The following is a 287,297-nucleotide window of genomic DNA, read 5'->3' on the forward strand; positions in this document are numbered from 1 at the left end:
CGATCTCGCGGTCCGTGAGTTCGAGCCCCGCATCAGGCTCTGGGCTGATGGCCCGGAGCCTGGAGCCTGTTTCCGATTCTGTGTCTCCGTCTCTCTCTGCCCCTCCCCCGTTCATGCTCTGTCTCTCTCTGTCCCAAAAATAAATAAAAAACGTTGAAAAAAAAAAAATTAAAAAAAAAAAAAAAAAAGAATGTTGTATTTTGTCAAATGATTCTTCTGTGTCTGTTGAGATGATGATGTGGGTTTTATCTTTCACTGCATTCGTATGGTATAGTACATTGATGTTCATGAGCTCTTGGTGTATGGGTTTGAGAGAAAAGTAGAACTGTATTTAAATAGTAGGCCTCTAATCCCTGACAGGAAGAGACTGTACACAATGGAATCAGTGACTATTCCTGAAAATATTTGATGTCACACAGTTAACTGCCCTGAGTGCCAAAGCAACAGTTCTCTGATTCATCCCAGACAAAGGACAACCCCCCTCTCTGTCTGAAAACCTCTAGTGATAGGAAACTCACCTTCTAGGACAGACAGAAGTGGCAGGCCTGGGAGCAAACTCGAAGTGTGCCAAACAATGTTTTGACAAGAGTCAGAGCATTCTTCATTGTATAAGACAGAAACCCCAACTCAAACCAACTTAAGTGAAAGGAGATTTGTTAGAAAGCTATTGGGGTTGTCAAAGAATTGAAGGAAGATCTTCGGGGATCGGGACAGCTCAGGGCTCCCAAGGACTGGAAACGGACAACAGGTCCTGTCATGACTTCCCCTCACCTCCCTGCTTCTCCGTAACTTCCCTGCCAGCTCTAGTCAGAAAAATGCCAGGGAAGGACTCTGATTGGCCTGTCCTGGGTCACATGCCCTCTCTGGACCGATCACTGTGGTCAGGGGAATGAGTTTTTCTCAATGGCCCCGCTTGGGTTGCGAAGGCTTTTCCCAATGCCAGGGGCAGGAGGCTGTGATGGAGTAGGAGAGAAGCTGCTCCCAGAGGCAAAATCAGTTGCAGGAGGATGGCAAGAAGGGTACTGGGCTGACGCCCGCATCATCCTCTTGCCAATCCCTTTTGGGCATCACCCTATGAAGATTCATTCTTCAAGTAGAGATGCGATATGAAAGGAAATTCGAGGAACTCCCTTACCTCCACTGAAACGTCATCAGGTGACTTTAGCAAAGAACTGAGCCATAACACAGAAAAGCTTACAGGGTAGGACCCAAGGCGGCACACGTGTTAGTTTTCTAGGGCTGCCATAACCAAGTTCCACCGACTGGGAGGCTTAAGCAACACAGATTTACTTTCTTATGGTTCTGGAGGCCAGAAGTCCAAGGTTAAGCTGCCGGCAGGGCTTGGTTTCTTCTGAGGCATCTCTCCTTGGCTTACAGACGGCTGCCTACACATGCCTGGTGTCTCTCTGTGTGTCCTAATCTCCTCTTCTTGTAAAGACACCAGTCGGATTGGATGAGGGTCCACCTTAATGGCCTCATTTTACTTTAGTTACCTCTTTAAAGGCCCTATTTCCAAATATAGTCACATCCTAAGGTATTGGGATTTAGGGCTTCGAGAGGTGAATTTGGTGGGGTGTGGGGAGAGGCGCAATGCTATCCACAGAAGGAAGTTAGAAGATATGTAGCAAGGGGTACTTCATGAGATTACTTTTATTTTGGAGCCAGAAAGAGAAACCTGCACTTGAGTTCATGGGTAAGGAGCCAGGTAGCTCAGGACAACCAAGATACCATTTGCAGTTAGAGAGGCTACCAAACGTCAGTTGAATAGATTTTCTGCCAGCCCACTCATTTTACAGATGAGGGGCCTAACCCAAGGTCACACACACTAATAGCCCAGGCAGAAAAGCCAAAAAGCACGGGGGTCAGAGTAGATGGGGCAGAGACGGGTATCCAGCAGAGTCCCTTCCATACTGTGAAGAGAGGCACCCAGGCTGGGACTCCATTCCCTAGCCCCTCTGCATCTCTGTGTGCCCACCTGCAGCGGTCAGGATCACGGCAGGAAACGGAAGGCACACTCATACCGGACAAGTATGAAAAATGTAATAATGAGACCATTTACAAGGATGCATGCAGGGTGTAGGGAAAGCAGCAAATGATGGTGCAGTTTCCTGGGGCTGCCAACAGTGGGCAGTGGTTACCACCCTTCAGTCTAAAAGGGCAAGCGGAGGGAATGGGAACACAACTTGGAGGGAGTGACCATATGGAAAGGGCAGTGACAGAAAAGTGGCCTTTAGTAGAAGAACATGGCCAACCTATAGACCTGGTTGGGACTGGGGGAAAGTCCCCAGTCAAAGAGAGACTGCAGGAAATACATACCTTGGCCACACTCTCCAGTTTTTCTGCCAGTGACTTCCTTGACCAAACCCAACTCAAGCACAAGACAAAAGAGCCCATTGGTGCAATCCGTACAGGTCCGTCTCCTGGCCACGGAGCAGGATAAAGAAGGCTGGAGGTGGAATGAATAAAGGTGGAAAGTCATTCAGTAAGAGCAGGAAACATATCTGTAAGCTACTTGCCTGAGTTCTGACAATGGAATGTGGGCAGAAATGATGGATGCCCCCCCCCCTTGCTCTAGCCCATGAAAACACCCTCCCAATCTTCTATGTCCCCCCTCACCTGCTGGCTGGAGGTCAAGCCCCCATGGAAAGCACGTGAAGAAGATAATAGTGGTGCCTCCATCAGCCTGAGTCCCCAGATGACTTCGTGGAGAGAGGATCCCCTCCCCACCCTACCAACCAAACTTTGCATGACTCAGAAACACACGTCTACCATGTTAAACCACTGAGATTCCAGTTTATGTGCCACAGCTAGTGTTACCTTAACTAATACAGTAGAAGCAGATTAATCAGGACTGACTTCCTTAGAAGAGGAGCCGGATTTTGATCTGGGCATGTCCAATTTACTATAAAGTCAATTGAATGAATTTACATGATCAGAAAGGCACTTCAGCAGGCTGAAAATAATGATGTGGTTGAGCCACAAAGCCTTTGTTTCTGCTCTTTCTTTGGGAACCTGCCGTTGGCTCTAGATCAGATCTTCCGCTTTGTCAAAGGTCCTTTTCTCTTTTTGTGGCTGATCGAGATCCAAGCTGGTGAATCATTCACTCACTCTTCAGCCAGGAAAACATAACATTCTTTATTGCACATCACTTTAGAGTTTGTGCAAGGCTGGAGTTGGGATGAGCTGCTCCAAGGGTTGGAAAGGGCCCTGGATGAAAGCCAGGACCCAGACCCCTCAGGCTCCCTTGACACTTCTGATCTTCAGTGGTCCCATCCCTCAAACAGGATCAGATCATAATCCTCATAAGGGATGGTAGGGAGAAAAGTGCTTTGTCAGATGCTTCAGAATCTGTCTGGAGACTTACACACCATGTCCAGCCACCTCCAGCCATCTGCTCCCTGATAACCTATCTACCCTCCATCCCAGGCCACAGGTAGAGGACCTGAGCATGTCGCTAGCCAGAGTGTGTGACTAAAGGGAAATCCCTTCCTGATAAGCACTGCTGGGATTTCAAGAGCCATACTTAGAACTCTGGGGCTTTCCAGCCAGAGTGCTTTCAGTAAGACACAGTACTTTCTTGAGTTGAGATGTTTAGATGGGCCTGACCTGGAGGGTTGAGGCCTGTTCTGGAGAATGTATGACCTCATTGGCCTTAGCTTGTGGTTCTCCCACAGGCAAAAGAGGGAAACAGAGCTCTGGGTCAATCTGATCATGTCCTCCCAGCCAGCCCACGTTATTCATATCCATTAAGATTGCATCTGATTGCACATAACAGAAACTAATAGAACAGTGTCTATCTGAAAAAACACTCAGAAAGTCTATCCCACTTTCACGATGGGAACTGCTGGCCAAGGAAAAGGGCTCGGAAAGACAGACCACAGGGGGAAATTGCAGTAAGTGAAAAAGATTTGCTCAGACTTCCACATTTGTCACATCTCTGACCGCTCAATTTAAAATTGCCCCCCCACTTGACTCTATTGTATTAAAATTGCCCCCCCTCCTCCCCACACTTGACTCTATTGTATCTTCCTTCCTGGCACTTACCACACCACCTGACATCAGATGCAGTATTTGTTGCTTACTTATCTGTCTTCCCTAGTTTCTAGAACAGTGCCTACCTTACAGTAGGTACTCAGTAAATATTCGTTACATAAATGAATACATCATTTCATTTACAGTTTCTCAACAACTGAATGTGGCAAGCAGGATAAAAGATGCTGTTAGCCACTTTACAGATAGGGAAACCGAGGCCCAGAAGGTTGACTTCACAAAAGCCACCAGAGAACTCAGGTAGCCCCAGTCCTTTTGATTCCTAATCAACCCTCCCCCCCCCCCACCGCCTCCCCACAAGCAGGGGAGGGGGGAGGTAGAGAGGCTTTTGACATGCCCCAGACTTACGAAAGATCTCATCTGGGCTCTGCTCAAAAATTTGATAAATTACTCAGGGATAAAGTGATAAGAGAAGGAGACCCAACAAAGAGCCTGGGACTAGGGATTTTAGAAGCCAGTGGCCTGAGGGCTGGGAAAGGAAAGGGGACATTATCCCTGAACAGGTAGCTTTTTGGTGCCCTCGATTCCACCCCCACGCCCCCAACCCCCACTATTTACTCTGCTCCCAGAGGTGCTGAGCTCCCCATCTGCGGACGTGTTTAAGCAAGGGCTGGAGGTCCACTTACGGAGTAGACCCGCGCTGGAGATGTGTATTCACACCCGCAGAGAAGGCGGGCTCACGGCAACACAGGATACTGTCAACAGGCAGTGGGCTCCGACACCCGCCCCAAAAAGAGGCCTTGCGCCACCTGGTGGACGGGACTTTAAACTGCAGGCCTTTCCAGGGAGAAAAGCCCACCGCCTGAGTGTCCCCAGAATCCTGGGCCATGAAGACAGAGGCTCTACCAGTTTCAAAAGGACCTGCATTCATTTGTGAAAGCTCAACACGGACTCTGCGCTGGATCAGGCACCAGTAGGCTTCAGAGAGGCCACTCTTACGGGGAGGATTTATTCCCGGGACTCAGGGCTTGCTAAGGCGTGTCCCTGGGATTGGAGGGAACACATCCCCCCTAAACTTTATTCCAGATTCCTGGGAAGACAAACTGACAAGCACTTGGCAGGAGGAGGCTCATTTCTTTGTTCTGTTTGTCTTTGGATTTGGGAGTGACCTTGAATTGTCTTTGCCAGGAAGTAAGATTTCCCAGTTCTCTTCTGTATGAGAAACCACCCACCACAAAAAAAAAAAAAAAAAAAAAAAAAAAAAAAGTAACGATTTAAAAAAAAATGCCAGGCATCTGGGTGGCTCAGTTGGTTAAGGGTTAAGCACCCGACTTCAGCTCGGGTCATGATCTCTCGGTCCGTGAGTTCGAGCCCCACGTCAGGCTCCGTACAGACAGCTTAGAGCCTGGAGCCTGTTTCAGATTCTGTGTTTCCCTCTCTCTCTGACTCTCCCCCGTTCATGCTCTGTCTCTCTCTGTCTCAAAAATAAATAAACGTTTAAAAAAAAATTTTTTTTTAAAAAACAAAATTTTAGGGGCACTTGGGTGGCTCAGTCAGTTAAGCATCTGACTTCAGCTCAGGTCATGATCTCACGGTTCATGAGTTCAAGCCCTGCATCAGGCTCTGTGCAGACAGCTCGGAGCCTGGAGCCTGCTTCCAATTCTGTGTCTCGCTCTCCCTGGGCCCCTCCCCCACTCACCTTCTGTCTCTGTCTCTCTCTCTCTCTCCCAAAAATAAACATTAAAAAATTTTTTTAAAAACTCTTTTAAAAGCTTTTGCCCCATGGACACCATATCCTGAAAGATTCTGTGTACCACAGTGCATATTTTCATTATGTTTATTATCCTCTTGTATCATTATTATCATCATCAAAGGCCTTTACAGCCACCAGTGGGAGCCACCGAGGGCCTCAGCTATCAGCATTACTACAGGAAGTTCATTTAATTGAGCAAAAGCGTAGACATTTGAAAGCTCAGTGGGCCAGGGCCGTCCCATCTGAGGGGAGTGCTGGATTCCATTCAGCCCCCCTAAAACACTGAGGCGGGCTCCGGCTCTGGGCCAGGCTTCCTTCTGCTCTGGGTGGTGACGCCGGGAGGGGGGTGGGGGGCCCGAGGGCAGTGGGCGCCCTGCCCCAGGCCAGCGGCTCCTCTCACCACTTCTCCTTTTGGTTTCACTTCAGTTCTGGGGAAAAGGGCATGGTTTTAATTAACCATTCATCCCAAGCCTGGTCCTGGGCGTTAGAGGCCAGCCTGGTTCCCTTGAAGCGGGACAGGCTGCTAAGTCATCCGGTGGGTGAACACTCGAAGGCTCCCTGCGGACTCTAAATAATGATGTTTCCTCACAGCATCCGTTGCCCCGTGATGTGGGGTATGTGCAGTTGGTGCTGTTGGGACCCAGAGGTCCTCATGGGTCAACCACGGGATGGCCCCTCCCTGTCCCCAAAGGCTGTCCCTTCACCCTCATGAGGGTGTCAGCCCCAACCCTGGTCTGCTTTCCTGCCTTAGCAAGCAAGGTTGAACCAAGCACATGACTTGGGGACCCTTTTGCACCCCCCCCCCCAAGGGATGGGCTTCTGCAGTCAGCCCTGCCACTGATTCCCCTGGCCCACCCTCAGCTTATCGTGATCAGAAAGCCCACAGCCCCACCACACATCCAGGCCCCCCAGAAATGGGGCAAACAGAGACAGAAGCCCATAGGATCCTTTTTTTTTAAAGTTTATTTATTTATTTATTTTTTTTTTTTTTAATTTTTTTTCAACGTTTTTTATTTATTTTTGGGACAGAGAGAGACAGAGCATGAACGGGGGAGGGGCAGAGAGAGAGGGAGACACAGAATCGGAAACAGGCTCCAGGCTCCGAGCCATCAGCCCAGAGCCTGACGCAGGGCTCGAACTCACGGACCGCGAGATCGTGACCTGGCTGAAGTCGGACGCTTAACCGACTGCGCCACCCAGGCGCCCCTAAAGTTTATTTATTTAGATGGGGTGCCTGGGTGACTCAGTCAGTTAAGCATCGGACTTCGGCTCAGGTCACGATCTCAGGGTTCGTGGGTTCGAGCCCCTCATACAGGGCTCTGCGCTGACAGCTCAGAGCCTGGAGCCTGTTTGGATTCTGTGCGTTCTCTCTCTCTCTCTCTCTCTCAAAAATAAACAAACATTAAAAATTTTTTTTTAATTTTTTTTTAACGTTTTTATTTATTTTTGACACAGAGAGAGACAGAGCATGAAGGGGGGAGGGGCAGAGAGAGAAGGAGACACAGAATCGGAAGCAGGCTCCAGGCTCTGAGCCATCAGCCCAGAGCCCGACGCAGGGCTCGAACTCACAGAACGCAAGATCATGACCTGAGCTGAAGTCGGACGCTTAACCGACTGCGCCACCCAGGCGCCCCTAAAAAAAATTTTTTTAAGTTTATTTTTGAGAGAGAGAACGCACCTGATCAGGGGAGGGGCAGAGAGAGAATCCCAAGCAGGCTCCATGCTGTCAACACAGAACCCAACTCAGGTCTCAATCCTGAACCATGAGATCAGACCTGAGCCAAGATCAAGAGTGGGACACTCAACTGACTGAGCCACCTGGGTGCCCCTGAACCTTCTTAGACAACCCCTGTCTGGCACCTCCCGAGCAGAATTCACCCATGCCACTTTGTCCACCACTGTCTCCAGTGGGCATGCCTCTCACTGAACCTCTCCCTGGGGACTGCGACAATGTCTGTGTGAACTTCCCAAGAGGCAGGGCTGCACTCTCTTCGTATGCCACCAGCATCCCTCCCCCTATCAGCAATTAACTCACAGTGGTTTTGGAATTTTAAAAAATTTGGTTCATCATTAAAATATTTTTAAAATACGCACATTCTGATTTCAGAACAACATACTTTCTATATATATATATAATTTTGTTAATGTTTATTTTTGAAAGAGAGAGACAGACAGACAGAGTGCGAGCCAAGGAGGGGCAGAGAAAGAGGGAGACACAGAATGTGAAGCAGGCTCCAGGCTCCGAGCTGTCAGCACAGCACCTGACGCGGGGCTCGAACCTACGGACCGCGAGATCATGATCTGAGCCGAGGTCGGACGTTTAACCCACCGAGGCACCCAGGCGCCCCAGAACAACATACTTTTTTTTTTAATGTTTATTTATTTGGGGGGAGGGTGCAAACAGGGGAGGAGTGGAGAGAGGAGGACAGAGGATCTGAAGCAGGCTCTGCACTGACAGGCTGACAGCCGAGAGCCCCATGTGGGGCTGAACTGCGAGATCACGACCTGGGCAGAAGTCACATGCTCAACTGATGGGCCACCCACGTGACCCCAGAACAACATACTTTTTAAACTCTTCCCCCAAATCGTGGAGCTATCCCTGTGGCAGCTGAGTCCAGAAGTCCCAATGAGGGGACAAGCCAGCACAGAGAAAGGGACCGGACTCCTTCTGAGCCAGGAGCACCTTCACATTTACCGCCAGATGCTGGAGAGTTGGGGGTATGAAGACCTTACTCTGGAAACGTATGTGTTTTCTGTTCATGTCTACAAAACTTCAGAGAGAACACTTGGGTAAAAAATGTGGATTAACCTCACGGGGAGGGACCAGAGGAAGAAGCCAAGAAAGGTCGTTGCCACTAGGCTCCTCCGCGAGAGATGATGGGTCACCGGCATCGAGGAGCCCGAAGTGCGGCAGAGTCACCAGGATTGAAGGAAGCGCTAGATGTCGTCACAAATGTACACCGTGTTATATGTCAATCATACCTCAGTAAAGCCGGGGGGGGGGGGGTGTGTGGAATTTCCTTGCGAGGGAAAAAGACTGTTGGCAAGAATCCACATAGCAGAGAAGATGGAGAACAATGGAGCCTGTGCTCCTGGGTTAGTGCGGTAAGTGGTTTGACCGGACGGAGACAGTGACTGGTGTCATTTATTTCATTAATGAACCTCTTAACACACTCACTTTTGAAATAAATTGTTTATCGACTGTTGACTTTAATAGTATCTGGCAAAAAAAGAAAAAGAAAAAGACAGACATGGCTGGCTACTTTTTCAAATCATGAGAATATATTTCCTGCTCTGTAAAATCATTTGTGAGGAAGTCCATTCTGACATGTTTCCAGTGACCCATCACTTTTCAAGAATCTGACTATGTAAAAACTGGATGTAAACCCAGAGCCTCCCCTGACGCCAGGTACACAGCAAGTGCTCTATTAATGCTGGTGGAGGGAAGGGCTGAATGAATCCTTTCATTCCTGTCACCGAGGTGGATGTTCCAGACTAGCGCCTGGGGAGATGGGGAAAGGGTGGAGATCCCCCTCCCCGGGGATGAGTGGAGAGGCCAGGGCTCCGAGTTCCTCCAGGGTGGTAGACTTCTGCCCAACCCAGGCCCCGGTGGTCCCAACACTGGGTGAGATTCATCACCCCCTGGGTGAAGAAGACACAATCACTGGGATAAGCAGCTGTTAACAACCATTAACAAACACATCAGCAGGCAATTGCCAACGGCTCCCTGGAAGAAGTAACCTATGAGACCCCATTAGGAGTCACCAGGCTGAGCTGGGCTGTGTGTCCTTGAGCAGGTCAGTCCCCCTCTCTGGCCTCAGTTGCCTTATCAATAAAAGGAGTCTGGACATGCTGACTGTGACAGTCTTTCCCAGCCCAGTTGTGTAGTTCTGGGTTAAAGAGGATGAGAAAAGCTATGGGGCATGGGTTCATCCTGGAACAAAGTCAAGGAAATAGAACAGTCTGAAGGAAGATGACAGCGGCCAAGGATTTTCCTACTGAACCTTTTGGACAAGGCCACTTGCCCGGCCTCCTCTGGTGTGGAACTGTCGAGGACCCTGGCGGGGGGGGGGGGTGGGGGGGGGGGGTGCGGGGAACTAAGCCAGGACATAAGCCCCGCTCAAGAGTGGTCACAGTTCTGAGGGCCAAAGTCTGAGAATCCTTATCAGCTTCTGCACAGTGATTCAAAGCCAGTTCAGGCTCAGCCAGAAGGGGGATTTCCTGGCCTGCTGGGGGCGAGAGGCAGGAGTCGTTTCCTCCTTCCAAGAAAGAAGATGTGACTATAAGAAGTTCTGTTTTCAGCGAAGTGAAAACACTCCCTTCCCTTTCTCCCCTAAACCTTACTGGAGGGGTCGCAGGGCAGAGGTTCTGACCCCCTCGGGAGGCCCCAGCCAGTCTCGAGGCAGGGGGAAGGGGGAGGGGTATGGAGCAGAGAGAAGCTGAACCCATAGCACAGAGGCATTTCCCTGCTTTAGAGCAGCTTTGGGTTTGCAGAGTCCTCTTGGCTAACGCGGACTCCGTACTCCTTACAGAGCAGGTGCCCACTAAGCATGTCACAGACGCTGTCTTAGGAAGATTTCCTGCAATGCTGAGAGGTCAGGGCAGGACTAGCCTCTGCATTTTGTGGCTGAGAAGCCTGAGGCTCCAGAGAAATGAAACAACTTGCCCAAGGTCACACGGCAGGTCCAGGAACGGGAGATAGGAAACCACAGGTGGAGAGGGAGTGGAGATCTTCCCTCGGTCACTGTCACAGAGGCACCAAAGTTCCGAAAACTCGGGAAATGGAGGTTGGGCCAAGTGAAATGAACTGTTCAGCAGAGATGCTGAGGGCAGAGAGGTAGGGCCACGGCCTCTGCTTGAGAAGTGCCCAATACATTCAGAGTCACTAAAACCAACCAACCAACCAAGTAATAGCACTGGGTTTTGGAGACACATCCCAGCTCTGCAAACCTCTGCCTCCATTTCCCCATCTTTAAACTTCAGGGGTTTGGAGTGTGAATTGAATGACATAAATTATAGGCAGGACCCTTAGCACAAGGCCTGGCACATAGTAAACACTTAAATGTCAGTTACCATTATTATTATTAAGACTGATGAAACAGTACTCTTTTTTCCCCATGCAGCTTATTATTATTATTGTTATTGTCATTATTACTAAGACTGACGAAACAATACTCCCAGGCAGGATCAGCCCCCCCGAGGGCAGGTTGTCATGAGCTCATCCCTTTCACAGATGAGGAAACTGAGGTCCAGTAAGGGATCTCCGCTTCCTTCTTCTGTAAGTTGAAGGAATTGGGCTGGATGCTCTCACTCCCAAGCTGGGCAGGCAGCAAGGAGTAGGGCAGAGAGAGGGATCACTCCCTGCACTCCGCTGAGCCCCAGGGCTGCCCTACCGAAGAATGATGCCCCCCCACCATGTCCTGAATGTGAGGCTTCCCAGTTCCCAGCCTCCCAGGTGCCCAGGCAGCTTTGAGGTCAGAGACAACAGCTGTGATCCCTTGAGTGCAAAACCTGCTGGGGATCCCTGCTGCCCTGGGAGGGAGGAGGAGGCCGCCGTGCGGCCAGGTGCCTTCCCGGGAGACTCGGTTGGTACCCAGAATCCACCTGCCCCTCAGGGAGAGACTTGCAGCATCTCCTCGTTGAAATCCAACCTGCCCCACTCCGGGCTCTCTGGTTGCTCCCTGTCCTGGACGACCTTCCTGGGCGTCTTCAGAAATCTGGAATTTGGGCCCCAGGAGCAAATCAGCCCTTGTCCTAGCCGCAGAGAGTTTCCAGCCCACCCAAGCCCGGCCCTGCTTCCCCTTTTCACCTCGGCCCCTAGGCTATTCACCTGAACAGGAGCTTCTGCCCAGGTTCTTTCTTGATGATGTTCAGCTTATAGTAGTGTCGCAGGGCACGTGACATCTTCTCGTAGGTCATGTTCACCCGGTTCTAGAAGGCAAAGCAGTCCCACGTCACCCTCCGCTCCCTACCTTGCTCCTTCCCGGCCTTGGTTTCCACACCTGGAAAGGAGCAGGTCGAACTGGATGGTTTCTTAAGCCCCTCAGCCCAGGGTTCTGTGAGGGGTTACAAGAGTTCCCTTGAGTTTGGGAGGACAAATACGGGGCTGGGAACCATGGGGCAGGAGTAACTCACACATTGCTTTTGAATAGCCAATGTCACAAGTAGTAACAAATAAGTATATATCTAGTTGGAAATGACGACAGCTAGCTCAGTAAGGGGCATATGGTAGGAGTAGCCCCCCGCCAAGCTGCGTGACTTTAGCCAAGGTATTTCCTTCTTCTCTCTCTGAGGGGTGGGCAGTGCAGAGGAAGGGCAAAGAGGCTGGGTTTTGGGGTCAACATAAAGCAGCTGCGTGACCTCGGGTAAGTTTCTTTACCTCTCTGCATCTGTTTCCCCGGGTATAAAATGAGGATAAGAACATCCATCCCACAGGTTTGCTTGAGGATTAAATTAGCTAATGCAGAGAGCACTTAGCACAATGCTTGGCAGGGGGTACACGCTCGTGAAATGGAATTGCTGCTCTCTGGGCCTCGGTTTCCCTCCCTGTACTATTTGGGGATTGGGCCAGGTAAGCACGCCCAAACTTTAGTCCACTGCATCCTTCCAGCCCCCAGACCACTGAGAGGCAACAAGAGGGGAGCACTGAGCCACACTCTCCGTGTTCAGCCCCTGCTCTGCCGTCCACTGCCTGCAAACTCTTGGAAAAACTGCTCTGTGCCTCCATTTCCCCTCTGACGCCTACCTCATGATGTCTCCTGGGAATTAAATGAGTTACTATGGGGAAAGCTCTCAGGGCAGCGCCTAGCAATGAAATGCTATGCCACTTTAAGAAATGCTGTCTCCTGTAGACCACCATTATTGCTAATAGTTTTTTTTTTTAAGGCTCCTTTTTTAGTTAAATGCCTTTATCTATAGACAAGGACACTTGCTTTATATCACCAGTGTCAATCAAGAAACTGACATCGCAGTTAAAACTGTTCATCTTCTTACTAAAATAAATACTTAATTATTAGAATTTGGAGTCAACCACCTAAAGTCCTCCGGCAGGTGCCCTTTTTAGGTATAGGCGTCCCTCACACTGGGAATGCTGGCCCCAGGGGTTCCCAGGCCTTTCCAGCCCTGACGCCTGATGCTCCCGCACGGCCTGAGACCTGGATTTCTACCCCAGCTGCCCCCCAGAAACCAGTCTCCTCATCTGGCCCAGCCGCCCCGCAGCAGATGTGGCACCACTCATGGAAACATGCTTTGAAAGTCTCATGGGGCGCCTGGGTGGTTCAGTCGGTTAAGCGTCTGACTTCAGCTCAGGTCACGATCTAGTGGCCTGTGGGTTCAAGCCCCGCATCGGGCTCTGTGCTGACAGCTCAGAGCCGGGAGCCTGCTTCGGATTCTGTGTCTCCCTCTCTCTCTGCCCCTCCCCAGCTCACACTCTGTCTCTGTCTCTCTGTCAAAAGTAAATAAACATTAAACAAAATTAAAAAGGTCTCAAGTGCTAAGCAAGTAGAAGGCAAGATCCCTGAACTTCCCCATCCTCAAGAAGTAACTTCCTGTCCCTCAGTCGCTCCTAAAATAAAAAACATCTGGAGCTGCTGGTGAAGCCCCCGTCCATTGAGGACCATCCCTTAGTGCTGATGGGTCCACTCTGACCCCCTACCCTGTCCTCTTCTGGATGTGTGGAGGTCATCCCACCTGGTGGCTGAGGTTTACCTTGTGGTTTCCCCAGAGTCTGGCAAGCCCGTTTGGATCCACAACTCTGAAGATCTTGGCGTTCTTGTCTTCCCACCTGATGTAGGGCTCGTACCTGGTGTCAGAGAGCAGCTGGTACACATAATCCCACAGCAGCCGGCAATCTGCAATAGAGCACAGAGGGTAGGGACAGGGCACTCTCCTAGAGCTGTGAGGACAGGCGTTCGTAAGGTGCTTTGGGGCTCATAAGGCCATGCGGCAGGATGGTCAAGACGACAATACTACCAGAAACGGCCACTTGTGGGAGCTTATTGCCTCTTTGATTCGCCTTAACTCTAGGAAGTGGCTACCTTTAACCCCAGGAAGACATAAAGAATTGGGCTCAGAGAGGGGTTGGACACGTCCCGGGCACGGAGCTCCTCAGCGGCAGGCAGACCAAGGAGTCTACCTGTTAAACCCATCCTGTCAAGCACCCTGGTGAGAGGCCTGGGAAAATCAAACATGCCATCATGGAGAGCAAGCGGCAGAGGGAGCCTGGGAACAAAAGCTTAAGTCCCCCTACCTGGACCACCTGGCTGGGTCATTTCAGGCAGGTTACCTAACCTCTTCCGAGCCACAGTTTCCTTGTAAGGGATGATATGACAATTAAGTAACATAATATATCCAAAACTCCTTGGCACGGTACCTGGTACAGAGTAAGTGCTCAAAGAATGTTAAGCACTATTCTGTAAGAGATCAAATACTTGTGTTTCAGTGATCCCCAGTTGTTTCTGATCCAGAAGCCAGGCTCCTGCCCCCTCTGTGGTGTCTTAGAATAAATGTAGTTACTCTGCCATGGCTAACCAACACACCTTTGGAAAGGCAGCCAGTTTCTCTGTCAGTCTGTCTGGCAGCCTGTTAGTCAACCCTTTGACAATGAATGTAGAACGGAAGTGTGGCTCTGGAGCCAGACCGCCTGGGTTCACGTCCCAGCTCTGCCACTTATTGCTGTGTGATCGATCGTGGGGGAGTCCCTTAACCTCTCTGTGCCTCATTTTCCTTACCTGTAAAATGGGGCTAATAATACCAGCCTCAAAAAGCCAATGTGGGATTAAACACAAGTCTCAGAATCACACGTGGCACATAGTAAGCACCCAACCATTTATAGATAGATAGATAGATAAATAAATAAATAAATAAATAGCCAGGGTGGCTTAGTCAGTTGAATGTTCGACTTTGGCCCGGGTCATGATCTCGAGGTTTGTGAGTTTGAGCCCCACGTCATTTAAAGGAGAGGAATACTCCCCCCCCCTTTTGCACTGCTGGTGGGAGTGCAAATTGGTGCAGTCACTCTGGAAAACAGTTATGGAGGCTCCTCAAAAAATTAAAAATAGAACTAACCTATGACCCAGCAATAGCACCACCAGGAATTTGTCCAAAGGCTACAGGAGTGCTGATGCATAGGGGCACTTGTACCCCAATGTTTATAGCAGCACTTTTGACAATAACCAAATTATGGAAGGAGCCCAAATGTCCATCAAGCGATGAATGGATAAAGAAGATGTGGTGTAGGGGCGCCTGGGTGGCTCGGTCGGTTGGGCTTCCGACTTCGGCTCAGGTCATGATCTTACGGTCCGTGAGTTCGAGCCCCGCATCAGGCTCTGTGCTGACAGCTCGGAGCCTGGAGCCTGTTTCAGATTCTGTGTCTCCCTCTCTCTCTCTCTGCCCCTCCCCTGCTCATGCTCTGTCTCTCTCTGGCTCAAAAATAAAACAAAAACATTAAAAAAAAAAAAAAGAAGAAGAAGAAGATGTGGTGTATATATACAATGGAGTATTACTCGGCAATCAAAAAGAATGAAATCTTGCCATCTGTAGCAATGTGCGTGGCACTAGACTGTATTATGCTAAGCGAAATAAGTCAGAGAAACATAAATATTATATGAGTTCACTCATATATGGAATTTAAGAAACTCAACGGATGAGCATAGGGGAAGGGAAGCAAAAATAAGATAAAAACAGAGAGGGAGGCAAACCGTAAGAGACTCTCAAATTTCGGAGAACAAACTGAGGGTAGCTCGAGGGGTGTTGGGTGGGGGATGGGCTAAATGGGTGATGAGCATTAGGGAGGGCATTTGGGAGGGGCACTGGGTGTTCTCTGTAAGTGATGAATCGCTAAATTCTACTCCTGAAATCATCATGACACTATATGTTAACTAACTTGGATTTAAATTAAGAAGAAAAAAGAAATTTCACTGAATATCTAACCAAAAACTAAAACAAAATATATAGAAAATAAAAAAACAGATTTTTAAAAACAAAAACAAAAAATAAAGGAGCAGAATACTCACCCATGCCAAGCTCACTGTCTGACTAGGACTGGCTGAACTGGAGACAGGGTGGGCTTGGCAATCCTGGGCAGCACTGACTGCTGTGGCTGGATTGTGGCCAGTACACAGGACAGTCACCCCACACTCCAATAGCCCAGCACAGACCCTCTCATCACCCAGCTCAAAACAACCCTCCTCCCTGTCACTCATAACCCTCTGGGACTTGGCCTCAGCACACCTCCCTCCTGGCCAGGGGCACACAAGCCTCCTACTCACCAGCGATCCTGCCATCAATGGGAGCCTCCGGCATCATGGGGGAGGAGCAGGCTCCCTCAGCCCTGCAGCTGAGCTCTGAACAGTGAGATACGTTGATGGAGTCCTCCCTGCCAAGGGGCCACCTGGCCAGGTGGCTCAAGGAGCTGGCAAACCCCAGGTGTGGTGGCTGCTGCAGGAGACCCGTTCGGGGGGCCAATTGAGGTCGCCCAGTCCCCTCTGCAAGCAGATGAGCACCGTTGATTCTGTGGGCCCAGGGCCTCCCCCAACCCCTCCATGCATGCCTGGGATCCCCGTGGGACAGCACTCCTAATGCTTTTCGTCCGTCCAGTTCCCAGCTGGAAGGTCAGGGAGGCAATGGAGGGCCAGACAGCCCAGTGCTAACCCCAGCTCCCAGTAGGCAAGTGACATAATCTCTCAAACCTGTTCCCTCATCTGTAAAGTTGTTTGCAAAGCCAAGGGGTGACAGAGCCACATCCAGAATCCAGGTGCCTTGTATCTCAGTCCTATGTCCTCTCCATCCACCCAACAAATATTTACTGAGAACCTTCTGTGAGCCAGGCATTGTTCTAAAATTCTTGGGGACATATCACTGAACTCAAAACAAGCCCCTGCCCTCATGGAGCTTATATTCTAGCAGTGGGGGAGTGGGAGATTGGAAAGGGAGGGAGATGGTTGAAATAAAATAGAAAGAGTATACAATGGGGCAGGGGGCAGGGGGCAGGAATAAAGCACTCTAAGGCAGATAGGAAATCCCAGGAAAGATAGAGAGCTATGTGATGGTAAGGGAAGGCCTCACTGACGTGTGAACATCTAACAGACATCTGAAGAAAGTAGAGGAGTGAGCTGTGTGGGTATCAAGAGGAGAGAATGCCAGGCAGAGAGAGCAGCGAATGCAAAGGCCCTGAGGCAGGAGTCTCTGGTTTGTTCAATGAACATGGAGGCCAGAGTGGCTGAAGCAGCAAGAGCAAAAGGGAGAGGGGCGGGAGAGGACAGCAGAGGGCAGGAGGTCATTGTAAAGACTGTGGCTTTGACTCTGAGTGTGATGGGAGCCATTGGAAGATTTGGAGCAGAGAAGCGACACGATCTGCTTTATGAATCTCTCTGGCTGCTCTATTGCAGATAGATCATAGGAGGTCAAGAGCAGAGCAAGGAGACCAGTGAGGAGGTTCTCCAGAGGTGATAGAGGCTGGGCCACGGACAGCAGTGGAGGTGTGTGAAATGGTTTGATTCTGGATAGATTTTTTTTTTTTTTAACGTTTATTTATTTTTGAGACAGAGAGAGACAGAGCATGAACAGGGGAGGGGCAGAGAGAGAGGGAGACACAGAATCTGAAATGGGCTCCAGGCTCTGAGCTGTCAGCACAGAGCCTGACGCGGGGCTCGAACTCACGGACCGTGAGATCATGACCTGAGCCGAAGTCAGACGCTTAACCGACCAAGCCACCCAGGCGCCCCTGGATGGATTTTTTTAAGTTTATTTATTTTTGAGAGAGAGAGAGCAGGGGAGGGGCGGGGGGGGGGGGCGGGTAGTGGGCACAAAGGATCTGAGGAGGGCTCTGCACTGACAGCAGACGGCCCGATGCGGGGCTCAAGCTCACGAACCACGAGACCATGCTCTAAGCCAAAGTTGGACACTCAACCAACTGAGCCACCCAGGCAACCCTGGATAGATTTTGAAGGTCGAGTCAACAGGACTTGTTGACGGTTGGGATTCTGTGATTTGGGCAGGAAAGAGAGAAGACAATCAAAAGTGACATCCAACGTTTTGGCCAGAGCAATTGGGAGCATGAAGCTGCGGTTTGCTGAGACAAGGAAGCCCAGGAGAGGAGCAGGGTTGGGGGGAGGGAGGTGGGACAAGAATCAGGTGTTTGCTTTAGGAGCTTTTAGGGTTGAGATGTCCATTAGGCATTCCAGGGGAAGTGTGGGGTGCAAACGTCTGGAATTCACAGAGGTCCGGGTATCTGTAGGAATCATCAGTACCAGATGGTATTAAACGCCCAATACTACATGAAATTACCTAAGTCTGAGTGCAGATAGAGGAGAGACCCCCTGAGTCTGGGGCTACCCCAACATTTAGAAGTAGGGGAGAAAATGAGAAGCCAAGAGGCTGAGAAGGAGTAACCGTGGGGTGTTCTGGAAGCCAAGGGAAGAGTCTGAGGGGCGGTCATGAAAGGTGACAGTGAATAAGGACCAACATTGGACGCGAACATCCCCACGTTCAGGTCTCTAGAGTCCCTGACAAGAGCAATTTCCACAGGGAGATCAGGAAGAGAGGAAATGGGGACACGAGAAAACAACACTTTGCTAGAGAGGAGAGCAGAGAACTGAGGAGATGGGAGGGGCCAGAGGTGAGGGTTGAGGAGGCAGGGCAGAGGGAAGGTGGGGGGGGGGGGGGGGCTCGGCTCACACAGCTGCCTCTTCCATTCCTTTGCCTGGAGGAAGCCCTGCCCTCCCAAAGAGGCCGACTGAGGGGAGGTCCCAGAGCTCTGAGAAGAGCCTCCCTCACCTTCCAGGAGGCAGGGGCAGCGCTGAGGGGGCATCTTCTGCCTGAAGGCCCCTCCGAAAAAGGGCCCACACACCAGGGCTTGCCGCTGGGTCTTGATGTACTGAAGCAGCTCATACAGGACGTCACCTGGGGGTGGGGGCAGGGGGCAGGTCAGTCACCTGCCTCTCAGGGGAGGGCCAGCGTCAGTCACAGCTTCATGCAGACGAGATGAGAGGTGGCAGGATGGAAACGGGTAGGGGAGATGAGAGCCACGGGGAAGGGGAGGGGAAGCGACAGCAGGACAGGACACTGGGGACTCTGCAAACAACAGCCAAACAGCTTCCTGCAGGCCCGCTCTAGCGAGGGGCCCCCCGGGAAACATTTACGGAAAAGGGGACATCTGCCATGCTGGGAGGTGAGCAAGCTCCTCCAACCAGTGCGTCCATCACCCCCCCCCCCCCCGGGCCTACCTGGGTCTCTGTCAGCACGTTTTAGAGGGAAGCCAGCGAGTTTCCCTGACCTGAACCAGGTGCACGAAGCCGGAAGTCATCCTTGGTGAGGATGCAGAGGGCTCGGCCATTCATCTCGAAGCCGTGCTCCCCCGTGCGCTGCAGAGAGTACTCCTGCTCGGCCCAACGCAGCCAGTGCAGCACGTCCTCCCTGCTCCAGAGTGCCGGCTGGATGCCTGCAACCACCGTGAGGACAGGGACTGGGAAAGGGCACAGGGTGGGGGCAAGGGCTCTCCCCTCAATAATCGCTCATGCTTGCACTTCAGGAGTGTCACCTCCTCCGAGAAGCCCACCCTGAACGCTACACCTGAGCAGATGCTCTTCTGTCCTGCCCCCCACTTTGTCACCACGTCCTGTTCTTTTCCTTCCTGGCACCTTACTTTCCTTGTCATTACATTTGACGTATGTGTTTAGCTTTGTCATTATCTATGCCTTATGTTTGTGTTCAGTTATTTATTTATTTTTTTTTTAGTTTCTTTATTTTTGAGAGCGTGCACGAGAGAGCACGAGCAGGGGGAGGGGCAGAGAGAGAGGAGACAGAGAATCCCAAGCAGGCCCCGTGCTGTCAGCACAGAGCCCTATATGGGTCTCGAACTTACAAACGGTGAGATCGTGACCTGAGCTGGAGTCAGGAGTCAGACGCTTAACCGACTGAGCTACCCAGGTGCCCTGTGTTTGCCTATTTTGTTTTTGGTGGCTCCTCCTACCAGCCCAGCCTGCTTTCCAACTATTAACTCAGCAAATGTTTACTAAGGAACTATTATGTGCCAGGCACTGGGCGGGATGTGCTGGGGCACGTTGTTGTATGTATTCAGCACCCAGGACGGTGCCTGAACCATAGGAAGTGCTCCCTAAACAGGTGTTGACCGATTGCATGTACGATTAAACGGTCCTACAAAGAACGTGTGTTGCCGTTACCGTTTTCCCAATGAGGAAGCTGAGACTCCCAGAGGTTAAGTGACTAGCCTCGGGTGACACTGGTAGCACAAGGTACGGCCGGGCCCAGAATCCAGGTCTGTCTGGCTGCCACTCTTCAGCTCTAATGTGCCAGCTCAGGTCTGGGCTTGCTCAGGGAACCGCCCAGCGGACAAGGAAGTCTCCTGCACCCATTTCAGCCTGTGTGTTCTTATCTCTGGAAATAGCCAGACAAGCAGTTACTTTATTTTATTCCTTCCTATGCTTCTACTCTGCCTGGGTCTATTAGGCAACCAATGACAAATATTTACCCCACTAATCTGGGTTGTGTTTAACAAGGCCACATCATGGCTTTCTGGACCCTTGGGACTCTTGCCTTCCTAGGCCCCTTCCTCCACTAAAAAGTATTTAAAATTATATTTTATGACTGCATTGCATACAGACGAGTGTATGGTGATATAGTAAAACGTTTTCTTCTGCCTAAAAGCTCATATTTTTTCTCTTGATTTCATTTTATTTTTTAAATTTTTTTAATGTTTATTTATTTTTGACAGAGAGAGAGACAAAGTACGAGCAGGAGAGGGGTGGCAGAGAGAGAGGGAGACATAGAAACCAAAGTGGGCTCCAGGCTCTGAGCTGTCAGCACACAGCGTGATGTGGGGCTTGAACTCATGAACCATGAGATCATGACCTGATCCAAAGTTGGAAGCTTAACCGACTAAGCCACCGAGGTGCCCCTCTCTTGATTTTAAAAGAAGTCAGAACATTTTTGTGGGCCCCTAAACGTATTGGAGCCCCCCAGCCTTGTGCCCACTGTGATGGTAGCCTGGTGCTGCACTTTGTGTGGTTCGTGTCCTCCTGAGAGCTTTTCAGCCCTGTCAGGACCCTGGCCACATGACAGTGGAAGGCGCCCAGCTCATCAGGGCTGGTGTGACAGGTAGGAAAACTGAGACGGAGGAGGTAACTGTCCAAAGACTAAACCAACCTGTGACTGCCTTGGTCCCAAATTAGCGCAAGAGAGAAAACCAGTTTTCCCGTTTACCAAAAAAGAAAACGTGCATCTGCTTGATCATCGATTCAGCCAATATCTAATGAGCACTGGCCATGTGCCAGGCACTGTGCCACAGCTGGGGACATGGCCCAGGGGGAGGCTGGCAGGAGCGAGGCAACCAACGACTAAGGACAATTCCTGCTCAGCTGCACAGAGGGACGGGGCTCCAGCCTGGAGCCTGCTTCCGATTCTGTGTCTTCCTCTAGCTGCCCCTCCCCTGCTCACACTCTGTCTCTCTGTGTCTCTCTCTCAAAAATGGAAAAACATTAAAAATTGTTTCAAGGGGTGCCTGGGTGGCTCAGTCGGTTGAGCATCCGACTTCGGCTCAGGTCATGATCTCGCGGTCCGTGAGTTCGAGCCCCGCGTCGGGCTCTGTGCCGACAGCTCAGAGCCTGGAGCCTGTTTCAGATTCTGTGTCTCCCTTTCTCTCTGACCCTCCCCCGTTCATGCTCTGTCTCCCTCTGTCTCAAAAATAAATAAACGTTAAAAAAATTTTTTAAAAATTTGTTTCAAATAAAATCTTTTACTTTTTTTAAAAAAGTTTATCTTGGGAGAGAGAATGGGAGCAGGGGAGGGGCAGAGAGAGAGGGAGAGAGAAAATTCCAAGCAGGCTCCGCACTGGCAGTTCAGAGCCCAATGCGGGGCTCAAACTCACGAACCCTGAGATCATGACCTGAGCCAAAACCAAGAGTTAAACATTCAACTGAATGAGCCACCCAGGCACCCCTTAAAAATAAAGTCCTTTTGTTTTTATTTAGAAAAAATTTCTTAATGTTTTATTTATTTTCAAAAGAGAGAAAGAGAGAGAGTGAGCAGGGGAGGGGCAGAGAGAGAGAGAGAGAGACAGATCTAAAGCAGGCTCCAGGCTCCAAGCTGTCGGTACAGAGCCCAACGTGGGGCTCGAACCCACAAACCCACAAACCATGAGATCATGACCTGAGCCGAAGTCGGACACTTTACCAACTGAGCCACCCGGGTACCCCTAAAGTCTTTTTTTTAAGTGGAAATAGGAAACCCATATGCATTAAACATGGGTAGGTGAGCTCTCAACCATGACGGGAAATTCAGAGGCTATAACAAGTGAAAGATACATTTGATTACGTAAGTTGTGTGTGTGGTAAAAGATACCATAAACGAAATTAAAAGAGGACAGAATAAAGGGAAATATTTACAATGCAGATAACAGATAAAGGGCTAATGTCAGGGCGCCTGGGTGGCTCAGTTGGTTAAGCATCTGACTTCAGCTCAGGTCATGATCTCAAGGTTCACGAGTTTGAGCCCCTCATCAGGCTCTGTGCTGACAGCTCAGCGCCTGAAGCCTGCCTCAGATTCTGTCTCCCTCTCTCTCTGCCGTTCCCCTGCTCTCACTCTCTCACTCTCCCTCTCTCTCTCTCTCAAAAATAAATAAACATTAAAAAAAAAAAAAAAAAAAGGCTGGGACGCCTGGGTGACTCAGTCGGTTAAGCGTCCAACTCCCACCCAGGTCATGATCTCACAGTTCGTGGGTTCAAGCCCGCTTCGGCCTCGGCCTCTGTGCTGTGTGCTGACGGCTCAGAGCCTGGAGCCTGCTTCGGATTCTGTGTGTGTGTGTGTGTGTGTGTGTGTGTGTGTGTGTGTCTCTGCCCCTCCCCCGCTCATGCTCTGTCTCTCCCCCCCTCTCAAAAATAAACAAACATTTAAATAAATAAATAATTTTTTAAAAGGGCTAATGTCTATCACAGAGGAAGAGCATCTCTACACTGATTTTTTTTTAAGACAAAAAAATCTTACCAGCAATTCATGGTGGAGCAGGATTTCTCAGCCTCAGCACTACTGACACTTTGTACCTGATAATTCCTCCCTGTGGAGGCTGTGCTGAGCTTTGTGGAATGCTTCCCAGCATCCCTGGCCCTCTGCCCACTAGATGTCAGCAGCAAACACACACACACACACACACACACACACACACACACTGCCCAACAAGAGTGACAATCAAAAATGTCTGCAGACATTGCCACATGTCCCCAAGGGAGAGGGACAAAACCACTGCCAGTTGAGAACTTCTGCAGTAGAACAAATCCACTAATACTCATGTGGCAGGACATGACACCTCACTGGTCCCCGACAGGCACAGAGAAGAGTGAGATATCATTTGAACGAGAGCGCCCACAGCTGGCAGGAATGCAGGGAACAGAATGCCTGGCTGATGGAAATAGAAATGAGGAGCCTCCGCAGGAGGTCCGTCCAGTGGCTACAGAAGTGACTGAGACACAAAAGCTGTGTGGTGTGAAAGCTGGAGGCCACCCGACAGTGAGATTCAGGAGTGCCAGGGGCAGGCCTATGAGCCAGCCAGGGCTTCTGGGGCTCTGGGGGCCAACTGGCCATTGCATTTTTTTTGTGGGATTGCCTATTCCATGATCTTGGAGGCTGTCGACCTGAAAATTCAAAACTATGATCCTGAGTCAGAAGGGTGCATTGTCCCGTGTGTGGCCAGAGGGTTGGGATGGATCCCACACCCCTCTAGCTGTCCTGCCTCCATGGAAACACTAAAACTGCACGAAGGCGGGGACATCATGAACTTGGCAGACAGTATCAACCACAGTTGTGGTCCTACTACCAGGTCCAGAGACATGGGCAGGGGACTTCCCATGCTGTCCCCGAGGGACTCTGAGGTCCCACAGTAGCACTTGAAAATGAAGCCTGTCATCACCCTGCAGTGGGATTGGGTTTTTCTTTCACTACCTCTTGCTTACTCCTACCCTCACCTTTCATCTGTTTACTGCCAGCTTCTCAGGTCCAATAAATACAGAAAAGGGACCTTCCTGTTCTTTATGTCTTCAAAGAATCCCCAGGTCAAAAGGCTTTCCAATAGGACTCGAGACCCCAGGGAAGGACCAAGTTCCAAGCTCGGATGAGCCACCCAGCTCTGGGCTAAATCTCCAACCCCAGGATCTGGGTCCCAGCTCGGCCCCTTGCTAGCCAAGTCACCTACAAGCTGCTCAGACTCTCTTAGCCTCAATTTCCCCCTCCGTGAAATGAGATAAAACACTGCCTCACTGGGCTACTGTGCTGTTTGAGGGGCAGGGTGGCGTAGGGATTAGGAGCCCAGGCTGCATCTGTACAATCCAGCAACTCACCCCTGAGTGAAGACCTAAGAGCCGTGGTGGGAACACACCCTCCGGAAGACATGTATGTGAATGTCCAGTGGCTCTATTCATAGTAGAAAAGAACTGGAAACATCAGGCAGAGAACGGACAATCAAATTGTGATGTTTGCGGACAATGGAGTGCTGCTCGACCATAAAACTGAGTACGAGGGGCTGCTTCATGTGACACGTGGACTAAAGCTCACAGATACTACGGTGAAGGAAAGAAGCCAGATGTAAAAACACAATCAAGAATAGACGCTAGTCTAGGGAGAGAAGACAGAATAGTGGTCGCCCTTTGGAGGGGAGCGGCCTGGGGAGAGGTGCAAGGCACCTTCCTGGGGCGCTGGAAATGCTCTAGGTCCTGATCTCAGTGGTGGCTGCTCAAGTGTATACATGAATAACCATTTGTACACTCGAGATTTGTACACATGACTGTATGTAAAGTATGCCTAAAAAAAAAAAAAAAAAAAGGAAAAGGAAAAATACGCAACGATAAGTATCGAAGCTGGCTAAATGACCGTGTTTCCATTTCTTCACCTGCAAATCAAGGGTGACAAATACAGTACTAGCGACGTGGGGCTGTCACAGGATTCTATGAGATAATCAATTTGAAGACCAGGGCCTGGCAGGTCGTATGCACTTTCCAAGATGAGCGGAGCTCTTGCTGTTAGCTGGGGTGACACGGGTAAAGTGCTTGGCACAGGGCCCAGCACACCTCAGAGCTCAGCAATTGCTGGCGAGTGTGATCTAAGGTGTCCACCGCCCCCCCCTCCAAGATGTCTTCCTGACCTGGTTACTGGGATGAGCCCAACTGAGTCTCCCCTTACTGGTACAACCACACCCAGGGGCTTCACCCCAGAGCAGCCCATGCTTCTCCCTCTCTTGGCTGTGACCCACCGTATTTTCGGTTCCTCACACCAACCATCTTTGCCTCTCAAGACTCCAGCCTGATTATCACTTTCCTCTCCCGGCCCCAGCCACTTGCTCCCTGGGGATTTCCAGCTTGGCTAGTTCTAAGCTTCTGGGACAGATCTGGACAGAGACCCTAGAAGGGGAAGCCGGAGGGGCTGTGTATCCAAGACACCACTGGGGGGTTTGAGTATCTCCCTAAAGAGTTAGCACTGTCTCCCACGCACACCCAGAACAGGGTAGGACTTGAAGGCCCCCCTCCCCATCCTGGGCTGCATCTCCCTCCACTGCCCTTATCACTGAGCTTCCAGCTTCCTTATGTAGTCACTGCAGCCCCCACTAGGATGTCAGCTCCTTGACCACAGACTTTGCCAGTCTCAGTCACTGCTCTCTCCAGCACCTACAGCAATGCCCAGGACATAGTAGATGCTCAATAAATATAAATGGCCTACATGAGTGTGCTGAAAGACTTCCAGGCATCCTGATCTACCCCTCTCTGGCCCCCCAGTCCCACCCCAACCAGGTCTCTCTTCCCACAACACCCCTTTCTCTCTTTTGCTCAAGAAACTGACATGGCGGAGCGGCTGGGTGACTCAGTCAGTTAAGCGTCTGACTCTTGATTTTGGCTCAGGTCATGATCTCACAGTTTGTGAGTTTGAGCCCCGCATTTGGTTCTGCACTAACAGTGTGGAGCCTGCTTGGGATTCTCTCTCTCTCCCTCTCTCTCTGTTCCTCCCCCACTTGTGCTTTCTCTCTCTTTTTTAAATTAACTTAAAAAAAGGAAGGAAGGAAGGAAGGAAGGAAGGAAGGAAGGAAGGAAGGAAGGAAGGAAGGAGGGAGGGAGGGAGGGAGGGAAGGAAGGAAGGAAGGAAGGAAGGAAGGAAGGAAGGAAAGAAGGAAGGAAGGAAAAGAAAGAAAGAAAGAAAGAAAGAAAGAAAGAAAGAAAGAAAGAAAGAGAAAGAAAAAAGAAAAGAAAAGAAGAGGAAAGGAAAGAAAAGAAAACAAAACAAAACAAAACAAAAGAGAAGAAAAGAAAAGAAAAAAAAAGAAACTGACATGGCTCTCAACTCTCCACCCCAGCAAGTCAACACTCCTCTGTCCTTGTTTCAAGAGCCGCCTCAAGCTGCCCCTCCCCCCCTGATCAAAGCTATTTCCCAGGTACTCTCCTCACCACACCCCCACAGTCTGCTAGACAGAGTGACTTCCAGAACAACAGAGCTGGGCCTACCTTTAACAATCAAATCAGAACTAACAGTTGGCTTCTACCTCCCTGGCAGGGTTCCAGGAGGAACGTGGGAGACGGTAAAGTGCTTGGCCAGTCCTCTAAACATGGGAGCTGTCATCATCCCACATTGGAGGCTTTTGCTCAGCGTAAGTGACAGCCGCAGGTTTGGAGGTACCTGGGTTTGAATCCCAGCCCCACCAGTTTCCTGGGGGGTGACTATGGAGAGGGTAATTCTCCCGATTCCAAGCCCAGTGTTCACATCTGTAAGGTAGGAATAATAAAAGAAGCCACTCTCCAGTCCTATTTAAGTGTATTCAATCAGTGCGTATGATATGCCCGCCACAATGCCTGGTCCAGAGTAAATACTCAGCAAATAGTATTCATCATGATTATCAGCATCCTCATTGGTGGAGCCCGCCTGGAAATAGAGGGACTAGCTGGTTTCTCTGCCACAATGACTGCAGTTTAGCAATCGCCATTTTCCGTGGTTTACTGAGTGTCACTGTCTGTCCAGAGTCCCCTCAAATCCATCACCCTATTATCTATCCTGGTCGTCCTGGCTGATATTGCTTTTCTTGGTAACCACATTCAGTTTTATGGTCACCAGGCCGTGGGGCAGGGCCCGCGCATACGGTTGTGTGGTGTCCTACACAAAGGCACCGCTAGAGAGAAGGAATGGGAGGGTATGGGAGAAGCCAACCCACGCCCTGGCTGGGTTTGGCTTGGCTTCTTCCCAGAGGAGGGGTCTTTTCAGTCTGCACAGAGATGCACGTGGTCTAGCCCAGGCCCTGACTTTAGGGAGCAGGAGGCTCTTTGTCCCGAAACTGCTGGCTTTGGGAATCTCCCATCTGTTTGTTGTTTGCCATATTCCCTTTCACTGGCAGGTGACAACATCACTGTCAATACTCAAAGCTTCCCAAACACCCACTTCTAGTCTCCAGCCTCCCCACTCAACCCCACCCACCTCTCCCTTGGCTCCTGCTTCCACCTAACTGCTTCTCTTGCCTTGATCTAGGGCAGTTCCTCAGACCATTCTAATTGCAACCCGCAGTAAAAAAAAAAAAAAAAAAAAAAATGCATTTTACATCATGACCCACACAAGCATGTTCTTATAACGAGTCAAAACAAAGTATTCACGAGATCACAGCTACCTTTACTATTTATGATGTACTGTGAAATGTTCTATTTAATTAAAAAAATTTTTTTTTAATTCTTGAGAGAGAGAGCATGAGTAGGGGAGGGGCAGAGAGATAGGGGGACAAAGGATCTGAAGCAGGCTCTTCGCTGACAGGGCAAACCCGATACGGGGCTCGAACCCACGAACTGTGAGATCATGACCTGAGCCGAAGTCAGACACGCAACCGACTGAGCCACCCAGGCGCCCTGTTCTATTTCATTTTTTAAAAAATACTTGTTTTGACCCACTAAACTGATTTCACTCCTTAGTCCTGGCCAAATGCTTTGTTTTTTGTTTTAAGAAGATAGAAGTTTATTGAATACACCGCAACGAAGGGGCAGGCAGGACAGCAGAGGAGGGGCTGTCTGCCCTGACCAAACACTTGGGAAAGGACTGTTAGGACACAGCTGTATAAAATGCGGCCCTTGAATGTATTTCCGGGAGCAGTGGTGTCACCCAAGAGTTTACTAGAGGTATAGCTTACTAGAGGCTCACCCCAAACCTACCGAATCAGAATCTGCATTTCTATAACGCTCCCAGGAGACTCGCGTGCACACGAAAATTCGAGATGCCCTGGTCTAGGATGGCTGGAAGCCACTCTGTAAGGCTTGACTGTTGGAGCACCTGGGTGGCTCTGCAAGTTGAGCATCCCACTCTTGATCTCGACCCAGGTCATGACCCCATGGCCATGGGTTGGAGCCCTGCGTCAGGCTCCATGCTGACAGTGCGGAGCCTGCTTGGGATTCTCTCCCCCTCTCTCTGCCCCTCCCCCACTGGCACTCTCTGTCTCTCTCAAAATAAGTTAATTAATTAAAAAAAAAAAAGAATTGTACACATTAACATAAGTGCCTGGGGACTCTCTATAAGTGAAGGATATGAACTTGAGCAGCAGCATGAACACCTGTTGGAATACCCCAAGGGAACTTCTCCCGTGTTGTATGCTGCGAGGGCATTGCAGAAACGTGTCCTCCCTCTGCCCACATCTGAAAATCAGACGTGGCGCTCTATGGTCTCTGCCCGTGGCTTGTTCACAACTAGGAGCTTTGAAAGTCAATTTCTAAACGCAGAGATCTCAATTCTTCTGCAGCCAACCGTGGGAAGTTCACAGAGCTTCTTCTTTTTTTTTTTTTTTTCCCAGAGAATCAGCTCCAGGAAAATGTGGCAGCTCACGACCAGGAACTAAGAGTCTGAGGCATGAGGCCCCAACTGGCTGCTAGCTGCACAGAGTCTCAGTTTCTCTGTCCTCAAACGCGGCTGTGCTGGTGACCATCTCTAAACTGCCTCCTCAAAATCCCCTGAGCTGTCCCTAGAGGCTGCATCACCGCCCCCAAGACCCACTCCCCGGGACCTCAGCCCGGCTCCCGCAAGTGGTCCCAGGGCATGTACTGCGTTCACGGCTCCCGACTCACCCCTGACCTTGGGGAGACCCTCATGGATGCAGCCTGGGGGAGGGAAGGTATGAATCCCCTTTCACTCTCCACTTCCGCAGAGGGAAGCCTCATTGTGAGTCTCCTTTTGTGCGTGCAGAGCCTGGGGGATCCAGCCCCTCCGTCTCAGCCCCCTTCCTGTCACTAGACAGGACAGTCACCCCCAGAGTGGACTCTGCCCTGCTCTACCGCACATCTTTGTCTGGCAAATAAACATGGAAACGTAAGCTCTGCAGGGAACTTGTGTGTGCCACTTGGCACCCACTCACAAAGCTAAGCAAGATTTGTTTTGTTCGTTCACCTTCCTGCTGAGGCAAATCACCCTGCTGATGAGAAGAGGAGCTGGAGGTGGAGGAGGGAAGGGGGGTGGGTGACGGGGGATAAATACTCAGAGAGACGCCCAGCGAGGGAAACTCAATTTCCAGAAACGTAAGAAAGGGGCATGACATCACCACAGTCGTCTGAAAGGTCAACCCCTCACTGGGGGTCAGCAGTTCGCTCATGTGGGACGCTGTTGACAGGAAAATGAGTCATTTAGCGCTCCCAGTCTTGGAAGACTGCTAGATATTTACCAAAGGCCAGGACTTGTTGCCTGAATACTTTCAGAAGTAAATATGAGTCATGAAATCTAAGAAGTACAGAGGACGCTGCTGGTGCCCTGCCCATGGCCCTTGGCTCTCACCTCTGCTCTCTGATGGCCGCCAGATGTCGAATGTGAGCACCTGACTCTGCGCCTGACTTTGCCAGCGCAAAGGGCAACTTGGAAAGGGAAGGTGGGGATGAAGCCGAGCCAAGCCAGCTGGGTTTGCTAGCTCCTTCCCAAAAGGGGGTCTTTTCAGTTTGCAGTGGAGTCAGTGGAAGCAGCCTCACCCCATCACGGATAGGAGGCAGGTGAATGAAAACCCAGCTTCCTTACCCCCGGGCTGGGATAGCTCAGGGTGTGCTCTCACTGTCCCCCACAGGTCCCCACTGGTAGTGAGCCCCAGTTGCCCACCGTGCTACAATTTACATTTAAATTGGATTTCAGGAGCACCTGGATGGCTCAGCCGGTTAAGCGTCCGACTTCGGCTCGGGTCATGATCTCACAGTTCACGAGTTCGAGGCCCTCATCAGGCTCTGTGCTGACAGCTCAGAGCCTCCTTCAGATCCTCTGTCCCCCTCTCTCTGCCCTCCCCAACTCACACGCACACACACTCTTATTCTCGCTCAAAAATAAATAAACATCAAATAAAAAATAAATTGGATTTCCTTTGCTCCTCTGTGGGGGAGTACTTCAGGGCCTGTTTCTGGAGAAATGTAGCCAAAGGCAGTAGGACTAGTACCCCAGGAGTTCTAAATCGGCACCCTGAGTTGAGTAACCAGGGAACAGGCTGGCTGAAGAGAAGAGGAAATTCTTGTCACTAGAAACGTGCAGGAACACCTGGTGACCGTCTCAGAGCGGCCCCACCGAAAGGGGCTTCAAAAAATTTAAAAGTCTGGTGTAGTCGTATTTGCCAAGGTGATGACTACATTTTCTAAAGCCCCACTCCTCTTATATCCTCTTACCCAGTAACTCTGAGCTAGGCACCCAAAAGAGGGAGGTAACTGAAGGTTACTTGACTTTGGGCAGAACACAACTTTCTGGCCCCCAATTTCCTTATTTGGAATGCAAGTGAATTACCTGAGGGACACCTCAGGTCTCTACAGTGTTGATCTTCTAGGACTTGGTGTGCCAGTTAGGAGAGTGGACTTTGAATATGGGGAGGTAACAGGGGATAATAGAGGGCCTCGTGGGACCTGCAAATAAGCCCCCCCCCCCCCCCAACCACCACTGAGGCTTGGTGTCCTCAGCTGCCATGAGATGTCATCAAAGGTCCTTCTTCACAGCAACACTCAGGGTCTTCAGCTCTGTCCCCAAAGTCCCATTTTTCCTCATCACCACGGTTTGGGTTGTGAACAGAACCCAAATCCTACCCTCTATGTAACTGTTGCCAAACATCTCCTTGGAACAGCCCTGAGCTCCAAGCTACCTACCGGTCAGGGCTTGCACTCAGACAAGACGGAAACAAGAGAGGTTCCTCACAGAGCCCCTTGCCCCTGTCCCCACATCACACTCCCGCTTCCCTCCACTGCTGCTCTGAGGCGTGAGGGCACCCATGTTCTGTGGTTCTCTCGTATCCATGAGTCCCCGTCTTCCCACAGGCTGCATTCCTCGCTAAGAGAATGCCACACTGTTTCCAGCAAAGGCAGCCAGGTCCCCCCAAGGCCTGTGAAGTCATGCCCGCTGCTCAGTCCTGTCAGCGGCTCAAAAAGTAGGTCGTGGCCAGGAAATCAGAAGGGTATGAAATCAGTTAAGCAGTGTTCCAGCCCCTGGATGAGCCGAGCAAGAAGTGGCCTGGATGCTTCACAATCCCAGTCAGATGTACCCGCCCACAGCCACCCCAAGAACCGCCTCCCCCCACCCCAGATTAAGACCTCCCACTGGCAGTCAGCTTGCTGCCTATCTTATGATTCCCTTGGCTTAGGAAGTACATTTAAAAATCTCTTAGAGGATTATCAGCAGGACCAAGGGTTGGCCTTAGCATGGAGAGCCCATGTGCTCTGGAGCATGTCACTTAGCTTTTCCACCCCTCAGCTCTGGCAACTGAAACAATCTACAGCCTGTTCTATGGCTAGGAGTTTCCTCGGGAAAATGAAATAAAAGGATATGGCCAATATGTCTCCCATGGCTCTCCTTGGGTGGGTTTGATTGTTTTACATATTCTTCTGCTTCCCTGTCATTTCCCAATTTTTGACAATAAGCATATGCTACTTTAGGAATAATAAAAATGAAGCATAATTATTTAAAAGAGAGTTCTACATACATACAACTATGGTTCACTGTTTCACCTCATCTGGCTTCCTCATTGGCAACATCCCCAATCCTTTGTCTATAGGCTGGAAGAGATCCCATAGCTCATTTGATCCCAACCCTCATCTTACTAATGAGGAGACTTCTCGTCTTCACCCTTGACCATGGCAGCTGCCTCCCCGCAGTGAAAATTCACATTGACCTCCTCTGACTTCCTCACCAAGGAAAAGTTACAGAAAACCCAGCAGAGAAATAGCAAATGGAGGGAAGGTAGCCTCTTGGGTAAGAATTCCATGTGTCACATTTATGTCCTTTAAAAACATCAGCCTCTGGGGCTCCTGGGTGGCTCAACTGGTTAAGCATCTGACTTTGGCTCAGCTCAGGATCTCACGCTTATGGGTTCAAGCCCCACATCAGGCTCTGTGCCGAAAGCTCAGAGCCTGGAGCCTGCTTTAGATTCTCTCTCCCTCTCTCTCTCTCTCTCTCTCTGCCCCTCCCTGGCTTGCATCCTGTCTCTCTGTCTCTCAAAAATGAATAAACATTTAAAATTTTTTTTCAATAAAAAACATCAGCCTTTCTCCTCCCCTCTACTCACGGAGTCTTCCTGGCAGCTTGCAGATTCCCCCTTCACCCAGCAAGTCCATTCCAGCTTCACATTTGGCCTGGGTGCCTGGGGGTGGTGTGGCTGCCTCGGGGCTCACAGAAAAACTGGCCAATTCTCCCTCCTAGAAAGTAGAAAAGCCGGGGCAGTCAAAGAAGAGCCTTCTTGGTGAAGGCTCAGCCATCCTTACATGTATTAAGATTTTTTTTTTCCAGTGGAAAGAGCAACCATCTCTGCATCTGCCTTAAAGGTAGGAACCATGTATGTCTTCAGCTTGGTACCTTCGACATCTTGTACGCAGTGGACGCTTGATCAATTTCACCTTTCTGATTCAAGTTTTTCACGAATGTGCCTAACCCCACCAGAAGCCTCCCCCGCCAAGATCTGATAGTACGCTGAAAATCTAAGAGCCTAGGGATGCTCTCTGGGACCTTGGTGAGAGGACACAGGGGACCTGAGGGGCCAGGATAAAAAGATCTGAAGTCAGAAATAAACAAGCAACCAAGTAAATGCTGTTTTCAAGAGAAAAAAGGAAGGATAAATTTCTAAATCCCAAGGTCCCACCAAGGGAAGCCTATATCTTTACAATTTTACAACCAGCTTCGCCCCAGAGGTATTCGGTTCATCCATTAGGATGAGGGCATGACAAAAGTGACAGGATTTTGTAGAAACAGGAGGATCCTTGGGACTTATGCCCAGTCACAGGTGCCACCCTGTGAAAAGCAAAAGTGAAACCAGTCCCAGCAAGTCATTTTCCCGATCTAGGATCTTCAAGAGCATTACCTTCATCTCTTGGTGTCTGAGGAGGGCAACCTGCAGTGAAAGACTGGGTATTTGGAGCCACACAGCAAACTCCAGAAGCCTGCAGAGGAGGATTTGGCAACTTTTGGGGTAGCTCTCAGGGCATTTCTGGCTGGGACCCAGCCCCCCTGCTCCCATGGGTGCTGTTTCCCAGGTAATCCAGCCTCCAAGGTTGCCACTGGGAAGGAGGGCTTGCCAGGCTGGAGAAGGGTCTAGGGTCGAGGGCCTGATACTCACAGGAAGCCCCTCGTGGACTCTTCAACCCTCTTCCAAGCATTCTAATACCAGCCAATTCCGGGGTTTTAACTGCCTGGGAAATGCCAGCCAGGGAGCTGCTGAGAGGGGTCTGGGCCTCAGCAGGAAGGCCAGGGGAAAGGTCTGATAAAACATGGATATGTATCTGAAACTTGATCATGGAGAGAGGAGGTGGAGAAAGGCCTTGGAGGTGGGAAGAGAGAGTCCAGCTCTGGGGCGGTTCTGAGGCTGCTGGGGAAATACGGCAAAGGCAGAGGGACTGCTAAGGAGTGAGGGGGGTGGGGGGAGGCCTCCGCGGTCGCGTTTGCCAGCTGTGAGGGTCTGGTTTGTGCAGGAACCTCCTGGGACATCACAAATGGTTGATGGAGGGGTGAGGAGGAGGTGTGGAGGAGCAGTATATAACACAGAAGGGCTGGAGGTGAGTTAGGAGGAGAGAGGGCCGGCGAGAGAGGGATGGAGGGTGAAGTTTGGTTATGTGTTGGAAAGCGAGATTCCAGCCAGGGAAAAGTTCTGATAAAATGAGTATGGAACTTGATTGAGGTAATGGAGAAGGGATGGGGGGCAGGAGGCTCAGTTCGCGCACTGCGCACTGCGGACTTCAGCCCAGCGGCTGGGCTCTTACCTGCATCACAGGTGGAGAGGTGAGGGAGCCACCGGCTGTCCGTCGTGAGCGCTCCGCCGGCTGCGGCTGCTGGGCCTCCTTCCCCCAACCCCTAACTCGGCTCCCAAAACTGGAAGGTGGCCTAGGAGGAAATCTCTTTCGAGAAGAGAAGCGCCGGGTGGCCTCGGGTTCCCGGGGCGAGCAGGCTCACAAGGGCGCTCCGGTAATCTCTATCCTTCCGGGAAACGAAAACGAAAGAGCGGGATCCGGCTTCCACTCCCGCCCCGGCGGGCTCCGGGGAGGCAGGGGCCGGCCCTTGCGGGAGCAGAGCCGCGGGCGCTGTCTGCTCGCCAGCCCGGAGGCGTCGGTCCTGCCGGCGTGCCCCCGCCAGTGGACGGACCCTCCTCCGGCCAGCCTGGCCCTGGTTCCCAGGGGCATGGAGGTGAGATGCTGCGGGATCTGGGGAGCCGAAGGAACCCCTGGTCTTGGGCTCAGGACAGCAACAGACCACCTTCATGTCACCCCTGTGTGTCTCCGCATTTGGATGGGGACGGGTCCTCAGATGCTGTCCGCCTGGACCAGGTGCCTCGCCCCTTAGGGATGGGTGACTTTCTTGGCCCTGACCCCGCCTCTGCCTGCCGTTTGGCCCGCCCAAGCCCCACCATCAGAGGGGCTGTGGTACCCCCTGCTGCCTTAGACCCCAGTACTCAGTGGAATCCCCCTACACCTTTTCCCAGGCCGCTGGCTTCTCCAGGCAAACCAACACACTCACCGGAGGAAAAGGAGAAAGCCTGACCTTGTGCAGAAATTCCCAAGGGGGTAGATGCTGTTGCAAATGCTTACTTAGCACTGATACGCCATGAGCTCCTAGAAACTAGTAAGAACAAGGCCAGAAACCCAACAGAAAAAGGAGCAAAGGATATGAATAGAAAGTCCTCCTAAAACAAAATGCTGAATGGCCCCGGATATAGAAGGTGCTCAGACTCACTCATTATTAAGGTGTGCAAAATAAAGTTTTCTGAGATATCATTTTTTTACCTGTTAATCTGGCAAAAATTCAAAAGTCTAATGACATAATCCACTGGAGAGGCCGAGGGGAACAGAGCACATTGGGCAAGCCCACGGAAGGTAGTAGGACAGGATCTGGCAAAGTTACAAATGCACATACCCTTCAGCCAGCAGTCCCACTGCCGGCAATGTATTCAATGAATCCAACGCACCTATCCAAAATGTACATGTTGTCTATTTCAGCATGGCTTATGATAAGGAACAATTAGAAACGATCCAGGCATCCATTAAAAGGGGGCTGATGAAATAAATTATGGTAGATCCATTTAACAGAACACTGTCTCATCTCTCTGTGAGGGATGGCAAGTTCTCCAAGAGGCAGTACAGCATAGTCTTTAGGAACCTAGACTCAGGACAGTCCACCCGGCTTAGAATTCCAGCTGTCATGGGGTGCCTGGGTGGCTCAGTCGGTTAAACGTCTGACTTTGGCTCGGGTCGTGATCTCGTGGTTCGTGGGTTTGAGCCCCGCATCTGGCTCTGTGCTCACAGCTCAGAGCCTGGAGCCTGCTTCGGATCCTGTGTCTCCCTCTCTCTCTGTCTCTCCCCCACTCGCACTCTGTCTCTCTCTCTCTCTCTCTCTCAAAAATAAACATTAAAAATTTTTTTAAAAAAGAAAAGAAGAGCAAGAGTTTTCATTGAAGCCTTTTTATATGTTTTGATTTTTAACCATGGGAATAAATACCTATCAAAAGAGTAAAAATAAATAAGAAAGATGTTTAAAATTTTTTTTAATGTTTATCTATTTTGGAACTGTATAGGCATGGCCTGAGACAAACTGAAAAAATGAGGACGTTTCCCTTTGGAAGGAATGCTACATATGATCAAAATCTACAAAATTTTGAACCCATATGACAGAAACGAGTGGAACCCCTCCTTCACAAAAGGAACATGCACAGGTGTTTCATGCTCAAAAATATAACAATATTTATTTCATTTCTTAAATTATTAATTTTTAAATAGCACTCTTCCTACAAAGAACTCAAAATGTATATATAGAACTTATAATTTATAACCAGAAACTTTCTTAATGCTTCCAAAAGGGGGAGAAGAGAAGGAAGGTGAGGTAGACGGAGAGGTCTAAGAACAGGGCACTGCAGGTCTGGACACAGGCAACAAGGGTGGGGTCAGCAGGTTGCTGGAGGGCCCAGTACCCAGGGAAGGGCCAGGAGAAAGCACCCATTTCTGTGACCTCTGCTTTGAGAACAAGGTTCAATTTCACTCATGAAAGAAGATGCTTCAGGTTGCTTTACAAAGAGCACCGGGGACCGTCCACAGCACTGGTGGCAGAATTCTAAGTGGCAAGGCCCCCTGGGGCTTTGCAGGGGAGGCAGTCACAGACGTCTCACGGCAGGTGGCTCTGAACAGACGAAGGGCCAGTGAGTCTGCAGTCCTCCAAGAAACCGGGCGTGAGCCAACAGTGATGAGTAAAAAGAGAGGGAGACAGAGAAGGGTCTGCTTCCATCTGCCCCAGTGGGATTCTTGTTTTCTCAGAGGTTAGAAGGTGGCATTTACATTTCTTTTACATCCAACGGATATTCCAGAGAAAGCGCTGCAGTGCGTGAACTCCTCCAAAGAAAACCAAGACACAATGAGCCAGTGCCTCCCTGACTTCCTGTTGGAGAAGATCCTGTTGAACAGAAGAGGGAGAGAGAAGCTTTTTTTTTTTTTTTAATTTTTTTTTTTTAATTTTTATTTATTTTTGAGACAAAGAGAGACAGAGCATGAACGGGGGAGGGGCAGAGAGAGAGGGAGACACAGAACCGGAAGCAGGCTCCAGGCTCTGAGCCATCAGCCCAGAGCCCGACGCGGGGCTCGAACTCACGGACCGCGAGATCGTGACCTGAGTTGACGTCGGACGCTTAACCGACTGAGCCACCCAGGCGCCCCGAGAGAGAAGCTTTTTTAAAAAATCGATAGAATAGGGGCGCCTGGGTGGCTCAATGGGTTAAGCGTAAGTCTGACTTTGGCCCAGGTCATGATCTCACAGTTCGTGGGTTCGGTCGGGCTCTGTGCTAACAGCTTGGAGCCTGGAGCCTGCCTCGGATTCTTTGTCTCCCCCTCTCTCTCTCTCCGCCCCTCCCCAGCTCATGCTCGTACTGTCTCTGTCAAAAATAAATAAACTTAAAAAAAATTTTTTTTAAATCGATAAAATAATCCAAAGGTAGAAACTCAATATTAATTCAACGAATGCCACAAACAAGCTTCCTGGGCTGCTTTATGAATTGTATGAGCAGGAGGATATCTGGGTCTGTTCCTCCACCCGCCTTGGGAAGCTTCGTCTGGATTTATCTTTTCCATCCGAATCATCCGCACATGGGGGCACTCTTTCCGGGGCTGGTAACCTCTGCCTCTGGCTTTGCAGGGCACTTTCTTAGTCCTTTCAAAGAAGCCAAGTGTTTGTTTTGGGGTTGGAAGAACTGATAGGACTTAGATGAGCGTAGGGGGGAGTGAGTATGAGCGAAGTGGGAGGTGACAGCACAGCAGGTTTGTGGAGGAGTAAGTAAAGGCCGCTGTTTATTCCGGAACATCAAAGAAGAACAAATGGCTCTCCCTGGCCCTGCCCCTCCTCCTGCAGTCTATTCACCACACAGCAGCAGCCTTGGTGAACGGTGAACAGTGAAATGTGCCTCCTGTGCTCGGTGCTCTCCCATGGCTCTGCTTCAGTCCTCAGGGGGACCTGGGATCCTGCCCACTCTGCCCCAACCAGCCGCTCTGACCATACTTTTTACTACTTTCTCCCTTACTCAGCTTCCTTCGCTGCCTCCTTGCTCTTCTTCAAACATGCCAGACATGCTCCTGCCTCCACGTCTCTGCTTCCCACCCCCCTTCCGCCTCCACTGCTCTCCCCCTCCAGAGATGCACGGCTCCCTCCTACACCTCTTTCAAGGTTTCACTCAGAAGTCATCCTCTCAGTAGTAAGGCCTTCCCCCTCTACTTAAAATTATAAACCCCCCAACACTCCTCCTTCCTTTCCTTGCTTTATTTTTCTGCACAATATTTGTCATTGACTGATAAACTGCATACTTTGTCTGCTTATAGTCTGTCTCCCGTTTTAGGATATAAACTCCAAGAGGGGCCCCTGGGTGGCTCAGTTGGTTAAGCGTCTGACTTCAGCTCAGATCATGACTTCACGGTTTGTTCAAGCCCCACATCGGGCTCTGTGCTGTCAGCACAGAACCTGCTTCAGATCCTCTGTCCCCCTCTCTCTCCACCCCTCCCCTGCTCTCTCTCTCTCTCTCTCAAAAATAAATAACATTAAAAAAATTTTTTTAATGTTTAAAAAAAACAAGCATATAAGCTCCATGAGATCAAGGAGTTTTCTCTCTTTTAATCACTGCTATATCTCCAGCACTTAAACGGATCCTGACACATAATAGACAGTATTCTATAAATATTAGTTATATAAATGAATGAATGAATGAATGAATGAATGATAAACCAACAGTGGCAAACTAAAGAATTTAGACTTTGTCCTGTCAGCAACTAGGAATCATTAAAGGGTTTTTTTTCTCTTTTATAGTTGGTATCAGTTGGGAAAATGGAATGGATTTCCTTCCAGCAAGGTAGATAAGAAAAGGTACAGAGCACCAAGTCAGAGGCTCATGTATTTAAATTCCAGCTTTGGCACTTAATTGCCAAATGACCTTAGGTTACCTAATCTCTCTGAACCTCATACTAATCCACTAATCCATAGAGTTATTGCGAGAATTGACTAAAACACATAGGAGTCTCTCAAAGAGTACCTGGAAGAAATTGTTTAATAATAAATGTTAGTTTCCCTTCCCTCTTTTAAACAAACTAAGAAATTCCGTATGCATTACTGTACCAGTCAGGGTCCCAGAGGAGACAGATGGCACACTCAAATTAGGATAACTCAGGGACAGTTAAATAAAGAGACAGTCTACAAAGGTGGGGAGCACACAGGTGGCACAATACCACGTGGGCTGGTAACGTCTGAGTTGTTGCCTATAGTGTTGGGGATATGGGGTGGCACAGTTACTAGAACCCAGAGGAGAGAGTCCTATGGAGATAAAATTCCAAAGACACATTTAAGATCCTAAAAGCAATGGGAAGACTATTTTATTTTTTTTTTTATTTTTTTTTTTTAATTTACTTTTGGGACAGAGAGAGACAGAGCATGAACGGGGGAGGGGCAGAGAGAGAGGGAGACACAGAATCGGAAACAGGCTCCAGGCTCCGAGCCATCAGCCCAGAGCCTGACGCGGGGCTCGAACTCACGGACCGCGAGATCGTGACCTGGCTGAAGTCGGACGCTTAACCGACTGCGCCACCCAGGCGCCCCGGGAAGACTATTTTAAAACATAGTTTATATCTAGGAAAAGTACATGCTCCAGATTTAAAAAAAAAAAAAAGAAAAAAAAAAAGACCAGGTCCTTGAACCAAAATCCCTCCAAAACCCTAAACAGCAAAATAGAAGACGTTATTTTGAGAATCAAGGCCCGCTTGAAAACAAAGAACACTTGCTTACGTGAAAAGAACAAGAGACCAAGCTTTGTAGCAGCTCAAGAGAGATCTACTCGCAGACCAAAGCAGAACTTGGTGAACTCCTTGCTAGGGAGCTCCAAGCGCAAGAATGAAAGTTTCCTTATGCCAAAAGCAGGAAGACATCTGGAGGATCAGTGTGACCGCTTGATTAAACAGAATACAAAAGGTGAATCCGCGATGACTATATACAAAAGAAATACATCATTCCAGATTTAAAATTCTGCTACAGTTGCTTGATTTAAGTCTTGAAGCAGCAGAGTAAAAAGCCTTGAGCATTTTAGAGCCATGCTTTGGAGGAATTTTTACTATTATTTTTTAGACGCACCGTGAGCTACTTAAAGGTGACCTAAAATGCAATTTTGTGGTCCAGGCCAAGGTACCTTTCAAAGCCTAGAGCAAAGCCGACTTTGTGAAATGCTGCAGGAAACACTAGGGCAGGCATAAGGAGAGACATATAGATCAATGGAATAGAATGGAGAGCCCAGAAATAAACGCTCATATTTACAGTCAATTAATTTTCAACAAGGATGCCAAGGCAATTTAATAGGGAAAGAATGGTCTTTTCAACAAAGGGTTCTGGGGCAACTGGATGGATACCCACATGCAAAAGAATGAAGGTAAACTTTTAACTCACAGCATACACAAAAATGGATCAAAGACCTAAATTTAACAGCTAAAACTATAAATCTCTTAGAAGAACACACAGGTGTAAATCCTCATGACTTTGGATTAGGCAATGATTTCTTAGCTATGACCCCTAAAGCAGTAGAAACAAAAGAAAAAATAGGTAAATCGAACCTCATCAAAATTTAAAAGTTCAGTGCTTCAAAGAACACCATCCAAAAAGTGAAAATGGGAGAAAATATTTGCAAATAATATATCCAATAAGGAACTTACATCTAGAATGTATAAAGAACTCAAATAGCTCAATCATAAAAAGACAAATAAGCCAATTTTAAAATGGGCAAAGGATCTGAACAGACATTTCTCCAAAGAGACATCCAAATGAGCAGTAAGCACATAACAAGATACACAACACTAGCCATCAGGAAAGTGCAGATCAAAACCACAATATGAGGGGCGTCTGGGTGGCTCCATCAGTTAGGTGTCCAACTTCGGCTCAGGTCCTGATCTCTCGGTTCCATGAGTTCCAACCCCACATCGGGCTCTATGCTGACAGCTCAGAGCCTGGAGTCTGCTTTGGATTCTGTGTCTCCCTCTCTCTCTGCCCCTCCCCTGCTCATGCTCTCTCTCTCTCTCTCTCTCTCTCTCTCTCTCAAAAATAAATAAACATTAAAAAAAATTTTAATGATAACTTTATGGAAAAATAAAATTTATATACTGTATAATTTTCCTGTTGAGTAATGTACAGCTAATGGTTTTTAGAATATTCACAGAGCTGTACAACCATCATCAGAATCAACTTTAAGTTCAATTATTTATTTATTTTTAAAAAAAATTTTTTTTTAACGTTTATTTCTTTTTGGGACAGAGAGAGACAGAGCATGAACGGGGGAGGGGCAGAGAGAGAGGGAGACACAGGATCGGAAGCAGGCTCCAGGCTCCGAGCCATCAGCCCAGAGCCCGACGCGGGGCTCGAACTCATGGACTGCGAGATCGTGACCTGAGCTGAAGTCGGATGCTTAACCGACTGAGCCACCCAGGCGCCCCTAAATTATTTATTTTTAAGAGAGAGAGAGTATAAGTGGGGCAGGGGCAGAGAGAGAGGGGGACAGAGGATCTGAAGTGGGCTCTGCTCAGAGAGCCCGAGGAGGGGTTGAACTCACAAACTGTGAGGTGCCCCTCATTTTTTTTTTTTTAATTTTTTTTTCAATGTTTTCTATTTATTTTTGGGACAGAGAGAGACAGAGCATGAACGGGGGAGGGGCAGAGAGAGAGGGAGACACAGAATCCGAAACAGGCTCCAGGCTCCGAGCCATCAGCCCAGAGCCTGACGCGGGGCTCGAACTCACAGACCGCGAGATCGTGACCTGGCTGAAGTCGGACGCTTAACCGACTGCGCCACCCAGGGGCCCCAACCCCTCATTTTTTAAAAAAAAGCGAGGGAGTTCAGTGTCAACTTATTAAGCTGTAGGGGTCAATTTAAGACACAAGTAAATTATAACTTCAAAGGTAAGGGAAAGAAAGAAAGGGAGAAAAATGGAATAGGAGGCTATGGAGAGCAGTGACCTCTTGATTGGGTTGAGACAAATACAGAAAATAGTTGGTTGTGATATGTCCTCTGTCCTCTTCAGAGAAAAAATTAGAAGGAACCATGAGTATTCAGAATTAGCAGATAAAGAGGCAGGGAAGATACACTAAGGGCTTTCCTAGAATGCATAAAGTCCAGTCATCAGTGAAAACTTTCCTACAGAGGAAACTGTAGCATAGAAAGGAAATGGTAAATATCTCAAGCATGCTGGTAAATGATCCATAGCACAGAGGTGGTCAACTCCAACTGTTTTGTGGTCCAGGGCACAACTATTAAAAGGGCAAAGGCAGAAAACAATTTTTTTGTTCGAGTTAACATTTATTGATCATTTTCCGTGGGTCAGGTTCTGTTCTAAGTGATTTACAAAGATTATCTCATTTAATTTTCACAACAGCCTACTCTCTGCTCGGCAGCCAGTACCCATTCTAAATGTGAATCAGCTCACAAAGCTCTCCTGCTCTCCCTCTCCAGAAGCTTCCTTATGCGTGGGGTAAAACCCAAACACCTTATCATTGCCTCTATGACTGAAGCCAACTCCTGGACCTCAACTCACTCCATTCCAGCTACTCTGGCCCCCCTCGCTCTTCCTTAGGCCTGTTCCTGTCGCACGCGCTCCCTGTTCCCCTGCCTGGAACACTTGTCCCCCAGGTATTCCCATGGCTCACTCCCTCACTTCCAGTCTCAGCTCAAATCTTGCCTCCCCAGGGAGGCCTTCCCTGATCACCCATCCAAAGTCACTCTCCATCACTCGGTATCCCCAATCCTGCTTTGAGCCTACATCCCTGCCTGACTAGTTATCCGCTTTACTGTTCATCACGAGTTCAATGAGAGCAGGCTCCCCTTCTGTCCGGCTCTCTGCTCTAGCTACCAATACCTGGAACTGAGTCATGCATATAGTACGCACTAAATAAAATTTGCTTGAATGAAATCGGTCCGTCAGGTATTTTATTTGACTGTGTTTCTTTCCTCTTTGTTTCCTTCTTACTTTCAGTAGTGTTGTTGTTGGGACCGTTCATTCATGTTTTGTCTCAGGGAATGTTTTACCTGGGGGAAAGGCTGAGTATTAGCCGCGTTTGAACCAGAGCATAAAAGAGGACATGGCATCCCTGAAACCAGCATGATGGCAGCAGCAGTGATGAATCCTCACAGGACAGGTACTTTTGAGGGGAAGAAGTCAGGCTCTGAGGGGCGGCCCCCTCCCCCGTGGAGCCTCACATATCATTCTCTCTCCACTGCCAACTTTAGGTTATTCTAGTGGACTTGAGCTCCTCTAAGATCTCAAACAGTAACCATTATTCTTTCCCTTATTATCTCATATAATAATCAGGAGAAACAAAGAAATCAGCAGGAGTGGGGCTTAGATCATCACCTCTGGGTCGGTTCAAGGAGGAAAACCACAATTAAGGGTTTTCTCCTCCCTGAATGGGCATTAGATTCACCTGTGGAGCTTTTAAAGTACCTGATGCCCAGGCCACACCTCTTGACAATAAAATTAGAACCTCTCAAGGTGGGGCCCAGGCATATGTAGTTCTTAAAACTTCAACGGTGATTCTAATATGCACCCTGGTTGGAGGGTGTGGAGCAAAGTCTCTCACACTTTAATGTGCATGCAAACCTCCTGGGGTGTGTGTAAAAAAGTTGATCCTGACTCTGGCGTTGTGGCTGGAGCGTGAGCTTTTGCATATTTGACCAGATGCTACATGATGCTGATGTTGCCGTCCACGGACCACAGTTTGAGTAACAAGTGTGAGATCAAATATTGGCTTTGACTCAGGTTCACAATTTTCAGATCTAATGTTTCAGCATTTGGACATTATTAATCCTCATGTTCTGCTAATTCCTGGGCCTCCGAGCCACTTGGCAATCATTGTTCTGTTTGCTCTTCCTTCCTACCTGACTGGCTGTTTCTGGGGAAACTGAAGACTTACCTCTTGAACCATCCCACGATTGATGCTGTCCCCAATGTTTCTTAACTGCATGGCCAACTTGTGGATTATTTCCTCCTGGTGATGGTTCTGGCCAATGCTACTCTCTTTGGGCTGAGAAGGCAGATTGTGATCTACATTGAACAGAAAAGAGTTCAAAAGAGAGTATTAACTATAAATCACTTACCACTAGTCACTAAAAACTGTCTTAGACAATGAAAGGGATGAAATCTCATCATTGATGACTATAGAAAAGCAAAGCCTTGCATTGGGATAGATTAGTTCTGTTCAATAGGAACATAATTCAAACTACACATTAATTTTAAATTTTCTAGTAGTAACATCAGGCAAAAATATTTTAGTAATATATTTTACTTAAGACAATACATCCAAAATATTATCATGAAACATATAATCAATACAATTTTTTTTTTGAGAGAGAGAGAGAGGGAGAGGGAGAGCAGGGGAGGAGCAGAGGGAGAGGAAGAGAGAGAATCTTAAGCAGGCTCCATGCCCAGCATGGGCTTGATCTCACGACCCTGATATCATGACCTGAGCTGAAATCAAGAGTCAGACGCTTAACCAACTGAGTCATGCAGTCATCCCCAAATTACTAACAATATGTTTTGCATTTTTTATAGTTAAGTCTTTCAAATCCAGTGTTTATTTCATATTTACAGCACATCTCAATCCAGGTGCTATCTTTTCGTTGGAAAACCCTGATTTGTATTTGTATTTCATGAAACTTACAGTTTAAAAGGTAGAATCATATATCCAAGTTGTTAATATATATATATATATATATGTTGTTCCAAATGTACTTAATAGTTTTCCAACAATTAAATCAAGTATCAGTTTTTAAACTTTAATTGAAAATAAATAAAACTTAAAATTCAGTTCCTCAACTGGCCACATTTCAAGCACTCAAGAAACAAACACAGTTAGTAGCTATCATCCTGGACAGTACAGATCTGTATCTTTATAGTTTTGTAAGATAGAGCTTTCCATTTTAATGCTTATATCCATGATCCTTGAATGAGTTCCTCCAAACTTTATTTGCTTCCAACAACCAATAAGTGTGTTTTTTTAACACACACACACACACACAGAATGGGGGAGGGGCAGAGAAAGAAGGAGACACAGAATCTGAAGCAGGCTCCAGGCTCTGAGCTGTCAGCACAGAGCCCAGTGAGGGGCTTGAACTCACAGATCGCAAGATCATGACCTGAGCCAAAGTCTGATGCCTAACTGACTGAGCCACCCAGGCTCCCCTAACCAGTAAGTGTTTTTAAGCAACACTATAAGTAAACTACTGCGCTGAGTGCTTTGGGGAACTTATAAAGACAAGGTTTCTGTCCTTACGTTGCTGATAACCCACTGGTTAGGGATTAAACAATTAGCAAGTGCCTCAGGAATACAGAGGAGAGGAAGATAAATTTGGGCTAAAATAGATATAAGCTGTATCATAGATATAGCAAATTATGCATTGAACCTGTGTGGTTTCAGGACTTTGAAAATTTGAAGGACTTTGATTTTTCGGGCTTAGTACTGAGAGATTAAGTCCTGTCCTCAAAGAGTCCAGCAGGAGAGAGACACAAACCACAATTCAACATGTTATAGTAAGTAAAAGTAAGGTCTGCACAGAGGAGCCGGGGCAGATGTCCCAAAGAAAATGATAACTGAGTTCAGCATTGAAGAAGGAAGGATGAATAAGAATTAGCCAGGAGAAGAAGAGAGAGATGGGGAGATGGGGGCGGGGCCAGCTGGGAAGGAGTGGAAGGAGACCTTGCCAGCAGCAGCAAGTGTCACATGAGCAAAGGCATGGGGGTAACAGACAGTGAGGCTTTGTACATAACCTCTAAGTAGTGCTACTGTTAAAAGGCAGCGAACGTTGGGAGAAAAAGGTAGGTAACAGAGTAGGCAAGAACAAAATCATGAAGGCACAGTGAAAGGCTGGGACTTCATCCAGTAGGGCAGGGGACCCACTGAAAGGTTTCAAGCAGGAAATGACTTGATCAGATTCGCTCCTAGCTCTTACCCTCTGGGATCAGAGTGAAGATGGGCAAGACTTAAGGCAGGGAATGCATTAAAAGGCTACTGCAGGGGCGCCTGGCTGGCTCAGTCGGTTAAGTATCCGACTTCTGCTCAGGTTATGATCTCACGGTTCGTGGGTTCAAGCCCCGCATTGGGCTCTGGGCTGACAGCTTGGAGCCTGGAGCCTCCTTCAGATTCTGTGTCTCCCCCTCTCCCCCCCATCCCTCCCCCACCTCTCTAAAAAATAAACATTAAAAAAAATTTTTTTTAAGGATACGGCAAAGTGCTGCAGAGAGATGATAAGGAGTTGCCTAAAAATAACTAGCATACTTACCACATGCCAGGCCATATAGGCATTGTCTTACTGAGTACTCCCTCACAATGACCCCCATGAGGTCATTACCCCATGCTACAGATGAGAGAGTTGTGGTTTAGAGCAGTGCTTTTCAGACTTGGTTCCACCTTGGAATCCCTTGGGGAGGCTTTTATTTTATTTTATTTTTAAACGTTTATTTATTTTTGAGACAGAGAGAGACAGAGCATGAACAGGGGAGGGTCAGAGAGAGGGAGACACAGAATCTGAAACAGGCTCCAGGCTCTGAGCTGTCAGCACAGAGCCTGACGCAGGGCTCGAACTCACGGACCGCGAGATCATGACCTGAGCCGAAGTCAGCTCTTAACCTAGTCGACGCTTAACCAACTGAGTCGACGCTTAACCAACTGAGCCACCCAGGCACCCCTGGGGAGTTTTAAAACTCCCACTGTTCAGGCCTCGCTCCATTCCAGCGAAATCAGTTGAGCCAAGAATTGGTATTTTGTTTAAAGCTCCTCAAGTGGTTCCCATGTGCAACCAGGCTTGGGGATGGGGGGGGGCGGGGCGGAGGGGTGGGGTTAGAGGGAACGAGTAACTTGCCAGTGGCTGAAAGCGTGAGAGCCAGGATTTAAACCCAGGTCTTCCTGGCTCCAGAGCCCATGCTCTTAAACCTCAGCATACAGAGCCTGAACTAGTACTAACCTGAAATAGTATTAACAGAGGTGGAGTGGGGAGAACAGATTCTATAAATGTTTAGGAAGCAGAATAGGCTGGAATTTGGCAAAAGATTTGCTGAGAAAGGGGAGGGAAAGGGAAATTCTTACTTTGCCAGCTCAGGAGACTGGAAAGGTGATGGCAGTATCAGCCTGTACAGAGAATGAGGGTCGAGGGAGGACAGGTATAGAAGGCAGAGGAGGCAGGCAGAAAGAGGAAGAAGAAAATTCGAGTTCATTTATAAATTTAAGGTACCTGTAGGACATCTTAGCAGACATCTGGAATATATCTGAAGCAAATAATAATAATAATAATAATAATAATAATAATAATAAAAGGAATATACCTAAAGCTCAAGAGATGTCAGAACTTAAAGATTTAAGAGTTATCATTTATTTATTCAATAAAAATGCAGGCGTGGATAAGATCTTTCAGAGTTTATGTAGCTGATGGATAAGACTGATGGCTAACAAGATAGGCAAAGGAACAAAAGCCCACAAAAATGACTGAGAAGGAATAGTCAGAGAGGTACATGGGGAATCAGGAGAAACACTATAACAGTATTTTCTAACCATCTTTCAATGCTTGTTGAAAATTTCCTTCTAAAAAAAAAAAAAGAAAATTTCCTTCTAAACTGTACTAATGGGCATTGTTACTTGGTTAAGTATGGTATACAGAATATGACTGTGTATGTGTCAGTGTGTGTGTGTTGTTGTTGTTGCTGTTGTTAATGGTGATGATTCAGAATGATTCAGGTGATTCAGAATCCTGAAACACACCTCAAAGTCCTTTCATTAAAGATGCCAACCAATGTCAGACTTGCCCACACCCCCTTCCAAAAGAATGTGCCATATTGCCTAAGCAGTCTAGCTCCTTCTCCCACGTCCCCACCCCAACCCCAGACCACAGCTGTTTAGATCAGAGATGGACACCTGAGCCAAGAACATATCATCCACTGGCTGGCCAAAAGAGAGCAGGGTCCCTTCCTCTCTGTTCATTGTTTAGGAGACTAAGTTCAGGAGACTAAAGGAAAAGTTGGCAGCGGGACCAGGAATGCCACGGGATTATGTTGGGCCCAGGATAAGTCAAAGCCTTTGCAAGTGAAAATTATGAAGGGGAAGGAAACATTTGAAGGAGAGATGGAAGAAGCTGGCTGATAGAGAAGACCTAAGCAGAGCAAACACTTAGAAAGAAAGCAAGAAAAAGAAAAGACTGGCCCCAGAACTGCCTTAGAACTTGAACCCTCCAAGTTCAGTTCTCTTTCACAAGCATCCTCACCAGCAACCACAGCTTTCTGGAGGTGACCGGAGTAGGTTTCTCTTCCCTGTAACCAAACAAATAATCATAAATATCTATGTCAATTATCATTGTCCAGAGCTGTTGAATATAGATAAAACTGTGTAAGAAATAGCGTTGGCTATACATTGGTTTCAGGATAGACTCTGAAAGTAAAATTTAAAAACTAGGTTCCTGACGCTAGAGGCTTTTGTTTTTGCTTCTGGTCATTTACCCACTCCTCACAAAAGTCGAATGCAAAATGGATTCAGTACTCAACCTATTTAGTCAGAATTATTTGTTGACTAAAGAGAGTCAGTATACCTCTCCTACAGACATTTACACAGCAAAACAGTTATACCACCACAGTATAAGAAATATTATAAGATTACAGGAAAGAAATTACTAAATCAAAGCTCTACAATAGTCATATGTTCTCTTAGATACAGAGAACAAACTGAGGGTTGCTGGAGGGGGGGTGGGGGATGGGCTAAATGGGTAAAGGGCATTAAGGAAGACATTTGGGATGAGCACTGGGTGTTATATGTAGGGGATGAATCACTGGAATCTACTCCTGAAATCATTATTGCACTATATGCTAACTAACTTGGATGTAAATTAAAAAATAAATTGGGGCGCCTGGGTGGCTCAGTCAGTTAATCGTCCGACTTCAGTTCAGGTCATGATCTCACAGTTCATGGGTTTGAGCCCCACATACGCCTCTGTGCTGACAGCTCAGAGCCTGGAGCCTGCTTCTGATTCTGTGCCCCTCTCTCTGCCCCTCCCCTGCTCATGCTCTCTCTCTCAAATATAAGTAATAAACATTAAAAAAGAAGTTAAATAAATAATAAATAAATTAATAAATAGTTAATTTGAAAAATAAATAAATAAAAATAAAATAGTCGTATGTTGGAGAAGTGAGAAGTCTTGTGACAAGATAATCAAAATGAATTAAACAAAAAAGGTAAACCTTTATTATTTTCCAAGTATTGAATTTTTACTTTTCTCCTTTTTTAAAAAAAATGTTTATTTATTTTTAAGAGAGAGAGCGAGTGTGCATGAGCAGGGGAGGGGCAGAGAGAGGGGGACAGAGGATCCAAAGCAGGCTCTGTGCTGACAGCAGAGAACCCGATGCAGGGCTCAAACTCATAAACCATGAGATCAGGACCTGAGCCAAAGTCAGACACTTAACCAACTGAGCCCCCCAGGCACCCCCCAAGTATTGAATTTTTAATACAGAGGGAGATATATATCCCCACACAGAATTCTGAAAATAAAATCATAGTCTAAATGGCCTACTGGGAGATTTGGGACAATCATGTGGTTAATCCTTTTGCAAGAATAATTCCTTCATAAAGCAAATAATAAGCCTCAATGTAGTGGAATTTTAAAAAAAACATTGCTATGTGTTGTGAGTCCTACATAAGCAACTTTGACCAACTGTCCCTTCAGTTGCATTTTGGAAAACTTTTAAGCAAACATGCTTCTAAGATTTTATAAGTGTTTCTCTGCTGCTAACTATAATGTGAATACTTTATTTTCTCATATGGTGATCACTTTCAGAATCTTGATTTTGTTCACTAAAAATAGAGGCATAGGGACTTCTGGCTCAAGAGTGAGCACAAGCATTGGTCTCCCATTTCCCCTAATCCCTCCCAAGGCACAACCAAAATGAATGTATAAAAAAAGAATAAAACCACAACAGTGAAAAGAATGGGAGACTGGGTCAACAGCAGATGAGAGATGTGTACGTGTTTCTGGAAGGCAGAAAGCAAATGAGACAAGAGGACAAATGGGCCAGACAGAGAAAGCGCCAAGACCCCACCACACGAGCTCCTGAGGCTTGGAAGCCCATTTACTCACTAAAACCCCAAAGCTGGGAGAGGGAGATGAGGGATTGGAACTCTGATGAGGATCAGCTGTACCAGTTGGTCCCTCAACACCCCCAGGCCACTATACCCACCACAAACTTCAAGCAAAAAACACTCTTCTCTAACAGAAGAGAACGAATCTTGTGAAGGAAGCTAAAGCCTTTTTATGAATGTTGGTGCCTCAAATTAAAGGTCTCCTTGGCGGAAGGGGAAAAAAAGGTCTCCTTGTTCTAGCATTTAGGGGACCTGGGGCCAGAAAATGAGCTCCCTAATTCATGTCCCTAATGCCCACTGCCAAGTCAGAGCCCTCCTATGCCCCCATATGAGTCCCTACTCATTGGGGAGCCAGTTAAGCATAGTGGTAAAATCCTGAAGCCAGATCACTTGGGTTTGATTGTTAAATCCACTACAGATAACACTATGTAACCTGGGACAAGTTATTTAATCTCTCTATGCCTCAGTTTCTCCAACTGTAAGATAGGAATAGTAATGTATTATTTCATCAACCCTAAGCTTTTTACTGCCTCCAGAATCAGAATGCGTTTTACATCCTAGTCATGTCGTATTTCAACAACATTTACCTTCTTAGGAGTAAACAAAATGATGGTATATTTTACAGTTGATGGAATATCAAACTTAATGAAGTATCGTGGTAACTACCTCATAGAGAGGTTGTCGAAATGATAAAATGAGTTAATACATTTATCCCCCACAGGGCAGTGCCTAGAACTTGGATAAACACTACATAATTATTAGCTACTGCTGCTAAGAAAATAGTCCTACTCACACAACAGCAGAAAAAACCCACACCAGCTACACAGTCCATATTTCTTTAAAATAACAAAGGATCACCAGCAATTGATAAGGACCACAGGATGCAAGAGAAATACCAGAAAACAAATAAAATTAACCCCAAGAGAAACATAGAACTCAGGGAATAGAAAAGTAAGTTTGCAAATTATAGAGTATATATTTTGAGAGATTTAAGAAAGTATTACATTCGAGAAACAAAAGAGAATGCTATGGAAAAAAGAATAATCCCAAAACAAGATCTTACCAATTTTAAAAATATGATTTTCAAAATCAAAAATAAAATGGACGGTCTGAAAAAATAAAGTCAAGGAAATCACTCGGGAAAAAAAAAAAGAAGATTAAAAAACATGAGAGAAAAGATAGGTGATGTAGAGGGCCGATATGGAAAGACAAGCATTTGATTTATGGGAGTACCAGAAAGAGATCAATAGAGGGGGTAAATTTCAAACCAAACAGTGTAAGACAGCTTCCCAAAGCTGAAGGTCACCAAACTTCAGACTAGAAAGTCCCATGTGCATGGACGCAAGCACACACACACACACACAAGCCCCACCAAGTTCTCAGGACCACAAATGGGGAAGTAAAAACCTCACTTCTAGAACATAATAAAATTTCAAAACACCAAGCATAGGAGATGCTAAAAATCTCCAAAGAGAAACATGGATTAATTTGGCAACTGACTTCCCAACAACAACAAATACTAGAATATAAAGGCACAATTTTTGCCCCAGAATTTTATAAAAAATTATTTTCTTTTGGGGCACCTGGGTGGCTCAGTTGGTTAAGCATTCAACTTCGGCTCAGGTCATGATCTCATGGTTCGTGAGTTCGACCCCGTGTCAGGCTCTGTGCTGACAGCTCAGATTCCGCTTCAGATTCTGTGTCTCCCTCTATCTCTGCCCTTCCCCCACTCATAATCTGTCTCTCTCTCTCTCAAAAGTAAATAAACATTAAAAATTTTTAAAAATAAAATAAAATAAATATTTTCTTTCCTTAAATAGACTTCATGCCCAGCATGGAGACCAACATGGGGCTTGAGCTTACAACCCTGAGATCAAGACCTGAGCTGAGATCAAGAGTCAGACGCTTAACTGAATGAGCCACCCAGTACCCTTAAAAAATTATTCTCAACCTAGAATTCTATGTCTAGCTGAACTCTCACTTATATGTGAGAGGTGAATAAAGACATTTGCAGATACGCAAGGGCTCGGGAAGATTTTCCTCCCATACGGAATTTCTTAGGAAGTCTCCCAAGGGAGTATTCCAAAAACCCAGAGTATGACAAAACCAAGAAAGAGAAAGGAGATTTAGCAGAAGGTGAATTCAACCCGTGTGAAGGGAAGTCCCAGGATGACAGAGATACAATAGGCCTACAGAGCACCGAGATTGGAGCAAAAGAACAGCCCCAGGAGGGAAGTTCCGGGGGCAAGAGAGACTTGCTAAAAACTGGGGGAAACTCAAAGCAATCGTCACTACACATCATGTGGCGGAAGAGAAGGAAAGGCAATGAGCAAGTCCAGAAAACAATAAAAGATCATGCAGGAAGTTTATGGTCTGAATGTGAAGCAAATTAAAATGTGGCCTAAGTTGAAAATGAAGGAACCGCTTCATAGTTCCTTCCCAGCAGGATAGTCCTGTGTGTTAAACTTCACGGTACTCTACCTGTACGACTGGGCCAAATTTTAAGCAATCGCCGTTTCAGTTCCTTGTTTCATTACTGGGAAGTGACTATTCTCAGGAAAAAATCATTCCAGTACTTACAGATTTTATTCCTGGTAGCTACCATCCCTAACTCCCAGAGTCTTGCACAACATTTTACCTTTGGATGCTGACACAACAGGTGGACAAAAACGAGTACGAAGGTATTGAAGTCTTGGCCTCTCTGCTTCCAGATTGGAAAACACCTCCCCTTTGCAGAGACAGACCAGTTTACCAGAACACAAGGCCTCACCTCAAACTCGGTGTGACCTTTTCTCTTAATTGAGGAAAGCGGCTTCTTTTAGGAGAGCTTTAAGCCATTAGCTAGTGCTTTAGGTTCAGCCACTTTCGACATCTAAATCTGTCAAGTGCAAAATCAACAGCAACTGCCTCCTCTCAAAGGACAACCCTTTCATAACCAATTAAACACATTGTAGTTGAATGTTCTATTGGTAGCAATACCTAATAATTTCAAAGTTTGCAATTGAAGTTTGCTTCAATTTAGCGAGAATACTAATCAGCCTCAAGAAGGCTCAGAGTATCTTACCAAGGTCAAACTGCTCTTTTAAAAAAGGACCTGCTGGGGGCGCCTGGGTGGCTCCATGGGTCAAGCATCCAACTCTTGACTTCAGCGCAGGTCATGATCCCAGGGTTGTGGGATAGAGCCCATATATATATATATATATGATTGGAAACAACCCATATGTATATTAAGAATAAAATATTTAAATAAACTATATGTTATATTCACACAATGGAATATTATGCCATTGTAAATAAAAATGACATTCTGCAAGTATTAATGCACAAAGATCTCCAAATCATATTGTTAAGTGAGAAAGCAAGTAAATATAGTGTGCTTTGCATGCTACCTTGCCTCTAAAAAGAGAGAGGGTATAAAAACCTATATTCACAATTGTTCATATTTGCATAAAGAACCTCTAAAAGAATGCCCAAGAAACAAGAACAATGGTTGACTAGAATAAGGAGTGTTAAGAGTGGGATTTTGAACAGATGGGGAACAAGAATACAAAAAAGACTTTTCACCATATGCCTTTTCATATTCTTTAGTTTTCCAACCATGAAAATATTTTTTTAAGCACTTATACAGCACTTGGCGTGTCAGCCACTGTTGCAAGCCATTTAAAATTAGTAACTCATTTATTTTTAATGTATTAACACAAATACTCAAAAGTTAATTTAAAACGCATCTTAGAAGTGTCATAATTGTATTGTGGTTATGCAAAAAATAATCTTTGTTCTTAGGAGACAAATTATTTAGAGATGGAATTATTTAGAGATGAAATTAGTATCTCATAACTTTATCTCATAACTTTCTTCGTAGCAGAGAAAAACATGTGCACATGCATCCATATGTGTGTATATGAGTATGGAGAGAGATAAAAAGATAAAGCAAACGTGTCCCCTCAGAAAATGATAAATCCAGGGGCGCCTGGGTGGCTCCGTTGGTTAAGCGTCCAACTTTGGCTCAGGTCATGATCTCACTGTTTGTGGGTTTGAGCCCCACATTGGGCTCTGCGTTGACAGCTTTGAGCCTGGAGCCTGTGTCTCAGATTCTGTGTCTCCCTCTCTCTCTGTCCCTCCCCCCGCCCCATCTCTCTCTCAAAAATAAAGAAGCATTAAAAATTTTTTTCTAATGATAAGTTCATGCAAAGGGTGTATGAGTAACAATAGGCTTATTTGCGCAACTTTTTTTGTAGATTTTAAATTTTCCAAGGTAAACATTGGAAGGGAAAAAAATATCTCAGAAAAGTCCTTAAAAGTTAGATAGAACATTTCTATTTAGTTTCCATAAACTCTTTGGACTTGTTTTCAAGGCTCTTAGAATATATCTCAACTTATCTGTCCAGACTTCTTACACTGCTTGACCAAATCTTACCTTTGAATCACATCTCAAAATTTACTTTCTCAAGATGTCTTTTTTTGAATTTTCCAAAATAATATGATCTCTCACCACTTTGCATACCTACAGTTTTTTAAATTTTATTGTTATATGAAGCAAGAGATGATAATGCCTAATAGATGAGTACGTTAATATACTTAGCTAGTTTACACACATTGTCTATAACAATAATTATAGATTATGAGTTAATCCCCAAGAATTTAACAATTGAAAGAAAAAAGAAGTGTCTCTGATAACTAAGAGGCAAGATTAATTTATGTGTAGTGGAAATGAATGAGATGGGCAGTCATTGGAAGGGGAGAGGCTATCAGCTCTCCCTTGCCCAAGCTTCTCCCTCTGCCTGCAACTCCCACCGCCCTTAACTCTTTCAGGTCTCAGTCCAGGCGTACATCTTGAGGAAAGCCTTCTCTAATCTCCCTGCCGGGTTCAAGCCCCATTATAGCATCTGGACCTCTTCTCAGCCCTTAGCACATTGTATTTAACATTAGTATGGGGTTTTTTAAAAAAAATTTTTAATGTTTATTTATTTTTGAGAGAGAGGAGAGAACAGGGGAGGGGCAGAGAGAGAGGGAGACACAGAATCTGAAGCAGGCCCCAGGCTCCGGGCTGTCAGCACAGAGCCCGACGCGGGGCTCGAACTCACGGAGTGTGAGATCATGACCTGAGCTGAAATCGGACGCTCAACCCACTGAGCCACTCAAGTGCCCCCATTAGTATGTTTAATTGACTACTATCTGCCTCCATTACCAGACTGCATGTTCCAGGAAGGAAGGGGCTGTTAATGCTTTTGTTCACCAGTGTCACCCCAATATCTAGCACAGTGTCAAATATAATAGGCCCCAGTATTTTTTTTTAATGAATAAAAAACTAAAATGCATCCATCAGGAGGAAGAAGGGGAGAGTTGATGAGCCTTGGAAGAAAAAGAGAGGGGCAAAAATGAGCATCCAAGCACTCTCAAAGGGAAAAAAGAGGCTGAATATCTGGATTCTACTGACTTCTACAATCAGTATATCCCATTTATACTACTTACATACATACATACATACATACATGCACACATGTGAACATAATTCTGCCCTTTCCCACCAAAAATTATCACATTTTTAGAAGTGGGAAAGGCCTCTTTTTGCTTTTACTAACTTTTGTTCTCCCAAGAGTTTCTCATTTCCCTGAAATGACCCTATCAGGGTGGTTGTTCCGGACTTCCCAAGAGCCTACCCATCCCCTCAACTTTTCTAAGAAAAAACAGCTTTAAGTTTCCCCTACAAAAATTACGTTTTCTTTCTCCAAAAAGCTACGTGTTCATCCGTGTTTATTTCCCTAAAGTAACAGAGACAAATTTTGGCTTCAACGAGTCACTGAATAATGACTGGTGATTTCCATTTCCAGTCTGTGTCGCAGCCTGGCACAAAAGCCACTGAGGGGATAACGGGACTTTTCAATAATCAGCTTCCTCAGGAGTTTTACGCTGGGCAGTACTTAAGACTTTTTAAAAATTTTTTTAACGTTTTTATTTATTTTTGAGACAGAGAGAGACAGAGCATGAGCAGGAGAGGAGCAGAGAGAGACGGAGACACAGAATCTGAAGCAGCCTCCAGGCTCTGAGCTGTCAGCACAGAGCCCGACGCGGGGCTCGAACTCACGGAGTGTGAGATCATGACCTGAGCTGAAGTCGGACGCTTAACCGACTCAGCCACCCAGGCGCCCCCCACTTTTCTTTTTTTTTTTTTTTTTTTTTTTTAAGACAACTTCCCCAAACCCTCCGAGCGACCTTCCCTCCACCTCCTCCTCGGCGAGACCGACCACCCGCGGCGCTGCACCCGCCCCTTCTCTGGCGGGAAGGCGCGCGCCCGGCCGGCGGTTTTGGCGGCAGGGGTCACGTGGTCCCACTGTGGCCAATGAGGGACGCACATGGCGCGCGCGCGCGCGCGCGGCGGCCAGAAGCGGTCTCCCGTGCGGGCACCGGCGCGCCTTGTTCGCTCACGGCGACCGACCAGAGCGTGTGACCAAGAGAGTGGGCGCCCCGAACACCCTGCTGGGCACCTCCGATTACCCTGCGGCTTGGCGTTCTTGACGCCGTACTGACACCTCCGTGTCCCTCTTACACCGCCCCCTTCAGCCTGCACACCCCCCTTCTCTAAACGCTTCAGCGTTTGGGGGAGAAACGCGCTGCTGGCTCCTAGGCCAGGGAACGAGTGGAAAGGACCTGGGAGGCTTGGGCCTGCTGCCACCTCACACTGAGCGACCCCTTGTCTCCTATTGTTTGGCAGTCCTTGGACGCACACCGGTGGCCCACCAGGCTACAATACTTGTCACAAATAAGATTTCACAGTCATAATAAAATGAGAGTTCTAGGCACGGAAACAAACACGTAGATTAGGTTGTTGGCTGTTACTCTAGAAATCAAACTTAGTAGCTTTATTAATTCAGCCTCCTTATGCTTTTGAGGTGAAACTAATGAGGAAAACATCTTGGGTAAATGTGGCAACCGCCTACACGGCACCTCTGAAGGTGCTTGAGGAGGATCAATTGGCATAGCGAAGTGTGAGAACATACCGAGAAAAGTTTACAGTAAAACATACGTTCCAGAACAGTGATAACGCTTGCACAACTTTAGGAATATGCTAAAAACCACTGGATTGTGCCCTTTAAAAGGTTGAATTCTATGGTGTATGGATTGCATCTCAATTTAAAAAAAAAACAAAAGATACGTGCCAGAAGGTATTCCTAGGTGACAGAATCTCAGGCTCTGAAAAATTATTGTTGACATCTGCACAAATCAAAATTCAATATTTTAGTCAATTTAGTTCTTCCTGGAAAACAGATACCATGTCTGATATGGTGGCTGGACACTATCAGCCTGAAATTTCCACCTTCTCAGTGGCATATAATTCTTTTGAAACCGGATAATAGTTTGAGATTTGCTTTAATTCTTCCTTTCGGGTGTCTAGCATATTCTTTTTTTTTTTTTTTTTTTAATGTTTATTTATTTTTGAGAGAGAGAGACAGAGTGCAAGCGGGGGAGGGGCAGAGAGTGGGAGACACAGAATCCGAAGCAGGTTCCAGGCTCTGAGCTGTCAGCACAGAGCTGGACGCGGGGCTGGAACTCACAAACAATGAGATCATGAAGTAGCATGCTTAACCCACCGAGCCACCCAGGGGCCCATGGCTAGCATATTTTTAATCTAAAAGTCTAAAACCCCATAAACTTAACCCCAACACTCTCTAATGCTCCTCAAAATATAAAACTTTAATCTTCCAACATTCAAAGCCATCTAGGAATGATGCAAATTTTTGCAAAACAAAAATGCAAGTTTATCTTTCCTTCATGTTCTTTCCTATATAGGCAAAATCAAAGAGGAATCGAAACTGAATTTTCCCTGCTTAACATTGCCGGGTCAAGTTAAAGACGTGTTCTCGTTAAAAGACAAATTGGATCTGTTTTAGTTAATTTGCAATCATCTTCATGAGTTGTCACATCAACAATTCAGAACTAATAGAAACTAAGAGATTTAATACCATAAAACAAAGTCAGTTTTAGATTTTTACCACCTAAGAATATTGATGAATAGATTTACCACTATCTTCTCACAATTAATGTTTAAGTAATCTATTTAATGTCCAATTTTATGTCCTCAACACCAAGAAAAATATTTATCTTAGCTTAAGGCAAGTAGTATCTTACCTGGGCTTCTTGACATGGCTGAAACTGGCTGGGAGCTAACAAGTCAGGTCATGTACTCCTTCTGAAAACTGTATTTCACCACAGGGATTTGCAACAATTTGTTACTTTGGGAGAGGGATTCAGAAGTTCTTTAGGTTCACAAACAATGGCATCATGTTTTTCTCTGTTGAAAAATATATCTTCAGAGAATTTCCCCCATCGGTATATATTCAGTATGTTTGATGAATATTAATGTTCCAACATTACAAGCAGCCTTTATTCTATGCATAAAAGGGTTATGGTTTTGAGTGGAAAATGGAACAGGGTAATTAAGGTCTTTTTCAACTTAGATAAACATCTTTCTATGTTCGTCTTTAGATCTAACACCACCCCACATTCTCATCTCCAAACAGTTTTTCTTCATCTTTTCAACAGCCACATTCTACCAAGAGAGCAGTCTAAATTAGTATGCATAGATAAAGGGAGACAAATTAGTGTAGCCAAAAGAAAATAGATTAAAAACCTAGAGATGGGGAGGATTGGAGATGAAATACATTTTGTCCTACTACCTTGTATGTGTGTGATTTTGTATTATCTCTTTAATTCTCCATATACATGTAGCCCATCCCTACAGACACTAATGAAGACTATTCTCCACCCCCCACCCCCTTTTTCCCAGTATTGTAGCACCAATCCAATATATTGAAGAATTGAACTGAGATTTTCATTGTTTACCAGTACACTTAATTCTCTTGGCTTAAAGGTTGGCCACAGAGTTTCACTTTCTAGTTTTTTTATTTTACCTTCCAAATCTAAGCAGTTACGGGAAAGGGAAGGAATGGTTAAGAGAAGCTAGACAATAAAGAACAACCAAAGAAAGTAACAGGAGAGGCCTTCAAGAGCCTTAGATCAGTGCTATCCAGTAAAAGATGTGAACCACATATGTAATTTTAAGGTTTCTAGCAGCTACACTAAAGTAAAAAGAAACACGTAAAATTTATTTTAATGATATATTTTTTAATCAAATATATCCCCCAATAAATCCAAATGTTATCATTCCAACAGGTGATCAATACACAAAATTATTAAAGAAATATCTTACATTCTTGTTAATGTACGTCTTCAAAATCCAGTATATATTTGACACTTACAATACATCTCAACTCAGACTAGCCACATTTCCAGTGCTCAGGAGCTACATGTGACTAGTGGCTGCATTGCAGCTTGAGGCAAAAAATTAAGAACTAAAAAGAAATGAAAGTAAAGCAATAGGCAGCTTTCTGAGCTATGCAAACCAAGAGCGGGTGGGAATCATCAAGTAGAATTCTGACTCAGTTTTCAAATGTACTACATTTTCCAGTGCAGAATGCTGCTTGAATATTTCGATTTTTGTAATTTGGGACAGGTTACGGAAGAGGGAGCTATGGGTTGAAGGGTTGTAAGTGCCTGGGCATTTTTGGTATCTTGGGCAGTTGGACAGTATTTTTTAAATCTCTGTGACTTATTTATTTTATAACTGAAAGTTTGTACGTCTTCATCCCCTTCACCTATTTTAACAGCTTGACATTTTAACTATATTCATCAGGCAAACTTCTGATCCTAATTTGACTTCTCAAGTAAACTTTACATTGGAAAAAGGACATGCTCTCCAGCTAATGCATCACGGCCAAATCAGCCCTGAATAAAATTATTAAATTAGTAATTAGTCGAAGTTGACAGTCAAGATACAGAGTGAGGTTCTTATCTGAAAAGAGCCAGATAGCCTTATCCATCAGTCCACTGCGAGATTGTCATTTTGTACTATGTATTCGTATGACATTGCTAGAGAACTCAGAATAAAATATGTAATCGTGACCTTTTAAAATAAACGATCAAAATAAAATAAAGTAAACAATCAAGAATGTTGGAATTGAGGGGCGCCTGGGTGGCTCAGTCAGTTAAGCATCTGACTTCGGCTCAGGTCGTGATCTCACAATCCACAGTCTGTGGGTTTGAGCCCTGCATCAGGCTCTGTGCTGACAGCCTGGAGCCTACTTCAGATTCTGTGACCCCTACTTTCTGCCTCTCCCCTGCTTGCGCTCTGTCTCTCTCTCTCTCTCTCTCTCTCTCTCAAAAATAAATATTTAAACAAAAAAAGAATGTTGGAATTGATTTTCCCCAAATAGGTTTTCATTATCATTTTTCCCAAACAATTCTGCAGGATGTTGAGAGGTTATTTATTGAAAAATAATCCATAGTAATTATATTTTTCATCCAAAATATACTTTTAAATATATGTAAGAAAAGCACTATGCTCTTTTATAATTAGATAATTAGATAATTGCCTTTAGGAAATAGTGTGCCTACCTGAAAACACCAGCAAATCCCATGACTCATGAAAGCATGATAATGGATTTGCACATGGAGGAGAAGCAGCTACTGATCTGATGTATGTTGTCTATTTAATAATCATTGGTTTATGCTTGTCTTATTATTTCAATATGCATTTATGATATTTTTCACTCAATAAATTATTTTATCTACTTTGGAAGTTGTTCTGACTTAAAGTTTAAGGTACACATGAGACTAGAATTTAAATTAAAAAATGGGGGTTCCTGGGTGGCTCAGTCAGTTAAGTGTCTGACTTCAGCTCAGGTCATGATCTCATGGTTCATGAGTTTGAGCCCCACGCTCCATGCTGACAGCTCAGACCCTGGAGCCTGCCTTGGATTCTGTGTCTCCCTCTCTCTCTGCTTCTCCCCTGCTCACGCTGTCTCTCTCTCTCCTTCAAAAATAAATAAACTTTTAAAAAATTAAAAATAAATGGGGGCGCCTGGGTGGCTTAGTCGGTTGAGCATCTATCTGACTTGGGCTCAGGTCACAATCTCGCGGTTCGTGGGTTCGAGCCCCACATCGGACTCTGTGCTGACAGCTCAGAGCCTGGAGCCTGCTTCTGATTCTGTGTCTCCCTCTCTCTCTGCCCTTCCCTTGCTTGTGTTCTCTCTCTCTCTCTCTCTCTCTCTCTCTCTCTCTCTCTCTCTCTCTGAAAAATAAGTAAACATTTAAGAAAAATTAAAAATAAATACATAAACATTTTAAAATTTTAATAAAAAATGAAAATAAATAAAATCCTAAAAAATATGTATGAGTGAAGTTTTTATCATTTCTTACAGCAAGTATTTCATGTATGGATTTACTCGTTTTTATTTTATTTTAGAGAGAGAGAGAGAGAGCATGAGCAGGGGAGAGGGGCAGAGGGGGAGAGAGAGAATCTTAAGCCCAAAGTGGGACTCTATCCCACAAGATCATGGGATCATGACCAGCCTGAGATCTTGAACTGAGCTGAAATCAAGAGTCAGATGCTCCACCCAGCTGCCCCAGGATTTACATTTTGCTGCCTATATGGTAAGCTGAATAATGGTCTCCCAAAGATGTTCACATCATAATCCCCAGAACCTGTAGATATTTCACCTTATACAGCAAAATAGATTTTGCTGATGTGGTTAAATTAAAGCTGTTGAGAAATACCTAATTATCATGGATTATCTGGGTAAAACCTAATCCTGTGGGTCCTTATAAGAGGGAATCAGAAAGGTCAGAGTCAGAGAAGGAGGTATGACAATGGAAGCAGAGGGCAGAATGATATGAGAAAGATTCTATGAACCTAGGAATAGAGGAAGCCTCTGGAAACTAAAAAAGGCAAGAAAAATGATTCTCCCCTAGAGCCTCCAGAAGGAATGCAGCCTTGCCAACCCATTTTAGATTTCTGACCTCCAGCACTGTAAGATAATAATAAATTTGTGTTTTGGTCACTCAGTCTCTGGTCATTTATAACAGCAGAAACTCATACACTATGCTGATCTGAGTGCACATTACTATCAGTACATTTTAATTTTACTTTTTTTATTGTTTGTAATGTTTATTTATTTTTGAGAGAGAGGGGAATGGGCAGAGAGAGAGAGGGAGACAGAAGATTCTAAGCGGGCTGTTCGCTGACAACAGAGGGCCAAATGCGGGGCTCAAACTCACGAACCATGAGCTGAAGTCGGATGCTCAGCCAACTGAGCCACTCAGGCACCCCTAGTACATTATAATTTTAAAAGTGTTCATTGTAAAATAAGTTTGGAGATGGACAAGGGTCCATATTATAGTATTTCTGTAACAATAATTGAACAATCATAAAAACTAAGATCGTTAAACTCTAAATAACTACTTCTTGGTTGGTAGTAACTGTGAATCCAGCTACAAATCTTTTTTTTTTTTTTTTAAGTAATCTCTACACCCAACTTGGGGCTTGAACTCACAACCTCAAGATCAAGAGTCGCATGCTCTACTGACTGAGCCAGCCAGGTGCCCCTAGCCACAAATTTTTATAATGAGTAATGTATGTTGATTAACAATGAAAAAAATATATATTAATCCCCTACTAAATGCTAAGTATTGCACTAGACACAGGGGATATAGCAGTCAGCAAGACAGAAGTGGTCCCTTCCCTTGTGGAGGTAACAATCTAGCAGGAGAGGCAGACATATATACTTAATTAGAATCAAGGTAGGTATTGTGAGAATATACTATAGGGAGTGGACCTAACCTAGTCTGGGGGGGTCAGACAGGACTCATGTAGGAAGGATGTTTAAGCCGGGATCTAAAAGATGACATGGGGGGCGCCTGGGTGGCTCAGTCAGTTGGGTGTCCGACTTCAGCTCGGGTCATGACCTTCCAACTTGTGGATTGGAGCCCCGTGTTGGGCTCTGTGCTGACAGCTCAGAGCCTAGAGCCTGCTTTGGATTCTGTCTCCCTCTCTCTCTGCCCCTCCCCTGTTCACACTCTGTCTCTCTCTCTCTCTCTCCTCTCACAAATAAATACTAAAACATTAAAAATAAATAAATAAAAGATTACTTGGAATTGGCCAAGAGGGAAGAGGAGGGAGGGAAAAGGAATGTGTCAGAGAACCAGTACACCACATGCAAAAGCCCAAAGGCAGTCAAGAATTCAAGGCACTTGAAGAACTAAAAAACAGTGAAGGCTTTTCAATTCAAGATAGCAGAGATCTTCCCCTATCGCTTCTCTCAAAAATAACAAGGAAGCAAAGGAAAAGACAGATTTCATTTTGATTGAACTGGTAGTCACCCCAAACTGCAATGCGTGAAAATAGAAAATGGAGGATTTAGCAGACGCAAAGAAGGTCAAGCCAAAGTGGTTGGAGAAGGAGAAACCAAGGAGAAGCAAGGCAGGTCACCCTGAGAAACCCTGGAAAGACTCAAGAAGTTAGCGAAATGGAGATGGGAGGAATGTAGTGCTGAAAAGGGAGATTTGTTTGAAAATTTGTTTAATAAGTGGACAGATCCCCACATCCCCACTCCACCTGATATCATCAGGCTACTTTTACCTCCACAGGAAACAGGAAATGTCACCTCTGGAGAAAGGAAACCAAAGGAGTTCTAGATGTGGCAACACTAGACATAGATCGGAGTAAGAGGGAGATATCGAGAGGAATGAAGTCTGAAACTGAAAATGAGACACCCAGTCTGTTTCTTCTGCTCAGACACGGACGTTTGCAGCCAGGTTCTACTGTCTAGCAAAGAATAAAGGATACATCTCAGCAAAAAATGAACCATGCCAGAAAAAAAGAGCCACAGATACTGACATTTGGGGGTTCCTAAAGAAACAGCCTTTAACTGACAAGACTCAAACACACACTTGGGGCCTCCAATCAGCTTTTAGGACTTCACTCTTAATATATGAATGGACAAAAATCAACAGATTTTCTCAACAGAGAAAAACCTTCACCATGAGAAAGTAAAAAAACCTCCAATATGTAAGAATCAGGAAAAGGAATCACAAAAAACAGAGACAACAGGGAGCATAAAAATACTTCCAAGAAATTATAGTATCATCAGAAAAATATTGTATCCAGGAAACAAGACCAGGATACTAAAAGAGGAAATAGTCTAAGGGGAGGAAAATTACAAATATTAAAAACTGAAAATTACAAATATTAAAACAAATTAATATTCAGTAAAAATCATATATTGAAAGATAAAGACAAAGAAATCCTCTGAAATAGAATAACCTTGGAAATTGTTACAAGTCAGAAAAAGTCATGTGAACATTCTAAAAAATAACTGACTAATCTTTTTAAAAAAATTAGTATTATAGAGAGATAAAATGGTAGGCAGATGGGGAACATTGCTCTAGATTTAAAAAGGCTAGAGAAATAAAACAACCAAGCGCAATGTGTGAACTTTGGATTCTGGCTTTTTTTTTTTAAAAAAAAGAAAGACTGCTATAAAAAAAATGGTATTGAGGAACTAATGTTACTTTTCCTGGACACAATAAAGCTATTACAGGAATACAGAGATCGCCCTTATTTTTATTTATTTAATTTTTGCCCTTAATTTTATTTATTTATTTAATTTGTGCCCTTATTTTTAGGAGTTACATTTTCAAATATTTGGGGGGTAAAATGTCAGGTTGTCTGCCACTTACTTTCAAATGAGTCAGTAAAATAGTTAAATGAATAAAGCAAATATGAGGAAACATTGACAATTTTTAATGTAAATAGTAGTTATATGCGTGTGAAATATACTACACTCTCAATTTTTCTTTGTTTTAAATTTTTCAGAATAAAAACTTAGAGATAAAGTCATGAACAGATCTAAAATTTAGTAGACCTCTGTGTTAATTCATAAGAGTTGTGGCCTCTTTGGAAAAGAGTTCAAAATGGAATGAAACAGTAAATAAATTGGCTGAATCTAATCAAGTGAGGTAGCTATTATAAATTCTAATCAGATTAGAAAATTAGTTCATGATATAACTGAAATCCTCCTTAGTTTTGGTAGAACAGTTTGGGTGTATAAGGGCCAAGTGAAACCAAACCTATATTTGCGAGATCTAAGAGAAACTGGCATACGAGAGAACTAATAATCGCTCACATTTCTGAAGGAGTAGAACTGATTGATTAGAAAACAGGATCATAGGGAGATGCCCAGGTTTTTGTTGAAGCAGATAAGTCGATTATGGTGGCAGTTAGTAAACCAGAGAACTCCAGCACAGAATTAATAGTTGGCCTTGTTTAGTGGTAGATTTTATTTTGGGAGAGGGGTGTTGGTGACAGGAAATGGTAAATTGAGTATATTCAATGCTGTCCCTGAATGGAAGTCATTCAAGTGAAGATATTAAGTGAGCATTTGCCAAAACAAATTTGGAGCTCAGAAGAGAGATCAGGGCTGGAAATTTAAATTTGTGAGTCATTATCCTAGCGAAGATGAAAAATGCTACGTAAGTAAAAAGAACACCCTTGTGTTCAATCACTTAAGAGAATATTCCTTGAATTCCTACTATGTGCCAGGTTCTGTGCTAGATGCTAGGTTACAACAGTGACCAAAAACTTTATGGTACAGAATATATAAGTGGACTCCACTGTGGGCAGTACCAGTCCCCACGGGGTGTTGTTGAAAATGTTGTTGTGTATTTGTATAGTGATATTAGTAGAGGTTTATATTCAGATTTAACAGGGCCAATCAGGTACCCTAGACCTACTCCAATGCCTGTCAAGATTCTGCCCGCCCCCCCAAAATTGTACCGCAACCTGTATACTATATTTACACTGTTCCTCTGGCTATTCACAAAAAGTAGGCAAAAAGTCCATGTATCTGAGTTTAGAACTTAAATCCGTTTCACACATAAACCCCAAAATTATTTGTGTGGGTTTTACATACACCGGATTTTCTAAGAATTCATCTACAGCATAAATCCAGAGAAATCAAGAGAAACATACTTTCACTGTTATTGTTTTTCTGAACTTTACCAGAATGTGTTTGCTATATCCGAAAATCAGATCATAGACTACAGCGCCGCACATGGTAATTGAGCTCCTAGTTTAACATACCTTTCCAGACTGTATTTGTGGCTGTCACATTCCCAGTGATTCTATATATAAGTGCAACCAAATGACTACTTAATTGAGTCTTCTCTTGTATTAAGCCTGAGTATTAGCATACTGAAATATGTACCATTTTATGATAACTGCTATTGTAAATTACTTTCCTCTCATTCTCCTTATGAGAAGGGCGTTATATAGATTTTTTAAATTGGATTTGTACATAGTTCCTATGAACCATGCATGTCATTCCAGGAGAGAAGAGGAGGTGTGACAACATAGTTGTTTTAAAAAGTGACTTTCAAAGTGTTCTATGGTCCTTGCATTGTCCCAGAAGAGGTAAAAGTACAAACATAAATTCATGTTATATCTAGGAAGCTATACTTTTTATATGATATAAAGTTAGATAGACCCATACGATTATTGGCCCCATGTTGCTTCAATGGCTCCATGAGATGGGGCAGTAATGACAGTGTGCTAGTTCCAACCCGGGCCTGAAGGGGCCTAGAGTGTCTCTGCTTACACACTTGCCATCTTCAGGAGAAGAGTGTGCCCTGGGGAGCTGCTACCCTTCAAACCGAGCACCAGAAAGAACATAAAACAAAGACAGTAACATATCAATAGGCTAGAGTCAGGGGTTCTTTTTCCCTCTTTTTCCCAGAGGAAGAGAATTAGAGACTCTCTATTCCACTCTCTATTTTCCAAATTTTCTAAATGAGCATAGATTACTTTTCATTCTCAGAAAAAGAAAAGGTGCTTAAAGAAATGAACTCATTAGCTCTCTTCCAGTAGAGTGATACATAATTGGTTTCTCCCAGGACATGAATTTGTCAGAGGGCACACAGCAGGCAACAAACGTTTGTTGATGAAAAAAGGAACACTCCTAACTCTTCTCTCCTGGCCTCCACTGAGAATCTTCTTTGTTCTTAGTCTTTCTCTCCTTTCTAAGACCAGATTCCTCCTTTCCTCCACTTCCTGTTTCTCTCTCCCTCTCTGACTCCTCCTCCTTTGCTAACTCCTTGTCATTCTTCTTTCTTTTCCTTCTCTCCACCTCTAACTTTTTCTTCCCATGTTTCTCTCCCTTTTTTCTCTTCTTCCTTTTTTCTTTTAATGTAGTATTGCCTCCCCCCTTCTTTCTTCTCCTTCCATCAGAATTCTACCTCTCAGCCATAATAATAATTACTTATAATGTTTATTGCAAGTTTATTATTTACAGAAATGTATCCTGTTTTCAGTGTTTGGATAATTTTTTTACATGTTTATTTTTCACACACACACACACACACACACACACACACACACACACAGTGTGAGTGGGGGAGGGGCAGGGAGAGAGGCAGACACAGAATCCAAAGCAGGCTCCAGGCTCTGAGCTGTCAGCACAGAGTCCCAGTGAGATCATGACCTGAGCTGAAGTCGGAGGCCAAACCAACTGAGCCACCCAGGCGCCCCTAGTGTTTGGAAATTTTTAAAATGTAAAAATATCTCTATATTTGTGCTTACTTTTTAAGAATTATTTTAATGACACATTAAATTAAATTGCTTTTTAATTATGTGTGACTCTTTCTTGACTTTTCAGTGGTCGGTGATTCTAGGCAAAAGTTTCACTACATCAATTTATACCTCTCCAAAGAAAAGGACCATCCTCCAGTGACCTTCGAGTCTTGGAAATTCTGCTTATTTGGACAGACAATATTTACACACATACCAAGGTCATTTTTAAGAAGCTTTTGGAGCCCAGGCCAAATTCCACTTTCTGAGATGCCTGGATGGTTCAGTCAGTCGGGCATCTGACTCTTCATTTTGGCTCAGGTCATGCATGATCTCATGATTCATGAGACAGAGCCCCGTGTTGGGCTCTCCCCTGATAGCACAGAGCCTGCTTGGGATTCTCTTTTTCTCTCTCTGCTTCTCCCTTTCTCTCTCTCTTCCTCTCAAAATAAACATTTAAAAATCACTGAATTTCATATTAAAAAATAAAAACTCCATTTCCTGACACACCTTCCTATACATATTTCCACCCAGGTAGAATCAGGTTACAATGAGCATTACAGGTAAACTTGAAAGAGGAAATAAATCACAACCATAGGCTGGTCACTCATCCTCTTTGGACCTTAGATTCCTTCTTAACAATCGAAAACCCTGACATTAATGATTTCTAAGGCCCTTTCCTTAGAAAGAAAGGCATTTTGTGACTGAATCCCGAACAATGAAATTTCTAAAAGGGAAACATGAAACCAAAGGGATAGATTTTCTCAGTAAGCCTAGAATTTCTTTTCTTCCTTTCTTTTTTTTTTTTTTTTTTTTAAGTAGCTCCACGCCCAGTGTGGAGCTCAACAAGGGGCTTGAACTCATGATCTTGAGATTAAGACCAGAGCAGAAATCAAGAGCCGGACGCCCAACCAACTAAGCCACCCAAGTGCCCCAGTAATCCTAGAATTTCAAAGCTAAAATGGCTCCATGGAGTTCACCTAATGCAACCTGAAATAACTTCATCTCTTTGAGCCTTGATTTCTATATCTTTATTACGGGACTATGTCCTGCCAGGCTGCTAGGAGAATTAGAGTTAACATCTGCTTACTGTTAAAAAACAAGACAACAGACCCAAAATGGAATTGCTTATGCTATGCTCCACATCACCAAATGGAAACTTAATACAGGTTTGGCTCTCTCAGAAATGGAATCATAAACCAGTCAATCAGGAATCACTGATCAGCACCCATTAGGGAATTTGTCTAATAGACTCCTGTAATCCCCTAAAGGAAGGTAACTTTGCAATAACCAACCTGCTTTTTTGCCTAGCAATAACTTCTTTGTTCCCACTCACTTCTGCCTATAAGTCTTTCCTTTTTACAACTCCTCAGAGCTCCTCTCTATCTATTGGATTGGATGATGCCTGGTTCAAATCAGTTTTTGCTCAAATAAGCTCTTAATGTTTTTAGTTTTATTTATATTTATTGAAGAATAATTGACATACAATATTGCTTTTCCAGTGTACAACACAGTGATTCAATATTTATAGATTTATGAAATGGTTACCACAGTAACTCTAGTTACCATCTGTCACCATACAAAGTTGTTATAATATTATTGACTATATTCCCTACCTTGTACATTACATCCCGGTGTCTTCTTTCTTTTGTAACTGGAAGATTGTACCTCTTAATCCCTTTCACCTATTTCATGCATCCCCTCCTCCCCTGTGGCAAAAACCTTCAGTCTGTTCTCTGTATCTACGAGTATGTCTCTGTTTTGTTTTGTTTGTCTGTTTCTTAGTTTCCACATATGAGTGAAATCATACAGTATTTCTCTTTCTCTGTCTGACTTGCTTCACTTAGCATAATACTCTCCAGGTCCATCCACGTTGTTGCAAATGGCAAGATTTCACTCTTTTTTATGACTATAAACTCTTAAAATCTTTAATATCTTTTATCAATTTAATATCTTTTAATATCAGTTTATCTCTTAACACTACCATATGGAAGGTAGTGAATAAATGGCAGCTATCATTTGATCTAAAACTTCTAACTTTTGGATAAAAAGAAAAAAAAATCAGACATAGAGGTGATGATTGACCTACAAGAGACCAGGCTGATACCAGATGCCTGATCTCGTTAATCCCTGTTCAGCCTTTTCTCATTTTACTGCTCCTCAAAGTCAATTTCTTTATTTTTTTCTTATGTTTATTTATTATTGACAGAGAGTGAGAGACAGAGCATAAGCAGAGGAGGGGCAGACAGAGAGGGAGACACAGAATCCAAAGCAGGCCCCAGGCTCTGAGCTGTCAGTACAGAGCCCAAGGCGGGGCTCAAACTCACAAACTGTAAGATCATGACCTGAGCTGAAGTCTGACGCTTAACCAACTAAGCTACCCAGGCACCTCTCTCAAAGTCAATTTCTAAGCACAGGTATCCCCCACTACCCGAAAGTAGAGCGTTCTTATGAAATAAAGATAAGAAGAAGAAATCTCCAGTAACTATATGGAAAAAATGTTGAGCATTCCCAGGCCCAAGAAAATAACCTCTCTTAAGCCTCTCTGACACCTTAAGGATACATCTTGCTAATAAATACATGACATAAATGGAGATAAAGCCAGATGCTCTTAGACACAGTTCGAAGCTATGGCAGCTTGATGCTGAGACGCTGAGTGTGGTTCCGGGGGAAGAAACTTGTGCTGAGTGTACACACTGCCTCTATAACAGTTTGCTGCAAAACAAATGCTGAACGCGATTTCTGTTTTTTGCCTTTTTAAAAATAAAAACAAAATTCCTCTTCGGAGTTCTTTCGATTGGTGAAAACAGGTACTAATACAGGTTTTTTTGTAAAAGCAGAGTAGTATCACTCAGACTTTCAAAAACCAAGGGATACTTGTATCTGATCTCGACCCCCAAGCCTGAACATCTAATTTTCAGCATCTTAGGGCCTACCTGCATTTACAATAAAGAACAAGAGGGAATAACCCAAATTGATATTTAAAGTGCTTCAGAGACTCAGAGCAAGAAGAGAAACATTCTGAAATTGCTCTTTTCAACCTTGTTTTTATGTTGCTATCATGTTATTAAAATTCAGAGTGGTTGATGGGAATGCAAGCTGGTGCAGCCACTCTGGAAGTATGGAGGTTCCTCAAAAAACTATTTTAGTATATGTGCTGCCGAAACGATCACAATTCCTCAAAAAACTAAAAACAGAACTACCCTACAACCCAGCAATTGCACTACTAGGCATTTATCCAAGGGATACGGGTGTGCTGTTTCGAAGGGACACATGCACCCCAATGTTTATAGCAGCACTATCAACAATAGCCCAAGTATGGAAAGAGCCCAAATGTCCATCGATGGATGAATGGATAAAGAAGATGTGGTATATATATATATATACATACACACACACACACACACACACACACACACACACACACACACACACACACAATGGAGTATTACTCGGCAATCAAAAAGAATGAAATCTTGCCATTTGCAACTATGTGGATGGAACTGGAGGGTATTATGCTAAGTGAAATTAGTCAGTCAGAGAAAGACACAAATCATATGACTTCACTCATATGAAGCCTTCAAGAGAAAAACAGATGAACATAAGGGAAGGGAAACAAAAATAATATAAAAACAGGGAGGGGGACAAATAGAAGAGACTCATAAATATGGAGAACAAACTGAGGGTTGCTGGAGGGGTGGTGGGAGGGGGGATGGGCTAAATGGGTAAGGGGCATTAAGGAATCTACTCCTGAAATCATTGTTTCACTATATGCTAACTAATTTGGATGTAAATTTAAAAAAATTAAAAATTAAATTAAAAAAAATTCAGAGTGCTTGGGGCACCTGCCTGGCTCAGTCTGTACATACAGCAAGCAACCCTTGATCTCAGGGTTGTGAGTTCAAGCCCCACTTTGGACATAGAGCTAACATTAAAACAAAACAACACAACACAAAACAAAAGAACAAAGAGTGGCTAAGGAAGGACTGAGTTAGTAGTTTCCCATAATTTCTTCAGCCAGGTGTGTATGTGTATGTGTGTATTTGGCAACCCTTTAAAAATAAGAATTTATGGGGCGCCTGGGTGGCTCAGTCGGTTAAGTGTCCGACTTCAGCTCAGGTCACGATCTCGCGATCTTGCAGCCTGTGAGTTCGAGCCCCGCGTCAGGCTCTGGGCTGATGGCTCGGAGCCTGGAGCCTGCTTCCGATTCTGTGTCTCCCTCTCTCTCTGCTCCTCCCCCGTTCATGCTCTGTCTCTCTCTCTGTCTCAAAAATAAATAAACGTTAAAAAAAAAATAAAAAAAAAATAAGGATTTATGAGGACACTTACTTACTGTACCATTAAAAAACTGCACTAAGGACACATCAGGTAGAGAACCAAATGCCCTCTTAAGAAAAGAAGAAAAGAGGCACTTGGGTGGTTCAGTCAGTTAAGCAACCAACTCCTGATTTTGGCTCAGGTCATGATCTCACAGTTTATGGGATCGAACCTTGCATGGGGCTGCATGCTGGCCCCATTTCTTCCTCTCTCTCTGTCTCTCGTCCTCACGCATGCACACATGTGCATGCCCTCTCTCTCAAATTAAACTTTTTAAAAACTGCAAAAATAAAAGTAAAATAAAATAGCAACTCGATTGTTACCAATGATTATGGATAAAAGGAGAAAATACTGAAACTATTGTCACTATAACATGGTTTTATTTTATTTTTGTTATTTTTATTTTTAATTAAAAAATGTTTATTTATCGCTAGGTAACATATAGTGCAATATTGGTTTCAGGAGTAGGATTCAGTGATTCATCACTTACATACAACACCCAGTGCTCATCACAAACATGGCTTTATTTTCATTCAAACTGCACAACGTTGAGGAAAGCAGTATATTTTGATATATAAACAACTTATGGTTGACATTAAGGAGGACAACTTTATCTCACTGGGTGTTCCTTTTAAAGATAATATTTATTTGGGGTGCCTGGGTGGCTCAGCCAGTTAAGCGTCTGACTTCGGCTCAGGTCACGATCTCCCAGGTCTGTGAGCTTGAGCCCCACATCGGACTCTGTGCTGACAGCTCAGAGCCTGGAGCCTGCTGTGGATTCTGTGTCTCCCTCTCTCTCTGTCCCTCCCCTGTTCACACTCTGTCTGACTCTCTCTCTCTCTCTCTCTCTCTCTCTCTCTCTCTGTCTCTCTCTCTCAAAAATAAATAAACATTAAAAAAAAGTATTTTAAAAAAAGATAATATTAGTTTGGATGGAACATGTGCATATGACATTAATAGTCAACCATACTTCAATAAAAAATTGTTTTAAATAAAAAAATAACAAATACTAAGAGTACCTCAAATTTCTCTAGTGCTTTCGATTATATACTCTTGCATATATTTTGATTATGTTTTCTTCCTCATAACAACCTCAAGGAAAACATGTTACCATGTTACAAATTAGAAAACACAAGCTTGTGTGTGACTTCCTCAGCCAGTAAGTGTTGGAAGAGCCTTAACCTGAGGTCATCTGGCTCTTTTTCCAATGTCTTTTTCACCACATCACACTGCCTTAGGAATCGGATACCACTTCATGTGTTTGTACTTCCTTTTTCAGGGAGTTTGTACTGTCACAAGCACGGTGATGTACTTCCAAGTGGGCATTAATACTCCGAATAAACAAGAACACTCTGTTTGGGCTCCTGGTTAACAAGCAGAAGAAACCTTCCTGAATTGCCCTACTTCCCATCATTTATCTTACTGTTTATCTGTTTTTCATGATAACATTTCCTCAAGAGTGAAGGTAAGGGGCCAGGACACATACTTCAGTAAACAGACTCTGCCTTATCTCAGTTACTGAAATTTTGAGGGAAAGAGCAGGTATGGTTTGAGCAAGGTAAAAGACTCTCTTGGTTTTCTGTGGTGGGTCAGTGGGTAACTGGAGTCTATTTTGCAAGCCTAAAGTTTACTGGTTCAAACCCTAGTTTGAAGAATATATATTTAAGGGCCTATTTGTTTTCTTTTTCAGATGCAGTTCATTTAAAACTCTTACAAAGTTTGGGCGTCTGGGTGGCTCAGTCGGTTGAGCGTCTGACTTCAGCTCAGGTCACGATCTCGCGGTCCGTGAGTTCAAGCCCCGGTTCAGGCTCTGGGCTGATGGCTCGGAGCCTGGAGCCTGCTTCCGATTCTGTGTCTCCCTCTCTCTCTGTCCCTCCCCCATTCATGCTCTGTCTCTCTCTGTCTCAAAAATAAATAAATGTTTAAAAAAAAAATTAAAAAAAAAAAAACAAACTCTTACAAAGTTAAAAAAAAAAATTCCCAGCATTCTCAGTATTGGGTTCAAGTGAGACTTCTGTGTTCATAAACAGAGACAATGTGTGCTATCAGAGCTGGTGCATGGGATTTGGAAGGTCAGAGTCTATAAACTGTAACACAAGCAATGAGAGATAAACATATTATCAGTTTACACCCAGCGTCTGCTGTAGCCCCAGGCTAACGTATTTCTACATTTTCTGACTCTCCTATTCTGGCTCCCCATAGGACTTCTATTTACAGAGGTTTATTTGATTCTTGAGTCTCAAGCTAAGTATTCTATGCCCTTTTAAAAAGTTCGAGAATTCTGAGATGAATTGTCCTCACATGTGAGAGAGCGAGGGAGGGAGCTCTTGCCCCTATCAAAATCTCCATTGGAAATGTTATAGATTACTCTCCTGACCATTATAGGAATCTAACCATTAAGTTTCAGGAAACTGTTCCTTATCTTTCATCATTCCATTTACCTTTTCTCTAACACTCAAAATATACTCTACTACCTACTTATCCCTTACCTTCTAAAAAAAGACAATAACTCAAAACTGTATTACAATATAGACTGTCTTCCCAAGGATTTGGGGTGTTTTTTTTTTTTTACGCATTTTTCTTCTTTAAATAATTTAGCCTTAATAGTGTTCCAGGAAACCAAATGGATACATTGGAAAATAGCTAGGTATGGAGAAAATACATTTCAGCTCTTGGGTAGGACTGGCCTGTCTCTCCAACCTTTTTTTCCTTTTAATCTTTTTATCATAAAATAAAACACAGAGGGGCGCCTGGGTGGCTCAGTCCATTAAATGTCCAATTCTGGATCTCAGCTCAGGTCATGATCTCATGTTTCGTGAGATCAAGCCCCACACTGGGATTTTCTCACAATCTCTATGCCCCTCCCCCCTCAAAATAAATACATTAAAATAGAATAAAATAAAATAAGATAAAATAAAATAAAATAAAATAAAATAAAATAAAATAAAACAAAACAAAACACAGAATCAGAAGATACTATAAAGGAAATATTTACCTTAAGAAATTATTCTAAGGCAAACACCATCCCCAGGTGAAGAAACTTTGCTACCTACCCTTAGAAGCTCCTTCCAAGTGTCCCTTCTCAATCATTTGCTACCACCAGCACCTTTTAAGTAACCATTATCCTAACTTTTATAGCATCACTTTCATTTCCTTTTTTCTTTAATGATTTTTCCACCCAAATGTTCACTCCTAGACAGTATAGTCTCTCCCTTAACACACAAAACACAGTTAAAAATTTTTTTTGATATATCTTTTAAGTCATTTTTTTTTTTAATTTATAATCTTGAAGAACGGAGGCTCTTTGACTTGTAGTTTCCCATAGTGAGGACTTTGCAGATTGCATGATCATGATACAGTTCAACATATTCCTGAGTTTCCTACAAACTGGCAGCTGGATCTCAAGTCTATATCAGATTCAGGTTTGATCTCTTTAGCAGCATTTTAAGTGGTGGTGTGGTCTTTCCTCAGGAGGTACATAATGTCTAATTCTCTTTTTACGATCCTAGCTGTTAAGGCCTAATGCCTATATTAATTCACAGGGAGTTACGAAACTGGGATATTCTATCATTTCTCTTTTACTTAATAGTGGAATACTCTTACCTAGATTCACTTTCCCTTATCTCTAACTTGGTTACCCAAATAACCAAATTTAACTTTTTAAAGTTGAAAGCCTGCTATCATCGGCTACATAATTCTCCTGAGATCCTACCTTTGAGTTGTGGCTACATGTTTTGTTGAATTTGTAGATGAGACATTGTAAGTGAGACTAAAAGGCTTACCGAAGTTGTACGTAAAGCAGATATATACTAATAAAGATCCAGTAGCAAATTCCAGCCACTAAAAACTTAAAATTCACGATTCTTTGGTTGATTATGTTTTCAAGGTCCACTCTTCGTTTCCTTTGTGACTTTCATGAAGAGATTGTTAACAAAGGTGAACTGGTAGAAGTGAAGGAAAAAGGATTCTTGTGAATATATTTTGGGTTAACTGCAGGGTTCCGGCCCCTCTCCAGAAAGTCAGAAATTAAATAGCTATTTACATCTACATTTGAGTACAATTTTGGACTTACAAATGAAAGTGATTAGTCTTTTAAAAAGTCTCCTTTTTTTTGTACATTCGCAGTGATCTAAAAATCATACAACCTAAATCATTTAGTTTTTAAAAATGCAAATATAATTACTTTGAGAGTTCAAAAATCTTGGGATTTTTGCATTGTTTTTACATTTACTACATATGATGTACTATGTAAAAAGGATAATTAGTTTCTTATACAATAACTGATAATAGTTATTGCTTTGAAAATATTTTCATTCTGAGATACAATCAACCTTAAATGGTTCGGTGTTGACAGCTGAAGGCATTTAAGGTGCTTCCTAGAGGCACTGAGGAGTTCAACTGGAGGCAATTATCAGAACTGCCATATGCTCAGTGGATGCTGAGCAAGAATTTGGGGGGCAAATGATCTATATTCTCAGCCCACCAGCACCACTTCATAGTTTAATGACCTTAGATTCTTGTTTATGTCTTGTTTTCCTCATTTGTAATCTGAGTAGTAAAATCCATCTCCCAGAGTTGTTGAGAATTTTAAGCAATGTAAAATAGTGGAAAAGGTGCTTTGTAAAATTTGCTGGTAGTAGATATCACATTTAAGGAGACTCATCACAGTTGATCAGATAAACTGTATCGCCTTCTGAACTAGCCATTATGGAAATGGAAAATTCCAGGTCTGCCAATGTGACATTAGAAAGGGTTTTCAGCTTCAGATATGAATACTTCTGAGAGATTCATGTTTGGAGATACATTAACTTATAAATAAATGATAAAAATCAGCATGAACCTGTGCTTTCTGTGAATATACATTTCTCATTTTTCATCTCCTTGGTGTCTACCCCAAAAAAGTGCTAGATCTGATATTCTATTCATTATATGAAATTATAGGCAAAAAGAGAACAATTTAGTCTTAACTATTAATTAAAAGATACAGTCATTAGCCTGTAATGACTTGTCTGACTTTTGTGCCAGATTTTTGTATATTACAAGTCTGCAGAGAAAGTTTTCCAGAAAGGAGGCATAACATTGTACTTTATAGAAATGGAAATAAAGGCATTAGTTTGAACAATCCTCTATGTTACTTTGGTTGTAAAGTTTGGATCCTAAGATTGTCTAAGACCTCTAAGATCCAATTATAATGAAAAATGTATAGCTTCAGTTTTCAAAATTAAAGTTATTGACCCTGACAATGCAATTTTGCTATACAAGTATCCAGCAACCATTTGCAACCTATTGGAATGAGAATCAAAACAGTTTCCTCGTATTCCTTCCACTTCAATTCTAATCCTAATCTTTAGCCCCAAATTGGTTTCCAGAGACTTTTGTAACAAAAAAAGTTGACTCAGAATTTAAGAAATCATGCTATTAACGTATATGGTTTTCAACAATTTTAAAATAAAGCAGTTTGCATAATCAATATAACTTTATAACTTTTAAAAACACAAAAGCCACTAGAAATGAGGACAATAGGGGCACCTTGGTGACTCAGTTGGTTGAGCATCGGACTCTTGGTTTCTGGAGGGGTCGTGATCCCAAGGTGGTGGGGCTCTACACTGAACATGGAGCCTGCTTGGGATTCTCTCTCCTCCTCTGGCCCTCTCCCCTGCTCTCTCTCCCTCTCTCTCTAAAAAAAAAAAAAAAAATTAAAGTCAAGACAATAAGGATTGATGCTATTTCTTTCCTTTATGTTTTCAGCACTCGTTTTATAGGACACGGACCATACATTGTTTTTCGGGTGTTGAAATATTTTACTAGCACAACCAGTTTTCCAATAATCCGCTTCGGTTGATTTAATGTTTATTTATTTTTGAGAGAGACAGAGTGTATGCGGGGGAGGGCAGAGAGAGAGGGAGACACAGAATCTGAAGCAGGCTCCAGGCTTCCCCCACTCCCCCCCTTCCTTTGGCCAGAACGTATATCCAGGATAGTTTTTAAGCAAAACGTGTTTAAGGACCTCCGTTACTCTTGCTACGTACCCCCTTCCCCCAAACGCTTGGAGAGATCGGGGCTCCACAATTCTCTTTAAGTATTGCTGTCCTGGGGCTTTGCGAAGATTACTTAACAACCCAGGTAACTAGTAACTTTCCGTTGTATACCTTTAATAATTGAGAGGGGGCATCCGCAGCTCAGAAGTCGAATCCACCCCAGCTGCGCTGGAGTGAGAGCTTCCTCCCACGGACGGGGGTGGGGGGGCGTGTCGGGAAAGAAAGAGGACACCTCTCCGCGGCCGCCCCGGCGGCGGGCCGGGAGCCCGGCCTTCCCGGCGTGCCCCGCGCGCCGTGGGGACTTTTAATGTGAAGCGCCGGGTGACTCAGCCGCGTGGCCGCGCCGGCCAGGGTGGGGGGCGCGCGCCGCTGCGGCACGTCCGGTCCCCGCGGCGGCTCCTCGCGGCGCGGTGTGCGCGCGCCTCCCGGGCGGGTTCGGGCCCCGAGCGCGAGAGCGCGGCGGGAGCGTCAGGTAAGTGGCGGCGCGGGCACCCGGTAGGGCGAGTGTGGCGGCGGGCAGGGCCCGGACTCTGCCTCTGTGGCGGGGGGAGGGGGGCATCTCCTCGGGCCGCCGAGTCGGACCCCAGTTGAAAGGCCGCGGGGGACTGAAATCCCCGCGACGAAAAATGTCCGCAGGCGGGTTTCGGGCGCCGGTTTTCGTGCCGAGGATAAAGTCTTACAGTCCGGGGAAGGGGGTGGCACCTTCTCAGGAAATCGCGAGCGCAGCCGTGGGGACAGCTGAATTGTAACTTGACTGTTTTCTGCAGGCCTGTGGTGCTTTCGTCCCGCCGGCAGAGAAATGACGATGAAGCCCCGAGTGTTTCCTGATAACGCGTTTGCAGACGCGTTTTTGTTGGTTGGTGGGTTGGTTTCTGGCAGTGAGTCGAACTCTTTACAAATTAGGTAGTTGGTCGCACTTCTTATCAAACTCTGCCTGAAGCGGAGAGTGCGTTTTTGCTCGCACTCCACCCCTGCTTCCGAGTCTTCTCTGCCGCTGGCTTTTCGTTAGTAGCTCTGAGTGCAGAAGCGCCGGGCAGAGCATCTGGGTGATCTTTTCTTTCAAGTGAAACCATGCTCTTTATAGCAGTGACTTCAGGTTTACAAGCCTCGTTCTGCACTACCAACAAACCTCTTCGATTTTGGACTGTGTGATTCTTAATTGAAAAGTTCCTGCGTTGAACCGGTTTGTTTTTAAACACGAAGCCAGTGAACAAACACAATGGGATAAACAAGGCCGTGGAGGAACTGGTTAACCAGTTGGTGAAAATGCATTTTCCAGGTCCTTCCATTGTGCCCCCGTTAGCTGTTGAGCAACTAGCTGCAGCTGCGTTAGTTAACCTGCGAAACGGAGGGTTTTTTTTTTTAATGGTCCCCCAAAACAAAGTGGTGTAGTCGAACGTAAAGAATCCGGAGTCCAAAGAACCTCACCCCAATCCCTCCCACCCCCTCATCCCCCAATTCTGGGGCAGTAGTTCACTAGTGTAAGTTTGCTCATAAAAATGCCAGTACCACTCCCAGAATTTGGGTTCTAGAGATCTGTGATGGGTCCCTGAAACTGCACTTTAAGCAGGCACCCCCTTCCTTGGTCTGTTATACCACACTTTAAGAAACACCACCTTGGGGCTGCCCTGAGAATTTTTAGAACTGCCCAACTCCCTTACCCCTTTGTTGATTTACTCTCCCTTCCCCTCCCACCAGTCCTAAGCCAAGAAGCCGGCTTCTCCACAGGGAAACTTAAGAAAAGGTAGGGCTTTCTTGGACTCTGACACCAGGGTAGGAAATGACTTCCATACACGTCCTGATACTGCCTTGGTGAGTTAGAGATAGCCAGCGCCTATTAATCTGTGCTTTTTCCTTCTGGGGGCTGCTTCGAGTATCATCAGAATTTAAGCAACACCATTAGGCCACATCTTCTCATCCCAGTCTGACCATTAGAACCAGGGCAGCCAGTGCCGTGTAATTCCTGTGGCCTTGAGTCCTCAGAGTTCATGGTACCTAGCAGCACGGGTAGCATTTATGAGGGCTTTCAGGTCAGCTGACCTCTAATTCAGTCATCAGATACCCAGGTAATGCCTGTTTTGTGCAAAGCCCTGGAGGAGGCCACTTGAGCAACAACACTGCAAAGATGGCACACGGTTGCATTGCTTCCTTGAGACGAAAATGAGGACTGAGTAACCTGTGCTGCTGAAAGCTTCTTCTGTTTCTTAGATCCTCCTGAGACAGATACGAAGGGGTGAGGTTAGGTGATTTGGGTGAGTTAGGGGTGAGTTAGGTGGTTTGACATTTTTCTGGTTTTGGTGTCTCTTTTTTGGTCTCCTCTCATTAATCTCTTTCTGTTGGCTTACAGAATGTCAGTGTCTTTCCTTCTGTAGCCCTGGGCTTCCTGATTACTGTGCCTTCCCTCTGCCCCTGAATCTGACCATGCCTGTCCCTACTTGGCTAACTGGAGTAAAAAGTTTAGGGAAGTTGTTGGAATGCTGAATGACCTCTTGCGGGAAGACCCAGAATCATGGAAATCAGAGGCTTTGAGATCTAAGGAAACCTATTACAAACTTACATAGTGGAGTCCTCATCTTTCAGGTAAAGAATCTGAGCGATGAGGTGGCAGAGGAAAGGACTCCTGGCTCCTAGCTGAGTGTTCTTCCACTAAATCATCTCAAGACAAATGCTTCAAAAATGGAAAGGGTTGAGAGAAATTCAGTTATAAGTAGATGAAGAAAATGGAAAGACTTCCACATGACTACAAAAGTAGTGTTTTCTGGAAAAATGGAGATTGAACGAGAATGTGATCTAAACATACAAATCATGAAGAGTGGGAGTACTAAAATAAGGACTCTGAAGCTGGAAATAAGTAGTAAAAGTTCAAATAAAAGCAAAAAGTTACCTTGTACTCCCCAAAGACATTACAAACTTAGTATTTTTTTTAAAAATTCAGTTAAGGGGCGCCTGGGTGGCTCAGTCGGTTAAGCGGCCGACTTCGGCTCAGGTCATGATCTCGCGGTCCGTGAGTTCGAGCCCCACATCGGACTCTGTGCTGACAGCTCAGAGCCCTGAGCCTGTTTCGGATTCTGTGTCTCCCTCTCTCTGGCCCTCCCCCGTTCATGCTCTGTCTCTCTCTGTCTCAAAAATAAATAAACGTTAAAAAAAAAAAAATTAAAAAAAAAATTCAGTTACGCTTAAGATACTGGTGAATTTTTATTAAATAGTAGATGTTTGAGCAATGTCCAGAATGTTTTGAAGTTGTCACATAACTGTACTGTTGTCCTTATCGAAGTTACTAAGTATTCTGTGGGAGACAGAATATAAAACTGATATAATCTGGTTAAATATATTTTCATGAGGGAAATGAGGTTATTGGGGTAGTATATGCATTTCTGGAAGGTAGAAGGAAAGAGGTATGTATGCAAAAAGAGAACCTTTTGATATTTTTGCTTGCAGTCCCCAAGTTAAATATTATTGGATTGTCCTTGTATATTCATGAAAGAATTAGAAGAGTCAGTGCTTAATAATTAGACATTATTATGTGCCAGACACTGTACTAAATGCTTTACATCCGTTCTTGTATTATCTCCATTTTATAGTCAAGGAATCTAAGATACAAACAGCTTAAGTTTGCCCAGAGTCTGTTCAGACTTAAATCTGCCTGCCTCCAAAGGCATTAAGATTTATGCTCACTTCATTGGGTAGTAGTTAAGAATGTGGTAATTGAAGCCAGGCTTTCCTAAGTTCAAATCCTGGTGCCTTTATTTACTAACTTGTATAAAATACTCCTCAGTTTCTATGTCCCTGAAATAGAGATTGTCATAGGTACCTACCTCAGAGGGTTATTAGGGATGAATTAATTTATGTAAAGAGCTTAGAACTGTGCCTGACACATAGTAAATTCTCAGGAAATAAATGTTGGCTTTGGTTTTGTTTGTTTGTTTTTTAAATTTTATTTCAAGGTATTCTTTAGATTCAGATTGTGCTTTCTACTCAGGCTTTATAAGTATAGATGTAAACTTTATCTCTGTTCTTACTAAAACCGGGGGAACCTTGCTAAAATTTTGGAAAATACTGGGTACAAATAGTGCAAAGATCTGTGACTGGGACCAGAGGGTTTGGTTTCTATTTGTTTCATAGAGAAGGTTGTAAGGATCAGATGAAGTAACAAATACAAACAAAATTTAAATTGTATATGCTATGCAAATGACAAATACTGTTACTAAAACTAGAGAGCAAAGTTGCAGTATATTATTGAGATTATTTTTTTTTAATTTTTTTTTTTTCAACGTTTTTTATTTATTTTTGGGACAGAGAGAGACAGAGCATGAACGGGGGAGGGGCAGAGAGAGAGGGAGACGCAGAATCGGAAACAGGCTCCAGGCTCCGAGCCATCAGCCCAGAGCCTGACGCGGGGCTCGAACTCACGGACCGCGAGATCGTGACCTGGCTGAAGTCGGACGCTTAACCGACTGCGCCACCCAGGCGCCCCTTATTGAGATTATTAAAAGAACATTTAACTTCCTTAAAACAGGTAGTGATCTATAGCTCTATATGAAGATCACAGTCTGTACCATAAAATCATCTAAGATTCCTTCCGTGTGTTTGTTCTAAATCTCTTTTTTGGTGGTAGAGCATGAAATAGAATTTCTGCAGTTGTTTCTGTATATAAGTTTGCTAGGACTACCTAAAAAGTACCACAGACTAACTTAACCAACAGAAATTTTTTCCCTACAATTCTGGAGGCTGGAAGTCTGAGATCAAGATGTCTGCAGGATTGGTTTCTTCTGAGGCCTCCCTCCCTCCTTGGCTTATAAATGGTTGCTTCTTAGTGTGTCTCCTGTGGGCTTCCCTCTGTGTGTGTCTCTTCATGTCCTCTTCTTAAAAGTCATACTGAACTAATGACTTCACCCTAATGACTTCATTATGTCTTTAAAATCTTACTTTCCAAACACTCACATTCTGAGGATTTAGGAGTTGGGACTTCAACATCAGAATTTTGAGGGGAACACATTTTTTACTCATGACAGTCTGTTTAGAGAATTATATGCCAGGTAATCACAGTGCTCCATTGCCCTCATTGTTGAGCACCCAGTGCCCCGGGGCTGAAGCAACATCCTTTATCCTGTGCCTGCCTACCTATCCTACCTTCCACCCGTTACTTAGAACCATGCTTGCAGTTGAGTACCCTAAGAAACACATGCCTCTGCATGAAATCATTGCATTTGGATTTAAAGCAAATTATTGTCATCCTGTCAAATAATCTGCTTAAGAAACTATTCCACATATTTTAGCCTAATAAATTCCTTATTTGTTTCGTAAGCATATTTGTTCTTTCATCTAAATTGAAAAATTTCAAAATCTCTTATGTAGTAATATTTTCTTTCTCTTAAACTGTCTTAAGCTTTAAAAAAAAAAGTTCTGGGGCGCCTGGGTGGCTCCGTCGGTTAAGCGTCTGACTTCAACTCAGGTCACGATCTCGCGGTCCGTGAGTTCGAGCCTTGCGTTGGGCTCTGGGCTGATGGCTCAGAGCCTGGAGCCTGCTTCCGATTCTGTGTCTCCCTCTCTCTCTGCCCCTCCCCCGTTCATGCTCTGTCTCAAAAATAAATAAACGTTAAAAAAAACATTTTCTTGAAGAGTTCCCTGTTTTTACAGAGAATGTTTTCCTTTTTTCCCATTTTAAAAGTAATAACACTTAGAGACTCAGGAGTATTCAATAAAATACAATTTAAAAACACATATGATGAGCCTACAATTAAGGGAGAATAATTAATATGTTCAGTCTTTTTTCCATGAATATATTTATTCTAACCTGCCTTTTTTAAACCTAATAAATCATACTGTTTACTGCTGTTTTAGTTATTAATCTAAAACATTTCTTATTAGTCTTTAATGTGGTAAATTATATTTTTATATTAATTTTAGAATGTTAAGCCAACCTTATAATGTATTATCCCTTTTTATGTATCTGGATTTGATTTTTTTTAATAATGTTTAGGATTTTTGTGCTTATGTTTATAAGAGAAAATAACCTCAGAAAATGAATTGGAAAATATTCTTCCTTTTTCTATTCTCAGGAAGAGTTTGTAGAAGCTTAATGTAGTTTCTTCCTTAAAGATGTGGAAGAATTTGCTAGTCAGGCCATTTGGTCCTAGAGTTTTCTTTATGGAAAGGTTCTAGTTATGGATTATGGTTCTCTGTGTGTATATGTGACAATAATATATGTCATCTATATATAAATACATATATATGTTAAGATAGTTATCGTGGAGTTGGCCTATAGGATTGTGGCCGTCAGGAAGGGCAGGTTGGAATTCTGAACTGTTGAGGCTGCAATCCACAGTTGAATTTCTTCTTTCTCAGAGAACCTTAGTTCTGCTCTTACAGCCTTTCAATTGACTGGATCAGGCCCACTCAGATTATCTAGGATAATCTTCCTTAATTGAAGTGATTATAGACTTTAATCACATCTGCCACATACTTTCACAGTAATACCTAGATTAGTGTCTCATTGACCTAGGACTGTAGGCTAAGCAAGTTTACATATGAAACCGACCATCACAGCTTCTCTCCGGTCTAGTCTTGGCTCCCTTACTAGTTGTTTGATGCCTTCAAGCAGTTGTTTTTTCTGCTTTACCCATTTTTCTGAAGGGTGTATTATTCCAGGAGATAGGACTAAAACTAAGCATGGAAGACATGGTGTGTGTGGGGAGGAAAGCAGACTTTGGCTCAACCCAAGAAGAAGAAAAATGTTTCCCCAGGGATTGCTTTCCAGCTTTTGAGTGAGCAAACTAAGAGACTTTTTATTTTTGGATATTTTTAGTTAGGTTACACTGAACTGGTAGAAGTGTTTTTTAGTCCTAGGTGATTGGGATCCAGATTTTTTGAGATTCATGATTGGTAAAATTATGGGGGAAGAGCTTGGAAGCCCATTTGAAAAGAAATCTGGCCATCATTTTCTGTCACCATTCTTTCATAAAAGAAAAAGTAATATCAAAAAGAATTACAGGTGTAACTTAGGTACAAAGGATAGTCCTTCTCAAGAAAACATAACACTAACATATACTGTAATCCTTCACATTTCAATATTTTTGAAATCCTGATGTATATTAAAATCACATATGTATCTAATATGCTAGTGTTTCTTTTTCCTAAAAAGCTATTAGCAGATTGATGATGTCTCGGTCAGTGTCAAGTGTCTTTGAACTGGAGTAATTTGTGTGTGTGTGTGTGTGTGCTGCACTGTTATAATTTCTGCTAAGTATTCAGGAAAAACTTTGACACTAATTGGTACTGGGCCTTGAACTATCTTCTCACACAATGATTTTGGATTGTCTCCAGAGTTTTCAACATGATCTATAGCTACAGTACTGATCCATGGGTCTGTCCCCAAGACCTTCATATACACACTTTCTTGCCATACACACACTTAGCTTTTTCCTGTAAAATGGCCTACTCTGTTGACTAATACATCTTTAAATTTTTTAATTGCACTGGCTTGTACTGTTCTTTTCAAGACCTTATTGCTAATAGCATATTGCTTTGATATTTCCTGGAAGTTTGTATAAGTAATCTTTAACAGCTTGTGTATCTCTTCCTTTATAGGATTTTAGGTTTTTAGCAAGCAGAAGAGTGTCCTGGACATTAGGGAACTCACCCCAGAGATTCTATAATATGTTGACTGGCTTTTTCTTAGGAGTCATAGACTTTGCCTGATCTGTTATGTGCCATGGATTGTTCTTAGCATAAAGGTGTCACTAGCATGACCATAACTCGTTGAATCCAATCAAAAGATGGAAACACCGTGTGTAGAAATGACAGAATTTCATTTATCCAGTTTTTAGGTAATACAGAAGTCCTCTCCTAGCAACTGTTTAAACAGAAAAGGTGCTAGATATGCCCGTTATTGGCACAGAAAGGTTGTATGCCCAAGCCGTAGATCTTGGGCTTGGAATTATATTTCTAAACCTATACAGTTTACGTAGAAATCGTGAAGTAAATCAGCCCTATAAGGAGAGGTAACATAACATGATGGTAACAGTAGACTGTGAAGCCAGAAGCCTGGGTTTGAAGCCTGGCGCCACTATTTATTAGCTGTGTGACTGTGAGAACTTTCCTTAGCCTCTTTCTTCCTCAGTTTCCTCACCTATAAAATGAGGGTAATAATGGCACCTACTTCATAAAATTCTGTGACTATTAAATAACATTTATAAAGGACTTAGAACCATATGTGATACGAGATATGTGTGAATAAAGTTGATGGCCATCTGTACTTAAGATGTAGGGCTTGTAGTAATTTGACATATTGAACAGCCTCAGCTGATTAATTTGTGATCCTAATGTAAAATGTGTTCTTGGGTAATTAGGTTTTAGATTTAATTATTAATTTAAGGATGTAAGAAAACTTTGCTGTTTGAAAAGAGTGTTGAAATATTTAAGAACTTCTTGAGATACACTAGAATTCATCAGTTTCACTTTTTAGATTTACCAGTTTTTTCATTACTTGAAGATTTGCTTGGTAGGCAATCAAAGTGCTAGAACAAAAAAAGAAAATACGTTAAGATTGTAGATATAGTTTGAAATCTTTGATGGAAACACAAAACTTAGGATAGTGGTTATAGGGGATTCAACTGTATTGTCATATTTTGTATTTTAAACTGGGTGGTAAGTATAGATTTTTTTATTATATTGTTTAATTCTTTTTGTTTCCAGTATAGTAGTTTTTTTTAACTTGATAAATTTGTAACAGAAAGTAAGGGCAGTCTTAGTTACAAGTTGAACACAAGGTCTTAAGTCTTAATTTAAATCCAAGTAACTATAATATAGCCTCTTTGTGCATAAAACCTGTTCTTGGACGTAAGGTATATTGACAAAAAGGTACTGAGGGCAGTAAATTGGGGATGTCAAGTAGAAAAGACAGGAAAATCTGTCCGAGCAATTATGATCTTGTCACTCCTGTCGTTGTGCTTTTATCTGCCTGCCTGTTAGCCTGGCCTCAGCAGTTCATAGGGGAGAAGGAAAGAAAAGGGAAGGAATCAGCTCCAGCCTTTCCATGGAATTGGCATGTCCTCTTCTCTCCTGCATCTCTTCTCTCATTGTGGCTTTCTTCCAAGATAGAAGAAATGAGGAACAGAAATGGTTCTACTAATAGACGTCTTTGAATTTTATGTCTTCTCCAACTTGTGCAGTTTTTTGCCTTAAATTCTATTTTGTAGGCTATTAATACAGCTTCACCAGCTCTCTTTTGGGTATGTCTCTCTTTCCATCCTTTGCCCATTTTTCTGTTGGGTTAGTTTCATGCATTTTTATAACCCCTCATTGAATGTTGTGATAACTCTGTGTAGTATGTTGCAAATACAATTTTTCAAATCTATTTTTTATAGGATCTCTTGCCATACAAAAGTTTTTAGTTTCTTGCTTTTGGGAGGGGGTTTGTAATCACATGTGTCTTTCTCTTCTTTTTTAGCTTTTGGGTTTTTGGTCCTGATTATAAAGGCCTCTCTACCCCAAGATTGTAAGTCTCCTAGAATATTCTTCAGAAAGAATATTGTTGTGCTTCAGTCTCTCATCCATGAAATGAAAGATTATACTAAATCATTTGTTCCCAAACATAGCTAGTCTACAGGATCACCTGAGGAGCTTATTAAAAATTCATTCTCAGATCCTACCCTACACTTACTGAATCAGAATCTCTGGGGAATGGGGCCCAAGAATATGTTTTTAACAGGTTCTTCTATGTAACTCTGATTATCAGTTAGACCTGAGAACCACTGGACAATATAATCACTTAGGTCTCTTATTCCAAAAATGCCACTTTTCTGTTTTGTATAACTCTCGTGTTTTGATTTTTCTCAACTAGATTGTAAGCTCTTTGTATGAAGGGAGGACTGTGTCTTAAGTACTATCTTTCTTGACAATAACCTATTGAGATCCTGTTATTTCACACTTAGACTATTCCAATAGCCTCTTCTTTTAACTATTCCAGTCCATCTGTGGCTGTATTTATCTTGAAGCATTTATCTTCAAACATATTGAACATGAGCCTTCCATATGTAAAAACTTTGGCTACAAGACAAAATTCTATTTTACTTTATAATTCAAGGCCCCCATAAGTCGGCTCCATCTTGTTTTTCAACTTCCCCAGGGTCAGTATGTATAGTCGTCTAAGTTGTGCATTGTATAGCTTCTTAGATGATGGTATGCATGGGGTTCCCTGGAGTTGTATGATATGATGGTGAACCTGATTTCCCCACCCTTTCACATTAACCCTTCACTCTAGCCTGATTAGTCTCCCACCCACCCCATTTTATGTAGTAATAAAGCCTCGTTCGCTTTTACTTTCCTGCCTGTTCTATGCCATCTGCACTATCTGGCCTGCCCTTTCCTCTTTTCTCTACCAAAGTTCTACATATTAACATCTGCAGAGTGGAGTATTACATAGTAATAAAAAGAATGAGGATGGTTTCGCATCACTCCTTTGGAGTGAATTCCAGGATATATTGTTAAGTAAAAATAGCAAAGGACAGGATTGGATGTGGTGTTCCATCTTTTGTATAAGAAAAAGAGGACTTGAGAATTTATATGTATATGCACATTTTATCCTAATCTCTTCAAAGAGAAACATGAAGGATAAACAGAAATTAATAAAACTGGTTATCTGTAGGGAATAGATGGGGAAAGATTGGAGGGAAAAGGGAAGGGAAAAACACTTCTCTCAGCATTCCTTTCTGGTAACACTGTAACTTAAACCATGTAAATGTTTTACATAGTAAGTGTAGAGAGAAATAAACCTAACCTATAGGACATACAGAGAAAAAATAACTTGAACATATCATACTGATAATACATCAGGCAAGAATCATCAGATTGCCAAAAGGACAAAAACCTGCCCCCCCCCCCCCCCCCGTAGACTAAAACTTAGTATGTTTATTGTGAGTAATAATGTTGATATTATAATTTTGAAACTAGTTTATGAACCAAGATTTTCACTGTAAGGAAAAGATGCTAATATAAAGAAAAACTATAGTGTTGAATTTGAGTTGAAAGTATCAGTGTAAATTCTTGCTTGTTTAAAAAAAACAAAAAAATCCCCAGCTTCATCTACTGAAATGGCCTAGAAGCAGTGACAACCCAGTAGCTGTGAGGACAGTTAGTGCTCAGATCCTGATTTATAAATGCCATTGCCCACTGAAAGGAACAAAGGCTCCTGGCAAAGTGGCTGATTCCAGGTCTGGGGCAGAGATGGTAAAAGGTGTGCTTGGAGAAATCTTATGCCAGAAGTAGCCTCAAAAACAAATAGAATTGTGTTAAAATGACAGACAATGGCTTGAAGAGAACCCCACTAGCCATATCTGGGACAGTTTAAACCAAAAATTGGGGACAGTTTTAAAAAAAATCATGGTAATGGATTATTATAATACACTAGATTAAAACAAATCTTTGAGTTCATAATGATACTTAAAAGGGAGAAATAAAGGAAAAGTGTAGAAATAGTTGTACTTCATGGAAGGCTGCTATACAGTAGATGTGTAGGAGGAACAACACAGTTAGAGAGCCCTCATTTTGTAGTCCCAAATGTAATAACTGACTCAGGCAAGAATCATCAGTAGATTGCCAAAACCACTGGGTGAAAGGTTATTGGGAGATAGAGTATTACATCTCTCTTTACAGCGGGGAGAGATCTATAGTCACCATTTAACCAAGTGGCCAAGGTTTTCCCCTATAGTAGGGTATGGTGGCATTATGTCTCTAATGTGATGGCATTTGGAAGGATACAGCTGCCATCTATGTAGTATTCTTGTTGAGACACATAGGAGAAATTTTTTCCTTGTGTGGAAACAGATCCAGGATGTTGGAACTGACCTAGTCTCTTTTAAAATGTAAATTTCATTTTAAAAAAAAGATGGAGGGAGGGACTATACGAGATTAAAAAATTTGGGACAACTAGGGGCACATGGGTGGCTCAGTTGGTTAAGCTTCTGAGCGGCTTAGGTCATGATCTCACAGTCCATGGGTTTGAGCCCCGTGTTGGGCTCTGTGCTGACAGCTCAGAGCCTGGGGCCTGCTTAGGATTCTCCCTCCCTCTCTCTCTCTCTCCCCCTCCCTCCCTCCCTCTCTCTCTCCCCCCCTCCCTCCCTCCCTCTCTCCCTCTCCCCCCCCCACTCGTACTCTGTCTCTCTCTGTCTCTCTCAAAAATAAATAAAACATTTTAAAAAATGCAAGAAACAAGCCTTAATTATGGATCCCCAGAAAAGTCTATAAAAGAAAATATGAAACCAAATTAGTAAATTTGATTATGGAATTGTCCATTTTCTTAGATGTGAAAATGGTACTGTTGTGTTTTGTAGGGGAATGTTGTAATTCTTAGACTGTGCATACTGAAGTATTAGGGATGAAGTGTGATATCTGTAATTCTCAGGTGATTTGGAAAATCTGTGGAGGGGGAAGGCATGCAAAGTGCACCCAAATGAGGCAGGATGATCGTTGGTAAATCTGAGGGGTATACACCTGTGTACTGATTGTAATGATTTTTCTATTTTCCTGAAGATTTGAAGTGTCCAAAAACTGGGGAGAAAATCTCTTCAGAGCCCTGTGTAGATTTTGTCTGATAAAGACTTCCTTTTCCTAAGCACACAAGCCAGAGGTGATTTTCTCATATGAATTTTTATGACTTTTATGTTTCTTTTATGATCCCCAAACCTAAATGCATATGAGAGCTGCCTAAGTTGACTTTTTAGAAAAAATTACGAACTGCTGGACCCCACAATGAGCCTATGTTAATATACTCTTGGAAGATAGGCCTGACAATCAAACCAAGGGTTAGAACCGCTTATTCTGTATGTATTAGTTAAATTTATTTATCTTTTTCACATATTCCCACCTAACCAGCATGGGAGTTTAGGATCAGCCCTGAAGGTGTTCCACAGTCCTTTGCCCCTTTTTGCTGGCACGGTGTTATGTGTGTTCCACACAGTAGATGTTTGGTAAATACATGCTGACTATATATGTTCGCTAATTTGTTGACAGTCTGAAGAGGTTACCAGAAACTTCTCTAAATTCTGAGAGATTAAAATAACCTAGCTGATAAAAGTGCTTAGTCAATTCAAAAGATTCATTTGAAAGCTGTCTAGGTTTTAGTTATAAAATTAGAGGTTTGGGGGCGCCTGGGTGGCGCAGTCGGTTAAGCGTCCGACTTCAGCCAGGTCACGATCTCGCGGGCCGTGAGTTCGAGCCCCGCGTCAGGCTCTGGGCTGATGGCTCGGAGCCTGGAGCCTGTTTCCGATTCTGTGTCTCCCTCTCTCTCTGCCCCTCCCCCGTTCATGGTCTGTCTCTCTCTGTCCCAAAAATAAATAAAAAACGTTGAAAAAAAAATTTTTTTTAAATAAAATAAAAAAAATAAAATTAGAGGTTTGGTTTACAAAAATAACATGTCTGTTATCGGTAAATATTTGAAATTAAGAGTTACCAGTGGAATCATAAATGAATTTCATTACCTCTGCAAACAGACATATTCAGAATCCAGTACTTAACAAAAAAAAATACAGATACACAGATAAATAAAGGGGTTGTTAGTATTGGAATTGAAATGAGGGATAATGTGGTAGCTAGGTAATAATGCAAAAAAGGAGAAACAAGCAAAGATTAAAACTTTTATGAGTATGATTTTTATAAGCTTGAAGCTAGGTTTGAATATATGAATAATAGTAACAGCTGACAATTTTTCAGTGTTTACCATATGCCACAGATCGTACTTGATCTGAAGTATTTGTGATCCCTAAAATAGCTCTTCCAAATAGATGGTATTATTAATTTACAGATGAGAAAATGGAATCTCAGAGAAGTTAGTCATGTGCCCAGATTCACGTAGCTAATAAGTGGTGGAATCACAAACCAAACTATTTAGTCTAGCTTCAAAGCACTTGCTGGCAAATATGGGAGAGGCAAGATAGGGTATGGTTAAATATAGCTTCCCTTAATTTGAGACTTTGTGAAGAAATGGTATGGTAAATGGGAAAACATTTTATAGCATCAGTTCTTTGAAAAGAAATCTAAACAAGGGGCGCCTGGGTGGCTCAGTCAGTTGAGCGTCCGACTTCGGCTCAGGTCATGATCTCGCAATCTGTGAGTTCGAGCCCCATGTCAGGCTCTGTGCTGACAGCTCAGAGCCTGGAGCTTGCTTCAGATTCTGTGTCTCCCTCCCTCTTTGCCCCTCCCCTGCTCATGCTCTCTCTCTCTCTGTCAAAAATAAACAAACATTAAAAAAAAAATTTAAAAAATCTAAACAAGATAAAGCAGTTAGGGGAGAAGGGTTGATGTTTACTAGGGGTTAAACAGTTGCATAGGTTCATAGGGAGAGTATATAAGAAGGGCATGTACTGACCAGTATTCAAGAAGTACAGTATCATAAGTTCTTTTTCTGCACAGAAGCAGTCTTCTGGTGTAGCTGCAATATTAACCTAGACTGCATAATCTATCTTTAATCCATATAATGTATTTATTTGTATGTGTTAAAACAGCTGAAGTAAACTTACTTTTTACTTTTGAATTAAAAATTTGATTAAACATTGTCTCAACAATAAACAGCAAAATTAGTATTAGTAGTTACAGTTATCCATACATTTTTAATATTTCATTGGAATGAGTTATGGCAGTTATCTTTTTAGGTAAAGCAAATTTTTACTTCCTATAAAAAAAGAACAAACAGGGGCACCTGGCTGGCTCAGGAGCATGCAACTCTTGATCTCAGGGTTGTGGGTTCGAGTCCCACGTTGGGTGTAGAGATTGCTTAAAAAATGAAATCTTTAGGGGCACCTGGGTGGTTCAGTTGGCTAAGCATCTGACTCTTGATTTAGGCTCAGGTCATGATTTCATAGTTCGTGGGTTCGAGCCCCATTTCGGACTCTGCCCTGACAGTGCAGAACCTGCTTGGGATTCTCTCTCCCTCTCTTGTCTGCCCCTCCCCTGCTTGCTCTTTCTCTCTCAAAAATAAATAAATAAACGTTTAAAAAATACTAAAATAAAATCTTTTAAAAAAAGGAACAAAGCTACATTCTGGGTAACAAACTAGTACAGAGAATCTGTGTACAACCTCTATCCATTAAATGTAATGTTCTAGGACTCTTATCACAGTAATTCTAAATTAATAAAATATATTACTCATTGAAGAAAAAACATAAGTAGTTCAGACATAATTTTAAAAGTCAGAAGGAAACATTTCCCTGTTGACAACTTAGAAATATCATTTTAGAACTTCCAGATAAGTGACATAGAAAAATGATGGCAAGGTTGTTAAACTGAAATTATACATGACATTGGCACAGAAATAGATGAATCAGTGGAACAGAGTGTAAAAACCAGGTCAAGCATTTATCATATGTCAGTATTTGATGAAGGTGACACCTCAAATCAGTATGGAAAAAATGGACTCTTCAGAATACATTAACGCAGTTAATTGGTTAACCATTTGAATTTCGGTAGATCCCTATCTCATGCTGTATACAAAACATTCTATATGGGTTAAAGATTATAAAAAAAAAGAAACCATAAAACACAAAATCAGTTGAGTGAAATTTGGTATAACAGAATAGTATGTACCATTGAAAATGATGTAAGAGTGTGATTATTGACCTATAGCCAAAATCATATTATGTTGAGAAATGTGGCATAGTATTTACAGAATTTCAAATTGTGAAAAATAAAAAAAATATTTATGTGTTTATGCTTAGGAAATTCTGGAAGAAGAATTATGGGTGATTTTTGTCTTTTTGGTATTTCTGCCAGGAACAATAAACCTGTACTACCTGTGTGCAGGATTATTCTTTGTTTTTTAAAATTCTGCAGGACTAAAAAAGCTAAAGAAAAGACAGTTTGACGATAGAAGAGGAGGATGTGGTATCTTCCTGAGGAGAAAAATGGAAAGACACAGAAGGTCAAGTGCAAATGAAGTTAGGCAACTGAGGCAAAAAATAATTTGTAGAATTCCAGAAACAGTACACGGTGTGATTTCACTGAATCAAAATGACAAAGGTAACTGAAATCAGTAGAATCATACAGTAAAACATAGTAAGTATATCCAAAAGTGGAGGATGAGCATGATGAGCTTAGAGAGCTAAATAAATGCTAACTAAGCAGTTGTTCAAGGGAGATTTACATCAATCTCCGCGTTTATCACTTGTCTTTTGTATAGTGCTTCATGATTTTTGAGAGCTTTTCCGTGCATCCTATTTGAGAAAGGTTTGTCTAGCTTAGTAATGGCAGGTACCATCCTCTGTTTTTATGGATGAAAACAATGAAGCTTATAGAATGTTTTGGTGACATGGCTAGTTAATAATGAAGCCAAAGTCAGAACCTGCTTTGCTTATCTTGTGGGTGGTCTTGTACGATTATACCTTGTTCTCTCACAGACATCCAGGGAAATGAGAGCAAGTCATGGGAAATATCCAGTGATTCTAGTCAAGCCTGAAAAACTGGATGTGAATAGATCATGGCTATTACCTAATACCTACCCAGCAGGGTTATCTTTCCCCACCCACTCAAAACTTTTAAGGCTTTCAAAGGTGAAATTTTAGAAGTATCGATGAAAGTTTTAAGTGAACTATGATAGCTCATTTTAATGTAATTTTATCAGATTAGCAAAGATGAAGAAAACTGAAACGCTGTTAGCAAGGGTTCTAGAGAATGGATGCTCCATGCTGCTGGAAAGAGTTTAAACTGGTATATTTATAGAGGACAGTCTGGCAGTACCTATCAAAACTTAAAAATTATTTACTTTTTTCCATATCTGTTTTACTTCTAGGAGTTTATTCCAAGAATATAGTGGGGAGATGCCCAGAGTTAACATGTGCAAAGAGTTCACAGCTTTGTTGATTTTTAAAGTATTGCTGTCTTTGTATATTGACTGAAATTTTTTCAGTGAGTACTTAATGGCTTTTATAAGTAGTGAAGTACTAACAATGCTATTTCATGGAAAAATATAACCATTCTATTACAGGATTCTTACATTACTACCATAACTCCTACATGTTAAGAACAGCAGCTATGACCCTGGATATTACTGACTTTCTCTTTCATTTGTGACAAACAATAGTTCTATAATCAGTAATGGATGAAAGGCAAGATGGTTCGGGGGAAGCAGTGTGATTGGATGGAAAGAATATGGGAATCCAAGAACCTAAGTTTAGAATCTACCTTTGCCTCTTAGCTAGAGTTAGGATTTGGGGCAAATTGGCTAACCTCTCTAAAACTTGATTCCCATCCCCACCCCCAGTTTGAGTGAGGATAATTAAAGCATCTCTCCTGGGGTTGTTTCAGTACCAAATAGATTAGGTTTGTAAAATTTCTTTGTAGACTCCCTGATTTGGGAATAAAACAATAATCAACGTTTTATTGAATGTTACGTGCCAGGCATTGTACTAAGTGCTGATTTACTCCTTATATCAACCCGGTGTGGTTAACAGTTACTTCCTTTTTGTCAAGTGAGGAAATTGAGACTCAGATTTAGGAACCTGCACAGGGCCACAGTTATAAAAAGTAGAGCCATAATGGAAGATCACACTTGGAGAGAAATGTACCAAGAGATCTCTAAGAAGTTATTCATGCCTCACCAGTCTGCCAGAGTTCAAGGAGGTACATACATGTGAAGGGAGGACCCAGTGGAAATAATTTACTAACAGGGGTCTCTTTCTTTGCTCATGTAAACAGCTAAATTCTTATGGGTTGAGAAATGTAGGAAACTCTGATATTTAGAATGTTAAGAATAGAGTTTATATGGGCTTAAGACTGGAATGGTCTTATTCAGTATTCTTAGAAATTATCTGGAAAAAGGAAAACCAGAATTCCTTAAATAGAAGACTGAATTTCTTCTGAGATTGGAACATTAGGGTCATACTTGCAAAGGGGGTGAATAGAACATGACAGAAAAGCTTCAATAGAAGTTGTTTCAAAATATATATACCCAGAGGGGCATCTGGGTGGCTCAGTCGGTTAAGCGTCCGACTCTTGATTTCAGCTCAGGTCATGATCTCGCAGTTTATGAGTTCAAGCCCGCGTCCAGCTCTGCACGGACAGTGCAGAGCCTTCTTGGGATTCTCTCTCTCTTCCTCTCCTCTGTGCCCTTCTCCGTGCTCTCTCTCTCTCTCTCTCTCTCTCAAAATAAATACAAACTTTGGGGGAAAAAAAACATACACCCAGAGTACATTCCAAAAATGGTAACCTCTTTGCTACCAGTTAATGATATCTTAGAAGGTGATCATGTAGATATTTTAGATTATCTTCTACCTCTCTTGTCTCCCACTGCCCTCACTGTTACCCTTCTGGCTATCACCCGAGAATGTATGTGAAGCAAAATGGAAAATCTGTTCACCTTTAATAGAAAACATTAGCAGGTTTATTACTATGCATAAATAGAAAAACATAATGTAACTAGGCCAAAGTCAATGATAGGTGATTAAAATAGTTAAAGGAACATAGTGGTTTTTACATAAGAATGGACAGAGGGCCTCAGTCGGGTTAAGCCTCCGACTTCGACTTTGGCTCAGGTCATAATCACACGGTTTGTGAGTTTGAGCCCTGTGTCGGGCTCTGTGCTGACAGCTTGGAGCCTGGAGCGTGCTTCGGATTCTGTGTCTCCCCCTCTCTCTGCCCCTCCCATGCTCATGCTCTGTCTCTCAATGATAAATAAACATTAAAAAAAAATTTTTTTTTAAAGAACAGATGGAAAAGACTGGGATTTGTTTGAAATGAAGGTTTGGCACAGATGTGATTACTTTCTAAATCTGATTTCTAGAGTACAGGTGAAGGGTAGATTGGTTTATGTAGCAAATTCTGTGGCATCCTACCTTATCACCACCCAGATTACTCTGAAGTTATTAAAAAAAAAAAAAAAAGGATACTACCTTTTAAAAGATCATACCCTTGTGGGATGCCTGAGTGGCTCACTCAGTTAAGTGTCTCTTGATTTCAATTTTTTTTTTTTTCAACGTTTTTTATTTATTTTTGGGACAGAGAGAGACATAGCTTGAACGGGGGAGGGGCAGAGAGAGAGGGAGACACAGAATCGGAAACAGGCTCCAGGCTCTGAGCCATCAGCCCAGAGCCTGACGCGGGGCTCGAACTCATGGACCGCGAGATCGTGACCTGGCTGAAGTCGGACGCTTAACCGACTGCGCCACCCAGGCGCCCCAAGTGTCTCTTGATTTCAGCTCAGGTCATGATCTCCCGGTTTATGAGATTGAACCCCTGTGCAGAGCCTGCTTGGGATCTCTCTCTCTCTCCTTCTCTCTTTGCCCCTGTCCTGCTTTGCACATGCGTGCTTGGATGCTCTCAAATTTAAAAAAAAAAAAAAAAAATCATACGTTTGTACCATTAACAGTCTGAAAGCATTATGCTTTTGAGATAGATCCATATTAGGGTTGTTTGCCCCTGACCACTTTACAACTAGATTTTAAAATCTATTCAAAAAAATGTTGAATAGTTCAGTGGCAAGATATTGGACTTAATGGCACAGTGATCCATGTAATTATCTTACATTCTTCAGAAATAATTGGTTAGAGGAAATTGCAAGTAAGAAAAAAATACATAGACATTATCTAGAGGATATTTTGGATTAATACTCAAGATGATTATGTTCTAAGGAGAAACTGTGGTGTGTCCATTTTAAGGTGTAAGGAATATGTGGAGATACTTCCACCATCAAAGATTGTATGTAAATTTTCCAAGATGGGAGATTATGATGCTGTTCCAGGTCAGCAAAATGAAGACTTAACAAAGAATGGGCCTTCATGCGAGGTCTATGATATAAATAATAAATATATTTGCGTAGTTCTTTACAGTGTATAAAAATGCTCTCCCATACTGTGTGGAAGTGAAGCTTCAGCCAGCTTGTTGGATGTTAAGTTTTCTCTGCTTAATGGCTATATAGTCTGAATTGTTATTAATATATTTCTGACTCCTAGTTCTTTTCTGAAGCAGTCTCTTCATTTACTGTTAAGTGTGCCATGGGGTGTCATGATCCTTTAGTTTTCGTAATTGTATGTTGCTGTGACTTTTAGGACTGTGTTTTGACCAAAGATAGTTTTGTCGCAATAGAGACTATATTATTGAAGTGCTTTGCTTATTTATTTTTTCCTTTTTCCTAGATCTGTTCTAAGGACCAAGATTCATTTGGGGGATGGTTACAGAATTGAACCATGATAGGCATTGAAAATATAAATTCAAAGTTGAATGAAACACCAATCCTGGAAGGGGAGTAGTAGTATGTTTAAAGTGGTTGCTCTGGTGTATGTTGAAAACTTGGTGTTAGTTAACTTTTCAGGTTTCAAAGTTTTGTTCTGTCATTCTAGAATTACAGAGGAATTACTTCATAGGAGACTTTGGGTAAATGTTGCGTTAGGTAATTTCTTAGTGTGTGCCACTAAGCTTTAATCCTGAGATGATTTCTTGAAAAAAGGAGTTCTGATGCCAAATACATTTGGGAGAAGTCTGTAATCTGGGTCCTTTCTTGGAGTTTCATAGTATACTCTAATCTTGTTCGTTGAAGCATTGTTTGTAATAGTTAAGAAACAGCTTAAATATTCATGGATAGAAGAGTGGAATCAGACTATTCTACAACAGTTAAGAAGGAATTGGGGCACCTGGGTGGCTTAGTCTGCTGAGCATCTGACTCTTGATTTTGGCTCAGGTCATGACCCCAGGGTTGTGGGATCGAGCCCTACATCAGGCTCCATGGTCGATATTCTCTCTCTCTCTCTCTCTCTCTCTCTCTCTCTCTGCCCCTCCCCCTCTCTTTCCCCCTCCCCCTCTCCTTTCCCTCTTTCCCCTTCTCCATCTCCCCCTTTCTCCCCCCTCCCCCCCCTCCCCCTTCCTCCCTGCCTGTCCCTCTACCCCTCTCCCTCACTGGCTCTCTCCTTCTCTCTTTAAAAAAAAAAAGAAGAAGAAGAAGGAATGAACCAGATCTTGATCTTTCAACATGGATGCATCTCAAGAACAGTAATTTAGAAAAACATTACAGAATGAGAATGATGGATGTATAGTATATAGTTTGTGTGTTCTTTTGAAACCATATGCTTTTACCAGCATATCTGTAGAGTATAAATTCATTTTTGTAAAGTCAAAAGGATTCAAACCAGCAAGCTGTGATATGGAGAAGTGATTGGGATTGGGGATGATGATCAAAGCATCCTTTTTTTTTTTAATATTTTTTTTAACGTTTATTTATTTTTGAGACAGAGAGAGACAGAGCATGAATGGGGGAGGGGCAGAGAGAGAGACACACACAGAATCGGAAGCAGGCTCCAGGCCCTGAGCCGTCAGCCCAGAGCCCGACACGGGGCTCGAACTCACGGATGGCGAGATGGTGACCTGAGCTGAAGTCGGACGCTTAACTGACTGAGCCACCCAGGCGCCCCAAAGCATCCTTTTTAAGAAGGGAAATATTCATGTATTATTTGCAATAAAAATTAAATGCAAGTAAAATGCCTGTTAAGTGCTCAGAGGGCTACTTTCTTTTACCTCATTGGAGATGCCTAACTTGCTAAGTTTCAATTCCATCCTGCTGTGTATTAATTCAATTCATTATATACATGTTAAATTTCATTTTGAGCCCTGATTCCACTAGGAAGAAACTGTTTTCAAACTATTCCATTGTAATGTGACTGTTCTTCACACATTTTAAGGAATAAATGAAGTAATTTATACAGTGTAGTCTGTGCAGATTCTCAAGAGATGGATTTATTCAGGCTTACCATCTTTGGTCCAGGAGGTCTTTAGGAGAGCAACAAAGAGAAGTTTGAACTTGGCTCTTGAGCCGCTAGTGGAAGAGCTGAGAAGCAGTATCTGTACTGCTCAGTGGAAACATTGCCATTCAAAACCTGTTAAGCTTAAAGAAGCAACCCCCCTTTTGGTCTTTCCATTGTTGGCAGTAATGCTCTTCCCAGTTCCATATCCTTTTCTTATCCTGTTCAGTAGACCTGATTTTGACCTTTCTGAATCAAACTTGAGAGCAGTGGTGGTTTTGAGTTTACCAGTCCCTGGGGATCTTTTTTAACCTCTACATGTTACTGCCTTTAGTGACCTAACTTCTTCCTGAACTGGTGTTAGCATGCAGTCCATTTGCATAAAAATTGGTAGTGACGAAAGAGGATTCTTCTACCAGAACACCAAGTGGAAATCAGTACAGTATAAACTGAAAATGCTAATAAGTAGGGTGAACTTCAGAAATGTTTCGAGTAGCTGGGCATCCCCCAAGGATGGAAGGGCTGCAGGGCTTGATTGTCTGGAAGAAAGGTATGAAGCCTCCTGAACTGCCCTCCCCCGCCCCCCACATCTGCCTGATCAGCAAATGCCTTGCACGTGGCCGTAGCTCATTATGTGTTCTTGGTCACGACTGTGCACTGCTTGGGAGAGAGTTAGCCTTATCGCCAGTGACGTCTTCATGTAATTTTGAGGTGGGGGCTAGGGTTGAGGATAGGTGCAGAAAGAGAGAACTTATAAAGAAGAACTTGAGCACGATAAGTCAGATTTTGCTTGAGTACTCCCATAATACTCCCATGAGTATTATGGTTGTTTGTTTTTGTTTCCTAGTGCTTAATTGTTGCAGGAACATATGTGTCTCAATTGTTTTTGAATAGAGGCAAGTTTTCTTTAATTGACCAGTTGGATTCTTCCCCTCTTTTGTGTCTGTGATATAAACATCATCAAATTATTGCACTACCATTTACTTTGTAGTATTGATCAAGATTGCGGCCAAAACTGTGGATTTGATATCTGTTTTTGGATACAGCTTAAAATTACTCCCAAGTAACAAGTTTATCAACATGCTTATATTCTTAGTGATTTGGTAAAGACCATTTAAATAAGCTCAATTCCTGTAAGTATAAAGTTACAGAAATGTTTCAGATGTCATTTCTTCTCAGAACAAGACTGAGAGCTTTTGGTGAGTTCTCTAGTTTGGCTTTCTTTCCTTGGAAGTCCTTGGAAATCTGTTTTGAGAGCGCTCTAAATCCTGCATATTCCTGTCTTCTAGGATTTTTTTCTGGTCAAGCAGACAGTTCAGGATACAGAATCCAAGGATGAATGTTCACCGTGGCAGTGAGAGTGACAGGTTATTGCGGCAGGAGGCTGGCTGCCTGACGGATGAAAGCTCAGCTGCGGCACAAGAGAAAGAAACAAATAGCCCGGCTTCTTCTGGTCTTCAGAACCTTACTTATCCTCTAGGCCCCAGGAGCGATGGTATGACGCTTAGATCTTGACTTCATTTGGTGGGCTTTCCAACATCTGAGCATCCACTCTACCCAGAAGGCATGCATATTCTTTACCCAAATAAAATATCCAGCCAATTGGCTTAGCTTACATATCACAGCTCTATACAGCTGACCATCACAAAAAATCTCCACGTGATCAGTCCAGCATATCTAATGTGGCAATGATAGTATAAGAAAGATTGTCTTGGATTCCGAGTCAGAAGACACATTCAAATTCTAGCTCTGCTACTATCATCTGTAACCTTGGATGAGCTGCTTAATCTTTCTGAGCCCTGCTTTCTTAATCTGGAAGACAGGGATATTAATGATCTTCTTACTTCATGAGACCAAAAGACTTTTTAGTTATTGGACGTGCAGGCTCTTGATAAACTGTTAGGTTCTTCTTAATTTTTAATAAAGACAGTGGCAACACTAATAATATCAGTTACAGTTTATTGAGCATTCACTGTGCTAGGAACTTTACATACATTTTTTTTTTTTTCAATACAGGGTGGCAAATCTAGACCACTGCCTATTTTTGCAAATAAAAATTTTAAATAACAGCCATCATGTTTACATGATGCCTATTTGTTTACATATGGTCTTTGGCTCCTTTCCTGCTACAGTGACAGAGACCATGACCCACAAAACCCAAAATATTTACCTTCTGGCCTTTACAGAAAGTTTGCTGATCTCTGCTTAGATTAATCCTTGTACAGATGAGAAAAGTGAGGCTTCAGAAGCTTAGAAAACTTGTTCCGGTTCACAATGCTGGGAGTTAGGGGACTGGGATTTGAACTTGTGTCTTTCTGACCAGGGCTGTGCTCTTCTACATGTTTTAGCTGCCAGAGGAGCAGAGTGTGCCTGCCATCCTAGAGTGTACCGTCAGGGAGAATTTGTGCAGTGAGTTTCTTTTCCTACTCACCCATTTATGCTGGGTGCAACTTGAGGTGTCCTTCAGGAATCAGCCCGAGTTAAATTGCTTCATTGTTGGGAGGGGGTGCAGGGGAGAGGGCAGCGGGCGGGGAGGGAATCGAGCATTCTAAAATCTGAATTTGTGGTGTAGGTACCTACTTTCAGTTTTTAGAACAGCGCTTTGAATGTGAAAGCCTGTCTTGGTGATTAAAGTGTTCTCTTGTTGTAAGCTTGCCTATGGATTTTGTGGAAGCTTGGCTCTTGGTATGCAGACACAGGGCCACATTGAAAATTTGTCAAAAGCTGTAGGACGTGAATCCTCAATAGGTTTTTGGTCTAGATTTTGGTTTCCTTTTCTCTAGAAGCAAATGGAGTGGGGGTGGGGGGAGTGAGTGTTCTCTAAGTCACAATTTATTTGGTTATCTAAGTGCCCAAAGTCAGACTCATTTCCCAGAGTTCATGGGCAGTAATCATGTTCGTGAATTATTGTGTACAAACTTAAAGTACGTGAGGAATGGGAGATTTGGAGGGAAAAAAAAGATTTGAAGAAAATGTAGAAAAGTGTTAATTTGTCAAATCTAGGTGTCAGGATATGCATATTGTTAACTCTGTGCTTTGGTATGTTTGAATTTTTTCCTTAAAAAACTTTTTTTTAACTTAAAATATATTAGGAGAACTGCCAATTTAAAAGAATCCTATGGCAATCCTTTATAAATACTTTCCCCTGATTGTCTTCTATGTACATCCAGATTTCAGCTACAGCATTTAGTTTTAAGCCTTTTTTTGCATGATACAGTATTAACACACTTTGAAGTGCTCTCACATACTTTATTTCAGTTGATAAAATAATCCTGTGAGGGAGGTGGCGTGAACATTATTTTCATTTTACAGAAATGAACAAGGTTTGGAAAATTAAATTACTTAAAATGACTCTTTGGTGATATTAGGATAGAAAACTGAGGTTCTGGGAATGAATCCTAACCCAAGGCCACTTGCAGTGGAACCTTTCTGCTGAGGGCAAGGCTTGCCTTTACAAAAAATGGTGTTGGCAATGTTAGGATTCTTCTGTGCATAGTGAAAATGCATTTTTATGTGAATTTCTAGCAAAAGTAATGCATTAGACAATTAGAGACTATCATCCCTTCTGGGAAGTAAAATTTAGAAACATTTAGGAATTTTTGAATGTGGAAAATGAAATAGTTCCTGCACACAGAGGCAGCAGTTTCCTTAAAAAAAAAAAAAAAGAAAAAACAGGAAATATAAGAGTATTATTTAGAACTAGAAGTGGAAACGGAAGTAAAAAGTGATTGCCTCTGTGAAACAAGACAGGGGAGGGCACGGAGTGTGGTAGGGCCTTGCTGGTTGTCCACAGAAATTCTTGAGTGTTTAAATTTTTTTAAGCCATGCACATAGTTTACTTTAAAAAATTTTAACCATTTTATTATAAAATGGGCATTATTGCCTTCATTCTCTCCTCCCCAACATACAAACCTGGAGAAAAGCTCAGGGTGATCCAATATGAGTTTCTAGTTTATTTTTCTTTGATTTGTTCGAGGCAAGAATTTTTTGCTTGTGAACACCTAAAAATGGGGGGTGGGGGGTAAGTTGGTTTTTTAAAGAAGAGCAGTTTTATTTCCCCCCCAAGCCTTTTTGCTGTCATGTTATTTTGGTTTGTTTGTATGATCTTTTAGACCTTTCACTTGACTATGCCTCTCAGCCAGCAAATCTCCAGTTCCCTCACATAATGCCACTTCCCGAAGACATCAAAGGCTCCTGCTTCCAAAATGGGAATAAGCGGAACCATGAACCCTTTATGGCTCCAGAACGATTTGGAAACAGCACTGTGGGCTTTGGCAGTAACGTTCATTCCCAGGCGCCAGAGAAAGTGACACTTCTTGTAGATGGCACACGTTTTGTTGTGAATCCACAAATTTTCACTGCTCATCCGGATACCATGTTGGGAAGGTAATTGATGATAATTTCCTTCCAAATCCACTCTGTTCTCTATGAATAGAAATACCTGCTCTTTATCTTGCACTAGAATGAGGAAAAGAAGCACTGATTGCTTATTTTTCTACCTTCATACTTTTATGAGACAGGGAGGGCAAGCTTGTAAAACACCTTATATCTGTTGATGATTTGGGGGATGTACTTAATTTCTTTACAAAGCCAGTATAGTAAAATGAGCCCCCACAACTACCTGAGCAGTCAGAACTGTGGAAAATAATCTGCTGAGTAGCATTCCTTAGTCCTCGATAAACTCACTCTAAAGCAGAAGTCAGAGACCTGATTTCTATTACCCCATAGTTTGTATACCTCACATAAGTAATAATCTTCTGAGTTCCACGTCAAAGATCTAGAGTTAAGGTGAGATCTAAGTTGTTGTTTTTTTTCTTTTGCCTTTTAATAAAAGAATTAGACATGGGTTCCACATGACATAAGAACAAAGGCATTTTACTAAAGAGCATTTCACCTGCCATCCATTGCCCATTATGCTTGGCAGGAGGATTATGCTGTCGTTTTCTAATGTCTCCATCACTATTCAAGTTTTCCAAAGCCAAATCTTTATATCTGGCTCTTTCGTTGTTTCGTGATTGAGCTCTCTTTTCTTCATGTTCCATCCTCTGTGCTGCTTTTAGACTGTAGTCTTACCATCTACTGCCTCCAGCATTTTAGGGTTAGAGTTTAGGAAATGGAAAGAGCCTGCCAAGGAGGAGCACTGTCCAGAAAGTATTCTTGGAGCCTGGGCTGGGAGTGAGGAGATTCTCTTTCTGGCCAACCACAGACCTTAACATGAGGAAGAGCAGATTGGGATAGGAGTAAAAACAATAACTTGTATGTATACACACAAACACTTGGCTTTTGAGGGTTTTTATCTACTTCGAAGTAGATCTTATTTAAAGATCTAACCTCACTCAGGACTTTGATTTAGAAATCAAAATGGACCATACTCATTTGTTGAGTTTTAGGCTAAATGGAATCCAGCTATTCAAATATATTTATATTTGAACATATACATAGAGATTCATGATGAACCATTTTTAATCAGAATCAAACTTGTATATTTCTCAGACATCTGAATTAAGACTAAACTAGGACATTAAAACATTTTCCAAATTGGCCCTATAGTTTATCAGACTTGACTTCCTGTCCTCGGTCTTGGTATCACTACACTATTGCACCCCCCTCCCCCGCTTCAAAGTCAGCATTAGCCTCAACACAGGCTGCTCTTTGAGGTAGATTGGCTCTGAAAACAGTGACCAAGAGAAGCAAGCAAGCATTTTCTGGGTAATAGATTAATAGACTCTTGGGTGACGCCCTTTGAATCTAGGAATGAGTTGTCCCATGACAAGAGAGTCTGATTCTTTATCTGGGTGGTTCATCAGCTGAGTCAGCTGAAGTTATCTGTTCTGAGAGTTGCTTGGGTTTGCTCTGTCCTGAGGTTATATACCGTGTGCATAAGCCTAGGCAGTGAGCTTACAGGTGTGGGCCAGTAGTCACAAGGGGACAAGCTGAGAGATTGCGAATGGATTAACATTAATCCATGTCACTACCAGATAGAGAACTCTGAGCTTAGGTTCCGCTGATGATACTTGGGGGACGGGGAGGGGGGGTGGATTACATGGCATGTTGACTATTTTGATTCATAGCTGTCTTGGCTAAACTTCAGCCAGAATGTTCCAGAAAAATGTCAGCATTCTTTGAAGACACTTATCAAGATGGATTTCTTCTGTATGGTATAGTGGTTTGAAAAGCATGTTATTTGGAGTCTTTTTCAGACCTTTGAAAAGCAGCCAATTTAGGGTGGCGGATAACAGTTTTGAACGTTGAACATAGGGGTTCCCAGCAGATTCAGGAAGGAAGTGGCAGTGAGGCCCAATTGGAAACTTAAGTCGGGCTGGCTGAAGATCCCGACTGTCTGCCTTGTCCCTCACTCTGGTTTCCCATTCCATAACTCAGATGTACAGTGGGAGTGGTGGAAGTCGTGAGGCCAGTTTTACTGGAGGGAGGAAGGATGGGAAAAGAGTAAGAAAAAGGAAGATCTCGGGGCGCCTGGGTGGCGCAGTCGGTTGAGCGTCCGACTTCAGCCAGGTCACGATCTCAAGGTCCGTGAGTTCGAGCCCCGCGTCGGGCTCTGGGCTGATGGCTCGGAGCCTGGAGCCTGTTTCCGATTCTGTGTCTCCATCTCTCTCTGCCCCTCCCCCGTTCATGCTCTGTCTCTCTCTGTCCCAAAAATAAATAAAAAACGTTGAAAAAATAAATTTAAAAAAAAAAGAAAAAGGAAGATCTCCCTGTGCCCTCATGACTGCTGAGTTCATGCGCAGAGCAGACCCCTCTGAACTATGTCAAACCACTGATGAGCCTAGTATCTACCATCCCTGCCTAGTTGACCTGAAGTTCCCATCATTAGAGCTACTCCTCGGATGGAAGAGGGGCGTTTCCCCAGAACTCCAGCATTAAAAAAATGTATCAGGAAAGGGAGAACATTAACATCTACACCTAGCGCTCTGGATTCATCTGTCACATTAGATGTTTGAACAGCAAAACTCCGAAATACTGAGGACTGGCATACTAGATAATGCTAATTGAGGGAGGAAAAGAACAGGAAGGGTCAGGAGCGTGAGACCCCCTGTCTTCTTGAGCTGCCAGTTTATAGGTGGGTTCCTCGGTGGTGGGGAGGGCTTGAGAGGCAACCCTCACACACTCCAGAGATTTTCCAACTTGATTTGCTGTCCCAGAAGCACCACAGGTGAACCTGGAGGACTTGCTGCTTCATTTCTCCTTTGCTCAAATGCTGAAAGCAATTGCTGCCACCTTTTCTGTCTGGAGGGAGCTTCTTAATAGGGATTGGATCCCACCACTGTGTGTTTAATTTATGAGTTCTTAAACTATGGGAACATGGAATGGAGTCTTACTGAATGAGGTGTCAGGGGGTCAGCCTCCTCTGTGAAGAATCCAGCTGGACTGCAGAAGGTAACATTGTTGCCTGGTATCTTTCAGAATGTTTGGACCAGGAAGAGAGTACAACTTCACTCGGCCCAATGAGAAAGGAGAGTATGAGATTGCTGAAGGAATCAGTGCAACTGTATTTCGAACCGTGCTGGTGTGTAGGAGCCTTTTTGTTACCTCCTCTTCCCCAGGGGCAGGCACAGACTCAAGTCAGAAGACTTGAGGTCTCCATCAGATTGTTAACTGACTTTCGGTCTGTAGTTCCATTATTGCCCTTCCCTCTTTATTTTCTATTGTGGTAACTTTTAAGTACTTCTTGCCTGTCAGGTATCAAGTTGGGATTAAACATGCCAGGAGAGCCAGGAGCCACTTGGCCATCTGATAAGTCATCCAGCTTGGTGGTAGTTCTAGTATCCTATCAGTTTAACAGAACCAGGAATCAATAGGGGGTTGAGGAAGTAAGTTTTCGTCTTATTCTTCGCCTTCATTTCTTATTTTTAATCTGTTTACAGGATTATTACAAAACTGGTATCATTAATTGTCCAGATGGCATCTCTATTCCAGACCTTAGAGATACATGTGATTATCTCTGCATAAACTTTGACTTCAACACTATCCGATGTCAAGATCTGAGTGAGTACAGGAGCACTCCCAGCTCCATTTGAGCCGCTGAACTTTGAGTTTGCTTGAAATTGACTGGTAACTTTTTGTTAGTAGAGTTTCAAGCCTAAATTGAAAATCATCTGCCAGGCAGGTATTGTGATACTAACCCATTCCCTCTCTCATGCTTCAAAGCACTGTGAGGAAGTAAACAAAAGAGAACAATGTGTTGGGTTCTAAATCTAGCTTGTCAAGTGAGTCATCAAGCTAATTGCTTCCCCTCCTAGGACCTGGTGTCTCAGTTCTTTAATAAATAAGGATACTGATTCTTGGACATGAGTGAGCCTTTCCTCATAAAGTCAAACAGCATAAATTGGCTGGGTTCTTCTTAGAATTATTTTTATCATTATTTTTTTTTTAATTTTTAAAATTTCTTTTAATGTTTTTTACTTACTTTTGAGAGAGAGAACATAAGCAGGGGGAGGAAGAGAAAGAGGGGGGAGACACAGAATCCAAAGCGGGTTCCAGGCTCTGACCTGTCAGCGCAGAGCCCGATGAGGGGTTCAAACTCACAGACTGTGAGATCATGACCTGAGCCGAAGTCATATGCTTTAACCCGCTGAGCCATCCAGGTGCCCCTTAATGTTTGTTTATTTTGAGACAGAGAGCAAGTGAGGGAGCGGCAGAGAGAGGGGGAGAGAGAAAGAATCCCAAGCAGGGCTGGACTCAGGGCTTGATCTCATGGAGCATGAGATCATGACCTGAGCTGAAATCAAGAGTCAGATGCTTAACCAACTGAGCCACCCAGGTGCCCTATTTTTATTATTGTTATTGTTTACTAATAGCTTTATAGCTGTGAACTTGCTTAATTCTTACAACAGTTAGCCCTGAAAGCCAGGTGATAACCCCATGTAACAAATGAGAAGACTGAGAAATTAGCATGTTCAAAGCTCTAAGCATTAAAGCTGGGATTAGAACTGATTGACTGCAAATGCCATTTTCTTATCATCTCCTAGCCTTCCTGAAGTTATTTTAAAAACTATTCTTTGAGGTTCATGATACATTTCCCTGCATACTCCATGAAGTTCTCTAGACTTGTGGTTTCCCTACTGAGTTTAGCACACAGAGCAAGTCCCTTGGTGTCATTAAACTTAGATTATTCCTCTTCTGTGGTACTGTAACTCCATGAAATTGGGGTCCAGAGCATCTTGAGAAGAGGTACTACAGTCCTCCCCAGACAGCAGTTGTATCTCTTGTAGAATTAATGTTTATGGTTTGACTTGTACAGCTAATAAAACCGCACTTGTTCAGAATGCTCAGGGATTATTGAGCATGAGAAAGTTAAAGAGTAATGGAATGTGAAACATTTAACAAAATCAGTTTAATTAGCACTTCAGAGCAAGAAACAATTTCTGCCTTTAAAATGGGCCACCTCTCTGGAACTTATCAGTGACAACAGCCATTACCTCATAGTCTTTTTCACTCCGGTAATCTCTGCGCTTGGGCAGATAGGACGTTCACCTGCATTTTCTCTCCCCAGGCGCTTTACTGCATGAACTGTCTAATGATGGTGCTCACAAGCAGTTTGACCACTACCTCGAAGAGTTGATCTTGCCCATCATGGTGGGCTGTGCCAAGAAAGGGGAGCGAGAGTGCCACATCGTCGTGCTGACGGATGAGGATTCTGTGGACTGGGATGAAGACCACCCCCCTCCCATGGGGGAGGAATATTCCCAAAGTAGGAGCCCCCTGCACGGTGTAGATGTTTTCAGCGGGAAACATGCTGCCCAGAGTAACAGCTGCATCCTGTAACCAGCATGACTGTCACTGTTAAGCTGGCAGTGAGCACACTCACCTGGTGCAGTCTAGTGATGCACATCTAACTTTTATGTGGCTTGTATGACATTGTTATTCCTCCCACTCCTGCCCCCGATGTCTGATACTGTGGCAGTGTGGTGGCGATACCGAGGCCATTAATTGGTGGTGTCATTCTTCTCTCCATTTGTGTCATTTTTAAACCCTTTAAAAAACTTTTTTTAACGTTTGTTTTTGAGAGAGACAGAGCATGAGCAGGGGAGGGACAGAGAGAGATAAGGAGACACAGAATCTGAAGCGGGCTCCAGGCTCTGAGCTATCAGCACAGAGCCCGACACGGGGGCTGAAACTCACAAACCACGAGATCATGATTTAAGCCAAAGTCTGATGCTTAACTGACTGAGCCACCCAGGCGCTCCAAATCCTTTTGAATTGGTAATAGTTCAGAAAGTACAAAAGGTTATACATTGAAAAGTCTTGATCCCATCCCTGCCTCATCTACCCAGTTTTCCTTCTCAGTTTCTTTTATATCTTCCCAGGTGTATTCAGTGCACGACCAATTACATACATGATTTTTCCTTTTTTTTTTTTTTTTTTTTTTTTTCAAATAATACCCTATTCTACAGACTGTCCAGTACCATATCTTAACATAAAAACCTTCCGTGATCTTTTTTTATGGCTGTATGGTATTCTACTGCATGGCTGTGCCATAATTGATTTAACTAGCTGTGTTGTTGATTTAAGCTATAAATTATAAATGATGCTGCAATAAATATCCTTTTAAACATAGTCTTTTCACACACATGTATCTCTATGGAATGATAGTCCTAAAGGGGCACCCGGCTGGTTCAGTTAGTAGAGCCTGCAACCCCCTCATCTCAGAGTTAAGTTCAAGCCCCATGTTGGGGTATAGGGATTACTTAAAAAAATAAAATCTTTATTAAAAAAGTTTCCTAGGGCGCCTGGGTGGCGCAGTCGGTTAAGCGTCCGACTTCAGCCAGGTCACGATCTCGCGGTCCGTGAGTTCGAGCCCCGCGTCAGGCTCTGGGCTGATGGCTCAGAGCCTGGAGCCTGTTTCCGTTCTGTGTCTCCCTCTCTCTCTGTCCCTCCCCCGTTCATGCTCTGTCTCTCTCTGTCCCAAAAATAAATAAAAAAAAAAAAAAAAAAAAGTTTCCTAGAAATGGAATTTCTGTGCCAAAGCTTTGTTCCTTTATAATTTTGGTAGATGCTGCCAAAGTTTCCTCCACAAAGGTTAAACCATCTCAAAACAACATGTGACAGGTTTCCCACACCCTCAACAAAACAGCGTTTTATTAAACTTTCATCTTTGCCACTCTGATAGGTAAAAAATAGCCTCTCATTTGAATGTTTCAATCTGCATTTCTCATTTCATGATCAAGACTCACCATCTTTTCGTTTTAAAGAGCCATTTTAATTTCCTCTTCTGTAACTTTATTTGTGCCTTTTGCCCATTTCAGAATGGATTGTTAGTCTTTTACTTAGTGATTTGTGAAAGCTCTGTGACCACTCTTTATATATTAAGGAAATCAGCCCTTTGTAATAAGAGTTGCAGATAGTTTTCCCAGTTGGTTATCTTTTTAGTTGTGTTACTGGTGATTTGGCTACGCAGCAGTGTTTTGGGTTTTCTTATGTAGTTGAATATATCAGTTTTTATTTTGTGGCTTCTGGCTTTTATGCCGTACCCAGAAAGGTCTTCCACACCCTGAGACTATAAAAATTTCTCACGTGGTTTCTTTCTTAGGTTTGATCTATTAACATTTAATCTGTGATCCAACTGGATTTTTTTTCTTTTTTTCTTTTTTTTTTTTTTTTTTGGCGTTAGTGTCAGATATATCTTTCATTAGTCTGATTCTCTTAGCTCATCCCCCTCCTCTTTTGGAAGTCTTCACTCCGTGACTAACCCAGTTTTTCTTTTTTCCAGTTCTTTATAGCTCCAAGCTCTATAGATTCTTCAAATATATTGAGAATCGTGATGTCGCTAAAACAGTGTTAAAGGAGCGGGGCCTGAAAAACATTCGCATTGGAATTGAAGGTAATAAACATCCCAATTAGTATACAGCTTGCTTGGCTTATGGAGCAGGTTGTATCTATGGGCACAGCTTAGGTCCTTAAAACTCAGCTTCCAGAGGACCTAGAGAATAGGCACATATGAAAACCACATTCCTACCCCTTTGAAGGATTCCTGTTTTTTTGTTTGCCCTTATGTTTCCTTTTCATGTTGTATCTAGTTGTAAATGCTTTAAAACTGCTGCAGGAAGAAGTTCCACCTTAACTGTTTGGGACAAAGAGCAGTGAGGACTAAGGACACTGGTGGGCTCACCAAGTGCGAGGGCCATTCCTCCAGGTCTTGGTGAGGATCTTTTTGGGATCTGGAAGGGTCCTTCTGAAAACTATAGCTTGGAGACTCAAAATTTTAATTTTTTCCACCACATACCTTGGAGGAAGGTCTGTATGTGTTGATAGAACTGCTTTAAATGATCTTGAGCAATGACTCCCAACCGGTGGTCTCATGGAGGGGTCTTAGACACTGATTCTTAGAGAATGCTGAAGCTATTCTGGTCACACCTCCACGAGTGTTTTTTTAATCTCGCTGTCTCAGTCTTGCCCACAGAGCCCATCAGATCTTCACTGTGTCTGACTTAGGTTGGAATTTCAAGTTGGAAGAGATTTTTGAGATCTGTTAAATCTCTTTCCACTGTGTCATTCTTTGGTAACTGGAAACTCCCGGAACAAGGTGATAAGGATTACTCCATTTCCCAGAGAAGCCCATCCACTGTTCTACCATTAGAATATTTTTCTAGTAGATCTAGTAGATCACTTCCTCTGTCTTCTGTCTTCTTTCTAGTTCTAGCCTCTGAAGCTACCTTGAGTAAGATTTCTCCCGTTTCCATGTGATAGCCTTTCGGATTTTTTAGGCAACATTCCTGTTTTTTCCTTGAGGCTACACATTACACACCTTCTTAACTGCTTCTCTTACAGCGTGTTCTCTATCCAGTAGAATTAGAGGACTGGAGTTAGCCATGGCCTAGAAAGACTTCTCTGGTATTGCTGCCAGGAACTAACAGCTTCTGAAATTGTGCACCCTGCCATTAGAAGGGATAGAATTTTTACTTCCTTTCTAAGGGATAAGACCTATTCACCCGGATAGATGGGAAGTGCGCCTGTAGGTGACTGGGAGTGGCAGAGCATGGTCAGGGGTCATTTCCCCAGTAGTTTTCATGCACAGTCTTTGAATTTGGGAGACACTTGATGTGGTTAGGGAAGGGAAAGTATGGAAGCTGGAGTGAGCAATTTGCTGGAGTCATGGGAATGGCCTTTTGCTTTATTTCAGGTTATCCTACCTGTAAAGAAAAAATTAAGAGAAGACCTGGTGGCCGATCTGAAGTAATCTATAATTATGTGCAGCGCCCCTTTATCCAGATGTCATGGGAAAAGGAAGAAGGGAAGAGTCGCCACGTGGATTTCCAGTGTGTCCGAAGCAAATCCCTCACTAATCTGGTGGCTGCTGGAGAAGATGTCTTAGAGGACCAGGAGATATTAATGCACCACCCACCCCAAGTGGATGAACTTGACCGGCTGAATGCCCCACTTTCTCAGATGGCTTCTAATGACTTTCAAGATTAGGGCCAGCTGTGGACCTACCCCTCTTCGGAGCACTTCTCTGTCCAGAATGTCCACAGCCAGTCCTCCCATGGTTTGTCTCACCCTGAATAGGAGACATGCTTCTCCATCGTCTCCCTTTCTCCCACAAATAACCTGTGTCCTTTTCATTACTGAGAAATCTGTGCCTCCGGCAGGGGATGAAAAGCACTCACTGGTAAATAAGCTACCAGCTTGGCAGTGGCTCTGGTAACTTGAAAATTTGGGGTCTGGTGCTGTTTACTCAGTCTTTGCATAACTGCAAAAAGCAGGAAAGGAAGTCAAGACTCCTGTTGCCTCCTGTTCATCAAAGCAGTCCTCATCCTTTACACTTTGTTCTTGGCTTTTGTTTTGTTTGTTTTATACCAGGCGAAATGAATTACTGAGCAGCAAAGGGACCAGACTTTAAGAAGAGACAATCTCTGGCTTCCACAACCAGGTACTAATGGGATTCTTATTCAGGATTTAATGAAGATGCCATTCCTGGTGGCCTCTGTGCCCAGATTGCATCCGGAAGACCTAGGCTGTCATCAAAATGTCCAAAAGGAAATTTCTTAAAGAGTTTAAGTTCAGCTTTGTTTTTCATTAATGTGACGAATAATTCAAAACCATACAGATTCTTTGACAGGAACTCTAGTAATAGCGGAACAGTGTTTATGAAACCTTTTTAGGCTCAAGGTTTTTGAGCCAACACAAATCAATTATTTGGAATGAAATTCACAACTGAAGTACAAGAACCTCTCCAAATCAGGCCACTTTGATCATCCTGTCTCGGAATCTGGTGTGAAGCCTTTAGGTCTTCACCCTAGGGCAGCACATTGCTATGGGTGTGGCTGGGAAACCTCAGTCGATATGGTTTAAAGGTTTTCAAGAGATGAGCAGAAATTTCTCACAAGTGCTTAGTTTCTCAACAGAGACTTCTAAAAGCTCCAGGGAAGGGGACATTTGGGGTGAAGCTGAGTGCGGAAACATCACCTCACAGGCTTTGTCCCAACGCAGGATTTTTCTTTGTATGTTCTTTTCATACTGTGGAATTCTTTTGGATATCAGGATATTTGTTTTTGAAGTAGCCAGTTACACAGCTCACACTGCGTAAAGAAACCGTACTACTGTCATCCCCAAAGGAAGGATGAGTTGAAGGGATATTACACCTAGTAATTTTGTTTGATCTGTCGACTCTTGTGTTAATAATGCATTGGTGTAGGACAACCGAGATCACTCCCCCCAAGTACTAAACCATTTTCCCTTATGTCCCCATGGCTATTAGCAGAGCTAAATTTCAAGTCTAGAGCCAGATGTTAAGTGTCTGGGGATAATTTGTCATTTTGTGGTAAAGGTGGTCTTCTTATCACCTACCCAGAACCTTTACTCATCACAAATTTCAAAGAGGTACATAGTTTCCTTAACATCTTTAAGATAATGTGACTAGTTTTCTTAAATTCCATTCCCATAAGATACCATAGGACAAGTTAGTGGATTCCTTTTTTTTTTTTTTTTTTTTTTTTTTTTTTTTACTGTTTATTTTTTTGAGAGAGACAGAGACAATGCACGTCGTTGGGGCAGAGAGAGAGGGAGACACAGAATCTGAAGCAGGCTCCAGGCTCTGAGCTGTCAGCACAGAGCCTGACATGGGGCTCGAACTCACAAGCTGTGAGATCATGACCTGAGCCGAAGTCGGATGCTCAAACTACTGAGCCACCCAGGTGCCCCAGTGGATTCCATTTTATGACTGCCCTAGTCCTAGTCCTCCAAAAGTAAAGTCAGATGGATGTCAAAAGCTGCTCTTTCCAGGCTTGAAGAACAAGAATGTTCTTAAGAAGTGTGTTGTCTTGTGCATGTGACCGGCAACACAGTGGAAATCAATGCTCTGTTCATTACTCGTAAAGAAGTAGAAGTAAGGGGTTAAACTGAGCCATCTCCCACCTACAGAGTTCTTCTGACTACCACTGGCATCCAGTTTGTAAGGCTGATGGCAAGGGTTAAAGTTTAGGATTAGTGTTTTTTGTAGCCAGAGGTTACTTTTAGGTCTGTGAAACTCATGGACTCATTTGTCAGGTTTGGCTTTAACCTTACCAGCCCTACACTCATACCCACTAATTGACCAGCCCAGATAATTGTTTAATGGTGCTTTATGCTTATCAGTTGACTTCCGTGCCATCACAGAGGAAGTTAGAATTAACTGTGTGGTCTGGTAAGTATAACTTCTGTTGTACATCTTATGTATTAACATTTAAGTACAAACATGCCACAGCTAATACTCTAAAACTCATTAGTTCTTGCTTAGGTAAAAAGCCAGGTATGAAAGTATGGCATGTACTTAATAACACTTTGTTCTATGTAAATGATTAGTTTCCTCAGGCTTTCAAGAAGTAGTTCTTTTTTCCTCCCCAGACTGGGTTCATGTGCATTTGGCCCCAACCCATAGGGTGAGTGAGCTAGAAACCTGTATAGGCAAATCTGCCAGTGTCCCTAGATGATGGTGACAAAGGGAAAAGTGGGGCTCACAGGTCCCTTCTTGTGGAGAGGGAGGTTTCTTCTGCACCCCCACCCTCCCAGTCTGGAGCTCAGCATCACTATAGTTTGGTGGCTCCCCTTAGCCATAGCTGCTTGTTCCTGGGGCCAGGACATTCCATAATGGCAGGACCATGCAGTCCCCATGGGGACGGTGGCTGGGTTGCCGTCATTCCCTTCAGAGTTCGTTAATGGCCAGCTGGGTAAGAGGTATTTCTAATAAAGGTGGAACTCAGGTTTGGTGTTTTGTTTTGTTGTTTTTTTCTTTTTCTAAGTGCCTAAATAAGTAAGCCAGGCTGTTTATACAGAACCATCTTCAAAATAAGATGGTTTTGCTCAGACTGTCTTACTCAGAGGTATCTCAAGCCAAGATAAACCTGAATTTGAGGTTTAGAATCTGAGTTTGTTAATGCATCATTATCATGTATCGTTAACTAGGAAACATTTGGCATTGAGCTGGAGAGTGGGCAAAGAATGTTAACATGTGTCTGGTGAGATTACTTAACGGTTTCTCCAAAGTGGAGGGAAAGTATCAGAAAAAATGACAGCAAAAATGGTAAGGAAGCTAGAAAGTAGCTAGACTGACTGCACAATTTGTAACAGCCAGTATTATTTTAAGCTAAATTCCAAGAAACCAATGTGATATCTAATGTATACAAGTCTATGAAAATACTGTGGCATAAGCCCAGGAAGGATGGATGTATTTGCAGAAAACAATCAGAGCACAGGCTTTTTAACTCAAATTGTCAAAGTGTGATATGGAGTCTTTTTTTTTTTTTCTGTCAATAGAAAGTTAAGAATCAAGGGATTTTAGTAATTTATTCAATGCCACTTCTTGCCATTATTTTGAGATTGTTAAAATGGGCATACGAGTTCAGAAAGGGAACCTGATGCCTTCACTGGTAGAGACGGAGCCGCATTCGTGCTGTGGGTGGGATCACCTCTGCGGAAGAACAGTATGTTTTCTCTTAAAGGCAAGATGCTTATAGGTTTTACCTCTTTACTTTGTATTTACTTTGAAAGTTGCACTTGTTCACCTACCAGTGTTTACGAAATACTGTATTTGGGATGCTTTTTCTATAATAAAATATTATCATTTGTGTTCATGTTGTTTTTTAGCAGAAAATAAAGTTGGAAGTCAAGATATTAAAGGGACTGAAAGAAGTAGCACCTTGACTGCCCAGAACAGAGCCTCTTCCTTTCCTGTGGGGCTGTCTGTGTGTGCCTTTCCCACCCTATTTCTTTGTAACTCCGAGGTTTCCAGAACCCTAATAGTCTGCCTTCTTGAATCCCTGGTTAACTGGAATTCAAGACCTCCTGAATCCTCAAATCCAACCAAGTAGGACCCCCCACAAAGCCAAATGTAAGTTTGAAAGGCGAGAGAACTCCCAGACTTTTATGCTCTGGTTTTGGTTTAAAGCAAGTGAGGAACCATGGCGGGAATGAAAGGTCCCCTGGAAGCACTGCTGTAGAGCTGCTGGTTTCTCCTTTGGTCTCTGTGGTTTGGCCTGACTCTAGTCCGGTGTCTACTCAGAATTTCCTCAGCTCACTTAGCCTGGGAGCTTACTGGTGGTAAAACTAAAAGTGGGGCTAAAGCCAGCCCCTCCCTAGCAGGGCTGCCTTCATTGGCACAGAGGTTAAGAACATGCTCTGAAGACGTGGCCTGTTGGGTATATTCTGTGTCAAACACTGCAGGACAACAGGGACACGATGATCTGGAGACACTCTTCAAGGGGGTTTTGTAATTGTGTGGGGAAAACCTCTGTGAGCAGTCCAGGTGGCTCAGGAAACCCAGAAGGATGGAGTAGCCAGTATTTACCATGAGGAGACTTCACGAGAGGATTGTAGAAGTGACACGTGAACCAAAGCGTGAAGAATGAAAATCGTCGTTTTGGATCCATGAATGTGCAGAGGGGAGGCAGTCCAGGCCAACTCAACCATATGAGCAAAGGTGAATTGATAATAGGGAAGATGGGGTGATGCAGAGATGAAGCCAGAGTAAGGCAGGACTCTTTCTGCCTCAAAGATGTCTGGTCTCATTTATAAGAACTATTAGGAGCCCTAAAGGGTTTTATGTAGGAGAATGACATGATCAGACTTGAAATTTGAAAGAATTTCTTTGGCAGCAGAGAGGGCAGTGGGCTTGAAAGGGGAAGGACCAGGGACAAAGGTCAGCTAAGAGGCCACTGCAGCACATTCAGTAAGAAATCGTGAAGACACTGCTAGGATGGATGGCTGCATCCAGAGTTGTGCATGTTTACTGATGGGCGCGGTGTAAGACGTTTCCTGCGGAGGGGCGCCTGGGTGCCTCAGATGGATGGTTAAGGGTCTGGCTCCTGATTTTGGCCCAGATCCTGATTTCACAGTTTATGAGCTCAAAGCCTCCACATCAGGCTCTGAGCTGACAGTGCAGAGCCTGCTTGGGATCCCCTCTCCCTCCTCTGGGCGTGTGCGCACACTCACTCTCAAAAATAAACAACACAACGGAGGTAAGAGGAGCTCCTTTGGATGGCTTTCGTTTGAGCCTGCATGAGGCCTTCCAGACTGTGGTGTCTAGTGTCACCTGACTCCATGGTCTAGGGCTCCGGGGAGGAGTCCAGGAAGTCTTGCCCACTTTGAAGACATTCACCGCAGAAATGGCAGCCGAAGTCACAGGGTCGGGGAGATCACCGAGATCACACAAGTAAGAAGGCAAAGGCATTGCTCGGAGGAGCACCAGCATTTAAGTGGTAGCAGAAGAAATACCAAGAAGGAAGTCAGGTCGGAGCAGAGGTTGGTTTTTGTTTTAAGAGTATGTGTGCAGCAGGTTGGTCAAGACGAGGACTGAAGGGAAGTCAATGGATATGGCTGTCAGGACACCAGTAACAGGAGAAATGACTATAAAAATGAAGACTAGCAGGTTTCACGCACAGGATAATTAATACATGTTTCCCATGAGGGGCAGAAGTGAGGGGAGTGAGTTGAAGCAGGAGAGGGAAATGGGGAAGCGACAAAGGCCACTGCAGTGTTCGTGAAGGAACACCGGCTCCACACCTCTGCCACACTACAAGCCCACACCTGCCGGCCTCCAAAATCCCAGACCGCTCACTCGCATCCGCCAAGTCACTGCTGGCTAACCTCATCGGGGAGCTTCGCTCCGCTCCCCAGCACCGCCAGGTCGGCTTAACTGGACTGTTACACCACCACTAACGTAGCGGCTTCACAGCTGACGCCGCTTGCTCTCAAGCCACTTGGTGGGAATTCTCAAACCGCTCTGCGGTTCAGAACCATGGCAGGCTCCCTGGCGCATTCCCACAGGGCCCAGTACTGTGCTCTGTATATTATGGATGCCTCACTGTTACCTGGGCAAGATGTTTTTCTTTGCAAATATGCCCGAAAAAGCATCATGGAGGTGGTTAAGTCAGTGGTGGCTCTTACAGCTCATTCCAGGAAAATACCATTCACTGAATCCTTTCAGAGTTCCAGAAAAAACACCATTTGGGTTAGACACAGAGGGCCAGGAGTGACACAAACAGGAGAAAGTGAAACCTAAATAGGCTTTCCAAGCAAACAATTCAGAGAAGGGGCATTGGCAGTTGATGGCAGAGGATCCCTACTATGCCAGATAGGGGAGTCTTGAAACCGCAATCTGCTATTCGGAGCCTGAATGTTAACCCCAGAGGAACTCCTCCATAGTTAACTTTTCAAAGTAATTCTAAAAGAAACAGCTCCTGGCTGGTCAGTCGTTAAGAGCAGCCGACTCCCGATCTCAGGTTTGTGAGTCCAAGCCCCACACTGGGTGTGGAGCCTACTTTTAAAAAATGAAAAAAGAAAAACCGGTACTGAAGAGAATCCTGATGCACTCCTGAATCAAGAGGAGACTGAATGCTGACGGTATTCAGTTTCACTTCAGTATGCCATACAGTTCAAGTCCTGTCTTCTAACTCCCCCTACGGGAGCAGGAAACGGAACTATCTGTGAACAGGACCAACATTGAGCCAATGGTTCCCAACATGTCTCTTGAAACCCGTACGCTTTGCAAAGACAATACACATTGTGGCTGCAGTTCTGACGCCGGATGGCCTTTGCTTTCCCACCTCTTTCTGGGGCTCCTTTCCCTAAGCCAGAGGGGGACCCAACAGGACTCCTGCCCCGGTGGACCTGGAGGGCCGAGAAGCCCCATCCCAGGAGGCTGTGAGGTTCCGGTCGACCCCAGGCGGGGTAAACAGCTTGTACAAAGGACCCGCCAACTGACGGCACTTTTGTCAGCGGCTCTGCCCTCGGCCTAGCTGCAGGGGGAGAGCCCACCCTGCAGCCCTGCAGCCGGTGGGAAGAACAGACGCTCAGGGTCAACAGAGGAGCGGCTCTCACACAAACACCGATTCAGAAGACGTGTTCTCAGCGAACGCGAAAGCAGGTCCCAGCCTCCCCGAGACAGAAAACCACTCTGCCTGCATATGCAGTGGTCCGCAGACAAAGGGGCTGGAAGAAGCCACCAGCACTCTGCCCCTTAGAGTCACAAGCCTCACTTGCTTTAAAACACATCAGGTTCACGGTGTTTTCTCACACAGTTTTATTCAGAAGTTTAAAATGTGGGCATTTTCCCCTAAAACAAACCATCCCCTGCCACTCCCCACACACCATCACCACTCCTGTTAACTTCTCTTGAGCGTGCTTACCACACATACTTGCAAAACACCTGGGGATCAAAACGTCAACTATTGGGTAATACAAAGGAACTACCAAGTTACACAAAAGAATCTCATTTACTTCCTTGTCACTAACAGACCACGAATGAAAGATTAAGGGGCAAACATTACCTTCATCCAAAGTTAATACTTCCCTATATTCCTTTTTTTTCTTCCTCTAAGACATTAAAACCCAAAGCAGTTTCATTTACTACTGTAACTCTGATATTACCCCATTTTTCTTTGCTGAATGGCTGAGCTAGGACACACTGTCAAGTTGATCCTAACCTCAAGCCTAGCAGAAAGCAGACTCCCAGTTGTAGCTTGGCCATGATGCTTTGCAACAGGCAAAATTACCACACAGGTGCAAATGATGCTTGAAGAGTTATCAAAAATTTTAAAATAATGCATTAAAATGGAGCCTCCACATTTTTCTGACGCAGCAAAATTCCTCTAAAGGTGGTGGCAGCTGTGAAAGAAAAGGCACTTTGTGCTAAAATTCAGAGGGTCTCTCGTGAGAATGCCACAGCAGAGAGGCCTGGTCAGCCAGAGCTGCAGGCTACCCTTTGGGTGGAGAGGCGCATCCCCCAGGAAGGCATCTGCAAAGGAAAAATTCGTAATCATGATTCCAAGGCAAAATGGTTACTTAAATCGGAGAGGAGAAATACCGAGAGAGAAGACAAAACACGGCTGCATCAAGGACTGAGGAGTGAACTTTACACAGATTCGTAGGCTGGCTCTGCACTTTCTAGGGGGCGGGTTCCTTCACTTCCAAGGAGGTTCCAGAGACCAAGCAGGAGCAGCACCTTAGCCAAGAGAGGTTCCAGGCTTCCTGCCTCTGCCCGGACTCTCCCTGCTGTGTTCCCAGGAAGGAACCGAGTTCCTGCTGGCAGCGCCTGTGGCTATCGCTGGTCCACGACAACGTCCGTCTTAGGGATTTTCTGATACGGCCTTGAAGAGACACTGAAGGTTTTCCACGTGATCTGGGACTCCTTGGCAAGGCCCCGTGGCTTCTGGGCCTTCTGAAAGCAGTGAGAGATGGAGCTAGTATCCCCCATCAACACTCAGAAAAGCAGCTTGAGTATTTTAGATGGGCAGGAGGAGAGAAATCACTGGATTGCGGGTCTTTATGCTAGTACCATAAATAAAGTGCACCGTGAATGGTGGCTACCCAAGCCACTCGCCCGAGGCCGAGGTATGGGGAGAAGCCCCCCACCACCCCCTCAGAGGACGGTGGGGCGTCTCCTCAGCCAGAGTGCTGGCTGCTGAGGCTTTCGTTATTGCTTTATTTCCTTAGTACTATGGAGCTTTTAGCTGTAAAGGAAAAGAAATACTTGGTGGGCTTGGCAGAAAGCGTGTCTGTCACAAAAATCACAGAAATTGGCTGATATTCAGTAAGTACGTGTTACAATCTCAATAATGTTTGATGATGGCTGTTTTTTCTCCTTCATTCTGATGAACTTAGGAAAACGAGTTTTTTAAAACCTCTATCAAATTGGCTCACGATGCTTCTGAAGAAGCAGCACAGCTGTTTATGGCCGATGCAGTAGAAATGGTCGTCTTTGTTCTACAGGTTTTCGGATGCATTACGGAAGAGACTCCACTTACTATCGCATTTCAGGAGTTTACCATGACACACCGGTGGGTTCCGGAAACTTCTTGGAAACTCTTTCAAAAGAGCATGTGAGAGGAAAACCGCAATGTTGTACAAAGAACTCCGCTCCATTTAGGGTTCTAGTTCAAGGATACTATTTTGCTGCTTTCATGTAGGAAGGTATTGCCCCCCGAGCCGTCAGGCCCTCAAAGCGCTTGTATGTGTAATTGATGAAGACCCAGTCTTTGTTCTTGTAGTCAGTCTCAGGGTGATTACTTGTAGCCACTGGGAAAGAAATAGATGTGAGAATTGATTCACTGCCTCACCCGAATGGACTACTCAGTACTGAAGACATGACATTCTGAAGAAGATACCACAGTTTCTATTTGGGAAACATTGTTTTTCACTCTGCGAACTGCCTGCGTTTGCTTGCCTATGTTCTTTGAACCTCCTATTTTTCACGGATACTTTAAAAGTTGTATTTTCCCACTTCTGTCATTTCAGGTTATCTAACCTTTAATTTAACAAATAAAAACCAAAGAACAAACCTGTGTGATTTACCCATCCAGTTCAAACATGGGAGTTTGTATTCAGTCTCCATTCGACACGGTGTCACTGCTGCCCAGCATTAGCACTGGAAAACTACTCGCAAAGAACCGAAAGAACGGACGTTCCTCTACCTGACTTGTAAACACAACCCCAAAATGGGAGCGGAAATTATGTACCTATGAGGCAGCAGGAGGCAGTGTTGGTGATATTACCTGTTGGCTTAAGGATATCAGACTCCGGAAACTCATCGAAGTTTGAGGTATCATCGATGCTTTTGATTTCAATAGATATTGCAGCAGGTCTCTCTCTGCCAAGAACAGACATGTCAAAAATGACTGTGGTCAGTAATCACGCGCATCACTGCTGATTAAGTCTTTCTCCAAAAAAGCCCTCTGGTCGGGGCGCTGATAGCACAGAGCCTGCTTGGGATTCTCTCTCTTGCTCTCTGTCTGCCCCTCCCCGGCCTGTGCTCGCTCACTCGCTCGCTCTCAAAATAAATAAACTTAAAAAGCCCCTGGGTCTGACGTGGGAGGACTATCCGCTGGCAGGCAGCATTTACTTTCTCTGAAAAGCTCGCGACACCGAGCGACCACGCCACCTGACCGCATCCAAACCAAATGAAAAAATACAAATAACAATTTTTCACAGCTGGGAAGAAGGACAAAAATAGTGAGAAAAATGAAAATCTAAACTTAATGCACTCCCCTCAAGGCCTGCCCTGTCTGTAAAAAAGGCAAGTAAACCTCTGGGTGCTCCCTCACGAAAGGCTCTGCGCCTCCTTCTACCAGAGGTTGTCAACAAAGAGAGTGGCTGAGGCAGAGGTAAAACTTACAGGAATGTAAGTCAGAACACAATCACGAGAGATGACGTCTTCGCCTTCTGTCTGGCAACCAACCAACCTGAGTAAGAAGGTCGGACGGCAGCAGGCGGTGCAGGCTGTTGCTGCCACTGGCTGTGCTCCGCAACCGCCACCGTGGCCCCGTCCACCTCCCTCCCCACCCCCATCCTTCTTCCACTTTCTTCCCTACCTCCCTGTGCGTGGGGACAGCCCTGCTGGTGGCCCCCTGGTATAGAGAAGCTGGTGTGTTCTAGGTGAAAGCAAGGGCAACGTGCTTCTTAGGTGCTCCCTTCACCATGGAACCCGAAGTTCACTTCACTCTGGAAATAACTGCTGGCTTCCCCATACCCCACGCCACACGGCTGACAGGAAGCCCCAACTCCCAATCCTCACCGCGAACAAAGACAAGAAAAGACCCTGAATCTCTGAGCAGCTCTCTTCCCTTACGTGACTTACCAATAACAGTGTTTCTAAATTACCATTAAACAAATTACAGACTTTCTAAAATAATCCCAAAAACTTTTATATGGATATACCTGATATGTTCCCAGTCAACGCCTTCAAAAAAAGAGTTACTTTTGATTTCCTCAACTCCAGGGGCTCCAATTCTATGTTCCCACTCACAGCAGAATCTGGAAAACACAGAGGCCTTTCAGCATACCTCAAGTAATCTCTTTGGAAAAAGAAAAAGAACGCCCCCCTCCCCCCCATTTTAAACAGAGGGATGGGAGAGAGCAGGGGGCAGACCCAGGTAATAATTTAAGTTTAAAAATATGAATTCATTCATGTCAAAAAGCCTGGGTGGGAGGTGTTCTCTAATACCTCAAAATTAGATCCTTGGCTTTCTCAGAAATAGGAACTTCTGGAGGAAAAGTCAAAGTTTCTTTCCAGTTCATCACCTTCTTATATGTCTCTTGAGGGGTCTCAGAACAGAAAGGTGGGTAGCCTGTAATAAAAAAAGCACTTCAGAGCTTTTACATCCCAGAACTTTGAATCCACCTGACAGTATTCTCCTTAAGATGATTCTATATATCTTCAACCCTCCATGACACGCACAAGATTTCCACTCATTCCAGAAAACATCTGAACTAATTTTTCATTCTCCCCCAAACTCCTAAACTCAAAGTGAGTTTGTGCTTCTGGTACCACAAAAGGAGTCGGCTCAGAGCTGAAGTTGGGAAAAGAAGGGAGGACACACAGAGGCTGCACACATGGAAACCACTGCGCCCAAAGAAGAGAGGAAAGGGTGGAACATCATTAAGAAATGACTCCGTTCTAGGAATATCCTTACGCGGGTAAAGTGCCAAACAAGTTGGTAAGAAAAAAAACAGGGAGGCGCCTGGATGGCTCAATCCGTTAAGCGTCCGACTTCGGCTCAGGTCATGATCTCGCAGTTGGTGGGTTCGAGCCCCACGTCGGGCTCTGAGCTGACAGCTCAGAGCCTGGAGCCTGCTTTGGATTCTGTATTTCCCTCTCTCTCTCCCCTCCCCCGCTTGTGCTCTGTCTCTGTCTCAGAAATAAACAAACATAAAAAGAAAAAAAAAAACCACAGGCTTTAAAAGTGACCACCATGCCTCTTACTGAGAACTACAGGCAAGAGGATAAATACTCTCATACCATATTACTCCGCGTGCCCTCCACACAGATTACATCTGCCTCCACCGGCATCCATCCAGTGTCTCCAGAGACAACGCCGCCAGAGGCCACACTAGTCACCCACAGAATCACTCAGTGCAGCCACGATACACTTACTCTTCTAGTGCTCTCGGGCATATGACCACTCCACCCCCCGCCGACCAGAGTGTCCCCCAAATACCCAGACACACCATCCAAATAAGAGGGAGAGAGATCAGAGGATTCCATGCTTTGAAGGCTTAGAGAAAGGAAGGGGACAGCAAATAAGTAAAGAGTATGTGAGGCAATGCCCAGTTAAAGTTCCCTGCATACAACGAATGTTTAACAAATGTCAGTGACTGAAAGAGCTGCCAGATGGAGAGGATGAAAATGCAGAATGGATAAATGATCAGCAAAGCAACCGCAGGATGCCAGCAGGCCAGAGAATATACTTGGCGATTTGACGGCCAAGCTTTCTGCCTAGGAAACTTCACGTTGAAAGACAAGAGGGGAGAAGTGCTTAGACCACCCCTAATCGAAACAGTCTATTATCAGTATGCGACTCAACCCTGGCTGCACAGAGAAAGCCCCCTGAAAGCATGCAACTTACCGATAAGCATCTCGTACATGATCACGCCGAGCGACCACCAATCACAGAGTTTGTTGTACCCGGTCTGCATGAACACCTCAGGAGCAATGTAGTCAGGAGTGCCTACTGTGGAGAAAGCCTGAAACAGGTAGCACGCATCAGGGGGGCTCAGCAGGCAGGAGGGTGCCCAGAGTTCTGCTCCAGAGACCAAAGGTTTCAAGCACCATCTACGGCTACCCCCAAACTAACTGCACAGGATGGCCCAGGAGCTTCATGGCAAGTCTGATTTGCCAGAGCACTTCCAAAATGAACAGTGAGGCGAGAGACCATTCCCAAATACAGCCAAAGCCCACAGTCCACCAGGACACAGGATCCATGTTCACTAGTACCGTAAGTGACTGAGTACCCAGAGAATGCCAGGCTCTGTACTTAAATGCTTATGAGCCTATTTAGTCCTGACACAACTCGGTAAAGAGGACTTTAGTAGTCCAACTTTGCAGATACAAAAAATCTAACTCCCAAAGCAGCTTTGTTCACAGGCTCAGAACTAGTTAAGTGGCAGAGCTCAGTGTGCAAATTTAGTACCTTGTCTAAATCCTCCCTCTTTCTACCACCAACATTCCTCGATTTGACAAAATCATAAAGGGAAGCTTTATTATCTATCACAAGCTAGTCATATCCTATAGGTTAGAGATTTACATCAATTTACCAAACTTACTTATTTATGTAAATAGTTCTTAGGGGAAATTTTTCTAAATTCAAGTAATCTACTGTCATATACAAGGACTACAATACTAGGGGGAAGTTACACTCAGAGCCTTCCACTGTGCTCAGAATTTGAGAGTTTACAACACAGAAGACTCAGATTTATCTAAGTGCTTCTGATATTATAGTACTTTTTTTTTTTTTTTAACATTTATTTATTTTTGAGAGAGAGAGAGAGCACACGAGTGGAGGAGGAGCAGAGAGAGGAGGACACACAGAATCCGAAGAAGACTCCAGGCTCTGAGCTGTCAGCACAGGGCCCGATGCGGGGCCTGAACTCACAAACTGCGAGATCATGACCTGAGCTGAAGTCGGATGCCCGACCAACTGAGCCACCTAGGCGCCCTTGTAGAACTTCTAAAATAAAAAAAAGTATACCTGTGTTGTCTTTGGAAAATATTTACTAAGGAATACTGCAAACATACAGAAAAAAAAAACAGGACAATACAACACATGTGTACCAAGTGCCCATACTAACAAGATGAATAATCCGCCATATTTGTCTCAGATCAATTTTTTTAAACACAAAACTACACAATTAAAACCAGATCCTCCCTCCTCTCCTACTGAAGTCAAAACCACCCTAAAGTTGCAGTGCTATGCTTGTATGAATATTTGCATAACTGGCATATTACTTCCCGAACATTTCAACTTTTAATAAAAGGTTTCATCTGGTGCTTAATTATTCTACATAATGCTACAACTTGCTTATTTAACTTAACATTATGATTTTGAGATTTATTCACGGAGCTCTGGCTCACCCATTTCACTGCTGTACACCTGTCCATTATACAAATGTCATAATGTTTTTTTTTAATCCATTCTTCTGTTGCTTCTAATGTTTCACTATGACAACACCTGAGTAAACATTCCTGTGACACCTCCTGGGCACTACAGTGAGAATTTCTCTGGAGGATATACCAGAAACAGTATCACTGGGTCTTGCATTATGAACATCTCCAACTTAACCAGATGTCTTCCAACTAGCCTCCAAAGTGGTTATACCCATTTAAACACCCCCAGCGGGGATGAGCTCCTGGTATTCCATATCTCACCAACACTTGGTTTTGTCAGACTTTCTAATTTTTGCCAATCTGATGAACATGAAATGGGATCTTATGTTTTAATTTGCATTTCCTTTATTTCTAGTAAGCCTGAACATGTATTTATATATTAATTAGCCACTCAGGTCTTTTTTCTGTGAATTCCCATTCAGATCCTTTGCCCATTTGTTTTTTTAGTTGCATTATCTTTTTTTTTTTTTTTAATTGATTCATTGGAATTCTCTATGAATCACGACATTAATCCTGGGATTCAGGAAATTAATCCTTTTTAGTTTTAGAAATTGAAAATATCTTCTCCCAGTGTGAGGATTATCATTTTTATTATCATTTTTAAGTGATGTGATAATTTATTATATACCCAAAAATGTGTAATTATCAAATTATGAGGCATGATAATAAAAATGAATAACTATAAGTTCAACTAAAGAACTGAATTATTCCCAATGTCATTAGACCTAAATTTGCACTCCTCTCCCTTCTGTCAGCCCACCTCTCCTAACCTCCTAATCTGACCTTACAGGTCAATTTTGTTTATCATTCCTAAAGAAATTTAATTTTGCCCACATCTCTCTCTAAATGAGATCTTAGTTTTATTTTGGGGCTTTGTAAAAATGATGTCATTCTACATGCAGTCTTCTGCTATTTTTCTTCTCAATGTCTTATTCCTAAAATTGGTCCATGATGTCACATGCAGCTGTAGTTCAACTATTTTCATGGTTGCAAAATATTCTATCCCACAGTGTAACCATTTTCCTGTCTATGGACACTGGGTTAGTTCCAGTTTTTTGCTATTACAAAAATGCAGTGAACATTCTTATCCATGGCTCCTGGTTCCCAAGCACAAGATGCCCCAGACCATATGACTAGGGGCAGAAGTGCTGCTTGTAGGGCATGCACATGAATTATAAAATAATCCCAAAGCAGTGGGAGCATGTGGCTTATTTTTCATTTGTTTATGTCTTTCAATATACAGAAGGGTTTTTTTTTCCTTTAAAGTAGTAAAATCAAGTTTTATGACCTGTACTTCTTTTATCTTCATATTTAAAAAAAAAAAAAAATCCTTCCTTACTCCAAGATCATGAATACACTGCCCTGTTCTTTCTTCTAAAAATTTTCAAGTTTTATTTTCCATCTACAATTTATTTTTGTGTATACTGTAAGGCAGGAATCCATTTTTTCCATATAGAATTGTACATTGTTTTTTCTTTTTTACATGGTTTTCTCTTAAATACAAATATTAAATAACAGAAATGCCAGTTGTTTCAAAGTCTGAGACATGGGGGCACCTGGGTGACTCAGTTGTTTAGGCATCTGACTCTTGATTTCAGCTCAGGTCACGATCTCACAGTTCATGGGATAGAGCCCCAGTCAGGCTCTGCACTGACTGCGTGGAGCCCGCTTGGGATTCTCTCTCTCCTTCTCCCTTCTCTCTGCCCCACCCCCTGCTCCAATGTGCACGCATCCTTGCTCTCTCTCAAAAAAAATAAATAACTTTAAATAAAGAAGTAGGTAAAAATAAAGTCTGAGACACGGACTGGACCCTCCCCAAGAAGTATTTTCATTCTAATTATAAAGGTGAAGAAACTACAGCAACCCTTCAATTCAGAAAGTAGATTTATTACAGCAAAGCCAAGCGCTAAGTAAATCTTATTTGTTAAAAGATTTGTATTATAAAACCAGGGATTGGGGTGCCTGGTGGCTCAGTTGGTAGAGCATGTAACTTCACCTCAAGGTTGTAAATTTGAGTCCCACGTTGGGCAGAGATTACTTAAAAAAACAAATATAAATATTTTAGCCCAGTGGCCAAAAGTTAAACCCTGGCTTGCTTTAAAAAAAATAATAATAAATCACAGAAGAGCCTTATCTTACGTTAGCTTCCAAAACACAGGTAAATATCAGTTTCCCAATAATGCAGGAGCTACTATTTAAGAAACGGTCTCTTTAGTGGAGGCCCTCAACCTTCACTATACAGTAAAATCACCCAGAGTCCTTTCAAAAAATCAAATACACAGATTATATGCCCCAAACCAACCGAATCAATCTCTGGGAGTGGGACCCAGATATCAATAGGTTCTGAAGTCCACAGGTGATTCTGATGTGCAGCCAAGGTTAAGATCTACTACTCTATGGATAGACACAATAGAAGCATCTGATCAAATTTGTTCCTGGCATTTCCTAACCCTCAAAAAGCTATGTAAACAGTTTTTCAACCACATATAGAATTCAAACCCTTCAAGAGTATCAGAGTTCCTAAGGAAAGGAGACTATGATGTGACTGACTATACCAACCTTAAGTATCCCCAAGTTAACATTAGAAAAAAGATATCAAAGATGAATTTCAGTTACCACATCTCCAGAAGTGTTTGGTTTAAGACCATGCCTCCTCCACGGCCCAGGTTTAACAAAAATATTCATTATGCTCATAGCATGGTCTGAGGCCTACCAGCGGGCCTCAAATCAAAAAATGCAAGCCTTTCTTTTGATGCTTTCTTAACCTTACAGGCATCCTTTTTCACCATGACAGCCAGCTACTACCAGCGACCTACTAAATGAGTTACTAAAGATACTACAGAGAACTCTGATTCAGCGTTTCACTAAGAATAAGAAGTCTGACCGAACACACTATTTGACAAACCTGCCAAGTCACTACCGTATACACTGACTAGCAGAGGTGCCGCCATTTCTAGATACATGTGCATGGCCATCATTCCCAGTTAGTCATCATTTTCCCCAGCCGCTACTCTTGCTTCCTACGACCAGTTGTTAGTTTAACTTTACCATCATTTACTTCATTTGCTATGGGCTTCTAACGAAGCCTAAGAATGTGGTGATACACATTTCTATGATGTCCGGTCAATAATTTTCCAAGAACTAGACACTGGACTGCACTTCAAATATAAATGAATGATTCGGAATAAAAGTTTGCCTAGACTGCAATATTTCACTGGTTAATCTGTACTTATTTAAATAACTTCCAACATACTATCAATAGGTAAATGCAATGTTACTTATTTTTAAGCTTGTAGGACATAATTTTATATGTATATACTTAAATATTTATAAAGTAAATTATAAGCACTTCTCTTAAACTGCTCTCCAATTTTTATCACTAAGTCCTCTTTTCCACCACAAGGTAGGAAAGGGTGGGGCAGGTGAATTGAAGAGTCTTGACTTGCCTAAGTGAATCAAAATTGTAAAAGTTTGAGACCCACTGCCTTAAAGCTCTAGGTAGGTATTTGTAACTTAGTTTCATCTTGAGAGACCTCCAGCTTAAAGATAACCCCTTTACCACCATAAAAACAGGCAACAAGGGGAGTAGGAAGGAAAGGGCTTGTCACGAACGTAAGAACTCAAAATGAAGTCCTCCACTGAAAATGTCACAACCTGAACAATACTATCTTCCCTCCTTCAAAAGATTACCTTTCGCTCCACGGACACAATGACAGCGTTCTATTAAGATAATCTTAAAAGCAAGGAACAGATGTGCTGTAAACATTTACTGAATGCAAATTTATGTACCTATTTTTAAAATTTGTTCATACTTGGTTTGTAGCATTTAAGAAGCCACAGATATTACTTACTAGCTGACGTCTATTTCTTTTCCAGGTTTCTGCTTTCCTTTTGGAATTCATGTTCTGGAAAGCTAAAAGTAGAGACAACAAGTTCTAATCAAAGTTCAAACAGGTATGTTTACTACTTTTTTGGGCTGGTTCAAGCCACATGAAGCCTTAAAGTTTTGCTTTTCTGCCCATACATTAGTAACTCTGAATAACACTTCCCAGCAAGTCTGTAAATCCAAATCAAAGGCACTGAAGCATTAGCTCAAAGAATCATACAGTCACGTGGATCATGTGGCCAGGCCTTCATCAGAATTACGGGGAATACAGTTTCATCAGAAGCAAAGGTCCCAAAGTGGACCTAGACATTGATGATTTCTCAAAGCTACCATCAAGTTTCCAAGAATAGTACTTGGTACATAATCAGAGACTTCTGAATTTATAGTACATTTTTGGCTTAAGTTCTCCAGGATAAACTGTAACTGTACCACACAGTTTCAATGGTTTGACAGGACTGGAGTGAAAGTAACACTCATAAAGATCAATGTCTTTCTGCCACAACAGAAAGAAGCACCTGGGATAAGGCTAATCTGGAGCTGGTCCCAGGACATTTTCCTCTACTACTTTTGCTTGCCTGCCCCACATTCATCCCCAGTAACCTTCTCAGTAGAGCTCCAAAGAAGGCTCTTTGCAACATCAGCCTTAGTACATCTGGTAGCACTCATCTTGCCTCACATACAACAAAAACCACAGGCACACCTGAGAAGATAGTTTTATTCTCTAGATTCATGCCAGGAGAATCTCCTAATCTGTCCTGCATATTTTGGTTACCAGGGTAACAGCTCTTCTACACCCAAGTAAGGGATAAAAAGGCTAACATAATTGTTTACACTTACTGAAATCACTGGGGAGGCTGTGGTTCAGATTCCTATAAAATTCAGTCCTATGTGCTTTTTTCAGTCCTGTGCAAAGGCCAAAGTCAGAAAGCTTCACGTGGCCCTATGGGGAAGAAGAAACAAGGTAATGGATGAACATTCATGGATGTGGAACAGACATTCTGCTCTCTAGCTCCTTATAGTATCCAATACACCTCCACAAAGTATACTGTCTTTTTTTCTTTGATTATAGGGAAAAATTAATTAAAAATAAATTTTTAAAAGATCACCCCAAATCCTATTATTCGAATAAAAGTATTTCAATTCTTACATATTATCTTTTTGTCGAAACATAAACTTCCCAACATAGTTGAACTCTCCATGGCATCTAAAAATACTTTTACTACTTCTTGGGGCTCCTGGGTGGCTCAGTCGGTTAAGCGTCTGGCTCCTGGTTTCAGCTCAGGTTGTGATCTCGCAGTCTGTAAGTTTGAGCCCCAAGTCAGGCTCTGCGCTGATATGCAGAGCCTGCTTGGGATTCTCACTCTCTCCCTCTCTCTCCGCCCCTCGCTCTCTCAAAATAAACTTTAAAAAATAAAGATACTCTTACTACTTCTTAAACTAATGCACTCAAATATTCCTGTGTTTCTATATGGTCTTCAAAATCACCATTTTTAATGGTGATTAATATTCAAATATTTAGTGGTGATTTAATATTCAAATGACTTAGTACATCATTGTTTACCTAACCATCCTCCTCATACTGGGTGTTTATTCCATTTCTAATTCCTCACTCCATGTAATGTGGATTATAAGCACCCTGTGATAGAGAGGGTCTGTGCCCCCAAATCTAACCATGCACGGTACAGAGGATGGTCTTAATAAATGATTGTTAATGAGTAAATAAATCTTTGTTCATATAACTTCTTCTCTGCTTGAACTATTTCATTAGGATACATTCCAAGGAATAAATTATTCCAAAGACAGAGAATAAACTTTATTACATAGTTCTTGACAAATGTTGCTATACTGTATTTCAGTCGTAAGTGTCTGACTTTATCATACTCTTCAAGGAACACTCACACCTCCTCTGAGCCAAGCCCCACGCTTTAAATGTGTAATCTCATTTATAACTCTTAAGTCACATTTCACTGACTCAGACTCATTAAATGGCTTGCTGGTGAAATGGCAGAACCAAAGCCAAAAATCAATCCATGTTCCTTCGCCCAGACCAAGATTCCCTTACCCTCTCCAATCCCCTGATCCCACCTGGAAAATGGAGATAATGATATCTTCTTGGTAGGAATGATGACAATTAATGCATGTAAAGATCTTAACCTAGTGCCTGGCACATAACTAGCTCTAAGTAAGAGACAGGTGTTCTTGGGGTAGTGAAATTTCAAGTAGATAAGGAGGTAAAACCAAAAATAGGGGAGGGAATCCTGATGCTCAGGGATCTACATTGCTCAAGGTCACACACTTAGAAGTGGTGTGGCCAGGGGCACCATGGTGGTTCAGTCAGTTGAGTCCAGCTCCTGGCCTCAGCTCGGGTCATGATCTCACGGTCTGTGAGTTCAAGCCCCGCACCAGGCTCTGTGCTGATAGTGTGGAGCCTGCCTGGGATTCTCTCTCTCCCTCTCTGTTCCACACCCCCACCCCCTGCCGCTGCTTTCTCTCTCAAAATAAATAAATAAACTTAAAAAAAAAAAAAAAAAAAAGTGGTGTGGCCAAAGACTTCAACATCTGTGATCTATCCAAACCACCTTCCTCCAGGACATCCTTGGGCCTTAATATACAAACTTCTCAGGATACATGAGGCTACAGAAGCCCTGCTCAGATGGGTCAGTTTTATTTTGTTTTGTTTTGAAGAAATCCCATTAGGTTTGGCCGTGTGTGTGTGTGTGTGTGTGTGTGTACCCATGCATGTATGCATGCCCAACAAAGTAAACTGCCAAACAAAGACAGATTTGAACCTGCTAACCTGGTATCATTTTTTTCAGATCTTTAAACAACTTGTTGTATAAGTCAAGGAACAGAGTTTAATTTAGAGTTCTCAAAATTACATTTCACCTGGACACCTCTAAGAAAAGAGAGTGTCTTAAAAAGCAGTACCTGGAACAAATGCTATTCAAGCCTAAATTTTCAGGGAATTCTGTAGGTATCCTAAGTATGTGGCAGGAACTCAAAACATCTACACTTTCACTTCTAGAATCTGTATAGTTGAACACTGAAATGAGCTCGCTTGTGAAAACATCTTTCTACAAGTCTGGGCTAGCATCTTGTAGAGAGCAAACCTGCACCTAAAAGGGTTCCCCACTCCTCCTCATTATATTGAGGCCCCAAGTTCTTGGCTTTCCATGTCTGCTAGACCTGAACAGAGACTACAGGGTGCAACTAAACCTGTACTAAGGCACCTGGGGCACAGGATCAGGGCATCTGAACCCAACTACACAAAGTAGGGCCAGTGCTTTATTAAAATATATCTGAGGGGCGCCTGGGTGGCTCAGTCGGTTAAGGGTCCAACTTTTGGCTCAGGTCATAATCTTATGGTTCATGGGTTTGAGCCCCACGTCAGGCTCTGTGCTGGCAGCTCAGAGCCTGGAGCCTGCTTTGGATTCTGTGTCTCCCTCTCTCTCTGCCCCTCCCCTGCTTGCGCTCTGTCTCTGTCTCTCAAAAATAAACGTTAAAAAAATTTATATACATAGAATGACAGAAAAATACGTTTATATACATTAACATTTTTTTTTAGGTTCAGAGAACCTTCAGAGAAGATTCTAAATCTTTCTTTTTTTTTTTTTTTTAAGTTTATTTATTTACTTTTGAGGGAGAAAGCAAGCAAGGGAGAGGCAGAGAGAGGGACAGAATCCTAAGCAGGCTCCATGCCCATTGCAAAGCCTGATGCAGGGCTCCAACTCACAAACTGTGAGATCATGACCTGAGCCAAGATCAAGTTAGACACTTAATCGACTGAGCCACCCAGGTGCCCCAATATATACATTAACATTTTAAAAGCAGAATACCAAGCTGCAAGCTACTTTTAGGATGTTAACTGTATATAAATTATAGACACAAATAGAGAAGGTATTGAAGCTATTGTACCAAAATAGTGGTTATCTTTGAATGATGAGATTATAGGTATGTTTCTTCTTTATAACTCTTTGTACTGTTCAAATTTTCTACTGTGCATACACATTATTCTTATGATCAAGAAAAAGAAATTATTTGATAAATCTCCAGCCTTCTTGAAATAGAAAGATAGTTTTTTTAAAGAACGTACACCAAAAGTTCAGGTTTTTCAAAGACAGCAAGAAAACTATTAAAAGACAACAAGAGGGACGCCTGGCTGGCTCAGTCGGTGGAGCATGTGACTCTTGATGTTGGAGTCGTGAGTCTGAGCCACATGTTGGTGTAGATTACTTAAATACATAAAACTTAGAAAGAAAGAAAGAAAGAAAGAAAGAAAGAAAGAAAGAAAGAAAGAAAGAAAGAAAGAAAGGGAGGAAGGAAGGAAGGAAGGAAGGAAGGAAGGAAGGAAGGAAGGAAGGAAGAAAGAAAGAAAGAAAGAAAGAAAGAAAGAAAGAAAGAAAGAAAGAAAGAAAGAAAGAAAGAAAGATACTCAAAGAATTAAATTCACTTTTCTACTTAAAAGTCCAGACAACAATTCTGTGTAACAGAACAGAACATTCTAAAAATTTTTTTAATGTTTATTTTTATTTTTTCAGAGAGAGAGAGAGCACAAGCAGGGAAGGGTCAGAGAGAGAGGGAGACAGAGGATCCAAGGTAGGCTCCACACTGACAGCAGAGAGCCTGATGCGGGGCTCAAACCCAAGAACTACGAGACTGCAACCTGAGCCATAAGCCAGACGTTTGACCAACTGAGCCACCCAGCACCCCTAAAATGTTAAAGCTGGAAGGAACTGTGGAGCTTCTCTGGATCGATATCCTCACTTTATAGATAAATGAGGACTGGACAGTGGGGAGGCCTGCCAAGGAGCAGCCAGAAACCTAGCAACACAGGGGTTCTCTTCTGATCTGCTGTGAGTTTAAAAACCAAGCAACTGAACTCGTTTGCACGGCTAAAGAATACATAGGCCAGTCCAGAGGTTGAGCAGGACTCTTCTTTAAGCAAAGGACAAAGGATCTGGAACCTGAACTCTGGCACAGACTGCTGTTTTTGCCTTACTTCCCAGTTCTTGACTGGGTTCAAGAATAAGGTTGCCCAACAAAGGGATTCCCAATAGGTGATGCATCAGTAGAGTTAATTATATGCTAATTATAGTTAATTATGGGCTAGGAAAAGACAGTACCTTTGGCTTTATTATAAAATAAGCTTCTAAATCAGTTTTCAGGGCGTCCAACTCTTGATTTCAGCTCAGGTCATGATACTACAGTTCTTGAGATCGAGCCCCACATCAGGCTCTGCACTGACAGTGCAGTGTCTGCTTGGGATTCTCTCTCTCCCCCTCTCTCTGCCCCTCCCTCGCTCTGTCTCTCAAAATAAATAAACTTTAAATCAATTTTCCTCTTAATCATTTTCAAAGATGTCCTTTATTTTTAAGAAGAGTGTTCAAATTATAGAATCATACACCTTTCAGAGAGGGGAAGTAGCAGCAAACTTACCTATAAAAAAAGAGAAAACTATACAAAGACTATACAAAGCAATTCGTGGCTCCCTGTGATTACAAGCATTGCAGGTGTTAAAGCAGACACTGCTCAGATGAGGAAATACACACTGGCTATTCCCCCACCACAGTACCTTGCTGTCCAGGAGAAGGTTGTCTGGCTTGATGTCTCTGTGGATGAATCCAAGTTGGTGAATGGAGTCTATTGCTAATACTGTTTCTGCTATATAAAACTGAGTCTCCTCTTCTGTCAGGGTATCTTTTTTCATTAACAGGGTCATCATGTCCCCTGGAAACAAGATACAAAGCCAACACACACACATACACACACACACACACACACACACACACACACACACACACAAACACACACACAACAATGCATGAGTAAGTGCCAGTTTTCAAATAGGTCTTCCCTATCTGCCTACATAAGGCAGTGCTAAACAGGACTCTTTTGTGTTCCAGAAACTGACCCACACTGCCGACATGGGTGGAAACGGTAAGTAGTTTCTAATACTTAAAGGTAAAACATTCACAGCCACAGAGAACAAAATGCTTTTAACCTAACCTGATGCTGACCACTAAGCAGTGATTCCCATTTTATTCTGGAGAGAAAAAGGAAAATTCTCTCACAGTTTAAAAAAAAAAAAATTCCTTAGGGTAAGTTTTTGGACTGGGGGAAAATGTTACTTTACTTTTTAATCTGTCTGCAAACTACCATTTCCACATAGGTTATACCGCCATTGTTATAAATATAGGCTGAAATGCCAAACAAAAACTAAATATATGAGGAGACTGAAAACAAGTTCTCCAATGTGTTTACAAAACACCTGAACATAAATAAAAAGGTGAGATTTAGGTAGCACGTAAGTCAACAAAAGCTAAAAAGGAACTGAAAATGCTACATACTGGGGTATGCAATGGCTGCCTCTCAGAAGTGCAAGGTGAACACGCCCCAAGATCAGCAGAGTGTTTTCTCCACTGTTATTATAGGTAAATATACACAATATGCTTTATGCGACTTTTACAACACAGGATCAGTATTCTAGCAGTTAAAAGGTAAACTCCCTAGTTTTCTGCAAAGTCAAAATTTAATTATTTCTGCTTACTATCAGCAACATAAAATGGTGGGGAAAAAAAGATTCTGATCCTAACTCAATGGTTAGACAAAAGCAAAGCAAAGCAAATATTTAGAAGTAGTTTAAAGCTAAGAGAAACAGGAAATATTCAGTTTAGATTCCATATAAAGCCAGTTATGGTCGGAAAACAGGGAAAAGAGAAAGAAACCTCTGATTTTAATAGAGCATCATGCTGCTTTTTGAATTTCACTTATAACTTTGGGGGAATTTTTTGTATTCTTAGAGAAAACTGGATATTTTACACTCAGGCAAAAATTAAACCATTTATGCTCTCTTTTTTGACCCAAGACTTGAAAAACAGGATTCCCTAATCATTCCTGGCAGCTACATATTCCATCTAGAGGCACACCAGAGATGTGGGGGTGGGGCACTCAGGCCAGCTCTAAGGTAGCTGTGTGGCCTCAGTGCTGTGGCTCAGGAGAGCAGAGTTTGCCCAGATCAGAGAGCTCAACCCAGATGGTCTATGGCTCTGAGGCCAGCTCCACCGAGGGCAAAGGGCGGGGTCCAGGAGACATCAGAAGCTATGGAAGATGGCGCGTGTAAGGCTTGAGGAGACCCGTGTCAAGGGGCTGGTGACTGAGCTGCTTCTTATTCCTATTTAAGAACTAGCATCTAAATATTAAAAAGTTTCTCCTCATTCTATCAGACTCTTCCCTAACTTTCATCAATTGTTCATAAAAAACTGGTGACCCTAGATCTAAATAAAAGTTGTCACAAGATCAAAATATTATGCCACAGTTACATTTGCTTTGCTATAGAACCAAAAAGAGAAAAAGTTTTCTTTTTTTCCCCCACCAGAGTGTGCTCACAGCTCATCTGTTCACTGGCAAACAGACTGTTCCCCAGGACAGATGGTATATTCTGTTATGGGTTTACTTTGGAGCTGTCTTAGGAGACACACATGCTGAGTTATGTAAAACTTGAAATCTCAGAAATGAGACTGAGTCTGGCTACTAATATAGGTAATGAGAAATTCACTCCTTATTAATGTAAGTTATACCAAAAGATAAAAAGTTGAAGCAAATCACATAATAGCTTCAATCTGGTCATTTGAGTAACTGATTATACGTGACTCCCATTGACAGGAGAGCAGGCAGAGTCCCTAGTTTATTCCTATACATTTAAAAAGAAAAATAAAAGAAAGAAATGTCCATCTGAAATCATGAGAATGAGTGAGAAGGTTACTTTTATGGCACTAAGAATTGTAGAAAGGCACCCCAGCACAAGACAGGTTACTGACCTCCTTTACAGACCTAAAAAAGATTTAGAAAGCAACTTGGTGAACACGATTAAAAGCAGAAAGGAGGGTTAATTGATGTGAGAGAGAAACCACAGAACAAAAAGGAAAAATGACCTTTCATCGTCAAGTAATTACCTCCAGGCAGGAACTCCATGATTAGGTAGAGGTTTAGCTTATCCTGAAAACTATAGAACATTTTCACAACCCACAAACTGTCTGCCTCCACTAGAATGTCACGCTCCGCACGAATGTGGCCAACCTGGAGGTATACGCATTTGATTAATGACAAGCCTTGCTCTGCTTCATTAGACTGTATATTTGTTTAAACAAGTTAAGTACCGTTTGAGTATTCAATTGTGATGATGCAAAAGATCTAATTTATGCTTAGGCAAACCTATGAACTCAAAATTGACAACACTGGACTTGACGGTATTCAGTCATGAACACTTGAGTGATGAAAGGCTTACAAAAGGACAAAATGAATGGCTGTCATGCAAACGGCAACTTTAACAGTGCTGTCGATTGAACCTGTGATTAATTAAAAGTACCATTCTTTTGCACATCTTTTTGTTCTAATAACCTTTTATGACAAAAATTAGTCCCCAAGATGAAACTCTCTAAACAAGTCCTGCCTCAGGTCTGCAATGGTGTCTGCAATGACAGTGCCCTGGCTGACAATTCTAGAATACTATACCACAGTATTCAGTTCGCTGCTGTGCACAGAGTATGTGCTCAATTCTTACGGAATGGAAATACAAGAATACCTAAGAAGAGTTACTGATTCGAATTTATGGTATTTCCAGCTTTCTGCTCTTACTAAAATATCTAGCCAAGGGAGACCAAATTGCCAAAAGGTTTGGGAGAACTGGCAGAACTACTGACAGAACTACATTATTTCATAATAATGTTTTATTATCAAATTTACCTTATCTACTTGAAATATGTAAGAGTAATCAAACCACAACTGCGTATTATCAAATCCTGTCCCCTCTCCTCTTACGCTAAATGTCACAAGATGCAAAGGTGGGTTCAACCAGGTCTACATTTATTAAGACCCAGTGCGATCCTTGAATAGAAGTTTTGTTCTTAACATATGCAGCAGGGCTTCAGTGCTACCCTATGTTCACAGGTAAAGATGTACCAAAGTTCATAAACTAGCACTTCCGGTTGGCAAACTCAGCGCATGATTGTTGTTTTGTTCAATACGATGTTCGATACGATGCTTTGTTTTATTGCAATGTCTTTAGCAAAGGCAGGCACTCTCTCTTCCAATTGGACACAGGTCCCACCCTTCTCTCCTGTCTTACCCCTAACCTGCCTCATTCTTCCCTTCAGGCCCAAGGGAAGTATTGAGTTTACATATCTCAGTTTCCAGCCTCTACTAAAATTCTTTGGGAAATTTTTAAATAGCTTCAATGTTGCAGAAAACTTACATTTTTACATTTCTCTCCCCTTAGGGCATGGGGGTGGGAAAATGGTAGATAAGGGTGGTAAGGAACAGTGTTATGAAATCACAAAGAAGCTGAGTAAAGGCTAATGCTTTTACTCAGCTTTAATACAGAAGCAAAGCTTTTGGGAAACACTAATGCACTTGCTCAACCGCAGCTGTGGCTGTGCCCCAGTCATCACCGGACATAAAGACTGTGCAAGCCAGCCTCCAGCTGCCTCTGCTCTCCTGGCTCCCAACAAGGCCTCTACCTGCTGCAGGGAGCCAAAAAAAAAAAGGGGGGGAGGCAGAACTATTACCACTCGTCACTCACCTCGGAGGACAGAATGGTGATGGCAACACTCTCTGTTTGTTAAGGGGAAAGCTACAGGCCACCTATGCACACCTTGCCCTTCTCTCCTGGGGCTGAAACAGCAACTAGGAACCTCAAGATCTAAGAGTGGAGTGAGGTTAACATAGGGTAAGGGAAGGAAGAACCAAAGGTGCAACTCACATCAGAGGTTCCCTTTCTCTGTTCCATAAATATTTAATGGGGTGGAGTCACATGCTAGTTGCTATCCTGAGCACTAGGAAAGCAGAGATAAAAGTCCATCTTTTGTCCCCTCCTAATACTGTACTAGCATCACAATTGGAGGTTTTCCTTTAGCAATGTAAGAGAAACATGAAAAAGCTAGCTAAATGCTGGTCTCTTGTCCTTTAAAATTTATTTTCCAGACGGCAAAATTCCTACCCTATGGATCAGAATAACGACCTAAACTCTCAGTGGGTAGCTCTAACTCCTGTTCAGTTTAGTAAAAGCAAAGAAAAAACTTTTCCTAGGGGAAAGGAACCTGTACCTACAAAAAGTTAGGCTCTGAGTCTAAACTTGGTCAGCCCTACCCAAGTGATGGGTCTGCACTGGTCTACTTCCTCTCACGCCCTAGCACCAACCACGCTTCTTCAAGATGGCCGACTCAGGTAGAGTCTGTGACCAGAAACTTTAACTGGATCACACTGAGATCAAATCTAGGGAGCACAGTCCAACAGCAAGGTGAGCTAACAAGTAAGCTAATACATTGTTTAAAATCCTAATTCTCATGGAAAGCTCCTCTACTTTCATGTAGGAACACTTTAGAAAATGATTTTGAAGAAGGCACAGTATTTGAAAAAATGTTTTTACACTGTATATTTGAATTGTCCTCTGTTACCATGCTGGGCAACTGGCACATGTTATGAAGGATTAATAAGTGAAAATCATGATGCATACTTTTTACATTTTATTCTGAACACTAATTATTTGATAAAGAAAGGTTTTGAGACTTGGTGAAAACTATAGGAAGGGCACCTGGGTAGCTCAGTCGGTTAAGTGTCCAACTTCAGCTCAGGTCATGACCTCGGGGTTCACGAGTTCGAGCCCCACATTGGGCTCTGTGCTGACAGCTCAGAGTCTGGAGCCTGCTCTAGATTCTGTGTCTCTGTCTCTCTCTACCCCTCCCCCACTTGCACTCTGTCTCGCTCTCTTTCTCTCAAAAATAAACATTAAAAAAATTATTTTAAGTAATTTAAAAAAATAATAAATAAAGTTATATGAAATAGGTCTTATAAAAATAAAACTTACTTGTGAAATACAAAATATACTGACTCATCACTACAGTTTTCCATTTTCCTTTTCAAGACTAGCTAAAACTCTTTCAGGGTCTATACCCATACCACACACTAATTTTTAAACACATAAATAGGGCTGTTGAGCATTCTGAGTAAGGTTGGTATCAGCATAAACTATAGTGTCTGAATGTTTACTGCCAGGGTATTTGATACTGTCAACCGAAATTCCTGGGAGTCTAAGCTTATAGGTAACACATGAGAATTAAAGAGAAAATAAAAACTTCAAAATTTCACTGGCACTTAAAAGGACTGAGAAGCTTCAGTGATTATACCTCCCTTCTAGAGGCAAAAAAGACTGGGTGTGGGGCCAGTCTCCAACCCTGCTCTTTCACTCTGTGTCCAGGGCTCTCCTTGCCACAGGCTCTCTGTCTTCCTGGAGCACCTGATCCTTTACAGGACATATGCAGGCATCACCCACTAAAATCTGTTCTTAAGCAAACCGCTAAATTAAATTAGATTTACAGAAAAGTTGCATTCTTGTTTTTAATATATTATCCAAAATTTAAAATTTTATTTTGCATAAAGTTACTTTTGCATCTTATACATCTACTTGCAAAGTAGGTTTAGGTTTTAGAAAGTGTTCTCGCTCCTTAAAGGAGAAATTGTACTGCTCTACCGTTTGCATTAGATTTTTTCAAATTCATTCAGAAAGAAGACTGGTCTGTCTTGGGTAGCAATGAGCTACTGAGAAGACCCAACTTTGGTTTGGGTATACAGAATGAAGCATATTAAGACACATTTTAGACTGCAAATTCCAAATTCTAATTCCTAAGGCTCAGTCCCAAAGTGTGTGTGTGTGTGTCTGTGTGTGTGTGTGTATGTGTATGTATATATCAGCATTCAATAGGAACGTGTCATCACAGCAAGTGTGACCCCAAAAATAGGCTCCTCATGACAAGCACAGCATGTGATCAATTGGGAGACACAAACAGCAAATGCTTCTAATAGGTTTTCAACTTTTAAAAGACTGCACATAACATAAGGCATTATTTGTACTTTTAAAATACATGTAACTGCTTCTTTGTTGGGGAAAGAAAAGTAATACATGTATATTTGTACATGACAGTGCTAAAGAAAACTGTAATAAGAAAATACATTTCAAATAAACAAAAGGAACAGTTTTACGTAACAAAAAGCTGATAAGCAGCCTAAGATCACCGTTACAATTGTGGTTTACCTGCTCTTTTTCAAGCATATCTGCTTTACGGAGTATTTTCATCGCATACACATGCCCTGTATCTTTCTTCTGAACAAGCCGCACCTAAGAGTTATAAAAGAAATGCCGAGTCAAAAGTTCACAATGCCAAGGTAATTAATGCTTTCATGTGTTATAGGAAGTAATTTAAACTGGAAAAGTGTTACAATTTTAATATAAACAACCAGCAATAAAAAAAAAAAAAAAAAAAAAAACCAAACAGAAAAAAAGTGCTTTTTAACATTCCAAAATGAGTAGATTTATTATACACGAAGTCAGTTCTGAAAACTTTCTCAGGTATCTCTAGATCTGAACAGTTTGGCTCCCTCGTTGAACAAGTCAATCCTATTTGAAAACCCTCCCTTTTGAACTTAAGGACTCATTATAACCATGGCACCTGTCACCCACAAGCTCAGACAACCTAAGGAAGTGATTGCAACAGTGTTTAAAACAAAAGCAAAAGCTCATGTGCAAGAAAAATGTCTAGAAGGAAAAAACCTAAAATGTGTCATTAGGGAAACAGGGTTTTGTGCAGTTTTCCTCTTTCTTATCCTCCAATGTTTTTAGAGCACATAATTTTATGATGAAAAGAAAATCAATAGTCCACAAACCCAAAGAAAAACTTCTTGGCAAGTCCCTGCACATCCTCCCCTGCAACCCCCCACCCCCACCAAGATACTTAGGCTAACTCCTCCCTGCACCTTTCTTCATGTTTTTCCTGACTGAGTCCCACGTCCCTTCCTCACTAAACAGAAAGTTCTTTTAGAGGTAGTACCATACCCTTCCCGTCTCCAGGAGCCAACAGGGATTTTGAACACTGAGGGATCAATTTAATCTTTCACCTGTGCCTTTGAGTATGTACTCACATTTCCCCTAGGTACGGGTTTTTAATAATATGCTGCTCAATTTATACAAAGTTAATGAAACTATTGCATCATCCACTTTGGGTGAGTCGTCCACTTTGGGTGTTTTCCACTAATGAGGATGACCTTGCAGGGGCTCATTTAAACCCTCCCCATAGACTGCTCTTATGACCGAGCAAGATGCATCTACAAGACCTGGTGGGACAAATGCTTTCAACTCTCTACCACTACCTGTATAACCCATTTCTATAATCTCTGTCTCCTGGGGCCACCTTTTTAGAGCAATACAAATCTAGCGGGAAGAAATAAAGGGTGGATATATGCTGTTAGTTTGCTCCTGAAGAGGCAGTGTGAGGCTGGGAAAAGCAAGAGCTTTAAGATCAGGAACTCCTTTAAGAAACAAAACAAACAAGCAAAGGGAAAAAAAGAGAGACAGACAGAGAAACCAAGAAATAGACTCTTAACTATAGAGAACAAACTCATGGCTACCAGAGGGGACATGGGGGAATAGGGGAAATGGGGTGAGGAATGAGGAGTACACTTGTCATCATGAGCACTAGGTGATTAAAATGAAAACTTTAAAAAAAAAGATTAGGAACTTCTGGGCCCAACTTCTGGTACTGCTGCTCAATGGCTAAGTGACTATGGAGCATTACATATCCTCTCTCGGAGTCTTAATTTCATCATCTATAAAATGAGTCATTGTCATGATTATAGGAGAGAAACACTCAGTAAATAGTAAATATTGATTTCCTTCTACCTTTCAACTCTCCCTCTAAATCAATACTTAAAGCGTCAACATCATCTCTGGCAAAACAGAAGAACAATCAGAGATCTGGGTCAGTGGAGGGGGAGGAAAGGACAGACGGCAGTTACAATGTGGGCCTGGCACGTCTGACCCACCTACCCCATATTTCAGTTCTATCAACAATCATGAGCTTATGATACGTTGGCAGCTTCAAAGTTCTGTGGTATTTTTGTATCTTATCTGGTAAGTAGCTGTGGTTTTTACCTCACCGAATGCTCCTCTGCCTATTACTTTTAAGGATTCAAAATCTTCCAATCCAAGTCTTGTTCTCTTCAAACGAAGAAACTCTGTTTCCTTCCGAGCATGTGCTGATCTCCTCAGTCGTTTCTAACGTTTAAATAAAGGGGGAGAGAGGAGGGAAGGGGGGGGAGCTGAATTTCTGCAACTCCATAGCAGTCTTACTCGTGACTGGAAAGCAGGGCCATGCCGATTAATCATGACCTTCTCACAGGTGAGAGCCTCACAGAAGAACCCTGAAGAGGCCACTCCTCCCCTCCCCAGCTTCCGGATACAAAACCAAACCATACTGATCACCGGGGTGCCTCCGGTGGACTCTGACTAACCTACTTCACCAGTCAATTATTCGAACTTTTCTAATGAAGGCAGAATAAACAATCAATATTTCCCTTTAAACTTTTTTAAATAAAATCAAAGTGTGGGTTTTTTTTTTTTTAACACATTCGAGTTCATTTTATGCTCTATAATTCCAACAAGACTTTAGTATTTTTCACCATTTTCCTGGATTCTATGATTCATTCCCATTTTTGAAAGCATTTCCGCGGTCATTTCAGTTCCTTGCACAGTTTCTTAACTGTATTTTCTCCTACCAAGTCTGTAGACACTGGGGGAAGGGCTGATTTGAGAAATATTTTGCCTTGATAATGATTTCAGGCATTTGCACCACTTCTGTGAGATATTTCCATGATTTCTGTAAATATGCTATGGTTTCCTTTTAAAATTTTAATTTGATCTCATCTCTTTCTTTTCTTGGAATTCTAAATCTAATTAATTTATTACAACTGGGCCTAAATAAGACTTCCTCTCCTGGGTACTCAGTAATTAATTTCTCCATCTTCATGAATACCTAAATCCAGAAGTGCACCAGCCCTCCTAAGTCCCTCTGCTACTAAGCCAAAACCCTTTCTCTATGCACCAAGGCTAACAACTTGCTGCACAAGACTCCCCATGTTGGGTTTCAAGGAAAAACTTCCCAATATTAATTACCTCTTCATCCTTTAGGCCTTCCTCTTCCATCACTTTTTCTAACTTCTTTTGTCTAAAAATAAATAAAAATATTTGAAATAACATTTGAATAACTTTCTGAAAAAGCCTATACAAACACAGGGTTTTTTGTAATGATAAAAACAGGTAAATCTCAAAGTGCCTCATTAAAACAAATTACAGTTACTAAAGACAAGTGAAAAGATTCCCACCCTCTGTTAGTTCTACCTTTTGAAAAAGATTGTATAAGATGTTAATGCAACAAAGAATCTTATTTCAAAATGAAAAGTTCTCTTTCCTTTATTTTTAAGTTATTTCCTCCTTAACAAACCACAAAACAGCTGGTGTTTGATAACCTCTTCTATCAGGGTGTTTCTCTCTCTCTCCCAGACTGGTATCTACTTCCTTTATTTTTACATCTTCCTCCTCCTCCCTGCCACAAACAAAGAGCAATAAACACTGGTAAAGGCAGAATTTGGAGATTTGGGGTGGAGGGGAGAAAGGGGAATGGTCAAAATACGTGATTGGCACCACTATTAAAACTTAAGACTCTAAATCCTTGGAGTATTAAACTTTAAAAACTGCATCCAAGAGTATTTTTGAGCTACAATCTCACAGTGAAACAAGTAAAACTTCCTTATAACCAATTCCACACAACCTTTATTTATTCAGCATAATAAATGAAAGCACATGGGCTGGGATCTCTATCACTTATCAGCATTCCTGATAGCAGGCAATGTGAGCAGGACAGGGAAGAATGAAAGTACAGAGTACACGAGTACACGCAGCAACAGCATGTAGTCAATGCGGGGGAGGCACACAGCACTTCAAATGCCACACTTCAAATGTCAGTCTGTAGACGACTAAAAGCTACAGAGGCCTGTGTATAAAGGAGTGAGGTGATGAGGTTCTATTTTAAAATGACAGCCACAGTAATAAGCTGACGGGCTGGCAGGGAAAGCAACTGACAACGACTGAGGCAGACTGAAAGCTTTAGTAACGATTCAGATGAGCAGTAAAGATCTGGAACTAAGGCTAGAAACCTAGAATGAAGTGAACAGAGCTATTGCAAAGATGACCAACTGGCAGCAGGAGTCAAAGGAAAAATCTTACAATTTCTTGTGTGGGAGGATAATGACACCAGTAACCAAGAGAGGAAGCACAGAGAAAGGACCAAGGGAAAGATAATGGGTTTTATTTTGGTCAATAAATAATTATTGCAATAATAGTAATTAGTTTAAATCAGTATCATGTTAGAAATCATATTACACATCCACAGGATCAGATGACATCAAGAATTCATATCCAAGCTCTCAGGAAGTAAAAAGATCTACTCTGACCCTGATTGGGGGGGGGGGGGGGGGGCGCAGTCGGGGAAGCACGGGCATGGCTCCCAGTCTGCCCACTTCTCTTCTCTGAGTTCCCAGAATATTTTGGGGTATGTATCTATGTGTGCACATTACTGGAAGGAGAAGGCTGTATTATTGGTACTTTCAGGAGTGTAAATTAATTCCATTTCAGTGGTTAAATAGTTGAAGTAGAGAAGAATAAAAAGAATCAAAGATAACATCACAGCAAGAACTATAATATCTCAACCATGGTTAGCTCTTTTTGTGCCTTGAGTATCAAACACCATAATTTCCGACTATTTTTTTTGAATGACCACACCAGACTAGGCTAGAAGTCCAATGTGCTATCATATAATGTGTGTCCCAGAGATGGTTGCTTCTGACTGTGTATTTTTTTTTTTTTTTCCAAAAGAGAGAGAGGGGGAGAGAAAGGCAGAAGGAGAGAGAGAATCTTAAGCAGGCTCCATGCTGGGCATGAAATCATGACCCAAGCCAAAATCAAGAGTCAGACCGTAACAGTCTGAGCCACCCAGACACACCTGCTTCTGACTATATTTTAAATTTTTTTTTTCAACGTTTATTTATTTTTGGGACAGAGAGAGACAGAGCATGAACGGGGGAGGGACAGAGAGAGAGGGAGACACAGAATCGGAAACAGGCTCCAGGCTCTGAGCCATCAGCCCAGAGCCTGACGCGGGGCTCAAACTCACGGACCGTGAGATCATGACCTGGCTGAAGTCGGACGCTTAACCGACTGCGCCACCCAGGCGCCCCCTGACTATATTTTAAATCTCAGTTCCAACTAAGAAGCTTTCCATAGCTTGACTGCAAGCATAATTAAATTGGTTTCTGTAGAATATCTACCTGAGAGCAAAGTTATCAGAATCAACTCCTTGAACACAATCAGATTCGTTCATCAGAAAAGTATCCAGAAAAAAGCCTATCCGTGGTAATGATACTGGGGCCAAGCCAATGAAGATCTTAAAGACACCAAAAATGGCAAGCATAGCCTGAAATGAGGCTTACAAATGATATCTTCTGTGAGATGATCCCAAGAAATTACCATCAACTTTGTTAGATTCATGATGACATTGTAATTACACAAGTAAATGGCCATATTTTACAAGATGTACCCTACAGTACGTAGGAAATGACAGATGTTTAAATTTTGTTTTGAAACACAACTGCAAGAAAAAATAAAATGGAATAGATGAAATAAATTTAACAAAATCTTGATGATTACTGAATCTGAGGAATGAGTATATGGGGGTTCATTGTAAGATACATAGATACATACATAGAAAGACATATAGTCTTTCTATATGTATGTTTAAAAGTGTTCATAATGAAAAAGAAAAGCAGGCCCCTCCACTGTGTGTCCCTGGTGGAAGAGCCAGTTTAGCTAATACTCCAGCCATTGGTGAAGCTACTCTTGCACTCAACTCCAAAGGTCCAGAGCAGAACCCCAGGAGAAAGACTGCCCACTTACACTTGGAGGCCACCCCCAACCTCACCCCATCAAGGGCTTTCTGTGAGCTCTACTTATCTGCATGAGAGCCCACTTCTCATAGGAGATGGTAAGGGCAAGTAGCTGAATCCTCCTTCTCCACTAAGAATAGCGTCTTGTACACAGCCAACTTCATAAAATGTGTGTTGCCAAATGGGGAGGAAAAGATCCAAGTGTGTATCAATGTGCAAACATATTTATGACTGCATGTAATTAGCCCCTTTTGCCAACCTTAAGTTCACCTCCCAGTACAGCTTGATTCAGAGGTTGCAGAAATTGGAGAAAAGAGCTAATCCACTCTACAAGACAGCTGACTAGACAATATTTCTAATTTCTGTTGATGAGACATTTTAAAACCAGGAAAAATAGTAAAGAAATAAACACTACTTGTTATTTCCATGATCAAAATTGAGAAAACTCTCAAGAAATATCCTAGGGGCGCCTGGGTGTCTTGGTCGGTTAGGCGTCTGACTTCGGCTCAGGTCGTGATCTCACAGTCCGTGAGTTCGAGCCCCGCGTCAGGCTCTGTGCTGACAGCTCAGAGCCTGGAGCCTGTTTCAGATTCTGTGTCTCCTTCTCTCTCTGCCCCTCCCCCGTTCATGCTCTGTCTCTCTCTGTCTCAAAAATAAATAAACGTTAAAAAAAAATTTTTTTTTTAAAAAAAGAAATATCCTAAAAATGAATATTACAGATTTTTTAAAAATCTTGACAAATTACTTTGGTTTGACTGATATATCTAATCAGTGAATTAACAATCAAAGGTCAAGATTTACCCATTCCTGGGACTTAAATAAAACTGACACTTGCTGACTAATAGTAATCACAATATTACAACTCAGTATCAGATCAGACCAAATGCAGACAGGGGGAAATCTGGGTAAGACTATCTAACAGGAGTAGTAGAACTTGCTAATTCTCAAAGGGTAAAATGTAGGAAAATTCTTATTTGATTTGGGGTAAGAGGGGAGGAAACACACCATTACTTCCTATTAAATTAGGTTTTTGTGGCTTTAATTAATCCACCAAAATAGTATTTATGAAGAACAGAAACAACACAATATTTAATAAGAAAACAATGCTTGGTGCCTGGGTGACTCAATCAGTTGAGCATCCAACTTCAGCTCAGGTCATGATCTCATAGCTTGTGGGTTTGAGCCCTGCATCAGGCTCTGTACTGATGTACAGCTTAGAGCCTGCTTCAGATCCTCTGTCTCCCTCTCTCTCTGTCCCTCCCCCACTCACACTCTGTCTCTCTCTCTCTCTCAAAAATAAACAAACATTAAAAAAAATTTTCTTAAGAAAAAAATGCCAGTTTCCTTGGTTTTGGTTTCAGGCTGCTATGAATTATTTTGTATGACTATCTAGGCAATAATCAATACCTACCACATAATTAGGATCACATAAGAGAAAGAATAGAAGTGGTGTTCCTACAGAACCTTACCATCAGAGGCAAAACAAGGATTAAATAAAAAAGATGAGGGATGCTTGGGTGGCTCAGTCAGTTAAGCATCTGACTTCAGCCCAGGTCATGATCCTGTGCTTCATGGGTTCAAGCCCCACATTGGGCTCTGTGCTGACAGCTCAGAGCCTGGAGCCTGCTTCGGATTCTGTGTCTCTGTCTCTCTCTGCCCCTCCACTGCTCGCTCTCTCTCTCTCTCTCTCTCTCAAAAATAAGTTAACATTAAAAAAAAATCATTAAAAAATTTTACCAAAAACACACATCCTAATCCTCTTGTCTACCATTCCCTTTGCGCAATCTCTTTTGGTTAATTTGATCTTTAATAAAAGCAAAACCACCACCGCTTTTGGAAGGTATCTCCATCTTAAGAATCCAAAACAGGGGCGCCTGGGTGGCTCAGTCGGTTAAGCGTCTGACTTCGGCTCAGGTCATGATCTCACGGTTCGTGAGTTTGAGCCCCGCATCGGGCTCTGTGCCGACAGCTCAGAGCCTGGAGCCTGCTTCAGATTCTGTCTCTCCCTCTCTCTCTGCCCCTCCCCTGTTCATGCTCTGTCTCTCTCTGTCTCAAAAATAAATAAAACATTAAAAAAAAAAAAAAGAATCCAAAACAAAAAAAGCACTGATTTCAACCCATTTTGGGGTGTAATTTAGTGTAAATCACAACGTAACACTTATTAATAACATAACACCATTATCGTATAATTACTAGAGAACATGATACATATCAATAATGAACTTTAAGGCAGAGCCAGTAGGATTAAAAACCAAGTATTACAGGGTTGGCTGGGTGGCTTAGCTGCTGAATGTCAGACTCTCGATTTCAGCTCAGGTCATGGGATCGAGCCCAGTGTTGGGCTCTGCGCTAAGTGTAGAGTCCGCTTCAGATTCATTCTCTCTCTCTCTCTCTCTCTCTCTCTCTCTTGCTCTCCCTCCCTCCCTCTGACTCTCTCCCCCACTCTTCCACTCTCTCTCTGAAGTAAAAAAAAAAAACAAAAACAAAAAAAACCTATTATCAAATAAAACAAGTATCTTAATCAGAACTCGTATTTGTTTTCTTTCTATAATACCAGAAACTACAATTTCAAGAGAGTGGTTGTATTTGAAAATAACTATCTCCAACAGCATGCCTAGAGATATACTGTGCAAATTTATCCTTGAATTCCCCATGATCCCAACATAGGGCACTCTGCAGGCACTTCTCTGTTTCAGTGAACAGCAGCTAGCCACCACCAGCTATAAAATATTTTGCTATTTCACTTTCAGATCTGCATATTTAAAGTTCAATCATGATTTATACCTTCATGAAGAGTGTGGCTGCAAAAGCTCTTATGAAAATATTAGTATATCAAATCCAGCAACATACAAAAAGAATACATTATATTATAATCAAGAGGGCTTTACCCCAGGAAGGCAAGGTTAATTTAACCTGCAAAAAATCAGCCCATGTAATTCATCATATTCAAAGAATAAACAGCGATGCAAAGATGCAGAAAAAGGATTTGACAAAATTCAATACACACTCATGTTAAAAACTCAGCCAAACAGGAACATAAGAAAATTTCCCCAATCTACAAAGGACATCTCTGAAAAACCTACAGGTAACATCACAACTAATAGTGAAATAGTGAGTGCTTTTACCTTCAAATCAGGAACAAAAAAAAATGTCTACTCTCACCACATATAGTCAACGTTGTACCTGATATCCCAGCCAATCCAATAAGGCAAGAAAAAGAAGGTGATAGATTGGAAAAGAAGCAAAACTCTCTATTTGAATATGCATAATTGTTTACACAGAAAATCCTAAGGAATCTACCAAAAAAGCTACTAGAATAAGTAAATTAGCAAGTTGCAGGGTATAAGGTCAATATACAAAATTCAGGTATATTTCTATATGCCAGCAGCAACAACTGGAAAAAAAATTAAATATCCACTTACAACAACATCAAAACAACCTCAAAGTACTGGCAATAGATGAACAAAATAACATATAACAACCCCATATTAAACACTACAAAACACTTCTGAGAAAAATTAAAGACCTAAGAGAATGGGGGGCGCCTGGGTGGCTCAGTCGGTTAAGCAGCCGACTTCGGCTCAGGTCATGATCTCGCGGTCCGTGAGTTCGAGCCCTGCGTCAGGCTCTGTGCTGACAGCTCAGAGCCTGGAGCCTGTTTCAGATTCTGTATCTCCCTCTCCCTGACCCTCCCCCGTTCATGCTTTGTCTCTCTCTGTCTCAAAAATAAATAAACGTTAAAAAAAAAATTAAAAAAAAAAAAAGACCTAAGAGAATGGGAAGATATACCACGTTCATGTATCAGAAGATTCAATACTGTTAAGATGTCAATGCTCCCCCAAAGTGATCTTCAGATTCAGTACAATTACATTCATAATTCCATTAAGCTTTCCTCTAGAAATTGACAACCTGATTCTGAAATTTATATGAAAATAAAATTGCCACTTGCCATGCTGGCTGCATGCTTGCCTGCACCCTTCGTAGCCATGTCTTACAAAATTGAAGAAATCAAGGATTTTCTGCTCACAGCCAGGTGAAAGGATGCCAAGTCCATCAAGATCAAGAACAATAAGGATAATGTGAAGTTTAAAGTCTGATGCAGCAGATACCTTTACACTTTGGTCATCACAGACAGAGAGAAGGCAGGGAAACTGAAGCAGTCCCTGCCCTCAGATTTGGCAGTAAAGGAGCTGAAATGAACCCAGCAAACTAATTTGAACTGTATTAAAATTTTTAAAATTCTTGAAAGAAAGAAAGAAAGAAAGAAAAAATGCAAAGAAACTAGACTATCTAAAACAATCTTAGGGGAAAAAAAACCAACAACGAAGTTGAAGACTTAACCTACATCACTTCAAAACTTAGCACAAAGCTAACAGTAACCACGTCAGTGTGATACTGACATAGGGACAAACAGATCAATGAAAGAGAATAAAAAATCCACAAATGGGGGCACCTGGCTGGCTCAATCAGTAAAACATGCAACTCAATCTCAGGGTTGTAAGTGTGAACCCCATGTTGGGTGTGGAGATTACTTAAAAATAAAATCTTTAAAAAAATAAAATCTTGGGTGTCTGGGTAGCTCAGTTGGTTAGAGCACCCAACTTCAGCTCAGGTCATGATCTCACGGTTTGTGGGTTCAAGTGCCACATCGGACTCTCTGCTGTCAGTGTAGAGTGTACTTCAGATCCTCTGTCTCCCTCTCTTTCTGGCTCTCCCTCACTGATGAATGAATGAATGAATGAATGAATGAATGAAAGAAAGAAAGAATAAAAGACAGAAAAGAAAAAAACCTTCTAAAAAGAAAAAAAAAAAAAAAAACAGATACACACTACATGGTATTTGGTTTTTGATAAAAATGCCGAAGAATCTAATGGGGAAAAGGAAATCTTTGCAACAAATGGTGCTAAAACAACTGAATATCCATAACAAAAAAAATAAATCTCAATCCCCACCTCATACACTTATTAATTCAAGATGGATCATAGAACTAAATGTAAATACTAAATTATAAAACTTCCAGAAGAAAATGTAAAAGAATATCTTTATGCCTTGGGAGGAGTGAAGATTTCTTAGAGATCACAGAATGCAATAGCTATAAAAGAGAAAAATGCCAAATTAGATTTCATCAAAACTATTTTTTTTACTAGCATTACTTTTATTTTAGAAAGAGAGAGCATGAGCAGTAGAGAGGGGCAGAAGGAGAGGGAGGAAGGGAGAGAGGGGGAGAGAGAGAGAGAGAGAGAGAGAGACAGAGAGACAGAGAGAGACAGAGAATCCCAAACAGGCTCCACACTCAGCACAGAGCCCAATGTGGGGCTCGATCCCACAACCCTGGAATCATGACCTGAGCCAAAATCAAGAGTTGGATGCTCAACCGACTGAGCCACCCAGGCACTCCAGATTTCATCAAAATTTAAAACTTCTGGGGCACTTGGGTGGCTCAGTCGGTTGAGCATCCAACTTTAGCTCAGGTCATGATCTCATGGTTTGTGGCTTCAAGCCCAGTGTCGGGCTCTCTGCTGTCAGCACAGACCCTGCTTCAGATCTTCTGTATCCCTTTCTCTCTGCCCCTTTCCTACTCACGCTCTTTCTCAAAAATAAACATTAAAAAAAAATTTAGGGTGCCTAGGTGGCTCAGTCAGTTAAGCTTCCAACTCTTGGCTTCGGCTCAGGTCATGATCTCACGGTTCATGAGTTCAAGCCCTGCACCAGGCTCTGCGTTGACAGTGTGGAGCCTGCTTGGGATTCTCACTCTCTTTTTCTTTTTTTTTTTTTTTTTTCAATTTTTTTTTTTTCAACGTTTTTTATTTATTTTTGGGACAGAGAGAGACAGAGCATGAACGGGGGAGGTGCAGAGAGAGGGAGACACAGAATCGGAAACAGGCTCCAGGCTCCGAGCCATCAGCCCAGAGCCTGACGCGGGGCTCAAACTCACGGACCGCGAGATCGTGACCTGGCTGAAGTCGGACGCTTAACCGACTGCGCCACCCAGGCGCCCCTCACTCTCTTTTTCTGCCCCTCTGCCATTGGTGCTGACTCTGTCTCGCTCAAAAAAAAAAAAAAAGGTTAAAAATTTTTTTAACTTTTGCTTATCTAAAGACACTGTTAAGAAAATGAACAGGAAAGCCAGAGACTGAAAGAAACTATTTGCAGAACATTTATGTGACAAAAGACTGGTAACTAGGACTTATAAAGAACTCCTACAACTCAATGGTCAAAAAATTTGAAGAAACACTTCACACACACACACACAAAATATAAATGACCAAAAGGCACATAAAAAAATGTTCACCATCATTAATCATCATGGCAATGCAAATTAAACAGTAAGATACCACTAACCATCTATAAGAATAACTGAAGTTAAAAGACTAACAGACGTTTTGTTCGCAAAAATGTAAAGCAACTCGAACTCTCATACATTATTGATACTATTTTAGAAAAAGGTCTAGCAGTTTCTTATAAAATGAAACATACTTATGTGTATTTATGAACCAGCAATCCCACTCCTAAATATTTACCCAAGAATTGAAAGCAAATGTTCACAAAAAGATCTGTACACAAATGTTCATAGAAACATATCCAAAACAGTCAAAAAGTGGAAAAAAGCCCAGATGTTTATCAACAGAAGAATGTAAAAACAGAGGTATAGGTATAGTCAGAAAACAGAATGGTACTCAGCAATATAAAGGAACAAACTATTGACACAACAGCAACATGGATGAACCTTGAAACATTAGGCTAAGTGAAAAAAGCCTTACTGAAATGAGTGCTTACTATATATAAATCCATTTACAACCTCCATTTGTACAGAATAAGCAAGAGTAATCTAAAATTACAATAGTGGTTGCCTGGGGTTGAAGGAACATCTCCAAGAATCAAAGAACTTTCTAGGATGATGATAATGTTCTATGTCTTGGTAGGAGTTTCAATTCTACAGGTACATACACTTGTGGGGCGCCTGGGTAGCTCAGTCAGTTAGGCGTCCGACTCTTGATTTCAGCTCAGGTCATGATCTCACAGTTCGTGGGATCAAGCCCCACATCAGGCTCTGCTCTGACAGTAAGGCGCCTGCTTGGGATTCTCTCCCTCTCTCTCTCTGCCCCTCCCCTGTTCACACGTGCTCTCTCGCTCTCAAAATGAATATTTAAACTGTTTAAACTAAAATATTTAAAAATATATATATGTATATATATATATATATATATATATATACACACACATTGAACTCATTTGCTATACAAGAAGTAAAATATACTGACATCTGCAACATACTTTGAAGTACAGCAAAAAATTAAGATGGTTTAATGAATGGACAGAGATGGATAGATGGATATGTGATAAAACAATGAATGGTAATTGAAGAATCTAGATGTATATATGGGTATTCACTGTATAATTCCTTCAACTTTTCTGTACTTCTGAATATTTTCATAATAAAATGTTGAGAACAAAATTTTAATTACGAGTTACTATATAAATAATATATACCAGGTGCTAAGTGACTGAGTGATTGCTATGTGAGAAGCACTATGGTGGATACTCACATATGTTATATCTAATCCCCACAACAATCCTGCGAGGCAAGTATTATCCCCATTTTCCCGATTGGGAACTGATACACAAAAAGTCTAAGAAACTGGTCCTGGCCTCAGACAGCTACTAAATGGTAAAGGCAGGATTCTAAACCCAGGTCTGATTCCATAAGGGCTGCTCTTTCTACTACATCACACTACTTTAACAATAAATCTAAGAATTTGGCCAATGTTTTCATACTACTATGGAATTCTGTGTTATTTTTTTTCTAAGAATTTATTTTTAAGTAATCGCTATACCCAACATGGGGCCCAAACTCACAACCCTAAGGTCAAGAGTAGCATGTTCCACTGATTGAGCCAGCCAGGCACCCCTGTGTTATTGGCTAGTAGTAGAAATAAGTGGGTTAATAGCAAGGACTTTGGAAATCAATGGCACTGTCCTTCCATTCTAATGGGATAGGATATAATATGGATGCTGCTATTCTTATCTCCTTTCAACAGTATTATGAATGTGTTTTGTGACACTAGACAGGAATGCCAAAACCATGACACAATTTTCTCAAACAAAATTCTTTACCTCATTTCTCGTTCTTCATGTTGAGCGATAAGGTTGCTATAAAAATTCTCCAGTGTCACTTTGGTCATTGTCACCCTTTCCTTTGTGTGATTACTCATGGATGAGCAAGGTGTTGAGCCTGTCATTGCCATGGCTGCTAGAAACAAAAAAAGAAGAGGTATTAGTTTTGGAGTTAGAATCCATCAACTATCACTCTCCTACCTCCCTGGTAGGAAAGTAAACTGGTACAAGTTTTCTGGAAGACAAACATGTAAATATATAACAAAGGCCACATAAACAGAATACTTGGTGAAAATAAGTATGTATTAATGTCCTATGACCCAGAAATACCATCTCTAGGTATAAGGCCTAAAGAAACTGTCACACATGTTCTTAAGGAGATATGCACAATGATGTGCATTAGAGGGAATGTTTATTATGCCATCATTTGTGACATAGGAAGTTGAAGCCAATTCAGTAAGGAAATAAATAAAATGCTGTGGGTGCACATAAAGAAATAACATGCAGTAGTCAGAAGCAAATCTATCTGTACCTAAAAGTGACATGAATATCTTTAAAACATCTTGTTAATTTTAAAAAAAGGAGGAGAACAAGATCGTAACACCATAAGCATAAATTAAGAAGATATAATATAGACACAGTATAATTCTTTGCCATCCAAGAATCTACCTAAAAGAAATCAAAGACCCATAGGGATTCATACACAAGGAGACTCAATGTAGCAGTGTAATGGCAAAGGAAAACTTGAAATAACTTGAATATCCAACAACAGAACTGATTAAATTATCGATTTATGTGTTTACCAGATGTGCACAGAATTATTTGAAATACATATCAAAATGTTACCACCAGCTTAACTCTAGGCAGTAAGAACGCAATACATCATTTTATTCGTTTGTGCTTTTCCATAATTTCCATATTTTCTTCAATGAATATGTACTATTACTATTAAACTACAAATAACTTTTTTTTAATTTACATTTATTTATTTTTGACAGAGAGAGACAGAGCACAAGTGGAGGAGGGGCAGAGAGAGAAGGAGACACAGAATCCGAAGCAGGCTCCAGGCTCCAAGCAGTCAGCACAGAGCCTGACACGGGGCTGGAATTCACAAACTGCGAGATCATGACCTGAGCCAAAGTCGGACGCTCAACCAACTGAGCCACCCAGGCGCCCCTAACTACAAATAACTTTTAAATCTGCCATTCCTATAGTTAAAAAAAACCTATGACTAAAATGTCCATTTATAGGTATTCATGTACTGACATATCTTATGATATTCGATAAATGCTTGCTGTCTATTTGGATTTACAAATTAAAACAAATAACTGTGATAAAAAAAACATCGTTACAAAGAAATAACCTGAATCATAATTTTAGTGATGGAAGAGATCTGAAAAACAAGGGACCCTAACCTCCTAGTTTTACATATGAGAAAACTGATACCAACAAGGTTTAAATAGTTTATAGAACATTTTTCCTAAATTTAAATTTCATCCTCCACCCCCACCCCAGATATTTTTGCCAGCCCATATTGTCACACTTGGCCACACCATTCACCAATCTGGACCTGCTCCAGCACTGGCAATAATGTTCAGTATTTTATCCTTATCATGCCTTCCTCCAACATGACTGCCTGCCTTTAAGTCTGTCCTTTCATCCCAATATAAAGTGGAGTAAAAGTAGGAGGGGCCAAGGGCCATTTTCAAAGACAGTACATTCTATGAAAAGTTTCCTTCAGGTTCCCTTTAATACTTAGCAGCTTTTTATTTTTTATTTTATTCTTTTTTTAATGTTTATTTTATTTTTGAAGGAGAGACAGAGTGTGACTGGGGGAGGGGCAGAGAGAGAGAGAGAGAGAGAGAGAGGGAGAATCTGAAGCAGGCTCTAGGCTCTGAGCTGTCAGCACAGAGCCCGACGCGGGGCTGGAACTCACAAACCGCAAGATCATGACCTGAGCTAAGTCGGACACTCAATGGACTGAGCCACCCAGACGCCCCATACTTAGCAGCTTTTTAAACTGTCTCGTAGATTAAAGCTATTAAGGAATGTGCAAATACTTATTATTACTAAGACAAAAGGCTTAACATTAAGCAACTTTATTAAAAAAATATTCAGGGAAAATCATATAAAAGAATAATTCTTTCAGAGCAAAGAAATTCAAAATCAAGGCTCTACTTCAAATGTTTTTATTGATGATGTGCCAAAATGATCAGTGATCACAAATTCAAGTGAACTCAGCTCTACCTTATGTTATTTGTTATTATGTTATATTTTTTATGGGGAAGTTTCTGCTAATACCAAACAAAGAAAACACAAATGTTTTTAGGATATCAGTAGATTTTTCAAAAACCTCTGGTTTATGAAGCTTGGGTGTGGTTCCTTATTTGTCAGCCTATACCCCCTCCACCCACAATGAAAACCACATGCACTCTAAGTCTGGTGAAGAAATTTTGAAACCAGATTTAAAAACAAGTCTGAAGTAAGGGAGTGCTTTGTACTCCTCCCTGGTCTGAACATTTCTGGAGACATTTTTATAAATACACAGATGTGGTTACATTTTAACAACTGAAATTATTTTAACATAGAAATGCATTAGAAGAGTGTTTAAACCTAAGACAAACAGCACCTTCCATGTAATAAGTGGTTAATAAACATAAGTTGAGCAAGTTAATGATTTTTCAGTTGTCAACAAAATTAAAGAACAAAATTACATTTACATTGATAGGTATATAAATACTGGGGTGGAGAAAGTTTTGACTCATTTAAGTCACTGGCATGGCTTCCTAGGCTTTTAAAAAGATCAACAGGATATTAAGCGTACTCAAAGATGATCATATAATAGGCTAACAAATTTTCTAGCAGAATGATTTTCAACCTTCACATACAGTCTCTAATGTAATAGCAAAGATTGCACTATCCTTCCCTTTGACCTTTCTTCAAAACCTCCTCCTCCCCTTCCTTCACTCATAAAAGGATGAGCCTATTCTAATAACCTTTCATCAAAAGATACAATTACTATTGCCCTATAGCAATTTATAGGCTTACTGGGTCAACCAAGTACCTTTTATAAGACAGAGCTTTCCCTTATGCTTTTGACAATTCAAGCCTTCATGCCCTGACCTACAGACTACTGGAGGTCCCTTCCCTGTTTGTTTCATTCTTCAACTCTGCAGAATTAGGGAATAGGTAGGTGAGAAATTCTTAAAAGTTTTATTTATTTATTTATTTTTTTTCTTTCTTTCTTTCTTTCTTTCTTTCTTTCTTTCTTTCTTTCTTTCTTTATTTTTTTGAGAGACAGAGAGAAACAAAACGTGCTTGGGAAGGGGCAGAGAGAGAAGGAGACACAGAATCCAAAGCAGGCTCCAGGCTCTGAGCTGTCAGCACAGAGCCTGATGCAGGGCTTGAACCCACGAACCTTGAGATCAGGACCTGAGCCGAAGTCTGACGATTAACAAACTGAGCCACCCAGGAGCCCCTTAAAAGTTTTAAAAATTTAATAAGAGAACTGGATCTTTGTAAGGTAGGGGTAGGTACTGCAAACATAAAAGCAGATCACATGAAAACCAGTTTTATTCAACCTAGATGGCTATGCCTGGCTGACTGACTTTACAATGGTACTGTTACCTCTACGAACACCCCTTCTCTCACTAATTCTTTCTTTGTGACTGACAATCCAGAACCTTCCATCTGGGCAAATGAACACGGAGGCTAAGACTACTCCTTAACAGTCACCCATCTTTGGGGCATCTGGGTGGCTCAGTCAGTCAAGCCTCCGACTCTCCATCTCAGCTCCAGTCTTGATCTCACAGTTTGCAGGGGATCGAGCCCCGCGTCGGGCTCTGTGCTGACAAGCCTGCTTGGGATTCTCTCTCTCCCTCTCTCCCTCTCAAAAGTAAACAAAAAATAACTTGAAGAAGAAGAAGAAGAAGAAGAAGAAGAAGAAGAAGAAGAAGAAGAATCATCACGCATCCTAATTTCTCCTCCTGAACTGTAAGCCAATGGGAAGTACTTTTAATATCCTTCTCCAGTCTCATGCACAATGCTACGCACTTAGTAAGCACCTTATAAAGATTTACGAAGAAGACACTCATCTTTTATGACCATTACTAGGAGCTGGGGCTACGTATGTTTGGTAGGGATGGAGTTGGCATGTGAAGTGGTTTTCTCTACAAAGGTGGAGGATAGTGCTCTGGTCCCCTTGTGAGCAAGCCGCTTTCTAATGTCTGGGGTAGACAGTGGAGCCCATTACCGTGGTCATGTTTTACGTTTAGGGAAACCACATCTACTGCCTGGCTAATCCTAATTCAGAGCCAAGGTGAGCTGAAAGGGGGAGGAAGCACAAGGTCTACCTCGCGACAACCTTCCTCTGTACATTTCAAAAACAACAAGTGTCTCTTTGTGTCTTTCGGTCAATTCAAAGTGCAGCCGGGAGATCTGGTCTCTCTACGAGCTGTTCCATACACTTTCCGACACAGACTTTCCTCCCAGTCCTTATCGACTTTTCTTTTCTCCTCTTAAAAAAAAAAAAAAAAAAATCTCCGCTCAATTTTCCTGTGATTTTAAGATGATCTGAAGCCCAGTACCCTAAGACTAGCCACCGGGAAGGGAGCAGACTCAAAGGAACCACACCCCAAGGTGGGCTTTCCACACCCTGCCTCACACAACAGCTCTTAGGTTCTCAGACCCCAGAGAAAAAGCAAAAGAAGGGAAAACTGGCAATGACTGAGGTCCCAGAGGAGACTGAGCTGTTGCAACGAGTAGACAAAGCTGGCAACATGGAAAAGAGAGACAGACTGGCTCCCCGCCCCAGCTGCACAAAAAGAAAGAAAGAATGGGGTGGGGAGCCTGGGACTGGGAAAACGTGGAGAGGAGTGACAGGGGACCCTCGGGAAACCCAGAGGAGGGGGACTGTCAGGAGGCTGAGGAGGGCGGCCGAGGGGCCGACAGGACAGGGCTGGAAAGAGGGCGTCGGCGGGAAGGAAGAAGTCCAAAAAGAGTCGGGAGGAGACGAGGGGAAAAACCTGGGATGGCGTGAAGACAGTGGCACCGAGACACTCACCAGAGCCCCGGGGGAAGAAGGGCTGGGGGCGGCGACCAGCCGCGGACGCCGGCGCGGCCAGCGATGTCTCTCGACGGGCGGACAGGCGAAGCCCCAGCGGCAGCACCCGGCCGACCAGAAGAGACGAGGGGACGCCTGAGGGACTCTGGAGTCCGGGCCGAGGGGCGGTTGCGGGTGAGGACAACAGGAAGCGCTCCAACTGCCGGAAAAGACGGCAGCGCGAAGGGGCCAAGGCGGCCGAGTACCCCGCCGCGTAGTGGGGCAGGCGCGGCGGGCAAGGGCCAAGACTGCGCAAGCGTGACTTCCTAGAGACGCGGCGGGGGATTTCAGGACTGCGCGTGCGCGGCCCTGCAGCTCCCGCTCTCCCCGCCTTACCTGAGCAGGAGAGGGGGTACGGAGGGCGAAGTGTGAGGTGTGGGGCGCTGTCGGGGTGGGGGAGGCTGGGCTCGAGAGGGAGGCTCTATTTGTTTCTGGTTTCTTTGCTTTATTTTTAAATAATTTTAGACTTACAAAAAGCTGTAAAATTAATACAAGGAAGTCTCGATATACCCATCACCCACCCAGCTTCCCTCACCAGCTTACGTAACTATGCTACATTGTCAAAACCAGGAAATTGACATTGGCACAATACAACTGACCACGCCAATACAATTGACTAGATTGCAGACCTTACTCAGATTTAACCAGTTTCCCGTGCACTCATTTGTGCGTCTGTGTGTGCTTGCGTGTTCACACTCATCTGTAGTTCTATTAAATGTTAACACGTGTAGTCGTCATCCCCCCACCTTCCCTTGATTTTCAGTCATCGTAGCAATAAGACGGCTAGAGCCCTTGGCCCCATCTTACTCTTCCTTAAGAGTGCCGTCCTTACCTAGGATCTGGTGAGCTCTCTTAACACCAGGCTATCAGGAGAGCATCCCAGTGTGCACAGAAGAACCTGCTTTTCAAAGCTACCCAACCACTTAATCTGTACCACCCCTTGGGGTAGAGGTCCCAAGCCTTTGGACGGACACTCATTCATTCCTTGAGAACGGAGCACAGTGCACTTGGCCAGAAATTGTCAGGCTGCTGGAAACAAAGATAAGTAAGACATAGTGCCTGCCTGCCTTCAAAAAGACCATCTAGGAAGCAAAATGTGAGAGTAAGGTGTCTCACTCTTGAGTACTTGTGAGACCACAGAGCTTGGTTTTACCCTTCAAGCCTGGGGTCCTGGGCTTTGCTTCCTTAATGGTCTTTAAACACAGGCATCCCTTGACTGCTTTCATCTTCCTAGACTTCAAAGCCCAGTTTCCTTTTGTCTAGCCTCGTACAAAAACCACTTCACCTTTCATTCTCTCTGCCCAAAGGCCCTTCTCCCTCAATGCCTTTTGTCAAAATCCTGTCCCTCCTTATGGACTTAATAACAGTGCAAGATGTTTGCATAGTGCTTTTCAGTTTAGAAACCCCATTCACTCATTTAATCTCAGTTCATCCTCACAAATCTTTGGCACGTCACATAGGATGAGTTTTTACACATAAAGTGTAAACACATAAAGAGTTACAATCAGAGAAGCAAAGTGACTTGCCTGAATTGTCACAGCTAATAAAGCAAGCAGCAAAGAAAGGAACCCCATTTTCTGATTGCAAATCCAATATTCTTTCTGCTTTCCCTTTTCCCCAGTTCAAACCTTATCTTTTCCTTGGAGCCTCCCCAGTTTCACAAGAGGTATTTTGTCCTCTATTCTCTATAGTTCTATAGTGATTTATCTCTACCCTAACTCTAATAAATACTAAGGTTTTCCTCAGAATAGCTTAGCCAGAATATGCTGCTCTTCCAGACTCACTTGTGGCCAGGAAGTAGGCACAAAACCTAAGTGCCACCAGTCGCTTAATACCCACCCTAGACTGAGTGTGGTCTGACCCTACAACCCATAGAATTTGGCCTTACTTGCCTCGCTCTAATACTGGTGTTGTTGGATCCTGTCTTTATTTTAAAAGCTGATATTTTATTCATCATGCATTTTTTACATTAATTGTTATTTTTTAAATATTGCATTAAAGTATTATCTTGGGGCACTTGGGTGGCTTAGTCAAACGTCTGACTTCAGCTCAGGTCATGATCTCACAGTTTGTGGGTTCGAGCCCCACGTTGGGCTTCACGCTTGCAGCTCAGAGCCTGGAGCCTGCTTTAGAGTCTGTGTTTGTGTGTCTCTCTCTCTGCTCTCCCCAGCTTGTGTACTCTCTCTTTCCCTGCCTCTCCCAAAAATAATAAACATTAAAAAAAAAAAAGAAATGCAAAATCTCAGTTTTGCCCAGACTTTCTAAATCAGAATATGTATTTTAATTGAATCCTACAGGATTTGTATACATGTTAAATTTGGAGCAGCTCTGGGCTAGCAGGAGCTGAGGACGGTTCCTATCTTCTCATGGAAGGAATATTCAGAGGCAACTGATGTCATTGCTTCCAGTGGGTGAGACACACACTGCCAGGGGTAAGATGCCTGTTGAGAGGTAGAGAGAGACATAGTGTGAGCAGGAGAGGGGTAGAGAGAGGGAGACACAGAACTCGAAGCAGGTTCCAGGCTCTGAGCTGTCAGCACAGAGCCTGATGTGGGGCTCGAACCCACAAACAGTGAGATCATGACCTGAGCCGAAGTCAGACGCTTAACCAGCTGAGCCACCCAGGTGCCCCATGTGGTCTTTGACAAAAGGATGAGCTTCAGCCAGTGAAGCTATGGCAGGTCAGCCTGATGGATTAGAAACAGGTGATTTCCCTGGGACAAAGAACAATTTGGGGCAGTGTTTAGAGAAGGAAAAGGCTAGTGGGTCTGGAACTGGGGAAAAGAGTAAGACATAAAGTGTTAATATTTGAGGCATCTGGCTACCTCAGTTGGCAGAGTGTGCAACTCTTCATCTCAGGGTTGTAGTCTCCAGCCCCCGCTTTGGGCTTTGGCCATAGAGCTTACTTACAAAAAAGTGCTAATCATACCATGTAACTCAAGTCCCATGGGGTTGAAGAATAATTTAGTATACTAACAGGTTATTGGCTTTCCAAGAGTTTTTAAATAAACCTGTTATAAAACTGGGAATCTTGGGGCCTCTTGGCTGGCTCAGTTCATGGAGCATGCAACTCTTGACCTTGGGGTTGTAAGTTCAAACCTCCCCTTTGGGTGTAGGGATTTCTTAAAAATAAAATCTTAAAAAGAAAACTAAGGTGGTTTGCTTAGGCAGAAATCCTGAAAAATTCAAAGTAAAAAAGGAACTAAGTGCAAAAGTAGCTTTTCGTATTGTTTCTTGGTTTCAGACTTACAGGTACGCCAATGCATAGTACGTTTTTGCCTGCTTCGAGATTTGTATTTTCTTTAAACTGCTTAATGATGGGGCCAAAATAATTGAGAAGTCTTCAGAAATACAGGTTTTATGCTCAACATCACTCAGCATCAGGGAAATACAAATCAAAACCACAATAAGGTACCACCTCACACCTGTCAGAGTAGCTAGCATTAACAACTCAGGCAACAACAGATGTTGGTGAGGATGCGGAGAAAGAGGATCCCTTTTGCACTGTTGGTGGGAATGCAAATTCGTGCAGTCACTCTGGAAAACAGTATGGATGTTCCTCAAAAAATTAGAAATAGAACTATCCTACGACCCAGCAATTGCACTACTAGGTATTTATCCAAGGGATATAGGTGTGCTGTTTCGAAGGGACACATGTACCCCCATGTTTGTAGCAGCACTATCAACAATAGGCAAAGTATGGAGAGAGCCCAAATGTCCATCGATAGATGAATGGATAAAGAAGATGTAGTATATATATGTATGCATGTGTGTGTGTATGTGTGTGTGTATATATATATAATATATATTATATGTATGGTATGTATATGTGTGTATACATACACACACACACACACAATGGAGTATTACTCAGCCATCAAAAAGAACGAAATCTTACCATTTGCAACTACGTGGATGGAACTAGAAGGTATTATGCTAAGTGAAATTAGAGAAAGACAAATGTCATATGACTTCACTCATATGAGGACTTTAAGATACAAAACAGGGGGCGCCTGGGTGGCTCAGTCGGTTAAGTGTCCGACTTCGGCTCAGGTCATGATCTTGCGGTTCGTGAGTTCAAGGCCCACATCAGGCTCTGTGCTGACAGCTTGGAGCCTGGAGCCTGCTTCAGATTCTGTGTCTCCCTTTCTCTCTGCTCCTCCCCTGCTCACGCTCTGTCTCTCTCTCAAAAATAAATAATAAAAACATTAAAAAAAAAAAGACACAAAACAGATGAACATAAGGGAAGGGAAGCAAAAATAATATAAAAACAGGAAGGGGGACAAAAACATAAGAGACTCTTAAATATGGAGAACAAACAGAGGGTTACTGGAGGGGTTGTGGGAGGGGGGATGGGCTAAATGGGTAAGGGGCACTAAGGAATCTACTCCTGAAATCATTGTTGTACTATATGCTAACTAACTTGGATATAAATTAAAAAATAAATAAACTATTTTAAAAAAAGAAATACAGATTAAATTATTTTTTTCCAAATGTCTATGCACATGCATGTGTGTGTGTGTGTGTGTGTCCTGATGAGTCAGTGTTTCTTTGGGAATTGAGGCTGAAAACTCTCAAAAACAAATGAAGGATGTGAAGCACCGGCAGGTTCAGTACCCAAATGATGCATGAACCTTTCCCACCTACCCGTTTGGTAGTGAAAATATTAGGAGGGAGGAAATTATACAAACCTTATGGAGCTAGGAAAGAAAGAGAACAGTAATTGTTGAACAAAAAGAGTGATGAAAACAAGTTCCCCAAAGGAAAAATAAATCAAAATCAGCAGTGAAAGAGATGTCACCGACCTCCTTGCTTAGATGGGAACTTTCCTGCAAAACAAAGGAGGTCCTGAGGCTCCCACTGTTGAAAGATTTTCTTTTAACTGGTGGGGTGGAGAGCTGTGAGAATCACAAGACTCCCAAGCTCCCTGAGGAATGTACTAAATCTTCCCATATTTGCAGAGGTCCCAGAACTGTCCTAACTGCCAACTGATAGCTGATCTCATAAATTCCCTAAAAATGTAGGCGTGTGAATCCCATTTGTTCCAAACAGAGGATAGGATATGCCAAAGTGTTCTATTTCCGTATGTTTGAAACATGCTGGGTTAAGTAAAATTATGTGAATTTCCTTATGGCAGGCCTTCTCGGGACGTTTAATAGCATTGTGACTCTCCATCAGGAACGTTTATTATACAAGATGCCATAAATGTATTTGATGTCTCATAGAACATTAGTTAGCATTTCCCTAAACAGACGCTCTGAGGAACACAGATCTAGATACTTGCCATCAGGGTGTGGGTGTGTGGTTATAGGAGAGAGAGGCCAAGATCACTCACTAGTTCTTCTGTAGCTTCTGATCAAAGGAGCAAAAGAGCCAACAGACTGTTACTACTTCCTGGCTTTGAAATATGATCTCATAAATTCCCCTTTAGTTCTAAATTGTGAATAAAGCTTTCAAAACCCAATATCCAAGCTAAAAAGAAACCTAGAGATCACTTCAACTAATCCTTCCATTTTACAAATGTGATATAGGCCTCTGGATTGGAATTAAGTTGCCCATAGTCACAGGTACATTAAATTGCAAAGTTCCATTAGAAGCAGGTTTCTTGACTTGCTGTCCACTGATCTTTCTCCTCCCTTCTGGTGCCTTTCCATACGACTGAATCCACAAACTAGCAATGGGCTATTATTACATGATTTTGACAAATCTGCCTAATATCAAAAATGAGATCTAAGCCAGCTGATGGCCCATACTATCTCAAACAAATCTCAATGTGATAAAATAATTCAGACAGTCACAGTCATTGGCATTTGAAGCGGCAGGATTTGACCTGTGGTTTCAACATCACATTCTTTATCTCTGAGGCCATAGCTTCATGATATCTTCCTTGAAAACTGAAAACATTTTAACTTATTTATTTTTAATTTTTATTCATTTATTTATTTTTTTGAGAAAGAGAAATAGAGAAAGCATGCATGAGTGGAGGAAGAGCAGAGAGAGGGGGAGAGAGAGAATCCCAAGCAAGCTCTGCATTGCCAGCACAGAGCCCAACACGGGGCTCAAACCCACCAACAGTGAGATCACGACCCAAGCCGAAATCAACAGGCGCTTAATTGATGGTGCCCCTGAAAACTGAATTTTTAAGTCATGTAGATGTCATGGCCCATCTCTCCTTATAAAGTGTTTTTTTTTTTTAACATTTATTTATTTGAGAGAGAGAGAGGGGCAGAGAGGCAGAAAGAGAGGGAGAAAATCCCAAACAGATCATGCTGTCAGCAAAGGGCCTTACACAGTTCATCAAACTGATGAACCTGATCATGACCTGAGCCGAAATCAAGAGTCGGCCGCTTAACTGACTAAGCCACCCAGGTGCCTCTCTCCTTATAAAGTTTTAAAACAGAGTTCTATTCAAAAAATAGATCAAGGATTCTTTCAAGTTCAAAATGAAAATCTCATTCCTACCTCTGTCTCCCTCCCTCCCACTTCTCACCTTCCATTTCCACATAATTAGCCATTGATATTAGTGTTTTGTGTTTCCTTCCAGAGTTCTTTTTAAAAATTTTATTTATTTATTTATTTATTTATTTATTTATTTATTTATTTATTTTTGGTAATCTCTATACCCAACATGAGGCTCAAGCTCACCACCCTGAGATTAAGAGCAGATGCCCCTCCAGCTGAGCCAGCCAGGTGCCCCTCCTTCCAGAGTTCTTTACACACATATGCATATAGAGTCATTTTTCTCCCTTATTGACACAAATGGCATGACATCTTTATTAGGCACGTCTCTTCCCCTTCAGGCTTTAGTGTCCCCCATTTAAATGTTTATTTATTTATTTTTAAGAGAGAGAGAGAGAGAGTGCACAGGCAGAGGAAGGGCAGAGATGGGGGGGGGGGTGGAGACACAGAATCAGAAGCAGGCTCCAGGCTCTGAGCTGTCTGCACAGAGCCTGATGTGGGGCTCGAACTTTCAAACTGCAAGATCACGACCTGAGCCGAAGTCGGACGTTTAACCGACTGAGCCACCCAGGTGCCTCTAGGTTCCCCCATTTATAAAGAAAGGATATTGTCCTACTTCCACCCATTCCTCTGAACTTGTCAGATGCTGGGCATGCATTAAGCCCCCTGCTACTCACTCTGCTTCTCTTGACAATGTTTGGCCTTTTGGAAAGTCACACTTGCATGGCTGGTTTTGTCAGTGACCTCAAATTTAGAACGCTCAGGGTGTGGTTTGTAGACTCTTGTATTTCATGCTTTAAGAAAATCCAGGACAGAAATGTCAACATTTCCAAAGCAAATGAGGGAGTGGTTGTTTGCACTACAAATGAACCTTGCAAAATGATTCACCAAAGGCAACTTTCATGTATTTACATATATTTTGTTTATTAAATAAATAATACTTATACTTGGCACAAAATGCAAAAGAGTATACAATGCAAATGTCCCACTTTCATCCCTGGTGACCAAGCTCTCCTCCCTGTGGGCCGGTTTTCTCCTTAGTTTCTTGTTTCCATAGTTTTTGCATACGCAAACATATCCATATATATCCTTTTTTGAAAACAGCATTCTATTTTGTGTGTGTGTGTGTGTGTGTGTGTGAGCTCTACATTCAAAGTGGGGTTTGAACTCACGACCCTAAGATCAAGAGTCACATGCTCTACCGACTGAGGCAGCCAGGTGCCCTAAAAATAGCATTCTAAAGACAGTTTGGCACCTTGTACTTCTCACTAAAGAAAACCATCTTGGTGCGACATCTGGGTGGCCCAGTCAGTTAAGTGTCCGGCTTCAGCTCAGGTCATGATCTCACAGTGGGTGGGTTTGAGCCCCATGTCCAGCTCTGTGCTGACAGCTCAGAGTCTGGAGTTTCCTCCAGATTGTGTCTCGCTCCTTCTGCCCCTGCCCCCCCGCCCCCCACACGCTCTGTCTTTCTCTCAAAAATAAATAAACAGGGCACCTGGGTGGCTCAGTCGGTTAAGCATCTGACTTCGGCTCAGGTCATAATCTCACAGTTCATGGGTTTGAGCCCTGCATCAGGCTCTGTGCTGACAGCTCAGAGCCTGGAGACCGCTTTAGATTCTGTGTCTCCTTCTCTCTCAGCCCCTCCCCTGCTCACACTCTGTCTCTCTCTCAAAAATAAACATAAAAAATTCTAAAAAAATAAATAAACGTTAAAAATTAAATAAAAGAAAATCATCTCGAGAATCCTTTTTTTTCCTTTTTTAAAATGTTTTTCTTTCTTTCTTTTTTTTTTCTAAAGGCCTAGACCAGCTGTGCTAAGGAGTTTATTTTTAATTTTTTTTTAACGTTTATTTATTTTTGAGACAGAGAGAGACAGAGCATGAACGGGGGAGGGGCAGAGAGAGAGGGAGACACAGAATCCGAAGCAGGCTCCAGGCTCCGAGCCATCAGCACAGAGCCCGACGCGGGGCTCGAACTCACGGAGCGCAAGATCGTGACCTGAGCTGAAGTCGGACACTTAACCGACTAAGCCACCCAGGCGCCCCTAAAATGTTCTTTAAGAGATAGAGCACGCACACGTGCACATTAGCGGGGGGAGGGCAGAGGGAGAGGGAGAGAGAGAATCCCAAGCAAGTTCTGCACTGACAGTGCAGAGCCTGACACAGGGCTTGAACCCATGACCCTGGGATCACGAGCTGAGCTGAAATCAACAGTCGGATGCTTAACCTACTGGGCACCCAGGTGCCCCAGAAATCCTTTCATGTCAAGGCAAATAAAACTGCCTCATTTGTTTAGGGTTATATAATGGTTCAGTGACAGATATACCAAAACGAATTCATCTAAAAGGGGTTCTTTTCAATAGTGAACTCTATTATTCAACTGACAGTCTCATTTCATCCCTGAAGTCCTATTTTCAGCTGCACTCTATTGTAGGAGCAAGATTCTCTCTCAAGGTGCTTCTCATTGTGCACAACGCACAATCAGAGAAGGTATCAGCACCTACAGGCCACCTTGTGCCAGACAGAAACTCACAAGTATTTTCACCTCCTAACTCTTAAGGTTGAACCTCAGATTGCTTCAAGACCCTCAAAGTTTAGTCTTCCTAATTTTTATTTTTTATTTTTTTTAGAAGAGGGAGGAGGGAGGGACAGAGGAAGAGAGAGAGAGAGTCTTAAGCAGGAGCAACCCCAAGATGATCACCTGAACCAAATTCAAGAGTCGGACACTCAACCTACTGAGCCACTCAGGTGCCCTCTTCCGAATTTTTAGAATAAGTTTTTGCCTCTGTCTAATTTTTAGAATAAGTTTTTCTCCCTGTCTAACTTTTGAAACCTCCCTCATTCTCCGAAGCTCTGACTACCCCCCCAATGACCACGGGCAGCTCTTCCTCTGGGTGGTTCCCAGCTCTGCCCTCACGACAATAAAGCTCCTCTACCATCATACTTATTAAAAGAATAGGAAAAACCTTGACCAGAGGCAGGGGATACCTCATCTCCCAGCCCTCAGTGTAGCCAAAGGGGCCCAGGCAGCCTCGGGAGCCTCATCCACCATTCACCACAGGAGATGTAGAAATATTGTCGTGTTTTATTGTGTGATCATTGGAATGATTGAGGGGCCCTGATGAGCCCCTTGGGAGGAAACACTGTCCATAGCAGACTTTGGCACACGGTGCGTTCTCGTGAACGTGACTGATCGATTAGCTGGTTGAATAATATAATCAGGCACTGGGAACTTGATAAAAAGTAGTCATTATGATTACTATTATGTCTTCTCACTGTTTTGTTGTCGTTGTTCCCCCAACCCAAAGAAAAAAGATCTGACTCCCACAGATATTTTATAATCCTAATCTTAGTCGACCTCTTATTTCACTTGCTTAAAATATTCACTTGCCTTAGTTCTGTGATATGACATTCTCGGGCTTTTCTTCCTGTCTCTGCATCTCCTCGGCTGCTTCTTCCTCTTCTGGACCTTTAGATGTTGGAGCTTTTCCAAGCTTAGCTCTGTGTCCTCCTCTCTCCCCCTGAGCCACATCGGTGACTCCTGGGCAAACTGTGTTCTGATGCCCCCCAGATTGGTGTTTTCAGCCCACAGCCCTCCTCTGAGCCCCACACCCATGAATCAGACTGCCTCTCCATCGGCTCTTCTGGAACCGACCCAGATGAAGCGTCTGCCACCTAGAGGAGTGAGGACTCGAAATCGGAATAAAAGCACTGAAATAGAAGGGGGTTTTGTGTGCGTCTGGAATTTGTACCCGCGCTACTAGCTATTTCAAATCTTTTTCACCTTCTTCAATTCTTTGATTTTACCAACCTCCCCACCCACCAACACACCCCAGTTAGCAGATTCTATCACTTCCCGCTTCCCAGAGACCATCAGACAGTTCCCTCGCCTTCTGCCACCAAATCTACAGACATCTGCACTCTCAGGCTTTTCTCCTCCTGGTTAGGCCGAGTTCCTACATGGGCTTCGGTTTGTGTCACTTCTAGTCCCTCAGGGGTCCTTTGCAACTGGGTGTCCACCCTCCCTCTCCGCTCTCCTTTACCCACTCTTGCTGCTTCCTAGCAATGTTGATGCATGTTCAAAGAACCTCCGACTTAAAAGCCTCTTTGGGGCGCCTGGGTGACTCAGTCGGCTCAGTGAAGCCGCTGACTTGGTTTAGGCTCAAGTCATAGATAGGGTCGTGGTTCCGGAGTCCGAGCCGCACGTCAGGCTCTGCGCTGGTATTCTCTCTCCTTCTCTTTCTGCCCCTCCCCCTCTCGTGTTCGCTCTCAAAATAAACTAAAAAAATTTAAAAATTTAAAAAAAAAAAAAAAAAGCTTTAAAAGCCTCTTACTTTGACCCCATATCGGACTCCTACCTACTACGCTTTACCATTCCCTTCCCAGCCACGTTTCATGAGGTGTCTCTGTTTACCATCTTCGTTTCTATACCTCCCACGCGTCTCAGGCTCCTGCAATTTTGCTTCCATCCCGCAGTCTGCTGAGACCAGCCTTGCCAAAGGCAACACCAGTGTCTTCTGTATTCTTTAAATCCAATGGTCTTCACGTTGCTTGACCTCTCTGCAGCATTCACCAGTATTGGCCTGTCCCTTCTCCTTGTTCCATTGTCCTTTTCCTTATGACAACATTTCATAAATGGTTCGGGGTGGCTCACCTGGTAAATGCCAGCCCAGGGACCATGTTTGCTTTCTACCTTCACGAACACCTAGTTTTCTCTAACTCACCCTTCAGGTCTCCGCACAAGGCAACCTTCCCCGTTCCCCCAGACCTGTCGGTACAGTTCCCTGTTTTGCCTGAGTAGCAATTATCACAGATTGCAATTAGATGTCTTAGGCTCATTCTGCACCCCCCAGATGTTCCCTCTGAGTTGTATCTAATTTCCAGGGACTGCTGTGGTGGCAAGGCACAGGGGAGGGTGGCTCTTTGCTCCTGTATATACCTAATGTGCTGCCCGGGTGAAAAGTACCAACAGCTCACAGTCCTCATGAATGTTAGTTTGAAAGGATCTGAATACTTTCCTTCATTGTCCTCACACATTTAATTTTTTCCCTATGTTTTTCCAGACCTTGTCCAAAGCAACCATTGGAAATGATTGAACCATCAGTCCCCAAGTGGCCTGATGGTGGCCACACGACCTCCTTGTATGAAATTTCGCCTAACGACAACCACTGAAGCCACCAAAACAATTATAGAAGCTCCCTCCCCTCATCCTTGTTCCTAACCCCTACCCCAGAAGGCCTGGCCCAGTTGTAGGGAACACAAAACAGGGCCTGGAGTACACAAGCTTCTGAATTCTCCACTCACCATCTCCTCAGTCAGGGGATCCTGATCTCATGTAGAGGTCAAGTAGATTCTTCCAAACCTTGGGTGTCGTCTTTTCACCTGAGTCTTTTCTGTTTCCCGCAGGGTCCTGGCTGCAAAGTCACGAAAAGACTCCTCTTTTAGCTGGGCCCACCCTTGCCTGAATTGAGACCACAAAGATTTAGTTCACCCAATGGGGGAAAAGGTCATGCACGGGACAAAATCCTGGGGACAAAAGCCATCAATTGATATTCCAAAGTAGCCTCCTGACACAATAGTAGGGATATTGAGAATCTGGGGAAATATGGATTTGGAGATAATAGATGAATCCAGAACTTCCTGATGTCTTTAGTAGATAAACAGATATGGCAGAAGGGGAAAAAAATCATTTTTCCAGAGAGTCAGAAAAAGAAGGGTTTTTTTTTTTTTTTTTACTTTTTTAACGTTTATTTATTTTTGAGACAGAGAGAGACAGAGCATGAACAGGGGAGGGGCAGAGAGAGAGGGAGACACAGAATCTGAAACAGGCTCCAGGCTCTGAGCTGTCAGCACAGAGCCCGACGCGGGGCCCGAACCCACGGACCGTGAGATCATGACCTGAGCCGAAGTCAGACGCTTAACCTACCGAGCCACCCAGGCGCCCCAAAGGAGGGTTGTTTGATCTTCAGCTTTACACAGAGAAATTTCTGGAGCAAAATGTGAAGATTTTGTGGTTGTTGAATTGCAGAGGGTATGAGTCATTTATAAATATTAGGGAAAATGAAACATGTGCTTGTGCCCAAATGTAGCTAGCGAGAAAGTTAATGATCACCCACATATCTCCCCTTAATTACCTAATTAATCTAAATACCTCCTACCATCTTCTGACCTTGGTCTTCCCACATGTCCCCATTTATTGTGTATGACCGAAATGAAACAGCATGATCACCCCAAACAAAAAAACCCACAGATAACCCGGAGAAGCCACATGTTTGAGAAAGACTCCCATTATATTTTCAAGTAACTCTGTCTTAACACACAGACTTTTTTTTTTTTTTTTTTTTTTTTTAGAATCTCAAACCCTGGGAGGAGGATTTAAGATGCAAGTCAAAGGCAAAGTGACCTCATGCTTTTTCTTCAAATACTGCTGGTTCTCAAGAGGCAGGAAGCCAACTCCAGAGGCCTCTTGCTTTGTGATAATCCTTCAGGACACAACAGAACAACAAAGCACCAAATGTTTGCCTGTAGGTGGCTAAAACTTGACACAGACCAGGATGGGGTCTGTCCAGCTGCCTCTCTCTCAACACCAAAATGCACCTTGAGATCTGGCTCTTTTTGGCTGATTAATATCTTTTCTTCTTGTTGACATCCGCGCAATGGAAATCTGGCCTTTGGGGGCCCCTGCAGATGACTTTCTCCCATGATACTCTCTCTATCTGCCTTTGTTTTTGGAAGCTGTTTTTATGCTCACTTAGGCTTCTCTTTGGAGAGACAGCATTGGAGAAAACTGAAATAATTGGACTCTGGGGAGAGCTGAGTTGCAGAGCTGAGGCTTAAATGAACGGACAACATAATTTTCTCCATATCATGTTTTTAATTTCAAAAGCCTGCTCAAAAACTGGCTCCTAATTGAAGAATTCTGCTTTTTCATCATCATCATCATCATCATTATTATTGTATATTACTATTAGCAATCAGTTATTGCATACCTACTCAATAAACATCGTGCTGGGCCCTCGAGCTCATTTTCTGGCATCCGTAAGAAACAAGAATTGTGGGGTTTTTTTGTTTTTTGTTTACCGTTTATTTATTTATTTTGAGAGAGAGAGAGAGAGCATGAGTGGGGCAGGGGCAGAGAGAGAGGGAGAGAGAATCCTAAGCAGGCTCAGTATGGAGCCTGACTTGAGGCTCGATCCCACAAACTTTGAGATCATGACCTGAGCCAAAATCAAGAGTCAGACGCCCAACCAACTGAGCCACCCAGGTGCCCCAGAAACAAGTATTGTTAATCCTATCTCAGAGATTTGAAAACTGAGTGTCAGAAATAAAAGGCTAATAAAGGGCAGACAGAGGCAAATTAAATGGGAAGCTAATGAAACTAAGGAAATTCAAGGTACCCTGTCTTACATGGAACTCTTTCAAGGGCCTGCACCTAATATTGCATGCATAAGCTTTAGTCTTCTCCTTAAGAGGAGCTTTCAATATTGTATAGAATTCAGTCCTCACCAAATCTGGATCTGTTCCTGATGTGGAGCCCAGAATTATCTGACTTTGAAGCCTATGCTCTTCACACAGAACTATTGTTCATCATGAAATGCAAAAGTCAGAAATTATGCTCCCTAAATCTGCATAATATCAAATATGCCAATACCCTGTTCAAATACTATGTGAGTCACTTGTTTGTGGAATCAGAAACACATATCAGCCGAGACTCATCTGTCACCATGTGGCTGGTGGGATGAGAGGCATATGAGAGAGTGGTTCAAAGGACAGGCTTTGGTGCTGACTCCCTGAGTTAGAATTCTCGTTCTCCCACTTCATCTTTAGCTGTGTGTGTTTAGGGAAGTTACTTAACCTCTCTGTGCCAGAGTTTCCTCTTCTGAAAAATAGGTACAATAATGGTTCCTACTGCATAGGAATTTATGCATGTCTGTGTGTATTAAACGAGTTAAAACGGTTTTTCAAACTGTAGGTCAAGAACCATTAGTGAATCATGAAATCAATTTAATGAGTTAACCAGCATTTAAAAAAATTTTTTTGTTTGTTTATTTTTTTTTTAATTTTTTTTTTTAACGTTTATTTATTTTTGAGACAGAGAGAGACAGAGCATGAACGGGGAAGGGGCAGAGAGAGAGGGAGACACAGAATCGGAAGCAGGCTCCAGGCTCTGAGCCATCAGCCCAGAGCCCGACGCAGGCCTCGAACTCACGGAGTCACAGACCGTGAGATCTTGACCTGAGCTGAAGTCGGACGCTTAACTGACTGAGCCACCCAGGCGCCCCTTGTTTGTTTATTTTTGAGAGAGAGAGGCAAAGCTTGAGCAGGGGAGGGGCAGAGAGAAGGAGACACAGAATCGAAGCAGCCTCCAGGCTCTGAGCTGTCAGCACAGAGCCCGATGAGGGTCTTAAACTCACGGACAGTGAGATCATGACCTGAGTTGAGGTCGGACGCTCAACCGACTGAGTCACCCAGTAGCCCCCAGCATTTTTGTTTTTTTAAATAGAAGATATCAGATTGCATTGCACATAAGGTAATTGGTGTTTTTTTTTTCATGTTTATTTATTTTTGAAAGAGAGCGCAAGCACGAGCAGGGGAGGGGCAGAGAGAGAAAGGGAGGCGGAGGCTCTGAAGCGGGCTGCAGGCTATCAGTGCAAAGCCCAACGTGGGGTTTGAACCCATGAATCGGGAGATCATGACCTGAGCCAAAGTCGTATGCTCAATTGACTGAGCCACCCAGCACCACCCCCATAATTGTTTTCTGAAAGTTTCTTTTCTGTTGTATATAGTATGGAAGTATGTATATATGTATGAGTGTGCTGTATTACTCTGTAAAATGCTGTGAGTCACCATCCAAAAGTCTTGAAAACCTGTGAATGAATACAACCAAAGCCATTAGAAGCATACTGGGCACCTTGTGAGCACACGGTAAATGATAGTTATTACCATGGTGGTAGACCTACGAAAGTAATCATAGGTGTGCTTAATGTAGTCCAGATGTTTTGTTTGTATTATTTGTGTCCTTTAAAACAAGTTGCTCTGGAGACCACAAAATCAATTTTGTGGGTTGGGACAGAACCAATGTTTACTGTTAGGTAGACAAAACAGTATTAATGGAATGTTTTACACCTGCCCACTGGTTGTTTCGATATTGTTTGCTTCCAATGTATATTTCGGATGGAATCATTTAAAAAGCTCATCTTTCTAAGCTCCTGCTCCCTACAAAGGGAAATGGCACAAGAATGTATAAAAAATAAAAATCTGTGGGGCCCCTGGGTGGCTCAGTCGGTTAAGGGTCTGACTTCGGCTCAGGCCATGATCTCACAGTTCATGAGTTCGAGACCCACGTTTGGTTCTGTGCTGACAGCTCAGAGCCTGAAGCCTGCTTCAGATCCTGTGCCTCCTTCTCTCTCTATTCCTCTCTTACTCCCACTCTGTCTTTCTCTCTCAAAAACAAATAAATAAAGATTTTTTAAAAATTTAAATAAAAATCTAAGAAAAAAATTATATGTCTCATGTAATCCTAATGTTCCTTTAAAAATAATGTTTTATTATTATAAAATCATGCATGTCCAGGGTAAGGGTAGAAAGCTAGAAAATCCAACTAAGCAAAAACATAATAGCATCATCCCATTACCAGAGATTACCGCTGTTAAGATCTTAGTTAACATCAATTTGTATCTTTTTTTATATACATAGTTTTTAATTCAATAAAATTATATCCTACATATTATTTTGTGAACCTTTTTTTCAGTCAACAATCACTCTCTTCACTCCTGTAGACTTTCGTTTTATCTGATATCCAAACTATATTCAAATTTCCCCCCAAATATCCTTCTTAGCAAGTTTGCTGAAATCAGTATTGGTATATTCCTTGATCTGGTTATGACCCTTAGTGTCTTCTGATCCTTTTGTCATGACATTGACTTTCAGAGAGCCCAGGCCAAGTGTCCTGCAGAATGTTTCAGTTTCTGATTTCTGTTTACTTCTTTGCACCAGTGTTTATCTTGCACTTTGCATTTACTGTAAAATTAAAAGTTGTATCTAGGGGCGCCTGGGTGGCTCAGTCGGTTAAGCGGCCGACTTTGGCTCAGGTCATGATCTCGCAGGCTGTGAGTTCGAGCCCCGCGTCGGGCTCTGTGCTGACAGCTCAGAGCCTGGAGCCTGTTTCAGATTCTGTGTCTCCCTCTCTCTGCCCCTCCCCCGTTCATGCTCTGTCTCTCTCTGTCTCAAAAATAAACATTAAAATAAATAAATAAATAAATAAATAAATAAATAAATAAATAAAAAATAAAAGTTGTATCTAAAGGTGTGACATAAATAAATAAATAAATAAATGTGTGACAGACTTAATTTAGACATTTTGGCTAGACTATAGTTTTAGTAGTGTTATGTATTCATATTACATCATCAGAAGACACCTAATGTCTAGACCCATTACTGATGCTGAAATTCACCAGTCTTAAGGGGAATGATAGCCTGATTCTCCCACAATATAATTACATCTACTCCTCCAATTTGACACTAAAAATGAACCAATATGGTTATTAACTGAGACTATTTGTGCATCCAGTTCTCTGTCAACCATTCATTGAATTATTTAGGTATAGCAAGCAATAAATGGCACATTTTTAAAGAGTACTGTGTTGATTTTTTTTAATGTTTATTTATTTTTGACAGAGAGAGAGAGAGAGAGAGAGAGACAGAGCATGAGCGGGGGAGGGGCAGAGAGAGAGAGGGAGACACAGAATCCGAAGCAGGCTCCAGGCTCTGAGCTGTCAGCACAGAGCCCGACGCGGGGCTCAAACTCACAGACCATGAGATCATGACCCGAGCCAAAGTCGGACGCTCAACCGACTGAGCCACCCAGGTGCCCCCTGTGTTGATTTTCTATTGCTGCTGTGACAAATTAGCACGAAGTATGTTAAAACAACACAAAATTTATTATCTTACAGTTCTGTAGGTTAGAAGTTCAACATGGGTCTCACTGGGTTTAAGTCAAGATCTCAGCAGGACTACATTCTTTTGTACACGCTTGAGGGGAGAATCCATTTCCCTGCCTTTTCCAGCTCCTAAAAGTTGCCCACTGCTTTGGCAGGTGGTCCCCTTGGTCCACCTGAAAAGCCAGCAACATTTCATCTCTTTGACCATTGTTCATACTCCTCTCTTTCTCTCCACTTCTATTTTTTTGTAAAGATTTTATTTTTAAGTAATCTCTACACCCAACGCAGGGCTCAAACTCACACCCCTGAGATCAAGAGTTGTACACCCCACCAAATGAGCCAGCCAGGCACCCTCTCTTCCATTTTTTTTTAAGTTTTTATTTATTTTATTTTGATAGAGAGAGACAGAGAGAATGAGCGAGGGAGGGTCAGAGAGAGAGAGAAAGAGAGAGAATCCCAAGCAGGCTCCATGCTGTCATCACGGAGCCTGATGCAGGCTCAAACCCACGAGATCACAACCTGAGCCAAAACCAAGAGTCCGATGCTTAACCAACTGAGCCACTCACGTGTCCCCCCTTCTACTTTTAAGAACCTTCTTGATTACATAGGGCCTACCCAGATAATCCAGGATAATATATTTTAAGGTCATCTGATTAAATTTAATTCCATATCCTACCTGAACTCCATTTTGCCATATAACATACACATTCATAGGTTTTAGGGATTAGGATGCAGACATGTTTGGGGAACCATTATTCTGCCTACCACAATCTGCTCTGTGATCCCCAAAGATTTAAGTCCATCTCTTATGCTAAATATATTCACCCATTCCAAGATCCCCCAAATCTGAACACAATAGAGCATGAACTCAAAGCCTAAAATCTCATCATTGAAATCACCTAAATTAGATATGAGTGAGACTCTGGATATAGACCATCCTGGGGCAAAGTTCCTCTCCATCTGTGGACCTGTGAAACTAGAAAGTTTTCTGCTCCCAAAAGACAATGATGGGACTGGCATAGAATAACAGTTATAGACATTCCTATTCTAGAATGAAAAAAGGAAATCTCTGGTCCCAAGTATTCCAAAATTCAGTCAGGTAAACTCCATCAGGTTTCAAGGCTTGGGAATAATCCTTTCGCTCTCAGCTCTGTTCTCTGGGTTTGAGGCTTCATCCTGTCATCCTTCCTTTTTCAGGAAAGGTATATGTGTTCACAGCTGAGGAGTTTTATCAGCCTGCTTCCTGTCCGTAGACTTTGTGGGGTCTGACAGCCTTTTTTCATTTTATCTACTTGGCGCCCTTCAGTCCAAGCAGTTCTACTGAGTATAACCTTCTCAATAGCCTTGTGGGTCTCCTGTGCCTGTCATGGGGATTCATTGCGGTAGATAAGAGATTCTTCCACTTATCTTTCCTAGATAATCCCATCTCTAGCTTTTTCTTTTATTGAGATGGCTGAGGGGATCTATGAGTCATACCCTTAGTCTCTTCCAAGAGTTTTTTTGGTAGTTCCAAAGAAATCTGATGCAAACATCCATGTATAAGTCTTTGTGTGGACATATGCTTCCATTTCTCTTGGGTAAATACCTAGAAGTGGAATGGCTGAGTTGTATGATGCATATTTAACTTTTGAAAAAACTGCCAAACTGTTTTCCAAAGTGGTTGTACATTTTACATTCCCACCAGCACTGCATGAGAGCTCCAATTCCGCCATATCCTCGCCAACATTTAGTATGGTCAGGGTTCTTAATTTTAGCCACTGTAATGGGTAGAGTACCTAATGCTTTTAACACCAGTTGACAATCCTTGCTTGAATCAATTTTATTAGAGCTTGCAAGATGCTGATTTTTATGGGGCGCCTGGGTGGCTCAGTCGGTTAAGTGTCAGATTTCGGCTCTGGTCACGGTCTCACAATTCATGAGTTTGAGCCTGGTGCCGGGCTCTGTGCTGATGGCTCAGAGCCTAAAGCCTGCTTCGGATTCTGCGTCTCTCTCTCTGCCCCTCCCCTGCCCATGCTCTGTCTCTCACTCTCTCAAAAATAAGTAAACATTAAAAATATGTTTTTAAACAGGCTGATTTTACATTTATTTATGTTTAAATTTTTTAACGTTTATTTATTTTTGAGAGAAAGAGAGAGATGGAGTGTGAGCGGGAGAGGGGCAGAGAGAGGGTGACAGAATCTAAAGCGAGCTACAGGCTCAGAGATGTCAACACAGAGCCCAATGTGGGGTTCGAACCCACAAACCATGAGATCATGACCTGAGCCAAAGTCAGACACTCAACTGACTGAGCCACCCAGACGCCCCTTATATTTCTTTTATTTTAAATAATTTGTTAATGCTTGTTTATTTATTTTGAGAGACAGCGAGAGAGGGAGGGATATCTTGAGTGGGGGAGGGGCAGAGAGAGAGAGAATCCCAAGCAGGCTCCTCGCTGCCAGCACAAAGCCTGATGCGGGGCTTGAGCCCACGAACTGTTAGATCATGACCTGAGCCGAAATCAAGAGTCGGATGTTCAACCAACCGAGTCCCCCAGGCGTCCCTGATTTTATACTTCTAACATCACCTCTACATTGATTAGCTGGCGTTCTTAGTAAAATAGAGCTTTCGCTCATCAACTGAGGTTACGTAGTTACCCTAAATATAGTTCCCACTAGAACAGAACTTAAATGTTTAATTCTCTCCCTTCAGTTGCCCATTTTCAAAACAAAGAGTTGTTTTAATCCTTACACCCCATTTTGATTCAGGCAGGCCATTCTCCCTTTCCCATTTTGCAATATGAAACATGATAGTGAGACTCAAAAGAGCTTGATACTGAAAAGTTGCTCAAGGTCCCAGTCTCAGCCAACAGCCAAGAATCCTGATAGGAGTTTGCTTCTAGATTTAATTAAATGTCTCGGTTGCCAAGGAACTCTGAAGACTTGTCACAGTATGCCCGGGCTGGGCGCCTGCTTCCTAGCAACGTGGTCATACTCTGTGGAGAACCGTTTCACCTCCCAGCTGTTAGATCCCTCATTTGCAGCAGGACCATTACCAAGTGTCTCACAGTCTGTTGTGCTGCCCCTTCCAGCACCTGCGGTGTGGCACAGAAGCCAAACTCTGTGGCCCGACAGGCCTGGAATGCATTCTTTTGCCATTAAAGCCCCCTTCATTGACTTCTCTCTGAGCTGACTGTTTTCTTTCAGAAATTAGAATTAATTAGGGGTGACCTACTGGGCTAATTTCCAAGCCAGGATGGGGCAGAAAGTACCAAGAAGCAGAAAAGCCAGGAATCTGAAAGCAGGTTTAGATGGCAGAGTCAGTAAGGGACACGGAAGCTAAGGAGTAGGTACACAGGGCTGGTTTTTCAGCTGGAAGGCTCTGGAACAGAGGTAACAGCTGTTAAAATATTCAAAGACTTCTGTGTTTGTTGCTAAATAGCTGCTACTCTGAGAACGCCCATCCGTACCCCAGTGCCTGTCTCCTGCCCAGCTTGAACCCCAATCTCTTCTCTCACCACCCTCTCATGACTGTTTTCATTAGCTAGGGTCCAGGCTGAACCAGGGTTAAATATTTTGAATAACTCCCCTGGGTGTGGACACAGACTGGACTGGAATTCTAACTGGTATGACCTGGCACCTATATTCTAAGTTGAACATGAACACAGTGTTGTCAAACACTGTTGAGACACTGCCCACCCTTGGGTCATGTACTTGTGGGTAGTAGGTGGCTTGTGTGGTCACATGTACTTGTTACTGTTGGGATCAAAAGTTTGAAAAACCCAGGGATTCTTGGCAAAGGGGACCAAATACAGAGGTATGCAGCTTGTTTCTGGAAAGGAAAGACAACATGACTAGGAAGTAGGCAGGGCCAGGTATGAAGGCCATGAGGCTCATGGTCAGTCAAGAGTAGCCTGAAAGCAGTGAGACCCAAATGTGGGGCATAGGATAGAGTGAATTGGGGGTCTGAAGAACGTTGGGAACAGAAGGGCATGTGTCATATTTGGATGTTTGCGTTCTTTAAATTTTATTTTATTTTATCTTATTTTTATTAAAAAAAATTTTTTTAAACGTTTATTTATTTTTGAGACAGAGAGAGACAGAGCATGAACAGGGGAGGGGCAGAGACAGAGGGAGACACAGAATCCGAAACAGGCTCCAGGCTCTGAGCTGTCAGCACAGAGCCCGACGCGGGGCTCAAACTCACAGACCGTGAGATCATGACCTGAGCCGAAGTCGGACGCTTAACCGACCAAGCCACCCAGGCGCCCCTAAATTTTATTTTATTTTTAAATAAACTCTACACCCAACATGGGGCTCCAACCCAAGACCCCGAGATCAAGAGTCACGTGCTCCACCAACTAAGCTAGCCAGGTGCTCCTGGATATATGTTTTAAGCATGAAGGACTAAGCACCCCACCAAAGAGAAAGCAAAGAACTTAGGTCCTGAAAGTAGCCAAGCTCCTTATGGAGAGAGACATACAGGGAGCCAGGAGGAGACTGTAGAGGCCACTTTTAGTCAACAAATTTGCTCAATGGAAACCTGAGTAAGGTCAAAAGACCCACAGTGACCAGTGGGCTGAATGCACACAGGCTCTTTAGGTGACCCACCTTGAAACAGCCATAGGCCCTAACTGACCAATTACAACCAGGCGCAGTCCCTTAGATTACCAAAAAAGGGAAAATTCCATACATCCCCACACTCCCTCACTCTGTCCTAAAAGTGTAGCCCCTCACCACCACCTCATCAGAGTTTCTGTCCTGCCCATGGCTCCCTTGCAGTGCAGTCAATAAACTTCTATCTCTCTCGTTCTGCCTTGGGTGAATTCCTTCACTGCATATGCCGCCAGCCCATACCCAACTGGGACACTCCACGTTTGGTGGCCCCCCATTCAATCAGAATGCCCCACGGAGACCAAGAGGAAACCATGAAGCCTCCCTGCATTAGCAGGCAGTAAAGGAAGAAGCACCCTGAAGGGCACTGAGAATGAAGAGCCACAGAGTTGGGAACTTCCAAAATGGGGAGGGAGAGGGACACCTGGCTGGCTCAGTTGGTAGAGCATGCGGTTCTTGATCTTGGGGTTGTGACTTCAAGCCCCAAGCTGGGTGAAGAGATTACCTACATAAGTAAAAAAATAAATAAATAGGGGCGCCTGAGTGGCTCAGTCAGTTAAGCGTCCCACTTTGGCTCAGGTCATGATCTCACGGTTTGTGAGTTCGAGCCCCGCGTCAGGCTCTGTGCTGACAGCCCAGAGCCTGGAGTCTGCTTCGGATTCTGTGTCTCGCTCTCTCTCTGCCCCTCCCCTGCTCACGCTCTGTCTGTCTGTGTCTCAAAAATAAATAAAACATTAAAAAAAATTAAAAATAAATAAATGAAATGAAATAAAATAAAATGATATGAAGTGAAATGAAATGAAATGAAAAACTGGGAGGGAGAGGACAGAGATACAAGAGAAAAGGAACCAATATGTGAAGGGTTAAGTAGACTAGGATTCCAGATACTTGTGGTGTGGGGGGCAGCGCTCAGAAGAGTGTGGGCCTGTGGTTAGTACCCTGACTACAGGGATCAAACCTGGCTCTGGTAATTCTGAGCTCTGGGACGCTGGGTAAGTGACTTAACTTTTTGTGCCTCAGTTTTTTCATCCATAAAAGAGAGATAATGAGAACATCTACCTCAGAGAATTTCATGGAATAAATAAGAGCATTGGGAGGGAGAGGGGCACCTGGCCCCCCCATGGGGCTCTACACTGACAGTGTGGAACCTGCTTGGGATTCTCACTCTCCTCCCTCTCTGCCCTTCCCCCACTCATGCTTTCTCTCTCTCGCTCTCAAAATAAATAAATAAACTTAAAACAAAAAGCCATATTAATAAAAATAAATTTTATTTAAAAAAAAATTTTTTTTAATGTTTATTCGTTTTTGAGACAGAGAGAGACAGAGCATGCATGGGGGAGGGGCAGAGAGAGAGGGAGATACAGAATCTGAAACAGGCTCCAGGCTCTGATCTATCAGCCCAGAGCCCAACGAGGGGCTCAAACTCACGGACCGCGAGATCGTGACCTGAGCCGAAGTCGGACGCCCAACCGACTGAGCCACCCAGGCGCCCCAAAATAAATTTTATTTTATTTATTTTATTTTTTATTTTTTCAACGTTTTTTATTTATTTTTGGGACAGAGAGAGACAGAGCATGAACGGGGGAGGGGCAGAGAGAGAGAGGGAGACACAGAATCAGAAACAGGCTCCAGGCTCCGAGCCATCAGCCCAGAGCCTGACGCGGGGCTCGAACTCACGGACCGCGAGATCGTGACCTGGCTGAAGTCGGACGCTTAATCGACTGCGCCACCCAGGCGCCCCCCCAAAATAAATTTTAAAAAAGGCTGTTAAGTGCTACCTGTAAGCCATATGCCAACTTATGACAGCTATGGGACGCACTACCTAATTTTTTACGCTTTCTAGGACTGAGTTTCCCTGGCTATAAATTACAGATTGATGTGTAGACCCTAGAAATTCAGAAAAGAAGGGGAAAAAAGAAAGATAGCCATGGAGACACAAATCTCTTTCCAAACACAGGATTAAGCTCACACTAGAAATTGTGACATCTTGAGGCCTCTACCAGCCCCTCTTCAGCTGCTTGTATTTTCTTCTCAGCAAACTCATTTCCCTGTATGTATGATTTCCAGAGCACCAACCATGGTCAGGTCAGTGAAATAGAGATTTCTCATCCCCTAGTTGCACAAGCAATCCTTTTACTCAGGCCTGGATCCTTTTCCAGACCTCTTTGTGGGTGTGAGAACCAAATAAGGTAATACACTGAGCCAGGCGGTTGCCATTCAGGCCCCACCCTGGGGGAAAGAGGGTGGTGCTGAAATCAGAAAAAGGCTCAGGAACAGAGCTGCCAGAGGGGGCTGGCCCAGCAAGGAAGGACATGTGTTCTTGTAACATGTTGTTCCTTGGTGTTGAAAAAACAAACACACACACACCCAGAGATGTCAAAGGCAGCCTTTCCAAACGGCCACAATTTCTGAGCATGGCTACACTGCACTCTTCAAATAATCATCAGGCTCCAGAGTCACCTCCATCGAATCCCCACCTCCGTTCCTTACAAGTTGTGTGACCTTGGGCAAGTTACTTAACCTTTCCGTATCCCAGTTTCCACTTGTTTCAAGAGTAAAGTTACATTTTATAAGTCGGATAAATTCTAGAGAAAACCCCAGGGTGAAAGATTAGTGGGTGTGCTGGGTTGGGGGGAGGAGGGGCTACATGTGGAGAAAGGTATTTGGGGGGGAGGGTAGGCAGTGTCAGGAACAGGCAACTACTCAAATTAACCCTCAGCTCACTCCCAAACTTCAGTGGTCATGTGACATTCCAGTCCAGGGGAAATTGGATCACCAACTGAAAATGAAAGTTTGAGGGGCGCCTGGGTGGCTCAGGGGGTTGAAGATCTCTGACTCCTGATTTCGGCTCAGGTCATGATCCCAGGGTCGTGGGATGGAGACCTCGGACAGACTCCATGCTGGGTATGGAGCCTGCTTAAGATTCTCTCTCCCTCTGCCCCTCTCCCCACCATTAAAAAAAAAAAAAAGAAAAAAAAAAGTTTGAAAACCTGAAACTCCACGTTTCCCAAACTTTTTGATTCTGTGCCACACTTTGAGAGGACTTAACTTTCCCTAGATGCAACATGGTGATTGAGAGGGAGGAAGTGTAACTTGAACAAAACTATCAACTCTAACCTGGGATGACAAGCCCTCGTTTGCTGGCCCTGCCCCTTAAACTTTAAAACAAATATAGGGGCGCGCCTGGGTAGCTCAGTCGATTAAGCCTCCTACTCTTGGTTTCAGGTCGTAATCTCACAGTTCGTGGGTTCAAGCCCCGCATTGGGCTCTGTGCTGACAGTGTGGAACCTGCCTGGGATTTTTTTCTCTCCCCCTCTCTCTGCCCCTTCCATGCTCACTCTCTCCTCTCTCTCTCTCTCTCTCTCTCTCAAAAATAAGGAAAAAAAATACAAACAAAAACTCATGAAACAAGCTACAGGTTTTTATCTGGAGAATAAAGCTTTATTTAGGTATACTTGTAATTTAAATTCTAAAATATGTGGCAAGCAGTTGGAAGCAATCCAGGTCTGCTCGGGTAGGCTGGAAGACGCCAGAAGCAAGGGGTACTATTGCTAGGGGTCCCTACCTCACAGTTTGTTTTTGCTCTAAGGCCAAGCCTGAGAGAACTGACTGCTGCAGAGCCTGTAGGCAAGTGTGGACAGGGCTGGGAATGAGATCTTTCATAGTCATTTCTGATGAACATTTAGTGTTGTCTTTGTGTCAGGCTGGCCTTTAAATGAAGAAGCTGGGAGCTCACCTGTCCCTTCTAAGTAACTGCCTGAAAATGTGCCGTAATCTATAAAATGCTACATTTTTATGACATTAGCTACAGGATAACTCTTCCCTTTCTCCTTTTCTTCCTGCTCTCCTCTTATGGATTCTCTCCCTTTCCTTTTACTTTATTGTGGAAAATTTCAAACATATAACGAAAAGTGGACGGGAGTGGGGCGACTGGGTGTCTCAGTCAGTTGTGGCTCAGACTCTTGATTTCGGCTCAAATTCTGACAGCACAGAGCATACTTTGGATGCTCTCTCCCTCTCTCTTGCTCTCTGTCCCTCCCCCGCTGGTGCTCTCTTTCTCTCAAAACAAACATTTTTTAAAAGGAATTACAACAAAAGATAGGGACTTTAAAAATCATTAGCATAGTTCTTTAAAGATTAATCATAATTCCTTAATGTCATCAAATATTTAGTCAGTGTTCAGATCCCACATTTTCGTCGAGGGTCAAAACTCTGATGTATCATATCTATAGATTTGATAAATGTCTTAGCTTGGGTTGCTCTAACAAAGTACGGTAGACTGCGTGGCTTATAAGCAACATAAACTTGGCGTGCCTGGGTGGCTCAGTCAGTTATGCATCTGACTTTGGCTCAGTTCATGGTCTCGTGGTCAGCGAGTTCGAGCCCCACATCGGGCTCTGTGCTGACAGCTCAGAGCCTGGAGCCTGCTTTGGATTCTGTCTCCCTCTCTCTCTGCCCCTCCCCAGCTCACTCTGTCTCTCAAAAATGAATAAACATTAAAAAAAAATTAAAAGGAAAAACAAACAACATAAACTTATTTCTTACATTTCTGGAGGCTGGAAGTCTAAGATCAGGGTGCCAGCACGGTCAGGTTCTGGTGAGAGCCCTCTATTGGGTTGCAACCGGCCTGCTTCTCCAAGTGTCTTCACGTGGTTAAAAGAGGGCTAGATAGTCCTCTGGCCTCTTCTTACGAGGTCACTGATCCCATTCATGAGGACTCCACCCTCATGAGCTAATTACTTCTTGGAGGCCCACCTCTACATGTAACCACACTGGGACCACCTCTAAATGCAATCATGTTGGGATTAGAGTTTTAATATGTGAATTGTGGGGGGACACAAATATTTAGTCTGTTATATTGGATTTATAAGATTTGCTTAGAGGCTTAGGATACTTTTGCTTGTTACAATTTTCTTTCTTCTTTTCCCTTAAAAAAATGTTTTTAAAGATTTATTTATTTGAGAGAGGGAGAGTGAGTAGGGGAGGGGGGAGAGAGAGAGGGAGACAGAGGATCTGAAGCAGGCTCCATGCTGACAGTAGAGAGCCCGATGCAGGCTCCGAACTCATGAACCGCAAAATCATGAGGTGAAACTCACATAATGCAAAATTAACCATGTTAAGGTAAACAATTCAGTTGCACAATATAGTACCACCACCATCTCTACCTAGATCCAAAATATCTTTGTCATCCCAAAAGAAACCTCGGCATCCACTATGAATCTGCTCACCACTCATCCCTGACAACGCCAACCTGCATTCTATCTCTGTGAATTTACTCCTTCTGAATATTTCCTATCAATGGGATCATACAATACGTAACCTTTTGTGACGGCTTCTTTCACTCAGTGGCACGTCTTCAAAGTTTATCATTTTGTAGTATATATCAGTACTTTTTTTTTGTAGCTGAATCATATTTCACTTTTATACCTACATTTACGTACGCTACAATTTGTTTATCCATTGATGGACACTTGGAACATTCCTACCTCTTGGCAATTGTGAATATTGATGCTAATATGCATGTGCATGTTCTTGTTTGAGTACCAATTTTCAATTCTTTGGGGTATATACCTGAAAGTGGAATTATTAGGTCGTAAGGTAATTCTTTTTTTTTTTTTTTTTTTTTTTAATTTTTTTTTTTTCAACATTTTTAATTTATTTTTGGGACAGAGAGAGACAGAGCATGAACGGGGGAGGGGCAGAAAGAGAGGGAGACACAGAATCGGAAACAGGCTCCAGGCTCCGAGCCATCAGCCCAGAGCCTGACGCGGGGCTCGAACTCACGGACCGCGAGATCGTGACCTGGCTGAAGTCGGACGCTTAACCGACTGCGCCACCCAGGCGCCCGGTCGTAAGGTAATTCTATGTTCACTTTTGTGAGGAATGGCAAAACCTTTCCGTAGTAGCTGTACTATTTTCCATTCCCACTGGCTCTACATGAGGGTTCTAATTTCCCCACATCCTCACCAATATTTGTTATTTTCCTTTAAAAAAATTATTATTATAGGGTGCCTGGGTGGATCAGTCAGTTAAGCATTTGACTCTTGGTGTTGGCTTGGGTCATGATCTCAGTTTTGTGAGTTCCATCCTGGCCTCTGGCTCTGTGCTGATAGCGCAGAGCCTGCTTGGGATTCTCTCTCTCCCTCTCTCTCTGCCCCTCCCTCGCTCATGCTATCTCTGTCTCTCTCAACAATAAATAAATAAACTTAAAAAAGAAGAAATTTGTTAAAAAAAAATTATTATCATGGCCCTCCGAATGGGTGTGAAGTTGTAACTCATTGTGGTTTTATTTTGCATTTTCCTAATGACTAATGATATTGAGCATCTCTTCTTGTGCCATTTTTTATTTTTGTTTTTTTCAATGTTTATTTCTGAGAGAGAGAAAACAGAGGATGAGCAGGGGAGGGGCCATTTTAAATCGAGTTGCTTATTTTGTTGTTGTTGAGTTGTAAGAGTGCCCTATACTAGTTCTGGATACTAGACACTTAACAGATATATGATTTTTTATTTTTTTTTTTTTATTTTTTTTTATTTTTTAATTTTTTTTTCAACGTTTTTTATTTATTTTTGGGACAGAGAGAGACATAGCATGAACGGGGGAGGGGCAGAGAGAGAGGGAGACACAGAACCGGAAACAGGCTCCAGGCTCCGAGCCATCAGCCCAGAGCCTGACGCGGGGCTCGAACTCACGGACCGCGAGATCGTGACCTGGCTGAAGTCGGACGCTTAACCGACTGCGCCACCCAGGCGCCCCGATATATGATTTTTTAAAAATCAGATATATGATTTGCAAATAGTTTCTCCCACTCTGTAGGTTGTTATTCCATTTCAACCCCAACCTGTTGCACCACCAACTGGGGTACTACAATTCAGTCTGATATTAGACACTCAAAGTTAGCATAGACTGGCACTCAGTCAACAAGACTGACTCCACTTCAGACACCAGCCTCAGTATCTGGATGTCTCCAGGCTACCTGCACCCTTGAACATGTGGCTACAAATGTGTTTCCACGACACCCTGGGCTTGGTAATTCACAAGACTGATCCACAGAACTCAAGAAACCGCTATATTTGCTGTTCCGTTTTTATTATAAAGAATATAGGCCACGTGACTCTTGATCTTGGGGCCCTGAGTTTGAGCCCCATGTTGGGTGTAGAGATTATTTAAAATAAATAAACAAATAAAACAAAGGATATATATATATATATATATATATATATATATATATATATATATGTATGTCAGGAGGAACAAACTAGGGAGATGCATAAGGGAAGGTCTGGGAGGGTCCCCAACACAGAGCTTCTGTATTCTCTTCTCATAGAATCAGAGTGCATCACTCTTCAAGCACATCAATGTATTTACCAATTAGGAAGCTCCACTGAGCTTGTGTAGAGTTTTTAATGAGAATTTGTTTACATAGGTTTAATTGATTAAACCACTGGCTACAGGACTCAATCACCAGTTCCCACCCCCATCCTTCTCTTCCCAGCAATGGGTGGGGCCTGGCTCAATGTCCCAACCTTCCAATCATGTGGTTGCTCAGGAAATTCCAAGGGTTTTAGAAGCTCAGTGTCAGGAACCTGGAACACTGACCAGACAAATTCTTTATTACACAGCAGCTGCCTTTTCACTTTTTAAATAATGCCCTTTAGTGCACAAGTATTGTTAATTTTGATGAAGTTCAATTCAACTATTTTTTCTTTTGTTGCTAGTACTTTTGGTGTCATATATAGGAATCCGTTGCCAAATCTAAGATCATGAAGATGAGAGTTTTGTGGTTTTAGAGCTAATACTTAGGTCATTGATACATTTACAGTTAATTTTTTTTTATACAGTATAAGGTAGGATTTCAATGTCATTTTTCTTTTTTTCTTTTTCTTTTGTTCTTTTTTTCTTTTTTGCTTGCGGATATCCAGTTGTCACAACATCATTTGTAGAAAAGACTATTCTTTCCTCACTGAATAGTCTTGGCCCTTGACAAAAATCGATTGCCTATAAATTCATGGCTTTATTTCCAGACTTTTAATGCTATCCATTGGTCTATATGTCTATTCTTGTGCGAATACTACAATCAGTTGAGTACCAAAGCTTTGTAGTAAGCTTTGGAATTAGTGTGAGTCCTCCAACTTTGTTCTTATTTTTTAATACTATTTTTGTTTACTTGGGGCCTCTTGCAAATTCATACGAATTTGAGGATTGGCTTTTCCATTTCTGCAAAAAAGGCCTTTGGAATTTTGATAGGGATTACATTGAATCCATAGATTGCTTTAGGTAGTATTGCCATCTTAACAATAGTAAAGCCTTTCAATCCATGAACACTGGAGATCTTGTGTGTTAGAATTTTCAGTCTGCTGTAATAGACTTTTGCAATGTTTCAGAAAATTAAATGTATTGGGGCTCCTCGGTGGCTCAGTTGGTTGAGCGTCCAACTTCAGCTTGGGTCGTGATCTCATGGTTCATGGGTTCAAGCCCCACATCTGGCTCTCTGCTGTCAGCTCAGAATGTGGGGCTCGAACTCACAACCCCAAGCTCAAAAGTTGCTCTACTGTCTGAGCCAGCCAGGCACCCCAGATTTCTGATTCTAGTTAAGACTTATCTAAGGACAGTGAGAATTATTGATCTTACTAAGAAACAGTAGATTCTTAGAAAATAAAATAACAATGATTAGAAGTTTAGCTTAAACATACCAAAAAAAAACTGGATTCAAGGATTTGAAACTGATTAATTTAACATAAATCAAAACACCAGAGTTAATCAATTATTCCTTTTCAGGCACAAGAGCCCCTCCCCCCTTGAAAATAAAAAGTCCGGTTGCCACATATAATCTTCTATGTGGAGGAGGGGAAAGTCTCCACGGTATTCATACTTCTAACATAGCATTGTAGCAGCTATCTGAGCCTGCCACAGAGAAACATAGTAAGCACTCATTTTTTTTTTAATGTTTTTTATTTATTTTTGAAGGAGAGAGAGAGAGCATGAGTAGGGGAGGAGCAGAGAGAGAGGGAGACCTAGAATTTGAAGCAGGCTCCGGGCTCTAAGCTATCAGCACAGAGCCGGATGTGGGGCTCGAACTCACAAACAGATCATGACCCGAGCCGAAGTCGGACGCTTAACTGACTGAGCCACCCAGGCGCCCCAGCACTCATTTTTTTTAAGTTTATTTATTTATTTTTTTTTTTATAAGTTTATTTTTTTTTGAGAGAGAGAGAGAGAGAGAGAGAGAGAGAGAAAGGGAGAGAGAGAGAAAGAGCAAGCAAGGGAGGGGCAGAGAGAGGGAGGGAGAGAGAGAATCCAAAGCCAAAAAAAATCTTTGAGTATAGTTGACCCACGATGTTACATTAGTTTCAGGAATACAGCATAGTAATTCCAAAAGCTAATCCAGTAAGCTATGTTCACCCTAAGTGTAGCTACCTTCTGTCACCATACACAATCACAGTATCTTTGACTATATTCCTTATACTGTACCTTTTATTCCCGGGACTTATTCATTCCATAACTGGAAGTCTGTATCTCCCACTCCCCTCACCCAGTTTGCACTTCCCTCACCCCTTCTCTTCTGGCAACCACTGGTTCATCCTCTGTATTTACAGGTTTGATTTTGCTTTTTATTCACTTTTTTTTTTTTTAAGATCCACCCGAGTGAAATCATATGCTATTTGTCTCTCTTAGTTTGACTTATTTCACTTAGCATAATACCCTGGAGGTCCATCCATGTTGTCACAAACGGTGCAAACTCATCCTTTTTAATGGCTGTGTAATATTTGTGACTGATTCACCTTGCTTCTTGGAAAGCACTTAGTAGGCACTTGGTAACTACTTGTTGATATATGAATAAATACATATATAAAATGAACATTCTACACATTAATAAAATTTCCAATCTATTCCTCACTTTTTTTTTTAATTCCTCTAAATTACTGCAGGAACTTTACACATTCTGTACCCTCTTCCAGGAACATTCTCTCATGCCTCTCACAAATTTTGCCCTGCTGCTTTTGCTCAATTGTGTCTTCTTTGGGAAGCCTTCTTTGGTTTACTTAATCAGGCCACTCTCTCCTATAATATATTCTTTTTTTAAAGTTTTTTTTTACATTTATTTATTTTTGATAGAAAGAGCACAAGTGGGGGAGGGGCAGAGAAAGAAGGAGACACAGAGTCCGAAGCAGGCTCCAGGCTCCGAGCTGTCAGCACAGAACCGGACGCAGGGCTCGAGCTCACCAACTGCGAGGTTGTGACCTGAGCCGAAGTCGGACTCTTCACCGACTGAGCCACCCAGGCTCCCCTCCTATAATATATTCTTAGGGCAACATTTTCTTCTCCAGATAATTTTCCACATAAATAATTTCACGACTGCTTGTGTTATTCTTTCTCTAACTCCCCCCTATATTAGAACTTAGCTCCATGGTGGCAGCAGCCTAAGGCTCTGTTTGGGCTATTTTGTCCTCTAAATCCATCTTAGTGTTTGGAAAATAGAAGGTACCTAATAAATGCTTTTTGAATGAATAAATGACTGTTAAGTACATAATACGATCCAAAAAACTGTTTCAGGGGATTATATTTAAAAAAGCATAGAAAAGCTATCGAGCTATCAAAGCAATTAGGTTTAAAAAAAAGAAGCTTAAATAATATAAGTACCAGAAACACTATTTTCAAATACTTGTCAAGGATATGGAAATAAAATGAGTTTTTATTTTTTTATTTAAAAAAATGTCTTGGGGCGCCTGGGTGGCGCAGTCGGTTAAGCGTCCGACTTCAGCCAGGTCACGATCTCGCGGTCCGTGAGTTCGAGCCCCACGTCAGGCTCTGGGCTGATGGCTCAGAGCCTGGAGCCTGTTTCCGATTCTGTGTCTCCCTCTCTCTCTGCCCCTCCCCCGTTCATGCTATGTCTGTCTCTGTCCCAAAAATAAATAAAAAACGTTGAAAAAAAAAAATTAAAAAAAAAAAAAAAAAGAGTTAGATGCTCTGTGGACTGAGCCAGCCAGGCACCCCTAAGTTAATTTTAATAATATATTTAACTCAATACACCACAAAAGTATCATTTCAACATATAACCAACATAAAAACGAGATTTTTACATTTTCTAATATACTAAGTGTTGGCACGCACCCCAATGTTTACATCAGCACTTATCAACAATAGCCAAAGTATGGAAAGACCCCAAATGTCCATTAATGGATGAATGGATAAAGAAGATGTGGTATATACATACAATGGAGTATTACTCGGCAATCAAAAAGAATGAAATCTTGGGGTGCCTGGGTGGCTCAGTCAGTTGGGTGTCCGACTTCAGCTTGGGTCATGATCTCGCGGTTCATGAGTTCGAGCCCTGTGTCAGGCTCTGTGCTGACAGCTCAGAGCCTGGAGCCTACTTCAAATTCTGTGTCTCTCTCTCTGTGCTCCTCTCCAGCTTGCACTCTGTCTCTCTCTCTCAAAAATAAATAAAGATTTAAAAAAAGAAAGAAAAAGAATGAAATCTTGCCATTTGCAACTACACGAATGGAACTAGAGGGTATTATGTTACGCGAAATTAGTCAGAGAAAGACAAATATCATATGACTTCACTCATATGAGGACTTTAAGACACAGAACAGATGAACATAGGGGAAGGGAAGGAAAAATAATATAAAAACAGGGAGGGGGACAAAACATAAGAAACTCTTATAGACGGAGAACAGAGTTACTGGAGGGGTTGTGGGAGGGGGATGGGCTAAATGGGTAAGGGGCATCAAGGAATATATTCCTGAAATCATTGTTGCACCATATGTTAATTTAGATGTAAATTAACATATAGTAAAATAAATTTAAATTTAATTTAAAATAAATATAAAAATATATACAAAAAAATATATACTAAGTGTTGGGAATCCAACATGTATTTTACATTTACAACACATGTTAATTTGGACTCAAATAGGGGCGCCTGGGTAGCTCAGTCAGTTAAGCATCGGGCCTCACCTCAGGTCATGAGCTCATGGCTCATGAGTTGGAGCCCTACGTGGGGCTCTGTACTGACAGTTCAGAGCCTGGAGCCTGTTTTGGATTCTGTGTCTCTCTCCCTCTCTCTCTCTCTCTCAAAAATAAATAAACATTAAAAAGACAACAACAACATAGACTTCTTGCTTAAAAAAATTTTTTTTGGACTCAAATAGTTGTGTTTGTCCAATGGCTGCTTTATTGGATAACACAGCCCTGAATCAGTTTTCTGGTCTTCTCTGCCCTGTTCTGTTGCTGTGAGGCTGATTCTAAGCTTGCATCACTCAGCTCTCTTGTCCTCAGGTTTCCCAGGGGCTTTGGGCAACAGAAGGCACCACTGTAAGATGGGACTGTGGGAAGAGAGATTAGTCCAGTTAGTTATTCCACCTGTAACCATCCCCTCCCCCCTCCTTAGCCCTGCCAGAGCCTCTGTAAATAATTACGTCTTCAGTTAACTCTTTGTTGAATGTGCCATCTGCTTGCTGCCAACACAGTCACTGAGCCAAGTAGTTAATGGACTATTGCTATAGCCCAGGCTCTTATTAGATTTTCCTTTGGATACTTGAAGTCAATCACAATATTTTAAGTGTCAATTCTTTTTTTTTTTTTAAAGTTTATTTATGTTGGTAGACTCAAGTGGGGAAGCACAAGTGGGGAAGGGACAGAGAGAGAGAGGGAAAGAGAGGGGGGGGTGGGGGGGAATCCCAAGCAGGCTGTGCACCACCGGTGCAGAACCCAATGTGGGGCTCAAACTCACAAGCCACGAGATCATGACCTGAGCTGAAGCTGGTCACTTAACCGACTGAGGCACCCAGGCACCCCTAAAGTATTAATTCTTATACATATATATTCGTGCCTGGCCATAAGTAATATTTTTTCCTTAAAAAAAAAGTACTTAGTGAATAGTTAATGGGTGCATTTGAGAATCAGAAGAAAACTCAGGGCCATGGTTCTCAATTTGAGGTACTGAGAAAGTTGGTGTTAGAGTAATTTTTGTGTTTGGAGTTTTTCTTTTTTTAAAAAAATTTTTTAACATTTATTTTTGAGAGACAGAGCAAGACAGAGCATGAGTGGGGAGAGGGGGGACATAGAATCTGAAGCAGGCTCCAGGCTCTGAACTGTCAGCACAGAGCCTGATGTGGGGCTCGAACTCATGGACTGCGAGATCATGACCTGAGCTGAAGTCGGCTGGGAATTTTTCTTTTCTTCGTTTTTTTTTTTTTTTTTTTTTTTTTTTTTTTTAGAGAGAGACAGACAGATACTTGCTCTGTCTCTCAAAAATAAATGGTAAAAAAAAATTTTTTAAAAAAGAAAAACTCCAAACACAAAAATTACTCTAACACCAACTTTCTCAGTACCTCAAATTGAGAACCATGGCCCTGAGTTTTCTTCTGATTCTCAAATGCACCCATTAACTATTCACTAAGTACTTTTTTTTTAAGGAAAAAATATTACTTATGGCCAGGCACGAATATATATGTATAAGAATTAATACTTTAGGGGTGCCTGGGTGCCTCAGTCGGTTAAGTGACCAGCTTCAGCTCAGGTCATGATCTCGTGGCTTGTGAGTTTGAGCCCCACAGAGCACAAGCTGGGGAGGGGCAGAGAGAGAGGACAGAATCTGAAGCAGGCTCCAGGGCCTGAGCCGTCAGCACAGAGCCAGATGATGGGCTGGAACTCAAACTGTGAGATCATGACCTGAGCTGAAGTCGGATGCTTAACCAACTGAGCCACCCAGTCCCCCTGGAGTATTTCTGTTTGCAAATGTCAGGAAAAAAAACAAAAAACAAAAAACCTAACTCAAGTGGCTTAGGCAAATTTGGTGAAGTGTTAGGAATGTATGCTACTAGGGAATTCCAAAAATAGAACTGGGTTCAGGGCTTCTTTAACTAGAGTTCCAGGGCTCTTTATTTCCCATCTCTCAGCTCTCTCCCTCCCCGTAGGTTGGATCCTCTAAGGGCTGCCTCTTCCCTCTAGAAAGAGGATGGCTTCCCTGGCTCAGGTAAGCCACTAACTAGTCAGAGGAAATGAGCACATCTCTGGTTGGCCTAACAGCAGGACTAGAATTAGCAGTTGACTGGTCTGATTGTATTACTCATCCATTCCTGAACTAATTGGTGTAGCGAGGGGATGCTAAGAACTAGAATGCTTTCATGAACCCAACCACACCTGAACCAATGCCATGGTCTACCACGAGGAAGGTAGTTCCCCAAATGAAATCAAGGGATGTTTACTACAACGTATGATCTCCATTCCTTGTCCCTACCAACAAATATTGACATGTCCCTCTGACAGCTTCATGTGGTTCTAGAATCTGGACAAGAGTGGTTGATGATTGAATATATTTAAAGCAACATTAAAAATAATCCATAATTTAAATGGATCATTCACTTGGCTGCAGTTACCAGAAGGTGGAAAGTGTGTGTGGATGGCCAAAGGAGGTTCAAAATGTATTCTGGAATACAGCTGGAGGGATTAAGAGTGCTCCATTTAAAGATGCATGCTAGGGGCGCCTGGGTGGCGCAGTCGGTTAAGCGTCCGACTTCAGCCAGGTCACGATCTCGCGGTCCGTGAGTTCGAGCCCCGCGTCAGGCTCTGGGCCGATGGCTCGGAGCCTGGAGCCTGTTTCCGATTCTGTATCTCCCTCTCTCTCTGCCCCTCCCCCGTTCATGCTCTGTCTCTCTCTGTCCCAAAAATAAATAAAAAACGTTGAAAAAAAAAAAATAAAAAAATAAAGATGCATGCTAGACTAGCATCACACTCACAAACCCAAAGACAGGAAAAATGGTGGGAATGGATAGGATATTCTTTGAAGAGTCAGCATTTTTTTTGAATAGAGATTGTCAGGTGATTTTCGTACTTTCTTCTAAGTAATTAAATAATTAAATATGTTTATGTGCTGTGTGCCAGATTTGTTCCTAGGCCCTAGGAATGCAGGAGTGACCACCACAGACAAAAGCTGAAGTTCCTGTGAGAGGAGACAGCACATAACAACCCCGAAAGGCTGGTATTATTATCCCATTTTACAGAAGGAAATAATCCTGAGACAGGGTAAGAGATTCTTTGTTGGTTTTTTGTGGTTTTCTTTTTGTTTTTTTACATTTATTTATTTTTGAGAGACAGAGACAGAGCACCAGGAGAGGGGCAGAGAGAGGAGACACAGAATCTGAAACAGGCTCCAGGCTCTGAGCTGTGAGCACAGAGCCAGACATAGGGCTCAAACCCACAGAATTAGGAGATCATGACCCAAGTGAAAGTCAGACGCTCAATCAACTGAGCCACCCAGGCGCCCTGGGGATTCTTTTCAAGACACTTTAGCAGTATGTAGTAGTGGGACTTTGATAGTCCAGATCCAGGACTGTCTCACTTCAAAGCCTTTGCTTTGGCAGAAGAAAATAAAATTCAAACCAGGAGAAAAGCTTACCCAGAGGAGGGGATAAAATCGAGACAACAGAAGTGAGCCAGAAGAGAGAAATATTTAGAGAAGGGAAGAAAAGCCAGAAGAGAAAGAGAAAGGGTATGCTAGAATCCCCCTTCACCTGGGAAACACCCCAGGTAAGGCCAGCACAGGTCCTGGCTCTTCGACTGTAGTTCCTGTCCCTCCTCTTTCCCTGCAGTATGAAATTCCTATTCTACAACGAGAAAACTAAGGCTCAGAGCGATTAAATCTTTGCATTCCACCCCCACCCCCAACCTTTTAGAGCCACGAGATAAGGATTCAAAAGAAAATATCCGGGAGTGATAAGTAAATACTGGCATATCTTTTTCATTTTTGTGACTGAAAATACAAGGTATTAGTTTTCTTTTTCTTGAAAGCAAATTTAAATTTTAACAATAAGTCAGACAGCACTGAAGCGGGTGGGGGGAGTAGGGGCGTAGGTTTCACGACACCAGACAAACTTCGTAGCTTGACTCACTGTTCCAGAGAGGGAGGGGTTAGCGATTTTTCGAGCACGATTGCGGTATTTCTCTCCCAGTAGTGAATTATTCTTGAGGCTCTGTTTTCCTAGGAGGAAGTGGAAAACAGAGGAAGGTGTGAGTGGTCCAAGAACCCCAGCCCCACCCCCAAGTCGTCAATACGCAGGCAGGCTTTTCCCGGAGAGAGGCCAGACATACCCTTCCTGGCATTTGTTTGGGGGCCCGGAATTTAAACTAATTCTTCTCAGAAATTTCTTTTTACTGTTATTTGGTAAAGGTGAGCGTCCAGATGGCCTGGCCGGTCTCATTTGCGTTTGAGTTTCTATTAAACCTTTCAAGAGTCCGGGATGATGACGCCACCCTTCTCTGCCAAATCCTGCAGTTTGGGTGAGAGGCGGGAAACCAGCCAGAGTTGGACCGACTTTCCAGGATCGGGCTTTTCCGTAGTGTGAGACGCGGGCGGGCACAATCTGGTGGCAGTTTTGTCACCCACAGCTCAGTGACCTTGGGAGCAACTCTGAAGCTCGTCTGTAAACACGATGCTTTAGTTCCAGTCTAACCGTTCTCGAGGATTAAGTAATAAGTTTACGATCTAAATCTTATTTGGGGCAAACGGCTCTATCAGCGTTTGGGAGTAACAGCAGTGGTGTTATGAAACCCTAGTGTATCTGGAGATGAGGGAGAGGGGATCGAGGGTAACTTGGAGGTCGGCCACCCGGAAACACCCGAGGAAGCCCCAGGCCTAAGGCGACGGGAGCGCGGCAGCGTACGTCTCCACGGGCCAAGCGGCACCGCCAGAGCGCGCTCCCAGCAACCGCGATTCTCGTTGATTTGATGGCCGCTACGTCACAGCCTCCTCCGCCTCTCATTGGGCGAGCCCGTCCAATCATGTGACTTCAGCATGGCGTATAAATAAGGGCGAGGAGAAGGCGGTGGTCCGCCATTTCGTGGACGCCAGGTCAGCGAGAGCATCTGCGGGAGCCGGGCCGGAGGGGAGCGGGAAGCGGGAAGACCCATCCGAGGGTGTGTGGTTTTGAGCGTCTGCTTTGTAACCCAAGATTTCGGTAAGAGACCAGCGATTAAAGGAGTGCAGTGGGAAATGGCACTTAACAGGACCGCGGTGGGGCCAGGCCCAATGGCGCCAGGTTGAGACAAAGAGACGCCGCCGCCATTTTGTGACGTTCAGCATGGGGCGGTGGCGGGGGCTCCTGGCCCATCAGAGAATGTACCTCGGTCTCGAAGTGGAGGTGTTTATAATCTTCCCCTATCCGGGGGAGTGGGGAAGAGGTGGTGGTGGTGAACTGAGAAGTGGGATAACCCGAAAGTTGAGGCGGGAAAGGGGGCCGCTAACCGAATTGTACTCCGGGCCGCGGCCTTTCAATTTATGGCGCCTTTTTTCCCCCACCCCCACGTTTTCTTCGGAAGCTCAGGATTTTTTTCCACAGTCACTAATCAAGGCTGGACCTTTCAATCCATGTTACGTGATTTGTGTAGTCACCTGTATTTTCATCTTAATTTGACTTTTTACAGTCTTACCACTTTTTTTTTTTTTTTTTTAACTGATTGGTCTTCCTTGAGCCACACTACTTGTAGCAGCTTACCTTTGATACTTAACTCCTGCAACTGCTCACAGCGAAGTTAAAAATCTCCAGCAATGGTTTGGTCTCAAGACTCCTGGGTACAGGGTGGGGTCATGCAAATAGGATGTGTCTGGACTAGTTTTTTTAATTGGATAAACCCAGAATGAGCAGAACGTGGTGTTTATGAGAAGCCCTTAAGTTGAGTTATTGGGTTCGTTACTCTTTGCAATTGAATCTGTCCTACAAGTTGGTTAGATTTGTTTTGGAAGTGACTTGTACTGAAGTTCTAGCAAATATAAGCCCCCAAAGTGCAGTAAATTTTTGCACTAACAAATCCCCCCCCTGAAATTAACATAAGCTTCGTTTTAAAGTGTGCGGTTAAGTAGTATTTAGTACATTCTCAGTGCTGTGCAACTGTCATATCTGTCTAGTTCCAAAACATTTTTGTTACCTCCTAAGGAGACCTATTCCCATTAAGCAGCTGGTCTCATTCCCTCTGCCCTCTCACCCAGCCTCTGTTAACCATGAATCTGTCTCTGCGTTTACCTGTTGGATATTTTATATACATAGAATTGGAATATGTGCGCTTGTGTCTGGATTCCTAACACTTTAGGAATGAAACTGGTTCAGGTTTTAATTACACGACACAGTAATATCCCTTCGGTTATTAGGTTTGGTTATTACGTCTCTAGGATTCGGTTCTGCACAAGTTACTCTACCTTAAGTGCTTTATCTTTGGTATTAGTTATAATAATTGGTAAAGTTACTAACTGCCCAGATTGTAAATGCTGCTTCAGTGCTTTCCACTCCCCCACCAATTTTTCCAGGAGGCATTTTTCTTCTTAATGCATTTTGTGCTGGCTTCCTGGTAGTTAGAGGTACGGATTAGAGAGAAATCGGTGCTTTAAGGGTAGTAATTGTTTGGTTTTTAGTGTTTCAGCATTCTTTTCTAAGGATCTTTTTTCACTGTGTAGGTTTATTGGGTAAATGATTAACATTTCGGGTAATTTTTTTTTAATTACAGAAATGCATCGTGATTCCTGTCCACTGGACTGTAAAGTTTATGTAGGTAATCTTGGAAACAATGGTAACAAGACTGAATTGGAACGAGCTTTTGGCTATTATGGACCACTCCGAAGTGTGTGGGTTGCTAGAAACCCTCCCGGCTTTGCTTTTGTTGAATTTGAAGATCCCCGAGATGCAGCTGATGCTGTTCGAGAGCTAGATGGGAGGTAATTTAATGACTAATGCTGATGACAAATATGTTGCTTGTGTTTTTTAATGTTTAAAATTCCTAGGTTATGTGACTTTTAGATAGCTTCTTGGCTGTCTGAAGTTAATGTTACTGGAGACTTAACATACGCCTCTTCTGCAAAGAAGAAGTGTTTTACTGAAGATCAATAGGAAGTAACTTTTTACTCAAGTGGCCATTGAAGAAAATGTTTAATGGTCGATTCTTGGTGGGTGGATGTTTGCATCCAAAATGTGGTCGAAGCATTTTAATCTAAACCTTCCACAAAGTTGTCACTTGTGGTGTCACCTTTGAATTGTTTCTGAAACAATTGTGAAATCAGATCTTTTCAAGTAAGAATGGCCACAAACCGATAATTCTCATAGTTGGATAATGGTTGCGTGGGCTTTATTGTACCATTATCTTTTATGTGTTTGAAATACTTAGGAAGTGTGGAATATGTAGCTGTGTTGTGTGTTTAGTGTCCCATTAATGGCTGGTAAGTAACACCTGAGTTTTAAGAATGACCAGGTGCTGTCCTTCTCTTCTTCCTGCTTTTTGGAAAACCACTGGATTTCAGGAAACCAGGGGAAATGGTTAATCTTTAAGATTCAAAAGTTAGGGGATCTGAGGGTTGGCTGTAAAGCTGTAGAGAAGGTCATTTATCCAAGCAGATGGTAGAAACACATTTTTCCAGGTTCCCACCTCCTAATCGCTGGCCCAATAAAGGTGGTTTCTCTGAACGGATGTGAAACAAGAGGTGTAGGATAACTTTTTTCCGACTTTCCTCAGCTTCAGTTTCCTAACGGGTCAGCTATTGTGTGATGATTGAGGGGAGATGGTGATGTAAAATGGCCAAAATGCTTTTGTTCACTGCTGTTGGCATGGAGAATTGGGGTTATCTGGGGAAGAGAAAGACCAACAGTCTAGTAACATCAAGATCAGTAAACAAGTTCTGGGAGCTTGAAGTCCCAGCAGGATGTACAGATGAACTGGTTCTTTGAGGAAGAATCCAAGGTTTTCACACTTGTAACTTAACAAATTAACATTGAGCCCAATGATTTAGACTGGCTCTAACAAGGCATTAAAGCATAAGGAAGTTGGTTTTCTTTATTAGAAAAACTTGTTTTGCTATTAAGGATTCTACAGATGTTTCAGGTGTGTAGTTTACAGAAAAGGCTAAGTAGGAGTGCTTTCTTTTTGCTTTAGTATACACGGCTTTGCTCTTTTAAATTTCGTAATGTTTCTTTCCTTAGAACACTATGTGGCTGCCGAGTAAGAGTGGAACTCTCGAATGGTGAAAAGAGAAGTAGAAATCGTGGCCCACCTCCTTCTTGGGGTCGTCGCCCTCGAGATGATTATCGGAGAAGGAGTCCTCCACCTCGTCGCAGGTACTTGAGAGCGTGTTTAGAGGTATTGGTGTAACGGAGTAGCTAATAGGAGCAGGTATTTCTCTCAAAGTTTGTTGGTGGGTTTTAAACTTTGAAGAATCGGAGGTTTTTATGAAACATTTGCTGGGTGTAGTTTGGGGTATGTGAGTTGTGCTGAGTGTTGGCTTTTGTCTCTAGGTCACTGTTCATGTTGGTAGTCAGTAACTTCTATCTTGGATCTATCTTCTAGTTCATCTTCTAGTTGCATCTTTCCAAGTCTTCCCTTATACTTCAATTTAGGCCTTTTTCCATTTCTTGACTCCATAATGACAAACATTACATTCAACTCTAGCTCTTCACAAAAATGTGTTTTCTACTATTAGCACGATTGTAGTATTTATCAAACAGGCAGCTGTTGTAATGTTAAAACTGGTAAAGTAGAAATCATTCTGAAACTAACTTAAGTCACTGACCGATAAAGGGGGCTAAAAAAGTAATCCCAGTCATCTGTTCTTCAAAACCAAATAGGAGAGATTTCAGTTTTTTTATAATTGAAAATGGCATCATTCTTGGACCAGGCAGTATTGTCTGGATGCTAACTCCACATCTCCTCCAAAATAGTTTCTATAGGACTTAATTTACCTCTTACAGGTGAGTGAAGTCCTTCTAGGAGATAGGAGTTCAAAATCTTGCCCCTTTTGCTATTTTGAAAAACAAAACAACACACTGTTGCCCATCATAATAAAGAGTATTTGTTAGCTAAATAGATGGTTGTACTGATGGCTTGTTTTTCATTTTTTTTTTGTGCTTTTTGGTCCATCTATTAATAAAAATGAACCCCGTTACAGAGTCACCATCATGTCTCTTCTCACCACCCTCTGAGTCTGCATTAGCCAGTCAACTAGCCCTTTCAGCGTCATGTGACCAGCGCGCCCCATTCAGCTTGGCTGGTGTCGTTTCACATGACCCAGGCATGGCCAGTCGTCAGGTTGCACCGCCCTTTGGTTCCCGAGCATGCTGTTTTCTCTCAGCCTTCTCTCCAACCTTAACCAAATCGGCAGCAGCCACCTCGACCGCCCACACATTCCTGGCCAATCAGCTCAGCTGTTTATTTACCAAATGTCTTCACAACAACTACAGCAGCAGCCTTCGGCTAACAAAAAAGCAGGAAAAATCCACAACACCCCCTTCGCCAACCAACTAAATCCAACGCAACATCTGGCAAAACCTTTTCAGCAAATTCTTCCTGGCCGTCAGTCCGGCAGCCTCACCTCACCATTTCTAGCTTGTTGAAACCCAAAACTAGTAAGTTTTTCCTGCTTATACAGTTTACTGCTGGTTAAAATAAGGAGTAAGCGGCTTAAAGTAATTCTTTTTTCTGGATCAAAGGCTGGCTGTGCATAATTGAATGGTAACGTACATATATATTGCTTGAATAAAACTTTTAAGGGTGATAGGGAACTCATAATGTAACTAGACCTTCAGGTGAAACTTATTTGCATGTGTGAGATGCCAAACTAAAAATTTTAATAACTCCTAACAGATTTAGCTTTCTTTTCTAGCAAAAATTTGTTGAATCCTATCACCTTTAAATGGTTTTACTAACAGTTTTCAAATTTTAAATTTTGGGGGTAAAGTGGGCCAAGCTAAGGTAATTTTTATAAGCCTAAACACACTCTTTAATGTGACGATCACAAATGCAGTTCTAATGTAGCACTTAATGGCATCAGTATTTACACCTAGCGCGTTTTCACAAAATTACACTATCCACCTGGTACCTAAGTCTTGTCATGGACTTACAGGTTTGCATGGGTTCCAAATACTGGTTTATGGTACTGTTTTTGGAACTACTTGTGGGACTATATTTTGGTGTGGTGTTTGGGTAGTGAAGTTAGTTTGACATGAAGTTTTGCATTGGACAGATCTGCTGTGAAGCATTCTTTGTTAAAGTGAATCCATGGTTGGAATACCTGCTTTTCACTTGAGCTTTTGGTTCCTTAATCCTTCTGTGCCTTTTTTTCTTTTCTGTTTTTTTTTCTGTTTTGGTTTTTTTGTTTTGTTTTTGGTTTTGTTTTTTCGGTTTTGTTTTGTTTTTGGACGATGGGTGCCAGTTCTTCGGCACATTCACTGGGCCCAACAGTGAAATTGAAAAGTTGGGAAATGCCTCACGCCATAAATACTAATTGACAATTAGCCTAATTTTCCTGTTTCTGCTTTTAGATCTCCAAGACGGAGAAGCTTCTCCCGCAGCCGGAGCAGGTAAATAACTACCTTTTTTGGCCACTTTCAGAAAGTCATGTTTCTGCTGTTCCTGAGCTATGTTCCAAATGATGTGGTTAACGGTAAAAGACTGGCTTTAGTAATGAAAAAGTAGCATATAGAGCCAGTGTTAATAAGTTGCACGAGTGAACCAGCTTTTAGTTTTTGAAGACTTCTTAGGATATTTGTTGTGCATAATTCTGAATGGCTCTATTTTTCTTTTTCCTCTGGTTTTAGGTCCCTTTCTAGAGATAGGAGGAGAGAGAGATCACTGTCTCGGGAGAGAAATCACAAGCCGTCCCGATCCTTTTCTAGGTCTCGTAGGTAAGATTTTTGATGACTTGATCATTTATAAATAACTTGTTAAAAAGAGAAGGTGATCTTCTTAGGCTGTTTTGATTTTTATTTTTCCCATAAAAACTTTATTCCCTGGTTATGTCACTGAGTTATGTATGTAACTTTTGGTTTTCTGTCTTTTAGCCGATCTAGGTCAAATGAAAGGAAATAGAAGACCAGTTTGCAAGAGGAGTGGTGTACAGGAAATAACTTCATTTGACAGGAGTATGTACAGAAAATTCAAGTTTTGTTTGAGACTTCATAAGCTTGGTGCATTTTTAAGATGTTTTAGCTGTTCACATTTGTTTGTCTCTTGGAACAGTGACACATAAAGATGTAATTCTCTATGATTTGAATGGATCATATGAGGCATGTAATATTAAGAGTTGTTACTTTACAATGTTCCCTTAAGCAAAATTGAATTTGCTTTGAAGTTTAGTCTTACATAGACTGATAATAAACCTATTAACTCCTGCCCAGTTAAAGCTTGACATTTCATATTATGAAGACAAAACTGGCAAAAATTGAACAGTTTTTCCATAGCTGAGATAGTGTGCATGCAGCTGTAATTGAACAGTCTTTAAAAGCTGCTGTGAACCCAAGTCAGCAGCTAAAAATTAAGCTGCACTATTAAACTAGGTTAGAGGTTTAAAATAAAATGAATCCTAGTTGTCTTCGTACTGGGCAGAGGTGGTCCAGTTGGTGTAGAATTGGAAGTTTCAAGAAAGTTTACTTTTGCTTTAGGTCATAAGTTCATTTTAACAGGATTGCTGTGTATGAACACACAGCTCTATGTAACATTCTCTCTTTGGAAATTTGAAACTATTCAAGATACCAATGTCCTGCCAGTTTAAGGGTACATTGTAGAGCTGAACTTTGAGTTACTGTGCAAGATTTTTTTTCATGCTGTCATTTGTAATATGTTTGTGAGAATCCTTGGGATTAAAGTTTTGGTTACAAATTGTTGTTTAACCTGAAAGCCTGTTTTTCCTTGCAAAACTAAAATCTGTGAGCTTGGTATCAAGTCCAGGTATAACATTCCTATTGGAAGCCATACTTATATTTTCTTGTAAAGTGCTTTTGAATTAATAAAATATTAGCATAATTGTGTAATAGTCGAACCCACTATTACCATAGTTCTTCTTGTCCCATGGAAATCTGTTGGTTACACAAATCTTAAACACAATTCAGGCTGAAGGGAATTCTTGGTGTCACCTAAGTGATCGTACTTAACCATTTTTTAGGAGTAGGAGCCAGTTCAAAGAGCGTGATACTCCGTGACCAACATCTTAAAGTATAGCAACCTGGTACATTATAACCCAAAGTGGCCCATAGAAAAGGCTTTATCATTAGCATGAGACCTTCCACAAAGCTTTAAAAATTGCTTCCATTTTATATAATTAGAGGTGTTGCATGGAAATTCTAAATTGATCCATTATGATGTAAATTTCACTATATGGTTCAAATGTAACGGTGCAGAATTGAATATGGAGGCATGCATAACCTTCCTCTTAGAAACCCAGAGGAGTTGTAATTTCAAATTTTTGTGCGATTAGATTAAATCATAATGCAACTACCTTGTGGCTTAGTTTCCTTAAATGTGCTACTTAAAGATAGTTTTGGAATATGCTATACTGACTTTCTTTAATTTGAAAGAAGTCACTGCATTGAATTCAGTCTGTAAAGATACTTTATAAGGTGTAGGGAGGGCCTAAATAAATTTCCAGTGGTCCTTACTAACCTTTCATGCAGGTACCAACAATGGAAGATTGGTGTCACAAGGTAGAATTCAGATTTGGGATGAGCCTTCTTATAGAAGATACTTAAGACTTTTGATGTACTGGGAGCTCTGGCTTTGGGCCTTTTGTCTTTTGGCATTTCTTCATAGTGTTTTAAAACTTGTTCAGAACAAGGCAAGACACTAAAGGTCATGGAAGTAATATGGTACATCACTAATTACATCGGACATTGATAAGGATGTTTTTGGCAATATGCAACTTGCAAAGTCCTAAATTGGATTTCTGTAAAAAGGAGATGGGTCATGGTTATAATGTGGCTTATACAGAACTTAAGATAAAGTTGATCTCAGGGAGTTATCCTGACTTCTAGGCCAAATTTGCAGTCACTTTAACCAGAAGTCCCAGCAATTTTATGGCTTGTGACAAAAAATAATGGAGGATAGAAACTGTTAAAAACCTTATTGCACACTTAGCTGTGGCCATTAAAAGTTCTGGCTACTCTAATTTCAAAAATTAAGTTTCATTAGCCAACTGCGTACTGTGTCCTGAATGGAGGAGTATAATACTGCAAGAGGTCAGTCACAAAAACTGACCTCTTAGTGTAGTGACTGCAGGTGTTCTCTAGAGGTCACTGTTAATCCTGGGTGGTAATTGAAGGAAACAGAAGGATTGTTAGTTTTAATGCTTTTTCAAAATGATTATCTGTAGTTCTCACTTAATTGTGGGCTACTTCTGACCTTCATGTCTTAAGCAGAAAGGTGAAGATAAATTAGCCAGAGAAATTTGAATTTTATCAGATTGTAGATACCTCTTATCTACTGTTTATATACTTTTAATATTTCCTTACAAAGGTGTGGTCATTAGATGGCATCTCTTTTAGTTGGACTCACCTATATCTGGATGAGAAGTCCTGCTTTTTTATTAGTTAATATGGTTCATATTATTATAATTCTTTATCAGGAATGGTGTTGATCATAGAAGTTTTTTAAAATATACACAGCCTGTTGCCAGGCTCATTTACTTTTTTAAGAGTAAGCACTGTGTTACTTGGAAGAGTTAGGTGATAAATGTCCCTGATTAAGACCACTGGTTTAGTACTTCTTATTTTCAGAATCCTCAACACGATTTAGTTGACAGATCTAGTTGGTGGTAATGTCTTTCAGTTGTATATTTTTGTACTAGACTTCTGGTTTTTCTTTTTTTTTTTTTTGAGAACAAAAGACTTCTGATTAAAGTAGCTGAAGAAAAACTGGGTTGGAGTATATTTTTATCAAAACAACTGATAGTGTTGAATTCAGTTTACTGTGTCCTCACAAATTTTCTTCATCCTATTAAATATTCCTTGGATACCTCAAAAGAATTCAGTTGTACAGCACACTTGGGAGGTTCTGAGAAGACATCATTGAAAATTTGTCTTTTGATAAACCTAATATATCACCTGCTTGATTTTTTTTTTTTTTTAATTGGGATTGCAGAAATTCATGATACAGTTTTTAGACTCCTTCAGTATCTCAGTTCTTGTTAATCCTTCAGAACATGTAACAGCCAAAAAGTTTCCCAAACTAACAACCTGAAATACATGTGTATAATACTACTTTACTTTTTCTTCCATTCTATGTGACATACATAACATTGTATATTAAGGATTGTTCTACTAAAGTCTTAGAATGGGATCATTTGGTGCCTTTACTACAACTTTTGGTGCAGGTATATACTTGGTTTTGAGAAAGTGAAACTTTCTGGAAACGTTACTTGCTTCCTAGTAATTTGGAGAGGTTCTTCTATGGAGAATATTCTTTGCAGAGCACAGTTGAGCTCTTCAGAAAAATAGTACATAGGCGATTTTTACTGCTTTTATTTTTATTCTTTAATCTCTATTACTGATAAGGGGCTCAAAGTCAAGTCCTGCCCTCTCTACCCACTGAGCCATCCAAGTACCCTTAACTCTGTTTCACCTGTAAATGGCACGTTTGTTTCAGTATGTATCTCATTGAGATTTCATATGGGGCAAGTTACTATCCTTCCAGGGGTGGGGTTTTTTTTTTCTTTTTTAACCATCCGAACTGCAAATTAAAGCCAAGGGGGAAGGTTGCTTAATGCTAATAGCCCATTCCGGCTGGCTCTCTGCCTCCAGAATTTCTTTATAGATTAAAAAAAAAAAACTTTAAACAGCAACAAAAAGATTCAACAAGAGTGCTTTACAAATAATTATAAATTGGAATGTAAATTTGTCATTCAATTGTTTTTGTGTCCTACTTTTCTTCTATGGTGGTCCAAGACCCAGGGACTTTGTGGAGTGGGATTCAAGGATACACATAGTAGCTCAGTATCTAGCAAGTAGTTGTTTGACCTGAGTTCAAGAGTGAGACCTAAGCTTCACTAATTTCTTAGTGTTTCATCCATTTTAGGATGACTTGAGAGCTATTGGTTGTAGGGCTTCATGTGGCCTACAAGAAAGGTTTTTGGACATGGCATGAGGTGCAAATCTTTAGTTGAGGGATCTTTGAAAAGTCCCTTAGCAACAGAGGAAAACAAGTGAATTGGATCAGATGGCAAGGTGTTGGGACTAAAAGTGAAGCTCATAGATAAGCAAAGGCCATAAGGAATCAGGTGAAGAAATGAGTACCTTAATCATAAAGTAGGAGTTGAGGGTGTAAGCAATTGAGTGTGCAAACTGCACTAGGGTTTGGAGGTAAAGGATTCTATAACCATGAATTGGAAGTAGTTCCAAGTCAGGATTTTTGACTTCTTTTGGTTGTACTAACCAAATAAACGGGTGTGGGATAACTTGTTCATTGTCCTGGCTGGACGCTGAGAAGTTGATTGATGTATCAGATTGCATTAATGGCTGGCTCCTACATTCCAGCTGTCTGATTCAACGGGGACAAGAAATTGAACTGGCAGTCCTGGTCGGACTTGAGTTGGCAATGTATATAACTGTCCACCCGACATGAAATTAACTCCCCAGGAGTGAGGTTGGGAGCAGAATCTGCGTTCTTTGTGGATAGTAAGGAGTTGGATGAACACACCTATCATTTGGAGGGGCTAGGAACCCATGCTTTAGAGTGCTGGATGCTTTGGTAAGGACTCTTGGAGTAGTCAGGAAAGAAAGTTTTTTGAGTACCACTCTGCTGAACATCGTGTGGGGCCTTTTTCTTATGTGATGTTGAACCACTTGAGAGGTGAATAACAGGGAAGAAAGTTCTCACACATTCCTCATCCTACTAAACAAGTAGTGTATTTATAACCCAGGCCAGCCTTGACTCGAAAGCCCTTGTATTCCGTTCTACACCTTAGCTTTCTCAACCCGTTCATAAGCTGCAATTTGTCATTCAGTTGATTGTCAGGATTTGAGGCTTCTCTCTCTTTAATCTTGAGAGCGCAGGGGAGGGGCAGAGAATCCCAAGCAGGCTCTGCACTGTTAGCATGGAGCCCGAAGTGGAGCTCAAACTCCCGAACTGAGAGTTGGATGCTTAACTGAGCCACCCAGGTGCCTCTGGGGGCTCTTTTTAATTGCAAACCTATTCATGGCAAAACGTGTAAATTGTATGTGACCTTTGTGGTTTTTTTTAGAGGTAACTTGGTAAAAGGTGTGTGTCCCCCCCCCCCCCCAGAAATTTAGATACATGGGATGAACCAAGTACTTATTTTGAGAGGGACAGCGTATCTTGCATCAGCGCAGAGCTGGATGTGGGGCTTGACCTCATAAGCCAGGAGATAATGACCCGAGCCAAAATCTAAAGTCAGATACTCAACCGAGTCACACAGGTGCCCCATGATGAGCAAGTATTAATACAGCAAGAAATGCTAATCATGTGTCCAGGGTTTTCTTTTTTACACACCTGAAGCCTGCGTATTTGAGGTGTATATACTAAATGCAGTACATGCTGCCATCTGAGCAGGTACCAAAAGCAGTCAGCTAAGATTTCTTGCAAAGGACCACTGAATGTCCATGTTGTCCTTGTCTGTGGAAGACAAAGCTGTACATCGTGAATAGGTTGACACTGATGTGTCTGAGTTCGTTATTCACCTTGTGAGTGGTTTGAAGCTATGGGTAGTTGCTGTGGCTACTCTGGTCTCCTAGTCTTGACATCACCCTAGTTTTAACTCTGGACTGTGAGCAACACTGGTGCATGTGGCATCTTATAGGCAAGGAGCGGTAAATTTTGGGGCCTTTTAACTTTAAAAACTTATTTTTGAGAAAGTGCAAGTAGTGGCAAAGAGGAAAAGAATCCCAGGCCAGCTCCACACTTGTCAGTGCAGAGCCTGATGCAGGACTGCGACGTATGAACCATGAAATCATGATCTGAGCTGAAGTTGCACGCTTAACTGAGCCACCCAGGTGCCCCGTTAACCATCAACCTAATAGAGAAAAATGCATAATTTATTTTTAATGTTTATTTTTGAGACTGCAAGTGGGGGAGGGGCAGAGAGGGAGATGCAGAATCTGAAGCAGGCTCCAGGCTCTGAGCTGTCAGCACAGAGCCCAACACAGGGCTTGAATGCATGAGCTGTGAGATCATGACCTGAGCCGAAGTCCGTTGCTTAACTGACTGAACCACCCAGGTGCTCCCCTTTCTTTCTCTCTCTCTCTCTTTTCTTTCTTTTTCTTTTTCTTTCTTTCTTCTTTCTTTCTTTCTTTCTTTCTTTCTTTCTTTCTTTCTTTCTTTCTTCTTTCTTTCTTTCTTTCTTTCTTTCTTTCTTTCTTTCTTTCTTTCTTTCTTTCTTTCTTTTCTTTTCTTTTTTCTTTTCTTTTCTTTCCTTTCTTTTCTTTCCTTTCTTTCCTTTTTTTCCTTTCTTTCCCTCCCTCCCTCCTTTTTCTCTTCTCTTCTCTTCTCTTCTCTTCTCTTCTCTTCTCTTCTCTTCAAGTGGACTCTTCGGGAAAACAATGCAGGCGAATTCCTTGGCTGGACAAAGCTATTGCAGATTCAAGAAAGCACCTTCTCTGGCTTCAAAACCAGGTGGTTCAAGTTAGGAGTCTATTGTGCAACATTTCTTATTTGCTTGGGGGAAAAAGCAGGCACATCTCAATGATTGCTTACATTTTGACAGTGGACTTGTTAATTAAAGCTATTTAAAATTTTTTTTAAATTGTAGCAGGGAGAGGGAGAGACTTAACCCAGCATGGAGCCTGCCGTGGGGTTCTATCTCATCACCCTGAGATCATGACCTGAGCCAAAATCAAGAGTTGGATGCTTAACTGAGCCACCCAGGAACCCTGATTAAAGCTACTTCATTGTCCACTAGCAGCTGCAGTCTACTGACCTGGAAGAATGCTCCATTCTTCAGATGATTATGATTAATTCTCAACAGATGGATGAAAGGAAAGGTTAAGTTCTTACCATGTGCCTCATCCAAGACTGGTTCCTAAACCAGGGCCAACTTTTTGGGTTTGATGGCAGTTGACAGGAAGAAAATGATTAAGAGAGATGATTAGTTATAAGGCAGATGTGATCATCCCACTTTATTGAGATTGAAGTACAGAGACGGCTGGGCAAGTTGTCCAAGGTTGCAGTCCAGTAGTGATTGAGCTGGAAGGGTGTAGCCCAGGTTGCAGGACCAGGCGTGGGTTAACTGGAAGGGGTCTTAGAATCCATAGTTCCAGTGTTATGGCTAGAGGTGAGAAGCTGAATTTGCCCAAGGTGACAACAAGGATACGTTGGCAGAGCTGGGACAAGGACTGCCTCAACAGCTAATCCAGTGCTAGTTTCAGGGAGCATCATAATGTTAAGGCCTTCAGGCTTTGAAGCCAGTAGTCAGGATTGGCATTCTGGCTTCCTTGCTTCTAGCTCATGACTTTGGGCCAGCTGCATAATCTCTAGGGTTTCATTTTCTCATCCGAAGAACAGAAATAGAAAACAACTGCTTCCTGTTACTATCTTGAGAATGGAGTAATGTGACATATATGTGTCACTCCCCATGTGATGATATACTGCTTAGTTAGTAATAGCCTCACACTTGTATGCAGTAAGTACCCAAGGAATGACTTTTTAGTGAAACTGACTCCTTTATGGTGCTGGGTAGGCAAGAGTGCCCCCGGTTCATTCTTCACATTCCCCAGTACATACTGACAATGTGTTTCTACTGACCCTGGTCCTTTACCAACTTTTGAGTCTGTACAGTTTGAAGGGATGGACTTCAGGGGTCCAAGGTTAAGAGAGACCTCTGTGGTTAAAAGGATCTGGGCAGATTTCAAGAAAGGAGCTTCTGAAGTCCTAGGGATATAGGGAGGTGGGTGGGAAAGATAGGATGAAGGGTTAGAGGAGTGTTAGATGGCTCTTTAAAAAATGGATTTTCAGGGGCGCCTGGGTGGCGCAGTCGGTTGGGCGTCCGACTTCAGCCAGGTCACGATCTCGCGGTCCGTGAGTTCGAGCCCCGCGTCAGGCTCTGGGCTGATGGCTCGGAGCCTGGAGCCTGTTTCCGATTCTGTGTCTCCCTCTCTCTCTGCCCCTCCCCCGTTCATGCTCTGTCTCTCTCTGTCCCAAAAATAAAAATAAAAAATGTTGAAAAAAAAAAATTAAAAAAAAAAAAAAAAAAAAATGGATTTTCAGGGCACCTGGGTGGCTCGGTTAAGCATCCGGCTCTTGGCTTTGGCTCAGGTCACGATCTCACAAGTTTCATGGGTTTGAACTGCACTGGCAGTGCAGAGCCTGCTTGAGATTCTCTCTCCCTCTCTCTGCCCCATCCCCATTCACTATTCCTCTCAAAATACATAAACCTTAAAAAAAATGTTCATCTCTGGCATCAGTTAAGAAAAAAATACGAGTTTTCAGGGACGCCTGGGTGGCTCAGTCAGGTGAGTGTCTTTTGATTTCCACTCAGGTCATGGTCTCATGGGTTTGTGAGATCAAGCCATACCTCATACATCGGGATGGATCCCTGCTTGGGATTTTCTCTCTGCCGTTCCCCCACTTGCAAACACATGCATGTTCTCTCTCTTTCTCAAAATAAATAGACTTGGAAAAAATAAATACGGGTTTTCAAATTACTCCAGTCTGGATTCAGATTTCCATCTTTTGGCTGTGTGCCTGGGGCAAGTCACTTATTTTCCTTAATTTCTTTCTTGTAAAGTTGGGGATAACAAAACAGACCTAACATGGTATCATTGATGAGTCTGTAGGTCAGTGACTTTCCACTCTTTGCCTACATATTGGAATCACCTGGAAAACTTCTGAAAAATCACTAACACCTTGGACCCTGGTCCCCAGAAGTCCTGATGCATTTTATCTGAGGTGGGAACTTGATGTCTGTACACTTTAAAAGTTTCTCAGGTGATTGTAAAGAGCAGTAAGGATTAAGATCTACTGATTCCACAGTCGTCCTATTGGTCTATTTGTCTTTTCCTTACCCCAGGCCTCCCTTGTATATGGAACAAAGCCTATCCATGCCCTTGGCCTGGGATCCTTCCCACTGGCCGTACCCTGTGCCCATCCCTGTTCTTGCCTCTTAATCTTGCAGGGAGAAGCAGCTTCTGTAGAGAGGCTGTGGGGCTGAACTGAAAATCCAGCGTCCCTTAGGCACCTGCTCTGGTGTCACCTAACAGCTGGATGAGATTGTTGTCACCAGAAAATGGCACTTTGCTTGAGCCTTGTTTCAGCACATTCACAGTGTTGGTGTTGGGGATATCCCCCTTGAGCAAGGTGTGGAGAGAAAAGGTAGACAATCAGACGGAAAGGGAACTCAAATTATTGTATGCTGAGCACACGTGTGGTGCTTTTTCTCATTACCAACTCCATGATATTGGGGTTATTATTTCCCATTACTCAAGAAGCTCAGATAGGTACAGTAAAAAATAAGAAAATAAAAATAAAAAATTGTAAAAGATCCTTGACTATTTGAAAGTGAAGTCCAGGGGCGCCTGGGTGGCGCAGTCGGTTAAGCGTCCGACTTCAGCCAGGTCACGATCTCGCGGTCCGTGAGTTCGAGCCCCGCGTCAGGCTCTGGGCTGATGGCTCGGAGCCTGGAGCCTGTTTCCGATTCTGTGTCTCCCTCTCTCTCTGCCCCTCCCCCGTTCATGCTCTGTCTCTCTCTGTCCCAAAAATAAAAATAAAAAATGTTGAAAAAAAAAAATTTAAAAAAAAAAAAAAAAAAAAAAAAAAAAGAAAGTGAAGTCCATTTTCTATGTTCGTTATAAAAAAAAAATCAAGATGAAGCCTTAACTAAGATTAAAAAAGGAAAGCATTTTATTAAAGGTATGTATTTCTTGACGAAAGTCAGGTGTAACTGCCAGAAGACATAAGTCAGATGCTTGAACCTGCTTGAAACCATTCCATACTTGCCTTACAGGAAAATGAAAGTAAAGGCACATGTAGACACCAGAATAAAAACTGGAGCCAGGAAGTCATGAGAGATTCGTTCAGACTTACTTGAATATGATAAGAGGTGGGGGTAAGGATAACATGCCAAGACAACACACTGATGAATTGGAGAAATGAAGTACACACAGTGTTCTCACGGATGTGCTGGGCCTTAACACTGTAATGTCAAAAATAACTTCCTTATCACATGGAGTAGAGGGAGGGGAGTAAATGATGAGTACCTGTCCCCTGGGTTTAGGAGGTTTTTAAGTGAATTGATACATGCTCAAGACAGTTCCTGGCACCAAAATATTGTGTATTAAATAGCACATATCCCTTGATAGAAGAAGAGGAATAACTGGAATTAGGAATTAGGAAAAATTGAGTAGTCTGAATGCACAGGGCAATTCAATTATTTCTAGACAATGTCTTTATTCCATTTACTCATTCTCTTTAATAATGGCCTTATCCAGGCACCTTTCATACTATGTACCTGACCCATATTGGCCCAGTCCCACGACATGGGCAATCCTTTGTGTGCCAGACATCTAGTATCTCTGTCCCCTTCCCCTAAAGCCGGTTATGCTCCGTGACCAATGGGACAGTCCTAAAAACACCACATCAATTCCCCAACCACCCACTAGGAGGCATTACTACCCCATTGAGAATACTGGGCCAAATTCTTTGCCTGAGGTCACACATTTATTGCATGGTAGAACTGAGACTTCATTGACTCCAAAGTCTTTTCCACTGTGATGATAACACGAGAGACAGTAATAAAGACAATAGAATAGTGAGCGCTCCTTGCACTCACGTGTCGATGTTTTGGTATTTTAGATACACCTTCCACCAGTTCACTTAAACCTCACCACTTGAGGGAGGTTCTGCTATCACGTTTTGCAGATGAAGAAACAGAGGCTTAGGTCCAAGACCATGTTAAGTGTTTTGTATAGAAGAGGTTGTACTTAAGCTGAGTGCTGAAGAATGGGATTTGGGTACAAAGCTAGTTATATAAAGAAAAAAGCCTCGGGGCGCCTGGGTGGCGCAGTCGGTTAAGCGTCCGACTTCAGCCAGGTCACGATCTCGCGGTCCGTGAGTTCGAGCCCCGCGTCAGGCTCTGGGCCGATGGCTCGGAGCCTGGAGCCTGTTTCCGATTCTGTGTCTCCCTCTCTCTCTGCCCCTCCCCCGTTCATGCTCTGTCTCTCTCTGTCCCAAAAATAAATAAAAAATGTTGAAAAAAAAAAAAAATTTAAAAAAAAAAAAGAAAAAAGCCTCGTGTCAAAGGCAAGAGGTTTCAAGGTTCTCTGTGGACTAAGTTTAAGACCCTATGAATTTGTCCAGGGATTAGAATTGGAGATGAGTGGAAAGTCCGAGCCAGAGGAGGAATTAGAGGTTATTGGGGATGGTGATTTTCAAAGGTGAAAACTAGCCCAGTGTATTTTTGGAAAGAAATCTTCTATAAGAAATATAAATTGCATAAAACAGTTTAGATGATATTGCTATAAAAAGTGTAAATTCTGCTGGATAATACTGGCTTATAAAGACAAGAAAAGTAATGTTTTGATGAATGCAGTCTTAGATTGACCTTAGAACCCATTTTTTCCCGTATTTTGGTCATAGAGAGAAGTAAATGCAAATGATTACATTTTTTAACATGTTGCAATTCCAGAAGTGACAGGGAAGTCTACCCCAAAACAACCTAAAAGCACAGATTAACTTCAGCATGTTAATATGCACATGGTTGAATAGGTTTTATCTTTAACAAAATACTTTAAGAAAATCGTTCGACCTATGTGTATATACTTTAAACACAAATGTCTGCGAGACTCGTGCAGCACGGATGAGAAATCCTTCTGCTGACCAGCCCTTTACTCCACACTTGGAGGGCCTGAAGTGAAGGGCTGTGGGGGAGAGAGTCGCTCAGATGCATGGAGCCCAGCTGGAGCCATCTCCCAGCCCTCGGCCTCCTGACTCCTGGCCCAGAGCTCCTCTGAGTGACCAGCCATGACATCTGGTATGGCAGCGTGCCGCCGCCTGGCTGTTCAACCCCTCACCCGAGAGGGCCCTGGCCGCTTGCCCATCTCCCTGGCAGATAAAGCCTCAGACAGAGAGCAAACAGTCCACGGCTCCAGGAGTCGGTGCAGGTCAGATTCAGGCGGTGGTTTGTGTCCCTGCCAGCTTCGAGGCGGTCCCCCGATCCTCTGCTCCACTGTATCACTTCCTTACTGTGGCCAGGTTGGAACTCTTGAGCAACAAACAGGCGGACACCTGTGGGTGGAAGAATGGTACCGGCTCTTTTTTTTTTTTTTTTTTTCAACGTTTTTTTAATTTTTATTTTTGGGACAGAGAGAGACAGAGCATGAACGGGGGAGGGGCAGAGAGAGAGGGAGACACAGAATCGGAAACAGGCTCCAGGCTCTGAGCCACCAGCCCAGAGCCCGACGTGGGGCTCGAACTCACGGACCGCGAGATCGTGACCTGGCTGAAGTCGGACGCTTAACCGACTGCGCCACCCAGGCGCCCTGGTACTGGCTCTTTTAAGGAGGGTTTTCTGGGCCGCAGAAGGCCTCATCTGCCCCATTCCCCTGGGCGGCTCAGACATTGCCCCATCAGCCTCGGTTTCAGTATCAGGGTGGGGCAGCGTCTTGGGTGGGGCACTGTGTTGCCAGGGTGCAGACGTGTGTGTGTGTGTGTGTGTGTGTGTGTGTGTGTGTGTGTGTCGGCGGCAGGTGGTGACTCTGGAGCTTGGGAGAACAGGTGGGCTGCCTACCCCCGCCCCTCCACGGGATTTCAAAAGCCCCATTGATCAGTATTTGCCCTTTGAAAGAAGCAGTCTGCATATACATGGCAGGACATTTCGAGATTTAACTTGCTTTTTTTTTTCCTCCTTTTTTCAGAAAAGCATTTATATTAAATCATTACTAGATGTGTCTTATCACAGTATAATTAGAGATTTGGTTTAGAGAATGCACTGTGTTGCTACTGAAGAGAAGGAGAATACCACATGCAAATAATGCTTTTACACAGAAATACTTTTTTTAAGTTTTCTTTTTAAGTTTGAGAGACAGAGAGAGAGCATGAGCAGGAGAGAGGCAGAGAGAATCCCAAGCAGGCTCTGCACTGCCAGCGTGGAGCCCAACGCAGGACTTGAACGCACAACCACGAGATCATGACCTGAGCCAAAACCAAGAATGGGACACTTAACCAATTGAGCCACCCAGGCGCCCTTGAACTTACTTTTAAAATATTTGTTTCTGGGGCACCTCTCTCTCTCCTCTCTCTGTCCTCCTCCTCCTCTGCTCTCTCTCTCTCTCTCTCTCAAAAATAAATGAATAAACTTAAAAAAAAATTAAGTTCATACACAGAAACCTTTGGCCGGACACAAGACTGTTCTTTAATAATAAATGAACCTGACCTGAGGTGGAGGAAGCAGGTTCCCAGAGTGTTGCTCGGATGGGGAAGGCTTTTCTCAGAGGCTCTGTGGTCAGGTTGCAGGAAAGGAAGAAGGTTCTGCTTTTCCCAGAGTTGGACTGACCTTGATAAAAGTGCTGTGCATTTGAATGCCCGCTCCTGGCGCATCACCGGGGCCTTGGCCTCGTGATGGCAAGGCCTTTGGCGGCTCTGGGAACTCAGTCTTTGCAGTCGAGAAGGGGGAGCCCCACTGCTTCCATTCCAGGCTTGTTGAGACAGAAACCTGAGGTAACAGCGTGTAAAGCATCCACAAGAGGTGCAGAGGAGTCCCCGAAAGTTGCCGAGCTCAGCATTTTCCCCTCACATCAGCTCTATTCCATCCCTTTTAATTACACACATTTAATTCAAAGGTAATCCATGATCATGGTAGAAAAATTATAGAACACCTAACAAAAAGAATAAAGTGATCCAATAGCTTCTGCTTTTTATAAGTAGGTTTTGTTTTGTTTTGTTTTGAATCCTGTTTTCTTGGGGCACCGGACCGGGGTGGCTGTCGGGTTTGAAGTGTCCAGCTCAGGTCATGATCTCAGGGTTCAGTTTGTGAGTTCAAGCCCTGCATCTGGCTCTTTGCTGTCAGCGCAGAGCCTGCCTTGGATCCTCTGTCTCCCCTTCTCTCTGCCCCTCCCCACCCCCCCCACCCCCGGCTCTCTCAAAAATAAATAAAAACATTAAAAAAATCCTGTTTTATTTTGTGTGTTTGGAGTAGCAAGTTTCTTCATTAGTGTTTACAGGGTGTGAGAGAGGTGATATCATGGCCCCACTTTACAAATGAGGAAACTGAATTCTAGAAAGAGGAAGTGCCTTCCCCAAGGTCACAAAGATAGTAGGAAGGTTAAGTCGATTTTTTAAAACTCCCCAGCTTCTGAGCCCAAGCCCAGCACTTGTGTCAGGACCAGGAGGGGCCTCAGAGGTGGGTCTCAGCCACCCATCCCTCGCAGGGAGCCTGTGCCCAAGATTTCACACTCCCCACTGAAGACGAGCTCCTGTTCGTGGCCTGCCCAATCCTAGAGTCCCGGGAGTGGGCAGGTCGTGGAAAAACACCGCAGTTAGGTGGGGTTTTTAGGCACCTCCTTTTTCTTTCCCACGTTTTGTGCTGTCCTTAGGCCTGCCAGCACATAAGTGCTGTCCTTCTGAGCTTCTCCCTCACTTTAAAGGGTGCTCTATACCCTGTGTTTGCTCTTTTCTGGCCTTTTCTTCTAGCTGGCTGTCTGGGGGTTCCCAGCAAATATTTCCATTGTTTTCTAAAAGAAAGAAGCCTGCGCTGTTTTAATGGCTATAGTAACAAAGGTGCATTGTTTCCATGGTTAAAATTGTGCATGGAGGTGGGGGTCAAGTTGTTTCCTGAAATCTACTATGATAATTCTAAAGAACGCCGAAAAGATAGAGCCATCAGCCCGGGAACCCTAGTTGTGTGATGATCGTAAGTAGTCGTGTGTGTGATGTAGGCCCCGCCCTATGCTGGTCCGAGTGGTGCACAAACCTACCTCCTGTGTCAAACGTGGCTGGCAGATCTGGTAGCCCTGAGGGTCAGGTGAAAGATGACAAGAGACCTTCATGTACTCGGCTTGCACCTCTGTAGGAGGCAGCAGAGCTGGAGGTGGCACGGAGCTCACGTGGCGGCCTGCATCCCCTCCGGGCTGTACCTGGAGCAGAAGGACCATGGTGCTCTTCCTTCCGTTGGAGCTCCGACCCGGCCTCCCTTACTGCTTCAGGTGCGGGTGGCCCTTGAGAGACAAGTTTGCCACGCTAGGACCAGAAGGCCCACAAGGTCCTTTCCAGCATTGACATTCCAGGATTTGGCAACTCCCCCAAAAGAATGAGGTGGTTTCTTTGGAACGATGGCAGAGGTCCAGACAGTCCTCTTCCCGGAGGGGAAAGGAAAAATGTTAAATGCACACAGTGGGGGACAAGTCATTTCAGGCCACATCAGGCTATATAACAGGCATTTTGTTCTACAGGGATCGGGCAACTGCTAGCATTCGGTCAAGATTGGAAGAGTCTCTTAAAACTTAGTGCTCCTGCAACTTTGTTCAGCGTTACTGCCCATTGTACAGATGTGGAAACTGAAGCAAACTTAGCCCAGAGGAAATGGCACAGCCGGGACTAGAACCCAAGGTCTGACTCGTCGGGCCCGCTCTCTTCTGGCACATCCCTTCTGAATGTATATGCTACTAACAGGCCTGACCTTGGGATTTGGGGCGGCTCAGAGGCTGCCTGGTGAACACGAACACCCACGAACCCCCCGCAGGAAGCAGGTTCTTCCTTAGAAGGGGTCACGGTATGGGAGAAGGATGCCGATGAAGACCGAAAAGACCACCAGGGCCAGCGGCTGTGTCCACAATGGCCCCTGGGTCACCTCGCATCAGATCAGCAGCGAGAAGGTTTTGTGCAACAACTTCAGGTTGCACACTGGGGATTGAGGTCCTGTGTCTGTCTGCGGGGGGGAAGGGCACAGCATTCAGAGTCTGGAGACCTGGAATTGGCTCCCGGCAATACTACTAAGCAAGCCTGGGCAAATTGCTTTGTTCCTTGGACCTTGGTCTTGTCGTCTGTAAAATGGAACTAATTACACTACTTCATAGGGTTATTATAGGGTTTAAATAAAAACAGCAATAACCTTACTGAACGCTTAGTAGGTGCCAGGCACTGTTCACCTGTATTAACTCCTTTAATCTCCCCCTCAGACAGTAGGTGCTATGGCTATCTCCATTTTTATTAAAAAAATTTTTTTTAGTTTATTTCTTTATTTTGAAAGAGAAAGCATGGCGGGGGGGAGGGGGCAGGGAGAGAGAGGAGAGAGAGAATCTTAAGCAGGCTCCACACTGTCAGTGCAGGGCCCAACACGGGGCTCGAACAGAATGTGGGGCTCGAACTCACAACCCCGAGATCAAGAGTCACACGCTCTGCTGACTGGGCCAGCCAGGCACCCCACCATCTCCATTATCTCCATTTTAAGAATGAAAAGTAATTTGTCCAATGTCCCGTAGCAAGCGGGGAAGCTGGAATTGGAACCTAGACAGCCTGGCTTCGCAGTGGGTGTTCAGTAGGAATCTCAGAGACTAAATACATTCCAGGGCTGGTGAAGCCTAGACAACAGCTTTCAAAGACTGTTTAAGGTAGAAGAAACCTTCGAAGGGCCCTGGGTTAACCTGTTATTTACTGGATGAGGACACGGTCAGAGGGCGAAAGACCTGCCAGAGCTCTTGGTAAGTCCCGCAGAGCTGAGGTGAGGACCCAGGCCTGCGGGCAGCCGTGCCTCATCAGGGTGCCATGGCTCACAATCCTGAGGGTCTGTTCTAGGAAACATAACTCGGTGCAGTCACTTCCATTATCATCAGCGCAGAGAGTCTCAGTGAACTCTTAAGGCACTACCACTCTCTCACATGTTGTATCCATTGATCCTGTCCCCAGACACGTTAAATAACGTGCACCTAAAGAGGGTAATAAAAGAACAAGGCACTACGCGATGCTCCATGCTTGGTGGCAATACGCGCCTACAAAACCCTGCACTGCAGAATGCATACAAATAAAAAGATATCCTAGGATGGCTGCCTCTGGGGCAGGGAAATGGGAGGGACTCATAGAGTAAAGGGGAATACATAAAACGAGAGGGGACTAGCCAGGACTAATGATGACCGTGAGCCATCACCTAGGGAATAGAATTAACTCATCCCACGGCAGCAAAGGGCCAAAAATAAAACTGAGTAAAACTAAGAGACTGGATGAAATCACTTTGCCTGAAACACATTGGCTCTGGGCTCAAGGAGGAAAGGTGGGGACATATCCTGGATTGCCTCACAAAGACAGAGGCCTGGAAGAGTGTCCTTGGACGCAACAAGTGAGGTCAGGGGGTCAGTCTGTCACACCTACCTCTGAGCTCAAGCTCTAGGTGAGAAGCCAAAGGCACACCCTCCAGAACCCTAGGGAAGGAGGGAAAAGTAGCTCCTGGGTTAGTGTCAGAGGTCACACAGTCACCTGCTGTCACAGGTGGTTTAGCCAAATCCACTATTGGGTTGGTTTTAAGGATATCAAGAAGACATGGATATAAGCCAAGAGTCCCGTGATTGTATGATGATTGTGGGCTTGGTTGCCATGAGGGTCCTGGTCCAAGTGGTTCATACATCCGTCTCCCGTCACTCCCGCCAACGGAGCGTGCCTGTAAGGATCGGGTGAAGGAAGAGGGCATCTTCATTACTTAGCTTGTGCATCTGTGGACTGGGGACGGTTGGATGTAGACCTCCCTTAACAGCCCACTTGGCTACTGGAACCTCTCTGGGAAGTGGTTATACCCCCGGCAGGGAACCTGCAGTTCCGAGCTCAGGCCACAAGGTGGCAGCATGGGGGAAGAAAGCTGGTTCCCAACTCCCTGCTGAGGACGCCCAGGCTGGCCTGTGGGCAAGAGAAGTGTCCACCGTCGTCCTTCCAGAGTGGCTCATTATTAAACATGAAATGAGGCAGAAGCTTGTAAGCCCAATAGCTGGGGAAGGGCAGCAAGGAGAGGCAGGTACGACTTTCTAGAAAGTAAATCTCTAAGCCTGTCAGTCCTCAGCCATCAACCACCACAGAGGGGTGAGCGCGCGCGCGCGCGCGCGCGTGTGTGTGTGTGTGTGTGTGTGTGTGTGAATGTACGAGTGTCTATGTGTCTATATGTGAACGTGTGGGCATGTATGTGTGTTGTGTGTGTGAGGGTGGCTGGTGACTTTGTATACGTGAGTGTGGGGATGGGGGAAGGGGGAAGCAGCAGGCTCAGGTGTCTGTCGCCAGCAAGGCTGGGAGGAAACCATAAACCTTTATCAGCAAGCCCTTCACCTGGGTCAAGAAGGGCAGAGTGCAAAGTTCACATAGATAGTAGCCACTGGGAGGAGCAAAGCATGACGCTGGTGCTGGAGAGGCGGGGGTGGCTCTCCAGTGGGACAGGCAGGGCCGAGGACACTAAGTTCCACTTAGCCCCAGAGTTAAGAATGGATTCTGGGGGCACCTGGGTGGCTCAGTCGGTTAAGCGTCTTGATCTCAGCTCAGTCACGATCTCATGGTTCGTGGGTTCAAGCCCCCATGTCGGGCTCTGTGCTGACAGCGTGGAGCCTGCTTGGGATCCTCTCTCTCTCACTCGCTCAGTCTCCCTCTCTCTCTCTCTCTCCCTCTGCCCCTCCCATGCACATGCTCTCTCTCATAAACAAATAACTTAAAAAAAAAAAAAATGAATGGACTCTGGGCCCAGCAGAGCCAGGTTCGAACCAGCTCAGCTATTTTCAAGTGATGCAGGTGCTTCCTGGACTTCCTTTTCTCTACCTGTAAAATGGCAGAAATAATCGGGCCTGCCTTCCTGGCCGTGTGTGAGGATTCAGAGATATGCCATGCACTTAGGAGGCCTAGTGTGTGGTGAGTGTGTGTCCGTTGCTTGTGGAGAAAACATGAAATCACGCTATTCAAGAAGGCCCCCCCCTTTTTTTTTAATGTTTATTTTTTTAGAGAGAGAGAGTGTGAGCAGGGGAGGGGCAGAGAGAGAGGGAGACACAGCATCAGATTCAGGCTCCAGCACAGAGCCCGATGCGGGGCTCGAACTCAGGGACCGTGAGATCATGACCTGAGCTGAAGTGGGACACTCAACTGACTGAGCCACCCAGGCGCCCCAAGAAGGCCCTTGTGTAGCCTGGACCATACCTGCCACTTGTAAGGTCAGTCTCCTGTCCTCTGCCCTTCTCCAGCCTTCCAGACAGGACCTTTCTTTTTTTTTTTTTTTTTTTTTTTTTTTTTTTCTTTCTTTCTTTCTTTCTTTCTTTCTTTTTCTCGCTTTTCTTTCTTTTTCTCTTCTTTCTTTCTTTCTCTCTCTCTTTCTTTGTTTCTTTCTTTCTTTGTCTCACTTTCTTTCTTTTTCTTTTTCTTTTTTCCAGACAGGACCTTTCTAATGGTGGAATGGGCCTTGCTGGAAAGTGGTAAGTGCCCCGTCTCTGGGGAAGGGGAGTTTTCAGGGGACCAGCCTGCCTGGAGGGGCTGTTAGGCCAACACCTTCCAGATCCAACTTCAGCTCAGACGCTGCCCCCTCCAGGCGGCTTCGAGTACTGACTCAGTCATACTCCTGTTGAAGTTTTGCCCTTGTTTTCTTTTTTCTCTTTATTAAGGACTGGGTGGAGAGCATCTGGTGTCATTGGGATCACTTTGAAACTACCGCCTCACATTGGGAGCTGGCTTGAGTCAACTGGTCACCATGGAATTTCTTTTTTTAGTGCGTAAACAGCCAAGTTACAGGCAGCTGTTGCCCCGTCCGGGGTGGAAAGCCGCCTGTTGATGTGGAGCTGCCTGGCTCATATTTCTTAGGCAAACAGATGCCATGTCTCTCAACTCACCAAACAGGAAGCCCAGAAACTGTGGTTTGGAGACCACACGTCTAGTTATGTCTAGTTATTCAGGGGGGCTTCACCTGGGGAGCCCTCTCTGAATGTCAGAGCTACAAGATAAAGGACATAAATGGGAGCTGGGGTGCTTCTTCTTCTTAGGGGCCACCGCAGGAGGCGGTGAGCACTAAGTGCCAGGTCAGTGAGGAAACTCTGTTTTGGGGCCAAAGCATAAAAAACCCCCAGCCACAAACCACTGAGCCTTGAGTGAATGCTTGTTCCGTGCAGGTTCTGAGCCCAGGGAGGTCCTCTGAGGGGAGAGGAGGCAGGGAGCTGGAAATTCGAAGCAGGAGGAAGAATTATGCTGGATGGGGTAAGGCCCTTCAAGAGGTGGGAATAGCATGAGCAAAGGCATGGAGGTAGGAACGTATACGTGAGGAAGAGTTTGGTTGGAACAGAGTTTACAACAATAAATAAATCCAACACACCCCACTGAGTGTCTTCTGGGTGCTAAACACTGCTCAAATTACCAGGATGAAGTTGGTAAACCAGACTGCCTCCTCTGTAGACATTCTAGCATAATAACAGATATAAATAACAAATGTCATTTATCCTAATAAGCCATGTAAATAATAAATAGAAATCAGAACACTACAAATAATGATAGCTCCCATTTATTGAGAGCTTACTACATGCCCTGCCCTGTTTCAAGTACTTTATATATATTTACTCATTTAACCCTCAAAATGCCCACCTAAAGGAAGCATGGGTCTTGTCTCTGGTTCACGGACGAGAAAGCTTAGGCATGGAGTGGTGGAGGCAGGATTCAAACCCAGAGCCTGTGCTCTGACCGTGTTTCCTCACTACTCCAGTACCCGCAGTAAGAAGGGGTGAGGTCAGCTTGGCAGGTAATGTGGACAGGTCTGGAGGGTGGCAAAGACCAGGGAGGGGAGTGGGGATCCAGCGCTTTCAGAAGATTGATCTGCGAGTGTGTGTGGAATCAACTGGGGGGCAGCTGGCCAGGCGGACTTGGAGGTTCGGGGCGGGGGGAGTGCGGGGGGGGGCAGTGCAGTCCCCTGGCCTCACTGAAGAGGGGGAGAGGTATCCGTAGATTGGGCTTACCTTGCCTGGAATTAATGAACTTGGCAGATCATAGGACTGACTGACAGTTCAGTGTGGATTACTTGTATTAGTATTCATTGCAATTCATGAGCGGTGAGAGCGCCTTTCCGGTGGGTCGAGCCCTGAGCGTGCAACCAGGAGCTCCAAAGGCCTCCAGGCGAGGCCAGAAGACGTGATGATTTGCACAGTGGCCAGACTCCGCCTCCTCTGCGAATTCCATCAGCCAATTCGCAAGCCCGGTGTTCAGGTGCGCCGCCGCCCCCGCTCCCGCGGCCCCCTCCCGGCTGCAGGGCCCCCTGCATTCCCTTCTGGAAGTCCCAGCTCCGGCCCCTGTGTGGGCCGGGGCCGCACTGCCGGGGGCGGCGGTACCCCTGCCCTTGTCTTGGGCGGCCTGCCCACCACCGCCGTGCCCACTCCAGGCTCCCAGAAGCCCAAGCCAGCTCCCCGTTTCAATCTCGTCCAGTTCTCATCCACGTTTCCTGAGCGGATGCACGATCTCCCTGCGGCTTCAGTAAGAGCAGCCAGTTTAATTTTCTGGCTGCCCCTGCCCAGCTGCTGCCAGGGCCGCCTCTTTCCAGCGCCCCTCCCCACACCTGCAGGCGCCCCTCTGCGCCACGGGGCTTTGCCAAGCCTTCTTCTCGCTGCCTTCTGCCCCAGGGCAAGGCCCCGGCCCCCGGAAACCCCAGAAGGGCTTGACCCTCAGGCGCTGCCTAGCCTAGCGACCGGGGTCCCCGCCTCTCGGTGTCCCCCTGAGCCCTATCCTCTCCCTCCCACCCTAGCTCTGCTCCCACCGCAAAACAGCGCCTCCCACCGACTCACACATATACCCCCTCTGGTGGGGGAGGGGGAGGGACCGGGGCTCAGGTGCCGAGAGCGAACTTTAGGATTGCCCTTTAAGAATGTCCTCAGCCTGGCAGCGCCCTGGAGGGCTGGGAATTCCCGCCTGGGAATTTTTCCAATATTCTGCCAGCTGTGTCTGCTCTTTCAGTGGTTTTATTATTTTTCTTTCTGTTCCAACTCCTCCTTTCGCTTTCAGTACGGCAGTGAGGCCAAATGGCGGTGGAGGGTGGGGGCCCCGGCACTTGGTGAGGCGGAGCTGTGGCCACGACCAGCTGTGCCAAGGGAGGGGAAGAAGGAGGGCACCGGAGGGGAACAGGGAAGTGAGACCAGCCCCAGGGCGGCCTCTTGTTCTGGTGATTTTCTCGTCATTCGTCATTCGGCTCTGGGCTCTGGGCACGCGAGGCCTTGTCTTCCTCTGGCCCTATCAAAAATGCACATCTGCTCATTGGGACGGTGACACATTAACCCAGTAACACCAATCCACTTGTCGGATGTGCTAGCTGCTGCCTAACAGAGGAGAGGCGGAGGAGAGGGGCCGCAGAACGCATAAGCTGTGAAGGAGAGTGGGGGAGGGTGGGGGCGCGGGGCACAAGCTTGGGGAGATGCCACGGCACCTTTGAGCAGCAAGGAGGTGCCGGATAGCCAGGGATTCCGGCAAAACGGGAGAACCCTGACCTTGGAGGACTTTTTTCACTGCATCATTAGGCTTCAGGAGGGTGGGGTAGGGCCAGTAGGGTCCCTTGGTGAGATCATTTCCCTGGTGTGGTGTGATTTCCCTGGCACCTGCCTGTGCCATTGGGTCTCCATGGGTCAGTTGGACAACTTCCTGATGGGACAGCCACTGGCCTCCAGCATTTAGGTGAGGATTAAACCCAGCTGCGTGTAACAGGAAAGCAAAATAAGTGGCTTAAGTCAGAAAAAGCTTTATTTTCCGCTCACGTAAATGAATTGTGGAGGCAGAGAGACCTGAGCATTTCAAAGTATTTTTTTAAAATGTTTATTTAGTTTAGAGAGACAAGGCACAAGCAGGGGATGGGCAGAGAGACGAGGGAGGCACAGAATCTGAAGCAGGGTCCAGACTCTGAGCTGTCACCGTAGAGCCCCACATGGGGCTCGAACTCACAAACTGAAATCATGACCTGAGACGAAGTTGGACGCTTAACCGATGGAGCGACCCAGGTGCCCCGTTTAAAGTAGTTTTTTAAATGTTTATTTATTTTTGAGAGAGAGAGAGAGAGAGCGCGCACGCTGTTGCGCCGGTGCGAGTGGGGGAGGGGCAGAGAAAGAGGGAGACAATCCGGAGCAGGCTCTACGCTGTCAGTACAGAGCCCAATGCAAGGCTCGAACCCTCGAACTGTGAGATCATGACCTGAGCTGAAACCAAGAGTTGGATGATTAACCAACTGAGCCACCCAGACGCCCCCTGAGCATTTTAAGACTTAAAGGAATAAATACCTAGGTACCCCTCCTCTTCCCAACTCTAAGTCCAAGCATTTTCCCAAGCAGGCAGCTCATTTTGTGTGGAGCTTGATAAATGCGTAAATGCACCCTGTGTGGGCTTCCTTCCCTCCTTGTGTCATGCCTACATGGCCCCATGAGCCTCCTGGGCTCCCCTTCCAAATCCCTGTTTTGGGATCTGCATCGGTGGGGACTCCAACCAAGATACTAACATCTCTGAGCACCTTACTACCTGTGAGGCATTGTCTCATTTCTTCCTCAACCCTGGGTGATGGATTCCAATTATTAAGCCCTATTTTAGGGATGAAGCCATAACTTGTCCAGAGTCATCCACCATTGGAGCCAAGACTCAAACCAGGCTGACCATTTTGTGATATTTCTTTGGGAGGGTTCCTCAGCCAGAATCCCAGATCAGAGAATGCACATCTTCAGGCTTTTGACCTTTCTGCCAAACTGCCCCTGAGTAAAGTCAGGTCCAAGTGCTCCTCCCAACCACCAGTGTGGGGACCACTCACTTCTGTCCTCAACTTCCAAGGGCTACCGGCTTTTTCCAGCCCAGACCCTGGGAGGCCATTCCTCCCAAATTTGTCTTTTAAAACAGTGTTTATTTATTTATTTTTGAGAGAGAGAGAGAGGCAGAGAGAGAGGGAGGCAGAGAATCCCAAGCAGGCTCCGCGCTGTCGGTGCAGAGCCCAAATTGGGACTCGAACTCACTAACGGTGAGATCATGAGCTGAGCCGAAATCAAGAGTCGGCTGTTTAACCAACTGAGACACCCAGGCAGCCGTCTTTTTTTTTTTTTTTCTTTAAGTTCAGAAAGCATTAATGTGAACAAGCCTTTTAAAAAGACTTATGCCAACAGACATGCAGTATGTGTCTGAGATGAACTGAAAAAGGATGAAACCAAGTAAACGGGTTCCTGAACAGAGAATAGGTTTTCTGCCTGCCCCTCGGCTTTCCTGGGAGGGCAGCCTGGAGCTGGTGGGCGGAGGTCAGAAGTGGGTGGGCCGGCAGACAGGATGGAGGGGGAAGGATCAAGGAGGAAAGACACCTGGGTGGCCACCGAGTGGTGAGTGGCGTGTGGCGAGGGTCTAGGGAAGGAATATTTCATTGCACAGCTTTGGGCTCTTCCAGCACATTCCTTTTCTTAACAGAAATTCTGGTGAGGGGGTGGGGGGTGGCTGTGCCCCAGCCCCCTATCTCTTCCCCTTAGATGTTTGAAGAGCTAACCAGCCACTCCCCAACTCAGGCGTGTCAAACGCCTGAGGGTGACAGGCAAGCTGGAGGAAAGCACTAGAATTCCTCTTTCACCAAGCGTGTGAATGTGTTTCAGATCTCTTCACTGAGCTCCAGTTTGAGGCTGTGCTTGCCTGACCCATTTCTAATAAAACTCTCTTACCGCTTTATAGTATCCCAAACGCGTTCACGTCAGGGAACTCCTTTGATCCTTCCACTACCTTAAAAGTGGGCTGTGCCAAGATATCATTAGCCCCATTTTACAGATGGGGAAGCTGAGGCTCTGATTAAAATGACGGTTCAAACTAACATGCTATCACTCAAGATTTCTGTAGCCTCACCTGCCAAACATCATAACCATAGCGATAACAATGTTCATTCAACATTATTACATGCAAGGCTCTTCGTCTTGTGTTATGAAAGTTGTGTCTTTCAGGCCTCTCAAAACCTTCTCAGGTGGATAGTTAACTACATCCGGCAGAGGTGGGATTTGAACCTGAGCTAACTCCAGCGCCGGGGCTTCCCAAAATGTGGTCCCCAGACCAGGATCTTGTAAGAAATGCACATTCTCAGGTTCTGCCCCAGACCTCCTAAAACCTGGGGGCAGGGGGAGGCCCAGCAGGCTACGGTTTGACATGCCCCCCCCCCCCCCCCAGGTAATTCTGATGCACTCTCACATTTGAGAACTGCCATGCTAATACATTCTTTTAACTCTGGATTTCAATTCTGACTGCACAGTAGAATCACTTGGGAGCTTTGATAAATACCAATGCTGGGCCAGACCAGAAGAATCTCTGGGGTGGGGCCCAGGCATCAGTATTCTTAGAGGCTCCCTTTGTGCACTTCTCTGCCTTTGACATGCACCAGGAAGGTAAGCCCTGTAGGGATCCACATTTTACCAGAAGGTTCTAGAATAGAAGAACAGGGCAGCCTGTACCAGAGAATCCTGGAGCGAATGACGGAAGACTCGGAGTCCAGGAAGGAGAGACTCTGGGGGCCCAGCCCCTCCTTGAGATGACTCCATGCCCGCCCAGGAAGCCTGCAGCCCTGCTGGGGCCCAGAGCTCTGCAACTGTTTGTCTTGGCATTTGCCCAAGCAGGCGGTTCTGTGTGGAGTTGCAGCTCTTTTGTTTGTGTGGTTTAACTGTTGGCCCAGTTTTTCCAGAGCTGATTAGATATCCCTGAGAGCAGTATATCCATCCCTCCGTGGTCCACAGGATTCCCGCAAAGGGGCCGAAGCCGCTGTTACCCCTTAGGGCTGAAGCAAGGCGCAAGGGGAGTGGGGCAGTCTCCAGCTTCTGACTGTATCACTCTGAGCTTCAAGTTCAAGGATACATGAGTTCATCAGTCAGGGTCCATTCAGGACACAGAAACCACACCAGTCATTTTCACAGAGAGAACCTAATATGAAGAATTGTTAATTAGGTACTGAAGAATTGAAAAGGCAAAGAGAGAATGCCAGAGAATCCCAGGGTCCCAAGTGCAAGGGGCAGTAGGGTTTCCCTAGGGTCAGAGGAACACAGAGAAAAGTTTGCAATGGTTCAAATCTAGAAGGGGTGCCTGAATGGCGCAGTCAGTTAAGCGTCCGACTTCGGCTCAGGTCATGATCTCACTGTCTGTGGGTTCGGGCCCCGCATCAGGCTCCGTGCTGACAGCTCAGAGCCTGGAGCCTGCTTCGCATTCTGTGTCTCCCTCTCTCTCTGCCCCTTTCCCGCTTGTGCTCTGTCTCTCTCTCTCTCTAAAAATAAAAAATAAACATTAAAAAAATATATCAAGGGGCGCCTGGGTGGCGCAGTCGATTAAGCGTCCGACTTCAGCCAGGTCACGATCTCACGGTCCGTGAGTTCGAGCCCCGCATCAGGCTCTGGGCTGATGGCTCAGAGCCTGGAGCCTGTTTCCGATTCTCTGTCTCCCTCTCTCTCTCTGCCCCTCCCCCGTTCATGCTCTGTCTCTCTCTGTCCCAAAAATAAATAAAAAACGTTGAAAAAAAAATTAAAAAAAATATATATCAAATCTAGAAAGTCAGAGAAAGGTTGCAGAGCCGAAACCCAGACGTCTGGGGAGCAGATGCCAGCTGGTGGTGCTGGTGTCCCTTGAAACCATGAGGCAGGTCCTACAAGTATCAGGGGAAAAGCAAACTGGAATCAATTGCCCCTCTTGGAATGAACTGGTGCTGTCAGGCGGGAAAAGCCTTGCCCCTGTCAGGGGATGTGGGGCAGCTGGACTTCTGTGTTATCTATCTTCTCTCTACCTCACCTCAGGCTCCCTGTCTCCTCTCTCAGTTTACTTCTCTCCAGGACCAATCCCAAACGTTGCTGGTTCAATCAAGAAACCTTTAGGGGCGCCTGGGTGGCGCAGTCGGTTAAGCGTCCGACTTCAGCCAGGTCACGATCTCGCGGTCCGTGAGTTCGAGCCCCGCGTCAGGCTCTGGGCTGATGGCTCGGAGCCTGGAGCCTGTTTCCGATTCTGTGTCTCCCTCTCTCTCTGCCCCTCCCCCGTTCATGCTCTGTCTCTCTCTGTCCCCAAAATAAATAAAAAACGTTGGAAAAAAAAAAAAAAAAAAAAAAAAAAAAAAAAAAAAAGAAACCTTTATTGAGGGTGCCTGGGTGGATCAGTTGGTTAAGTGCCCAACTTCGACTCAGGTCATGATCTCGAGCCCTGCATCAGGCTCTCTGTGCTCTCTGCTGTCAACGCGGAGCCTGCTCCAGATCCTCTGTCCCCCTCCCCGTACCTCCCCGGCGCTCTCTCTCTCTCTCTCTCTCTCTCAAAAATAAATAAACATTGAAAAAAAAAAAAATAAACCTTTATTGAACACCTATTATGCCCCCCGGTTCTGGGGACTGGAGACTTAAGCCTCAAAAATAGTAACAGCACCCACGTTCATTGGAGCACTTACCTGCCTGACCTTGCTGCAAGCATCTCACGTACATTAACTCATTTACTAGTTACCCTCATTTTACAGGTGGGGAAACTGAGGCACAGAGCCATTTAGTAACTCGCTTAGGGTTATTATTTAGCTAGTGAGTGGCAGAGGCCATGTGAACCCAATTAGTGTGACTTCGCTCCCCACATTCCTCACCCAGTCACCTCATTGTCCAGAGACCAGACACGTGAACAGCTGATGGAGGCACAGGTAGTGAACGCCACATAGGGAGGGCCTCGCAGAGGTGGCAACTCATGTCATCCATTCATCCAATAAATCTTTAGACTGGGGTGTGATGATGAGCAAAAACAGACATTTCACCTGCTTTTGGGAAAAGCCTCTAGTAGACACACAGACATTAACCAAATTTCCACACCGAAAAAAGTCAGCTCCAATAAACAGGTTCCCTTTGCTATGAAAACGGTAACCGCAGACATTTGTTATTTGTTATAAATGTGAAAATGAGAAGGCTGCTTCCTGGAGGATGTGATGGCTGGGCTGGGGCATAAAAGATAAGCGGAAGTTAATCAGATGTAGAACAGAAAGAAGAAAGAATGTTCCAGGCAGAGGGAACAGCATTTGCAAAGGCACTGAGATGTGGGGGGGGGGGGGGGGGGGTATGAGTGTAAGAACTGTAAGTCCTGCCCCTGAACTCTGGCCGGCTGGCCTTGGCAGCCCTCCCAGGCACGTAGCCCACCAGTCCAGTTTGGAGCCCCAGGGCCAACCCTTCCTGGATCATGCTGGAGGCTGGCCATCACCTAGTAGTGTGGGTACCAACCTCCCTGAGCTTCAAGTAACAGGCTGGCCTCAGGGGCCTCTGGAGGGAGGCCTGAAAAAGCTCCTAGAAGCTGGTCAAGGGACTAACAGGGACAGTCTTGTTGGATAGGGAGTGGGGCAAGTCCTCAGTGAGTTTTTGAAGAGTGAGTGAATGGGGGCACCATATAAATGACCTTTGTAAAAAGAAGCCTCAGGCAGCTGGGGCTCAAATAGGCAATGATCGCCCCCTCCCGGAACCACCAGAGCCTCCACTGGGAGTCAGAGCACTCAACTCATACCAATTACCTCCCACGCCTTGAGCGGGTGGGGAGGCAATGATTAAGCCCATTTTACAGGACAGGGAAAGGGAAAGGCAAGGCTACAGAGGAAAGTTGGAGCTTGGGGCCACTTCTCAGCCTGACCCTTTTGAGAGGCAGCTGGGCCTTTGGCACATGAGACTCTGAAAGCCTTGCAGAGGTTTTATGCAGGGTCCAGAGGCTCTGGGATGAGCGGGCAAGACCTTAGCCTCCTAATGGGTCAGAAAGGGGGACAGACAGACTAGAGGAGAGGGAGCCCCCACTTCCTGTCTCCGGCGCCCTCTCCTCTCTCTGCCCTGTTTACAGAAAACAAAGTGCCTTTGGCTGACTCTGAACTGGTTGCCCTGAAGCAATTAGAGCAACCACTGTCACGCTTCTCCACCCCCTCCCACCATCCACAGAGCTGTCAGCCCAGCTGGGGGCCCCATGCTGGCGTCAGTTGGGATCTGCATGCCTGGGGCCCTGATCCTCTTCCCCCACCCCAGACAGCACTGAAAAGTGCCCAAAGCCGTCCAAGTTTCCACGGGCCCAACCTAATCGAGACTCATTGAGGGCTGTGTCTTCCTCATCGCCGGGAGTATCTCATGAGAAGGCCCATCACTGAATGGGCCCCTCTGGCTCCCCATGGGAATACGGGCCCCTCCCTTCCTGACTCCCCTTGCTGCCTGAGGTAGGTCTTTCAGCAGAACCACCCGACCAGAGGCACTGAACAAAGACGATTTGAATTCTCTGAGCCTCCCTCCAGCGCCAGGGTGAGGGCCTGGGCACAAATCCCTGTTGTGCCCCGTTGGGTTGGGGGGCCCTGCAGGATGCCGCCACCCACCTGCCAGGACAGGGGAGTCACCTGATGGGATGGCACAGGCCAGGACCCAGGGTCTTGGACGGACACTCGGTGGCTGACAGAGGGGCGGCCCCCATTGATTTGTGGTGGCCCAGAGACTCTCTGTGTCTTCTGAACACCTGACACTATCTTTCCTACCAGCCTGCCATACCGCAGGAGGGGTTTCTTTCCCCCTCCTCCACTTGGCGCCCACCTGCCTCACTCTAAGCGGGGTGTGCTGGAGCCAGTTCACACAGACTTGAAAAGTCAATTGTTAAAGATTCAGGAATTTTGTGAGCTGATTGTTAAACACAGCCATCGCTGAAAATTAAATTCTATAGGCGTGCCCGGGTGGCTCAGTTGGTTGAGCAGCTGACTTCGGCTCAGGTCAGGATCTCATGGTTCGTGGGGTCGAGCCCCATGTGGGGCTCTGTGCTGACAGCACAGAGCTTGCTTTGGATTCTCTGTCTCCTTCTCTCTGCCCCTCACCTGCTCATTCTCTCTCTATTTCTCTGTCAAAACTAAATAAACATTGGGGTGCCTGAGTGGTTTAGTCAGTTAAGCGTCTGACTCTTGATTCCAGCTCAGGTCATGATCTCGCCTGCAGTCATGGGATCAAGCCCCATGTCGGGTTCCATAGTGATTGTGGACCCTGCTTGGGATTCTGTCTCTCTCCTTCTATGCCCCTACTCTCTCTCTCAAAATAAATAAGTAAACATTAAAAAATCTTTAAAAAATAAATAAACATTTTAAAAAACTAAAAAAAATTAGGGGCGCCTGGGTGGCTCAGTCAGTTAAGAGTCCGACTTCAGCTCAGGTCATGATCTCACAGTTTGTGGGTTCCAGCCCCGCTTCGGGCTCTGGGCTGACGGCTCGGAGCCTGGAGCCTGCTTCCGATTCTGTGTCTCCCTCTCTCTGACCCTCCCCTGTTCATGCTCTGTCTCTCTCTGTCTCAATAAATAAAAGTTAAAAAAAAAAAATTAAAAAAAAACAAATAAATGTTAAAAAATTAAAAAAATTAAATTATACAAACCAGTGTTTCTCATCCTTTTGCTCACTATTGCCTACTAAACAGCCTTTTCAGACATTTTCCCCAGTTTCCTACCACCCTCCCCATGAAAATTTAATGTCACAAGACATGCTATATGTCTGTTTATGTACCGAAAGCCTATCTTTATACATAAAAAGAATAAGATTGTTTTTGTCCCCAACAAGAACGCATTTTCACCCCTGTTGAAAATGGAGGCTATAAACTCACAGATATATTATATTAAAAATAAAAGTAATGTATACTGAGAACACATCAGTTTCTAGTTATTTTACTATATATTTTTAAAAGTTTATTTATTTTGAGGGGGGTAGGGCAGAGGGAGAGGGAGAGAGAGAGAATCCCAAGCAGGCTCCATGCAGAGCCTGATATGGGACTTGAACTCACAAACCATGAGATCATGACCTGAGCTGAAACTACGAGTCGTGCACTCAACTGACTGAGTCACCCAGGCATCCCTAATTTTTTTTTTATCATTGGTTCTTTCAAAGTTATTGATATATATATTTTTTGTTTGTTTATTTATTTATTTATTTATTTATTTTGCCCCCTGGAGAGCTGATGGTTCAACATTTACCAGCACACCATTGGTCAGGTCTTTTAGCAAAAGAACAAACACTTTGAGAGGTGACTGATTGTTGTCACAGAAAGATCAGTTTGTCTAGCAAAAGCCTCACTTGAAGAAGCATGGGAGGACCTGGAAAATTCCAGTGAATGCGGGGAGAAGAGGGAGAGAAGCCAGGAGACAGAAACGACCCTCTGATGCTGACTCCATAGTCAGCTACAGAGTGCCTCTGTGTGAAAAGTTTAAAAAGGGGGGAAAAGTGTGTATATGTGAGTGAGTGAGTGTGTGTGTGTGTGTGTGTGTGTAATCCACACCCTCATGCTCTAGGAATGTTTGTGATTAGCAACTGCTTGCTTTCACGTCAGGTGTTGTGCACATTTTCAGCCACCCTTAGAGGCTGAGACCTCTGCACTGTCCCATTTCCTCCCAGTGTCCATGTCTAGAGTGTTCTGTAAATACCTGAATCTTGGTTCCACAGGGAGCTCCGAGAAACACCTAGCGAGGCCGGGTCTGAGGAGAGGGAGGACACGGGATGCTCACAGGCAGACCACACTGTGGAAACTTCCCTCGCCAGTCTCCTCACCATCAGATGGGAGAAGAGCTCGAGTTCTCAGGAGGGCCTTCCAGCTCTCAGCCTCCTTGCCTGGAAAGCCAGCTCCTCTTCTTCCATGTGGACAAACCTGCCAGGTCCATCCTGTCCAGGCACGGCCTCCTGCCACTCCTGGGGCCTTCCCTCACCTCCCCTCTGCCTGCAGGAGGGTCTTGGAGAGCTTAGCCTGGCTCCCTCTGCTTCTCCCACAAAAGGCCACACGTGAGACGGCGGGGTACGAACTCAAACGTTCTGCCATTACTTGTCAGCTGGTGGACCCCTGTCCCAGCACCAGCTCCCCCATCTTTCACACAGGAACGAGGCCTGCAGGGCCCAGGCTGGGGTGAAATTACGTGAGCTGATGTGCTGAACGCAGTGTTGCTCCTTGTTAGGCCAGAATTGTGCCCACCCCGTTCCCCATTCATATGTTGAAGAGACTTAAACCCCAGTTCCTTAAATGTGGCTGTATTTGGAGAGAGGGCTCTTACACAGGTAATTAAGTTAAAATGGGGCCATTAGGGTGGGCCCTAATCCAGTCTAACTGGTGTCCTCATAAAAGAGATTTGGAGGCACAGAGAGACTCTAGGGGCATGAATGCTCAGAGGGACGACCATGTTAGGAGGCAGCAACAGGGCAACTGTCTGCAGGCCAAGGAGAGGCTTCCAGAGAAATCAAGCCTTCTGGCAACCCTGATCTTGGCCTTTCAGCCTCCAGAACTATGAGCAAGTACACTTGTTTAAATCATGGCCTGTGGTATTTTGTTATGGCAGCTGTAGAATACTTTAATGCAGTCTTTAAGAGGTACTGATTCTTTCTGACATTAATTTGTGTCAGCCTTGTGTTATGTGTGAGGACTTTGTTTCTCTGCTTATAAATAACTGGAGGTGAGATCCAGGCAGATGTATCTTTCCTGTGTCTTCAGGGTCTTCAATGCCACACACAAAATATATACTCTTGGGCCTCTGTCCTCACTGCCTGCCTTGCCCACCTGCAGGCAAGGGGAGGGGGAACCAGCTGTCAACCACCACGATACTGTTCAAACTTCAGGTCACGGACAAAGCAGGAAAGAATATCCAATGGAAAAAAGGCAGTCTCTTCAACAAACGGTGTTGGGAAAACTGGACAGCGACGTGCAGAAGCATGAACCTGGACCACTTTCTTACACCATACACAAAAATAAACTCAAAATGGATGAAAGATCTAAATGTGAGACAGGAAACCATCAAAATCCTAGAGGGGAACACAGGCAGTAACCTCTATGACCTCAGCTAGAGCAACTTCTTACTAGACATGTTGCCGCAGGCAAGGGAAATAAAAGCAAAAATGAACTATTGGGACTTCATCAAGATAAGAAGCCTCTGCACAGCGAAGGAAACAACAAAACTAAAAGGCAGACTACGGAATGGGAGAAGGTATTTGCAAATGACATATCTGATAAAGGGTTAATATCCAAAATCTATAAAGAACTTATCAAACTCAGCACCCAAAAAACAAATAATCCAATTAAGAAATGGGCAGAAGACATGAACGGACATTTTTCCAAAGAAGACATTCTGATGGCCAACTGACACATGAAAAGATGCTCAACATCACTCATCGTCAGGGAAACATAAATCAAAACCACGATGAGATACCACCTCACAGCTGTCAGGGTAGCTAAACTTAACAACACAAGAAACAACAGGTGTTGAAGAGGATGCAGAGAAAGACGAACCCTCTTGCACTGTTGGTGGGAATGCAAACTGGTGCAGCCGCCCTGGAGATCAGTATGGAGTTTCCTCAAAAAGTTAAATATAGGGACTCCTGGTGGCTCAGTCGGCGAAGTGTCCGATTTCGGCTCAGGTCATGACCTCATGGTCTGTAAGTTCGAACCCCATGTTGGCCTCTGTGCTGACAACTCAGAGCCTGGAGCCTGCTTCACATTCTGTCTCCCTCTCTCTCTGCCCCTCCCCTGCTTGTGCTCTGCCTGTCTCCCCAAAATAAATAAACATTAAGACAATTTTTTAAAAGTTAAAAATAGAGCTATCCTATAACCCAGCAATTGCATTATTACTTACCCAAAGGGTACAAAAATACTGATTCAAAGGGACACACATACCCCGATGTTTATAGCAGCACTATCAACAATAGCCAAGTAATGGAAAGAGCCCAAATGTCCACCAACTGATGAATGGATAGAGAAGATGTGGTATATACATATACGATGGAATGGAATTACTCAGCCATCAAAAAGAATGAAATCTTGCCATTTGCAATGACGTGGATGGAACTAGAAGGACAAACACCATATGATTTCACTCATAGGTGGAATTTAAGAAACAAAGCAGATGAACAAGTTGGGGGGGGGGGGTGGAGAGAGTGAAAGAAACCATAAGAGACTCTTTTTTTTTTTTTTATGTTTATTTATTTATTTATTTTTTAAATTTTTTTTTTTTCAACGTTTTTTATTTATTTTTTTGGGACAGAGAGAGACAGAGCATGAACGGGGGAGGGGCAGAGAGAGAGGGAGACACAGAATCGGAAACAGGCTCCAGGCTCCGAGCCATCGGCCCAGAGCCTGACGCGGGGCTCGAACTCACGGACCGCGAGATCGTGACCTGGCTGAAGTCAGACGCTTAACCGACTGCGCCACCCAGGCGCCCCCATAAGAGACTCTTAATAGAGAACTAACTGAGGGTTGAAGAGGGAGGTGAGTGGGAGATGGGCTAGATGGGTGATGGGTACTAAGTAGGGCACTTGTTGGGATGAGTACTGGGTGCTGTATGTAAGCGATGCATCACCGAATTCTACCCCCTGACACCAATATTGCAATATTGTATGTCAACTAACCAGAATTTAAAGAAAAATTTGAAAAGGGAAAGAAATCTTCAAAACCCAAATGCCAGGTCATGGAATCAATGCAGTGAGTCACATGAGCACTTTTCAAAAATAATGACGCTGAATAGCGGAGATTAGAGAATGCCAGAGTGCATCTCAGGCAGGAAGGGAAACATTATTTCTTGAAACTTGAATTTGGTTTTACATATTTGTAAATAAACAAATGAAGTAACTACAAATTATTCTAAACGCTATGAATTATGTTTGTGTGTCTGGTTACTGCATTGTGGTATTAAATGCATTTCTTACTGTGACTTACAATCCACAAAGTCTGGAAAAAAAAATAAAAACACTGGTCTACCAGCGATTTTCAATTTTCCTCTGAGTAAGTTGATGGTTGAAAAGCCAGTCAACCATCCAGAGGAGGCTTGGGGTGGGTGGTGCGGTGGGGTGGGGGTGGGGATGGGGGGGTGGGGAAAGGATCCTCAGGGGAGGACCTGAATGGGCGGAGTCACTTCGTCCAGGCCATAGCCATGGAGCCCTGACTTTGGGTTCTTTCCTCTCTGTGTCCTGGAACAAGTGACATGACCGGCCTGGGCCTCAGTTTCCCTATCTCCCAAACCCACTCGCAGATGTGCTATGAAGATTACTAGAAACCAAAAAACCTGAAGGCACACACTCAATGCGGTAAGAGATGGTTTTGTTATTTCATCATTTCATTCAGGTCTGTCTACTCTAGTACGTGAATTGTTTCTCTACCATCTCAGGACAAAGGAATGCACATACCCCTCACCCCTCGGGGATCCCTGGCTGGGGGTAGGCCAGGGACACAGGGATATCCAGAAAGGTATTTCAGAGTCTAAATCCCCAGGGGAAACTCTCTTCTTAAGGATTTTATGCAGATAACGTCAATTCTGGCAAACTCTCAAGCAGTTTCCAAAGGTGAGTCAATGTCCCCAGAGGCCAGGAGAAGGGGTAGCTTCCCACCCTTTGTCCAGGAAACAGAGGGGTCCGGGCCTGCTGCCACCCCTTCCCCCTCTGGCTGGGTTCCCAGAACATTGCCTGCAAGTCTTGTCACTGCTAGAGGCCATTCTGGGCTCCCGGGAGGGCAGAGCTGGGGCAGAGCTCCCCGCCAAGGTGGTCCCATGAATCCCATGGCCTGGCAACCCCCTGCCTCAGCCAGGCTGCTTCTCAGCACACCTGTCTTCTCTGGGCCGACACCTCTCTGAAACCCATGTTGGCAAATCTGTTTCCAAGCAGAAAACTTGGACATGAGTGGAATATCTGGAATTCCTGGAGGATTTATAACCCAGCAACTGGGACAGGTGTGGGTAGCTGACCCCAACCCTACCCCAGCTCTGACCCTGCCTCCAGCTCTCCGCTGGTCTCCCTTCCCTGGCCCTACATCTAGGTCACCGTCCTGGCCTCCGTCGCCTGGTCTAGAGCAGACAGTCCTGGATGCAGAGCCAGGAGCTCTCTGCTTCTAACTCTCTCCGTGACCTCGGGCAGGCCACCTCACGTCTCCAGACTTCAGTTTCCTCACCTGTAAAATGGGCAGGCTGATAGGACAAGGGTTAGTGCTGGATTTTCTGTAAGAGTCAGATCTTTAACTGTTCTTTCTAAAATTCTAGGAAATGGACTAGAGGAGTTGACATCATGCTGGTTTCCTCCCTAAGGAGAAAAACGGGCACCTGCGTTCCTGGGGATAGAGCCAGAGCTTGTGAACTATCAGACCAGCCTCCAGGATTTGGAATCTTTGGTGGGACAGGGGCTGGGCATCCTTTCTGCAGCCCACACCGGCAGGGTGTGGCCTCTGGACAGCACAGGGTGTACTTAAGTCTGGGGCGGGGCAGAGAGAATGGTTGCTCCCCACACAGCTGCATTCTGCACCAGAGTGGGGAAATGGGGAACTTCTCTCTGGCAGTCCTCACATGCTGTTCTCCCTTCCCTTCCTGTGTCTCAGCGCAGAGACCCTCAGCCTTATTTTGGGAATGCCCCTTGTCCAGGGCTGATCAGAAGGACCCCCAAACTATACCCATTCAGATCTGCCCCCAGATCATTGCTATCACCCATCACTCCATTCCCACCCCGAAACGCCCTGTCATCGCACCTGCCCAGTTGTGCTTTGTGAGTCAGGAGACCAACAGATATTCATCCCTCTGGCTTGGAATTTCACTTGGTGAAATTAATCCTCAAAAAGGTAGCCCTCGAGTGTTCTTCCTCCTTTGTGAAACCTGACCTGACCACTGTCCCACTTCCGGTGCCTGTCCCCACTTCCTCCACACCAGACATTCAATTATTTAATCAGCATATATTGAGCACTGGCTACCTACCCTGTGCTCCGCTGGGTGCTGGGATGAGAGTGAAAAACAGACCCAGCTCTGCCTCTATGGGAGTTTAGGGCCCGCTGGACAGGAGCTCTTCTTACATATCCCCTCCTCCTTGCCCCCACCTTTCCGGCCCCCACTCCCTCCTAGACCAGCTCCCCAGGACAGCACCCTGTCATACACGTCTTTGTAGCTCAGCACCCAGCAAGTGCCCGTCATCTAACAGGGCTCCAGTATATTGCAGACTACATTTGTGTGCCCACAAAGGGAAATTGGTTTATGCCTGAAGTTGGTCCTAACTCTGTTATTTAGGGATAACAGATGATAGAGAGAGTAATTAAGGCTAGACATTGGGTTAAATCATATGTTACTGCTGCCTGCAGGGTGCAGTTTGGCCACAGCTCTCAACATTATAAATGCATTCACTTTTGGGCCCAGTAGTTTCACTTCTCTGAGTTTATTGGACAGATGGATGCTCACACATGTGAAATGATACAGGTATGGTGTCACTGTAGTATTGTTTGCAACAGATTGGCAACGACTTAAATGTTCATCTATGGGGACTATTTTTTTTACTTAAAAAATTTTTTTTAATGTTTATTTATTGAGAGAGAGACAGAGACAGAATATAAGCAGGGTAGGAGCAGAGAGAAAGGGAGACACAGAATCCGAAGCAGGCTCCAGGCTCTGAGCTGTCAGCACACAGCCCGACACGGGGCTCAAACTCACGAACGGTGAGATCATGACCTGAGCTGAAGTCGGACGCTCCACTGACTGAGCCACCCAGGTGCCCCTAAAAAAATTTTTTTTAATGTTTATTTATCTTTGAGAGAAAGAGCATGGACGGGGAAGGACAGAGAGAGAAGGAGACACAGAATCCGAAGCAGGCTCCAGGCTCCAAGGTCAGCACAGAGCCTGATGTGGGGCATGAACCCACAAACGGTGAGATCATGACCTGAACCGAAGTTGGACACTCAACTGACTGAGCCACCCAGGCGCCTATGGGGTCTATTTAATACATTATGCTACACCTATATGGAGCAGAATCCTATGCAGTATGAAAAAAAAGAAGTTGTCTTTGTTGCTTTGTTTTTATTTTTAAGTAAACTCTGTGCCCAGAGTGGGGTTTGAACTCATGACCCTGAGATCAAGAGTCACATGCTCTACCTACTGAGCCAGCCAGGCGCCGGAAGAAGCTCTCTTTGGATATAAATAGGAAAACCTCTAAGACATATTGTTGCATTAAAACAGAAGTTGACAAAGAGTGTAGTAGTTCATGTAGTGTAAAAACTGGAGTAATGGGGAAGGAATGTATTTAAATATATACCTATTTGTTTCCGTATATGTAGAAGAGTCCTTAGGGAGAGTCTCAGGAAATGGGTAACAGTGAGCATCATGGGAGGGAAAATGGGCAAATGGGGAACAAGGTAGGAAGAGATCTTTCCACTGAAGAGCCTGCGAATCTTCTGAATATTGTATCATGTAAATATGTAACCTGTTAAAAATAAAAACAAAAATAAAATAAAGTTAACTATAAAGATTATGAGGCAGCATGGAAAAATGTTCATAAAATAGGTGAGAAAAAAGATTTTTAAAAATCTGTATTCAGAATTATAAACATGTAAAATAAATGCATGTTAAAAATTTCTATCTTGTGGAAGGGATAGTCTGGGTAATTTTTATTTCCTTTCTTTTTTGTAATTTTCCCCCCAAATTTCTATAATAAACACATACTACTTCTTTTTTAATGTTTATTTATTTTTGAAAGAGAGAATGAGTGGAGGATGGGCAGAGAGAGAGAGAGGGAGAGAATCCCAAGCAGGCTTTGTGCTGTCAGCATGCCCAGGCACCTAATTTTATTATTAGAAACAAACCTGTGACATAAGAAAATACATATATACTAAGCAAATTGTATATTCTGTATAATCTGAATTATGGAAACAAGGTTGAAAAAGACTAGAAGGAAATATGCAAAATGTTCACAGTGGTTGTCATGAGATATTAGATAATTTTTATTTTTTTAGTGTTTATTTTTTTGAGAGAGAGAGAGAGAGAGACAGAATATGAGTGGGGGAGGGGCAGAGATTGAGAGAGAGAGAGGGAGACACAGAATGCAAAGCAGACTCCAGGTTCTGAGCTGTCAGCACAGAGCTGGATGTGGGGCTCGAATTCATGGACCGCGAGATAATGACCTGAGTCGAAGTCGGACACTTAACCGACTGAGCCACCCAGATGCCCTGATAATTTTTAAAACACTACAATATTTTGTATTATTTTCATGACACCTGGAAGGAAGGAAGGGAGGGAGGGAATCTAGTGGAAGGGAGTTCTTCAAAACAACAGTTGTGTTAGGGAAGTAAGATAATGAGTCATTTTTGTTGTTTTGTTCAGTTTTCCAAACTTTTCATTATGTGGTTTCATTGTTATTTTAGCAGGAATGGAACCCTCACTGCTGTAGAGTGGGATCCCTGAAGTGCTGCTGATTTGTGCTAAGGACCTGAGCTCCCTGACTGTTATTCATTCCAAGTCACGAAGCCCAAGGAGTTGCCCTGGATGGTGGTGGGAGATTTCTACCGGTGACATGTTGCTGGGGAGAAAAATAGCCCAAATCAGAGCACCTTTGGGCCCTTCAAAGTTGGCAAACATTTAGGGAATCCTGACTGCCAGGCCTGGTGCTGGGACTACAGGGTACCAAAATCCAGTCTCTGCCCTTGCTGGGCTCTAGGCTCCTATGGCATCCCAAGGCCAAGAGGTTTCATGCAGAGAGAGAACAGGGGTCCTCAAGAAGGTCTGAGCAGAGGCCTGGCAAGATCAGGCCTTGTAGGCAGTGACGGACTCTGACAGTGGACAAAATTGGGCCTAAAATTAGGCCTGTTCAAGGGTTGGGCTCTCACTGGTCCTAAACTGCCTTGCCATAGGGAGCACATGTCCCCTCAGAATGTCCTCAGTGGAAGGACACTAACTAGTGATTATAAACCAAACTGCCCAGCAAAGATTTGGGTCATCCAAACTGGAGAGACCTGGACTCTGAATCTGGCTTAACCATTAACCAGCTATGAGATCTTGGACAAGTAATTTCACCTTTATGAGCCTCAGTCTCCTTATCTACAAAATGGGGAAAATCATTATAATAATGAATAGTCCCTTCCTATCTCCCAGACTTTCTGTGAGGATCAGCTGACATAACGTATATAAAAGCATTTTAAAAGCATAAAGGATGGGAGCACCTGGGTGGCTCAGTCGCTTAAGCGCCCGACTTTGGCTCAGGTCATGATCTTATGATTCCTGGATTTGAGCCCTGCATCAGGATCTCTCCTATCAGCTCAGAGCTGCTTCAGATCCTTGGTCTCCCTCTCCCTTTGCCCCTCCCCCACTTGCGTGCACACACGTGCCCTCGAGCTCTCTCAAAAATGAACAAACACTAAAAAAAAAAAAGTATAAAGGACGTCTGCTGACAAACGGATACACAAAATGTGGCATACCAATACAATGGAATACTATTCAATCTTAAAAAGGAACAAAGTATTGATACATGACAACAGGGATGAACCTTGAAAACATTATGCTTAGCAAAAGAAGCCAGACACATAATTTCATTTATGTAAAATATCCACAACAGGCAAATATACAAAGAAAGAGAGATTAGTGGTTGCCAGTGGCTGGGGGAGGAGAAACGGAAAGTGGCTGATTAATGGGTACGGGGTTTCCTTTTAAGGTGATGGAAATGTTCCGGTACTAGACAGAGGTGACGGTTGCACAACACCATGAATGTACTAAATGCCACTGAACTGTACACTCAAGTGCTTAAAACGGTAAATTTTAGGTTATATTTATTTTACCACAATTTTTTAAAACTTATAAACAGTATACATGATGATTCAAATCTGAGTTTATTATAATTAATATTTCCATGATTAATAATCAAACAGATTTGACGTTCAGAATTTCCGAATTTTGCATCTGTACCAGGGCAGAGTGAGAAGTGCCTAGAAAAAGCAAAAAGAGAGAAAGGAAATCCCCCTCAAAGTGTGCAGAGCCATAGGGATTCGAACCATTCAGCCCAGAAGCAGTATGACCAGAGGGGAAACCCAGAATGCCAAGGCCAGGGAAGCAATGATCTGGGAGTTTCAAAATCCATCTGCGTGGGCTTACCCTTTAATTTGGTGGCTGTGAAATCCCTTGGGGAAGATTTAATCCCCAGCCTCCTGCCCCCCAAATTGTTTCCCAGCCAGACTGGAAGAGTCCTTCCTGGCTCCTGCCCTGAGAACGAAGGGCAGCTTCCAGGACATAAAAGGGCCCAAACCTGGCTTTGTTCCTGAGTGACCCTGGGCCCACAGCCTTTAAAGCCTGAAAGACTGTCCTATGAAGAGTTCTTGATGACAATGATGTGACACTTTGATGATGATGTGATGTAACAAGAGAAACAATTTACTTGCAGGACACTCAGATGTGTAAAGAAGATAGTTTCTTTTTCTCCGTTACTGATACAATCTGTCTCTTGAGCCCCACCTCAGGGAGTAGGAGCCAGCAAGGGAGGGGACAACTTACCAGTTAGGCATCTTGGTCTGTTCCCATTAAACTCCATTCACTAGGGGCTCCTGGGTGGCTCAGATGGTTGACCGTCCAACTTTTGATCTCAGCTCAGATCTTGATCTCAGGGTTGTGAGTTCAAGCCCCGCAACTGAGCTCCGGGCTGGGCATGAAGCCTACTTAAAAAAATAAAATAAAAATAAACTGCATCTAACAGATAAATATTCAGTCACTTCATAGAGGCACTTCTCCCTTCCCTGCCACTCCCTGCCCCCATGCCACCTTGGGGAAGGGTCCGTTGGCACACAGGGAACCTCGTGCTTCCCCTGCATCTTTCCCTCTCCTCCCCACAATGCACCAGGCCATGAAGGGCCGACACACTCTCTCTGCCAGGGGTTCCTAAGCTTCCCTGACAAGAACCAGTAACGTGGGCACTGGTTTAAAATGCCCTTTCTGATTCTTTCCCTCTCTAAATAGATAGATAGATAGATAGATAGATAAATGTAAATAAATAAATAAAATGCCCATTCTGGGGTGCCTGGGTTGTTCAGTCAGTTAAGGTTCTAATTCTTGGTTTTGGCTCAGGTCATGATCTCGTGGTTTCATGAGTTCAAGCCCTGTGTTGAGCTCTGTGCTCGCAACATGGAGCCAGCTTGGGATTTTCTGTCTCCCTTTCTCTCTGCCCCTCCCTCACTAGCACTCTCTCTCAAAAATAAACTTTAAGAAAAAAAATTTTTAATGTTTATCTTTGAGAGAGAGAGAGAGAGAGAGTGAGTGAGCAGGGGAGCGGCAAAGAAAGAGGGAGACACAGAATCCGAAGCAGGCTCCAGCTCTGATCTGTCAGCACAGAGCCTGTCGTAGGGCTTGAACACATGAACCGTGAGATCATGACCTGAACCAAAGTCAGACGCTTAACTGACTGAGCCACAACAGGCACACCAACTAAGGGTTCTTTTAACTGCCAAGATACCCCTTCCCTGAGTTTGAGGCCTCTTGGAAATCATCTAGTCCAACTTTTTTTTTTTTTTTTTTTTAGAGAAAGAGTGCACATAACCGGGGAGAGACAGGGAGAGGGGAAGAGAGAGATTGAGAGAGAGAGAGAGAGAGAGAGAGAGAGAGAGAGAGAGAATCTCAAGCAGGCTCCATGCTCTGCGTGGGTCCTGATGCAGGGCTCCATCCCATGACCCTGGGATCATGACCTGAGCCAAAATCAAGAGTTGGATGCTCAATTGCTGAGCCACCAGGTGCCCCCAACCTCTCTGTTACAGGTGTGGAGACCCAGACTTGGAGAATGAGTGACTTGCCCAGGACACACAACTAGTCAACAGCAGGGCTGGGAATGGACCCCAAGCCTGATCCAGTGCTCAGCCTCAGCGCTGGCATTTGATGTGTGATGTTTGCCATTGGGTAACTGCTGTTGAACTGCCTAAGGACAGAGAGTCTTCAGAGGAGTGAGATCTACCCCATGGTTTCAGAATTTCACTGAGTTCTTAAAATGAGAGGACCCATCCAAAAGCACTGCTTCAGTGTTGTTGCACCATAAATTTCTATTCATTGACGTCTTCTCTTAAAATTATTTTTTAAAAGTAAAGTCTTTACCCAACATGGGGCTCAAACTTATGACCCCCTGATCAAGAGTCACACACTCCAGGGGCGCCTGGGTGGCGCAGTCGGTTAAGCGTCCGACTTCAGCCAGGTCACGATCTCGCGGTCCGTGAGTTCGAGCCCCGCGTCAGGCTCTGGGCCGATGGCTCGGAGCCTGGAGCCTGTTTCCGATTCTGTGTCTCCCTCTCTCTCTGCCCCTCCCCCGTTCATGCTCTGTCTCTCTCTGTCCCAAAAATAAATAAAAAACGTTGAAAAAAGATTTTTAAAAAAAAAAGAGTCACACACTCCACCGTTCCACCGACTCAGCCAGGAGGTCCTCTATTCATTGATTTCTTTTTTTTTTTTTTTTAATGTTTTTAATTTTTATTTTTGAGAGAGAGATGGGCACAGAGGATCTGAGGCTGGCTCTGCACTGAGCCCGATGCGTGGCTCGAACTCAAGAACTGTGAGATCATGACCTGAGCTGAAGTCAGAAACTCAATGGACTGAGCAGACTGAGCCAAGTAGGTGCCCCTAGTCACTGATTTTTAATATGTGTGTTTTTTGGTTATGACTCCAAACCTAATTGCAGCCTAATTGTTTTGCAGATTTGGGGGAGCCAAAAGGGTGAGGGCAGTAGCTCCAGGGTCCATCAGGGGGTTTCTGGACCCACTCAACGCTAGTTTCACCTTTGCAAGATGCAAAGCCCTGAGGCAGAGAACTCCTTTGAGGTGGTGAGTAATGGGTGAGAAGCCTTCTGAGCTCCAGTCATAGGATCTTTGTCCCAGCACATTTCACAATCTGGAAGGGCAAACTCCCAACTCCAAAGGGTAGGAAGAAAGGGAGCCCACGGTTAGTGAGCAGCTGCGATGAGCCAGACTGTGTGTTAAATACTTAACAGAGTTGTTTCATTCCCACCCTCACCCTGCAAGGCTGGTACTGTTACCCCCATTTTATAGATGAAGAAATCAAGGGTTAGAGAGGGTGAGGATAATTGGCCCGAAGTCTCACAGGTTTTAAATTAGCTGACCTGGAGTTTGAACGAAGTCTGCTAGACTCCAGAGACTCTGTATGTGGATGCCACGGAGCTTTCAAGGGTGAAATGCCACCTGCAAGCTTTACCGAGGCTTGCAGATCCCACCATCTGCTCCCAGTCATGGCTCCTCTTCCTCCTCCCCTGTTCCTGATCCTCCACTGGGCTGGCAGTTCCTGATGATGTGCTGTTCTCATCGGGAGCTCATGCTTATGCTCAGTCTTAGCTTTCATTTTTCTGACCAGTTCACAGCCTTACTGAGGCGGTGTCCTAGAGACGCAGTCACTGCGTGCCCCACCCACATTCCTTCTGGAGGACCGTTACCTGAAAACCTGCCCTCAGGGTCCCAGCTGATTGTTCCAAGGCAGACGACTGAGCAAGGTCAGTTGGGCTGTGAGAGCCCCACTGCACGTGCTTTGTGGGACTTGGCTTAGTAAAGAGGAGCTGTTTCAGTCAGATGCCTTTTCAAGAACTGGGAATTGGGAAGTCCAAGGATGGCCGTGGAATCAGTCATGGCACTTGAATTACAAAGGTTGTGATATAGACAGAAGTGGGAAAAGGTATGATGAGCCACTTCTGGATTGATGAGTACATAAACCAGACATATGTAACGAGAAAGGAGTAGGGTATGTGTGCAGAGGGGCAGAAAGACCACACATACCCATGCATGGCGGCCGCAGTTCCTGTGCTTGGATTCCCACGAGCCTGCTGGATCCTTCATGATAACTTTTCCTGAGGTAAACTGAATGGGCTTCTTTTTCTTGAAACCAAAGAAGCTTTGTCTAGAGCAGGAGGAAACGAAATAACTTACGTTTGAACTTCCTTACAATTGGCAAGGGACACCTTTGGGTTAAGGCTCCCAAAGAGCTCCAACCAACACTTGGAGCAGCTTTTAAGCAGTGAAGAAAAAGGAGTCACATGGTTTTCCAGTTATCTATTGCCGTGAATACCACCCCGAACTTAGAGGCTGAAAACCACCATTATTTGTTTTGCTCATAAACCCGTAATTTGGGCAGGGCTCCTCGGGGACGACTTGTTTCTGCTCCACTTGGCATCAGTTAGGGTGGCTCGAAGGCTGGGACTAGAATCACCTGAAGACTCACTCACTCATTCAGATGGGTAGAGGCTGGTGAGTGGGGCCTCAGCTGTCTGCCACACACACCCATATGTGGCCTCTCCACGTGGGTTTGCCCCTTTCCTGTGGCATGGTGATTAGGTTCCAAGAACCAGCATTTCTAGAGGACTGAGTGGAACCGGTATCATCTTTTATGACCTTATAAGTCACATAGCATCATGAGCCCACTCAGATTCAAGGGGAGAAAGCATATGTGGTGGGTGGAATGTCAACATTACATTGTAAGAACATGTTGGATATGATATGTTGTGGTGCCCATTTTTGGAATAATCTGCCACATAGTGAGCTATAGACATTAGGAAGACAGTGAAAGCCCCTGGCCCATATTCAAACAATTGCATATTAGATGCAGCAACAGATTAAAAGGCTCAATAAAACCACTACATTGAGACCGAATTATGAAAGCAGAGAGAAGTAGAAAGCACAGCAGTGTGGGACTATTTAATGCAGGTGCAAACAGCCTAGCAGACCTCAGTAATTTCCGGGAGTCTCACTATCTAAGAGCACACTAATGTTGAATTTGAACCTTCTGTTAAGAAGCGAAGGATGGGGTGATATACTTTGGAATGAATTACATCAGAAATCATTAAAACAATGGTTTGGGTTTTATTTAAGATTGAATGTATGTAGGAGTGCCTGGGCGGCTGTCGGTTGAGCATCCGACTTTGGCTCAGGTCATGATCTCACAGTTTGTGAGTTCGAGCCCCGCATTGGGCTCTGTGCTGACAGCTCAGAGCCTGGAACCTGCTTCAGATTCTGTGTCTCCCTCTCTCTCTGCCCCTTCCCTGCTCATGCTCTGTCTCTCTCTGTCTCTCAAAAATAAATAAAGTTAAAAAAAAATAAAAATAAGTAGTGTATGTATATATATATATATATATATATATATATATATATATATATGTATATGTATATATATGTATGTACTTAAACTCATGACCCTGAGATAAAGACCTGGGCTGAGGTCAAGACTCAGATGCTTAACGACTGAGACACCCAGATGCCCCAGTTTTGGTTTTTAAATGGATGATGACTTCAGTAACACATTAGCTTTCCCTCATGATGATATAAAAATCTTACTATGGTGTCTTACACTTATTTTATGTTCTACCTTTCAATTGGAGCACCCTACCTTAGAATTCTCTTGGAGATATCATTCCGTTATCTTCCAGCCTCTATTGCTGCTGAAGGTAGTCCGCTGTTAATCTTAGTTTCTTTATAAACTGTCTTATTTCCCTGGCTGCATTTAAGATTTTTTTTCTTTGTCTTTGGTGTACTGCATTTGCTCTTACATATATGTCTACCGGTGGAATTTTTAAAAATTCTGCTCGGGGCACCTGGTGGGCTCAGTCAAGAACATGTGACTCTTGATCTCCGAGTTGCATGTTTGAGCCCCACACTGGGCGATTATTAAAAAGGAATAAATAAGCCTAAAAAGAAAATTCTGCTAGGGTTCAATATGATTCTTTTTTTTCCAAGTTTATTTATTTCGAGAAAGAGCAAGAGAACCCCAAGCAGACCCCTGCTGTCAGCACAGACCCCTATGGAGGGCTTGATCCCATGAACTGTGAGATTATGACCTGAACTGAAATCAAGAGTCAAATGCTCAACTGACTGAGCCACCCAGGCGCCCCTCAATGATTCTTTAATCTGATGATACATGTTATATATAAAAAATTTGGTCTTTGTCCCGGGTTCCTGTAGGGAAGATTCTAAACCCTTCCTAATTTTCCAAATAGACTATCGTTGTTAATTACGATGGGACCCTTAGACCACATCTGAGTTTATGTTAATGAGTAATTCAGGATGGGGCTGGTCACACCAGAAAGACTAACCATATGATTAGAGGGTTGGGGATTTGAGCCACATGGTATCAGCCTAACTTCCTCTTGGGAAAGGAGGGGGCTGGAGAGTTAGTTCAATCAATCGTGTATATAATGAAATCCCAACAAAAACTGTGGACACCCAAAGCTTGGGGGAGCCTCCTGGCTAGTAAATCCATCAACGTGCTGGGAAGGTGGCACATGCTGATTCCACAGGGAAGGGGGCAGGGAAAGTCTATGTTTGGGACCCTCCCAGACCTCACCTATGTGTCTCTTCATTTGGCTAGTTCTGATTTACATCCTCTAAAACTGTTATTAAGTATAGCCCTTTCCTGAATTCTATAAATCATCCCAGCAAATTATGGAACTTGAAGGGGTCATGGGAGCCTCTGAATTTGTAGCCCATTGGTTAGAAGTGAGGATGGCCTGGGACCCCTTGAATTGGCAGCTGGGGTCTGAGTAGAGACATCTTATTTGGACACTGTGCTCTTAACCTGCGGAGGCTGTGCTAACTCTGGGCTATTACTGTCAGAATAGCTCGACAGTATTGCACACATCTTTATTCACTCTGGAGAGATTTCAACGTTAGAAATCTGTGGTCATCAAATACTACACCAGATTATGAACAACCAGTAACGACTTCCCATTGCCTATTGTTCCAATCACAGTAAACTGTGGCTCCTCCGCCTGGCATCAAAGACACACCATTAACCACAGGAGAAACACTGTCATGCCTTTGATGTAGCAATAAGAGTGTAAAGTAAAGGCTGTGTGGAAGATGGCATTAATGTTTCTTTAGCAGACATTACTGGTTCTCTGCTCAGATCTTTTCAGATCTCTTTTCAGGTTCTGATCCTTCTCCCGATTTCTGTGTGCCTTTGTTTCCAAGAGCCACGCACCTGTGACTCTTTTTTTTTTTCTTTTTTTAATTTTTTTTAACGTTTTATTTATTTTTGAGACAGAGAGAGACAGAGTATGAACGGGGGAGGGGCAGAGAGAGAGGGAGACACAGAATCGGAAGCAGGCTCCAGGCTCTGAGCCATCAGCCCAGAGCCCGATGCGGGGTTCAAACTCACGGACCGCGAGATCGTGACCTGAGCCGAAGTCGAACGCCCAACCGACTGAGCCACCCAGGCGCCCCATCCTGTGACTCTTTTTAAAGGGCTGTCCTGGGGCTACTGGAGCTGCTTCACCCGCATTCCGAAAGCCCAAACTGCGCAGTTGCCTATGTTCCCATGGAGCAGTCCTTAGCCAATGACGGACAGCTGTGGAAATACAAGAGCCTAACTCCCCTGCCTGGAGGTGGGACAGACTCTGAAGTGTAATTTACCCTCCAGAATGCCCTGCAGGGTGAGGTTCATCCCAGGACTTTGCCTGATGATACTTAGCTTTGTCCCCTTCCGTGTTCTGTTCCCCTTACTCCTTTTCTGGATTCTCCTAGGAACACTTCCTTAGTAAATCACTTACCCACAAATCCTTGACTCAGAGTCTACTTCTGGGGAACCTAACCTTAAAATAGCTCCTAATTATTCATTGCCAAGCAGGTTGCCATGTGACTTGCAATGCCTGGGGAGGGGGGAGGGAACAGGCATTGTACGCTACACATTACTTGAATCTTAAGAATCATCGCATTGTTACCAGAATTGCTTTTTTCTCTGGGGGAAAGGCCAACACAGGGGCTGCTCCCTCAGCCTGGGTCCCAGAACAAGACATGTGAAGAGCTACAGCTGACACAAAGCCAACATGTAACATGAGCAAGAATAAACCTTTATTGGAAGACCATGAGATTTGGGGTTTTCACTGCAGAACTCAACAGATATTAATACAGGCAGTGAGTGTGACGTAGTAGTTAAGAGCATACATCCTGGAGCTAAACAGCCAAGTTCTATGGCTATCTGTATAACCTTGACCAAGGCGCTTAGCCTCTCTGAGCCTCAGTTTCTCCATTTGTAAAATAGGGATATTAATCATATCCACTTCATAAGGTCACTGTGCGGACCAAATGAGTTAACATATATAGAGTACTTCAAACAGTGTTTGACACATGGTAAATGCTTGATAAATATTAACTGAAGTGAACTATAATAGCTAGCTCATCCCCAAGTTTTCAGTGTTTCCTCCCCAGCATCCATTCCACTCTTCCCACAGTACTGATTTCTATTTGAGGATCTATCTGGTTCTGAGAAAGCTATTTTACTCTGACTTCACTTGGCCCAACATGAACCTAATAGCTAGTAGTGTGTTGGTAAACTGGATCCAAGGAGGGTGGGGAGGGAAGGCAATTTCCACGGTGTAAACACTCCCTACTTAGCCAATTTCGAGCTATCAGTGGTTTTTAACAATTGGCTTCCAAAATTCTTGAATATTTAATAATCACCCGGGGAGCCAGTACTCGCCAGCTCCAACACCTCACATGCCACTCCTCTAGCTATAATGCATAAATCCCAAGCTGCTCTCATCTGTGAGAATCTCAGAATTTCTGTAACTCTAATCCAACACAGTTTCCCTGCATGTTGTAAAACATAAAGGAGCTTTCCTAAACGTGTTAGGTTGAACATACAGAATTGCCAACATTTAACTCGTTTTGATCTACATAAAGAAAGGGTCGCTTTCATATGATCCAACTTAACAGATCAAATGCACAGGAAAGAGGGTAGAAGAAAGAGTAAGGAATGAGGACAGATGGAAGGAAGGAGGAGGAGGAGAAAGTGGAGGAGGACGTCGATCCCACCAGAAGCAAATCTGGACTATGACCACGTGGAGTTTAAAAAGATGTTAATCCGGGGCGCCTGGGTGGCTCAGTCGGTTAAGCGGCCGACTTCGGCCCAGGTCATGATCTCGCGGTCTGTGAGTTCGAGCCCCGCGTCGGGCTCTGTGCTGACAGCTCAGAGCCTGGAGCCTGTTTCAGATTCTGTGTCTCCCTCTCTCTGACCCTCCCCTGTTCATGCTTTGTCTCTCTCTGTCTCAAAAATAAATAAACGCTAAAAAAAAAAAAAAAAATTTAAAAAGATGTTAATCCTTTACTCCACAGTGGGTATTAAACATAATTATGGACAATTAGCTTCTTTATTATTCAACTATATACCCTCTGGGAAGTATCATATTTTACCCTATAAGCATATCCAACAACTTCATTCTTCCAACTTTGCTTTTATGGCACTAAACCTAGTTCCATCGTGGGCTAGAAATTCAGAAAGGTCTTAGGAGAGATTTTGGCAAGCACCTTGCGACAGGTGTTTGAGAATACTCAGGGTCACGCTACCCAGAGTTCCATTTCCCTATGGCGTTTTTCTCCTCCGTAAACTCACTTGCAGCAAGTTGGCGCGTCAGGGAGCCGAGGGCAGAGGGCAGCGGGTTCCTTCACCTCTCCGAGGTTGAGGTCATTCACCTGTCTGGTGGGGATAAGAACTCCCCTCAAGAGCTGGCCCGGAGTACTAACGGGGGAAATACAGGTAGGAGGCAAGGCGCTCGGCTGCCAAGAGCCCTTAAGTTAGACAATGTAGACACCGAGGGGCTGTCACAAAGCCCAGCCCGCACCAGGTGAGCAGACACACGCTGGGCACCACGTGCAAATTCAGCGCTCCCGCCTCCGCCGCTTCCCCGCGGCCCCCGCGGTGGGCGCGGCCCCGCTTCCCAGAATGCCCCGCAAGTGGGCCCCCAGGCCCGCAGCTTGAGCGAGTCTGGCCCGAAGGCCCCCCCCCCCCCCCCCCCCCCCGACCCCGACCCCAACCCCGCCTCCTCCGCCCCGGCCCCTCCCCTTCTCGTCCTCCGGCCCCCTCCCCTCCGCGGAGATCCGCGCCTCCTACCAGGCAGCCCCAAGAGCAGCACAAACGCGGTGACACCTGCACAGATAACACTCCCTGCACAGATAACACTAGCACACACCTCCACACACGGCTACACTCTGCTTTTGGCTCACAAATGATCCACGTCTCCCCCACGCCACACAAAATCCACGCACCACGGCACTCGGAGCATGCGCAAACCGCAACGCCGTGTACCTGCCCGCCACTGGTACTTGTCAGTTCTGACATTGATCACTGCGTTCACTCTGCTCACCAAAGGCAGAAGTCCCTCAATACCTCACACACAACACACACTAGCGCACCACCTATACAAGCACGCACTACAAACACCATGTATTTTGCAGAATACGTGAGTCACTCACATCCACACACCACAACGCACCGCTCCCTCTTCATGCTGATGACAGGCATACATTCCACACTACACCGAACACAAAATATATACTTAAACCTCTGATTTAAAAAAAACCCATCACATTGCACACAAATGACGTGCATACATGACCCACACCACACTAAATACAACACATTATACAAGCCCTACACATATGCATGCATCTTACAAACAAATGCACATAGCACATCTTCACACACTCAGCAACTGAACCACATAACTTCTAGGTACCCTTATGGTGACCAGCCATCCTTTATGTACCCAGAACCGGCCTGGTTTTAGCACCGAAAATCCTACATCCTGAGAAAGCCCTCAATCCTGGGCAATCTGGGAAGATGGTCCCCCCCCTCACACTGTTCCAATGAATTAGGCTGGTCCCCCAATAAGTACCAGTGATAAAATCTGAGCTGCTCTGGGAGCAGAGAGATAGGGGGCTGCAGAAGGCCAGAGCTAAGGGGACTCAGGTGTGGCTCTCTGAGCAGTAAGTTCCATCCTCTGCCTTGTCTGTAGGGGGAAATGCAGTTAGGGAAAAAAATGCCTTAAAAATAAAGTTGCTCACTGCACCTTCCAAAAAAAAAAAAAAAAAGGAAAGAAAAAAAGAAAAAAGAGAAGAAAGAGTCAAAGAAGTCTAACCACACCTGACTTTGAGGTTTTACCCCTGGCAAAACACTTTGACTGAAGTTATCTCATCTTAGAAAAACCTGTGAGGTAGGTAGTATAGGTGCTATCATGACAATGATGCTGGAGAGGCGCAGGCACCTGCCTGAAGTCACAGAGCACAGGACAGGCGGAGCAAGTCTGGAAGAAGTCCCATCCATCTCCCGGATCACCCCACCCAGGCTTCCTCCTCCTGCCAGCTGTCTGCACAGCCCCCCTCTTTCCTCCAGCCCGGCTGAGACAGTGTGGCTGCAATCAAGAAGCCACCTGTCTTGAGCCACCACCTTCAAAAGCCTTTCATTCCGTCCTAATGGGGCAAGGCGCCCAGGCCGCCCCACCCTTAGGGTGGATTAGGCCTCGCCTCCCTGTTGGGGTTTAAGGTACATCAAAAGAGCTCCCTGCACCAAAATAGCTCTCACAGGCCCTGTCTGGTAGCTCGAAATCACACCACAAGAGATCTCTTTTAGGTAAAAGACATTGTGCTTCGAAGGCCCCTGCTCGAAATGCACCTGTGTCCCTGGGACAGCCTACCCCACGGCAGCCTCCAGCACCTCGAAGCTGGTGTTGTCTTCCCTGCCGCTCCGTGCATTGCAACACACATTGCCTAATGCCAGCCTGCTGATGGAATTGGATTGTTTCTAGCAAGTCCTGCGGGAATGGGGCACAGGCTGGGAAAGTTTGATCGTGGCCGAGGGAAGGTGTGAGAAGGGTGCAGTGTGGCTTGGAGATGGGAAAACAGGATTGTACAGGTATGGGGACAGGATTGAGAAAGATGGGGACATGCCCTTGGTAGGAGTGGAGGAGACCCTGAGTCTAAGAGAAAGGCAGAGGGAATGCCATGAGCTTTCCAGAGAGACCAGGAAGTAGAAGAGGGTCAAATGTATATGGTGAGCATAAGGGGGGGATGGAGAGGTTGGTGGGAGAGAGCTGTTTGTGGGGGACACTGTGGCTCCTTGCTAGCAGCACCCTGGTCAGGACACTTGAGCAATCACAGATTATTCCTCTGTAAAAGTTGCAGAAGAAAATGTAAGGTCATGGGAAATGTTTGGGATGTATTGATAAGTGAGAAAAAAGGTTTCAAAACAGGACATAGAATGGGATCCATATTTTGTAACCCTGGCTGGAAAGATACCAAAATGTTAGCTGTGGTTATCCCTGCTGTAGGGAGGATGGTTTGCATTTCATCTTGGACGCTTTCTGTATTTTCCAGATTTTCTACAATGAACTTGGAACATTCTGTATATATCGGAAAGAGTTCTTTTAGATGAAGATTCACTGAGTATTTATCGGGTGCTTATTAAATTCTACAGTGTAGGCACCACACATAATGAAGAGGAATGGAAGCCGTGACCACTGCTCTCAGATTACCCTTAAATCCAGTCATGGCACAGGGGTTCAGGTCCGTGCGCAAAAATGTGGCCTCAGGAACCAGACTGCCTGGTTCAAGTCCCTCTTCTGTAGCTTCCTAGCTGTGCGACTCGGGCGAGTGCCTGGACCTTTCTGTGCTTTGGTTGTAATCCCCACCTAAGTGTTAGCTGTTATTGTTATTAGTGGGTAAGAGCTTTGCCTCTGGAGCCAGCCTGTCTGGGTTCAAATCCTTGTTCTGTCTCTGTCTGGCTTGGGCAAATAGTTTCATATCTGTTTCTACCTCAGTTTCCTAATCTTTAAAATGGGGATGACCATAATGGTGCTTCATAGAGTTGTTATGAATATTCACCGAGTAGCTATGGAGAAAGTACTTAGAACAGTGCCTGGCACATAGAAAGTGCTCATTAAATGTCAGCTGCTATAATACTCATTGTTGTTGCTGCTTGTAATCATTGCTATTGGGGGAGGCAGGGATTGGACACCACCCAGCAGAGCACCCCACATAGAGGCAGCCAGGGGTACAGGATGCACGAGATGGGGCTAAGCTGGGCCCTGCAAGATGGCCCCATCCCCTCTCGCCTCTCTTGTATTCTCCTCCAGCCCAGGTTAGTCTAGGCCTTTAAGTTTTGAAACTGTGGCCCCTAAGGTGCCACTCCTTGCATGTACACCACCGCCTCCCTGATCTTTATTTAGCCATAAACAGGGTAGATTTATGGTAAGGCTGATGAAGGGAGGCTTCCAGGACTTACTTGCATGGGGAGTGCCAGGCAATATTACATTTATAATTGTGTTCTTCTTCTTTCTATCATTACATAAATTTCAGCCCCACCTGGATCCTCCTTTAATTTGGGGAAGGGGACTCCTAATTCAGACTTCTGATGAAATCCAGCTCCTTTCTTCTTTTTAATTTTTTAAATTATTTTTAAATTATTTTTTAATGTTTGTTTACTTTTGAGAGAGAGACAGAGTGTGAGTGGGGGAGAAGCAGAGAGAGGGGGGAGACACAGAATCCGAAGCAGGCTCCAGGCTCTGAGCTGTCAGCACAGAGCCCGATGCGGGGCTCGAACTCATGAACCGCAAGATCATGACCCGAGCTGAAGTCGGACGCCTACCGACCGAGCCACCCAGGCGCCCCAAACCAGCTTCTTTCTTTAACTGGGCCTGGTCACTGAGACCTACCCGGGTGGGATTTTTGCACATGTGAATCTGTTTTCCTTTGTTACTGGTGCATAGTACTTTATGTCTCTTCTTGCAGCCATAGCCTCTACCTGAATGAATGAATGAATGGATGGATGAATGAATGAATGAATACACTCTGGGTCTGTTTTGTTCTCAAGGTAAACCAGCAGAAAAATGGCTTAGTTCTTGGAGCAAAGCTCTTGGAAGACAGGAGAAGCTGGAAGGCCTTTTGAATCTATGTGGAACAAGAAGCCTCTGAAATCTTGGAGTGTTTGGCAGCTTAGGAACTTGACTACAGGTCTACTTGGGAAAATATGTTAAGTCTGGAAACTCAACCAGAAGCTGCAATTGATGAACAGTCACAGGTCAGGGAGGGAGGATCCCTGTCATACCTGTGTTCTTTATTGACAGCTGGTGTTCTCTAGCTTTCTTAAGGTTGCTCTAGTGTTCTTCTTCTTTTTTTTTTTTTTTTTAATGTTTATTTATTTGTTTTTGAGAGAGGGGGAAAGGGCAGAGAGAGAGGGAGACAGAGAATCTGAAGCAGGCTCCGCACTGTCAGCACAGAGCCCGACACTGGGTCCCAGCTCACAAACCATGAGATCATGACCTGATCTGAAGTCATATGCTTAACGACTGAGCCACCCAGGAGCCCCTCTGCTGTTCTTTATTAAAGATTTATGTTTTTATTTAAAAATGGGCAAAACCAAGAGGGGAAGCTTGCTCGTCCCAGTGTTAGGCATGAACTCCAGTGTATCTCTGGATTTCTGGACTATACTTGAGGGGCCTTTTTCAGGCCATGCTCAGAACCTTGCCATTTATCCCATACTAGCTGCTTCATACGCTTTGTGATTATTTTATGTGTCCCTCTGTGACTGTTAATTCTGGAAAGGTGGGGACTTTCACATCCCATCCCTGACAAATGCTCAAAGCTGAAGTATTAAATACCCCAGCATTAAATAGGTATGATGATTTAATAGGTATGATAATTTTGTATTAACTTAGTACCCAGTTGTTTGGTCAAACACCAGGTATCTTTTTTTTGTTTCAACGTTTATTTATTTTTGAGAGAGAGAGCAGGGGAGGGGCAGAGAGAGGGGAGACAAAGAATAGGAAGCAGGCTCCAGGCTCTGAGCGGTCTGTCATCACAGAGCCCAGTGCAGGGCTCGAACTCACAAACTGAGTGATCATGACCTGAGCCGAACCCAATCGCTTTAACCCACTGAGCCATCCAGGGGCTCCGCTGAGAGGGTATCTTTTAGATGTGATTAACATTTAAATCAATAGACTTTGAGTCTATTGAGGTAATTACCCTCCTTAATGTGGCTGGGCCTCATCCAGTCAGCTGAAGGCCTACAAGAAAAGACCACCGAGGCTCCCACCCACACTCTAAGAAACAAAGGAATTCTGCCTCTGGAGGGTCTTCCAAGGTCGCAACATCAACTCTTGCTGAAATTGCCACCCTGCCCCTACATGAGGGACATAACAGCCCTCCCCCAAAAGCACAAACCTACTGTACCTCACAGTAAACCTATTTGTCTGTCTGTCTCTGGATACATACACAGAAAGTAGAGTGTTCTACAAAAACTTTCGTAGGCCCATACGGTGAAAGCGAAGAAGGAATTGCTGTCAACTTCCATGGAGTTTTTTTGAGTGTTCTCAGACCCGAAATAAACTTCTCTTAGGCTTTTCAGATCTGTTAGGACACATCTTGCTAATGGATGCATGAAATAAATTGAGATAAAGCACGGACGTTCACAGACACAGTTCAAAGCTGTGGCCGCTTGGTGCTGAGATGCTGAAGGCAGTCCCGGGGGCGGGAGCTACAGTTGGTGGCGCCACTCTCCCTGCCCCAGTGCGCTGTGTCTACGACAGCTGGGTGCAGAACAAACACTGAACGCTATTTTCACTCTCGGCACCCCCCTCCCCCCCATTTTCTTGTAAAAGTGACAGTCCTCTTCAGATTTCTTTTGGTTAGCAAAACCAGGTAAAACGTAGGTCTTGCATAAAAACAGAGTGTGGTAGGGGCGCCTGGGTGGCTCGGTCGGTTAAGCGTCCGACTTCGGCTCAGGTCACGATCTCACGGTCCGTGAGTTCGAGCCCCGCGTCGGGCTCTGTGCGGACCGCTCGGAGCCTGGAGCCTGTTTCGGATTCTGTGTCTCCCTCTCTCTCTGTTCCTCACCGGTTCATGCTCTGTCTCTCTCTGTCTCAAAAATAAATAAACATTAAAAAAAAAACAAACCAGGTAATGCAAACTTTTGCAAAGCGAGGGATACCTGTATATATATTTAGTGTGTATACAAAATTTGGTTCTGTTTCTCTAGAGAACCCTAGTACAGCATGTGGCTTTCTTACTTGGAAAAAAAAATCATTCTTGATGCCTTTTCATGATGTTAAATGCTTGGACAGGTGCAGGAGGTCTGGGAGAGGTCAGCAGGACTTCTTGTATCTTGCCTCCTTTTTTTTTTTTTTTAAGTTTACTTATTTATTTTGAGAGAGAGAGAGAGAGAGAGAGCATGCAGGGGAGGGGCAGACACAGAGGGACAGAGAGAGAATCCCAAGAAGGCTCTCCGCTGTCGGTACAGAGCCCATCATGGGGCTCGAACTCACGAATCGTGAGATCATGACCTGAGCTGAAATCAAGAGTTGGTTGCTTAACTGACTGTGAGGCACCCAAGTGCCCCTTGCCGGACTCTTGATCAGGCTTGGACTTAAACTTTCAGTCACAAACAAGCATTAGAAATGAAGATCAATTCTTCCTTTGCTACCTGCCATGCAGGCAGCTACATCTAAAACCATGTGTGTTTGTAATAACGAAAGACTAGGGGCAGCCAAAATGTTTGTCCACATGATGCAGTGCCATGCGATGGCAAAGGGAATGGGGCTCCTTGTACCGACGTGGAACAGCTGTCGGACAAATTGAGTGGAAAAGAGCAACGTGCCCCACACTGTGCTTCCATGTGGCCAGGTGATGGGAATATATGAATATTTATATATTCATATATATACACAATCTTTGGTTTGTGTCAAATTGGTACGGTAGCAATACCAGAGCTAAAAGGATGTGAAGACATTTTGCAGTGTTACTTACCCCTATTAGTGTGAATATCTTACACCCCAGACCTCGGGTGACCAATCATCCTGTTTGCCTGGGACCGACAGGGTTCCCTGGGCACGGAGCTGACGGTACGGAAACCCCAAAGGTGAGTCATCCTAATATACAACCTAATCGGGTGGGGGGGTGTTACTGAGTACGTGCATTTGCACCTTATTACATGTCTGAAATCTGAAAAGTTCTAGATTCTGAAACCAGTCTGTCCCCTGGGGTTTGGAGGAAGGACTGGGGACCTGGATGTCCACGGGTCTACCTCTGGCAGGAGAGGCAGCAACCAGCCACAGCCTCTGGGAAGGAAATGGGTGGCTGGAGGGCAGGGATAGGCTAGAACATTTTCACTGCATTTTCTTTTGCATCTTTTGACTACAAAACACGTGAGTGCATTGTCTCCTCAAAAAAAAATAAATACAGGAAATTATGGAGAAGCAGAACTCCCTGCCCTTTTGACTAAACTATACATGGAACTTGAAAGATTTGGAAAAACTACATTACTGTGCTGTTGTTGATGCCCTGGAAACAATATTTGTCTTTTTGATTCTGCTGATTCCAGCGTATCCTGTCCTGAGAGCCGCTTCGCCTACGGAGCCCTGATTTGGGAATCCGGAGACTTGCTTTTCATTTTGTAAACCAAGAATGCTGAGTAGGTCTCTCTGGAGCAGCAGGTGGCCCCGGGCTCCTGCTCCAGCAGCCTGCTCCACAGCCCCGGGCGATTTTTTTTTTTTTCCTGGCTGGTAGTGGTTATTATTATTTTGAAAAATCAAGAACGATCATGCAGAGCAAGTAGAAACAGGCTGGGTCAGCTGAAAAATGCCCACACGCTCCCGCCCTGGGTCTCTGGGTGATATAATTAGCTGGTTGTATCCAGCGGTGAGTGGGCGGCTGGCTCCCCTAGCACCCGCAAGGCCAGAGGATGATGTAACAAAAGACTAGCCCGGGCAAGGCCAAGCCTGAGCTGTGCCTCCAGAGAGGCTGACTTGGCGTTCTGCGGGCGGGAGGGGGAAGGGAGTGGGGGCTTCAGCGCTGCAGGGTGGGGGGTGCCGACTGCCCAGGAGGAAAAGCCAGCCTTCTGCTCACTCAGCCTCCAGCACCCCTCCTGCACCCCCATCCCTACTTCTCTCGTTCTCACCAGGGTAGAAGGGTCTGCTGAGAACTTCTTGAGCTGAGGAAGGGGTCTTGAGCCTGGATAGACTACATCAGGGTCCCCAAAGCTGTGAGGGTGGAGGATGTGGATGTCTCAGGCACCCGGGAGATTTTTCAAATGACCTGTGAACTTGTGTAGCTGGCTGACCCTCACCCAATTTTCATTCAGTAGGTTTGGAGAGGGCTAGAAATCGTGCTGACAGCACAGAGCCTGCTTGGAATTCTCTCTCTCCCTCTCTCTGCCCCTACCTAGCTCTAGCTCCCACATGCTCTCTCTCTCTCTCAAAACTAAGTAAATAAACATAAAAAAATAAAATGAGGGGCGCCTGGGTGGCTCAGTCGATTAAGTGTCCGACTCTTGATTTTGGCTCAGATCATGATCCCATGATTTGTGACATTGATTCCCACATTGGGTTCTGCATTGAGTGTGGAGCCCACTTGGGATTCTGTCTCTCTCTCTCTCTCTCTCTCTCAAAATAAATAAATAAACATTAAAAAAACAAAATGATAATGATTACAAAGATACATTATGAGGAATAAGCCTACCTTGTACCCTGGGCCAAGCAGGCTGTACACAGCACAACTCCAGGGGGCACTGTCCACGCAGTTGGATGGTGCTCAGTGCCCCGGACGTGGGTGACGCAGTCATTATTTCTTGTGTCTTCTTCCAGAGAGAGCCCATATGTTTGCAGGATCTGAACATTTTTCCAAAGGGGTTTTCCTTTCCTCCCACTCTGTTGAGAGGCAGTGAACTAGAGGGAGCGAGGTCTGATGGAGAGAGTTCAGGCCTCTACACGGTGCTGGAGGATGGGGCCCTCCCTGAAGCCTCACCCCCGGTCCCACCAGCCAGGCTGGCTCCCACAAACCCCATCAAGAACCTGTCAGGGTCTCTGTACCTGCATTTCAGGCAATAAAAGGCCCTTTCTTAACAATCCTCCAAGGCCCCCAGGCAGTTTTCAGATGGATTTGCTGAGTAAGGGGTTTTCCATGCATTTCAGTGTTCTCAGCAGACTTTGATGTTGACTAGTAAAAACAAAACAAAACAAAACAAACCTGTGTACCAGAGAGAGGAAATTGGATCCCGCTGTGTGACTTTAGACAAGTCACACTGTCTCTTTGTGTGCTGGTTTCCTCCTTTGGGAACTGAGGAGTATCAGGCCTATTTCATGTTTTTCCATCCTCTCAGGGAGGTTGTAAGACTGTGGATATGAAAGTACCCATCTTATAGATGAAGATATTGAGGTCTAAGTTCACGTGGCTCAGAGGTGGCACTGTTCTTCTTGTGGCAAGGTCCAGAACCTCAGCAGGAAAAGACTCTCTAGGGGCACCTGGGTGGCTCAGTCGGTTAAGCTTCTGACTTCGGCTCAGGTCATGATCTCGCGGTTTGTTGAGTTCGAGCTCCATGTGGGGCTCTGTGCTGACAGCTCAGAGCCTGGAGCCTGCTTCAGATTCTGTGTGTGTGTCTGTCTCTGTCTCTGCTCCTCCCCCGTTTGTGCTCTCTCTCTCTCTCTCTCTCTCTCTCTCTCAGAAATGAATAAACATTAAAAAAAAAAAAAGACTCTCATAAAAAAAAAAAAAGGAAAAGACTCTCTTATAGGAAGGTGGGGGGCGGGGGTAGAAGGCAGGGAGAGGCTTTCATTTGCCTCTCTCTCCTGCTGTGGCACAGATGACTAGCAGCTCATCACAAATCTGTGCCCCTATCCAGGGACTACATTGACCCTTGCATCTAGGTGGGGACGCATGACAAGTTCTTATCAATGAAATGGGGGTGGGAAATGATACACGTGACTTCTGAGCCAGATGTGAAGAAAGGCATAGGCCTGCTGGAAGCAGAGACCCTGATGTCCTAGGGGATGGGGAACTACAGGGTGGAAAGAACCTGCATCCCTGAATCACCACGTGGAGGTCAGCTATTCGCCAGCCACAACACCTTAGTTGTATTCATACGTGTGTGAGAAATACACTTCTTTGGGTTGTCTTGAAAATCAGTTGGAGAGTTTATTTGTTACGGTGGGTAGTAGCATCCACACACGCACCCCCCACTTTTCTTCCTAAGTCCAGCCTTGAGCTGCTTACATGTACCCAAAAGGAGACGAGGACAACCGTTTAATTATTCCTTACAGCAAACTGAATGTGTGGAACGGGAGATATTGTCTCCCCCCTCGCTCTGAGATTCGGGCCACCAGCATTTGGGGCTTGGTGGTTGCAGCTGTTGGCATTCGGCAATGGCCCTGGCGGTATTATGACTATGGGTGATGCTCAGAGCCATCCTAGGGAAGCAAAGACAAGGACAAGCAGCTGATGGGAGGGTGGGGCCACAGCCAGAGGCCTGGGTCTGCCCAGCCTCTCTGCCTGTGTCACCTCAGCCAAAGTCAGTGCCTCCTGGGGCCTCCGTTTCCCCATCTGTAATATGAGTCAAAAACACTTGTCATGGGGGTGCCTGGCTGGCTCAGCCGGTAGAGCAGGTGACTCTTGATCTCTGGGTCGGGAGTTCAGGCTCCATGTTGGGTGTAGAGTCTACTTAAAACACACACGCGCACACACACACAACACCTGTCGTGGATGGGGAGGCAGGGAGGAAAAGATCGTGAGGCGTGAGATAATAAATCTGAAATTCTGAAATCACTTCCTAAGACTCCACACTTCTGTGCAATCAAAAGATCCAAACCCAACACCCTCAGGACTTTGATGTGTAGGCCGGGGCTATTCTTTGGGAGGTACTTAAAGATAATATGAGAGAAGAAAACAGTGAAAGATCACATAATTCCTACTCTTTGGGGGATCATCCAGAAGGCTGTTCTCAGGTAATGGGGCTGGGAGAAGGGTGTCTTGGAGCTTTGAGGGCCAGTGAACCCAGTGTCTGTGGGTAGTTTCCTTTTCCACCAAATGTCTGCTCTCAGGTGCCTGATATCTGTAATTCCAACATTACTGCTTCATTGTTTTGGATTCCTGTTTGTTCCTCCACAAAAATGCAAACAATGATAATCCCTACTATTTGTTCAGTGCTTTACGCTTGCTCCAATAATCCTGAAAGAGATAGACGGGCCCAGACACTGGGTGTGGTGTTTCTCAATCACTTTTCCTGACAGGAAGATGGTGGGCAGTTCTACTCCTAGGTGTATATCCAAGACAAATTCTGGCATGTGTGCCCTAGAGGATTGGATAAGAATAGTCAGAATAGAATAACACAATATTGGAAATAACCCAAGTGCTCCCTGACAGGAGATGGGGACCACCGGATGTTAAATAACAGTGAAAATGATTGAGCCCTGTTTTAATGAACAAGAAACCATGTTAGAACGTGGTGACAAGCACAATCGTTATTTGCTCACAATTCCGTAATTCAGGCAGGTGCACATGGGGGACGGCTTGTCTCTACTCCATGCGGCTTCGACTGGGAAGGCTCGCCTGGGAAATCAACTTTCAAGAGGGTGCTGCTCACCTGGCTGGCACATTAATGCTGGCCATGAGCTAGGAGGTCAGATGGGGCTATTTGGTGTGTGTCGGGGAGGGGTTCAGTTGTCTTGCACGTGGCCTCTCCACATGATTTCTCACAGCATGGTGGTCTCAGAGTAATCAAAGTCTCATGCATGTTTCAAGGCCCCCAAGAATGCAAAAGCAGAAAGTTGCTAGACTTTCTTTCTTTTCTTTTTTTTTTTTTTTAATTTTTTTTTTTTAACGTTTATTTATTTTTGAGACAGAGAGAGACAGAGCATGAACGGGGGAGGGGCAGAGAGAGAGGGAGACACAGAATCCGAAACAGGCTCCAGGATCTGAGCGGTCAGCACAGAGCCCGACGCGGGGCTCGAACTCACGGACCGTGAGATCATGACCTGAGCCGAAGTCGGCCGCTCAACCGACTGAGCCACCCAGGCGCCCCTCTTTTCTTTTTTTTTTTTAATGTTTATTTATTTTTGAGAGAGAGAGAGAGAGACAAAGCGTGAGTGGGGGAGGGGCAGAGAGAGAAGGAGACACAGAATCCGAGGCAGGCTTCAGGCTCTGAGCTGTCAGCACAGAGCCCTACACGGGACTTGAACTCACGAACTTCTAGATCATGACCTGAGCTGAAATCGAGAGTTGAATGCTTAACCGACTGAGGCACCCAGGTGCCCCAGAAAGAGGCTAGACCATCTTAAGGCTTAAACCTGGAGCGGGTACCAGCTTATTTCTGTCCCATTCTATTGGCCCAAAGAGTTACAACCTAGACAGATTTAAGGGGAAGAAACTACGAAAGAGTGTGAAGAACCAGAGGTGTAGTTCATTGGGTGCCATGGCCTTCTACAGATGGCAACCACCCACGGCCACACGGATAAATCTTAGGTAGGTTATGGTGCAGGAACAAATAATCCCCACATCTCAGTGACTTTACACAATAAAGGGTTACTGCTTTCTCACAGATCCCACACAAAGCGGTGGGGTACTCTGTTCCACACAATCTGCCAGGAACCCAGGCTGATGGAAGCTCCACCATGTTGAGGTGGCAGCATCTGGGACATGAACCCCCACTTTTGCCACAGCCATGGGAGGCAGAAAGCCTGGAGAGTTTCACTTGGCTTCAGCCCTGAAGAGGCAAATGTCACTTATGCTCATATTTCATTGGCCAGAACTAGTCACGTGACCCTATGTAAGTACAAGGAGGGGCTGGGAACACATAGAAAAGTGGGTGAGCGTCAAGGTCTTGGCCATATGGGATGAAATTACTGAAAACAAAGGAAAGTTCAACATAAAATTCAAGATCGTGTTTACTGCAGGATAAGGGAGGAACTCACAGGAAGGTGTCAGTGATTTGTAATGTTCTGGTTCTTGGGTTGAACAATGAGTGTTAATTTTATATATCTATAAATGAATGGATGAGTGAATAGATGAATGAATAAATAGAAGAAGGGACTCAGAAGCAGTGACACTGAAGCCTAATCTCAGAGGCAGGCCAAAAATGGCCCTTTCATAAATATTCCATGAGCTCTGGCTGAGGCCGCTAGACCTCAAAGGTACAAAGATGAATAAAATATGGGCTCATCCCCTCCAGGTTCCCAGCTCAGGCAATGCACTAGGCCCACAAACCAAGCAAGCCAGCAAGGCACAGGGAGATGGATTGCTCACCAGTTCTGGGAGCCAGAGGAATCCCTGTGAAGGCGTCCTTCAGAAGGGTCATGAGGGTTGGGTCATGCAGGATCAGTAGGAGTTCAACAGGTAGCGAAAGGAGTGGAGGTGGGTGGGGTAGGTTGGTCAGGAAAACTCATTCTAGGAACAGCGAACAATACGTTCAAGGTACAGAGAGCCCTTCATTCCTCAGCTGCCTGTGTTCCCAGGGTTTCCTCGCCACCTTCTAGTCCCTGAATGATCTGATCAGCCCTTTCACTTGTGCTGTACCCCCCAGAACCCTCTGCAGGACCCAGGCACACATTCTCCCTACTGGCTTTTGGGAGCATGGGTTGCTGATGAGTCTTTCTTCAGGAATCGGCCCCATATAAGGGAGCTCTTTTATCCAAGGTCATGTACCCCCTCCCTACTCCGGGGGCAGACACATTCAAATGACTGGTCAAAGCAGGAATATAAAGGTCTAGCTCCCTTACTTCAATTCAGGGAGCTCAGCAGGGCATCCCAGCTCCAGAGCTCCCTGTGGGATCAGCTAGGGACTGTCTGGAGTCTCCAGTCTCTATTATAGTCCAACTCATCTCTCTGCTAGATCCTGTTCCTTTTGTAACCACCCCCCTACAGGTGTTGATTGTGAATGCACTCCCCAAGAAACCTCGTTCAAGAGTATCTCCACTTCAGAGCACCTGGGTGGCTCAGTGGGTTAAGTGTCTGACTGGCTTGGGTTATGGTCTCACGGTTCATGAGTTCAAGCCCTGTCTTGGGCTCTGTGCTGACAGTGCAGAGCCTGCTTGAGATTCTGTCTCTCTGTCTCTCTCTGCCCTTCCCCCACTTGAGCTCGCTTTAAATAAATAAACTTAAAAAAGAGTATCTCCTCTTCAGGTGTGTTTTCTAGGAAACCTATCTAAGGTACCCACTAAGTAAGTGATTACTTAATCAGGGATGAAAACCCCCTTCCTAGAGGCACTTCTATAGCAATAATATTAACTAATATTCACAGAGTGATTTCTGAGCTAGGCACTATGCTAAGCACTTTGCCTATGTGAGTTTATTTAATAAAGAACAGAATGAGCTAATGACAAAGAAATGAACTTCTAACGGTGAAATTTCACACTCTGGGAAGGTGAGATTGTCAGCTTAGGGAGTCTGGAAGTGTTTGTGTGGCACATATTCTGTCACAGACTTTTTTCTCTGTCTTGCTGTTTAGTAGTCCTAATCTTTTATATTGGCTGGGTAAAGCCCCCAGCAAGTCAGGGATAAGGCTCCCAAACTCATTCTTCCTTAAAAGAAAAAAAAAAGAAGAAGAAGAAGAAGAAGAAACAAAGAAGAAGGACTTCTGCTCTTCTCAGTGGTGCAATAATATTTCTGTTCTGTCTTTTTTTTGGGGGGGGGGGGTCTCACTTCTTGGGAGCCTGTGTGGAGGTGAATTCCTCTGAAAGCCAAGTGCCCCTGTTTGGGACTCCCCAGACATTTTCTGAGAAATGGTGACATTGTTCCTCGTACTTCCTCTCCCTTCCTGAGCAGCTCCTGTAGCTACACTTCTATCCTCCTTCTTCAGGCTTGGGCTTTCCACCTTTCCTTTCTATCATCGCCTCCTTCCTGGTGGGAGCCGATCTGAAATTTCTTGTCTCCCAGGCTGATCCTCTCTCCATCCCTAAGCTGCCTCCTTCCTGGGGAGCATGCCCAGGCAGCAGGCTGTAGCCCTGACTGGCCTTCCGGCCGTCAGGAACATGTCCCAACATGTTGAGCACTGACTCGCGGCTGTTTATCCTTTGAGCTGCCTGCTTTGGGGCAAAGAGGGGGGTGGTAGGATACAGGAGACCCCCCTGAGACCTCAAGGAGACCTTGGTCTGAATTTCTCTGAACAGCAATATGTGCTTTGCAGCAGATCTCTTGGGATTGGCCTGGGATATGGGGTGTGTGTGTGTGTGTGTGTGTGTGTGTGTGTGCATTTTTTGCATCAGATCTTGCGTGTGACTTCCAACAACCTGCTCTTTTGCCCTCTTCAGGGCAGAAGTCCTTTAAGGGCACACCTGGCTACACACTCAAGTGTATGGTTGGAAACTCTTTTTTTTTTTTTTTTAAGTACTGAACAGTATTAGACACTTAGTAGGTGCTTAATACTTGTTGAATTCTGTTGTGGTGGTGGTGAGCTAAAAGTTATAGAAAAAAAAAAACAACAGAACTCACTTCCCAACAACAACAACAAAAAGAATCATCTTATGAAGTTCAGTATCACAAAACTTTAAATAATTCAATACAGGCCTTCATTAACTTTTTTTTCCCCCAAAGTAAACAGACAGACAATGTCAAGTCTATTTGAAATGCCTGAAAGCCAAGGGGAGTCAAGGCAGTAGGAGGATATGCCCGTCCTCTTCTGGACATTTGACAACGCAGTCTTTGGTATGTGTATGTTGGGGGTGGGGGCTGCATGGAGAAAGGGAGGAGGGGACTGGTCCTGGGGTCTTGGCCTTTTTGAGGCCCTCCTGAGGTCCATCTGCAGTCCTGGCCCAAATCCAAGATCAGGTAGGCAAGAGAGTCTGTTCTGTGCCCTCCCACTCCTAACTGGGCTCCTATGCCAGCAGTAGAGAAGACCTGTCCTCCCTGAGGTCAGCTGCATTAGAGGAAGAAAACTGGGCATGTCTGGACAGAGATTTCTAGACACTGAAGAGTCCTAGATGTCAGTAATTGTAGCTGTTCTAAGCCTGAGTTCTAATTTTTAGTGGGATTTCTGTTCAAATTAACATTCTGTTCTCTGCAATTTTTTAAAAAGATTTAAACGTTTATTTTATTTTACTATTTCAGTTTATTTATTTTTTTTTTTAAATTTTTTTTTCAACGTTTTTTATTTATTTTTGGGACAGAGAGAGACAGAGCGTGAACGGGGGAGGGGCAGAGAGAGAGGGAGACATAGAATCGGAAACAGGCTCTAGGCTCCGAGCCATCAGCCCAGAGCCCGACGCGGGGCTCAAACTCGCGGACCGCGAGATCGTGACCTGGCTGAAGTCGGACGCTTAACCGACTGCGCCACCCAGGCGCCCCGTCAGTTTATTTTTTTAAAGTAAGCTCTATGCCCAACATAGGACTAGAACTCAGACTCCCAAATCAAGAGTCACATGCTCTACTAACTGAGCCAGCCAGGTACCTCTGTTCTCTGCAATTAAAAAACATTTTTTTAATGTTTATTTATTCTTGACGGAGAGACAGGGTGTGAGTGGGAGAGGGTCAGAGAGAGAGGGAGACACAGAATCCAAAGCAGGCTCCAGGCTCTGAGCTGTCAGCACAGAGCCCCACGCAGGGCTTGAACTCACCAGCCATGAGATCATGACCTGAGCCCAAGTCGGGCCCTTAACTGACTGAGCCACCCAGGCACCCCTGTTCTCCGCAATTTTTTAAAAGCTAAAACTGCAAATGTTTTAGGTTAAAGGAGGCAAAAATGGAGTGCAAGAGGGGCTGAGGGTGTGAACTGGGTGGGAGGAAGTGGGCACCTCACTTGCTTCTGTATCTGGGAGAAGCACTAGTGGATATTTCCAGAATTGTCTTTCATCAATGTCACCTGAAAATGAAGAGTGCTGGGTGTTTCCCTCTTTCTAGAGCCCCTATGTAAGAGAGGGCAAGGGGCAGAGGGCTCTGGGTGGGAGGCAATAGGCCTATGCCCTAGGGATGCCTGGGTAGTTCGGTTGCTTAAGCATCTGACTTCATTTCAGGTCATGATCTCAGGTTTGAGTCCCACATCTGGCTTGCTGCTGTCCGCACAGAGCCCATTTCATATCCTCTGTCCCCCTTTCTCTCTGCCCTTCCCCTGCTTGTGCGTGCTCTCTCTCAGAAATAAACAAACACTAAGAAGAAAATGGGCTCGTGCTCCAACCGCAGCTATTTATTTGCTTGCTGTGTGACCTGAGTCAGATCACTGAACTTCTCTGAACCTCAGTTACCTTTAGTTCTATGGGCCTTGATTTCCTCATCTGTGCAATCAAAGGGACTGGATCCCTTTCTGGCCTCCGAGATGTTTTGTTGAGGTGTCTGGGTGTTTCAGGTGGTGCTTTGGGAGAGGTGGTCTAGGGAGAGAGCCTAGGAATAGTGATGCTATAGTGGGCTTTTCTGGGAATTCCAAAGTGAGGGACATCTTTTTTATTATTTATGGAGTTTTATTTATTAATGGTCACCCCTCATGCTCTTTTCGGGGCCAGAAAGAGGGCTTATGCTAAGAATGCCATCCCTTCCTGGGGAGTGCCAACTCACACCCCAATGAAAACCACCCAGATTTGTAGCTCAGTTAGTTTCCCCACCAACTGTGTAGAGCACACACGCCCAGGCGCGGGGGGTGGGGGGGGGGAGGGAAACGCCCTCCAGCAGCTGATAACATTGGCATCTGAGTTCTGAGGTTCTAGAGCGAGGCCGGGAGCTACGAGCGTCCCGCGGCCCTGGAAGGGCGGTCCCAGGCCTTCAGCGGGCGGAGCAGCGGGTCCCGCCTCCGAAGCCATCCTTTATAAGAGCAGCGCCGGGCGGTGCCAGCAGAGGTGTGAGCCACTGCTCCAGTCTGTGACCTGGAGACCCGGAGCCGGGCGCGGATTCACGGAGCCACCGAGACCCTCAGAAGAGGTGAGGGAGTCGTGGCAGGCAGGAGCCGACCCTGGACCGGCAGCTCTGAGCCGAGAAGTGTCTGCCTGTGCGTCCGTTCGCGTCCGCGAGTGTGTCCTCGCGGGTGTATGTGTGTGTGCTGTCTTCACAGGTGAATGGCGTGAGTGGGTCGGTGCGCGGGTCTGGGGTTTGCTCCCACGGGTGTCTCCGTAAGTGCCCGTGTGACGGAGGCCGAGTTTGGCGGAGACTCCGGGCGGAGGGAGGGCAGGAGTTGGAGGGATCGATCCCTGCCGCGCTCCCGTCCCCTTGAAACAAAGCAGGGTGGAGGAGAGGCGGGCACCCGGGCGCCGCGGACCCCTGGCGCCGTTAGCGCTAGCGGCGAGCGGCTGGAGCCCCTGAGCGCCAAGCTCCGGGAGGGGCGGGGAACGCGGAGCCGAGCAGGTTCATCAGCGATCCGCTCCGGAGCAGCTCCCGGATCCACTAGGTGCCGTCTCCCCGCCCCGAGGTCTAGGTTCCCGACGCCTCCGTGTCCGCCACCGCTGGGCGCTGAGGTCAGCGCGGGCTGTGTCCCTGGTCCTTGGGAACGTGTTGGTACACGTCCCTTCAGGGCAATCGAGGAGGTGACTCATGGTGACAAGGAGACCCCGGGAAACGAACCGGGTGAGGTCAGAGCCCCGCCCGGGCTGGTGGGGGACAGTGGCGCCCCAGAAGTCAGCTTCCCGGCCCTCGGCGGTCTCTGACCCCCTACCCCCCCCCCCCCCCCCCCCATCAGCACAGTGACCTATTTGGCTGGCACGAAGTGTTCTCAGGGAAGCCGGGGACGCGAGGAGGTCCAGGACTGGTTGTGCGGTCCCCGCCTCGCAGCGCGCCCTCGAGGACGCGGAGCGGTGGCCCCGCGCGGGGTGGGCCCACGCCAGCCTGTCGGTTTGAGAAGAGCAGGAGTCGGACACACCTCTGTTCCATCGCGCCCGCCGAACCCCGGCCCAGTTTGCCCGCGACTCGGGGTGCCGGACTCCGCGGAGGGAGCGCAGCCCTGCGCGGCGGGGCGTGCAGCCCTCGTCCGGGAAGGGGTCACAATCGGAGGGTGGGACTTCGGGGGGGGGGGCGCGACGCTGCTCCGGGACTCTGTCAGCAGCATCCAGGGGCTCCCGGTGCCCCCCACCAAACAGCCCTCTCCAAGGGCGACAGGTCTGAGCGGAGCCGGGGGACGACGAGTCGTCCTTCGAACGCCGCCGCCCTGCGAGGGCCACAGTGCATCCGTCCTGTCGGGGGCCCTCTGGGGACCCTGGTGCCCTTCTAGTTCGGACAAGAATCTTGGATTTACTAGGGTTTGGCACTTTAGGGCGCCAAGGCAGCTCCCCTTCCCCTCCCTCCACGTCGCGTTTCGAGGAGGACTTTCGAGCGGTTTTGTTTTCCTTGCTTTCGTCTATTTTTATTTTCCAGGGATCTGACTCATCCCGTGCTTTGGGCGTGGAGATAAGGTGGAGGGCCCAAACCTCTGCGCGCCTGTGCGTGCTGTGTGTGTGTGTGTGTGTGTGTGTGTGTGTGTCACAGAGGAGCGCGCGGTTTCCCAACAGTGGCGGGGCTTTCGGAAGCCTGGCTGGCTCAGCGTGACGTGTTTGCGGCCCCTGGTTCTCCTCCTAGTCCCCACCCCCCGCCACCTCCAGAGGGTGACGCGCAGCCCGAGTGGAAGCGAAGTTTTGGCGGGTGGGGAGAGCTTTGCAGGAAACTGACTCATCACAACTCCCTGCTGCTGTCCAAGGCTCTGCCCACGCACCGCCGACCCTGCGCCTGATTTCCTGGCGACCAGCGCCCCCTTCCGGCCCCGGCGCGAATAGCAAACACGCCTTCCCGCGGAATGCGGTTTCACCCGCCTTTCCTTCCCGCTCGCTTTGCCTGCGCAGAGATCGCTCGCCGCTTCTGCCAACGCCCCTTAAAAAGAGTACCCCATTGGTTCAACAGTGTGTAATGAGTCCTTACTGTTTACTTCGGAATTAAAATTGGTTGATATCTAAGGCACGAAGGCCAACAAAGGAAGCTCTTCTCAGTTACTTGTTTGTAAAACAAGGGTTTGTGTTTCTCAGCTTTCCCTGAACTGGGAGTTATGATAATGGTAGTGAGATCAGATGCGGAGCCTATGAGAGCCATATGGGCTGGGGTGTTAGGAGAAAGGATTCTGGTCCCAGCTCCTGGAAGCCAGGGAATACCCAGCGTCCTGATGAAATCCTAGGCAGGCGCCTCCTCCTTGTGCCAATGAGGCACTGAGACCCAGAATGTCCATTTCGGCCATCCTGTGTATCCCCTCTTGAATGGCACCCCAAGAGTGCCCATCTGGGGAACTGCCAAACACCTGCTTAAATCCCCCTTAATTTGAGTTAATTAATCTGGGGAGAGAGGGACCTATCAATATGGTTTTTTTTGTTTTTGTTGTTGTTTTGTTTTTTGAGAGAGAGAGCGCGAGCGCGCGCGCGCGGGACGCGCGCAAGCAGGGGAGGGGCAGAGTAAAGAGGGAATCCTAACCAAGCAGGCTCCACACTAAGGGCAGAGCCTGAAGCAGAGGCTCTATCCCCACCCTGGGATCACGACCTGAGCCAAAATCAAGAGTCAGTGGCTGTTTTGACCGAGCCACCCAAACAACCCTGTATTTTTTTTATTCTTTTTTATTTTTCCTTGAGAGAGAGTGTGAGTGGGGGAGGGCCAGAGGGAGAGAATCTTAAGCAGGGTCCATACCCATCACAGAGGCCCCAGTGGGGATCCATCTCATGACTGTGAGATCATGACCTGAGCCAAAAATCAAGAGTGCAGTACTCAGCTGGCTGAGCCACCCAGGTGCCCCTGGATCTGTATTTGTAAAAAGCTCCCCAAGTGGGGTGCCTGGTTGGCTCAGTTAAGCGCCCACCTTCGGGTCAGGTCATGATCTCACAGTCGATGGGCTCCAGCCCCGCGTCGGTCTGTGCTGACAGCTTAAAGCCTGGAGCCTGCTTCGGATTCTGTGTCTGGATTCTGCGTCTCCCTCTCTCTTTGCCCTTCCCTCACTTGTGCTCTCTCTTTCTCTTTCTCAAACCTAAAAAAAATATTTTTAAAAAAGTTCCCCAAATGATTCTGCTGGGACTGTAGTTAATAATACAAAACTAGAAGAGTAAGGATGAACACCAGAGTACAGAACGCAGGGCAAACAGGCTTGGGTTCAAATCCTGGCTCTGCCACTTGTGAGTTGGGTGGTCTTGGGCAAGTTACTTAATTTCTCTGAGCCTTCGTTACTTATTCTGTTAAAAAAAAGAGAGAGAGCGAGAGAGAGAGAGAGCAAACATACTGCACTGGGTAACCCCTCTATGGGGCAGTGGCTCTTGGCCTTTTCAGTTTTCTGGTTTGGGGGCAAGCCTCATATCTCTTCAAACTCTTGCTCTTTAAATTTGGTCTGAGGTCACCTGGTGCCTCTCCTCCCCCATCAGCGCTGAGAGGTGGGGTGGGGAGGGGTAGGTGTGGCAGGGGTCCAGGTCTTCCTGCCCGAGGAGGTCACTCAGAGCCTGCAAAACAGGACTTGTCCTCGGGAAAACCCAGTCCCTGCCAAGGTTGCACAGCCACTCAGCCCTGGAGTCAGGCCAGAGCAGGGCAGGTGGGTGCCAGCTCTTCGTCATGAGCAAACTCAACCTTGGTTTTCCCTCTTCTGAAGTGGGAGGAGAGGAACCGGGTAGACCGGCCACCTCTAATTTTTCTTGCCTGCAAAACGAGTTCCTTGGATGTAGCCAACATGGGGCAGGGGCTTCCAGGCTGTCTAGACTCCAGATCACCTGATGTGCCTGGCAGGATGTGGCTCAGCCTGGGAGAAATCATTGTCCTGCCCTGCCCAGCCCCTCCTCACCCCCAGGCCTCCAGCTTGATGACATCCTTGGGAAAGGCCCTCAGCACACAGCACCTGTCAGCTGCTGTCTGAAGGAGGTGGTGGCCCGGGGAGTGATGTGGAGAAGGCTCAGCCAGAACTGAACACAGAGCAAAATAATAACACTTCTGTTTTCCAAGCACTTCTGTCTACCAGGTGCTTTTCCCAGCATGTTACCTACATTAACTCAGTTAATCCTCACATTTATCCTCTGAGACATTCACTAATACTGTCTCCATTTTACAGATGAGAAAAAATAGAGCCCAGAGAAGTTAAGCCATTTGTCTAGGGTCACCCAGCAGAGCCTAGATTCCAACCCAGGCAGTCTGGCTCCAGAGCCCACACTCTTAACCACAAGAGCCAGCGTCTCAACTCTGTTCCATCTGCCTTGCCTGAAGGGACTCCCTGACCTATTATTGCTTGAGGATGCTTCCACAGTTCCATTTTATAGATGAGAAAACTGAGACCCAGAGATATTAAGTGACATTTTATTTTTGCAATTTAAAAAATTTTTTAATTAAAAAATTTTTGTTAATGTTTATTTATTTTTGAGAGAGAGAGAGAGAGAGAGACATGCAACACGTGCGGGGGAGGGGCAGAGAGAGAGAGGGAGACACAGAATCCGAAGCAGGTTCCAGGCTCTGAGCTGTCAGCACAGAGCCCGACTCGAGGCTCGAGTTCACAAATCGCAAGGTCATGACCTGAGCTAAGTCGGATGCTTAACAGACTGAGCTACCGAGGTGCCCCCTTTTTACAATTTTTTAATTAAAAAAAAAATTTCAGTGATTATTTAGTTATTTATTTATTTACTTAAAGTTTATTTTTGAGAGAGACAGAGACAGCATGAGTAGGGGAGGGGCAGAGAGAGGGAGAGAGAGCATCCAAAGCAGGCTCCTCACTGCCAGCACAGAGCCTGATGTGGGGCTCAAACTCACAAAACCTCAAGATCATGACCTGAACCAAAACCAAGAGTCAGACACCTAACCGACCGAGCCACCCGGCACCCCTTTAAGTGACTTTAAACTTTAGGTAGTAGGCAGCAAAGCTAGGACTGGATCCTAGGTGTTTTTTATCCCAGGGGCCAGGGTACTTTTGTTTCAGAACAGGGTTATCCCACATGGGCATCTGGGTAAAGGGGTTCAGGAGGCCAGAGAAGCTGTCGGCCTGTCCTTTCACAACGCAGAGTTCTAACCGCTATACGATCACGGCCCTTTCATTTGCTACCTGACCTCTTGGCCAGGGCTGGGGTTGGGAAACTACTGGACTCTGGCAATTCACACGTACTTGGGGCATTCGCACCCATGAGGGACACCTTGGGGGGACAACAAATTGATTTTAGTTGATAAAGCCTGGCGGTAAACAGGACTCTGATCCCTGCTATTGCAATAAACTTGTCTTTGTCAACACAAGTTTGTCCTTCAGCTGCTCCCTCCTCCAGTGACCTTGGGGTACCAGGTTAACCCAGCTCTGCCCCAACCCGGTGGCTGTTGGTTGGGGACTGGGGACGGCCTGTGGGAAGGCAATGGTGGCAAACCAGCTGGAAGGAGCCAGAGAGACCCCATGTTCTAGGAGGAAGACTTCATCTGAGCCAAGCACAGCCTGGTAAGGTAGGGTCCAATTTCCCGAGTGACCAGGACCTTACTTGTGTCTCGGCTGCAGGTGCCATGTCGGAGCCGTCCAGGGATGCCCACCAGATCCCACATGGCAGCAAGGCCTGCCGCCGCCTCTTCGGCCCAGTGGACAGCGAGCAGCTGCGCCGAGACTGTGACGCGTTAATGGCAGGCTGTGTGCAGGAGGCCCGGGAGCGATGGAACTTCGACTTTGTCACCGAGACACCGCTGGAGGGCGACTTTGCCTGGGAGCGTGTGTGGGGCCTGGGCCTGCCCAAGCTCTACCTGCCTGCAGGGCCCCGGGGGGGCCGGGATGACCTGGGAGGGGGCAAGCGGCCCAGCACCTCGTCTACCCTGCTGCCGGGGACAGCTCGGGAGGACCACCTGGACCTGTCCCTGTCCTGCACTCTCATGCCTCACTCCCCTGAGCGGCCCGAGGCGTCTCCGGGTGCACCTGGCACCTCTCAGGGCCGAAAACGGCGGCAGACCAGCATGACAGGTGAGGATAGCCGCAGGGAAGGACACTAGAAGGAATCAAGACTCTCAGAATCTGTGGTGCGAGGGACCGTGTCTGGTCCTGCAAGGGACCTGTCTGGTCCAGTTTGCTCATTAGGCCATAGGGAAAGCAAGCCCAGAGAGACAGAGCAACTTTCCTGAGGTCCCATGGCAGGTATACAGCCATGACCAACTCACTAACATCTACTGGGAACATTTATTGTATGTCAGGCCCTTTGCTAAGGTGAATTTCTAAGGTAGGTTTCATTTAGTCCTTAAAGCAGTCCTGTTCCATATAACATTCTTGCCACTCTTTTATAGGAGTGGAAATAAGGCTCAGAGAGGTAGGGTGGTTTGCCTATGGTCCCACAGTGAATTTGCAGTAGAGAGAAAACTAATGACAGTAATTTCCCGGCTGCCCTATTCAGATCTAACTCACCTTCCCCATCACACACACACACACACACACACACACACACACACACTTCCATTCAGTCCTCAGAGCACTACACAAATGGTCAACTTCATTTTATATGTGAGGAAACTGAGGTTCAGGGCGATGCAGTCAAGAATCCCACGGGAAATTTACAGCTGGTGCAGAACTAACAATACTGAAGATAGTGGCTCACATGTATATGGCCCCATCGTGGGCAGAACACTTCTTATGGGTTCTCTAATTGCGTTCCTAGAGCAGTGTGATTCAATGGAACTGTGCAGTGATGCAAATGTCCAGTGCCACTAGGCGCAATGTAGCCATTGAGTATTTGACATGTGGCTGGTGTGACTGAGGAACCGAATTTTGCATTTTATTTGATTTTAGTTCGTTTAACTACACAGGGCCACCACCGTAGTGGTGGGCAGCTTGGCTTGGAGCAGGCCCACGGATGTTGGTCTGGTTATAATCAGTCATGTCTGGGAAGCGTGATGGGATGCCTGGTAGAATGGTGCCATGGGAGACGGAGTGGGAGTTGCCAGAGTTTTACCCTGTACTTGGCAATGTGTCCCTTTGGCCCTAGGGAGGAGTGCCTGCCCCCTCTGCTGTGGGTTTTGGATGGATGGCTCTGTTGGGCCGTCTTCCTCCTGGCCTGACTGACTTCTGTTCTCTCTTCCCAGATTTCTATCACTCCAAACGCCGGCTGATCTTCTCCAAGAGGAAGCCCTAATCTGCCCCCTGGAAGCCTCAAGCTCCTAGAAATGAGGCCCACCGCCCCCCCCCCCCCACTGCCCCCACAGGCCTCTTCTACACCTTTGCCTTTAGTCCTTCAGTTTGTGCGTCTTAATTATTATTTGTGTTTTAATTTAAACTCCTCCTCATGTACATATCCTGCTTGCCACCACCCTTCCCCCCCGCTCCCCCCCCAGCCTTTGGCATTTCCAATTATTTAAAAAACCATTAGACAGCAGAATGATAGGTTTATTAGAGCGCTAGGTATTTTTATTATGCGAACTATTATTTAAGACGTCTTCATCCTGTGCTCCCCATTTCTGCTCTCCCAGAGGTAAGGTGGGGCTGGCGTGACCCTCACCTTCTGTGTGGTGCTCCCTGGAGGGGCCTGGCTCCTTCAGCTCACCACCTCATGGGGGTTATGAAATTTCTGCCCCTTTCGTGCATTCTCAAACCCGGATTCTTTATCATTTGAGAAGTACACAGATAGCACTTTGAAGGGGGCCCAGCAGGGTGGGGGCATCATCAACACTTTGGAGGCCCCTCCCCTTCTCTGAGGTCGGGCAGTGTGACCTTGAAGGGGGCACAGCCTGGAACACGGCTGGGAACGTGGCACTTTCCTGGCCCCTGATGCCCCGCCCTGCTCTGTGAAAGCACGGGCGAAGGTAGGGTCCTGTAGCAAACCACCCCACCTCCTCTCACCCCCTCTGCCACCCACAGGGAAGCCAGTCTCAATGTTTGGCCTCCCCTGCACTTTTCTAGGAGCCCCAGACGCCCCTCTTTTCCAGCTGGGCTTTCAAGTCCCTCTCTGCTCCGCTCCCCTCCCCCATACCCTTTCCCTCTAGTACCCTCTCGGCCCTAGGTGGCAGCTCTGGGGTGCCTGTCCCCCCAGCTTAGTGGACTGGGAGGGAAGGGGTATGCTAGAAGTAGGGGTCCCCAGTTCTACCTCAGGCAGCTCAAGCAGTGGCCGCTTCCTCCTCTTACCTTCTGGGGCAGAGGTTCTGGTGGTTGGACAGGCCTTCTTGAGCGGGGATCCCTCTGTCAGGGGTATGTCTCGGGGAGCAGAGTTTTCGCGGAGGAAGAGTGTGACACCAGCCCCTGGAACCCCTCCAAGGACCTTCCCCACTGCCCACCCTCCCCCATTTCATTGCACTTTGATAGCAGCTGAACAAGGAGTCAGATGTTTTAAGATGATAGGGTAGAGGCTGTGGATAGGGTATGCTAAGTGGGCTAATGTGGCCCTGGGAGTTGGGAGTTATTGTCTTTCCCAGCACTGAGCATTGAGCCCCTGGAGGCATTGAGGCACTTAGTGGGTCTGACCCCAAACATCTTACGTTCCTGTAACATGCTGGCCTGGACTGTTTTCTCCTGGCTCCTCCTGTCTCCACCTAGACTGTAAGCCTCAGAAGGGCAGGGAACAAGTCCTATACTGCTCTGTGCCCTTCACAGCCCCTTCCTCAGTGCTGGGTATACAGCAGGTGCTCAATAAATGTTTCTTGGTGATTTTACTGGTAATATTACCATTGTGGCCCACACGCCTTGTCATTTGTAAGAAGGAGTAGTCAGAAGTTCTTTCGGTTGTTTCCACGATGTTAAAAATTAAGCATTTAAAGTTAAAAAACGCAGAGGCTTAACAAACAGACCATGAGCCAAAAAAGACGACAACAAAACAACCACGGTAAACATCACACCTCTGCAAAGATCGCCACGGTCAATATTTTGGTTCCTTGTGTGGTCTTTTTTAGTAAGGGATATGTTACTCACCAGAGAACTGCACCTCATTACTCATGGCGGAAATGCACATTAAAACCGCAATAAGATAACACTGTACATCGACCAGAATGACTAACGTGAAAAAGACAATGCCAAGGGAGGGCAAGGATCGGGAACAACCGGAAGTCAAACCTGGCTGGCAGAAGTATGAAATATTTCAACTACTTTAGGAAACAGGCAATGCCTTCTAAAAATGGCTCCCCTCGTGCCCACCTCATGACTCGAGACTCCCCTTCCTGTTTGTTCTCACGAGAAATCAGTACGTATTTCCACCAGAAGGCACGTTCATGGCAGCGTTATTCTTGACAGACCCAAGCTGGGAACAACCCAGATGTCCACAACAAGAACGGATGTGTAAATTGTGGTATCTTTCTAGAGTGGAGTATTATGCAATGTTGAAAAGAACAAAGTACTTTATGTGCAAGTTTCTGATGATCTATTCATAGCTAACCACTCCAAGACTTAGTGGCTTAAAACGATGACCTTTATTTGCTCCTGATTCTGCAATTTAGCCAAAAACCACTTTTCAGATACGGGATAATTCTCTGCTGTATGGGACATGGCTTTGCTCTAGAACCCTAGGGGTCTGAGGTAGGGCTCTCCCACTGGGACTTTTCAGAGACTTCACACTGTCTACTTATCTGCCACGGATATTTCTAGTACCATGGGACACACAAGGTCGTATGTCCCAAGTGCTTGTCCTATAGCATGGACCTGTCACAGAGCCCTCTTTGGTTCTGGACTCCACTCGAACGTGGCAGCTCCCCATGCCATGCCATCTGGTAAATGGGCCAGAGCATTATTAGTATATGGCCTCCGAAGTCCACCTTGGCTCGCTAAAGCTATTTCTCTTTTGAGGGGGAGCATGTCCTCAGTACTTGTCTTTTCCTATAGAGGGAAAGTCCTGGCACGTCCCAGTTCATTTGACCACTTAAAACAGAACATGACAGGTCTCTGAATTCTTGTAAAGAACGTGAATATGCCCCATTTCTTATCCCCTTTCCTGAAACGGATCAGAGAGAATGCGCTGGCCATATTGTTAGCTTCTTACAGTCAGAGGCTGTGTAGACTATTCTAGCAAAGATACCGTATCTGATATGATGCCTGCAATTAGGGCAACGATGTGGATAACCATCAACTGCCATGCTTCGTTTGGTTATTATAGGAGCAGTATGGGGTGGATGGAATGGGGATATGATGGGAACCACCTTGCTTCCTGCAGGCCTTTGAAAGGAGCACCGATCTCTGCACTGCCACCTGGCAAGCAGCGTTGTTTCCGATTCACTGTCTTGACTAGGGGGATAACTTAAGAGACTTCCATTCAGTCCTTCTTTCCATTAATGGCTCTTATTCCATAGATGAGGAAACTAATCAGTGCACGTTCTGCCAACTGCTAAATGTACCCACGCCTGTCGCTGATTGAGGGCTTCCTTCTGGGGGGCAAGTTTGGGTTCCTCCTCTCATGGGTGAAACAACTTCCCATGATGCCGGAGGAAACCGGAAGGATGGGAACATTTGAAGTGAGAAGCTGCATCACCACCAGGAACCCACGTTTCAGGCGAACAGAGGTGTGGGACAGGGACGGGGGCGGGGGGGGGGGGCATCAACTTTGGCTTCCGTGACTTCCCTTCAGCCAGCCTAGTGCCCAGATAAACATGCTGGCAAAAGTCACTGCGGCTTTACCCTCTCCCACCAGCCCACAGAAATGTGAGCTCCGTGAGGGCAGGTCTTTGCCTGTTTCATTTGCTGCCATGTCTCAGCACCGAAGGAGTGCCCAGCACACAGTAGGTGCTCAATAAATATTCGTTGAATGAATGAATTATTCACTGTGGCTTGAATTTCCTTCCTGACCCCAGCGTTCATCTCTCACACCCAGTTCTCCGCCTACCCCACTCCCAGGTGGCTGCCCTCATCACTTGACAATCAGTCTGGCATTTGAACATGGCCATCTGCTAATTGGCAGGATATAGAAGTCGGAGATTCTCTAACTCAGTCTCCTTTTTTTTTTTTTTTTAAATTTATGTTTGAGAGAGAGAGAGACAGCATGAGCAGGGGAGGAGCAGAGAGAGAGAGAGAGAGAGAGAGAGACAGACGACAGACAGACAGAATCAGAAGCAGGCTTCAGGCTCCGAGCTGTCAGCACAGAGCCCAGCATGGGGCTGGAACTCAGGGGCAGTGAGATCACGACCTGAGCCAAAGTCGGACGCCCAACCGACTGAGCCACCCTGGCGTCCCAGTCTCCTTTTAAGTCACAAATATAACAACGGCCAGCATTGATGATCATCTGCCTGCCGTGGTTCTAAACGCTTTATGTGGTTTATAGCATTTAATCCTTGCAACAAACCATGAACGGGGTGCTATTATTACCTCTGTTTTACAGATGAGAAACTGAGGCAATAAGCCCTTAAGCCACTTGCCTGAGGCCACCCCTCTAGGAAGAGGTGGGGAGCCAGGATATTCATGCTGATGACCCAGGTCACATTGCCTGCTTGTTCCATAAACGAACAAGGGGAAGTGCCTCGCCCAGGGCACTACCATCATGAAGATGCCGAGGAGGCTTGCGGGCACCTGTCTCCCCCGGGTCCCGACTCTGTCTCTGAAGTAACTCAGGTTTCTCAGTCATACGCAAGGCGTGCTATGTAAATGCAAATTTGAACCAAGCTCCCTGGCCCTGGTTTCCCACCAGCCGGCCTGAGCTCCATCTAGAGACAGCTTGGAGCCAGCGGCTGCAGCCAGGTCTGGACACTGTACCTCAGGACAGAGAGTCTTTTGCCTCAGGGTTTCCTAAACTGTCAAGTGAATGCAAGCATCTCCGGGGAATCGAAAAAGAGTGAGTGTGAAACTTTCCCATTGATAAAACGGTCTCACTGTCTGGGATCCTTGTTCATTCATTCAGTTTCTGTAAAATTCAGTTTCTGAGCTCAGTATTTTTAAGTCCAGCGACACCATATTTTAAAATTAACTCCGCTGCTTCCAAAAAGGCCTGGATCTAACTTTTTTTTTTTTCTGAGCACTTGGCTCCGGCCTCCTGCCAGCTGGCTCACGGCAGATTCTCCCCTGGGGCTGCAGCAGAGGGCAGCCAGGCTGAGCTCTGACCACTCCGGCTCCATCGGGGAGGACTGGGACCACCCCTGCCTCCTCCGTGCCCCTTTAATTTCCATGGTTGGGAGGTGGGTCGTGGGGATGGGGGGCAAATGAACTGAGGATGCTTTGACATCCTGGGGGCTGGGTCTTAAAAATCAAACTTCACTCCGTTCCCAGGGAAGTGGAGAGAGCCCTCACTGCTGAAAAGTCTTGGATTTGTTACAGTTGCACTACCAGCAGCAAACGATGTTAGCCCTACTTTCAAAATACATCAGGGGCGCCTGGGTGTCTCAGTCTGTTAAGCGTCCAGCCCTTGGTTTCAGGTCAGGTCATGATCTCACGGTTTGTGAGTTTCAGCCGTGCATGGGGCTCCACACTGAGAGTGCAGAGCCTGCTTGGGATTCTCCCTGTCTCTCTCTCTGCCCCTCCCCCGCTTGCTCTCTCTCTCAAAATAAATAAATACACTTAAGAGAATATTTAAAAAAATACATCCAGGGGCGCCTGGGTGGCGCAGTCGGTTAAGCGGCCGACTTCAGCCAGGTCACGATCTCGCGGTCCGTGAGTTCGAGCCCCGCGTCGGGCTCTGGGCCGATGGCTCGGAGCCTGGATCCTGTTTCCGATTCTGTGTCTCCCTCTCTCTCTGCCCCTCCCCCGTTCATGCTCTGTCTCTCTCTGTCCCAAAAATAAATAAAAAACGTTGAAAAAAAAAAATTTAAAAAAAAAAAATACATCCAGAATCCTCTTGCCATCACCTCCACGGCTGCCCTCCTGGTCCAAATCGTTACTTCTTGTGTGAATTATCCTAACAGCCTCCTCACTGGTCTCCCTGCTTCTGCCCTTAAGTAGCACAGTCTATTATCCACAATGAAGGCAGCCAGAGGGATCATTTT

The 287,297-nt window shown here is 44.4% G+C and overlaps 5 protein-coding genes, 4 long non-coding RNA genes and 1 pseudogene across 18 annotated transcripts; 5 read left to right on the top strand and 5 right to left on the bottom strand.

The window, feature by feature from the left end:
* Positions 1-1,844: 1,844 nt before the first annotated feature.
* ETV7 (ETS variant transcription factor 7) lies at positions 1,845-34,508 on the bottom strand. 7 transcript variants are annotated; one of them, XM_058733726.1, is made up of 9 exons: positions 33,946-34,505; positions 33,051-33,129; positions 32,262-32,391; positions 19,017-19,181; positions 18,518-18,643; positions 16,012-16,227; positions 13,451-13,593; positions 11,574-11,674; positions 1,856-2,446 (listed from the first exon to the last, which is right to left on the bottom strand). In XM_058733726.1, the coding sequence occupies exons 2-9, from the start codon at positions 33,054-33,056 to the stop codon at positions 2,056-2,058; spliced, it is 1,278 nt and encodes a 425-aa protein (XP_058589709.1). In that variant the 5' UTR covers positions 33,057-33,129; positions 33,946-34,505; the 3' UTR covers positions 1,856-2,055. The 7 variants fall into 7 exon arrangements, with proteins under 7 accessions (XP_058589712.1, XP_058589709.1, XP_058589710.1 ...); XM_058733727.1 differs by lacking the exon at positions 33,946-34,505 and adding an exon at positions 33,306-33,908; XM_058733725.1 differs by lacking the exon at positions 33,051-33,129.
* A 43,460-nt stretch (positions 34,509-77,968) lies between these two features.
* On the top strand, positions 77,969-116,421 carry KCTD20 (potassium channel tetramerization domain containing 20). Of its 2 annotated transcripts, XM_058733735.1 has the most exons (8): positions 77,969-78,121; positions 100,652-100,857; positions 103,475-103,748; positions 106,785-106,887; positions 107,246-107,366; positions 108,874-109,071; positions 111,091-111,201; positions 112,501-116,421. In XM_058733735.1, exons 2-8 carry the CDS (start codon positions 100,698-100,700, stop codon positions 112,791-112,793), a joined length of 1,260 nt encoding a protein of 419 aa, XP_058589718.1. In that variant the 5' UTR covers positions 77,969-78,121; positions 100,652-100,697; the 3' UTR covers positions 112,794-116,421. The 2 variants fall into 2 exon arrangements, with proteins under 2 accessions (XP_058589718.1, XP_058589719.1); XM_058733736.1 differs by lacking the exon at positions 77,969-78,121 and having other exon boundaries at positions 100,719-100,857; positions 103,501-103,748.
* Positions 116,422-119,847: 3,426 nt separating this feature from the next.
* Positions 119,848-161,901, bottom strand: STK38 (serine/threonine kinase 38). Of its 2 annotated transcripts, none has more exons than XM_058733732.1 (14): positions 161,616-161,901; positions 156,554-156,686; positions 145,614-145,665; positions 144,594-144,716; positions 142,701-142,784; positions 138,568-138,691; positions 136,188-136,342; positions 131,453-131,555; positions 130,581-130,642; positions 125,192-125,309; positions 123,790-123,913; positions 123,504-123,599; positions 122,342-122,436; positions 119,848-121,865 (listed from the first exon to the last, which is right to left on the bottom strand). In XM_058733732.1, exons 2-14 carry the CDS (start codon positions 156,682-156,684, stop codon positions 121,735-121,737), a joined length of 1,398 nt encoding a protein of 465 aa, XP_058589715.1. In that variant the 5' UTR covers positions 156,685-156,686; positions 161,616-161,901; the 3' UTR covers positions 119,848-121,734. The 2 variants fall into 2 exon arrangements, with proteins under 2 accessions (XP_058589715.1, XP_058589716.1); XM_058733733.1 differs by having other exon boundaries at positions 156,554-156,689.
* On the top strand, positions 152,425-152,666 carry LOC131514117 (large ribosomal subunit protein eL38-like; annotated as a pseudogene).
* Positions 161,902-163,912: 2,011 nt separating the features above from the next.
* Positions 163,913-169,537, bottom strand: LOC131514118 (uncharacterized). The gene is made up of 2 exons (XR_009262943.1): positions 168,791-169,537; positions 163,913-164,095 (listed from the first exon to the last, which is right to left on the bottom strand). It is a non-coding gene; the product is annotated as an uncharacterized LOC131514118 (long non-coding RNA).
* A 26,257-nt stretch (positions 169,538-195,794) lies between these two features.
* Positions 195,795-198,119, bottom strand: LOC131514121 (uncharacterized). Its single transcript, XR_009262945.1, has 2 exons — positions 197,853-198,119; positions 195,795-195,968 (listed from the first exon to the last, which is right to left on the bottom strand). It is a non-coding gene; the product is annotated as an uncharacterized LOC131514121 (long non-coding RNA).
* A 1,249-nt stretch (positions 198,120-199,368) lies between these two features.
* LOC131514120 (uncharacterized) lies at positions 199,369-200,360 on the bottom strand. Its single transcript, XR_009262944.1, has 2 exons — positions 199,735-200,360; positions 199,369-199,624 (listed from the first exon to the last, which is right to left on the bottom strand). It is a non-coding gene; the product is annotated as an uncharacterized LOC131514120 (long non-coding RNA).
* Positions 200,361-200,465: 105 nt separating this feature from the next.
* On the top strand, positions 200,466-207,433 carry SRSF3 (serine and arginine rich splicing factor 3). The gene is made up of 6 exons (XM_058733737.1): positions 200,466-200,600; positions 202,141-202,348; positions 203,604-203,738; positions 205,938-205,976; positions 206,214-206,300; positions 206,457-207,433. Exons 2-6 carry the CDS (start codon positions 202,143-202,145, stop codon positions 206,482-206,484), a joined length of 495 nt encoding a protein of 164 aa, XP_058589720.1. The 5' UTR covers positions 200,466-200,600; positions 202,141-202,142; the 3' UTR covers positions 206,485-207,433.
* Positions 207,434-225,357: 17,924 nt separating this feature from the next.
* Positions 225,358-227,053, top strand: LOC131514122 (uncharacterized). The gene is made up of 3 exons (XR_009262946.1): positions 225,358-225,494; positions 225,711-225,752; positions 225,939-227,053. It is a non-coding gene; the product is annotated as an uncharacterized LOC131514122 (long non-coding RNA).
* A 47,212-nt stretch (positions 227,054-274,265) lies between these two features.
* On the top strand, positions 274,266-283,058 carry CDKN1A (cyclin dependent kinase inhibitor 1A). 2 transcript variants are annotated; one of them, XM_058733738.1, is made up of 3 exons: positions 274,266-274,421; positions 279,940-280,389; positions 281,499-283,058. In XM_058733738.1, exons 2-3 carry the CDS (start codon positions 279,945-279,947, stop codon positions 281,546-281,548), a joined length of 495 nt encoding a protein of 164 aa, XP_058589721.1. In that variant the 5' UTR covers positions 274,266-274,421; positions 279,940-279,944; the 3' UTR covers positions 281,549-283,058. The 2 variants fall into 2 exon arrangements, with proteins under 2 accessions (XP_058589721.1, XP_058589723.1); XM_058733740.1 differs by having other exon boundaries at positions 274,421-274,551.
* The last annotated feature ends 4,239 nt before the right edge of the window (positions 283,059-287,297 follow it).

This window comes from Neofelis nebulosa, chromosome 6 (assembly GCF_028018385.1).
Source record: "Neofelis nebulosa isolate mNeoNeb1 chromosome 6, mNeoNeb1.pri, whole genome shotgun sequence".
Lineage (NCBI taxonomy): Eukaryota > Metazoa > Chordata > Mammalia > Carnivora > Felidae > Neofelis > Neofelis nebulosa.

Coding starts and splice junctions, on each gene's coding strand:
- CDKN1A (XM_058733738.1), top strand. CDS start 279,945: ATGTCGGAGCCGTCCAGGGATGCCCACCAGATCCCACATGGCAGCAAG. Junction 280,390..281,498: donor GCGGCAGACCAGCATGACAG/GTGAGGATAGCC, acceptor CTCTCTTCCCAG/ATTTCTATCACTCCAAACGC.
- SRSF3 (XM_058733737.1), top strand. CDS start 202,143: ATGCATCGTGATTCCTGTCCACTGGACTGTAAAGTTTATGTAGGTAAT. Junction 203,739..205,937: donor AGTCCTCCACCTCGTCGCAG/GTACTTGAGAGC, acceptor TTCTGCTTTTAG/ATCTCCAAGACGGAGAAGCT. Junction 205,977..206,213: donor TTCTCCCGCAGCCGGAGCAG/GTAAATAACTAC, acceptor CTCTGGTTTTAG/GTCCCTTTCTAGAGATAGGA.
- ETV7 (XM_058733725.1), bottom strand. Junction 16,228..18,517: donor CTGCCCCTGCCTCCTGGAAG/GTGAGGGAGGCT, acceptor ATCTGCTTGCAG/AGGGGACTGGGCGACCTCAA. Junction 13,594..16,011: donor CATTGATGGCAGGATCGCTG/GTGAGTAGGAGG, acceptor GCTCTATTGCAG/ATTGCCGGCTGCTGTGGGAT.
- KCTD20 (XM_058733735.1), top strand. CDS start 100,698: ATGAATGTTCACCGTGGCAGTGAGAGTGACAGGTTATTGCGGCAGGAG. Junction 103,749..106,784: donor CCGGATACCATGTTGGGAAG/GTAATTGATGAT, acceptor GGTATCTTTCAG/AATGTTTGGACCAGGAAGAG. Junction 111,202..112,500: donor CATTCGCATTGGAATTGAAG/GTAATAAACATC, acceptor GCTTTATTTCAG/GTTATCCTACCTGTAAAGAA.
- STK38 (XM_058733732.1), bottom strand. CDS start 156,684: ATGGCAATGACAGGCTCAACACCTTGCTCATCCATGAGTAATCACACA. Junction 136,343..138,567: donor CATGGAGTTCCTGCCTGGAG/GTAATTACTTGA, acceptor TCTTGTTTCCAG/GGGACATGATGACCCTGTTA. Junction 123,600..123,789: donor GCCAAGGATCTAATTTTGAG/GTATTAGAGAAC, acceptor TGTGTTTTCCAG/ATTCTGCTGTGAGTGGGAAC.